General features: G+C 40.7%; 15 protein-coding genes and 1 long non-coding RNA gene across 30 annotated transcripts; 8 read left to right on the top strand and 8 right to left on the bottom strand.

Annotated features, from left to right (window-relative positions):
* Positions 1 to 17: 17 nt before the first annotated feature.
* pold2 (polymerase (DNA directed), delta 2, regulatory subunit) lies at positions 18 to 4,830 on the top strand. Its single transcript, XM_007564635.2, has 11 exons — positions 18 to 196; positions 332 to 564; positions 649 to 770; positions 1,343 to 1,466; positions 1,547 to 1,661; positions 1,737 to 1,935; positions 2,039 to 2,119; positions 2,963 to 3,120; positions 3,208 to 3,335; positions 3,426 to 3,527; positions 4,220 to 4,830. The coding sequence occupies exons 2-11, from the start codon at positions 339 to 341 to the stop codon at positions 4,378 to 4,380; spliced, it is 1,416 nt and encodes a 471-aa protein (XP_007564697.1). The 5' UTR covers positions 18 to 196; positions 332 to 338; the 3' UTR covers positions 4,381 to 4,830.
* aebp1b (AE binding protein 1b) lies at positions 4,520 to 20,912 on the bottom strand. Of its 3 annotated transcripts, none has more exons than XM_016678049.1 (23): positions 20,012 to 20,912; positions 17,522 to 17,692; positions 17,385 to 17,438; positions 16,045 to 16,050; positions 14,601 to 14,912; positions 14,226 to 14,294; positions 13,628 to 13,690; positions 13,129 to 13,212; positions 11,607 to 11,678; positions 11,404 to 11,513; positions 10,997 to 11,136; positions 10,805 to 10,889; positions 10,577 to 10,721; positions 10,405 to 10,493; positions 9,155 to 9,278; positions 8,701 to 8,897; positions 8,393 to 8,569; positions 8,044 to 8,207; positions 7,483 to 7,898; positions 6,291 to 6,430; positions 5,755 to 5,854; positions 5,497 to 5,663; positions 4,520 to 5,294 (listed from the first exon to the last, which is right to left on the bottom strand). In XM_016678049.1, the coding sequence occupies exons 1-23, from the start codon at positions 20,250 to 20,252 to the stop codon at positions 4,932 to 4,934; spliced, it is 3,489 nt and encodes a 1,162-aa protein (XP_016533535.1). In that variant the 5' UTR covers positions 20,253 to 20,912; the 3' UTR covers positions 4,520 to 4,931. The 3 variants fall into 3 exon arrangements, with proteins under 3 accessions (XP_016533535.1, XP_016533531.1, XP_007564679.1); XM_016678045.1 differs by having other exon boundaries at positions 13,628 to 13,693; positions 20,012 to 20,911; XM_007564617.2 differs by lacking the exon at positions 16,045 to 16,050 and having other exon boundaries at positions 13,628 to 13,693; positions 20,012 to 20,911.
* A 7,568-nt stretch (positions 20,913 to 28,480) lies between these two features.
* On the bottom strand, positions 28,481 to 39,735 carry elmod3 (ELMO/CED-12 domain containing 3). 2 transcript variants are annotated; one of them, XM_016678042.1, is made up of 14 exons: positions 39,631 to 39,735; positions 37,043 to 37,713; positions 36,225 to 36,296; positions 36,060 to 36,134; positions 35,069 to 35,138; positions 34,811 to 34,879; positions 34,449 to 34,537; positions 33,876 to 33,999; positions 33,641 to 33,763; positions 33,329 to 33,459; positions 32,678 to 32,754; positions 31,638 to 31,765; positions 31,043 to 31,323; positions 28,481 to 29,460 (listed from the first exon to the last, which is right to left on the bottom strand). In XM_016678042.1, the coding sequence occupies exons 2-13, from the start codon at positions 37,142 to 37,144 to the stop codon at positions 31,079 to 31,081; spliced, it is 1,305 nt and encodes a 434-aa protein (XP_016533528.1). In that variant the 5' UTR covers positions 37,145 to 37,713; positions 39,631 to 39,735; the 3' UTR covers positions 28,481 to 29,460; positions 31,043 to 31,078. The 2 variants fall into 2 exon arrangements, with proteins under 2 accessions (XP_016533528.1, XP_007564667.1); XM_007564605.2 differs by having other exon boundaries at positions 28,481 to 31,323.
* A 2,197-nt stretch (positions 39,736 to 41,932) lies between these two features.
* On the bottom strand, positions 41,933 to 44,898 carry star (steroidogenic acute regulatory protein). The gene is made up of 7 exons (XM_007564593.2): positions 44,693 to 44,898; positions 44,385 to 44,492; positions 43,756 to 43,886; positions 43,459 to 43,617; positions 43,178 to 43,362; positions 42,988 to 43,081; positions 41,933 to 42,890 (listed from the first exon to the last, which is right to left on the bottom strand). The coding sequence occupies exons 1-7, from the start codon at positions 44,754 to 44,756 to the stop codon at positions 42,771 to 42,773; spliced, it is 861 nt and encodes a 286-aa protein (XP_007564655.1). The 5' UTR covers positions 44,757 to 44,898; the 3' UTR covers positions 41,933 to 42,770.
* A 2,273-nt stretch (positions 44,899 to 47,171) lies between these two features.
* grk5l (G protein-coupled receptor kinase 5 like) lies at positions 47,172 to 85,952 on the bottom strand. 2 transcript variants are annotated; one of them, XM_007564586.2, is made up of 16 exons: positions 85,384 to 85,952; positions 63,223 to 63,318; positions 62,989 to 63,101; positions 56,119 to 56,196; positions 55,700 to 55,797; positions 55,463 to 55,555; positions 53,966 to 54,029; positions 53,734 to 53,874; positions 53,437 to 53,627; positions 53,309 to 53,346; positions 52,106 to 52,195; positions 51,265 to 51,473; positions 51,034 to 51,171; positions 50,789 to 50,926; positions 50,564 to 50,695; positions 47,172 to 50,479 (listed from the first exon to the last, which is right to left on the bottom strand). In XM_007564586.2, the coding sequence occupies exons 1-16, from the start codon at positions 85,433 to 85,435 to the stop codon at positions 50,396 to 50,398; spliced, it is 1,755 nt and encodes a 584-aa protein (XP_007564648.1). In that variant the 5' UTR covers positions 85,436 to 85,952; the 3' UTR covers positions 47,172 to 50,395. The 2 variants fall into 2 exon arrangements, with proteins under 2 accessions (XP_007564648.1, XP_016533520.1); XM_016678034.1 differs by having other exon boundaries at positions 50,568 to 50,695.
* Positions 85,953 to 88,513: 2,561 nt separating this feature from the next.
* Positions 88,514 to 93,033, bottom strand: lsm1 (LSM1, U6 small nuclear RNA associated). The gene is made up of 4 exons (XM_007564577.2): positions 92,858 to 93,033; positions 92,662 to 92,730; positions 92,399 to 92,514; positions 88,514 to 89,435 (listed from the first exon to the last, which is right to left on the bottom strand). The coding sequence occupies exons 1-4, from the start codon at positions 92,901 to 92,903 to the stop codon at positions 89,265 to 89,267; spliced, it is 402 nt and encodes a 133-aa protein (XP_007564639.1). The 5' UTR covers positions 92,904 to 93,033; the 3' UTR covers positions 88,514 to 89,264.
* A 1,386-nt stretch (positions 93,034 to 94,419) lies between these two features.
* Positions 94,420 to 101,069, top strand: bag4 (BCL2 associated athanogene 4). Of its 2 annotated transcripts, none has more exons than XM_007564567.2 (5): positions 94,420 to 94,711; positions 95,174 to 95,293; positions 95,581 to 95,691; positions 96,108 to 96,377; positions 99,530 to 101,069. In XM_007564567.2, exons 1-5 carry the CDS (start codon positions 94,634 to 94,636, stop codon positions 99,971 to 99,973), a joined length of 1,023 nt encoding a protein of 340 aa, XP_007564629.1. In that variant the 5' UTR covers positions 94,420 to 94,633; the 3' UTR covers positions 99,974 to 101,069. The 2 variants fall into 2 exon arrangements, with proteins under 2 accessions (XP_007564629.1, XP_007564620.1); XM_007564558.2 differs by having other exon boundaries at positions 94,422 to 94,711; positions 95,470 to 95,691.
* Positions 101,070 to 101,173: 104 nt separating this feature from the next.
* On the top strand, positions 101,174 to 103,845 carry LOC103146559 (dual specificity protein phosphatase 26-like). Its single transcript, XM_007564545.2, has 3 exons — positions 101,174 to 101,898; positions 102,992 to 103,203; positions 103,286 to 103,845. Exons 1-3 carry the CDS (start codon positions 101,720 to 101,722, stop codon positions 103,480 to 103,482), a joined length of 588 nt encoding a protein of 195 aa, XP_007564607.1. The 5' UTR covers positions 101,174 to 101,719; the 3' UTR covers positions 103,483 to 103,845.
* On the bottom strand, positions 101,410 to 108,609 carry LOC107837762 (uncharacterized). The gene is made up of 3 exons (XR_001663804.1): positions 108,540 to 108,609; positions 103,228 to 103,238; positions 101,410 to 101,420 (listed from the first exon to the last, which is right to left on the bottom strand). It is a non-coding gene; the product is annotated as an uncharacterized LOC107837762 (long non-coding RNA).
* LOC103147194 (piggyBac transposable element-derived protein 4-like) lies at positions 103,970 to 105,569 on the bottom strand. The gene is made up of 2 exons (XM_007565427.2): positions 105,063 to 105,569; positions 103,970 to 104,931 (listed from the first exon to the last, which is right to left on the bottom strand). Exons 1-2 carry the CDS (start codon positions 105,224 to 105,226, stop codon positions 103,992 to 103,994), a joined length of 1,104 nt encoding a protein of 367 aa, XP_007565489.1. The 5' UTR covers positions 105,227 to 105,569; the 3' UTR covers positions 103,970 to 103,991.
* LOC103146551 (uncharacterized) lies at positions 108,552 to 113,764 on the top strand. The gene is made up of 11 exons (XM_007564535.2): positions 108,552 to 108,667; positions 109,231 to 109,858; positions 109,941 to 110,011; positions 110,089 to 110,282; positions 110,375 to 110,522; positions 110,607 to 110,738; positions 112,028 to 112,655; positions 112,744 to 112,814; positions 112,905 to 113,098; positions 113,181 to 113,328; positions 113,411 to 113,764. The coding sequence occupies exons 2-11, from the start codon at positions 109,240 to 109,242 to the stop codon at positions 113,603 to 113,605; spliced, it is 2,400 nt and encodes a 799-aa protein (XP_007564597.1). The 5' UTR covers positions 108,552 to 108,667; positions 109,231 to 109,239; the 3' UTR covers positions 113,606 to 113,764.
* A 983-nt stretch (positions 113,765 to 114,747) lies between these two features.
* On the top strand, positions 114,748 to 118,691 carry LOC103146543 (carnosine N-methyltransferase-like). Its single transcript, XM_007564522.2, has 8 exons — positions 114,748 to 114,920; positions 115,111 to 115,306; positions 115,809 to 115,975; positions 116,128 to 116,268; positions 116,484 to 116,662; positions 116,856 to 116,969; positions 117,469 to 117,572; positions 117,661 to 118,691. Exons 1-8 carry the CDS (start codon positions 114,784 to 114,786, stop codon positions 117,853 to 117,855), a joined length of 1,233 nt encoding a protein of 410 aa, XP_007564584.1. The 5' UTR covers positions 114,748 to 114,783; the 3' UTR covers positions 117,856 to 118,691.
* Positions 118,692 to 118,789: 98 nt separating this feature from the next.
* LOC103147186 (transient receptor potential cation channel subfamily M member 7-like) lies at positions 118,790 to 129,725 on the top strand. The gene is made up of 10 exons (XM_016678467.1): positions 118,790 to 119,342; positions 120,218 to 122,793; positions 124,914 to 124,993; positions 125,181 to 125,219; positions 127,256 to 127,442; positions 127,755 to 127,968; positions 128,478 to 128,602; positions 128,707 to 128,878; positions 129,068 to 129,242; positions 129,713 to 129,725. The coding sequence occupies exons 2-10, from the start codon at positions 122,791 to 122,793 to the stop codon at positions 129,723 to 129,725; spliced, it is 1,008 nt and encodes a 335-aa protein (XP_016533953.1). The 5' UTR covers positions 118,790 to 119,342; positions 120,218 to 122,790.
* A 442-nt stretch (positions 129,726 to 130,167) lies between these two features.
* LOC103146525 (carnosine N-methyltransferase-like) lies at positions 130,168 to 134,092 on the top strand. The gene is made up of 8 exons (XM_007564500.2): positions 130,168 to 130,330; positions 130,521 to 130,716; positions 131,219 to 131,385; positions 131,538 to 131,678; positions 131,894 to 132,072; positions 132,266 to 132,379; positions 132,871 to 132,974; positions 133,063 to 134,092. The coding sequence occupies exons 1-8, from the start codon at positions 130,194 to 130,196 to the stop codon at positions 133,255 to 133,257; spliced, it is 1,233 nt and encodes a 410-aa protein (XP_007564562.1). The 5' UTR covers positions 130,168 to 130,193; the 3' UTR covers positions 133,258 to 134,092.
* A 2,628-nt stretch (positions 134,093 to 136,720) lies between these two features.
* On the top strand, positions 136,721 to 159,161 carry trpm6 (transient receptor potential cation channel, subfamily M, member 6). 8 transcript variants are annotated; one of them, XM_016677964.1, is made up of 41 exons: positions 137,849 to 138,194; positions 140,315 to 140,394; positions 140,582 to 140,620; positions 142,657 to 142,843; positions 143,156 to 143,369; positions 143,879 to 144,003; positions 144,108 to 144,279; positions 144,469 to 144,643; positions 145,071 to 145,194; positions 145,277 to 145,349; positions 146,083 to 146,183; positions 146,284 to 146,418; positions 147,229 to 147,276; positions 148,011 to 148,145; positions 148,242 to 148,361; positions 148,546 to 148,820; positions 149,035 to 149,263; positions 149,881 to 150,033; positions 150,131 to 150,268; positions 150,375 to 150,503; positions 150,602 to 150,853; positions 150,940 to 151,114; positions 151,850 to 151,961; positions 152,063 to 152,259; positions 152,393 to 152,525; positions 153,046 to 153,487; positions 154,187 to 154,480; positions 154,556 to 154,826; positions 154,914 to 155,011; positions 155,140 to 155,242; positions 155,539 to 155,585; positions 155,688 to 155,752; positions 155,845 to 155,870; positions 156,000 to 156,050; positions 156,208 to 156,273; positions 156,375 to 156,673; positions 156,792 to 156,874; positions 156,980 to 157,185; positions 157,283 to 157,334; positions 157,491 to 157,603; positions 158,686 to 159,161. In XM_016677964.1, exons 1-41 carry the CDS (start codon positions 138,192 to 138,194, stop codon positions 158,772 to 158,774), a joined length of 5,829 nt encoding a protein of 1,942 aa, XP_016533450.1. In that variant the 5' UTR covers positions 137,849 to 138,191; the 3' UTR covers positions 158,775 to 159,161. The 8 variants fall into 8 exon arrangements, with proteins under 8 accessions (XP_016533464.1, XP_016533465.1, XP_016533459.1 ...); XM_007564471.2 differs by having other exon boundaries at positions 147,223 to 147,276; XM_007564478.2 differs by having other exon boundaries at positions 137,851 to 138,121; positions 147,223 to 147,276.
* A 414-nt stretch (positions 159,162 to 159,575) lies between these two features.
* On the bottom strand, positions 159,576 to 183,914 carry rorb (RAR-related orphan receptor B). Of its 3 annotated transcripts, none has more exons than XM_007564460.2 (10): positions 183,514 to 183,914; positions 167,830 to 167,915; positions 167,574 to 167,715; positions 166,546 to 166,977; positions 165,968 to 166,089; positions 165,656 to 165,788; positions 164,779 to 164,886; positions 164,566 to 164,676; positions 164,132 to 164,244; positions 159,576 to 164,003 (listed from the first exon to the last, which is right to left on the bottom strand). In XM_007564460.2, the coding sequence occupies exons 1-10, from the start codon at positions 183,518 to 183,520 to the stop codon at positions 163,839 to 163,841; spliced, it is 1,419 nt and encodes a 472-aa protein (XP_007564522.1). In that variant the 5' UTR covers positions 183,521 to 183,914; the 3' UTR covers positions 159,576 to 163,838. The 3 variants fall into 3 exon arrangements, with proteins under 3 accessions (XP_007564522.1, XP_016533471.1, XP_016533467.1); XM_016677985.1 differs by lacking the exon at positions 183,514 to 183,914 and adding an exon at positions 168,453 to 168,685; XM_016677981.1 differs by lacking the exon at positions 183,514 to 183,914 and having other exon boundaries at positions 167,830 to 167,952.
* Positions 183,915 to 215,722: the final 31,808 nt, after the last annotated feature.

Here is a 215,722-nt window from a genome sequence, read left to right as displayed (position 1 = left end):
TGTGCGTCTGTTCTGCAGCGTTGGATACCGTCCGCAGTTCCTCGCGATAATACAGATTCATCTCGCGAGAAAGTGACGTGAAAGTGTAATTTCGCGGGAGTTGTCTGTTTTTGTTCGCCTGGAGAAAAATCCAAAAATACTTCAAAGTACCACATTTAAGAGGGAAAAGCCAAAACCAGACCTACTTTTCTACCAGGTAAAGTCGCTATATCTTATCAAAAGTATTGCAAAAGTGATATTATGCAGTGCAATTACATTCACTGTGCGTTAAGTATCTCGGTGGACAGAAAAGTAGTACCAGTTTAGGTGATAATAACTAGCACGTTTCCAGGACCGTCATGTTCTCCGACCTCAGTGCTCAGAGGGAGGGCTCCTCTCTGCTCTGCCGCCCAGCCTCGGAGGACCAGGGCCCTGTGTTTGAGAGGACCTCGCTGGACTACAGCCCCCGCACCGAGCGCTACCGAGTCGGAGAGCGGAGCTTCAGTAGGCAGTATGCTCACATCTATGCGGCACGACTCATGGAGATGAGACCCGTGCTGTCAGAGAGAGCCAAACACAAGTGGGGTAAGAGTAAATTAACTCATTGTGAACATATGAAGCACCTACCTTACCCTGAAATGTGCTGCCTTTAAAACCTTCTCTTGTCAGGTCCAGATGTGCACATCAGGAAGCTGTGTGACCTGGAGACAGGGGAGCAGTGTTGCATCGTAGGGACCCTGTTCAAGCGTATGGACCTGCAGCCGTCTATTCTGAAGGAGATCAGTGAAGAGGTTGGCAAACCTTGTTGAATGTTGCAGGAAGAAAGCAATGCATAGTAGCAATTGATTATAAAGTGGTTTTATTTAATTAGATTTTCATAAATAATCCACATCTTGGTGTGATTGAAGATCTAAATCTTTTCTGGAAGTCCTAAATATATCTTCCTTGCACATTTCAACAGTAACATTTTTACATATTTTAGATTCCAAACTGTCTCAGATTTGATGGAAATCGCGTTTGAACGTCAAAACGTTTTTAATATTACTGAATATCCCATTTATTTTAGAAACTTTATCATTTAAAGTGAAACACTGAGATGGATGTTTGAAAGCCTTTATTTCTGTTAATTATGGTGATTTTCTACAACAGTTAATTAAAACATGACATGTAAAATTAGAATATTACATTAGACAGATAAAAAAAATCTATATATTTTTAAAAACGGAAATGTGGGTTTAATGAAAAGTATGTTTAACATCTGATCTAAGGTTTTTTTCGAAAGGTACTTTTAATCTGACAAACGAGACTCATTGGGACGTTTCATCCATAAAACATGACTGCATGATTATTTATTGTTCTTCAGCACAACCTCCTGCCCCAGCCTGCACGAAACAAATACATCACTGAAGCGGATGAGCTGATTCTGGAGGATGAGCTGCAGAGGATTAAACTAGAGGGCAAAATTGACAGAGACAAGTGTGTCACAGGTCAGTTTGTCACTGCCCATCACCGCCGCTTTGACCCACACGTCTTCAGATTCACTCATTGTCTTCCTCCCATTCCTCAGGCAGCGTCATCGCCATCTTTGGAGCCGAGAAGAACGACGGCAAGTTCACCGTTGAGGACTTCTGCACGGCCGATCTCCCTTCGCAGACGCCCAGACCTACGCTCAGCTGTGACAAGTAAGCCAAAATCATGTGAAGATCCCCAGGTCCGCCTGCGTTAGTGGCCCGCCTCTGACTGATCCGCCCGCTCAGGTTCGTGCTCCTGGCCTCAGGGCTCGGTCTAGGCAGCACCAGGGCCGACAGCATGCTGGGTCTGCAGCTGCTGGTCGACATGGTAACCGGTCAGCTCGGTGATGCGGGGGAGCAGAGCGGGGCGGCGTCCATTTCCAGGGTCCTGCTGGCCGGGAACCTGCTGAGCCAAAGCACCCAGGACAAAGATGCATCGACAAAGGTGACAAGCTTAAAAATTCAATGAACAGAGCAACTCTTAGACACGGTATTTATCTTGTAAACAGGTTAACATGTCAAATATTGAGTATCTGTATGTTATTCAGGCCAAGTATCTCACTAAGAAGACTCAGGCCGGCAGTGTTGAAGCCATCCGCCTTCTTGATGAGCTGCTGCTTCAGCTGGTGGTGAGATGTGGAGCCTTATTAATCGCTTTTCTGTTGTGCTTCTGCTGGAGGAAGCGAGGGTGTCTATACTTGGCAAGGTTGCATAATTACTGTTGTATAAACATTCAAACTGTGGCATGTTGTTAATAATAAAGAGAAAGTGATAAGGAAAAGCTTCAGTTGACTTGTAGGAGTTTATTCATCATCAATATTAGACACGGCAACTGTTTAGTCTGTTCCTGCAATTGTTGTCTTTCTGTTGTTTGTAATTGTTGCAAAAAAAAATGTTAGACATCTGGAGATAAGAAAAGATGTGATGGTAAAGTTTATAGTGTTTTTTTTATTTTTTAACTCTAGTATATGTGACTGTGCAGAGCCCCCTAGGGGACATGGAGGATTTGTTTTTTTCTTTTGCGTTCCCTCACAGTAAACTAGCAAATACACCCGGGTCTACATTCACATCGATAACAAATGGAAACTTAAATTTGGACATATGTACATCTTTAAAGCGTGTTTACACATTCTTAACTCTTTGGTGCAGAAAACCTGTTAAAACTGAATCTATTAACTGCGTGTTCATTTTGGTTTGTAATATCTTTCAGTGCACATGAAAACAGCCCTTCATTAACCACACAGACTAACAGACACAACCAGAACTGTCCGATGGCGATGCTCCCTCTTAACAAAAACCCAAAAACAGTCCAAATAGTTTGGATGTTTTTATTTTCTTTTTCATTCCTCCTTACAAAAAATTTATGTTTTAGAGTAGGGATGTTGCCCCTGGATAAAACTTTTATGACTATTTATTAGTGACTGATTGATTGCACGTCTGATATCGTGTCACCTCCTCTCGCTCGTCGTAAGGCCTCCGTTCCAGTGGACGTGATGCCAGGGCAGTACGACCCCACCAACTACACCCTCCCACAGCAACCCCTGCACAGATGCATGTTCCCTTTGTCCTCCGTGTACCCCACCCTGCAGCTGGTCTCCAATCCGTACGGAGCCAACATCGACGGAGTCAGGTAGGCGGCGTCCCATGCGAACACGCACACACACTCCGTCCCATCAGAAATGGTTGCTCAGATCTGGTTTGGTTTCTCTCCGTGAAGGTTTTTAGGCACATCGGGGCAGAACGTGTGTGACATCAAGAAGTACAGCAGCATGGACAGCCACCTGGAGATATTGGAGGAGACACTGCGGCTCCGGCACCTGGCCCCCACCGCTCCTGATACGCTAGGTTGGTTGAAAGGTGGAGGGGAAGAAGTGTTGTGGCCTTGTGAGTCTACACACACATAACTGGGGAATGACGGCAGTGTTTTTGTTTCAGGTTGCTACCCATTTTATCAAAGAGACCCGTTTATCTTGGAGGAATGTCCCCATGTGTACTTCAGTGGCAACGCTCCAGTGTTTGAGTCTAAGCTCATCCAAGGTTAGTGACAGATGAAAGCTTCCTCCACTGCCTGGAAGGATTAAATTTAAAGAAATTTCCAGTTCTGGAAAACGATCTGTTTGCCAATGTATTCAGTTTTAGTCCTTCCTGGTTTCTTTTCTTTTCTTTATTTCTTTGCATGCTCTGTGTATAAAGTCAGCCATAGCTGTATCTACCATAATTGTATTTATAATGGATTACGACGAACAGAGAACATTGGGAAATGCTGAGGGAAGGCCTGTCATGATAATACACTTTGTTGGACGATAAATTGTCCCAGTGGTTATTGCAATAAATGATCATGTTTTGAGATCATTTTCAAGTATAATATTGATAATGGCTTGCATTAAGAATGTAAGGTAGCCCTCTCAAAGACTAATAAACTTTAGTTTTGTGAAAAAGTAAAAAAAAAAACATTAATACTGGAAGATATTTTAAATATTCAAAATAAAACACAATATATATAAAAAGAAAATAGACAATACTTAACCCAAAACATAAATAAAATGGATCGTGATGTCTCTAAACAAAATCTCCCTTCAGAAAATATCGAAGCTTATTTTCATGCGTTTTGCAATTAATTGATTTTTTTTTTTTTTAGTGACAGGCTTTTCTGAGGGGGAGAAAAACGGTGAAGGAATTGGATCAAAGACGATCAGTTTTGTCACTAGTTTTTGTCTCCTCCCTGCCAGGTTCTGATGGACAGGAAGTCCTCCTGGTGACCGTGCCAGACTTCAGCAGCACCCAGACCGCCTGCCTGGTCAACCTGCGCACCCTGCGGTGCGAGCCGGTTTTCTTCTCAGCCTTCTCCGCCGACGAAGATGAAGAAAGTGAGATGAACATCAGTCATTAGCAGGAGAACTGTTTCCATCTCGGATCAGCTGGACTATAATCTTGTTTTTTTGCTTTTTTTTTACTGTTCAGGTCGAAGTTGTTAAAACTGGCAACCCAGTAACAAAGACTAGGCTCTATTAAAACAAACGAACCAGACGGGTGTTTATTACAGTTTTATTAGGACTGTGCCTCTGATGGAACCGCCATCGTCACCTGCTTTCCGCACGATTATGTGTCTTGTAAAAACTGTTTCCGACTTGAGTGACAACAGTGTAAATAATTCAGCTGTTTGTTTTCTTTTAATTTGTGTTCTCAATAAACATCTTTTCACGAAGCATACATTTACAAAAGAGACAAAAATAACAGCGTGGACTTTGAGCTGGACAGAAACGTCTATAAACATGGATTAGTTTTTTTAGTTGTGTAACAAACTTTTCACCGTAGTTACATGTACATTCTCACTGCATTTGTTTTAAAAAAAAAAAAAAAAAATGACTGAACTGAACAAGAGCTACAATTACAAACCTGGAGTGGTTTACTGAAACAAGCTGGATGTTTTTATTTTTTGGTTTAATAGTCGTCAATCTTGTATTCGTAGTTATAATCCAGGACAGGTGTGACGGATTCTGCTTCCCCTAATCCCCATGAGTCGTACCACGATGTTGTTGGAGCTGCTGTCGTCGTCGTCGTTGTCGTCGTGGGCATCGTCGTCGTCAAACTCAATCTCAACCTCATTAACCTCTGCTGCCGAAGACGGCGGATACGCGCAATCCTGAGCATCCTCATGCGCTGGGGACTTGCATTGGAGTTTGAAGAAAACCCGTTGCCGCCACTAATCACACGCTTCTGGCTGCCGCTGCTGCGCGAAGAGGTTTGTGTTCTGGAGTTGCTGTAACTGAGTCGAATTGGCTTGTTGCCGTGAAGGGCCATGATCTGTGAAGAAGTCAATGCAAACCTTTGTTTACACTGCGGCGAGACCAGATGTTGAACATTTTGACACACTCCTGTTTCGTCTATTATGAAATCTGAATAGTAAACATTGGAGGTCGTGGTTGTAGTGTGGAGAAAGTTGAAGGAGGTATGAATATTTCTGAGAGGTGCTGTACATTTCGCTGGGGTCAGAGCGTGACCTCACCTGTTTGATGCGGTCCCAGTTGGACTTGGCCAGGTTAAAGCTGCAGGAGGTCGCGCCGGACTCGTAACCCACCACGCAGAGCTTAGTCTCGGAGGAGAAGCCTTCGGCCTTCGCCGTCACCCGGTATTCCCCTGGGTTCAGCAGCCGCCAGTAGTCCCCTGTTGGGGCTGAGGTAGTGTAAAAAACGATAGAGAAGCATGTTTAAAAGTGTCGAAAATGGGCAGTAAGTGTGTTTAAGTGGGGATAAAGTGTTGTCACCTGTGGTAACATCATGGTTTATTCCCTCCACAGAGATCGTGGCATTTGCAATAGGATTACCCTGCTGATCTTTCACAATGCCTCTGATGCCACGATGCACCTAAAGAACAGGAAGACATGAGGAAACACACCGTTTGTTCGCATGTCACTGTTTAATAAAATGTGCCCTAACGAGCTGTAATTCTGCATTTTCAATAAGTAAACATTTAAAGGAATCTGGCCACACCCATGATGAAAAGAAAAAAAAAGATGTTTTACATTTCGTTAAGCTTTTAATTTTATTTCCTCCACTTACAGGAGACTGTTTGGTAAATGATAATCTATGATTTTATCTAATCGCATAAGGACTTTATAAAGAAAACCATCCCAAATAAGTAATGTCTAAATGAGATTGTGTCTGGAGGACAACTGATTTTCAAGGCAAGACATCTTCTGTTTAGGGTTTTTGGAATAGGAGACGATTAGTAGCGGATTTGAAATTTAGCAATGATGAAATCTGGTTTTCATCCAGATCAGGATGCATTCTTGTGACTCACCTGCTCCATGAAGGTGAGCATTGCTTCCCTGTTTTTCTCCCATTCTTGGGCCAACTCACTCTGATGAGGAAATTTATCACAGCCCAGGAATATGGACAACTCATAGCAGTTGGTATGAAGATAGCTGAAGTCATTCATACCTGGACAGAAGATCACAGACATAGATATTGACTTTGTCCCCATTGTGACCAAAACAAAGGATGAACCCTGTTCCAAATAATTGGATTCAGTTTTGATTCAAACATTAATTCTAAAGAGAAATTAAATAAATTCACATGTTCCAGCATAAAATCCCAGCACCCAGGCATGTAAAACTGTTTCTACAAACATTTGTTTAAAAAAGCGTTGCTCTCAAGACCTTAGTGAACTCCAGGAGTTCATCGTTACAAGAAGCCCATTTGTTAAATTTCCTTGTTACTAAACATTCCACAGGAAACTATTAGTGCAACTATAATGACAACTGGCAACTTGGCCACAGAGTAGCAACAACGGCTGAAGCATTTAGTGTGCAGAAGCCGTCTGTGGATTGAACAGCCACAGACCAATGAACTTCAGACTGGCTCAAGAACAGCATAGACCTCATCGTAAAATGTGTTTCCATGGCTAAACATCTGGATCTGAACTTTATATCACCGAATGCAATGCAAAACCACCCCACAAGACTCAAAAGCATTGGAGACATACTAACTGGAACCATATTACCTCTTTGTCTGGCAATCCAATGGTCTTGATTTCGCGGATTCCCCAAGAACAGTAATGGTCTGACTTTTTCCAATTATAGTGTTGTGGGGTTGCTGGCCAGGGCTTAACCCAATAGTTTCACTAAAAGACACTCTGGTGTTGAAGCATTTGAAGATGTTTTAGACATTTTAATACTTCTCACCTTGTGACAAACATGACTTTGTAACAGTGCAAAAAGCAAGGTCCATGAAGACGTGGAAGGGGGATTTTTGGTGTGGAAGAACTTGACTAACCTGCACAGTTGTAACCTCAACCTGACAGAACAGCTGCAGGATTAATTGGGTCAGTTAATCCTTAAAAGGCTTAGCCTATAACGGCCTGCTTACAGGTTTAGAAAGTTATTAAATCTGAAATTATTAAAGTTCATGTTTCTTTGACTGACGGGTGTAGTTGCATATCATGTCCACCAGGGTGTGCTGCCTTCTCAAGCAGTCAGCAGGTTGTTACTTACTCCCGGTGACGGGCTTCCACTTTGCCCGGTTGACCATGCCGACTGCTCCTGCGGGTATGTCTCCGTGGCAGGACCCGCGGTAGTTGTGGGTCATGGTCAGGTGCGTGGAGGCGTATGACACAGCCAGCCACCTGAACAAGGACTCGTCCGGGGTCAGCCGGGGCTCGTCTTCGGGCTCACTGTAGTGGAATCCAGCCCCGCGCCCTCCGTCGTCCTCCTCTTCCTCTCTGTGTCCATAACCCTGGCTGTAGCCATGCTCGTATCCGGGGTCGTATCCATGGTCGTATCCATGGTCGTATCCATGACCTCGCCATTCTTCCTCTGGCTCTGCGTATCCTCGACTTCTCCAGTCCTCCTCTGGCTCCTCCTGGTAGCCCCTTCCCCACTCGGTCACATCAAAACCTTCGTCCTCGTACCTGGAGGGATGTTATTTTGGTTTAAGCCTTTCAAAACAACTCTGATTTATGTAGTAGAAAAGGAAGGAGGAATTGCAAAACAACCTGAGAGGCAAACATTCATGCAGAGAAGAAGAGCAATAAATTCACAGAGGAAATGTCATACTGTCTCTTCTTGCGGCTGCGGGATTGCTCGCTCTTGGCAGGCTTGTTGAGACGTAAACTGTCATAAGGATAGGCCACGATGGCCTCTCCGCCTTGGAAGTTTGCACCCAACACAAATGGGTAGGCTTTCATCCAGGAAATAATGGCTCTGGTCTCCATAGCAATCTGGAGCAAAATCAGAAAGATAAAGATTCAACACGTCTGAAAAGAGTAGAACAGAAACAGCAATTCAGGCGTAACAGCAGCATCAGGTGTAGGTTCACACAGAAAATGTTCTTAAAGTGTTAAAAACATCTTCTGAGGATAAACGACCCAGCAAGCATTTTAAAACTTATCTGTGAGTTCTTTACCGAGGTGTTGAACTCAAAGTTTTCTGGTATGGGCACATGATGGTTGGGGGTCAGTTTAGGCACCATGCCCTTATCCTCAGCGTCCCACAAGATGCTGTTCAGGTCAGGGAAGTTCTGGAAGATGTCAAAGCCGTCCTCAGTGAAGTGTCCCATGGTCCAGCTGCTCATCTCCGAGCCCTGCAGCAGGAGACATGAGGAAAATCAGCTGATGAGTGCACTGACTTTGGTTCAGCAGCATCTCCTGTTGGTCTCTTCTGTTTGTTTTTGCAGGTTGACCCGATAGACATGATTGCTTTTCTTCCACTCACCACCTCGAAAGCTGTCTCGTGCCCGTCAGGGTTCAGAGAGGGAACCAGGTGGATGCGTATTCCCTCCACCAGGCGCTGGGCCCTGGGGTTCCTGTCTTTGTATTCTTTGCACAGGTACTGCATGAGCAGCAGGATCAGCTCCCTCCCCACTGCCTCGTTCCCATGGAGACCAGCCGTGAAGCGAAACTCCGGCTCACCTGAGGAGACGGCCTGTTATTCTCTGTTAACCACAACCTGCACGTCTACCTGGTTTTTAAAGGACACAGTGATACGTTCAGGGCATGTCTGTATTTTTTTTTTATTTCTTTCCAATCAGGGTTTTACTTTAGAAACAACGACATGCACAAGTATCCATACCTCTAGAACATGTTTTTATTTTACAGACAGAAATATCAGTGTTGTTTAATTGCAAACCTTTACTGGACAGGTGTGTCAGTCATGCTGTTATTCTCACCTATTTCGTGCTCCGTGGGGTTTCCAGAGATGATCATTGCCATGATTTCTCGTCCCTTAGAGCTGCGGCCCAGGCTGTAAATGTTGGTGATGTTGGGGCACTCCTCATGTACCGACTTCATCAGCTGGATGAGTCAGAAATGATGCACATGAAGCGTAGCTCATGGAGGCAACAAGCGGTTCACCGTCAAAGACTCTCATCGTCATTTTAGGAAGCAACATTGCCTTACTGGACTATTTTTATAATATTAGTTTTGATTAGGGCGGCACAACTTTAGGAAGTTACGCATTTGGAGGATTGTTGAACACTGTGATCAAAACACTGTTGACATTTACATTCTTGTCCGTCATCATTATAATGCTTCAGTCATTATAATGTCGTAGAGCGCCATCGTCTTTGACAGGTGTGATGCCCGCTCCATTCAACAGGCTGAATATTTGAATTGTTAGCGTGCAAGGTGTAAATTTATAAAACATAAGAGGCAACAAATATTTAATTCTTAACAGTCCTTTACAATGTTAATTTCACACAGTCTGAAATTGCCATGATATAGTTATTATGACTGAAGCGATTAATCAGATTAATCCTGACGGATCAATTATTGAAACGATTGTCAGCTAATTTAGTGATCGATTATTCATTGACTGGAGTATACAAACTCAAAGAAGACAATTTTCTGAAAGAACAAGACACTCAGAGGAGATATTAAGCCAAAATTGTACAAAGAAATATATACATTTTGCATTTAAGATAAAAATAAAAGTCCATTTGCCTGTACAAATGATGTACCCAGAACTCAGAGTGGAATCATTTTAGCTTTAAAAAAAACTTCAATTAAACACCTTTTGCTGTCTATTCATTATTTGGTCAAACCAAAAATTAATCAAAAGATCATCTCTGTCGACTTTTCACATGTTGATGTTTGTAGTAGTTTTTTGAGATCATCTGTAGCATTCTGTGCTACAGATGATCAAGAAATGCGTCATAGCATTAAATGTTTATCATCTTATTTTAAAAAAATGAATTGAATTTGAAGCCTCTTTGGATGTACTTCTAATATTGTATAAAAAAAAGGTTTAAATAAAAAACCTGCAGAATGTGCCAATTTTTTTTTATCTGATTAATCGTCAGAATAACCGATAGATTAATCGATAACTAAAATAATCTCTAGTTGCAGCGCTAACAGTTATAAGACACTGTGTAGACTGAAGCGATAATCGTCCTCAGGATGCACTTTGAGGGATACTCACTTCAACCATCTCCGAGTAGCTGTGGTGTTTGAACTCCAGGTAATCCACAGGAGTCACCTCATTCTGCCTGTACAGAGCACCACCTGGGTCTGACAGCAGAAACCGATTAAACCACACTCCTGTTTGTGTGTGTCACACTGTGTTTCTAAGGGATGGCGGAGGGCGGCCTCACCAGGCACAGGGCAGCCCAGGACCTCCAGCCTCATGCACAGAGAGCCGTTCCAGCTCTGAGGGATGATCCGGATGTAGCGAGCCAGCACGGGCTCGGCGAGTCGGTTCATGACGGGAGTGTCCTTGTCGTTGTTTCCGAAGAACAGCTGGACGAGACGGGGGAGACGGGAGGTCGGGGATTCAGAAGGTGGAGCAAGGAGGAAGGTGATGCAGGTCGAGGTCAACTCACCCAGTCTGCGTATCCGTCGTGAATGGTGGTCCATTCTCTGCTGTCATTGCTGAAGGCCAGGAAGTAGGATGTCACGAAATCGCTCCTGAAATGAGTCAACAGGAGATTAGCAAGTGGAGTTTATTGCTGAGATGAAACGCTCTGTACTAGTGTGTGTGTGTGTGTGTGTGTGTGTGTGTGTATGCTCCTCACTCATTCAGGGCATCTCGGCCTTGAGTTACAACTCCGGTGAACTCCGTCTCCCTGCGAGCGTCGACCTCAAACCAGTGGATCCTGTCCTCTGAGTTTGCGCACCACGCTCCACCTCTCATATTGTCCTCATCCTCTGAGCCCTGGGAACCACACAGACCAGAGAGTCTGCTGCTCAGTCCTCCGGCTTGCTCACGGTTTGAGCTCTAAACTCAAAACATGCCGCGTGATTTGATTTGAATTTACGTTTCTCTCGACTTTGAAACGGCAGGCCACAGTGTGTTTTTGATTTAATATCTCAGCTGTTTATGGGAATCTCTGATTAATGGGAGTGACTGTCTCGGCTGTAACTGTATTTTCCAAAGCTGCTAACGGGTAATCGAGTGGCGTATTCAGTCCTGACTGCCTACCTGCATGTTGAGGCGCGCCCTCTGAGGAGAGAAGGCGTACTGAGACATGGAGGAGGCTGTGAGCTGGTCTGACTCGATCTTATGGGACTCCATCCCCAGAGGAGGACATTCTGCCACATGTGGAGGCACAAAGGAATGAGAAGAAACGATTAAAAAAAAAAAAAGTAGATCTTCACCATCTTTTCCAGATCTTACTGACTCACTCTTTGGCTCCTTGTAGACACGTGGTCTGTTCCTGGCTCGCTCCTCGGCCTCCTTCAGCTTCTCTGCTCGTTCTGTCAGGGGTCAGAAGAGCAGTCTGAATGAAAAATAAATTGCACTGTTTTTCCCTGAACTGATTTCTTTTTCTTTTCTACTTTCTCTGCCCAGACACAATTTAGCAACTTTTCTTTCTTCCTTTCCTTCTTTCTTTCTTTCTTTTTTTTTTTTTTTTACGTTTTACTCGCTAAAAATCCTCCTGAGGATGTGAAGAGCCTGGAGTCTGGCGGAGGGAAGAAATCTAAAAACAAAACCAGATGTTATGACTTGGCCTTCGGTCCAGATTTGCTCTAATAAAACTCAGGCCATCCTGACCTCAAACAGAACTGTCCCACAGCACATCCAAAGTAAGGAAACTACGACCCGATTGAAAATGCCTTTACAGTCTGGCTGAAAATATTTAGAGTTCGGTATAGATATTGACATTTAGAAGTAGAAACAGAACTCATGCAACCAGAAAGTCTATTATTCTCCAGTTTTGGTAGAAAGTGTGTGAATTGTTTCCTGCCTTTATCTGCAGTCGAGGTCTTCTGCTGCTGTAGCCGATAAGCTTCACGTTTTGTTGTGCTGACAGTTCTGCTTGTTTTGGTTTCGACAAGTTGTTATTTAAGCTACTGTTGCCTTTGTATCATAAAGTCAATTTCTAATATAGAACTGCTGGATATAATATAGTATATAGATATATAGATATAATATAGAACTTTTTCTGACCTCTGTAAACCCAAGAGAAGTTTAATGTATTTGGATATGGCCGATATAAAGGGAGTGTTACTGGAGCTGTGGTAATTGACGGTAGCTGGGAGGACTCCCAAATCCAATTCGGTTTAGGGCCTCATGCTGCTTTGGACCAGTTTTTCCCCAGAGAGGAGCACTAGACGCTCTAACACGCTTGTTTTTTTTTCTCTACTTTTGTCTCACCGAACTCTTCTGCAGGTTCATGTTAAAGGTGACAGCATTCGGTTATGGAAACATCTGCTTCGAGTGAAGCTAAAATCCAATCGGTAGCAGACTGTGGCTGCTGGAGGTGACCTTTTTGACCCCAACTCCTGTCTGAGTCATTTATCATTTTCTCTGAACTCTACTCCCCAACCTGAATGCATACTGCAAACACGTGGCAGCCGTGAATTGAGCGTGCTTTGAGTTTGCCCGATAAAAACTCCCCCCATGGCGTCTGCTTTCCCTCGAGCTCACGGGAGATTTCTCAACCGTTAGCATGCCTGATCTCAATTCTGCTATGATTGGATAAACCTCGGTCCCTTTCGTGCAAGTTAAAGCTGGACTCTTCACCACATCTGCAACAGCGTATTTATAAGAGACATGAGAAAGCGGCAAACATGTCAGAGCGTTGTTTTGTTGTCCTTTAGTACTTTTGCTGTTAGGTCAAAGGCACTGGGTTCTATTGACATAATTGCACAGAAAGATAATTTCTAAAAGGGCTTGGGTAAGCCCACATCTGGGTTCTCTTACCTCTCTCCTCCCTCTCTCTCTCCTTCTTGGCTCGCTCTCTTTCTTTTTCTACCCACTTTTCATCTGTGTCATAGTCTTTCCGTCCTGCAGCGGAAAAAGAGAACTGGTAACTTTATGGACGCGCTCACGAAGGCACTTCTCTCTAGCTTAAAACATGGAAACAAAGAGAAAAAGATCATGAAAGATCAGCTTTTATTTTGTAAGGTTATTGACCTTACAAAAGGACATGTAGGTTTCAGATGTATAGAAGCTTGCAAGATTATCCAGACTCCTTGAAGTTTTTATTATTTGGCAGGCTAAGACATTGGGGTGCATAATTGTGAAATAGGAAATTACAAGAGATTGGCTTTCAAGATCAAAATCGGGGAAACAAAAAGATTATCGGGTGTTAGTTCAGGAAACCTCATGACCTGGGTGCTTATTCCCTCTTGTCTTTCTGAGTAATGAGGACCATGTGGGGGGGTTTTGGGACATATTTGACCCGTTAGTGCTCGCTTACTCATTCCATATTCGTCGTAATCATCATACCAGGTCCTCTCAAGTGGAGCAGATGTTGTGGGTTCTTCTGTGTTTAAAAAAAACAACAACAGAACAAAGTTAGAAAGCCCCATTTTGTCATCTAAAAAAAATCTACTTCTTTACAAGTGAGACTTTATGAGATTACACCATTTAATCAGCAGTTTTACACGTTTGCCCTGCCCTGATTTGCTCGACCACAACATCAGATCTGCTTCTGTGACGCCTCACTATAATCAGGTTGTTAGAGCCTTAATTTACATTTACAGGAATCATAAATTAGTTGGGATCTGATGACAGGGCTCCTCCGAACGCCACAACAAAACCGTAGACGGTCTTGTTGACTTAGTGGATCCAAGCAAACCCACCCACTCCTGTCTGCAAATGTGGGTTAGGTTGTTGCACAGACTCACTGTAATGTCATTGCCATGTGCTCATGAAAGCCACAAGTGGAACAGATATTCCATATGTCCCTAACTCCTGGAAAAGTCTCTCCGCTTGATTTGAAAATTTGCCATATTTTTTTCAGGTGGAGGGGTTGGTTGTTCGTTTTTCTAAGATCGCTGCGTGACAGCAGGTACCTGGGATGGTTTCCACTATGACCTCGGGGCTGACCTCTTCTACGTCTGGGAATTTATCTGGAAGCTCGACTGCGGGAGGGAAAAACAAGATGGAGCAAGAGTTTAAACGACAAAACTCAGATTCGTTTAACTTGACAGATAATTTAACACAAAGTGAGTGAGGAAAAATGCTGGAATAAGAACTACATTTTTTTTGGCAAAACACTGGAAACACGGAGTAACGGCAACACGTTCGGAGTGTCAAACAAAGTTTTCCAGCACCTGTGGAAAAATTCGATGATCTTTTTGACCTCAGCCAGAGACAAAGTGCCGACAAGCGTTTGCTGTTGTGGCTGCAGGAACAAAACCAGGAGCACTAAAGAGTCCCAAACGTACCTGTCGCGTCCCAGTAGTCACTGTCGTCTGTGCCGTACTTCTCCGGGGCCTCGGGGGTCGGGTCCGGGTCCTTCCAGTAAATGTCGTAGTTATCGGTCACAGGAGCGTATGGCTCCTTCTCAATTTCCTTCCAGAGATCATCGTAGTTGTCGGGCGGTGAAGTCGACGGCTCTCCCTCGACGGGATTCCAGTAGTCATCGTAGGCGTCGGTCACAGGGTCGTCTGGTACCCTGGGAAGGTACGGGGGCTCAGTGCTTGGAGATGGAGTGGTGCCAGCCCCCCAGTAGTCATCTTCTGCTGTCCAGTAGTCGTCTAACAGACAGGGGACAAAGCGCAGATGTGCAAATAGAGTTGTTGAATCATATCGATCAATCATTCGAGTTGATTTGTTTTGCACATTTCAGCAGCAACGTCGTCCAAAGTCCTTTGCATCGTAAAAACGCATCAATAAAAAGCCATAAAAATATCATTCAACTCCCAAGAAACAAACAAAAAAACAAAACAATTATAGCTAAATATAGACTTATTTCATGTGACTGAGGTCAAAGTGAGGCCAAACAGACTTTAAAAAGAAACAGGAAGAAGAGTTAAAAGGAAATAAATAATCTAAAGAAAAATCTAAGAAAGAAGTGAATATAAACGAACCACTATTATTATAATTATTCTTTTGAAAAACAAAGAAAAATCAGAATAACCAGAAAAACTAAACAAACATTTATATTGATATTGCGAATATATCAGTTATCAATATCAATACATGTCAAACATGTTGGTCAATGTTTTATTTATCAAAACTCTAAACTGATAGGTTTTTATAACCTAGATTTAAAGTAACCAAGTGATTCAGCAAATCTTTAATATATTTTGGTGCTAAGCCATTAAATGATTTATAAACTAACAACAGAATCTTAAAGTCTGTTTTCTGAGCTACCGGGAGCCAGTGTAGAGACTTTAGAACTGAGATGATCCATCTTCCTAGTTTTAGTGAGAACAGTTGCAGCTGTTGGTCTGATTAAAATTTCTAGGGAGACCTTTGAAGACATTGCTGAAGTAATCAATGCGACTAAAGATAAACGCATGGATAGGCCTGTCGCGATAAACGATATATCAATTAATCACACGATAAATTAAACCTATCGACCTCATTTTAATTATCGGCTTTATCGTCTCTTCCTGCCTTTTTTTTCTTTCTGTTGATGACACTAAATGGAAAAAGGCTCAGCTCCGGTGCTCTCTACTGACTCTCCCTTCCTCATTTCCTTGGTGTAATGTCCAGCGGCCCATTTTCAAAACCTGAGAGATCACACATTAGCCGACAGAAATCCTAGGTATAACGGTTCGATTGGGTTCGTCGTGCCGTGTGGTGTCCAGCCACATGGGCACAAAATAAGGGCTACAAGTCCAGTTAACTAATTTTAAAGCCAGGCATTAATCAATGCTTTACTAGAATCTACCTGTGATGCATGTGGCTAGAGTCAGCGTAAAGTTCTGACTGAATGAAAATCATTATAACCTATTTATGTCACGTTAACGAAGAGCAGCTGAAAACATACCGGGTTTATCAGCTGCGGTAGCAATTTGGCTCCAACTCCTCTCCTTGTCATTTCTATATTCTTTGCACGAAATGTTGAATAAACATTAATGTTGTTTCCACATATCATCTCCGATGTCCGCTGGACTTCGGGTTGCTGCGTGTCAGCTGTTTGGGATTCCCCTCCGTAATTTCCCCTCAGAAAGCGCAGAGGAGAATCCGCGCTTTCTGATTGGCTACCTGTCACATTCAGCTTTAAGGTCCCAGTCAGGGAAAACCCCTGATTTAGATCGGAGAGGTCACGACCATCTACCGTAACTCACCATACACTCACTACAGGATGATCGGTTACGAAATCACCGTCAATCTTAGATCGGCCAACGTTCTAAGATTGTCACAAGGGCAAAATGGGGGCAAAAAATTGTGTAGAATGAACTGTTGCATTAGGGAGTCGGATGTGCCCATCTTCTCTATTTAAATCTAGTGATTACTGAGGGCAATACAGTATACAGACTTTATAATCTGCACTCTTTTGGTTGAATCCAGTATTTATTTCCACTTTGGTTTTATGTTGTTTAGTTTTTATTTAAGTACGTTTTTTGTTAATGGAGACTGAGAATCCATTTTATTTTTGTTTTTGGTTGTGTTGTTTATTTAGTTTATCAGTTCCAGTGTTATGTGTTCTTTTGAAAATAAAGTGCATCTATCTAAGGCAGGAAATCACATGCATTATTAGTCAATATTATCGTTTATCGCAATAATTTTTTAGACAATCGCTCAGCAAAATTTGTTATCGTGACAGGCCTACGCATGTATGAGTTTCTGTAGATCTTGTTGGGACATTAGTCCTTTAATCCTGGATATGTTGTTCAGGCGATAGAAGGCCGACTTTGTAACTTCCTTTATGTAACTCTGAAGGTTGTGGTTATGTGCAATAAAACTGCGTGGGACAAATTCAATTATTCAGCATCCTAAACGTGGAGTTATTTGCCTGAGTCAATTGGTTGCATCAAGGTATACAAAGATTTGGAAATCCTTTTTCAGTCTGCAGCGAAGAGAAACACAATGAGCCTCAAGTTGCTGCACACTGCCAGTCAGCTTGCTGAAAGTAAATTTAGCTACTACAGTTATTTTTGTGAAGCATAAATATGTCAACCAGTCGTTTTTCTATTCAAAACGGGAATGACAGGAGAAGAAGTCAGAGAATGGCTGCTGGAGTCAGAACCTTAGATCTAGTTTAACTCGGCACTAACCAGGGAAGTAGTCAGGCTCAGCAGGGGGGTCAGTGGGAGGCTCTGTTGGGATCGCTGGAAGAAAGACAGAAACCAGGTCAGCAAATCTCCAAGTCATTCCAGTTCAGTAGAAACATGATGCAGTATGTTGTTCTTACTTGTTGTGGTGGGTGGGAGGGTTGTGGTTGTGGTCTGCCTGTCTTTCTTCTTCCCCTTCTTGTCAGTTTTAGGCTTTTTAGTGGCGTTTGGATCCTTTGGCTCTTTCTTCTTCTTGTCTTTCTTCTTCTTTTTGCCTTCCTCCGGGGCTCTTCTCAGCCTGCTCAAAATGCCTGGTGGAGACGAGAAGTAGAAGTAGAAGTAGTCAGAACAAATTTCAAGGTATTAAACTTTTTGTTTAAAACCCTAAAAAGTTTATATTGCATCATTTGGGAGAAACTTAGTGAGAGGCAGGAACCAGACAGCTGAATTTGTTTCAGCTTCTTTTTTTCTTTTCTTTTTTTTTTTAATCCATCAGTATTTCCTTTTGAGGTCGTCCGAAGCTCTGCTGAGCCTTCATGGAAAACACTTCTCTCTTTTTCCATTAGCTGGGATTCAAGGATGCTAAATCTGTCAACATACTCAGCAAACTATTCTCACCTCAGCATCTTCAGCGAAGCTCAGCACAGAGCTGATATGTTCTCACGCGTGATTTGTATGAACAATAATGCCACGGTCTGCACTAATCTTCTAGGACTTTCATAATGGAGAAGAAAAAAAAAATTAGCACCTTCAAAATGAGTAACACCTCCTGGGCTACTAGCACAGAGTTCGTCTGGGAAAAAAAAGAGAAAAAAAAGACCTGGTGGTGGACAGGGCGAACATCTGGACTTTCTCCAGATGTTCTCACTCAGACTCCGATGCCCTGCGAAAGTATTTACGTTGACTAAACTTTTCCACATTAACTTAACTTACAACCTTGATCCGGAGCGTGTTTTACTGAGACTTCATTCAACACAAAGTGGCGCCTAATTGGACAGTGAAAGGGAAATGTGTTCTGTTCAGCCCTCTTTGCTTGGATACCCCTAATTAAATTAAAACACAAGTAACGGTCTTCAGAGATCACTTTATTAGCAAATAAACTCCACGTTTGGGTAATTTAACCACATTACCCAAACATGGATATGTTCTGTGAAGGCCTCGGATTTTGTTGTGGAGACGTTTGAAGAAAAAATAGAACAAATGTTTCGAGCTTTGAGCATCTCACAGAATGCTGTTCAGTCTGTCGTCAGACAGCAGAAAGGACAACTGCAAACCTACCAAGAGGATTTCTCTCTATTGTATTGCTGGATGAACTGCAGGGGATTGCAGCTCAGGTGGGAGAGTGTGTGGCAGAGACAACTGAGTTTATCACTACGCAGTTCTGGGCTTTATAGAAAAGTCGGAGGAAGGACGGCATTGTTGAAAGAAAACCACAAAATGCCATGATTGCCGTTTGCCACGAGCCAAGTAGGTTAAGGGCATGTTTAACGAGGTTCTCCGGCCAGAGGAATGGAATATTTTGGGTCACAGGCGGAGCGTCCTGCATGGTAAATAAATAAAACTGCACATCACTCTGAACACGGCATCCTCACTGTAAAACACGGTGGTGGCGGCATCATACCGATATGGATGGTTTTTGTCAAACAGGGGGGCAGAACCAAAGGGAAAACGGACAGAGCTAAATACAAGCCAATACTGAAAACAGCAAAAGGACTTGAGAGTGGGTGTGGAGGTTCACCTTCCAGCAGGACAAAAAAAAACCCCTAACATGCAGGATGAGTTCTAATACAATAGAATAGAAATATCCTCTATTGTCCCACAATGGGAAAATTTCTGTGTAACAGCAGCAAAGTGACAGACAAAGCAAGTAGATTCACACAAAGAAAATAATAAAAAAAAAAACATTTAAAAAAATAATCTGTGCAGTTATTAGAAATAGTCCAAAAGAATGTACAACTGAGTAGGTTAATTCAAAAATTTGCAATAAAAATACAGATTACCTACAAAAAAATGACAATAAAGACTGTGATGCCGGCAGAAGTATTATTCAAAATGAGTAAAAGCTGTGAGTTGTTGTGAGTGATGATGGCTACAGAGTGTGACAGCCTGCTGGGAGGAAGGATCTACGATGGCTGCTGCTTTGTGCACCTGGGATGTAAGCAGGCCGTCAATAAAGACTGAATCTCTCCATGCATGGAGTGGGACAAAGGTTCAGATCAGTTCATATCTGTGTGTGAGAATGGTCCAGTCAAAGTCCACAACTTGTCAAAGCCCACACTATCTGTCGAAATTTGAACATTTCAATTCACAGATGCTCTCTGTCCAGACTGAAGCAGAATGTGGATCTGCAGAGCATCGATTCAGCAGGACTTAATGCAAAATTCAAACCATGCTTTCAACACTTTAAGTTGTAGAAAAAAATATTGAAAACCGTGTGCCTATTTTTTTATTTCTTTTTAATCACGCCACTATTTTCTGTTGATTTCCTGTTGATATCAAATCTCAACGAAACATGTTGAATTTTGCGTTTTTTAACATTACAAAATGTGATGTTAGAACCACAAGGCGCCGTGCTCCTCAGCAGTTCTACTGTTTTGTCTGCGGGCGAGAGAGCGTCACTCAGCTCTTACCCTCCTGTGAGGTCCCCTCTGCCTCTCTCTTTGCCTTGATGCTGCGTCCCAGTGGGTGTGGGTCCCCTGCGAGCTCCTGCTCGCTTTCTGGGTCATCCAGGGACTTGTCTTGCAGCTGATCCTGAGTCTGCTTCTCCTGCAGGAGGGAAGCTATTCCCCCGGCACTCCTCCCTCCTCTGGGAATCAGCAGGCAGCAGAGGACCAGCAGAGCCACAGACGCAGTCACAGTGTGGCTTTTCATATCTGCTGCAAAAACAGCAACAAAAAAAAGTTTGTTGAAAAATCCTTCGGTTTTGGAGTGTGCGTGTCTTCTTCGTCAGCTCGCTCCACTTGATCCTCCAGGAGCTTCAGCGTTCAGCCTCTTTTCAACGCGTTCCAAACTTTTTACCCCAGCAGGGAGGTCTCCTCCTTCAGCTCCACACGTACCCACATCCACAGCGTGTCATGTCAGCTGGGCTGAGGCTGGGCTAGACAGCGACTAACGGGGGGGGGGGGGAGAAGAGGCTGGGAGGGTGCAGTCAGCAGAGACACAGGGAGAGAAATACCTAAAGCAAAGCCGGTCAAAATGAATAGTCAGAGCTCCTAATTGGTCAGCTGAAAAAACAATAACAAGGCTAAAGGATCCCCTTCACCTGCAGGACGAGTCACAACAGGTGTAGCACTAAGACCTCAGATTGCAGGGCATGTGGGGCCCTCGAGGACCGCAGGGGTTTGAGAACGATCCGTCTGCTTTCTGTCTGCCGAAATTCCTTCTCGTAGAGCCGCAGCCTCATGCAGAACCACCACAAAGCTGAACAGCGGGAGAGAGGAGTGACTCCTCGGACACCAGGTTACACAAGCAGAGCCACTGGGAGAGAGAGGGAAAAAAGACAGGAGCGCAGAGGAGGAGAAGGATTTGGTGCAGCAAAGCCAAACAAAGATAATTGACAGAAAGAGAAATTTTAAACAGATAAAACAATGCGGTTTTTTTTATCTGCTTTAACTGTTCTTTGTCAGGTCAGAGGTTTCTTCGTCTTAGTGTGTGCTCTCCAATGGGGTCGGTTGTGTCAATCGGTGTCTCCTTTTTTTGGAGCAAGTAAGCAGCCCAGCAGTGGGGAGTTCACAACACAGGACGGCAGATGACAGAATCATATTCTGTGTTTTCTTTTTCGTCTGTCTCCTGCTCTGTCTGCCGTTTGGAAAGTCTGCTCGTCGGCTTGAACGCTGCTTGGTCCATAAAGTTTACCTCTGGGATAATTTAGGGTAAACTTCTGGCACTCTGATAAAACACAGCCAGACATTTTTAAACGGGAGTTTCATCCTGAAGGTAGAGCCTGCGTGCAACAACAACAACAACAACAACAACAACAAAAACTTAAAGTCAATGCAAAACACTTTAGAAAAACTCCAGTGTCAAAAGGATCAGACTGAAAACTGAGACAATCGGGCCTTTAGCATATAAACCTGCTAAAACAGTTTGACTCATAAGATCTCAGAGTGTGGGGCTAGGAAAACAAGAAATGTTTGACAAGGATTGGACTAAGGAGGATTACACTGAAACTGTGCAGTCATGTCTCTGGTGGGTATTACTGCAGCTGTGAAGAATGCAGCTGATAGTTCGGGATACAGTGAGGTCAAGAAGAGGCCGATTTAACAAACAGGGATTGAGACACTAGTGGAAGAGAGCAAACTGCAGAAGGAGAAAGTTAGACTCTTTCCAAACGTCTTTACATAACAAGCAGTGGAAAGAAAGTAAGTGAAAAGGAATGAATTCTCGACCACCAAACAAAAAAAAAGAAGGAGGTCTCTGTTTGAAACGAAGTTTACTCCAGAGCGACAAATTACCTAGAATCTTGGCTTGGAGACAAAGAGCAGCAGACCCAGTTAAAGCCACAGCAATGCAGAAGTCAGAAAATCAACATTACTGCAAGGTGTTGTTTGTGAGCATAAACTTCTCAGGAAGAAAACATGTTTTACTATGGTTTTTACTCTGTAAGCCAGTGGTCCCCAAACTACGGCCCGCGGGCCAGATCCGGCCCGCCTCCACATTTGGTCCGGCCCCCGAACAATACCAGAGAGCATTCAGATTTTTTTTTTCATATACCATATTTTCCGGACTATAAACCCCTTATATGTGGATTTTTCTTCAACCACCAGGGGGCTCTTTAGCAGGAAGTGAATCAAATGGAAGTCAAAATTGGAAATAAAAGAAGAAAGCGCCCATTAAAACAGAATTAAGTTTTAATAGGGAATTGAAATTTGAGAATGTTGTTGATCAATTAAATAGCACTGAGAGGAAAAAGAAGATTTTTCGTTCTTTTTAAATAATACTGGGATCATTATGAGAATTTGAGGTATAGATATTAGGATCCAGTAGATGGCAGTAGTGCAACAATAATGGATGCAAGCTGCTGTTGAAATCTAAAGAAGAAGAAGAAGAAGAAGAAGAAGAAGAAGGCGCATATTTTCATTTAGCACATGCTAGTAGCAGACACGAAGGATCAGCACTTTTACTGTTACAGTTATCATTCGGAAACTACCGTAATCAGTTCAGTTAAATCTAAACTTGGCAACTTTTTATTTTTCAACCGTAATAAATGTGACATTCAATTGACCTGTTATTACTCAAATTTTGAGTGTCCGCCCCCCTCTGCTGCTGCTGTATCGCTGTGGAAAACCTGGAGCGACAGAGAATATTTGCGGCTTGTATGTGTATGTTAAAAAAAAAAAAAACTTTGAGGTTGTGGTTTATAGTCCAGTGCGGCTCATAGTTCGGAAATTACGGACTATAATCCTTCCTGGATTTATTCTGTGAAGAACCCAGAGAGGGTTACTTGGTTATTATTTATTTCATTAATAGTGTTATTATTTATTTCCTGACTTTTGTTCTGTGAAGAACCCAGAGAGAGTTATTTGATTGTGCTTTCTGGAAAACAATACATTTTTACATTTAGGCACTCCTGCAATCGTCACACTTTTTCTGTTTCAAACTGATTCCGGCCCCCCACCAGAGTAGGGAAAAGTTATGTGGCCCTCACAGGAAAAAGTTTGGGGACCCCTGCTTTGAGCTAGTAACTTTACTAGATAAATCAGCAGGCGTTTGATACAAACTTTTTCACTTTCACTACACATATTTAGCCAACCATCTCGGTCCATTTTTTGTTGTTTTTGATGTTTATGCTACATGATTGACAGTGTTTTGACTTTTCTCCCAATAAGCACATTTAATAACAAAATATTATTTTGAGGACAATAAAAATGTTCTCAGAATAACATTTTTATTGTGGTGCAGTTAAGCCTCTATGAGGCAAAACCGGAATTGAATATGTGAAGAAAAGTGGGACTTCCAGCTGCTTCCATTCACTGTTGCTGATATAAAGTATTCTAGAGACACAGAGGCTGGGAGATAGGGCAGTGCTGAAGCCTGTGCACATGATAATAACCATGCCGGTCAGAATCATAGCAGCGGTGATTCAACACTGTGGCAAATTGGGGGCAAACTAAGCTTGGAATGCCTAAATCCCCTGGCAGGGTTCCTGCTTGTCGGGTCTTTAGGCTAGCGCTCTGAGTCAACATTTCTCCTGACTGCCTCCACCCCGCTGGAAGAAATAGCTATAAACTCACTTCCAAGCTGAAGATTTTATTCAGAGCTGTTTCCATAACACGTTTACATATTTCTCAAATAATAGCCATAAAAAAAATAAAAAAAAGTTGTGGGCTACAAACCCAAAGACGATAAAAAAAAAAAAAAAAATATTGGGACAAGCTGATAAAACACTGCGAGAGAAATATTCAGGTCAGATGCGACCAAAGATGAACACTTTGGAGCTCATTGCACACAGAAACACAAGCTTATGTGTGACATCACTGGGATAAAAGTGATGTTTTCAGATGGGAACATCATGGTTTATCATGGTGGAGGCAGACTTCATATCACTGAAAAACGATAAAGGAAGAAATGTGTCTGGGCATTTTTTTTAGAACAATTTAAGAAAAGATGAGTGTGCATTTCAAATGAGACAACAAACCCAAACAGAGAAAGGGGATTATTTACCAGTTCTAGAGAAAGAATCCCCTAAATTGTATCCAATTAGAAAGAAAAAAAATAATTAATTAATTAATGCAAAGTACTTCAGATCAGAGAGCATAGAAAAGGGCCACCAGAACCAGATTGTGGAAAACAGGTCAAAGTTACACATAAACAATGCACATGTCATACAGGAGACATGTTGAACTCGTTACCAAGTAAAGGCTTTTTCCACACTAAGATCTCTATAAGTATGTTTATTTCCAGTAACATTCCATTTTTTTATATACTCATAATTTCATTAATCGACTAATTTGCTTCAGTTTCTTGAAGTTGCCAACATCTGGTGTGAATTTCATGTCAGTAGAAATATTAGTACTATTTTTACTGACAAAAACGTCGACATGTTCAATACTTACTTCACCCCACTGTGTGTACCCTCTAGTGTAATCAACAAATCTATCACATAGGAGAGAGTCGAAACTATGGTAATTAGGTCTGCAAAAAAAATAAAATAAATAAACCATAGCTCTTCAAGGACTCAGGCATTAATCAACCTGACACTGCTGTTTATGTGCTGCTATATAAATTTCCATTATTTTAGCAGAAGCTGAGAAGTGAGGGTGCATAATGTTTAGAGCCTCTAGCTGAGCTGAGCGTCAGGATGTGTTGGGCAGGAAACAATGACATCAGAGAGAGGAGTGAAGTTGGGGGAGGGAAGCTGGGAGTAAAAGTGAGAGAAAAATGCTGTAATCCAGCAGGCTCACTAGGTACAAACGGATAGAACCGATTTATAAAACTCCATCCTGCTCTGCTTAATTCATCCTGACTGGTCCTCCACACACCAGCTGGATATCTGATCTGGGAAGGATGGCTGGGCTCTAACACATTAACCCTTAGCAGGGCTTCTGAGTGCTGCAGATCTATTATTCCTCATCTGGAGAGCGAGCAGGAAAGTGTTACCAGGCGTCAAGCTACTTATACAACAGAGTTTGTAGCACATTTTTAGAGGGGATTTTTTTTTTTTTGGCTGAAAGATGCTTCCATCTGTTGCATGCCGTGATTCAGCAGGTCCAGCTCATCTAGTCCAGGAGGAATGTGTGCCTGGTTAAGAGGCATCAAGATGCCCAACTTTACCAACCACAGTCTAAAATCTCCTCCGTATGAACGCTACTAATATTTCTGAAGCTTTTCTGGAACAGCATGTAGCTTGCAAAGTGAAAGCAGATGAGTGTTTTTGTTTCTCTTATTAAAGATGAAGACTGCCAGCACAAGAGCTTCAGCTCTGTAAACAGACTGCCGATGCTGGCGCTTTCCCCAGATGGTTGAGCATCCACATCATCTTTTGTAGATATTAAAAAAAAAAAAAAGTGAGCAGTCAGGTTTGAAAACTGAATCTGCTTTAAAATGTGAATTTTTAAGACGACTAAAAGCTAGCTGCAGGTTTTGTGTTGATGTGATTTCTTCCTTTGCTTCCAGCACCATTAAGGGACAAAACATCCAGCGTAGTGTGTGGTACCCTCAAAGAGAATCAAAGAGTGCCCTCTAGTGGCTAAACAACAAAACAGCTACACCGCAATCCATCTCCAAAGTGCATTGGTGTTCAGAAGGTTGCACACCGTAGCAGGATCTCAGCTTCTTGGGCTTTTTTTTTTAGAGTAACAGTGAGAAACACCATAATTAATGGACAAGTGAACAATTGTGTTTGCTATTTTTTAACACACAAAAAAAAAAGCTGATCAAACATCACAAACCTGAGTTCTTCATGTTTTCAGACGCAAAATTAAAATCAATTTAGAGTGGCTCAATCAGATTAAGGTCAGTAGGCTCAGATTGTCTCTTCAGGACCTTAAACTTCTCAAAATGATCTGTATATTCTGGCACGTTCACTTTCTGAACTGAGCTACAGAAACAAATGAACAATTTTTTTCAATACGTTTCATTGAGACACGGGTAGATCGAGTGACGACACTTAAAATGAAAAGAGGAAGTGGAAGCATGTGGTTTTTAAACAGCATTTATTTAGCTTTCTCCATACAATACATTTAATGTTTAACAGCACATACTGTATTCTGAAATAACTCTCAGTATAAAATAGGGCTTCTACAATCAAAGAATAGTCATACAATGCTCTGAGGGACATGAAGACTACGGCAACAGTAAAACACCTCCATATTAAAGAACAGGATATTGAGAGAAGTGATTGTATTTGCCGAGCCACCGCTGTACTATGCAGAAGTCCCGACCCCCAGCTCTCAGAGCATCCGACATCCTGCAAGAACCCGTTTTTTTTTGTTTGTTAATCGTTTGTTTCTCAAATAAAGGAACAGAAAAGACCATGGTAAAAGCAAAAAGAATATAATGTGTTACGATGACTAAAAGGGTTTTGGTAACCTGGATAAATCTGGCCTTTTGTTTGGACACTGAATATATACCAATGTCAAAGCATACACAGCATTATGACTGCTAATTGAAGCTTATATTGAGTTTTTTTAAATTTTTATTTTATTTTACAATCATATATTAAAATGTTTGTGACTGGTGCTGAAAGAGACAGGATTTTTGTTTCTTCCCCCACCCCCAAAGTGTTTTCTTCACATCAAACACCGAATCACAGCCAAAGTATACTGTACTATCACTGAAGCCACAAGAAAACCAGCTTATTTCAACGACATTGGCCAATTAAAGCTCGTCTTGACAAGGGGCTTTTCATCAAGGAGCAGGTGCGCATCAGAGCGTCTGGGCCTATATAGTGTCTGTAAATAGAATACATATAACATTGACCAGCTTTCGTGTTAAATGCCTAATATATTTAGGTGCCGAGTATAAATTATATAACGTTTCCAATTGGGTATGAAAATAGGCCAAAGTAGAAGGAAGCAAAACGAGCCTGAGAGGGAGGCCGAACAACGGGAGAGAGAGAGAGAGACAGAGAAAGAGAGAAAGAGAGAGAGAGAGAAAGATTTGTCTCAAGTCTTGAGGTAAGCAATGTGTTTCAGTATAATGCCCTACAGACAATCATACAGTTACAATCATTAATTCTCTATGTACAAACTTCCTGATTTACATACACTGCACTGCTCGTCAGCTTAAAAACGTCTTCGAACTAAACACGAGACCATGGCGATGGTGCGGTACACTTCAGAACGAGGCGGGGGGGAGAGGGGGTGGAGTCCGACTTCACGTAGCCCGTTTCATGGGCCGGGTGATTAAAACGAACATCACAATATGGCTATTGAAGATGGCCTGCTTCCTCTTGCATACGTCACACACACTTATCAAATATCTACAACAGTGCAAATTTTCCTCATCAGTCGATTCCCACCTCCAAAACGCCCCGCACCGATCGGATAACTGGCAAACTACATGAGCCCGTTCTTTGAGTTATACCAATGGGAACAGGAGATGGTGAAGGACAGCTTGGAGAGGTTAAAAAGACCTCTCCAAGCTGGAGAGGAGGCATCCTATAGCCTCCTATAGGAGGCTATAGGATGCTGACGCCAGCAGCGTGTCAAAGTGCTCCAAGATGCCGTCAGGCGTCATGCTGCATCGTCTGAAAGCGGGAGGTCTGATTTGACACGGTGGCTTGAAATCAAAGAGAAAACAGGGAAGCGAGGACAATCTGACTGCATCCAGTGGATGTACAGCAAGAGGAAAGTCTGGTAACAATCCCAGTAATAAATAAATAGAAGGAAATCCATAAATAAAGACGTGTAATAATGACACAGGGAATAGGCCTCGAGTACATGAATAAAGTGAAAAATCTGCTGGAAGCAAATTTATAAGAACCGTCTTAGTCCTAATTGATGGCCTACAGAAAGGTTTATTAATTTTACCATACGTTTAGCTCTCTTTCAAGTGTGAAAACATTGGTTAGAGATGCCTTTTTGAACTTCTGAATGTTCCTGTGAAGCCACAGTTCACACGCAATATATAAAAAATGAGACCAAACAGTCAGACGAGTTGCCATGGAGCTCTGGGACAATTATCAGGAGGATGTGTTTGAAAAAAGACAAGTCATGCACTTAACCACAAAGGCCTCTATGAACGCTCACTGCACAAGACTCCACTACCGAAGAAAAGGCATGTTGAAGCTCTTTAACATTTCCACACTGAACATTTAGCCAAGCAGATGAAATACTGGGAGAATATAGTGTGAGATAAGGAAAGATGAAAAATGTATAGTAATAGGGACAGGCAATAATTGTCTTGCTTATAGATTTTTTTAAATGTTGCTATAAATAGCATAATAATATTGAGATGACATTTTAAGTACACATTGCCCTCCCAAATTGGACTTTCTTGATAAGAATCTGAAGGAGAAATGAGGGACAAACATAAAGCTGAACTTGAAGCCAATTAAAATCTATGAGCTGAATCAGAGTGCATGAACAACCTTTTAAGATTCAGAACTAGTTTCTCCATACAGGAGACATCTTCCCGACATAGGGTTTTTTTTGGGGTTTTTTTGCCATTTATTTTGTGAATTTTAATTGGCGTATTCAATGTCTACTCCCAGTGTCATTCCACATTTAAAAAACTACAACCTAATAAAATTAATGCATTACTGTGTTTTGATTTCTTGTACGTGTGACTCGCTGTGGTTGCTACCAGGACCAAGCTGAACTTTGTGTCGACAGTCCTCTTTATCGAGGAAACTGTTGGTGCCGCGGTTCAGGATTTATTTCCCCTGCCGTAAGGTGCCAAGTCTACCATCGCCACCTTGAGTTTAAGCTCAACGCCGACGACCTGCATCCCATCAGAACGCGCGACATGCTGACTGAGGAGGCTGAAGAAAGCTATGAAATGCATGTGCTATAGTAGTAACAGTTTGCACACTCATCGACACTACGGACTGGAACCGAGACGTGACATCAACAAGCTGTACGAAGAGGAGGAGGCTATAGGATGCTACAGTACTAGAGCTACCTGAACATGCTACAGATTGAGACTACCATGACGGGAGGTGGTTTCTTGAACGCATACGAACCGGACCAGCTTCACCGACGGGCTTGATCCGCTTAGAGCAGAACACTAAAGTATTTGTTCGATGACATTTTGTCTTAATGTACCATTTTAAGCTTGACTCCAGTACCGGGTCTGCAGCTTAGTGGATCCAGGGGCTCGGTAAAGCTAGCCTATTGTGTGCAAAAGAAAGAAACCTTCTCCTCCTCCCCCCCCGTCATCTGTAGTCGGTTCCTCATATGACTCTCACACCACACACACACACACACACACACACACACTCGCTTGCACGAGTGCACAAACCCTGAAATTAGGAACGATTTCTATCATCATACAGCACTAGTGTTTTTGATTATCATAGAGAAAGAGCAAGGATTGCATACTGTACCATACATCTCCTAGGAGAGGCACCCTTCATCAGCATCAGATCAGTTAGTTCACCCCACACACACACACACACACGCACACGCACACACACGCATCCACACACACAAGGAACAATTGATCAGAAAAACAAAAAGAAGGAAAGAAGAAGAAAATTACAATCACATGCTTCATAACGGAATGTAGAGAAAGTTCAGATCAGACTCTTGGCTACGTCTGGGAGCGAGCGAGCGCACACTCTAGGCATGGGCTGGCTGTAGCATCAAGGTATACCAAGGTTCCTCAAAGTTCTGCCGTCAAAACCGCAAAAAGACATCCACCACATCGTTTGTACGGTTTAAAGTCCTCTTAGTAAGACGTGCAGCGTGATTGGAGGTTTCTCTGGCTTTAAGGAGAAAACCACTGCGCTGTTGCCCCCCTCCACAAGTTGCTGCACACAGCCATTCAGCTGGCTAAAAGAAGGTTACAGCACTTTTTTTTTTTTAACAAGAAAGACAATTTTGAGTGTTTGGATGTAGTTTCTTTAAAAAAATGAGAAACACTATGGCGTGGAAAGTAGGTAGTGCTGTTTTAAGTAAGATTAACTGACTTTTCTGTTCTGACATTAGACTGTAATGAAATTATGTCATGTTTTAGAGTTTTTTCATTTTGAGTTTTTGGGGTCAACACCATGATACATTTCCATGGTATTTTTTTATTTTTTTTTTACTTAAGCTCATCATACCTGGACAATCTCATTCTGGCCCATACCTAACACTCACACACCCACACCAATGAAAAGTCTTCTTTCCTCTACTTTGCAAGACGTTAAGAAGCGAGACGACTCACGAATGTCCTGATAGAAGACTTCTGCTGTTCACCAAGACGTCTGTCTGACGCGCTTTTATGCACAACTGGGAAATCGGAATCAAACGGACAAATGTTCTTAAGACGGTCGTCTTTAAAAGTGATATTTAAAAGTCCATTTATGGGTAGTTTGCTGAACCTGAATCCAGTTGATCTGTTTCGACTGGTTTTACCTCCACGCATACGGACCGTACGTCCACTCGTGTTTCAGTCGCCTAGCGCAAAACGATTCCACCTTCAGATCGAGCCTAAGGTTTCTATAAACACGGTCTACAAATGATTTCTGATCCCTGCCGAAAGAACTCAAAAACCTCTCCGGGTTTCTCGTCTTATTCCTTCCACTCAGCACAGCAGCACACCGTCTTCGACCCGGTTTGGGTTTAAACGGCGCTGCTCTCCTGCTGCATGGTTCCTTGCTTAGAAATCCTTCAGACATGAACATGTACATTTTGGACTTCTAGACAAGTTTAACAAAAGGAATTTGGCAGCTGTTATTTTGGCTACGACAACTACGGAAAAGTGCAAATATTCACTTCCTTTTGCTCTTTTCTTTTCTTTAAATGACATCTTACATTAAAGATCTTTTTTTTTATACATATGACAGACCTACGTCCCGAGGTTCAAGAATAAATTAATATATAACTCTGAAGGATCACCAATCTTAATCTGATGAAAGTGCAGCACCCCAGCATTGTAGGAAGAATAGTGTGTGAGTCGATCCGGGTAGCAGACCTCGGATCAGCAACTGCCGAGCTGTTCTTGCTTTGACTGACCCATTCACACTTACAAGTGTCGGACTTACTCATGGACAGGATAGCTCTCATGCACGCACACACACACACACACATGCTCACGCTGACTCTAGTTTAGATAAGTCTGGCCTCTCCCTCCATGTCCGGTGGGAGGTCACACACTCCGGTGAAGTGCATCTCCTTTCCCCTGCTTCCCTGCCCCATCCCAGCTCTGGAGCCCCCCAAGCTGGGAGAGGGCTGTTGGGCCTGAGGGTCCGGCGACGTCCCACGGGGGATCCCACCCGCCTGCCTCTCCTTCAGGAAGACCTCCAGTCGGCGCAGCATCTGCTTGGGGTTCTTTTTGGCAAACAGCTCCACTTCTACGCGTCACAAGAAAACGAAGGAATGCTCAACTAAGTAAAATCAAACATGTTTCTAAAAAGAAAAGCAAGACATTTTACAAAATAATATGAAAGTTAGGACTGATAAAACTGGCATATTGTGCTAAAAATATGAAGCCAGGGACTTGCGTAACAGAACATTAATAAATACATTTCTGTTGATTTTGTTTATGTGCAAAACTATTTATGGCAGCCAATTTTCATCCAGACTGAAACTGCATTTTTAATGCTTCTTAGCTGCTTGGTAAATGTGAAAAAACAAACAAAAAAAAGAAAACAGCTACTGTTTTTACCTTTTAGCACGAAGCCAGAGTCAGCAATCGTCTTCTGTTGGGTCTTCCACAGCTGGTAGATGTGGAGAAATGTGGCAACGTAAAACTCATTGAGCACACCGACCACTTGCTGACGACGATTGCACTCCCTGACACAGACACGGGAAAGGGGAGCCGTCAGAGGCGACACATATTGAACTTAAACGATAACGTCGCTGAATCCAAGTAGTCCTTGTGATTGAAATGTTATTAAAAATTTACTTTACTCTTAATGAAGATGGACCCACAGAACGGAGCATTCATGAGTGTGGCCTGATGGTTCAACACAATTTAGGTCAAGGATGTCCAAAGGGTGGCCTGGGGGCCACTTGCAGCTCATGGACCCTTTGTGTGTGGCCCCTGACTTTAAGTTCAAGAATGATACAAATTTGGCAGCCCCAGCTCAAGTGTTTGATGTAGATGGAGGCAAAATTATCACAAAGTAAAATCTTCTTACAGTGGATAAAAAATGGCTACAACACAAAGTATGTTTCTTTAAATAACCACGTTTTTTTTAACATTTTTTTTTGCAAGGACCAGTGACTTTTACTGAAGGCAAACTTTGCTGCACCAACATAATCTGCTTTTAATTAATTTAATAAACTTGGCTTAATACATGAAGCATTTTCAAAGAAAAATCAATTTATTGATTAGAGATGTTTTCTTTTTCTTCTCCAATTGACACCTAAAAATGACTTCTAATAAGGTGAACCATGCAGAACTCTTTTTAAGTTTTGGATCTAGAATAATTTATTTACACATTCCTTTCCAGAAACAAATCTGACGGCTTTATTAATTTAAGTAAAGCAATGATTAATATTTTTCTAAAAGGATCTGCAATGACATCTCAATTTCACTTTGTTTTTGATGAATGACGAGGGATATGGCATCGTTCCAAATAATCACCCCAGCCTGATTTCATCCTCCCTTTGAGATCCGATGTTCTACAAGAGTTTCTGTCATTTTGTTGATCAGTGCAAAGCAGATAAAACAAAAACGAAGGTAGCGGAGGTGTGACTCACTTGGACAGGGCCTCCTCTCTCAGGACTTGCAAAGCAATGCGGGTCATGTTGATTGACATCACACAGAAAGGGAAGTTCTACAACAACAAAAAATACACATTAAGTAATGCATTATGCAACAGTCTCATACATTCCTTCATACTTTGAAGTTTTCTCTAGAAACTGGCAAATTTTTTCAGTTTCACTGAAGGTTGCTTAAAAGGGGAAATATCTTTGTTAAACCGCTCACCACTACAAATTGTATTCAATCACTGGTTGAGAGAAATATGTCCAATTTTGATCTCTGATTGGTTTGTCCAGTTCTACAAAAAAAATCAGAACTAAAATTGTAGGCAAATGGTTTAATGAGAAGCAGGTACTTTGTTTCGAGGATAACAGTGTGAAAGATAAAAACAATATCTCTACACATATGTATGCGACTGCTAAAGACTTGAAAAGTACTATAAGAGAGACAACACAGGCTCTATTTTTATCTCACAAGCTTAAGCAAATTTACAAAGCAGGGTGAGAATAGTTAAGATACTTCAGAATTTCTAGCAAAGTTGCAGTTCAAAATAATTCTCCTGTATTTATATCAAATGCTAGCATGATGTCTGTAGACTCTGCCATAAATAAACTGTTTTAGGACTGCGTTTCGTGACTTGAAGACACCTGTGTAGGATGCTGCGACAGCTTGTAGATATCTCTCGCCAATGGCAGAGTTTCTGGGTCCATCACGAAATACAGAGTGTGCATCAGTCCAAGAAACCCAGTGCCACGCAGGTCAGTGGCCGGGTCAGAACCTGAAAAACACCAAACCACCGTAATGTCGCTTTGTTTAGTGGAACTGCTGTTTAGCTTTTTGACAACAAAGCTCTTATCAGGTGATCCAGTTTTAGGATAAAGATGGATCAAATAACTTCCTTGAGTTGAGTTAGTCTCTCAACAAAATTAAAACACCAGATGTATGATCAAATAGCTAACCCTGAAAGCCAATGTTTTCCCAGTGCGGACCGTAGCGAGGACAGTCCAGCCTGGCTCCAATCAGCCTTTTATGTATGGTCTGCAGGACACGCATGTGGACTGTTTGGCTGTTATCCACAGGACCTACACACACACAAACAGAGAGATCAAGCCATTTCTTTATAAGACAAACTGTGGATTTATGGCTGTAACTGTGGCAAATCACACACACACACACGCACACGCACACACTCACACTGTGCAATGGCAAAGACAAGATCCCTCTCCTCCAGGAGCTCCCTGTGCAATCGGGGCGGTCCGAACAGGAAGTGTGCGATCGCAGCCAGACCGGTCCTGCGAATAGTTGGCTGGATGTTTTTCTGCAAATGGAGGGTTTTAGGTGAGGAGGACAAACACTAAATAACTAATTCTCATATTTAACACGTCATCACTCTAATGACACTGCACACATTTAACATTAATGCAAGAATTAGAATCCACTGCGAATACTTGAAGGTTTTCCATGGTCTCTCAGAAAATCAGCTGGACTTTGTTTTCCCCCAAATCAACATTGCTTACATTTACTTTTTTTAAAATTTTTTTTTATTTGCTTACAACAGCAGTAAAGCACAACAACAAAAAATGTCTACTGAAGGGCTGGCCACTGGAGAGCAGTGTGAACTGTCAGATAAGAGGTCTTTCTTAGGATAAAAAAAAAACAAGAAAACTGCCTGGTTGAGGAATAATTAATCTTTAAAAAAAGAAATGATGTCAAATACACACCTGCAGCTGAGATGTGTGACACACAGTAAAATATTGCATTTCTTACCAGCAAGTCCCCAAGGTCTGTGGTCTGGAAGTACTGTAGAGCTTCATTGAAGGAGATGAGCGGGGTTGGGTTCGAGTCCTCAGTTAGAGCTGTTGAGGCAGTTAGTGAAAGAATCTGAGAAACCTACACAAATCTCCACACGCCCAGCCTTTCCTAGTTATTGTGAACAAACCTTTGGCGAAACAAGGCAATGTAATCCATCAGTAATCATTTTCTAGATACCTTTAATAAATCAGTTCAGTGTTTTATCCATGCCGTCTCCTTGGGTTAATTTAATTGCTTCCAACTTACAGTTCACATCAAAACTGATTTTTTTCCCCCCCTCCTGACTCAGACAAGTGAGGCAATGAGAGGCAGCTGACCTGGTTGGATGTTATCTAGAGCCTCCCACTCTTGCCTGGCCTTTTCCAGATCAGCATCTTCTTGCTCTTCTGTAAAAACATAAACACTCATAAACCGGGACAAACAAATCATAACTTCACTGCAGCCTTCAACCAGGAGAAGCGCTGCACTCTTCATTTGATGAGACTCACTTTTTCCAAAGCTCTGCCAAAAACAACTGCACAATATTTAGCATAAACACCTATTCAGGTATGAAAAGGTATGTGTGTGTTATTTACCTGTGGGACTGGGCTTGTCTCCACCTGTCGTCAGGTTCTGCAGGATGCCATTTTGCTTCAGTGCTGAAATCTAAACCATAAATGCATACCGTATTACATAAATCCTACTACTGTAAGTAGTATCTGTCAGATATTTACACCCATTCCTGATCAGAATGAATTTAGCATTGATTTAATTGTTTTATTTGGTTGGTGGGCCATTCTCATTTAGTCTGTTTGAACCTGAAAGTCCCACAGGATCTTCAGCACCACCTTGAGAGGCGATTACCATTTTGACCAAGGGGTCTCCAGTTCAAAATTGCAACATTTCTTATATTTACAGCGTCAAACAAAACAAACTCTTTGAAAAACCTGTTCACCTCCTCGCCTGTGGAGGCGCTGCACCAAGAACTACTGAAGAAAACGACATGAAAACCTTTGAAGAAAACATGGACGCAACTTCCTTCTTCGTGAAATGTAAACAAGAATGGGACGAAGTCGTATTTTAGTTGTTGTAGGATTCCTCTTCTGTCCACAGAATATTTCTCCCATTAGCTCTGGACTCAGATGTTTGTTTTGGTTGCAATTACCCAGAATGCCCAGCGCTGGGATCTACAATCTCTTTTTGTTCTGCTTGCATCCATATATGCATTCAAACCTTTACACAGTATTCGCCCAGCTAAGCATCCATGATGGATCTGACCTTAAAAATAATGAACATTAAGGAAATTATGCCAAAAGTCATTATGTCAGTACCAGCGAACAAGATTAAACAGGCTCTACCTTTTCAGATAAGAAGTGAGGTCACACCAAAATTGCCCAAGAATCTTGTTCTTGGCAACAAAAAATATGTCGTTTCTCTGCAACTCGATAAGGAATACTTCTCTAAATATTAGCATGCAAAGAAATATAAGGATGTAATTAAAAGCTCAAATTTCACAACATTCATGCTGATGACGAGTGTATGTAAACTTCTGACCAGCGCTGTAGTTGTTTAACAAAGCTTTATTACCGGCAGAGATCTGAAAGGTGCGTTGCCGTTGGTGTGGTCTTTCCCATTGTGACCTATGGCCACTCCATTAATGACCTGCACAAAAACAGGAGTTCACGCCGGTGACTTAGTCTTCCTAGCAACAATTAATTACATGGGATCAGAGAGAAGTGGCTTGCAGCTTACAGGCTTGTAGGTGGAATGTCCATTGGTGATGTCCTCTACAGGCTTCCGTTCATGTGACAAACCATTCAGACCCTGACAAGAAGAACAAATGAGCTTAAATACAAAAATAAAACAAACGACGCATAAACTAGTGAGAGTCATTATGAAAGCAGATCTCATATTATGATTTAATATATTGCCTGAAAACTCTTTTCCAATCTTGGAGGGAAGAAAAAAAGTAGAAGTGCTACATTTACCATAACTCGTTTTTGCAACTAATAAAACTTCCTGCAAAGACAGCAGCCCGAGTTAATGACCCCCTCACTTTTCTTTTTTCTTTTTGTAAAAACTTTCACTCAAAAGCCGTGCAGTATTAATGATATGATTATCCGACCGTCTGCAAGCGCTGCACCGCGCAAGGATAGAGGCCAGGCTGCTGGAGGTAATGTTATGGCTGCAAAACCAAGTTAGGGATAAGAGAAATGCGATGTCAGCTGCCACTGCAGCAACCTGCCGAGCAAGCCAGATCAGAGATTACAGCTAAGGCAAGAGAGACATTAGCTGACCTCAGGCTGTGATTTCAGCAATGGTGGCAACCTGCTTTAAAGAAACATATATATTTTTTTTTAAATTCAGAACCGATCAAGACGACGCCTGGAGAGAAAATGTTCCCCGCTGGAAGGGGACACTTGGAATAAGGCGGAAGAAGAGCGAACTCCGCTCGGTTTTGTTGAGCAACATAGCAGGTGCTCCTAATGGTGTTAAATTAGCGTAAGCCCAAACACCACAATGAGATTAAAGCTTGGATTGAAAAGAAGAAGAGGGTGAAACGAAGGTACCTCTGTGTGTGATGTGACGTCAATGTTTTCTTCCATTGCATGTAATCGTGTTGACTGTTGATGTTGCTCCCGATCGTGGCCTCTAAAGGCTCCCAAAGTCATGAACGGAGATGGGCTGGGGAGTCGGGGCAAACGCCAGCATGGTTTCTGTAGTGCACACCTGGAGGGACTCAAAGTCTCTATCTACACTTTTCTCATTTTCTCCTCGCATGCGCAGAGATCTTCATGTCAACAGCCAGACTTCACAGAAACGTCACTGCAATCCATATTGTCTGGATCATCTTGTTTTTTTTTTTCTTTTCTTTTCTTGTCTGCAGCCGAGTTCGGGTGGTTTCACAGGCCTCGATCGCGGGAGAACGTGCGTATGCAAGTCGACGAGCTCTTCTCAGAATCGGCGCGTAGTGTCATGAAACCCTGCCTCCTTCCTCTCCTCGGCGGCTCAGCCCCACCACAGGCAAACAGAAGCTGCATGATGCTGCTGCTTCTCGGGGCTGGGCTCTCCCCGTCCAAGAACCGTCATGATTCTGGCACCCAGAGCAAATGCAGTTTGTCAAAAGCTGGGTTGTTGTGTGAGCTCAGCTGCAGTGGAGAAGCCAAGAAGATATTGCGGTGTGGGTCATGTAGAAAAAGTTCTTGTACGGCCCAACTCCAAAGGAGGAGGCACGCAGTATCTGAAAAGTATAATAAGAGTAATAATTATTTGATATGGAAGGAACAACAATATTACACCCAAATATGAAAGGTGTACAGCTGACTGTGGGGTCTACCACAGCAGACAGCCAAACTAAACAACAAGCTAGTGAAAATGTTACAGTGCTCTCCACTCTTTTGCTTCAGTCTACACTATGCATAAAAATCACAATAATTAATTATACAAATATGTAATAAATAGCATTATTACAACTGTAACAAGATATGTTAAAAGCCATATCAGAAATTTTTGCTAAAATATGAGATGTAAATGCTGTAACACAGCACGCATACACACACACACACACACACACACATACATACAACTACAGAGAGAAGATTGTGGAAGAAAATCCAAAATGTTTGACCCAACTGATGCAGTTCAAAGGCAAGACTACTAAATACTGAGAACATGTATGTAAAATTATAATATTGAAGTAGAGATTCAACTAATGATTATTTTAGTAACTTGTTATTTGTATTACTAAGCCATTTTTTAAATGGCATTTTCTGCAGATTTAACTATTTAAACCTAAAAAAAAAACAATATTAGAAACACATTAAAAGATCTAAATAAGTACGTCAATTATTTTTTTATGAGGAAATGAACAAATTATTGCTTAAAATGCAGTAACGTAATAGTCCTGTAATGAACGAATGATCATTTACAGTACCGATTAGTAATTGGACAGGAAAATGTGCTTAATAGGAGATTTCTTTACAGAATCTGAACTGGGTGAAGCTAAAACTATGCCACTTTGGGAGTCCTGTGTCCTCTTGACTTTAAAAACATTACCATATTTCTAGACAAAAAAGCTTTTTATTTATTCTTAAATGCAAATGTATATATTTTTTGTACAATCATGGCTTAATTTCTGCTCTGAATACGTTGTCTTTTCAGCAAATTGCCCTTTTGAGTCTGTATTCTCCAGTTAATGATTAATTTATTACCAAATACATTTATGATTATATCAATAATCAATTAATCATGATAATCTTTTCTGGACTATATTGAAGATATTGCTAAATACATACATTATTTCTTTCATTTCGGTGGCGTTTAGCAAGTAGTTGGTAACCGAAAACAGGAGAGGTTTGGTCCGATTTAACTTCAGACATTGAGAAAAATGTGTCATTTTATTCGGAGTATGTAAACTTCTGGTTCCAACAGTATTAATAGTAACTTATTATAAAATATAGTAGCATAACGTGTTTATTACCAAATTACAAAAGAGTTGTACTTCACATTTTATCATTATGTTTGTATTTGCATACAGCTTTCCTCGTGCACATTTTTTGTTTTACTATTTTATTGTAACCAACAGCTCAGCACAGTAGCGAAACGTGTTAATCGTTTAAAAGTCAAAGTATTGCAGAGTGAACGCACAGCGCCATGTCAGAAGTGTTCATTGAGCTGAGTTTCTGCGCTGACAGTCTCCTACAGAGGCGGTGACAGCTCCAGCCCCAGCAGCGGTCGGTCTGCCGTCAGCTAGCAACCAGTATCTCTAGCAACCAGAAAGCTAGCAGCCCCGCTGGCACAAAGACGCAGCTACAGCTTTATCGCAAACCGAGAGCGTAACAAACTACATTTTCACTATGCAAGCCCGTCGAAAGTCTCTGGCAAAATTTTAAATATTTTTTGACGCAAATACTACGAGTAGTTAAGCAGCCATTTCCCACTAAGCGCAGAAAAGAAAAGCCAGCTGCCAGGCTAACTAACTAACGGGGCTAGCTGGAGCTCTACTGAACTGTAACGGAGATGGAGTCAATCTCCAAATCCGACAACAAGGCGCTTATTAAATCTACTTCAGACTTTATTGTCTATGAAACACGCTCAACACATGACATGCAAAGAAATGTCCAGCCATACTATACGATAAGAAGCGTGCAAAAAGTACCTGAGTTTCTGATTGTTTCTCCCTCCAATCTCAGCTTCCCTTCCCCCGTTCAGTAGCCACAGCAATTTCAAGTGCATCCTGGGAATTGTAGTTTCCTGTCAAAGACTAAATTCATTACGTCATTGCTTTCTGGGAGCTAAGGTAGAGTATCTATGACAAATTCCTAAAACAACCCTTTCCCAATGTCTTTCTCGGTCTTTACGTCAGCGATTTAACGCACTGATGAGATGTGTAGAAACCAGCCTCTCTTCCACAGTAAGTGCCCCTATTTTCAAAGCCTGTTCCTGAAGTTAAAAGTGAAATTATGGTTCTATTTTCATCTTAAAGGGGTGGTTCGGTATCTGTAATGTAAGGATATATTGTCCTATCAATATCTTACCTTCAGAAATTAACTCTCTTGGTGTTAGTTGTGTTAGTGAGGCATTATTATTCATTGAATTTCTAGAATATACATTTTGTACTTTTTAATTTTTTTTTCTTTTTCCCTCTGTTAAGGTTAACTTACTATGCGAAGACCCAAACACATACTTTTTCCTTACTGGGATTTTTACAGTTCTGTTTAGTATTTTTTTTTTCTAATTTCAGTTCTGTTACAAGGAAGCTCCATCCATTTTGGTCAAAAGATGTTATTATTATTCCATCCATTTTCTAATTGTGTATCTGTAATAGTAATAGGGAAAAGGAGGTTTGGGGTGATTCAGAGAGACATATTAACCTTACATACATGTTTTTCACTGTGGGAGGAAGCCAGAGTACCTACAGATAACCCCATGCTTGGAGATGGAGAAAACACAAACTCCACACAGAAAGACCCCAGGCAAAGATTCAAATCCAGGACCTTCTTGTTGCAAGGCAACAGAACTAACGAACATGCCACTCCACAACCTACGTATTCTGCAATACGTTTACCATGTACTATAACATACTGGAATCGTCTTATCTTTTTATCAAGGCTTTATTAACATGTGTTCCTCAGAATGTGCCCATATTCACCTCAGGACAGGAAAAGAAAAATTAATTAATCAATGCTGGCATCACTGCCAAGGATTTAGTATGGCTGCCAGAAAGCTTGTTTTGTCTGTCTCTCATTGCACGACTTCTTTGCAAAGAAATTATTTCCCTTCTCTGGTCCAGGGTCAGGTTTTTCCCACATCTCCACCTCATTGCACCAGTAATGGAGCACGTTCTGTGAATCTCCTCCAGTCTGATCACATCTGCTTTTGCTTTCATTTTTAGGGCATTTGCCTGTGGAACATTCTTTCGAGAAAAGTATTAAATAAAGGAGGACTTGGCGCTTAAACGCCGACATGTATGTCCCACTTAACATTTGGGAGTGAATATCAATCCCCATGTTTGTCAGGAACCCAATCGTTTGATAAGGTTTGCGGAAAAAGGGAGAAGAAAAGAAGCCCTTGATCCTGAAATCTCAGTTCCAGGTTCAAAGAACGTTTTTGAGCTTTAGTGATACAACATAATCACACAGATATGAAGCGGGATCATAGAGAACTTCTGTGAGACGGGAAGTGAGAGTCCTACACCGTGACTCATTCTGGCCTCGTTTGTCTGCGCTGTGTCCAAGAAAATTATCCGTTGCAAAACATTTTGGATTGAACAAAGCTACACAAATTTGGCAACGTGTTACATAACGGGCAGTAATGAGGGACAGATTTCCTGTTTGGAATGAAAACTCTGAGTTACTTGATCATGGGGAATGTACTGCTGGCTCAGATTGAGCTGCTGTAGCTGCTGGGCTCCTCACACATCTGAAAGGCCAACCACCTGCTCATTCTGGCAAAACCAGCAGTGAAAGGCCATCAGAAAGGAGGGCAGTGCTTTTGATGATCAACTTTTTTACAGAATTTTAAGGAAAGTCATTAAATCGTTCCACTTCCTTTCCTGTCTAATAGCAGAAGAAACAAAGTGAACTCTCCAATCTGAGTTCTAAGGCTAGCATTCCAGTTAGTTTTTTACTTGTGAATAACCGGAGGACCAACTAATTTTGCATATTCTGTTCTACAAAAACCTCTTAGGAGTTTGTGTTGCATTTTGTCATGTTAACAATAAAAATCAAAAGTTTTCTTTTTATATTTTAAAATCAAAGACGTGTGCATGTTCCCCTACATTTATTTTCTTTTTTTACATACACCAATTGTAAAACTTTGTGATCAGCCCCTTTTAGTCTAGTGCATAGTGCAAACAAGTATGCTTGCTAAACTAATATATATATATTTATATGTTTGTGTGTGTGTGTGTGTGTGTGTGTGTGTGTGTGCGTGTTTAAATTAAACATACGACCAGATATATGTTCAACAAGACTTTATTCAGTTCTAATCCAACACAATTATTAAAACTTCTTCTCTGAAAGCATAAATATCAGTGACACCCTGCAGTCGCTGCAACTATGGAAAAATCAATAAATAACATGCAGAAATAAAAGTGCATTTTCACAAACAGGGGCAAGGAAATTAGTTTGGTTGATACTGAAAGAGACTCGTCAGCAAGGGCTGATGCTTGGGTCAGTTAAGAAATATATATATTACATAGGGGAAAATGCTATGACTACCCAGAGTCTTGACTTCTGTTAAGTGATGCATGATCGTAGATTAAGGACTGGGTTACACTGAAAAGTATAGCAGCTGAAAATAACAACAGGCTGTATTTCACATATAGTGCACTCCCTGTTGGTGTTTACTTTTTTTTTTGTAATTTAAAGTCCATTAAATGTTAAGTGCAAAAAGTTTACATCTGAGCATAACTGCGTTTGATTGGGAAATCTGAGTATTTCTTAACTGTGTTGATACAATTTTACAGGGCGAATACCAAAACTCTCTTCTTTGCTTGACAATTGCCCATATCAGGTAGAAGTGCACACAGTGCACATATGTCGAATAAAAAATATATATATAAAATTTTATAGGCTTATCAACAACAGCGTTGTGATTATGTGTGTTTAACTCATTCTGTTTTTAATGAAAAGTGCTGAGATTTTTCTAAAGATTTCAGAAAAGCACAATCTTCCCAGGATCTTGCTAAAACTCACTGGAGTGTCTACTTTTTCAGTGACTCTAAGCAGATTTAGAAGAGATTTTTTTGATGAGCAGAAGTTTCTCTCTCTGTGTTGGCTCAAGAGGCGTCTCGTGTCAGCAGGCGTGAGCCGTCTCCATGGAAACGTTATTCGCCATCCTGTTTCTGAGGTGGCTGGCAAAGTCCACCTGCGTCTGCGAGAGCACTTTGTTTATAATTGTCTTTGGGATCCAGCCCTACAGAGAACAAAGACAAATCTGGGATTAGACAGACTCCCGTGGCTTTTGAACACAGTTTTTAGTTTAGGTTTGTGATTCCAGTATTCTGATGTACCTTTAGATCTAGGCTCAGCAGCCAGGTGAACTTAGTCTTATTTGGGTCTTCAGCACAAGGCTTCATCACGATACAGGTAGGCCCATTCTCGGCTCTGCAAGATGTGACAAATTAGACCTGATTTGAACAAATCTGAACGACAATCTTGTGTGCCAGTACACCAGGCAGATGATCCACCTCATTTGTTTACCTGATTACACCTTTCTGCTCTGGCATTTTCGGATGCTGAGTGGACATTCCAGCTAGGAAGCAGGTGGAGCCTCGACGTTTGGCACAGCGGACACTCACAAAGTCCCTCGGTCCCACCACGTTGCCTGGGGTCTCTGCTGACACTTCGTGGGTCACCATGGTGTCCTGTCCAATCTTTTGAAGAATCTGGGACATCCCGGTTTAAAACGTTACCAACGACCATGAGTTTAAGACCTGTGCACTGTTTCCGGAGTCATCCCTAGTAAAATATTTCCGTCTTACTTTGACTTGTTTGACGTTGGGGTTCCAGTCTCCCATTTGCTCCATTTTTTCCACCAGCTCTTCGTACAGGTTGTCGGGATGTTGCTCCATCACCACTTCCAGTTTGAACACCTTCCCAATGTCTGGCAAGACCTTGCTCAGAACCTTGTCTCCGTTTGCCTGCAGAAATGCAGGAAGAGATCCAGCAGTCATCTCCCTCGCCAAATAAGATGGATCGCTTCTGTCCGAGAGTTGTATCCATTACACCCAAAGTTAATTTAAACTTCAGTGAAAGCTTGGCTTCTGCATTGTACTCACAGCTACGGTTTCCACCGTCCAGCCGTCCTGTTCGCTGAGGATGCTGATGGCTTTCTGCAGTGCATCCTCTCCTTGCTTCACGTAGGACATTTCTTCATCGTTGTACACTTCCTCCTCCTGAATGCGAGAGCCTTAAGCAGAAAGCATGTGTTAACTCCATCTCCACAGGTCTGGGATGACATGTGTTGTAGCTTTGTAAATTCAGTGCGACAACTAGAAACCTCAGAGACTGTAATGCATCTAGGTGCTCAGCCTGATGTTTTCCAAATTCCCAATAATAATCTTGACAATCTAACAATCTACATTTTCAGCAAATACAAAGTAAAAGGTGCATCCAACATTGCTGTAGGGTAACAATTGGGCATTTTCTCCACATATAAGTTAAAAATCTTTATCTAAATATCATGGGGAAAATATGTGGGAAAGAAATGAATCAAGTGAGAATTTGGACTGAGCAACATGGCTAAAAAAACAAAGGGTCCAAAATTTGATACTGCATTCCTGCCAATGTGTATCAATATTCTCTTAAAACATGTCTCTCTTGAAAATGACACACCATTTATCACTAAGCTTTACCTGGACAAAAAACAAAGGTAAAATAAAACAGGCAACAAACCCCCCCAACTCACTGAGGAGAGAGCTCCGTCTGCGGACTTGACTGATCCAGTTGCTGGGGCCTGGACCCGCCAGCCTGTTCAGCTCATGATGGATTGCTGCCAGGGCATTTCTTCTAAGACCTGGAAAACAGGAGGACATCACATTTACAGGTGAAACTGCGAGAAAACGTAAGAACGCATTTGGCTCCGCTCTGCGTTCTTTCGTTTGTTCATGCAGACCTCAGGTGGAAAAAGTGTGGATTTAAGCAGGAAGTCAAACAGGCGGTAGAGAAGTAGGTCAAGGCAGCTGATTGTCAGCCCAGTGGGATTCGTTCACTCACCTGTCATGTTCCTCATGTGCCGATAGGAGATGCCAGCACACAGTTTGAAAGTTGCGGGCAGCATTTTGCTTTGTAGGAGTTTCTGACACGTTAAACTGAAAAATAAAGTGTTAAAAATAACTGGGAGCACAAGCAAGAGGTTAGCCTACGTCCGGGATGCAAAGGTTCAGCAGAGCAGAAGAGACAGCTGCAGAGGCTTTCCGACTTCTATCTGTGGGATGTTTGAGAGCTCTGGTATATATAGGAGCTTCCCCCCCTCTGAAGGCCATCTTGCTATCACCAGATAGATAAACAGGAGAACCGACTAACCGATCCAACGGCCGTGTCATCAAGGACACTCCAACGGACACGACAAGCATTTCTCACAAACTCTGCGTGAGATAACGTCCAGTGCCCGGGTCCACTGATTCACACGTAAACAAACATGCCACGGCGCAGACGGCCTCCTGTATGGGATGGCATCCAGAGGAGAGAGGTCAATGGGGCAGACCCTGAGTGACTCAGCCGTCCAGCCTCTCGGACCATGACCGCATAATCACTCCGCAACTCAAGGGCAACAGTGTTTCTCTTAGTTTGGCTCCTTTCTCCCGTAAGAATGATTGATGTCTCAGAATAAGACTGGCAAAAATTCAATGTCATAGGAGGAAACGTCACGTCAGCAACTCGAGTACTCCATCTGGCTTCATGGATTTTCCTTTAAATAGATAAATTCAGTGGACTTTTTTTTTCTTAAAGCACAGAATATTTTTTTTATTCCTATAAAAACTTGAATAAAACCAAGGAAGGTTTCATCTATTTATAGCATCACTGTTATCTTACTTCAGTAGTTAAAAGAAAAATCCAATAAAAAATTGTGTTGAACAAAATAACATTTGGTTCATTTATTGTTGTATGTACTTTGTATGAGTCTCTTTTTCCAACAGGACGTCTATTATCTTCTCCTAAAAGTCTTAACATTAACATTTTGTTTCCTCTTATGCTTTAAACATAGCATCATCACCCAGATTACCGTTTCTGGAATTTCACCCAAAAGCGTAGGTGATTAGATTTGGTAAGGATAAATTATATAAAGCTGTGTGCGTGTTTTAGAAACCTTGCTTTCTCCATCCAATCCAAACACAAGTTATCTAAGGGTAATATTGTCTCAACAGGCCCCTCGTCAAGAAAGCTGTCAGAGGCAACAGCTCAGATCAGATCAGAGCTGGAAACCTGTGAAGAGGGAAACCGCTTATGGGATCAGAGTCAGAGCAAGCGCAGAGAGAGGGAGAGAAAAGAGGTGTTTAATAAGTCCCTGGCAGGAGGAAAATAGAAACTGAAGTCACCTTAAACTGTGACCCCACGTCCTTGCGGTCAGGTTCCCTCGTTCAACATGAGAACAAGCAGACGTGTGATGGGTGATTCATCACGCAGTGGAAAAACTCCCATGTTTTTGTACAGTAAAGAAACACGGGACAAAGAGAACGAGAAACCAGGTCACAAGCCTGATCAAATGAGTTCCCTTTTTATTAGCAAGTACGTGATTTTCTTTTCATAAGGCTCCAGTTTGCATCACATCACTTTTGTCTAAAAGTTAATCCAAAGTTGGAAGCGCCAACTATAAAACAATCTATCCTACAAGAACAAGAAGGTTTTCCTTAAGTGCTTTCTGAAGCTTTTAATTTCCTCAAAACAGATTTTTAATATACTTTACATTATGATTTGCTTTAGACGTTTCTTATTTCACTTGAAACTTCAACCTCCTATTTTGCACAACAAGTCTTGACAAGGTGGTTTTGAAATTATACCATTCAGCTTAATAGAGAAGCAGGTGAGCCACATTAACACAAAAATTGCACTTTGAGTTTTTAATCCACAGGCCTGATCAAAGTGGAAAGACAAGGTGATCCAATTCCACACAGCTGGATAGTGATCACAGTGAAAACTTCAAAATGCTGAAAAAAAAAAAAGAAACAGGAACAGGAGACAAAAGAAACAGAGCGAGCGGTTTACTAAAAGTGACATGTAAACTCAATCTAGTCACTCATCAGCTGATCAAAAGCTGAAGACTACAGCTAAAAGGAACTGAATGAACTGAAAGGTATTCTGTTCTTTATTAGGAAATGTTCAGAGTCTGATGGTTTTTGTCTCTGAAAAAAAATTCTAATAAAGAATATTGTATTTTTTTATATACACATATTTCAATAATTTTTTTTTCATATTCTGAAACTGAAGGGATCAAAGAAACAGATGCCATCTTCATTTTCTTCATCTGAACAACTTAAAGAAAAGACTTCAATTCTTCAACACATATCTTTTAATTTTGGTGTGTGTTTAGCCAGACAGAGTAATGAACGGCCACCCCACTTTATCTCCGCTCGTGTGCAAAAGCCATAAAAAAGGGGAATTGGGTGGATAACATGTGACGCCGACGTGTGAATGTGGCGTCACAGTCACATCCACAGAGCAATCGGGATGGTAAAGAAAGAGGCAGATGAACAGATGAGTATTCAAACTATGATACAGAGTTTATTAGGACTTGATTGACACAGTGGGTTTGGCTTTCACATGCACTCAGCACTTTGCTGTACATCACATTAAGAAGGAAAATTCCCTCATAGACTCTGCTCCGTCTGCGACTCCTCCTTCCTTTCCCTTCCCTTCCAACAAACTGTGTAAGTCTATGTGTATTTGTGTTTCCCCAGCGAAGCAAACAGAGCATGACAGTCAGATAATAAACAAAGTGCTGATGTCTGTGTGGGCATTGTCTGGAAATCATGCTAACAAGGAGGCACTTCAGTCTGATTCAGATACTTTTTTTTTCCTTTTTCACATCAAGAGGAAAAGAAAAAAGAAAAAAACAGGCTTGTGTGAGATCGGTAAGGACGATTAAAATTACTGCATGGAACAGCTTTTGCCAGCTTAAAACAGGGAAATACACCACATTCTTAAAAACGAAGCAGAAGAGCCAGTGCTCTCCCTCCCTTTAATTGGCTGTGCTGCTGCGAGAAGGCCACTTCTTTGTGTGGAGATTCTCTGGTGTCTTCCTCCTCATTCTCCTCCTCCTCAGCTCTGACGCCAAGGAGCTGGGCTGATTAAAGAAGATTCAGAAAAGGTAAACCTTTCAGGTAGCTCTCGATATCCTGTGTCTTCGGGTTACAGTTGGACACAAAACAAGAGGAAGGTCCTTTAGCTTCGTGAGGCATTTTTGAAGAGCGCGCTGAGGGCTTAGAGTAAACGGGCAAAAAAAAAAGAAATAAAAATATATAAAAAAAATAATCTGTACATGTGACAGCAATGGCTATGCAGCAGTATCGTTTACATGGAAAAGGCATAGGGAGAACAAGAAGAACACTTTTAAGTCTCGGGTGTAGAAAAAACAAAACAAGCGGCATGTGACGGTATCAATACAAGGATGTGCCTGATCAGAGGAAAGACATTTTCATCTGGAAACAAAAACAGCTTGATGGTATTTTAAATTGTGCAACTTTTAAGTCATGCTGAGTGCATGTGTTCCTCTCCACTCCATGGGGACTGTGCAGATAACTACCAAAAAAAAAAAGAAGAAAAAAAGAGAGATCTGTTTCTGTACAGCATATTAATTAGTTGTCAAACTCCACATAATGCCAAATATAAAGTGACACCGTAAACCGAGGGAAACGTCCGCGTGTATAAGATGGCAGAGTCGGAGGAATGAGGTATGCAGAAGCGAAAAGGGATACAGCTGTCCACACTTACGCTTGTCCATGCAATGAAAACACAACACGATTCTCACAAGTCTGAGTGTGTTCATAGTACGGCGCCTCGCAAAACTTCTCACTTCTGTCGCATTTCAATCACAAGCTTTCGTTTGACATTCTGTGTGACAGGACACAAAACAGCACCCGCACTTTAAAAGTGGAAGAAAATGATACATGTTTTTCTTTTTATAGCTACAAATGTGAAAAGTTTGGCATGCATTTGTACTGACCGCCTTTTACTCTCATACCTTGAAATAACTAACAATTAAAAAAAGACTTAATCTTTTTCAAATGTAATCCTAGCTGTTCTGTGAAGCCCTGTGTGGTTTGTTAGAGAGCATTACTAAAGAAACAGCATAACGAAAACCAAAAAGGTCAGAGATTGGGGGCAGATTAAGATATTTAAACAGTTTTGAGTTCTCAAATAACGTAAACTTAGAAGAGCCTCTTACAGAAAAATGTTCAACAACCCATCAACTTGTTATTCTAGTCTTGCGCAGCTCAAAGTGGCAGCATGCTGGAGCAGCAGTGCCGTGTCCACATCCACGATGACTCTGAAGATGACTGGACGGTACGAGTTGCAAAGACATTTCATTTCCCTTCGGGATAAATAACATGTTTTTGAGTAGAACTGAATTTGAGTTGAATGAAAAGTGGAAAGGGTGAAGCACAGCTGCAAGTTTAAGAAGTCAAAGCCTTCTACATACACTGACAGGTTCATCTTCCAGCGGAACCAGGACCCTGAACAGAACCACAGCTGCAGTGGAATGCCAAGATAAAGTCTGAATCCAGTTGAGCGTCTTCAGATATCTGAAAATGTTCAAGGTGTTTCGCAAAGTAGAACTGGCAAAAATATGTGAAAAAGCTGTAAGAGGCGTACACCAAATGCAGCAAAAGGTGGTTCAATAAAATATTTACTGGAGGAGTTAATGCAAATGCATGCCACACTTTTTAGATTTTTAGTTTAAATAAAGTTTAAAACGACATACCATGGGCTACATCGTGTCAGTCAATCATAAACTCCCAAAGAAACCCAGTGAAGCTTGTGGTTGTAATTGACAATGACGTATTCAGGAGGTACAGATAGTTCTGGAAGGCGCTGTACTGTATGCGTGTGTGTGTATGTGTGTGCTTGAAGCTGTATGATATGTCTGCAGGCTCATATTTAAAGAAAAGTCTATAAATGGGATCAAACATTCTGATCCTCCTGTAGTTCTACACAACAGCTAAAAACCTTCAAAAAATCAACAATTCAACATGACAACAGTATCACAAAACTAGAACCGCAATCTTTGGCCTGAGTGTACGCGAAGGCAATGTACATCGTGCGTTTGAGGTTGCTGAGGTGGCGTGTTCTGAATGTTTAGGACTGATCTGAGGTCTGGAAGGTGAAGAACGGAGAAAGAATAAGTTAAGAGTTGTGCAGATGGCGACACGTCAGGGGAAAGCAGAGAGATGAGAGAGAAATTGGTACAAGATACAAGCCAGAAAGTACAAGACTGAAATTAAAGCAAAAAAAAAAAAAAGACCCTTTTTTATTCTTTGAAAAACAAAATTCACTTACCATTACCCCCACCCACCCCTACCCAACCTTTATTCCCTGTGGTGGTCTTTATTATACAGTGAATCCCCTGATTATCAGTTTGTTTTTTAAATCCTTTTTCTGGTTCAAGAACAACAACAGTGGCTCTGTTCTACAGTCCAACAATCCTGAGGGAAAGTAAGGTTTGTCTGAATATTTCCAAACATCTCCACAACATCAAGTGTCCTACTACTAATGCCCAGGATCTCAGGGCTCGGTCAATCCCCCCACCCTGTCCCCTGCCCTCCCTTCCCGACCATTTAGGCTTTCAAACAGGCTGTCTCCAGCTGCTGCTCAGGCCTTTGAGCTGCGGACCAATCAGCAACAGGGAAGCCCTTCCGAGCTCCTTCCCTTCTTGAGAGTACGTTTGTGGGTTAAGTAGGTCCCACACTGTCCGCTGTGCCACTAGGGGGCAGAGTTGGACATGGAGTCCACAGAATTTACACTGGAAGACTGCACACGGCTGTTGGAGATGGACACATCTGGGTGCTGTGGCGAAGCAAGGAGAGAGACGGGTTAGTTTGAGCGAGCCCGTCCGGATCCTCCACCGTATGTGCGCTCACATCCGCTTACATGCCTCCTGAAGATCCTGTCCAGCAGGCTACGTCTGGGTGGCTCCGGCGGCTGATTCCAGTCCAGATCGGGAGGTCTCGTCCCTTGAGGCCCAAACACGTTCAGATCTCTGAAACACTCCGTTTCTATCATCTAGAGGAGGAAACAGAGGACACGAAAACACAGGGAATGTCAAACGTTTGCTGATTTGAAAGTGAACGGAGCATCTAGGGATGCCTGGCTCACCTCATTCTGCCATGGGATGGGAACACAGCCCGTAGCAAATTTGGAGTAGAAGTCGTTGTCAGTTTGGTCCAAATTTACTCCCTTGACAGTGGAGAACTGCTCAATGTCCAAAACGTCCTTACAGTACACGGCCCGAGGCTGGGACAGGGGAATGACCGGGGGGGAGAAAGACGGGGTCGAGAGGGAAATTAGCAGAACACTTATCACTGATATATCTGAGCACACCATAACAACCAAGCACTCACATCAGGCACGAAGGGAGGATCTACGATTCCAGCCTCCATCCTCTTGAAGTTGATGTTTTTGAAGAACGAGTGGGCCTTGACGCCCGCTGCTCCATCCGCGTTACACCCAAGCCTCTGCTTGGGGTCTTTGGTGAGCAGCTGGCCAGGCAGAAGCACAGAGATGAGTCATTCAGGATATTTATCACTTATCTATCTCTCTGCCTCTATACACAGCGTCTCATCCAGCCTCACCATTCTGCAGATCGCCTTTGCGTCCTCTGTAAACTTGTCGTTGTACTCCTCCTCTTCCTCCTGCACCCTTCTCTCCACTTCTTCCCGCTTCACTCGCTCTTTCCGGGCACGAAAGGGCGATCGTCCCGCGGTCATCTCGTAAACGAGGCAGCCCAGTCCCCACCAGTCGGGGCTCATGGCATATTTTTCATTGTTGATCACCTCTGGAGCTGCAAAGAGGAGGGGAAAAAAAGCTATAAGAAGAGTTTGTTAATATAATGACAACAGTATCCCTGGTTTTACACTGTGTGTCAGATGTTAGCTTATCCCATTTGCCTGTTCTGGTGTCCACCACGTAGCAGCAAGCAATTTGTTTATGTGGGTTGTATTATGACTAAATTCATAAATTGAAGAAAAGTTATGAATTGTTACTGTGGTTGAGAAATATCTATGTTTTAGGGGTAGTTTAGCAACTTGCTTGCATGTCGATGGCCAAACTTGTTAACGTTTGCTAGCATGCCCAAGGAAGTTTTCGGCAGTAAACAGCGCCCCCTAGCTGTGGTTGTCAGGAAAAAACGCTACAACTATCAGAGTAATATTTTAGCCACAAACCAATTTTATTTTTTAATAACATGGAAAGACAGGGCAAATTAACCAAGTGATCTGAATAATACTACTAATAATTAGATTTTACCTAGATTAGTTGAGTAAATTCCAGCAATGTATAAAAAATACCTGGAATGAAACTTTTTTAGCTGGTAAATTTCCATGGTTTTTTCTCAGAAATAAAATGTTGCACATATTTTATTGTTTCTCCCAACAGTTTGTTTTGTCAGTGTGTCGTTAGCGAGTTATTTCTTACCCATGTAGCCTACTGTCCCCACCCTGCCTCTGATGAGTTCTCCTTCAGGCACTTTGATGGCCAGCCCCAGGTCAGAGATCCGAATGTGTCCTGCAACAAAGCAGCAGGTACATTATCAGGTACATAAATTAATTAGCTTTTAAAACCATTAAATGTAATATAACTCTACATTTTACTACAATTATGAGGTATTAGTTAAATAAACAAAGTACTGTCCTCCAGCGTCGGAGAAAAGCTTCATACGCTAATCGTTGGCATGAATGTCTGATTAATTTGGGGGTTTTAGCAATTATTTTCTCAACCTGGAATGATTTCACTGAAAATGAAAATATTTTCAAAAACAATGAATTAATGTACACAATTGAATTCGAAGAAGTTTTTCTCCAATCTGCACAAGTTATACATAAAGTAGCAGGTGCGATATGCATATCCAGGGATGTCTGTGGCCGAGATTACACCGTTTCACATCAGCAAATACTGAGAGAATGAGAGCTGGTCACTTTAGTCATGCTTTCAAACTTAATGTCTACTGGATAAACATTTTAAAGGTCAGACGGGACCTTTAAAATGTTTGCTTTTTAGCCACAACGACAGCAAGCGTATTAACAATCACGTACACTTTCAGACACAGGAACACTAAAAACTGTCAGGCACGGTGGTGGCAGCTTCATTCTGAGGGGCTGTTTCAGTGCCTGTGGTAGTGGTGCATCGCACAAAGTTGACAGATAATAAAAGCAAAGGACTAGATTCTTTAAATTAAATATAAACCAGCTAGACGAATCCGGGACACAACTGGGTTTTCCTACAACAATCCAAACACACTTTAAAACTGGTTTAGCAATGGAGTTAAACAGGACAACATTAACCTTCCTGATCTCAAAAGTCTGGTCTGCGTCAAGAGAGCAACTAATTTAAATAAACTAGCCATGTTCTGCCAGGAACAGGTCTAAAATACGTTCAGAATTAAGCCAGAAGCTTTTTGGCGGCTAAATTGTGTGTGTGGTTTGTCTGGGGCTGTGTGTGTATATTTTCACCAGTATATATAATTTGTAGATCAGTGGAAACCCACAATAAAAATGCAAACTTGAACATCCAGTTTGTGTTTTTGAAAATAACTTCATTCATGCCCATGATTAGTATGAATGTAAAGGTTGTAAAAATTGCATTATTTGTTATAACTTGAAATCTGATCAGAAAACTTACCATTATCATCTAATAAGATGTTTTCTGGTTTCAAATCCCTAAAAGCAGCAAAGAATCACCAGTCATCAATCTTTCACATACAGAGTGGAGGAATAGCGTTGCCAGATTTGTGCACATGAGATTGCTACCTGTAGACAATAGATTCCCTGTGCAAATGCTCGAGTCCGCAGCAGATCTGAGCAGCGTAGAACTGGACCCTGTCTTTGTCAAAGCCCGGCGTGCCCATGTTGTAGATGTGAAACTTCAGGTCGCCGCCGTTCATGATGGTCAGCACCAGACACAGTGCGTCTTTGGTCTCGTACGCGTACGCCAGGCTCACCTGAGGAAAGACGGAGACGTGCGACGTGACGCGGGGAAACCGCGTTCTGACACAAACGGGGATGAAATCCCGCAGCTGCACGTTCAAGCAAATGACTTTTACTCACAACAAACCGACTGTTGACTTTCTCCAATATCTGCTTCTCATTCAGAGCCATGGACTCTCCTTTCCTCTTCTTGATCCTCTTCTTCTCCAGTTTCTTGCAGGCGTACATCTTGCCTGTTGCTCTGACCTGGCATGCGCACACCTGCGGAGGATGGCAAGAATATTGTCCAGTGTCTCAAAGGAAAATTCCCAATGTGTTTTTTTTAGATGTGGCGCCCAGCCGCTTCTCTTACCTCCCCAAATCCGCCCTTTCCCAGCACCCGGTACTGTCTGAATGTGTCTTTAGTGATCGGTTGCCTGACGGTACACAGATACAACAGAATCCATTAATAGGTGGTTATGTGGTATCGATCAAGTCAGAGATATCATCTGCGGAGCTCAATGCCATCCTGACTCTGCTTCCTGTACAGAGGGTGGGGCTTCTTGGGCGAAATTTCACTGTCCAGACAGATGCAATCAATGCCGCCCTGAGAGCCTGCTGCCTACTTTGAATGACCTCAATATGCGTTTTGCATAGAATATTTTCACAGCAGGGGGTGTAGATCCTGTCCGAAAATGAATGCAAATAGTAACCAAAACCGATTTATTATCTGACATATTTAGGACGGATGTTCCATTCAGAGAATGTTTGGAAAGGTTTACGCTTCCACATAAAGTCTTGGCAGAGGCAGAGACAGAGACAGAAACGTTGACTGGAATCAGCCGGGATATACATTTCGGCTCCAAATCGACATTTATTAAATACCCTTAAAAGAAACCACTCACTTTGTTTTTTTTTTTCATGCAAATCTGAAGTAACCTTACTAACAAAAACAGAAATGATAAGAAGCAACCACAGATTTTTATCTTACTTTCTGTATTGATGCACATCTGGCCCTTACTGCATAGTTTTTCTTCCGCACTATAATTTAAAGGATTCCTTTACAAATATGCAGCGCCTTTCAAATTATTGGCTGCTCAGATGCATGAAAGTTTTTAAGACATCCATCTTTTACTGCATTAGCATAATCTCACACTGAAACATTTAGACATCTTAAACATTTAATTTCTGCATATTAACTAAGTAAAGGAATACATTATAGTACCAAGCATGGTGGAGGAGTTATGATCCTGTGGGCTCCTTTCTCTTTCAAAATGCCAGAGAGTATTATTAGAGTTCAGAAATATGATTTTAACAAAGTCATATGTGCAACAAGTACTGATACCTCTGATGGTGATACTTTATATGACTGAAGGACAAAATAGCCCACAGCATCACAAATCTTCACCGTACTTACTACAATACTTATTCTCACACTGATTAAATTAAACATGCTACATGAAAGAATGAGTTTAAGGCTTGATTAATTTATTATAAGGCATTTTCCCCCGCTGGTTTCAACAAGTCTGATTTATACAGTATAGGTTTTGGCATTTTGTATCATCCTTCTAATCCTAAAGATAGCAAATGTTTTGCAGAATTACAAGCTGTAGATAAAATGTCACTTAAAGTAAATAATGCAACAGCTTTACAACCTATTTCTATCTCAAAGCATCGACACATGCAACAATAAAATCTCAGATATTAACAATTCACCTCGCCTAAACTGATTTAGCTAATAAATCTTCTGTTGCAAAACATTTTCAGCTGGTTTGCTGCATGACCTTTAAGACTAACGTTGATTTTATTTCATTTTATCTAGCCGTTCAGTTTTGTTTTCCACAAGGTGTCGAAACAAAACCCAACAAACCTCTCCAGCATCTTCCACTGAAGAAAGCGGTCGAAGTACATGCTGTTCTGATAGTCTGAATACGGAGCTCCACTCAGGTACTCATGGACTGCCCTGGCACAAAAAAAAAAAAAGCACAGTCAAACCTCTCCGATCATACCACATGGACTAAATTTCAGCGTGAGAAATGAGTGAGAGAGAGTGGTTAAAAATCTGGTCACATGACAAACAGGTGAGAGTGAGTAAATGGCGTCTCACTTGCGGCAGTCGCTGAAGATCTCCTTACATGGACTGAGCTCCAGGTTTTCTCTGCATTGCTCTGCAAAAACCTCGGCTATGTCTACTCGCTGAGGTGACTGCATCAACACATGTAAACACACACAGTCACAAGTATGCACAGATACACACAAATCCATCACCTCCTAATGTATGCAACACTTCAAGATAAGGAGAAACGCAGAACGGCCTGCAATCGTGTGTATTCGGTTTAATTTCTGATAGATTTAACAAGTGCGTTCATTTTTAAACCTTTACGTTATTTCAGTGTCATTTTTGCCTCTGATTCGTTTTTGTTCCCCCTCATGACAACCTGTCAAAGGTAATAAGTTTCCCTTTCGCAGTAAAGTGTTAACCTCAAAGGGTGGTGAGGTATGAAAGCACACGGTAGGGAAACTTACTTGTTTTGAAAGGAAGGTCTTGATGATTTGCTCCCCCCTGCTTTTTCTTTTCTCATCAGGTGTAACCTCATAGTCTTCCTAAAAAACCACACACACACATGCATGCAAAACAGAAGCATGAGTAATGTCATGATCATGACTTGTGCTGCACTTTCTTATCAAAATTATTCTTGTGCTGACATTTTCTGTGAGGCCACATTTCACGTAGCATGACTATCACAGGTGGAATCATGGCCAGACCTGTTAATGACTTAGGTTTTTACCAGAAAGTAAAAAACAACACGTCTGTTGAGTTTCTGAAGAACTCTCATAGAAAGAGGCCTGTTGCACGGTGTCGTGGAAACAGGAAAAACAACAAATAAAAAAAACATTAAAAACCCCCAAAGTAGTTTTAGGTAAGTGTAAAGAGTTTGCCTAAGAACATTGCAGATACAATCGTTGGCATGTTATTAATTTCTTTTTTAATAACTTGCCTGCACAGTTCTGTTTTTAAGGTTGAAGTGATCTGACATTATATTATTTCAAAGGATTTAAAAACAAAAAGAAAAATAAGTTTAATTTTATTGTTAATCTTTCCTAACGCTTATACTCAAAATTAGACATACACTCCCAACTAACATTTTGTAAAAACGTCCTGAAGAAACATGCAGACAAGGTCCTGGCACAGTTTTTTCTGATATTTAACAACTCTTATTATGCAAAATGGCAGAAACACATTTAAATCGGCTGTTTTCCTGGGAAGAGATTGTGCTTTTAATCATCCTCCACATATTTAAAAAAAAAAAGAAGAAGTTTTGGGTTCAATATCCTGTTAGAACATCCAGTTTTTTGTCCAAGATTTTAGAAACTTAGATGTGAAGAATTTGGAGATAGTCCTGCTCTTTCAGTGCATATTCAGTAGTACTAGAAGCAAAAAAAAACCTCAGCCTTAAGCTACCACTACCATGCTTAGCAGTCCTTCAAACTTTCTTCGTCATTGAGACTAAACAGCTCACTTACTCTTCAACTTGTCTCACTATGAAACTCTCAAGAAGGTATTAACACTGACTGATGTGGACATCTGCAAATTTCAGTCAGGCTTCAGTGTATGTAATTTGAATAAGGGGCTTTTTCTCTTGCGTCCATATCAGACAAATAACTTTGAATGAACTCGAAACCTTCTAGCCATCATCAGGAGTGGTCAGATATTCAGCCAGAATTTACCAAAAACACTTGTTAATGATTGCAAAAAGCATGTGGTGCAATTTGTTAATATAACCAATCTGCTTATATTTGGGCCTAAATGTGTCATTTTTGTAATGAATGAACAAGAAAGAAAAATCTATGATTTCGAACATGTGCATTCAGTTCTTTACTTTAAAAATCATTAAACTTGTTTCTCTATGAATCAAATACTCTTTAAAAACCACCAGGTCAAATGGATAATTAAAATCCTTTATGCTTCATTTGGTCTCATGATTGTAAATTAATTATGTGGCTATTTGGAAGTTGTGTGTTTGAGGTTATCACATGCTAAAGGAGCACTACGTCAGACATCGCTTCCAACTAGAATATTGGGATGTATAATATGAACCCCAAACGGAAATCAAATCCCCGCAACGTTTAAACAGTCTTTACTGGCAGTAATTGTATAAATGTGTAAGCAGGAACGAGGCTGTTGGTTGGGTTCAGCTTTCAGGCCAGACTCTGCAATAGAGACCGGATGGTGAGTGACTGGCATTCAGCTAGGATGTTCAAACAGGAAGTAATTGTTTATCTGGCAGAAGTGGTTTCCCAGGCTTTCCTCAGAGAATCGGACCTTGATTGTCTGGAATACCTCAAGCTTTGACGGTGTGAGAAAGGAAAAGGGTCAGATTATTGGGATTGTTCCACCCGCAGGACAGAGCAGAGAAGTCTATGCACTGAAAATCAAAAAGGGACGAAGCCGTGGAGAACACAAAGCCCAGTTTTATCCATGGGAAAGCGAATAATCACTGTAACCTTAAGTGGTCCAGGTCGGTAACAGAAAGTGGGGAAGAGTTAGGACAAATTCAAAATCTGTGAGGCTGTGATAGACATCCAGCAGAAAAACACTCAATGCAGTCAGAAAGCAGGCAAAGGCGACAGCCAGAAGAGAAGAAACAAGCCAGATACACAATCAGGATATCAGCCACGACCCCTCTCAGCCTGAGTCAGGGCATGATGACAGACAACATTAAAATGACTGAATACAGAGCTGGAGTTTATAGAGGTAGCAGCACAGGTGAGAACAACGAGCTAATTAGAATCAGGATATAATTATGAATCACGGCAGGAAACTCAGAGAAAACGTGACCTTGTTGTATAAATGTGTCTACGTGATTGGATGAAATGGACTTGTGAGTGTGAAACTGCAAAAAGATAAAAACTAGATGCTCAAGTGAAGTTACCCAAGTCAAATAAAAAGCTAACTTTTCACTTTCATAAATTAGATTTTTAATACATACTTTAGTGGATCTAAGGTTCGGAAAAGTCAGAAATTTTCTTTTCCAAGTGTCCATAAAAATAAACGAGAGATTAAGTTCATCTCCTGATGACCGGAGGACGGAGGTAGCGTCCGTCCGAAAATGCTACCTCAGTTTCTTCATTTAAGTTTTGGCTTTTGGTTGATGCCATATGTAGAGCCTGTCAATTGTCATAAATTCACTGTGAACATTTGTATTTCATATTTTAAAGTCACACCAAATATCTGAGAAAAATGAAAATTAAAGTCTGGAAAAGTGTGAAGTTTGTCCACAGAAGAATCCTGGATAAAGCAAAAGCTGTTTTTCTGTGAAAAAGACCTCTGACAGTCTCATTCACATAAACATACGCTGCTCCTCTGCTCTTTTCACTGAGAAAAACAGGCAATTGTCCGCTGGACGTGCTGGACATTTCGCAAAGGCAGCGACGTGAAAGCGCTCTGATGAAAGCGCTTTCAACTTCTGCGGAGGGACAGGGCGACACAACATGGCGTCCGTGATGCAAACTGGCCCTTGTCTTTCTACTTGCTGGGCTTTTTCCAGCATGGGTCGGCGTTGCCTGGCAATCCCGCAGTAAACACGGTGGGATTCCTTGAGGTCCTGGAGTGTCACAGTGTGTCACACCAGTGTCACCAGATTTCCACTACAAAACACACACACACACAAACACCTACACGCATACACGGCATACACACAAAAGCCAAGAGCTCAGTTGAAACACCACAAAGCAACTGACGAGAAAAAAAACTGTAACAAATATCTATTGTACACAAAGAAACACAGAAGAAGAATAGTGACTGTTAACAGAAGTTTCACTGATGATACACACACATTCATCTGACAAACACACAAACAGGCACTTGAACCAAGAGTAAAATAGCGGTCTGACTCCCACCCTTTGCTGGTGGGGGTCAGACGAAGGGGAAAGGAGACGCCCCTTTGGCTTTTTGGAACCAGCGGGGTTCCAACACACACACACACATGCACACGCGCACACACACACACACACACGCACACACACTTGTGATGCAGGATGGTTCTCTGGAAGCCCCCAGAGTACATTCCCTAAGCACTAAAAAAAAATACACACACACACACACATTCAGGCTTTCTCCTCCTCATTTTCCTTTCCCGCTAATTGCCCACTTGTTTATAAAATTTTCTGAATAGCACGTCGACTAGATTGCGTAACATGCCGAGCGAGCCTCACAACCGCTCAGAGCGCGCAGCGGTGTTATTTAATCACTCGATGCACAAGGATCCGCTTGGCTGTAGCCGCACACAGACCCGGCTTATTGAGTGCCACAAATAATGCCCAACAATAAGCGCAGCGTCAGAGTTCATCACATGGGCCGAGTGCAGAATTAGCCCCGGCCTGTGTTTGGGATGAGTGAGTGTGAGTGGTTTCCCCCTTGCAGAGGTGGTCGCTTTTTTGGAGTAGGTGGTCACAAGAAGGCAGAGCAGCGGAAGGGAGAAGGGGTGTTCTGGGATCGGGGAAACAATGCTGTCCTTTCTGACCTGTCACATGTCCCACATAGATATTCTGGGTGTTGATAGATAAAGACTTAAATGTGTCATGTGGGAGGTATTTAGTCTAGACGAGGAGTGAGAAATGGGAGTGCGGGGCTGGGAGGGAGGTAAACGACCAGGAGATCTGCCTGTTTGAGTAGCCAAAGCTCTGTTGAACTGTAATGCAAACAGAATAGTTCACTGAAATAGTTGGTTTGTTGACTGACGTGTAGACGCTGTTGTTGTTCTTTTTCTTCCACTCAGATAACATTTGTCTTTTGCTGTCCTTTACAGAGATGGTCACAAGCAGTTTAAAGGGGAACTGTTGTGTATATTCCTCACACACAGTTATAGCAAAATCAACAATCCATGTTGCCTTCGGCTGCTGTAAATGTCAAACACCACTTATAAGAAATTTGAGATTGTTGGGCCTCTGTCTCTTTAAGAAGATCCGGCTCTTTCCGACAATTAGTTGTGAATGGCAGATATTCGAAACTAACTCCTTCTTGAAGACAATTGAGATCTGATCAATATCAGTTCGATTCATGTTCAGATTCCTACCTAAGCAACTCTAATTCAACCCTGTTCTAATATAATACTGTTACATATAACAATTTTAGCACCAATATTTCACTCCAGACTTGCAACACATTTCACCCACTCTTGTAAACACTCTCTCCCCCTCCGCCATTAGCATTCAAGAGAAAATTCCTAGTGTGGCTCCATGCTGGTATCTACTGCATTAATTCTTGTAACGTTCTGTTTATCTTTGCTCCGCTGCTTGATTTAACTTTCCACTGAAGGATTTCTTTCTCATTACATGGATCCTGTGCTAGCCCCGGGCTACATCCAGTGGGGTTTTATGTCTGGCGAACCTGATATGACGAATAACCATGCCAACGGGAAAGTTGTTTACAAGCAGAAGCAGCTGACTGAACTTTCCAAAGTTCAACAAATGTTCAAAATAGGACTGCCAGATCCCTAACGGGCTGAGGAGGAAACATCGTGGTGGTGACGAAGCTGCAGAAAGGGGGAGTGTGGTGGAGGAAGTTTAAATAATTTCTTTAAGTCATCGCTATGTGAAACATGGGATCCCTGGTACACAAAAACAGACTAAGAACAAAAACGCTGATAAGTGCATAATGGCAGTAAAGGTCTCTGCATATCAGTCTGCGTCTGCATGTGCAGAGATGCAGCGTTGCACTCCACCGAGACGTGTCTGCAGGAAAACATTTCAGACTCCATCAGGTTTCAGACTGCCTGGCAGACTTCAGACACAGCGGAAGAAACATCGCAGCTCCACGGGAGCTTTCTTCAGCTCTTTTACTGTGAGGACGTATAAAACAGAACGCTCCTTCCTGCAACAACAGCCCGACATAATATCCCTCTGTAATCATTAATCGTTGGGGGTGTAACCAGAAAAAGTCTCTCGCAAAGCGCTATTCAGCCGCTGTTTTAGCCTAAGATATAATTATAATTCTCAGATATGAGGGCAAATGCTTTGAGCTTTAGCCTTCTTTGTGTCTTTGTGGCTCTTATTTTGTAGTAAGAAAGGAAATAATTCTTGTTTTCGTCTTTTTAGTTTTCTTTTTTTTTATTCCTTTGATATAACAGTTTTATTGCAATTGAACCTTCTTTTAGAAAACTCTTGACTGTCTCGTCTACACTGGGCTCACAAAATTAAGTTTGTCCCATAATTGCAGTCTTTGCCAACAGCCTGGCGTTGTCAAACAGGATGTGAGCGCTGATCAGTCCAGGCTTGACCCTGGAAGGTGATGTGAAAGTCCTGTGGCCTTGCACCTTCCTTGACCTTCACTAGGACACTTCACACCTTCTGTCCTGAATCTGCCACAGCTCAGATTTAAAGAACTATACAATCAGAAACTGACCCGCCACTGTCGACAATAAGTTAATGATTTCAATGATAATTTAAAAGCAGAAAAGTACAAGACGTTTTGACAAAAAACTGGGATTGGAGGCTGGCATTCCATTTTCCCAAACCTGGAGTCACTGGAAAACCTAAAGACCATTTTATTCATGCGCTTTTTAATCATATCCTCGTTTATTTATTGAGGACGTCAATTTGGCCTTGGCACTTGAAATGATAATCACTCACACAGAAAAAAAAAATTCAGGCCTAATGGGGAACAAAAAGTTAACAACCCAGATGATGACGTGGAGTGACGTGAGTGCTCCTAACATTTGATAAGAAAGGGTGAATTACAGGGACAAATCCTAAAGCCACTGGCTAACAATTAGCTGCTAACAAAACTGAAGTTAGTATTTGCAACAGCTCTTTCTATTGACACTAAGTGAAAGACTTTTTTTTTTTTTTGACTTTTTAAGGAATTTGGGCCGCTGTTGTGCAACTCTAACTCTTTATCTTAAATATTCAGCGTAATCAAATCTGACCCTAATACTTCTACACTAAAAGATTCTTTGAATAAGTTCGTAGGTTAGTGAAGCCTTCATTCCTCAACTAAATTGTTACTTCCATGTGTTTTCTTAAGAGAACCCACACCATGTTTGATCATCTCAAATGCCTGGACTGGATTATTCTATATAAACAGACATCTTCTTACTGCAAAGTTTGAGACTGAAAGCCTTTTCTACACCCAGCCTTCGATTGAGGCAGTAGAGGGCATGTTTATGAATGTAGCTCCATCCATTCACAAAATACTTCTAACAACAGTAAAGAAAGCCACATTAAAAATAAGAAATACATGAAAGGATTAATAGTAAAAAAATTTAGGCAAGGTTGAAAGGTTGAAAACCTCAATTTGTACTTTCCAATTTTTTTTTTCTTTTCCACATAAATCAATTAATGAAGGAAAACCTGGAGTGGAAAAAAAAAAGCCCATTAAATGCGTGTTCATGGTACCGTTGCGTCCAGCAGCTGGATGCATCGTTGCAAGTTGGGTTTGGTCTCACAGTAAAGACGAAAGAGAAGCCGTCCAATAGGCTGCTTGTCGCAGATGCTGGCATAATCCCTCTCTGCAAAAGTATAAAATAATAATAATAATTAAAAAAAGAAAACAACTTTAACACGGAGCATTCGGAAACTCCAACAGCCAAACACACCCTCTTCACAGCAGGAGAGAGCACCAGAACCTACCGATGATTTTTCCCAGTTCAGCACACTGGCTTATGTGAGGAAAGCGAAGGATCTCCTTCCATTTTTTACTCCTGCCTTTCCGTTTTCCACCTCCACCTGTGGCGACACACACACACACACACACATATAGGAGGGAAAAAAAACATTAAAATGACATCAGAAAGTTGTCACGGACTTAACTTTTACTAGTGAGGGAACGGGGCCGTGGACTAATGCCTAACAGGAGTGGGAGAAAGTGGGGGTTAGAGAATGGGCTTTCCTCTGAGTGAAATCATAGTCTCAGTGCGTATATATAATTCATAGATTACGCCTTGCTTCCTCTGTAAATTTCTCCGTTGACTTTCCTCCTTACTCAGAAGCTTCCCTGAAAGTGGGAACAGCGTATGTGTGTGTGTATGTGTGTGTGTTTAGTGTCAGTGAGTGCGTGTGTGTGTGTGTGTGTGTTTGTGTTCACTCAGACAGAAAGTCTGTTTCTGACCAAGTCCTGGAACCAAAGTCTCAGGACTGAGCCTGACTGACTGGATCCCGTCACCCTCAATCATCAGACATCTAAGGGGGAAAATGTTTGGCGGCGGCGTCGTTCAATAATCCAATTTGTTTCTCATATTTGGCCACTTCCACGTCTTAAATCCAGACCGAATCACAATCGCTTTTGTCTCGTTCGCCGTGATTAAATAAAACATAATTTGCAGTGAAATGTGCCTGCTCCAATTGGAATTTCTTCACACGCCACGGCCGCTCCAATGAACTGACAAGCATTTGTCTCCATTTGCTGCTGCATCGGGTTTAGGCAGCGCGATAGGCACTGAGCGCTGGAAAGCAAGAGAGGAAACGACAAGCAGACATCTTTAAGTAATAACTCAGGAATTCGAGAGGCACTACGTCATGCCGGGGCCTGTGAGTGAAAGCTTTCGCAGTTTTCCCATCAATCCTTCCTGCTTGCATTCGTGTTTTCATCTTTTCCGTTCCTGCTGCCTCGAGCACATCTGTTTACCCCAAATTCACCGCCCGCAATATATTGGGTGAAACACACACACTTTAGTTTGTGAAATTTAGATTATTTGTAGCGAACTTCCAACTCCCTACACTATACATTTTGTCACATTAGTCACTCGGAGCGCTCTCCGTGAAATATGGTGGTGGCAGCATCTTGCTGTCTAAATTTCTGAGCAGGATAAGGGAACGTAAAAGTGTTTCTACCATATATTGATCCAAGGTGGAGGCTTAATACAAGTCAATCCCACACTTTTTGAATTTTTATAAAGGAATAAAACATTTAGTTACACTATAACCACAAACGGCAGTGTACGTTTAAGTAAAATAGTGTGACAGACCAACACAAAGCAGTGTGTAGTCTTAAGAGTAACTTAACTTGTGTTTATTTGCATGGCACATATCAGCATCAAGGTCATTCAAAGTGTGTTACATGATTAAAACATAAAACAAACAAGCAAAGGCTACATTCTATTGGCATTACAAGGGAAAGTGAATAAAAGTTGGACTTTTAACTAACCCTAATGATGTTTTAGTTAATGCATTTTAGCTTAAATCTCAAAAATAGCAGCAAGAAAAACGTCATTTTGATGTAAAGTTATAAGAAGTCCTGTTTGCAGTCACACAGAAACCTTATAAGGGACAAAGAGAACATATTGAGACCAAAGTGTATAATTTCAATGTCACTTGTGGTGAAGAAATAACACAGTGAATCACCCTGAACACACCATTACCACCTTAAAACATGGTGATGGAGGCATTGTGGTATGGGGTTGTATTTTATCTATTTTTTAAATTATTTTTTTACTTGAGGAAATCCATGGTGGTTCTGCAAAGTATTCACTCAGAGGTGACTGAACACAATGCATGACATAATTTTAAGATTTTCATTAGTAATAACTTTGAAAGCTATTCATTCTTTGCTTTCCACCTTGCAGCTATGCACTACTTTGTGTTTTTCTGTCACATAAAATCCCACAAAACACAGTTTGTGATTGTAACAGTGAAAAATGCCCAGTGGGGTATTGAATACGACTGCAGCAGAACGGCTTTGCCACACTAAAGCAAGGCATCTAATGGACGCTATAATTTCTACTTCTTGTAAATTTAGTGCACAAGAAGAGTCTGCTAGCTTGAAAGGATCTCCTCGTGTTCAGTAGTTTTTTTTCTTTACATATGAAAACCTCACAACAGCAGAGTAGCCATATTATCGTGAGCAAACATGGAGGAAGAATGTCTTAATAAATGAAGTCTAAATGTCCCTTGAGATAATCATTAACCTCTAGCATCTGCTCTTCATCAACATTACCGCAGACCAAACATGCTACATATATACATATTATATATATATATATATATATATATATAAAAACTCGCACACTTCCTTATTTCAGCCCCAGTTGTTCTCTGAAAGGAGTTAATGAGTAAAGGTATGCGGGGCGACTAAATGTCAGCATACTTTTCCGTGGCAAAGCGTTTTAATCTCTTTTATTAAAAACATAATGTCAGCCAAAACACACACAGCAGTACAGTGAATGGAGAAGGTCATTCCCCATGGGGGCCGCTAAAACGAAAACGAGTGCGCTTGCGCTACTGTTAGGCGTAAACGAATAAAAGGGTCCACCAAACGGCACAGATTTCCTGCAGCGGGTCAGCGCCGTGTTAAATAATTGTACTAAACACCGGCGGTTCCACCCAGGCATTCAAAGTGTACACAATGCCGAGACAACCACAAATAATGCAGTTCCTCCTTTTTCTGTCCGTGTCCTGTTTTCTTTCCCTCTCGCTGCGCCCTGAACTTGTTTATTTTCATCTTCTCCTCCTCCTCCTCTTCCTCATCTGCCCATTAATGCTCCTCCAAATTCAGTTCTTCTGTCTGGAAAAAAACAAGCAGTTTTTCCTTTTTTTTTTTTTTTTTCCAAGGTTCCTTTACATTTAACAAAATGCACTATATCGCACAACCTCTTTCAGCTGCAGGGTTTTATCTGTCAGGTCATAATAAAGCTGATCTCATTAAATGTTCTCTTTTTGTTGTTTACAAAGCAAAAGCAAAACTAAAATAGAAAAGCTTTGCCTAGAAAAGTAAGCTCACCGTTGCCGTTTCAGTGACATTTATCGCTCTCGATCAATTCATTACTGGCAAGTGTGACTTCCTCTACGAAAGAAGTCATTCTGCTAACTGGCTGGTCTGGAGCGTGCAGGTGCTCAACACGAGGGGTTTAAAGCCATTTCCAAAATATCTCAGACTTATTACTCTACAGTGAGAACAATGATTTAGATATGGAGACATTTTTCTTAACTATCAATCTTTTCAGGAGTTGAGGAACCTAAAGATTCACCCCAAGTTTAGATCATGCTTTGCTTTGAGATTTAAAGATTTTTTTTTTTTAATTGTTAATACAGTTAATAAAACAAAGAGGAAGTTGGGATTTATTCAGGTGCAAAGTGCACCTGAATAAACTGAAAGACTTCCTAAACTGTGTCTTTTGGAAAGAGGAGACCAGCATCAATATGAGCACATTATACTATTAAACAAGGTGGAGAAAGTGCAATGATTTGGCAGCCATTAGACAGGTGTATCTTATACCAAAAGACTCCAGAGTTATATTTAAGGCCACTTGTTTGACAGCTTCACCTCAAGTGAGCTGTGCATTAACAAACATCAGCAGAGTAGACCTATCTGGACAGGCATGATAAACCAGCTGAAAGTTTCCTTTCCTTTAGATGTGAGTGACTGACAAAGTCTTCTAGAAAACACTTACTTCAAGTTATTAGTACTGAAAGTGATTCTACAAGCTGTTAAATAATCAGGAGGACATAGAGAGGAAGATAAAAAGCTATCTAATAAATATTGGTACTATAAAATCTTAGAATATGAAGACCGGACGACCCGAATGACTACGTCTCTAACGTGCAAACCCCAGAACTGCAAGTAGTTTCGTGGTTTAACTCCTTTTTAGATCTCTGACCGCAGAGCAGGAGGAGGCGATGACTGTGTATTGTCTTTATCTGTGCTTGCCTATTGTCAGTGGTGGAGAACAACTGTGGCGATTACAGCTCCACCTTCACTGTGGAGAAAAACAGGAACAAAAACAGAAGATCTGACAAGAGATAAGAAAATTCATGTCAGCATCTTTAGCCGTGATGTGAACTGTCCAACATGTGTTAGCGTCCAGCTTAGCGAGGGACTCTGCACTGCAAGCTATTTACTTCTGCTTCTTATGATTTTGAGATCCCACTTTCTGTATATCGCAGCATGCTTTACTTTTGATTTATGGTAAAGTAGCGTAGAATTAGTAATTAAATGAATATTGATAAAATGAATAAAACATATATTTAACACTCAGTCACTGGGCCTTATTTTCCCTAATTTCCTGGCATACAACACTCCCCAAGCCGCTTGGCAGTCTATTAGCATATCTTCCGGACAGAATATTTGCTCAGCTGATTCAAACAAGTTTTGCTTTTTGTCTTTTTGATAAGAGTTATAAGTATGTATATGAAAAGGAACCCAACCTCGCCTGCAAACATGCAAATATTACTCATTTTACTCTGTTTCTAAGTTATGTTGTTTGTGTCTTACTGGTATCAAGGTAAAGTTTTAGATAATGTCACTATTTCACCTGCTTAAAAAAATATCACTTTTGTTAAGACAATGCTTATGCAAAAACGTTTTGAAGAAAACAAAAAATTTCAAATGCTTTCTAATCTATGTTAGATTAGAAATGTCCCCCTCAATTTATATTCAAATTTTATATTTTAGTTCAAAATCTTTTGAGTTGTGTTCCTTGTTTGTGTGCACAAACATGGTGAATAAAGCTAATTCTGATTTTTGATGCTAATTTTGCAGATGTAATAATAGATGTTATAATATATTACACCCATTAAAAGAAAAACAATGTCAACATTCTTGTTTTTAAATGTTTGCTGTGTTTACTGCAAACCATACCTAATTCTCGTTGTGTCCCTGATGCATATCTGGCCAACGAAGGGGAAAATATGCTGGCAGGAAATGAGAAATTAGATATTGAAGGAAGTTTACAAAAGAATTAGTTATGTCAACAGAAAAAGAACCACAAAGATTTTTATTTAAAAAGCAGAGACAAAGCCCCCAACCCCCAATAACTTAAAAACATCCATATGTTTTAGTCAATGTAAAGACTACCAGGAACTCTGGGGCCCTGCTTATAAAAACCAGGCTACTAAAAGCATGAATGTGCTTGTAAAAGTCTATAAAGTCTTGTAAAAGTCTATAAACCATCCTGTCTTCGGCGCTCTGTTTATTTCCTCCTTTATTAAACCGTTTTGCTCTCTCATGGCCTGTCAGTTACACTTGAGCTGAAATATGCGTCGCTCTGTGGATTCCCTCCACACAGGAACTTGTAGGCCTAATTTGTTCCATGCACACAGTGCGGTCGCCGCCCTTTATTTATGTTTCTGCTCAGCAGCTCTGACATCACCGAGGCACGTCAAGTGCAGCAAAATGTAAGGTCAGAGAGGGAACGACATCAGTCTGGCACAACACCGGGGGGGAGGGTGACGAACGGGTGGGTGGGGGTTACCGGCATCCCAAACATCTGCGTGTCGTTATCGTGACCTTTCTGCAGCAATGTCCTCCCGCTCAATTTAACCAAGACGGAGCGTCCTGCAGGGCCCGTCCGTTCGCACGTTCAGAAACAACTGCTGAGCTGTGAGGTTATGTTCCTAAAGTGTTGACACTTAAAAGGATCTGGGGCTGCTAGCCTAAGCCACGCCCACCTCCGCTTGGCCTCCGCCCGGAGCGTTAAGTTGGATTTTTGCATGGCCATCAAGACGAAAACCACATCCTGAGAGCCGCACTGTAAAACCCAGCGTACAGTAACGGCTGCAGCAGAGTGCGCAGTGAACGCGCTGGTAGAACGGAGTGCTGCGAGTACCTCGTGAGCTACTCTCTACGCCCACGCCGTGCAAAAAGCGAGAAGGATTTTCGGTCGATTTCTGCACTCATCTCCTGCCTGCGCTGACCCCCTCGTTTTGTTCACAAACAAACCAATCATCCCTTTTGTAATGATCCAACTTTCGCTTCTTCTCACATCACCTCCTCTGTCTAAGCTGTTAAATGTCGGCGTCGTGGTTGAGTCATCCTCTGGTGGTCAGCAAGGTACCAGAAACGTTGAGGCCTACCAAAGCAACCAGACACTGATTCAAACGTCTTTGTTCTCGCTCGCTCTCCTCTCTCCCTTCCCTCCCACAGCGTCCAACTGCGCGTTTCATAGAAATGCATTTGCATGGGACCTACGGGTTAAGAGGGCAGCTGTTCTCAAAAATGCAAAGCATGGGTGAAAAATGCACGAGTAAGTCATCAAGGAAAGACAGAAGAGCTTGCGTTGGCACTCAACAACATCCTCTTCCTGTGTGTCAGGGATCCGCAGAGAGATTCTGAGCAACATACCGCTTTTGCTATATCACAAGAAGCATCTCGATGACAAAAGCGTCAAATATCAGTCCACCGCTGGCAAGTCAGAGCAGAAGACGAGCTGAAAAATCACACCTTTTTAGATTGTGCTGTTTTTTCCTGTTGCGTAACATTTTATAAGTGAGTGTTCTGCAGCCAGAGGTAAATGAAGACGATACTTTGCAGCAGAGAACCAATTTATTCTAAGCATTTAAACCCATCTGCACAAGTCCTGCATACTTAGTTGTCCAGACTCATTTATAAGTGCTACTAACCTTCCTATGCTGAGTTGAGATAGTGTCAATCTCAGAGTAAATCCATCTGTTCTCTGAAGGCCCCTGAGGTTTATTGGAGAACAAGTACGATTACGAAGACCCAGGAAAACAGCAAGCAGCTTGTAGTTTAACCCTACACCTACAAAAACAGGAATATCCACCTAAATCGACAGGCTGCGCAAGCAGGCCCATGGAAACTCTGGTAGAGCTGCAAACATTCACAGCTTAGGTGGGGGGAGAGGGGGTGTAAAAAATGTATCAACATCAGTTTTTACCCACAAGCATTCAAGCACAACAATAAGTTATGCTCTGGAACAAAGCACACGGCATTTTAAAGATAAAATACTACTGACTTTTAATTTGGATTTATTTACTTTTTGATTTTGCATGAGTCTTTGATGTTCTTTTTCTTACTATAATTAATTATGCTGCTGTTGAGAAGTGCCAAACTGTTTCTTTCGTCGTTATTGTAACAGTGACAACAAAGATTATTCTGACTCTGAACTTTATGAATATGGGCTACACCCTGAACACACCACAGTGCCCACAGTGAAACACGGGGGTGACACCATCATGCTTCGTTTCAGCAGGGACGCAAAGCTAGACAGAGTTCATAGGAAGACGCACAGAGCCAAATGCAGGCAATACTAGGAGAAAACCTGTTGGAGGCTGCAGAAGACATGAGCAGGAAGTAAAGGTTCACCTCGCAGTAATTCAATGACCCTAAGCAACAATGGAGCGAGTAACACTCCAAAGGTCATGTGGCTGTAATTTCAGTGACCTGATTACAAATGCAACCTACATTTTTTACATCTTTATTTGTTAAAAAAAAAAAAACATCTCTACAATTATGCTATTATTTCTGTTGCTCTTTTACCTAAAATCAAAATAAACTTACACTGAAGTACGAGGCTGTAAGTTGACAAAAAATATATATTTCAAGGGGTGTGAATACTTTAGCAAAAAAAAAAAAAATCGCTTGACAAAACCTGATTATCGAATGGGTTCGGGGTTTTTTTTGTTTTGTTTTGTTTTTGTAAAGTGTGTGTGGTGTGTGTGCCACAGGAAGCCGCAGGAAACGTTGGCCAGACCTGAGCCGAAGGGGAGGACTATAGCAGGAAGACGCTCTTTGTTGACCTGTTCCAGCATGATGTCATGCTGCTGCCTCTGCCTGGTGTCCTCATTATTACCGTCCTCAATGAGCCTCTCCATCCACGTATCCCTCATTAGGATCCGTAATAACAACGGGATGATTTGGCCGCAGCATCTGCAAAAAGCAGCGGTCTGTGACGTCCGACGTCTACCTGGTGACACAGGCCATTCTTTCGGCAGCATAGGGGCAAAGAGGCGGCGGAGGGGGTGCTCACATGGTAATCCACTTAAGTGAGGAGGTCATAAACTCAGAATCAGTCACAGACAATAAAGAGGAGATGGTATCAGCTGTATGGTCGCTGGCGCACAGCTGCTTTCCCATAGAGTTAAAGGGACGACCAAATCTAACTGGAACAATGTGGCTGCGTTTGGGACGAAAGCCACTCATGTGGCAGAGGGGCGCATGATTCAGACAGTGGGTAGCATATTGCCCCTCAGATGCGATATTTGCTCAGAGCTTTATGAAAAACTACACAGCTGTACCTATTATCCTGCCCTTATGTCCTTGTAAACACCGGAGCTAAAAATAGTGGCTGGCTCAAGGGCAGCAGCGGTGGCAGTGTGTTAACACAGAGTCGGGTGGTCAAACCAGTTTGCGATCTCCGGGCCTGGGGAGGCAGTGTCATCTTCAACCAGGAAGAGGTTGAGGGAGAAAACTTGCATACGAGGCTGAAAAATATGTCATAAAAGCATTGCAAAAGGCTGGGTACATTTCCTGTCTGGGAACAGTCAGGTGCCCAGAGTTTCCTGCTCTATAAATAAAATCTGGAATGTTATGGTGGGGGTGGAGGGCATGAAATAGACAGAAATTATATAACACGTAGGGCTGTCCGATCACAGGACTACACACACACACACACACACACCAAACACAGCGCTCAGGGCATGCTGGGTAATACACACTGTTTGCTCATCCATAAAGGTCCGGGATGGCTGAGCATAGTCCATATGAGGCCAGCCTTAATAGGCTGCTTCTTCACTCTAACAAGGTGTTGTGCTGTTTGCTCACCTTTGCGAGTTTTTTCATACTGTGAATGGTACGGCTCTGTCATCCCAAAGGATGATCTTTATTTATTTATTTTTTTCATTTGTTCCATTTTCACTGAGGAAAGCCCTCAAAAGCGAGGGAAGTGAAGCGGACTTATCAACCTCATGGAAAAAAAACATTCATAAGAGCAGCAAAAAGCCCCTCCCTCAAAAAAAAAAAAAAAAAAAAAAAAAAAGGTTAAAGTGATTATGTGTCCAACTCAAGTTGTTTCCGTCTTCCCCATTTGTTCCCACACGCACCTACACACACAGTTTGTTACTTGTGTCATTCCTTTGTTGTTATTTCATGTCCTTTCGTCCCTAAAGGGCAACATTCTTTGAAAGAAGGAAATAATAAAAACCTTTTTTTAGGAGCCTGTTGTCTCCTTACATGAATAAGGAGTAAAAATGCAGTTTCCCCTTTGGGGAAACTGCATTTTTAAAGTTGTCTGTGTTTCAGGGGAAACTTGCTTCTTACTCAGCTGCGGGGTTTTTTTTTGTTTGTTGTTCATCTCTGTTGTTAGAAGCTCACAGAAGGCCTCAAATTAAAGGGGGATTTACAGTGTTTTAGCAATGTCAGGTCTAATAGCCACGCCACTGTAAGCACTGAGAAATACACACACCCAGGTTCAGCCTGAGTAATCCCATTTGTCCGATTCCTCGTTAACATAAGAAGCAAATCAGCCAATCAGATGACAGTAACTCTGAGCAAGCTTAATCACAGCATCAGAATCAAGACGAAAGTGACGTGTAGCTGGATTTAAATATGGCATGGGTGTTGGTGCCAGAATGAATTTTGGTGCCAGAATGAATTTTGTTTGGTTGGAATGGCTGCTGAATATTTCAGACCCAGATGACGGGGGGTATTTTTTTTACACACAATCATCTCTTTGATTTACAGAGAATGCTTAGAAAAAGAGAAACAGCACCAGCTGTGTGGATGAAAATGCCCTGATGATGTCAAAGGTCAGAGAAGGATGGGAAGAATGGTTTGAATTTCTAGAGAGGCAACAGAAGTGCAAATAATCACTTATTACAACCAGTGGTTGATGGGATTGAAAAAACGTTGCCTCGTTCAATAGCTCAGACTAGTGCTGGTGGTGTAATGATGAGCTGGATAGTTTCTTGGCACAGTTTATGCCCCTTACTACCATTGAACATTGTTTAAACACCACAGCCCGCCAGAGTATTGTTGTTGACCATGTCTGTCCCTGTATGACCTCAGTGTACCACTAGACTGACGGCTACTTCCAGCGGGATAACGCATCACGCCACGAAGATCAAACAAATCCAATTTGGTTCCTTCAAAAACATGACACCAATGGTTTCCACAGACACCAGGTCGTATTTAAACAAAGAATCATCAACTTTCAGTCAATACATCTGCAGTAACCGAGTGACAATTTCACGTCAATAAGGACCAAAATCTCAGAGGTAAGTTACTGAAACCTTGAATTTATGCCACAGAGGATTAAAGCAGGGAAGAAAAATTGGCTCCAAATCGAAACCTAACACAGGAGTCCAGGTGTGTAAAGTAGACAGTCTGCTTAGGGCCCTCTGCTGGGCTGGAGTGGAACTGAGGGGACGTGGATTGACTCATGACAGTCTGACTAGTGGACCAGTGACACACATAGATAGAAACAGTAGTCCAACTGAAGGTAGGCGCCCAAATGAAATGAAACATTAAGCGACACTTAATGAAATTTTAGTAGTTTTTAATAGTTTTTATCATAGCTTTACTCCTGGTCACAATACTACCAAAAATATAGAGATGAAAGTCCATAATGAAATAAATGAACTTTTCCAAACTATTCTAATTTATTGAGCGAATCTGTCGGCCTAGTTCTGCTTTCTGAAACACACCAGCAGTTTACTGCTGAGCTAAACAGTTGAATCATTTATGAAATCCTTGTGTTTTTGCAGGACATTTACTGTCAGACGTTTTGCACTGTCCAGCATTTTGCCCATCATTCAGGAAGTTGAAAACTTAGAGCACTGATTATTTGATTAAGGCACATCAAAAATTCATGGGCTAATCCATTACTGAGATATTCCAGTAGAGACGCAAACAGGAAAGAAAAAAAAAGAGAGAGAAATTGCAGGGTAAGCAATCACCCGCAGCCAAACAACGGACAAGAGAGACTTCTGGTTGAGTTGTCGCATGCGTTCTTCGACTGCCTAGGAACGAACTGGTGGAAATTCAAACGTTTCTGCATTAGCACTGCTTTGTAAGCCCATCCTGTCCACTTCTTCTTCAATTATTTCCTGTATTTCCCAGAATGCCACTCCACAAAACCCCCGGAGAACAGGCGTGAACTTGTTGCTTCCAGATGAGTTACGTATACTGTATGTGTGGGTAGAAGTGGGAATAACAATAGAGATAGTAGGAGCCAGAGAGCTGATTTTTTTTTTCCACTCAAGAAAAAATGAGTCACACTCCTACTCAAAACACAGCGAGCCTTGTGCCGCGTTGCCGATGGAGAAGTAGGTACCTTGGCCTCTTCGCTGCTTCACAGCATCTGTGTAACTCAGGTAAGGCCTCGGCTTTTTCAGCTGCAGAGGATTTGCTTAACAAAATAAGAAGCAACGGAATACTGCTGCAGAATAAGAGTCCCATGTTTAAAAGAGGTTCAAATCGGTGTTCATATGAAGCTTGTTATTTCTAGGTAAGCAAATAAGGTATATTTTACATTATATTTTTAAGAAACCCACATTTCTGTATTAAAAATGTGATTTTTTTTTTTAAATTTTGCTGGTGTGGTGTGATATTCTAACCTTTAATGTCATATTCTTATTTGCTCTAAGTGGAAAATCGTCATAATTCAAAGAAATAAAGGCTTAAAAACATCAATCTCCGTGTAATTTATCACAATCTCGTGTTGCATTGAGCCTGTTAAGCTACTGAAATAAAGGAACTTTTCAAATTAATTGAATTTGGCTGTGTATATACAGAGCCCTCTATGCAAACTCACACTGAAAATCTTGTAAAACGTCAACTACAGTACCTTCATGCAAGGGTCAGGGGGCAATTTAATAATGATGACTTACAGCGACACTTTATTTCCTTTTGGGATCAATAAAGTATTTTTGAATTTAAATAATATCGTATGTATTTATAAAAGATCAGATTTATGTCTTATAACTGTGATTACTTTGATAGAATGTAAATTTAAGCCCACTGACAAACCTTGTTTAGTTACTAGTTGAGTCCATTAGACATTTATTTAGAAAGTCCTGTTACTTCACATAATCTATGCACTCTGGCACCTTTCCCAGAGCCTTAGGAAGTGAAACAGGCCCGCAGCATCACAGGTCCTCCACTGTACATAACAGTGTGCTTGAGATGCTTTTCCACATATTTGGTTGTTTAATTCCAACCAAACACAAAGGGAGAATTTGTTGCTGAAATCAATCTTAGTTTTGTCTGACCAGTTAAAATCCCAGCATCAGTTAGCAAAAAAAAAAAAAATGTTTTTTCTGATGTGCTGTTCAGAATAACCAGTCAGCTTGCAGATAGTTTTATAAAGTTTTATAAAGACTTGGTGACCCCAGTTAATATTTAGTTTGTTTAACAATTAACTTCTGAGATTTTATTTCACTTCCCTATCCATCGTGCTCACTGCGTGTGGAAAGGTAAACATTGGTCGTTGTCTCTTCTTGTCTGAGACCGATTGTCTTAAACTAGCTGATTATTGCTCTGACTGTACATAAACAGTATGGGCAAGCTTAGAACAGTAGCTTGGCCTCCATGACACATCATATACATTTTTACTTCAGGGGAAAAGTAAAGAAATAAGGTTCCTGTTCTTACCAACTACTTCCGTTAGAGGAACAGTTAGGTGTGCCAAAATGGTGAAGCCTCTATAACTTTTCGTAGTCAGCCGCCTCATATAAGGGAAATGCATTCCCATTATATGAGGATGTTCATGCTCACAACATGCTATCTGTAGTTATTTCTGAATCAACCGACCTGGCAGACTGAGTTATATTGAGTCATAAAATGATCACATGGGGATCGTAAACACCGGTGAAGCAATCCAGTAGCTAAAAGTCTGTGTGTCTGACATGGTTGTGAGGACAGGGAGGTCGAAAAGAGCTACGAGTTTACTAATCAACCTGAACCTCTTTTTGAGAGAAACAAAGAAACAAATCAGGTGTATCGGAGTGAATCGCCGTTTAGTGATGTCTAACTTTCAATGAGGGTCTTTTCCCTTTCCAGTGGAGCAACAGGCACCTCTGTTCAGGCCCTTTTTTTATTATGTTTTGTTTCATCCATGTTAAAGCAGGGGAGAAACTTTGTGTGTGACAAGACGAACAAGAAGCCCCTGTGGAGTAAAATAAATCATACTCCTATCAGTATCAGCAGGCAGGTGGGGGATCAGGCGGCTTGCTAAAAATCAACGCTGCAGCTTTAAATGCAATGCCAGTCGGCGTCCCCGGCATGTTTCACTGGGTTTCTGTTAGCTATAACAAAAGCAAGCTCACTTGGCTTGCTAAGACTTGCTCTGGCCTCACATGATAAAGCAACAACTCCTTACCCACCCATCCCTCTGTCTGCTGCAGCTCCAAGATACTCTTCAGAGCACATGAACACAAGTCGCTTGTAAAGAGAAAAGCCTCATGACTGGTGTTTTGCACATACCTCTTTCGAGTAGCTAATCAGTTAGCTGCAGCATTTGGGCTAATCTGAACATCCTGTCAGGCAGGCCGGAGGCATGATCGCAACGTCCTCAAATACAACATTGTCGTATTTGGACCTGGAGTTGTACGGCAACGTTTTGACCCCTTGTGGGGATTAGGAGACTTAACTGTGACTTGCAAGAGTGTTCATGCTTTTTGAACTTGTTGCACATTTTGTCTCGCTGCAACCACAAACACTGGGGTATTTCATAGGGATTTTACTTGCAGGAAGTGGTGCTTAACCGTGAAGCAGAAAAAAATGTCTATCGGAGTTACTGCTGATAAGATCCAGCGCAACTAATTTAAGAGCCACCTACATAGAGTCCACCTGTGTGGCCGAACTTTTTTCATACATATGTGTGAGCGGCATTCAGGATGTGACGGAGCAGCCAGGTTGACTCTAACGTACACACCACTACGATTTCAGGACAAATTTGTGCTCGTCTCAAAAACTGTCTTTTCCTATTCTAACCACAAACCTTAAAGAATTTTATTGGGATTTTTTTGTGATGGATCAAAACAAAATTCTGCAAATAGCAAAAAAATTACTTAAAGGGTAATTTTTTTTTTTTTTTAACAAATAAAAATCTGTTGGGTGCATTTGTATTTAATTCTATGGCAACTTTGGAGGAGTTACACATATAAACAGCTCAGGTGGAGGACAACTCTTTCACAAACCTGGCCCTAATGAAAGACTGACCACAAATAGCCACTGTTTAAATAAAGCACTAAGAAGTCCCATTTGCGGTTAAGCACAAGCCACGAAGAAGGTGATCTGGTCAGATTAATTTTATGGCCTACAAAACAAAGTGTGTGGCAGAAAACTAACACACCATGTCACTTTGAACACACCATCCTGCACGGCAAAACACAGAGGCCACAACATCCTGCTGTGGAGAGGAGCTTAGGGGTTTATGTCTGAGTGGCCCAGACTGAAATCTAATTAAGGAAGTCTCTTTCTTTTGAGAACTGATGTTCGTAGAAACAATTTACACATTCTGACTGTGCTTTAGGAATTTTGCAAAAAAAAAAAAATAAATAAATAAAATGGATTAAATGTTTGGTCTCTTTGCAAACATGGGTGAAATACTCCAATAGACTTGCATCTATTGTTGAAGCAAAACACATCTTCACAAATTATTGACCCTATTGCAGGCTGGACAGAAAGGCACACCACACTTTTCAGATTTTGATTTGTGAAAAAGAAAAACATCATTTTACCTAGACAATACACATAAGGGGATTTGTGTGAAATCCCCCCGCAAAAAAAACAAAAACAAACAAAAGAAACATTTTAGTGGTTCCAATGCCACAAGAGATGAAAAAAAATACTTTCAAAGGCTGATCATGCATGTGTTCAGCTCCACCACACAAAGTTAGCTTTTCTACTGGCAACCATAAAACGTGCAATGTTGACAGCCGATGAATCCAACCAAGCCCAGTATGAGTCACGAAAGTAAAGTCGACCATTGTGTTTATTTTCACACAATCTCCTCTCTTTGAACTATTTTCTTACGTAACCACATGGTCAATTACACGCCCATTAATCAATTGTGTTTGCATCTTTTATTGGTCCGAATTAGACTTTCAGTTCCGTCTGTGCTTGTTTCAGTTTCAATTAGCATAATTTGCGGTGATCCGTTTTATTGTTGCGGTGATGACAACGCTCGAAAACAACAGGCCCAGATGATGAAAGCCCACAGGCAGAGGAGTAGGATTCAGTCTACTTGGCCAAACTTAATAACCCCAGATCTGTTACAGCAATTCAGGAAAGGCATCTGAATGCAGCAGTGCAGTTTTTCCCCCTTACTCTCATTCACTTGGACAGGCAATGACGTTCGCTCGCCTGGTCTGGAATCTGCGACTGCTGCCAGTGAGAGTTGTGAATGGGGTGGCAGGCAGGCAGGCAGGCAGCACCTCTCTGTCTCTCTCTCTTTTACACACACACACACACGCACACACACACACACACACACTGAGCTTAGGTTCGACTGCACTGATTTTTGCTCGCGCGTCACAGTGGCTAAGTTCAGGTTACATTTAAACAAAAGAATTCATCCCCACGCCCCTCATCTTTTAACACACGGACACATAAATCTACAACGTACCCTGGTATTAAACCTCCCTCTGGCTACATGTCGGCATTAAACGCTAAGCAGAGCCAACAACCAAACAGATCTCACTGAAAAAGACAGAGAGAGAGAGAGAGAAAGAGAGAGAGAAAGAGGGAAAAGAAATCCATTTTAAACCTGCAGGAAAATTCTGTTCTTTTCTGTCTTTTTTTTTTTCTTTTTCTCTCAGCTGACAAAACTCAAGAGTGTTACAGATGAGAACATCTGCATTTCCTGCTGCTTGGACACGGTGATCAGAACTGTTGGCGGTCAGATGATACAGGGATGACCACGCTGGAGACGGGGCCGCTTCGTTTCACTGCGTTCATCTCGCACAGGGACTGGATACTGCCAGAAGGATGGAGCTCGGATGGCTGTAGCCCACTCATTTTGTTATGTAATGATCAATTTGATTAAATAGCTTATGGGCTGCATCAAACTGAAGCCGTGTAACACAATTTAGGTTTACGTAAGGCAGTGGTCACCGCAAAAGGTGGCTCAATACGGCCAGAGCTGCATTTTTCTACCCATAAAGTGGTCCAAAAAAATTATGGTACAGTACAGTGCTGAGGAACAAAGCATGGCCAGCCAGGTCCAATGTGAAAAGGTAATTGATGCCTAAACCTAATAATCGGTTGTGCTATCATTTGGCAGCAAAATCTTGCTATCGAGCATTGAGATATAGCCACGGAGGAAGTTTAACCCTCACTTCTTTACAGAGTTGCTTTTTTATTTATTTATTTATTTTTTAATTATATCTCTTAATGCGATTCCTCAGCATCCCAAAACTTTAGAAATGACTTTATAACCCTGTCCAGACTGACTTCATGATTTATTTTTTTTTATCGTCAGCTTTCTATTTTTTTAGATTAGGGAATGATTTGTTGCTTTTGGTTTACTTCGTGTTGTTAGACATGTTCGGTCTAAGGATATTTTTATAGGCAACATTCTAGTTAAACTGAACGTGGTTCATTATATTGGCAATTAAAGCTTCAAACATGGCCAGGTTGGTTTAGAAAGCTTTTTTTCCTCTTATAAAGGAAATTCTTATTTGAACGCTTGTTTTTACATTTTCTTGAAAATGATCTGAAACATTCAAATGTGACACCAAAAACAAAAGCAGAAGATGTCTTATAAAGCTGGCAAATACTTTTTCCATATCTCTCTGCTCTGTGTCCAAGGAGCGATATTTGGTCGACAGAGCGCCTGTATTCTGCTGGGTGCATCAGTAGCGTTTTAATTCTGTGCATGGCTGTCACTCACACTGTTTTACTGATGCAGGATGTGTGAGGACGCTGGCATAAACAAGCCAAAGGCTGCAGTGTAAACTGGGCCTTCCTGTTGTGCGTGGCTGGGAGCTTTTTGGACAGACAAGGTTTGCCTCTCCCTTCAGCTTCTGCTCGAGATGATTGCACATAAACAAACAAAGAGTAAACAGTCTTTATTTGCTCCATTTACATTCTCCGGCCCGTTGCTAGTCCGTGATCCGAGGTGAACCTGTGCGCTTGCTCGCTCTGCCACGCTTTCGCATGAGGGAGACGCTCCCGGCACACGGGGCAACGTGTGTGTGTGTGTGTGTGTGTGGTGGGGGAATCTGCAGCGCACTGGCACTGGGCCGTGTAATACAAAACCTCTAATGATTCTCACCGGTAAACGATTTGACCAGGAATGGACTCGCAACAACCTGTGACATGTTTTGGAGGGGCCACGGCTGCAAATCTGCAGGGGCAGCCTCAACCTGAAGCATTTATAGAGACGTTGATAAAGCTGCTCAGAAACTTCAAATATTGCCTCAGAGAGGCCGTGTTTTTCCTAGGAACGACGGGCCGAGCGAGCCCCAACAGAGCTGCTGGGACAAGGTGGATCTGCTGTGGTCATTAGCTGCTCTTATTAATTCATGAACCTCGATTCTGCCGGCCCGTTTGTTCTCCACTGCCATTAAACAAGCACGCAGTCTGATCCATACGCAAATGTGCTTCTGAAATACCTCGTCAGCTTTCTAGTTATTTGCTTCATGATTCCTCCCAAAACACTCTCTGTCATCGCTGCCAAGAACTGTAATTACATGAAAGGTAGAGCTGGAAAAGCTGCTAAAAAGTTCACCAGGTAGGTAAATTGGGAAACCACGTGTGTCTCCAACCTCAGATGAGCACCTTTCGCCAATGCACTGGCTTTAAATTCCTCATGGTGAACGGAATGATGTCTGTGGTGAGCATGAACGGGTTCTGCAGAGTTTTCCAAGGAAGAGGGATGCTGGAGTTGAATCAGAAATAGGCCTGTCACGATAACAAATTTTGCTGAGCGATTAATTGTCTAAAAAATTATTGCGATAGCTAAATACACTATTTTCAAAAGAACACGTAACACTGTGTTATTTTGTTGTTTAGTTTATTTAGAACTAAATAAACTAAACAACCAAAAACAAAAATAAAATGGATTCTCAGTCTCCATTAACAAAATACGTATTTGAATAAAAACTAAACAACATGAAGCCAAAGTGAAAATAAATACTGCATTCAACCAAAAGAGTGCAGATTATGAAGTGATGAATTAATTGCACATTTGAGTGAGATTTGACAATTTCGCTGAAAGAGTCACAAAAACTCTGATGGAGTTGACATCTGACTGAGTTGACGAAATGCCAAACTACCTCAATTTATATGATGTTATTCTGAAGGAGGCCATATTGTAGCTTGTCAGGTCCATGAAATCTTTACAGTTTACCAAAATTAAGCTTTTATTTCACAAAATTTCATCAAAGTTTTGTAAATTGTCAGTTATGGTGCTGACACATCATGGTTGTGACAAGCAACTTAGGAATAAAACAGAAGAAAAAAACTAAAGAATAACATAAGCTAACCAGAGCTAACTAGCCCTCTTAGCAAAGGAAGAGAAAAGAAGTGATCATGGGGTCTTCAGAAGTTCTGGTGCCCCCCAATAATGCCTGATAATAATGCCCCCAAAACATTCTTTTCATGTCTGACGGTGTTGACAAAAACTAGGGACAAATTTCAATGGAGTTGGAAAATATATAAAAATGATTTTTAATTCAATTTATCAATACTTTTATAATTATTTATATGACTACTTATACTTGTCATAATATATAATTTTAGCATTTCTTTAATTGTTTTAAACTATTATAATGTGTTGAGTTCTGCTCCTGGACAAGGGATTTTACAGGCATCATCCACCGACTACAATGTTTAAATTAAAAAAAATATTCAGCAAACACGAGAAACATATACATTGTTGTGCTCACATGACCCAGGTTAGTTTAGTCAGATATTTGAAAAAATATATATTTTGTGTATGTTTTATTCAAATTTTGTGCTTTATCCGTAGGACCTGTTTTGTCCCTATTCTCAAGAATCACTAAGGGGATTTCCCCAACTGGGAGCTTGCTGAATGTGACAGGTAGCCAATCAGAAAATTACGGAGGGGAATCCCAAACAGCTGACACGGTGCAACCCAAAATCCAGCGGATATTGGAGATGATATGTGGAAACAACATTAATATTTATTCAACATTTCGTGCAAAGAAGATAGAAATGACAAAGGGTGACATAAATAGGTTATAATGATTTTCATTCAGTCAGAACTTTACGCTGATTTTAGCCACATGCGTCACAGGTAGATTCTAGTAAAGCATTGATTAATGCCTGGTTTTAAAATTAGTTAACTGGACTTGTAGCCATTATTTTGTGCCCATGTGGCTGGACACCACACTGCACGATCGAACCGGATCGAACCATTATACCTAGGATTTCTGTCGGCTAATGTGTCTCTCAGGTTTTGAAAATGGGCCGACAGTCGGCCGACAACTCGTGTAGTGTGCGCTGTGCATTACACTAAGGAAATGAAGAAGGGAGGGTCAGTGGAGAGCACCGGAGATGAGCCTTTTTTCATTCAGTGTCATCAAGAGAAAGGGAAAAAAAGGCAGGAAGAGACGATAAAGTCGACAATTAAAATTAAGTCGATAGGTTTAATTTATCGTGCGATTAATTGATTTATCGTTTATCGCGACAGGCCTAATCAGAAACTCACCCAGCAATGGTTAACAATTGTGAGTGTGTGAATAACGTCAATTGCTGACGTTAAATGAGAAATCTGAACCTCCAAGTACAGAATGTCACTTTACAGCCACAAACTTCAAGGTAGCTTATTCGATTTTCATAGACAGACAAACACAACGCAGAAAAAAAGCTAAGCGACGCACACGTTTGAATTTAAATATGATGCAGAATCCTGAAATGAAAATTTGTTTTTGGTTTAACACTACATCCCATAAAAATTTTGAAACAGTAGACAAAATGGGAAAATAGACGTAACCACATGCAGTATAAACTACATGTGATAAAGGCATATTGTGTTACAATAGCCAGACCTATATAATCTGTGGCGATGCATGAAAACTGACTGCAGTTTAGTTTGCAAAGAAAAAAGCCTCATGGTTGAAAACAAGGCATCTCCCTGGCACGATGCTGCCATGACTGTGTTTCACCAACTGTATCTGAAACTGTTTCTGTGAACAGTGTCGACTTTTGGAAAGCATCATTCACAGAAATCTTCTCTGCATTGATGACATTTTTCACTGTAGACCGAAAAATCTCCAAATTATTTGTTCTTTTGATGTGAAAAATATTTTTAGGATGTACTCCAGTTACTGACCTGCTGTGTCGTTGTTTCAGAGTTTGTTTTTTTGTGTGTGTGTGTGTGTGTGTGGGTGTGTGTGTGTGTGTGTGTGTGTGTGTCAATTTAACAATATGGCGGTATTTATAATTATCAAAGCGTTTGGGGGTGAGAAAAATCTTATGGGAACATTATAATGCCTTTTTACTATTTTACTATTTCTGTAGACTTTTGTTCTTGTTTTTTTTGGTTGAGCTTTGCGTTTTGCGTAAAGTTTTTTGCTCTCAATTTTTTACTTATGGACCATTGTTATTTTCCGTAACTGTGGCAACAAGGTGTTTGTTGTTTTTTTTTTTTGCTTTTGTCTGTTTACTTTTTACAACAAGGCACATCCTCAGCTCAAATAAATATCTGAACTATGACCCCAAAATCCAGTGCAATTTAAAAAGGAGACGTCATGAATGCAGAGCAGGATGAGAAAAGTAGAGAGAGAAGGAAGACTTTCAAACCATCTCTCCCGTAGATAATAATAATAATAATAATAATAATAATAATAATAATAGGCGAGGATCATATCCCCGACTCCAACGTCTCTCTGGCGCAGCTTTCGAATCAAATGACCAGACAGAGATTTCAAAAGGAGCAGCAAATGCAAGTGAGGTGGATTAGCAGTGTTGCTAACAACTGATGGTATCCTCCAGGACATGTTTCTGTGGAATATCATCTCTGCTGCCCGGATCCTGAGCTGTTGTTATGTCACCAGGGTCATGGGACTGAGATACGGCAACGGGTTTACAGTCAGAAGCTTTTTCAGATTACAATACTGACTGCTACAGGAGATCCCTCTGCCCACGGGATCACCATCCACTGTGACGTTTTGAAGTTACTTGAACGATATGATTTACAACAACATTTAGTTTCCCTTTGGGAGTATTTTTTTATTATTTGAATTTTACTGTCTTCTGTTTTCGTTTACATTTCACACTCCCATGTCACCAATCTAGTGACAGATTCATCCCACTTAAGGAGAGAGTAGGGAAATAAAAAAAAACAGCTGACGACTACAATAAAAAGTACAAATGCAAAAGCTGCAGAGACCGACACACCGATTCCTACAAAGAAGATACCAGTTCTCACTCCATGCCCAGATTCGGGCTTTCTTCCTCAAAAGGAGGAGATAATGGACCCTGCTATCAATTCAGACCCACAGTTGAAGCTGCATGTGGCCTTCTCAAGACATTTGACTCTTTTCCACACTGACAGCCAGAGAGCCTCTCTTTGCAGCCCCCCCTGCATAGATTTCAACACCGGTCACGTCATCGGATCGCCATCCAAACGCCAGCCGCCAGCCTACACTCATGTATTCCCTGTGCAGAAAGGAGTTATTTCTCCCTGCCTCAATGCGTGCTTCATCGCACAGAGACGTTGCGAAAGAGCGCCTTCATTTGCACAGACAGCGAAAGCGGATGTGTGAGGCAGACCCCCCACCCGCCCCCCTTTACATATGTGTTGGAGAAGCGGGGTAAAGTGGGGAGGGGGGGGGGAGCATAAGATCAGTCAAAAATCAGAGGGAATAAAACAACCTGCGAGGATGATTAGAGATTTCATTTGACAACAAGAAGAGAATACATGATTGTGTTTTGATGTTTAGTTATCTATTGCATAAGCACCCCCCTCCCCCCCCTCCCTTCTCTCTGTTGCATCTGTAGGGTCTACCTGAGCCTACGATCCGCAGGCTGCTGCTATCTCTGCGATCATTTCCATCTTTTCTGCACACTGAGCGCAAAATGTCACCCAGCCGGAGCCTGCCCCCCCACCCCCCTCCCTCTATGCACACACATAGCTTCTTTCGACTTACCCTCTCTCGCTTTTAGCAGTACAGTGTTGGCTACTATGTTCTCCAGCTCCATCAAAAAGAGGAAAATCCTAAATGCTGAGCGCGCGCGCGGAGGGGGGCAGGGGGGGGGGTGGGGGGAGGGGGGAGAGAGGGAGGGTTTGGGTTACTGGAGCTTCTGCAGCGAAAAACAGCGTCCTTCAGCCGGTGCCGGCGGCGGGGATTGTTTCCTTCACTCCTCGTCGAGATCCGAGCAGATTTCTCTCATATCAAAGTCGTAAAAGATAAAACAGGATGACATAGGTTTGCTTGCAGTGTAAGTTGGGCATGGTTCTTGTTGTGGGCTGGACGTGCGGCGCTGCATTTCTACTCCAGTCCCCCCAAAACCATTCCATGCGTAATACGGGTGCGAAATGATGTCCGAAGCGGAAAACGGCCAACTTGGAGGATCTCGACGCCAGCGAATCGGGGATTCTCGGCGGATCCTTTACGCCGACACACCAGGGCAGCACCAGCTTTACAACGGCAGAGGTTGGCTGAGTGCACCAGAGAGGACATCGGCTCGGCGCCCCCTCCTCCTTCTGCTGGTGCGTAATCAGCGTAGGCTGGGCCTCTGTGCCACAGCGGCGTCAAGCTGCAGGCATTACAGCCAGCAGAATATGCATCAAAATAAAAGCACGTACAAATAATATAAATACATCTCGACCGGGCCAGGTTTTAGAAAAGGGATTAGATGGGCCGGGGGAGGGCCCCAAATATTTTTTTTATTTTTTATTAATGCGTATATTGCATTGTACTTTATATAAAACTCATATGAGATGAAGTGATTTAATATTTGTGGGATTTTTGTGAATGTAAGCAATAGTATTTGGAAAAAGGTGACAGACCTGGAGGTGCTGAGAATGATCTTTGATCATGACAGTGACATACAGAAGATGTGTATGAAGTGTGAGCAGCAATCAGCATTGAGGTTAATTCTGATGATTCTGATTATGAGGCAAATGATGAAAACACTAGTTATGTTCCTCCAAGCAAGATATTTATGTCAAAAAATGGTGAGAAGCATCGGTCTTCATCTCCATGTAAACTCCAAGGAAACTATGTGCTGAAAACATAATGAAGACAGCACCAGGGCCTACGAGTGTGCCAATAAGTCATGTCTAAGACACTGAGTCATGTCAAATATCATTTATGTCCTTCACAAAAATTAATCGTCTTTACTGGTGTCACAGCAGTCAAACCCTTTGTCTGTCTCCATAGTATTTTTGACAATTTATCTTTGGCTTTGAGCTCCAACGTGTTGAGGCCGGAAGGCCTCTTTGTCATCACCCTAATCTTTAATCTGGTCCGTCCACAGATTTAAGCTGTGGCTCTTGCTGGTTGCTTAGTTTCAGTCAGAGGAAACATGTTGGTAAGATTAGAAGTTTACTTTAAACATAAATCAGACACAGATATGAAGAATTTTGGACTTAACTGTATAATATTAATGGGCCTTTAAAAAAAAAAAAACTTGCATCCCGACACTCATGGGTCTATATTGATACTAAAGCAGGCTAATGGCCATTTTCCTTAAGTGCTAAGCTAACAGTGGAGGCAGACAGTTTTGAAACTTCCCACTTCGATCCATACCCTGTGGAATCTGCAGCTAAGCACATAAAAGTCTTTTATCTGTTGATGTTATGATGTAAACGCTCCCTGCTTGAATGCCAGCGTGAAGCTTGAAAATGGATTGAACACAGACAATCATAGTCTAATGTATATCATTATCTCTATCATCATCTCTATTGTGTACCATCATTGTCTTATTAATGATGAATTATGTAAAATGACAAATGGTCAAATGACTGGGAGTGACTTTTCTAATATTGATTTGTTGGAAACGCGCATTGATCTTCGTAAAAGTAATTTCTAAGGGCATCCAGGGATGATTTAGGGGCTATTAGCCATCACTTCGATCGCACTTAATGCTACTTCCTTTGTTGGCATCACATGTCAAGCCAGGGTTCTACCTCAGTCCTTATGGGAAGGGGGCTTTGAAGCCAACTGCATAGAGATGTAATGGAAATAACTAAATAATTTTAGATCGGACTTTTAACTTCTGTCCTGTCTTAAAACACAGCCGTCTCACAGTTGTAAAAAGTATTCATACACCTTTAAGTTATTGACATTTTCTCTCAACTATAATTCTGAATGTGTTTTAATGGAATGTTATGTGTTAAATCTACACACAACCATGGATAATTCTGAGATATAAAAAATCCACAATTTTCTAAATAGTTTCCCAAATCTAAAAAATGTGCCATGCATTTGTATTCAAGCTCCTTTCCTCTGACAATCTCACCGACTGCCTTCAGAAGACATGTTTACTAAACAGAACGCAACGCTGTGTAATTTAATCTTATGATAAATCCAGATGTCCTTTGAAGATCTCAGATGTTTCTTAGGGAACAGTAGAGAACAAACAGTATCATGAAGACCAGAAGGGAGGCCAGGGAGAAAGTGTTTGAGAAGTTTAAAGAAATGGAAAGAGTATGGAGCTACATTGCTGTCCAGTAAAATCAGGGCTGTCCAATTTCCGACCTTATCCTTCTACATCTTTTAGGCGTGTATCTACATAAATCAAATACTTAAATCACTAGCAGAACTCTGCTGAATGTAATGACGCTATTTGACTCAGGTAGACTGGACTATAAACTGCTCCAAAAGCTTGCAGGACGCCTTCCTGTGAGAACTTGAGCTCGGAATCTACACCGACAAGAGGCCTGTGGTAACTCTGGAGGAGCTGCAGAGATCCACCGCACCGAAGGGAGAGTCTGGCAAGGATAAAAGTCACTGAAGGGAAAGAGGTGTGAAAATATATGCAGAAATGTTTTCAAGTTTTTTTCCCAACTTGGGCAAAAATTAATATAATAATATTTCTTCTCTTCTTTTTTTTTGGTGAATATATATATATTACAAACAAACTGAAGTTAAACACTAATTCGCAACTTTTATTTTGAAGTCCTGAGGAAGTCACACGCTTTATAAATTTACTTGAAATCTCTCAGGGAACCTTTCCTTCACAGACAGGCTGTGTGTCCGTCCCCTGCATTAAAACAAGTTGTGATACTAACGACATTAAACATATTGAGCAGCGGAAGAGGGCAAAACCATGTGGCAGTGGCAATAATTGGTTTAATAATGGGCTGCATGCAAAATACGACTCCCGCACGGGAGCTCTGTTACATGATCATCATTAGTCCAAACAATTAACAGGCGGATTATTGACTGATGAGGGCAGATAGGATCGATCTGTCCGGACGCGCCGTGATCTCTACAACAGGACACAGGCTGTCTGATCCACTGATCTGCCTTAATTCAATTGCCACAGAGAATGATGCCTTTTTTCTTGTAGATCTGCAGAGTCCCGTGTAGGAGGTCACTCTGCAGGACGCACCCTGATGGGTTATTCTAAAAATAAACTGCTTTTATAGCAATGCATGCATCAGAGACAGAGGAACGATTAGATGATGTGATTAGATGTTTTCCCAAGCAGCTCCCATAATGACAAACTAATCATTCTTTTATTTGAGAAAGTAGTGCTCATCATTAGCAAATGCAGACATGAAAGCTCACCACATTGTGACAAAATACAAAGTGCTTCTATGTACCCAAAACTACAAACAATAATTTGGGAAAACATTTTTTTTTTTTTTTTACTTTGCTGCCATGATCTTGCAAAACTGAGACGAGCTGATCACAGTTTCCTCCAAACACTTCAAATAAAAATCGACCAGTACAGTAAACTTGATAATTCTGCCCACAAAACACAAAACTCCTCGGATCAAAGGTACAAGTTACCAGTCCGATACAAACTGAGAAAAAGGGCTCGTGAGAAAAAAAAACAAAAACAAAAGAAAACTGCTTTAGTACTCGTCCAAGTTATCCGCTTTGGGAATGGAAAGGCCTCGATCCTTCAGGACCTGCATCTTGACTTTCTCCGTCTCCTGCTTGGCTTGCTGCTGCAGCCGCTGCTCCTCTAGGATCTCTTCGATGGAGACCTGCTGCAGGATGGTATCGCAGGGCTTATCCACGTCCTACAGAAAGACACACACTCCACGTCACAGGCCAACTGTTTGTGACACCTACAACTTTACTAAAGATCTACATGTTATGTCCTCTGCTTCTTCAAACACCGACTCCCCAACTGTTCTGCAACTAATGTTTCATCAAAGGGGGCCAGCAAACAAAATCATCAGCAGCATTTACACCTGTTTACCAGCAATTAAAAAAAAAATTAAATTATGAAAAATACATGACTGATGAAATTAACCGAAAATGGTAAATGAGACTAAATCAGACAAAACTCTAAATCAAAGCGATGATCATGTTAATATCACATCCATACACTTGATCTAGTCTTAATTTAAATAGGTTATACATTAGAAAGAACTATGATTAATGTACAATAACCTCCATGTTTACTGACACCTCTAGCAAATATGTATAAAAATCCTTAAAAATATATTTTTTTCATTGCAGCAGAATAATCTCACGTCAAACAACACGTTTAATTCAGCACATTTACTTGAACTCAAGTACGCCGCCCCTGCTCTCGTTGGCACCCCCTGCTGTTCAGATTTTGTACAACAACCCATGTGACAGAAGGACAACTTTTCTCCTTACACATTACCCGATTAGAGCATACAGGGAAATCTTACTGCTCTTTACACAATCCGTTTAGGTCACCAGAGTCCTTGGTTCTCTATCTTGCTCTCTTCAGCTCACTCACAAGGTTCTTTGTTTCGATTTGGGACTGTGATGACCTTGGAAGAAGGTTAATTTTTGCCTGGTGATCCATTTTTGCGTTGTTTGGCTATGTTTATTGAGTCATTATTCTGTTAAAAGGTCAGATGACACCCTATTTTCACTTTTTTTTTATATAAACACAAAGGGTTTTTTTTGTGTCCTTGAATGTCAAGCAGTCCATTAATCACCAAAATCTTAAGATTTCGATGGGCTTTTGGAAGAGAAGGAAGAAGATCCTGCACAATGAATGACAATCAGCATGATGTGATTTTCCACTAATTTAACGCTACACACGTTGTAGTGTTAAATGTTCTGCAGCACACACCTGCAGTGTGTGCTGCAGAACAGCTCAATCTTAGCCTCATCCGACCATGGTTCCAGTTAAAAATTACAATGCAGTTAAATCTAGTATGTTGGAGAGAAATAGCTTTTATTTTTATACAAATTTCCTAATTTAATAGTAACTCTAGTGGTACATATGAACCAAGTTTAGCTTAGCACCATTTTTTTTCTTTATAGACATTTTCTGGTTTACACAAATGTATGCAGCTCCATAACATAACATAAAAAAAAAAGCCTGTCATCTACTCTTCACACTTTGAAGCGTGGTAAAGATAAATGTCCCTGTGTGTCCTGTTATATTTTTAACTCAGTAGAACAAAGTCATAGATTATTAACCGGAAGTTCCTTGAAACGTCATTATTTTTCAAAAAGCCAGCATTAAAAATAAATGCTTCAGTTACATTATGTTTATATGAAGTGCTAGGAGTTCCATTTGTAACTTGTATTTCTTTATGCGCGACTGTTTCCAGGGTGAATAAATGTAGTCAAAAAAAAAGCTGGATTTCTTTTTCTGCATTTCTCAGAGATATGAAGCTCACGCAATAGAAAAACAAGTTCATTTATAAAGGCTTTTTACACATCGTTATCAGGGGTGATAAAAATAGTGGAGGACTCTGCATGTTTACTGCTAACAGTAGTCATAGAAAGCATTCTGAAGCTAATGTAATAGCACAGGCTGTATTATTGCCAGTACACATTTAGGACTCAATACATGATGTACATTTAGAGTGTGACAAGCTCTATGACTCAGCCTTGCTCTGTGTGTTGGCCTAGAAGGTTGACTGTCGCTGCAGTGCGGTCAAACATCAGTCTAGAGGTCAGTATACCCTGGACAAGAAGAAATCTCCACTACTATTTTCTGTTTTCAAAAGTGTCATTTTTTTTGTTCTTACTGCACTCAAAGTATGTTCAATATTAAAAAATAAAATCTTTTTCTGTAGGGTTTGAACTTTAGACTGAGTGTTTTCAACTTAGTTTTTAAGTGCCTTACATGAAGACAAATTACAGGAGAAATAAAAGGATATTTTGTTTAGCTTTTTAAAGTTACTGTTATTGTTAGCTGCTGCTTATATAGTTCATTCAGTTTTCTAACATGCTCCAACAGCTTTTCTTGTAGATGTTTTTGATGGCATTCCACATACTGAACTTAACTGAATGAAGAACAATTACAAGTCAGTTAACTGTGACAAATACTATACAGGTCAATTATTGAAGCTCATGTGTTGGACATGTGAGAATAAAGATTTCACCTTTAATAACATACATCTGCTTTCATTTTTTTTAATACAAGGATACCTGGAAATTGAGCCTATATCATATCACAGTCACAAGACTATCATAGAGGAACAATCTTAAGTCAGAAGCCTTTTTAGGTTTCTTGCAGGACTGACTGCTACCAGAGATCAGTCCTACCCAGAGAATCACAAGCCACGATGACTAACTGGAAATACTATAAGACATTTAGTTGTCCTTTGGGGTAAATAAATATTTCTTCTTCATTATTGAATTTGAACTGAAATTGTATATTTTGGCAAAGAAACTTTTGCAAATATTCCCACATCAGTATTCCAAATGGGGTGTTTTGATAAGTGCCAAGAACTTGTAAATACATCTTAAAACGTACATTACATTAAACCTATTCTCTTACAATCGAGAAAAAAGAAGAACTCTGTAGTGATACATGAAATCATTATCACCTTTTTCTATAATCTTAACTTATGTTAGCGCATCATCATTGCCACCTGGTAATATTTTCATCTCCTCTGGGCCTTAAGTACAATTATCCTAACACTTGACCAGCAGCAGTTTTGTTGTTGTTGTTGTTTAATTTTTGCAATAACGCAACGCTGCTGGACTCCAGTTTGCATCACAGTAACCAACAAAAAGAGCAAAGTGAGAATGCCAGTACCATCTCTCCAAGCAGAACTACGTTTTCCCCTCTCACGATGAAAATTCCTCTCGGGATGTCTCCAAACTTTTTCCCCACGTGGATGCGCTCCACCGTCTGGTGAAACACTAAATTGGCTGAGAAACAGAAGCAGGACGTATGTCAGAGAGTTGACGGTAAAATATGTACAAATGGTGAACTAATTAAGCAAACTGAACTGATTTCACTTGATTATCTAGAGTGTAAAAAAAAATAAAAGTGGAGCTGATTTAAAGAAGCTGTACCAAACTGGTCGATGCTCCTGAGGTAACCAATCAGAGTTCTGCCATCTCGGAGCAACACCAGGTGCTTTTCTGCAGGGTACAACCGAACACGAAGCGCACTAAATTACACATTTAATATGCATACAAACATTTCAAGTCTCTCCGGAGAAGCATAATGTTCTGTGCAAATGAGGAATAATTGGTGCTTCCAGCTTACTGTCGATGTCGTCAATGAGGCTTGCCGTCCCTGGTACGTAGTTCATCTTGAGCTTCGGTATTTTTCACTTCCAGCACATTTATTTACCGTCAAGCCATGAATATTTCAGAATTTGTTTCTTTTAACATCTGCGCAGGAAGTGTCTTCTTCTTCTTCTTCTTCTTCTTCTTCTTCTTCTACTACTACTACTACTACTACTTCTTCTTCTTCTACGACTACGTAACATAGGTTGCCATGATTTGACTTGCATTACCGCCACCTTCTGGTTCAAGTAAACGGTACTTGCTGCGACAAAAGTGAGCAAATTTCCAATTGCTCTATGAGACTGGAAAAAGAAAAAGAAAAAGAAAAAAAAAACTATACAAGTGTCTTAATATTTCACTCTTTCCTTAAATTTGATTTATTTGTTCTTACCTGGTATATGTATTCCCTCTGGTATTTACAGTTTTAACTCTACATCCATATTTTTGCGAGTACTTAATTTCCAGTACCCACGGAGAGTGATCTCATAAACATTTGTAAAAGAATGGCTTACTCTCAGCTCAGCAAATTCCTGCAAGGTACCCTGATACAAAGTCACCTGGTTTAGCCGTGAAATTTCTTCATTACAGAATATTCCACAGTCAAACAACAGGGAATAACAGCTACTTAATGTGTCAAGCCATGTAAAATCCCAAAAAGACATCAGTGGATAGTGTTATTTTTTGAGTAAAGTTTGCTGCACCATGTTATGGAGTTCTTCTTCAAGAGTTGGCTCAGCAGGTTAGTTAGAGTAAAATTAACTTTTAATGTGTTGGCATATAAAGAGATGTTGGACAATTTAATCTGTCTAACTAAATTTGACAGATTAACTAAGAACTAAGTTTGGGAGTGGGGGTTAGAACATGATGATAGTGCACAAAGTAGGGTCCAACAAGGAAGGATAAGCAAGATATTGGCTTTCCTCACCCCAATCTGACAAAATACTTTTCAGTGAGTTGGCATGAGACTAGTGGGAGGGATGGTCATAAATTCCCACACACTAATTAAATCTGGTGGAAAATATTGAAGCTTTAATATCTCCAAAGGGTTAGTCAACATCATATTAAACCCTATAAAAAATATTTTACTCTGTGTGTAGGGACCCACATATTCCCATAAAAATAAAATGTTTAACACCTGGTGTTCTGAAGTAGTAGCCTATATAGCAAAGTTTTTGAAGACAGACTCCAACAAAATGCATGCTGAAATTGATTTATTTTTAAAAATGGTATAGTTTGAGTCAATTTTGGTTTCTTATCAGTTCTTAAGAGACTGTTGACGTAGATGTGCCACCAAAGATCGTTTATAGGTTATTGATATCATACAGTTTCATAAGATTAGTTAAAAAAAGTATTTTAGAAAAATATTTCTCATGTAAGCAAAATATCAAAATGTCCAGTACCAATAATTTTACATTTCTGTTATTGCAATTTGAACACATTTACAGTACATGTTAAGGCTGATCACTTTGTAAAGATTTTCATAATTCCATAAAAATGCGTTTGAGTGAGGCATCTTGATATTTTGTTCCCTCTTTGTTTATTTAAAGAGACAGGCCAGTACTTCCCTTAGCTTCGCCTGACTATCGTTTCCTGACTTCAATCAGACAAGCTTCACTTCCGCGAAGAAACCACTCTGGGAATCCTGACAGCTTAAATAAGTATCGCTGTGCTAGTTAAAGGCTTTTTTTTCTTTACAATGACAGATGACGGGACGGCTGGCAGCAAACGCACGTAGCTAAAGCATCACCATCAAATGCAGTCAAATCTGAAACCTGGCTGGCCCTCGACTTGTAACTCGGGAAATAACCACGGAAACTGGAATAGCGCTATGGTGAGTGAATGGAAACGCTTTAAATAGTCATATTTGCTTTAAAAAAAGGAATGTAATGTATTTAATATCAAGAAAATAAAACCTAGGGGAATTGATGTATGCTACCGAAGTGGCTTACGTAGAGAGCTGTTAAAGTATTAGCTGCAAAGCTAACTGAGCTAGCTGGCATTATGTAATAGTTACAACTAGCTTGGTTGTAAAGCTCCTGTTCGGGTTTTGGCTTTTTCACTAAATATAACCTTCATGTTAACAATATTTAATCTGACACGTGAGTAAATTTAGCTTAGCTGCAGCGTATGAAGAGTTTGTCCGAAACCGGTCCAGCCAGCGCAGTAATTGAGCCATTGTAATTGATAAATCAGATATTGTTTGTTTAAGGACAGGCAGCCTGACTGAGTCAGCTACCATTTCCTGTTAAACATTAATGTACTGCTTTTTCTTTGTGGCATATTGCGTTTACAGGATGCTCCCCAGTATCCAGGTTACCCTTCTCATTACTGGTATCCACAGTCTCACTCCACTGGACACTATGCAAACACTTATCCCTCGGGATCAGATGTTCAGCAACAATACAATCCACAGGTACAGCTCATTATGCAACACAACCCGACCTGCCTTGGTCCAAACAAGTTGGAGTTAATCTACTAATCTTCCCAAGTCTCTCCTGAATGCTTTTCATTTGTTTCATATTTATATTACGACTACATAAAACTGCACATTTCTACAAATAGTAAATCTCTTCTTTGCTTTGGTTAAAGGTAATGCCAGGAGGCTATCCAAACGGCCATGGAGTCTACAACACTGCACAAAACCAGTATCCAGCGAGTGGTTTTCATCCATCCAACCCTTTCTACTGTGCTGACCCACAGAGAAGTTCCTACCCTAGCCAAGGCTGTCCAGCTGAGCAGAGCGGTGGGCCGTCGGGCCAACCACACGCCCAGCACCAGCATCATCATTATTCTGGTCCGCACTGTCAAGGGGTGAGATGATGTTACACCTGAAATGCACAAATCAAATCAGTTTGCTATCTAATTCTGAACAGTGAAACAGATTAGTAAATGGGTTTAAAGCAGATTTGTGAGAAAAATATAGGATAAAAACAAGGTGCATAATCCTAACTTTAATTCAGAGTTTTTAACAGCCTGAGGCAAGCTCCGTAGCGTTGTGGTGGGTTTGCTTTTAAAGTTTGCCTGAAGGCAGTGGGTGAACGCTTATGGACTGTATGTGAGGAGTCGCTGACAATGCCCAGTCCTGGTCGGGAGCGAGGCTTGCTTCAGTTTCCTCCTTGGAGAAAGCCTCATCCTTAAAGTCATATTGATTTCTATGCAAATGTGTTCATCCGAGCAATACTGAAGAGATGTTTTAAAAAACCAACATGTGTTGGCTGTTCCCTCAGGGTCCTGGATACCCATCTGGACCATACTCCCACTACAGCGAAGCTGGACATGCTGTGCCTCCAAATCCCCCCTATCCCACTGCGCAGCCGCTCCATCCCAGCCCTCAGGGTGATGCTTGGGGGCACACAGGTCCATATGCTCCCTCACAGCAGCAGTGGCACCCAGGGCAGCAGCCTTCACAAAACCATTATGGAAATCATGTCCGTCCAGCACATCCTCCAGCATGGCCAGGAACTGGAACTGGTGCTCCACCGCCCTATCAGCCCAAGGTAAGAATAACTGCAGTCAATTTGTTGATACATTCAGCATCTTGTGTAAACACTCGTACTTATTTTGTCATGTTGCAACTACAAAGTCTCTTTATGTTGCACACTTGAAAATTAATCAGTGTGGTGTTGCGCAGGTTCTTTTATTTTGACAAATTCTGTGGAAACATGAGAGCGACAGTGAGCGCCTCCGCTGACCAGCCGTTGCTGCGCTTAATTGCCGTTGGCTCGCTGAGTCAGGAGTGCTGCTCACCGTGCTCTATGTGCCCACTGGTGGCGAAGTGTTGTCACTGCAGTCCAGTGCATCTCAGGAAGATAAGTGCAGCTGAAGAGCACAGCCAAGATAAGAAAAATGGAAGCAAACAAACAGAAAGGGGGTGGGGGGTGTAATTACTTCTGATGTCCATTCTCTCACATTTAGAAGAAAAGACATTCATGCAGTAGCTCAGCTTATTTATTAAGCAAAAGCCAATTATACTGAGGTTTTCAAGATTTGTTTTAAGACATATCTGAAAATCCTGTATTTGTGTTTAGCTCCCCCTGCTCTGATATAGACCACTATAGGTCAAACTTAAATGTTGCAGATGTTTGAAGGAGGCTTTGACTTTTAAATGGAGAACTGTTCGGTCATTTCTTTTTTCTTTTAAATTTGTTTTAAAGGGGCAAGGGGAAATTCCTTGCAATATGGATGAAGTTAAATAAAGGACGACCCTGGACGGAAACCAGTGAGACGAGACAAAACTAGAGTGCAGTGAGGATTCACTTTCTACACATACTCAAAACTACAATTAAATAATTTGGATGATAGGGTATTAATGTGTGAAACTGTGCAAAGTTCAGACTTTCACATCTTTGGCAAGATTTAAAAAAAAAATCAAGCATTCTTCATCTGACTGAGTTTAAACTATGCTTGCAGAGAAAAATTGGCAAAAATGTTGTTCCTAGATGTGCAAAGCTTGTAGTTTCATACAGTAGTAGCAGATATGCCTGAAGGGATAGACTCTCCTGACTGCCGTGTCGGCCCCCTCTCTCTTTTCACATAATGGTATGATCCCATATGCTCACATGTGATTGGCCAGAAGGCTGTCATACTACTGATCAAACCAAGTCTCCGTTGTGAGCAGAGCAGAGGCACTGACACTGAGAGCTGAGCACCAAAAGGCTAACAACAAAACAAAACTGGGCGCGTTCGCATTCTCTCTCTTCCCCCTCAGCTGGTTTGTCTCCTTCCATTTCTCATGTGGTGTGGTTGTTGTGCTGCTATGTTTGTAGCTCAACGACCCCTCCCATACATTGACGAAGGTCGTTCATATCAAAGAGTCGTCGCATTAGACCCTATGCGTTCGCGACCGAAAATATCCAAGATGGCGTCGCGGCAGAAGTGCTATGGTTGCATTACACACTAAAAAAGAACGATGCTAGGGCCAATCACCATAAAATGCATCAAACTGTTGGCCAGAAAGCATACAGCTGATTTGTACGAATGTAAAGTGTTTGATACGTTGCTTAGCGACGGCGGTGACTCTTGAGGGGGGAGCTTCGACGACATCGTCGTCTGTCATAAATGTCCCAGGTAATGTTATTCTCCTTCACGCCCTGGACATTGTATTAATGTTAGCGCCATACTGTACTTATAATTTTCATGTCATATCAGCATTTATAGTCGTATTTTATAAAATGGAATATGGGCTCCGATGAGACTCGCTTGTCAGAAGCACAGTTTGAAAATAACCTGTAATATGGTATTACACATATTTTTCATTTGACCCACCTTTCCGCATTAAAATTTTCTATGGTCTGATGTAATATTCTAATCTCAAATGTCGTGTTTTCATTAGTTGCAAGCAAATAAAGCCTCGTCGTTAATATAAAAACTATTTAACATCTGTCTGTATGGAATAAATCTATATAATGTTCACATGTGAGCTGAGTTAATGAAACGTGTGAACTTTTCGTTAATATTTTAAATTTATTTAATATGACTGGTTGTAGTGGTCAACCAGAGTGATTCTCTTGCTCATTTTTAGCTACCTCTTTCATGGAGGTAAAATGGCAAAGACGAAAAGTAAACGATACCCGAGGTGTTTTCCTCCGCTGGCGATGCCTTGAGTTTTGAAATTTGGCTGCACACAACCTGTTGTTCAAAAAGTTGCATTTCATGTTCAAATGTTTATTTGACAGATGGATTCTTTAAGTCAGCTTTAATGTTGTTTGAATCAAATGCAACATGATGTATAATTTGAATTATTTTATTTCCTAACTCAATGAAAGTCAATAAGGGACTTATGCTTGGCTAAATTCTAATAAATTCCCAGCCCTGGGTTTTAGTGTTGATTCAAAGGAACTCAGTGTTTCAGAAGTTTTGCATTTTTATGGTAGTTTGTTCCCGATTAGAGAAGCATAAAGACTGAATGCTGCTTTTCAATTTTCGGTTCTGATTCTGGGGGTGCAGAGTAGAGTAGATCCAGAAAACCTTAGATCTTCTGGTACAACAGAAGATCTTTAATATATTTCGGTACTATGCTGTTCAGCGATTCAGTGAGTAAAATCTATTCTCTGAGCTACAGGGAGCCAGTGGCAGGACTTTAAAACTGGGATGATGTGCTCTCTCTTCCTAGTTTTAGTGAGGAAACGAGCAGCAGCATTCTGGATCAGCTTCATCTGTCTTATTTATCCATCCATCCATTCATTTTCTGAACACCCTTGTCCCTTGTGGGGTCGGGAGGGGTTCTGGTGCCTATCTCCAGCGAACGTTTTGGGCGAGAGGCGGGGTACATCCTGAACAGGTCGCCAGTCTGTCTCCGGGCTTGTCTTATTTATTTTAGTCCCATTTTTTTTTTTCAATGGGCTAAATACAAATTGACACTTTTTGATTTTTCATATTGATATTTGTAAAGAATAAGAAAATTGCATATAATTAACAATTCAGCTCAACAATTCAGCATCATTTGATATTGATTTATCACAGAAAATCCCAACAAAATGCGTTAGTTTTTTGTTGTTGTAACATGACAAAATGTGAGAGGAGTGTGAATACTTCTGAATGACACTTAAGATATTACTCTTTGCTCCTTTTTTTAAATGATATTATTCTTCTAACTGCTGTTGTAAAGACACAAATGAAGCTTAAACACACTGTGTCTGTGGCATTGTAGGACCAACAGCACCAGCGAACCCCTCAGGTGGGACCTAAACCCAGGACAGCTCCAGCCCCGAATCCCCCCAACGGAAAGCCCGCTGAAATAAGCTCACCTCCCCAGATTTACAGCAAAGCTGGGCGAAGCGATCCCAGTCCTTCTCAGCCCGAGCCCCAACCAGCAGCCGCTCCGGTCGGACCTCAGCCGCTGAGCGACAACCCCGGGCTCGCCAAGGTCCAGCAGGTCATGGCCCGGGTTCAGCTGCTTCAGGAAGACGTTGACGAGTTCGTCGGGAGAAAAACGGACAAGAGCTACCGGTGCCTGGAGGAACTGCTGACCAAAGAGCTGCTGGAGCTAGACTCTGTGGAGACTCAAGGACAGGAGACTGTCCGACAAGCCCGAAAAGAGGCTGTGCAGAGAATTCAGGCTATTCTAGACCGGCTGGAAAAGAAGGCTTTCTGAACGAAACCTTATTTATCTGCCTGTTATTCGCTTATTATTTTCTTTGCTCAGATCTTCCATGGATAAACGGAGGTGTTTAGTCTCCCTCTGCAGAGCTGTAACAATATTTGCTGACAACGTGTCATTATCATTTAGATGAGGTAACGGACATAGATCCCCCCCTCCCCACAGGAGTAGACACACCTCTGATTTAAAGTTTAAAAAAATCCTTTAAGGAGTGTTTTGTGCTGGCAGTAAACATAAAACTTGTATATCATAAGTGACTTTCAGCCTCTGTGAGTGACTGAGCTCGCTACCCTCATCTTTTACATCATGTCCTCACCAACATGGCGCTGGGTCCTGCTGTTTGTGTTTATTCTGTCGTGCAACACGTTCAGACCATCCTCAGGATATTCGGTCCGTTTTCAGTCCAACCTTCTCGGGACAACACACACACACTTCCTCGGCTGATTGTTGTAACATTTGCATGGTCATGCTGTTGTCCTCTCTCATGTCGGCTTTGGGATGCACTTAGTTGCTCATAGTCGCCTCCTCATGTCTCTGCAGCAGCTGGTGCAGTGTTTCTGTTATTCTCAGCCTTGCATGCACTGTAGTGTCAGATAAGCACTCGCACAGCCTGTCACTCAGCCCGTATTGTAGCAGATTTAGTGACAACCCCCTGAAGACCGCTGCCCTGATTCCTCCGGCCACTGAGAGTGGAGACCTAAAATCACACCTACATGTTGAACGCCCTGTATCTCTGTAGAAGCGAAGGACAATGTCAGCAGTTCCTTTTTTAAAAGTAGAGTTTTCTTCCTCACTTTTTCTACACCTGCGAAAGTAGAATATTACATTTTCAGTAAAGATGTATGCTTAAAGACAGTGTTAAATGCACAAGGATCAAGTTGGAGTTTGTTCACTATTTTGTCTAGGGCACAGATTCTTGTTTGGACTGCACATGTGCACTACAGGTCTTCGTCTCTACACCCCTCTTACCTCCCATCTCAAACATTTTTGTTTTTGTTTGAGAAATGAAGAAGAAAAAGTGCCATATTTGATATGGTGATTTTTATATCTGATCAGAAGTAGAATATTAAAAACAACCAAAAGGTTTGCATGGAAAATCCTTTTTTTGCATTGTGTTTATTTTTGTTAGTTTTGGTTGTGATGCACGTTCCCAACAAAAGATGGGAGTCTTTTCTTGATTATGATTCAGTAAATTTCACTTGTTTTTTTTTCCTTTCTTTTTATGTTCTTCACCGTTTTGTATTGACTTTTATTACAGTTAAACATCTTCTATGAGCTACATTTATTTTTCTCATTCCTGAAAGCAATTATTCGGTCTGATATAAAAGAAAAGAATTGTCCTTCCATCAAGTGGAAACTTGCCCTGGGGCAACACTCTTCTAGCCAGCTTTCACATCTTTAAATAGACTGCTATTTTAATTCAAAAGCATAACGCAGAGCCCTGAAGGCATGCAGCCTAGATTTAATGCAAGGGTCAAATGTCCTGACAACACTCGAACATATTCATGGTGAGTAAATCAGAGGAGAAGAAGCTTGAGACCAGTGTCACCTGTGGTATTCACTCTGGTGTGTTTGACAGGCTGCTGAGGATTTCTATGGAGTTGTTAAATATCAGTAATATTAAGCTTTTGTGATGTCTTTTTCCCCTCGCCCCCAGTCGGTTCAATTAGTTTATAAACGGAAAAGAAAGGGTCACTTTTCCACATCTGAAGTCCAGCCGTCTTGTGAAAGGAAGAAGCGATGTCCTACTCATCCAAGCTTCCCGCTTCCTGGAATGATGAACGACCACGTCGGAAAGTGGAAATCGATCTGAGCTCGCCTGGTTTGGCAGTGTTTGAGTTAGAAAGACTGCTGTTCACAGGCAAAGCCATCATCAGCCATGCGGATGAAGTGTGGCCGAGGCTTTACATCGGGGACCAGTAAGAATCTCGTCTTTTCCTCTTGTTGGGGGGGAAAATGTTGTTCGCTTGCTTTGAGCTCAGTTTGAATCAAGCGTGCGTGTGAAAAGGAAACGGCTCGTAAATCAGTTTTTAAAAAAACGAAAAGGGTAACATAAGAGTTGTCGAGCTGCCTTTCCCGCTGGATACTTACACCGACTCCAGCTGCGGCATGTGAGAGTTTCCGCTGACACCAGGCCACGAAGGCATACCGCAGCTCCAGGCTATTTTCCTTATGCGTGCCTTAGATGGTCTACATTTCAGTCAGTCACTATGTTGCATGCTTAATTCATGTTTCATTGAAAATAACTTTAAAAATACTTTCCATGTTCTTTTTGGTGGAAGGTCATGTCAGAAAACTACTTCTGTTTTGAATTTATTAGATTTTTTGGGGTTTTTTTTTGGTTTGCTCTCCATTTCATGCAACATGCAAAATGATTCTCTAATACCTCTACCATCTTTCCACATATACAGACTAAAAGTTTTATCCAAGCAAAATGGCTCTAAATCAGATTAAATCCAGAGCATCTTTAAATAAGTTACAGATTCTCAGTTAGGTCTTTACTTTGACTAGGCCATTCTAACACCTGAATACGGTGTGATCTAAGCCCTTCCATTATATCTCTGTCTGTATGTTTAGGAGTTTTTTGCATCCTGCTGGAAGTTGAGCGTTCACTCAGTCTCAACTCTTCTGCTGCCTCCAACAGGTTTTAGCCCCAGTACTGACCTGGATTTAGCTCCGTCTACTAGTATTCCCACAGCATAATGCTGCCACCATCACCATCGATTGCCAAGAAGAAAGTGATTTGTAATGTTTAGTTTTCCGTTTCTTCAGGCTGGGTTCCTTTCAGAATCACTGTTATTGGGCATAATTGTGTGCATAAACACATAATTTGAATTTGATGGTTGTTGTTGAGTACAAGAGAGGCAGGAAATCATAAAGAAATCCGCCTTCTTGAAATTTTTTTATTTTTTTAACTTGTCTGTTTGAAATTGAAATAATAAAAAAAAATCATGGGGGTATATTTGGTTTGTTGTCCTTAAATTTAATATGTTGTTTTTGTTTTTTTTTCAGACACGGCGCAGAAAACTTTGCGGATCTGTCCAGGCATCGCTTCACTCATGTCCTGAATGCAGCTCACAGTAAAAGAAAGGGACAACCAACCGCGTACGAGCAAATGAAGATCACCTACATGGGCATCGAGGCACACGACTCCTGCAACTATGACATGAGCATCAACTTTCAGGAGGCAGCAGACTTCATCCACAGAGGACTAAACACAGGAGGTAAAACGGCAACCACTTGCAAACCATTACCGCCACTTTCAGAAGAAGTTGACTGAATTTCACATCTTTCTTTGATTCTCAGGGAAAGTTCTGGTGCATTGTCACGTGGGAGTCAGTCGCTCTGCCACCCTGGTGCTGGCTTACCTGATGCTGAAGCAGAAGCTCTCTCTTGTGGAGGCTATTTGTGCTGTGAAAGACAATCGGGGTGTGATCCCAAACAGAGGTTTCCTCCGACAGCTCATTAAACTGGACGGGCAGCTCTTTGGCAAACATCATTAAACCACCAGAGACCAAGATCTCAAGAACGTTCAAGCTCCAGCATCTGAAATCAGTTCATTTCTTCTGGTCTGGACTTGATGTGTGCAAGGACGAGATGCTAAAAACTTTAGTTTTTTTCATTGTCTATGGTTTGACGTCTTCGAATTTAAAAAAATATTTATTTTTTGACTTGAAGACATCCAAAATGCTCTAAAATCCCAATGTGAAAACTCATGAAGGCTCCCTTTTAGGACTACCATTATAAAGGTCCGCATGAGCATCTTTTTAAATTTTGGATGCTGCAGAGTCATTATTAGGAGCATTCCAATGTTCTTTCATCTATAAAATCCTTATAAGTCCTCCTTTCCAAGTTTGTATGCCATTTATCAATAACTGATTAAAAATAGAAAATTTGCAAAACAATAAGAACTCAATCCGTTTATAATTTTTTTTGACATATTTTTGTAAATATGAAGAGTTTCCTAACTTTATTTAGGTGGCAAAACAGTGCGGGGCTGGTATAAAAGTTATCACAGTATGTGATATCCAGAGCCAAGATAGTCTTTGTTTATGAGTGACATTACAGCGTCAAACGACAGCCCCTTTCCAGTTTTTTGAGTGGACCTTCCAGTGTAAATTTGAAAGTCTGTAGTGTAGCCCGTGGTGTCGGACAACACAAAAAGTTTGATCCCCCACTTTGTCGGCTTACTTTTGATGTATTGTTTTAGCCCAATCTTGGCTTTAGTGGCTACCATTCTTTCATCCACAGAAAGATTTTTCCGGGGGTGGTACAAAGCCTTACAGGCAACCCTCAAGCTGTCGTACAGGGGGCGCAGTCTGTGCAGTGGGTCATAATCAGGTGTCCCTTTTTTTTGGTCGTTCACTGCGTCATCCTCTGGGTTACTCATGTGGACATTGGTATGGATGTTGAGGAAACGATCTCTGGACATTACTTTCCCTGGATATGAAACCTGAAATGCAGTTGTGGTTCTCCAAAAATCCTTCAATTGTGGTCGTTTCATTAGTCCCATGTACAAAGTAAGTCCAATATATGCATACATTTCATTAGCTGTGACATCAGTCCAATGAATTTTTTTTCCAGCAGCTAAATTTTTGGCTGCATTTTTGTTGGTGTTTTCACATAATGTCTTTATGGCAGCCTGGTCAAAAAATAATTTGAATAGCTCTGAAGGTGACTGAATCTCAGTATTGGAAAGGGGCGGCTGAACACCTGGTGTCCTCTTTGGACGGAAATGGAGTGGGGGGTGCGGCAAATGATCAGTCTCCTTCTCTGTTTTCCACTTGACTTGAGTGTCCACATGAGTTTCTGACCTTTTGCCTCTCCTTTTACTTGCTGGACCCTCCCGACTTCTTTTTCTTCCTCTACTTGCACCTGCCACCACACCGTTATTGTCCTCTTCATCATCCTCATTCAGATCGTCATCTTTCTCCTCCACGATATTGCCAGTACTGCACACAGACGTAACATTACAGATTAGTTAGATTTTTCAATCACATGTTCTGTTTTATGTAAAAAAATAAATAAATAAATTTTATATATATATATATATATATATATGAGTGAAAAAGAGCCCACTTACATATCATGAAGTTTATCAATCCCTTCGATGAAGTCCTCTTCCTCATCAGTGTCTGCGGTATCAGGGTCTGAAGAATACCTCTCCTCATTTTGGCCATCTTGAGCGGTGACTAGCTCCAAGACTTCGGACGCAGAGTAAAATCTTCTTACTCCGTGTCTTTCCATAATTTATTTTTTCGTGTGTTTGCCTTCAAAAAAATGTTACGAAAAATATCGAACACGTGTTTCCTTGCAAGAGCAGAGCCAAATCTGTAACATAAAGACACACAGTCAATATTTGATCAGAAGGTGAATGCGTTGGCTGATCTAGTCTCTAAATATTTTCTGGAATACAATTTATACTATTTGTATCCATTTTAGAAATGGATACAAGTAATATGTATTTCTAAAATAGGTTAAAAAAATCTTTATATGCCAATATTATCTTCAAATTAAAGGAAAATTTGTTGTACTTCAAGAGGTGCAAATATTTAACCTTTGTGGCTGAATTAATAAAACCAATTAATTTGTCCAACATTAATGTTTTTATTCATAAAACCTATACTGACAAGAGAGCAATTTGAGGCAACTTAGGGTAGATGTCTGGTAGATGAGTGATAAGAAAAATTCAAAAGTTTTTTAATGGAATTAAATTCTAATAGTTTTATTTTTTTAACGGTACTGGTCGAAATAATTGCACAATATTAAATATTTTATTAGGAAAGAAAGCTTGATCAGAAATGAAGCCACTCTGTCATTGGCTGGTGATTTAGTGGTATGGTTGTCCATGAACAAAATATCTTTTCTTAACCCACACAGTATTAATGTCCAGAACAGTTTTTTTTATTAAGTGGATTGTATTTTTACTGTGGGGATTTTGTATGCTAGGGTCTTCAAATATTTATCTACATAGAGTATAAAATGTCATTTTCAGTGACTATTTCTGTATCACAACCATTGAACCACTTCATGACAAGCCTCTATAGCACCTTAAACTTTTATAAAATGGTACAAATGTTAGTCATGTTGGAAACTTAACTTGTTCTTGAGCTAGTTAAGTTTTTACATTTAATTAAGGATGTATTGGCACATGATGCTCTCCAAATTAAATCTTGTAAGGACATTTATTTTCGCACTCAAATTGAAGTTATTCCTTGACAATATTGCCACCTGCTGGATGGAATTGCAATTTTGGATGCAAGAAAGTTTAGTGACAAAATATAAGATGAATACTTTGTTAATAATGCGATTGCAATACTGATAAGAGCAATGGTACAAATTAGCTTTTTGTTCACGGCCAGCTTCCATCTCCATTTTCCATCTCAAATCATTTATCTTGGTTTGGACTTATGCAGCAAAGAAAATCTGACAATTGAGCAATGGCAAAATGCAAAGTTACCTTAAATGTTTTGGTTTTTCATCCAGATTTTTGTCTTCTGGTCAAAAATCATACATGTATAAAAGAATCCAGAAATGAGCCTAATCCCTTTGTGAAAACCCCTGGAGGTCTATGATCTACAAAAATCCATTTTTGCAGGGCAGTCCAGTTCCAGTCCTCAAGAGCAACACTCCTACAACACAAGCTGCTGAGCGCTCTGCAGAAAACGTCCTATTTATGGGTAGAATTGTAAACCCAAACATCTGATGTTCTGACTAAATAAAATTTCAAAGTGAAGTCTTTTTGCTGTCTTTATGAATGGAGCACTTTGTGCCGCAAATAAAACACATTTCAAAGCATGTACTAATTAATTTTTTACAAAGGACAAACTAAAGATTTTTATTGGCTTCTTTAAAACTTAACTGGATTCAGAGCTATGTGTTATAGATTCCATCTTTTCCTCTGTCCTTTAACCTCCTTTTTAATCTGCTGACACACCACAGTGTACACAAACATGTTTTTGTATGACTGATGCCAGGCATACATAGACAGATTGAAACTGGTTAGACAAGCTTTGGAGGGTACAGAATGCAGAGAATAAAAAGCTAAACTCACACTACAATCTTTGCCTCATTTGGTTATATCCATAAGGTGAACTAATTGTGGCCCCAGCACTTAATTTACACTCAGGGGTTCTGGTCGGGTCCTGAAACGGACCTGGTGGAGCACAGAGTCAAAAATGAATGAACTCCAACACCAGTTTAACTCTGACAGGCCAGTTCAGTCTCCTTCCCCCATAAGAAGGGACGTTTCTGTAGCTGAGGGTCGGCTCAGAAGCTCCTGCTTTCAGGCACTGCCTCTCCCACATTGCACACAAACCCTCTCATCTACCACTAGTGAACCCATGGGAAGAGGGACCCATGTCTCACCTATGGGTGAAGGTCTGGCCATCACAGTGCCTGACCTCCAGGTTTGGTTCTGGAGTGGGGTCCCAGTGACGTGTCCTGGCAAGAGAACAGTTTCCATGGATGTAACTCGTAAGGGGTCTTTAGGCTCCTCTGTCCGTTTACCTAGGACCAGTTTGTCATGGGTGACTCTACCAGGGACATGAAGCCCTTCACAACATGGCTGCTGATCAGAGACTTAATCCCTCCACCACAATAAGTGGATAAGTGGGTGCCACATGGAGGGACTGTGAGATACATCCTGAGATGTTGTTGTGCTTGTGAGGCTAACGATTTATTTTCTTTTCATAGCAAAATCTCTTCCTGCTTTGTTGTGATTGATCATCTACACTGATTTTACACATCCAGATTGGCTCTTATCTCTTAAAGCACTGGGTGACTCACTAGTGGACCGGGCACTTAATGGACAGAGGTTGTGGTTATCGTAGAGGTTGTCTTGGATTTGGGTCCTGGTCTCGACCTGTTTGAGTATCTATCCCTATCCTTCCTCTTTCATGACAAGTTGCTGTTGAGTAAGGGGCCTAAAAAACGCTCAAATGTTGGATGTTATTTGTAGTATGGGGCCCAGCAGATATACCCCAGCTTTTTAATATCATTGAAAGACAACCAAGCTGTGATTCAAATATAGCTGAGACTTCCTCTGACAACTCATCATACTAAACAGGAAGCTCTTCTGAAATCATAAAACTATGACAATAAAGAAAGAACAAAAGTATCAAGAACAAGCTCAACTATCACAAAACCAGTTCATTTCCTGACTTTGGAGTTACGGAGAAAGAATCTTCCTCCTACCCCCCAGCTTTTAGATGTATGTGTTCCAACAAACCTAAATTAATGCTTGAATTTTCAAATTAGCAGTCTTCCAGCTTTGCAAAGTTCTGGTCACAAGCCATTAAATATACTCAGGTATTGGTGAAGATATTCGTTCAGATGTTTCACTTTGGTAGCCCTTGAGGGCTGGAGTTGGGTATCTCAGGTGTAAAGTAACAAAACCAAGTAGTTCCTGGCAAAACTACATCAGTTTTAGAGAAGGTGCCTTTCCCTTACTGACTGCAAAACAGAGTATCAGTAAAACAGAGAAAAGTGGTTGATTATTAAATGTTCATCAGCTTTGAGCAATGAGGGCGGCATTCAATAAAGAGAGATTTTTGCACACGCTCTGTAGCTAATGAGCATGCTCAGAAAAGAGAATGCAGCCATTTTGACATTGCTGAACTACAGCCCAGCTTTCTGCGGGGAAACAAGTCCAGCTGTTATTATATCTGTTATTCAGAGCTAAAACTTGTAAGTATTGGTTTAATGATTGTGTGGCATGAAAAAAGATGAATGCTGTTTAATTTTGTTTTTTGTTTCCAAGTTAAATGTGTAAAACTTTCAGGCTGTATATGTCATAAAGAAAAAAATTCTGAATTGTGAATTTAAAAAAAAAAAATGACCCGTTGCTTAGATTTTGTGTCACTTCTTTTCAAGCTCAGTTTCCTATAATCAGTATTCGTTGATTGGTGCAGTGCATGTGAGAGACGTCATTACTCCTAAATGGCATGTATGCTGTCCTCTGTCCATAAAATGAACAGCTGTGGTGAGAGTCTTCAGTCAAACAACAATTTAGCAAAGAACCTGCTTGAAAGTTCATCTAGCTATTTTTTTCCATTTAACTTGACCTGTTTGAAACATTTATGTAGTTGGGACATGTAGACCCCACCATCTTTAAATCGGATGTCTATGATTAGACAAAAGGAGGACATTGAAGCCTCCCGTAGGTGAAGAAACAAAATGGAAACTTGACCTCATTTACTGGCAAATATCATGTAAACTCGAATAACTGCAGTTTTGACCATCTGTTTCAGATCACCACGATGCCCACAACTGTGGTTCTCTGGCTTTTCTTGTCAGTGGTCTGTGCAGCAAGAGGCCATCAACCCATAGAGCAAGCTAAACAAGCCACAGACCTCTCTGCAGACAGCAGTGATGACAAACTCTTATTGGTGACCTCAGCAAACAAAGAGTTTGCCTTCAATCTCTACAGGAAGTTGGTAGCTCATGCTTCCTCTAAAGGCCAAAACATCTTCTTCTCCCCAGTTAGTGTCTCTGCCGCCTTGGCTGCTCTGTCTGTGGGGGCTCGTGGAGAGACCCATCAGCAGCTGTTTCGTACTCTGGGCTTCAACAGCTCCCAGCTAACTCAGTCGGATGTAAATAATGCGTTTCTGAAAATCATTAGAAGTATGGCGTCTAAGATCAGCCAAGGCACCGCTGTGTTTGTTGACAGCCTGTTCACACCAAAGCCTGACTTCCTGCATGTCCTGAAGCAGTGGTATTTTACTGAGGGGTTCAAGGTTGACTTCAGTAACCCTATAGAGGGCGTCAATACCATCAATCAGTGTGTATCCAGAATGACCAGTGGAAAAATAACTCGCTTAGTAGAAAGCCTGGACCCAAGCACAGTCCTGTATCTCCTGAACTATGTCTATTTCAAAGGTAAATGTCTTTTAGCAGATTCAGAGTTTTCATTTTTGACTTTTGTTCTTTACCCTGCATGTAACCATGTCTGTTCAAACAGGAATCTGGGCAACTCCATTTGATCCAAAGCTGACTACGCTAGATTTGTTCAGAGTGACGGAAACCGTTGAGGTCTAATGACTAGCACACAGAGCAGCTGAAAGATGCACTCTTCAGTCTCGAGTTGACCAACTAAACGTCTCTTTCAGGTTCCAGTCCCAATGATGAGGATGAAAGCTGATGTGGACACTTATTATGACAAGGCCATTGCTACATCAGTCCTCCATCTGCCCTTCAGCAACTCTTACTCCATGCTGCTGCTGCTACCTGACACCATGGAGACACTGGAGAGCAAGATCAGTCCTGCACATATCACCAGGTGGTTGAAACAGCTGAAACAAAGGTTGGGACAAGTTTTGTTGTTGCACCTATTTGCTTGTGCACTCAGCTCTGTGGTTAATTGCCCCCCTTTTTTTCTTTTTCTTTTTTATTTAGGAAGTACAAGATCTCTGTTCCCATGTTCTACATGAAGACCTCCTACAAGCTGAATGATGTGCTGAATGAAATGGGAATGGCAGACATGTTTGAGAATCATGCAAACCTCAGCGGCATTACAGATGGACAGAAACCGGTTGTGTCTGAGGTAAGTAATGGGAACAGAAGAAAACATTCTTCCCTGTCAACTGTTTCTGACTTTTTTTATTGGTTTTTTTGTTTGTGCTATTAGGTTGTACATCAAGCAACGCTGGATGTTGATGAGACTGGGGCTACTGCTGCCACTGGTGTTGGCATCTCTCTTTTCTCTCTCATTGCCCCGGAATTGAAGTTTAATCGTCCTTTTATAGTGATGATCACTGAGGTGTCTGCAGAAAACATACTTTTTATGGGCAAGATTGTAAATCCAAACATCTAAGTTGTGAATAAAAAGAGGTAGTTTTTCTAGTGTCTCCTATGGCTGTATGGAACATTTTGAGCTCCAAATGAAGGGGGGGGACTTAAAATGAACTTCAAAGCAAGCAGTGGTCCAAACTGGTTTTACAGACTTGTAAAACCAATTTGGACCACTGCTTGCTTTGAAGTGGTGATTTTATTTTCCTCTACTAAAGGATTTGCGTCTGGGGTTCAAGGTTTCAAAGCGTAAAACTGACACGTTTTGGAAATCCATTTTGACAAATTCAGACTAGGTTTAAATCTAAAATTCTGCAGTTTAAAGGGTCCCAAAAATATTTTCCACAGAAATTAACTGCTCCCAGTCAACCAATCGGAGCCAAGGGGAGGGTCTTGGCGCACTCAATCATGCTTGTGTACGTGCAAGTTTGCTTCTAAATTCTGAAATGTGTTCAAAATAAAACTTCACCTATGCTCATAGGATGACATTAAACTTTAATAAAAAAAAAGTATGTTTACCCCTCTCTAAGATGGGACATCAGGTCTCAAGCTTGGTGTATATTTTCTTGTAAAACAATGAGCCTGTTCTATACGAAGTGCAAGGATTGATGGTAAACTGTTTTAACTACAAATATACTCAGGTTTTTGGTTGACGGCTGCATTTTTGAGGGGTTTTTTTTATTTTATTTTTTTTTTAGGCTTTGTAAAACCCGAGGCCATGATTGGTCAGTGACTGACTCACTTCTACAGTTCATGTAGAACAAAAGTCTGGACAGAATAAACAATATCAAAGTTCACCCACTCATTGATATAAATAGGCTGTGTCTTCATCCAGCCTGTAGTAGGTTGGACAAACTGAACAGCCAGTAAAGGGTAAGTGCTTCAGTTTTTTACTGAAAAGCTAATCTTAAAAGGTATGTTTGTCCAGAACACTAGAGGATTTTTGTAATGTGCTATTCCTTTTAAAATCCAGATTTACAAAGAAATTGCAGGAAACTGCCACATTTGTGTAGTCATCAGTGTCTTGAATGTGTTAACATATTAAAATATTGGCATTTAACCAGATCTGGCATACAAAACATTAAAATCACTTTAATCAAGGAAACTATCTGTATGACATAATGCAGATAAGCTTCAGAAATCATGAAACTCCAACCAGTATAACTAAATGAGTAGGTTTAGAGATTTCACTTTGCTTATGTGCAATAGCAAATATTGTGTAACCCAAAAATAAACATCACTTTTGACCCTTTGTTTCAGTTCACCATGTTGTCTGCACCAGTTGTCCTTTGGATCTTATCGGCATTGGTTTGCGTAGGAAGAAGCCATCATCACATAGGGCATGGAGAGAAAGCCCAAGATACTGCTGCAGACGATGCCAACAACAGAATCTCACTGGTGACTTCAGCAAACAAAGAGTTTGCCTTCCGTCTCTACAGGAAGTTAGCAGGGGATGCTTTCTCCCAAGGCAAAAACATCTTCTTCTCCCCACTTAGTGTCTCTACTGCCTTGGCTGCTCTGTCTGTGGGGGCACAAGGTGAGACCCATCAGCAGCTGTTTCGTGGTCTGGGCTTCAACGGCTCCCAGCTTGTTCAGACGGATGTAAACCAGGCCTTTCGTACGTTCTTTGCAAACACCTCTCAGGACATTAGGCAAGGCACTGCTATGTTTGTTGGCAGCATCTTCAAGCCAAAGCCTGAGTTCCTAGATGCTCTGAAGCAGTCCTTTTCAGCTGAGGGTTTCAGTGTTGACTTCACCAAAACTACAGAGAGTGCAGATACCATCAATCAGTATGTCTCGGATAAGACTAATGGAAAGATAAACAAGCTGGTTGAAAGCCTGGATCCAGACACGGTCATGTATCTTCTCAGCTACATCTACTTCAAGGGTAAAAGTTCTCTTCTTTCTCTTTCATTGTGGAGAATTTTAATTGGTGGAGTTGTAATTTATAAGATATCTGCTTTCTGCTCAAACAGGAAAATGGGAAACTCCCTTTGATCCTCGAGATACCAAGCAGGATGTGTTCAGAGTGGATGAAAACACTGAGGTTCAAAGTCATACAATCAAGCATGCAGAGCAGATCTGAGTCATCTTGAGTTCAATTTACAACTAAGAAACTCAAACTTTTATTTTCCAGGTTCAAGTTCAGATGATGGAAATGGAAAAAGATGTTAATATTTATAGTGACAAGGCTATCAACACAACGGTTCTTCATCTGCCTTTCAACAACTCCTACTCCATGCTGCTGCTGTTACCGGAAAATATGACAATGCTGGAGAACAATATCAGCCCTGCACATGTCGCCAGATGGTTGAAGTGGCTAACGACAAAGTAAAGAGATGCTACATGGGGTTTCACTTTGATTTCTGTCAACTCTCGGCAGATGAGTCCTTTAAAACTGTTCTTCTTTCAGGACGTACATCATCTATGTTCCCAAGTTCTCCATCAAGACCTCCTATAATCTGAAGGACGTGCTGACTGAAATGGGAATGGCAGACATGTTTGGGGATCGTGCAGACCTCGGCGGCATTACAGAGGAACAGAAACTGGCTGTGTCTGAGGTAAGACAGTGGTGCATACGAAAACATTTCCTTGCTTATGCTGTTGACATTTGACCCACTCTGCTTTGATTGTGCTGTAAAGGTTGTGCACCAAGCCACGCTGGACGTAGATGAGACCGGAGCCACAGCTGCGGCAGCGACCGGTATAGGCTTTATACCTCTGTCTTTCCACTACGTCCCAGAGCTGAAGTTCAACCGTCCTTTCATGGTGGTCATCACTGATCGAACTACAGGAAACATGCTTTTTATGGGCAAGATTGTCAACCCAAACATCTGAGAGAAGACTTTTTGTTTAAGGACAGTTTTGTCAGTACTGAATACAAAGAAAAGACTTTCTGTGGTGTCTTGTTCTCATTGCATACACAAGTTATATGTAATAAGACTCCCATTTGTATTTGAAGTTCCTTAAATAAAAAAGCAATGCAAGACAAAGTTGAACAATATCTGATTTCTGAGAATTTAAATAAGAATAACCAGGAAATCCAAATAATTGACCGCTTTCAATAAAATGGTCACAAAAGTGTATGTTTACCTGGATTTGCACACAAAACATTTTTCAAACAATGTAAATGTTAAAATTAGTTATAGAGTATTTTGAAGGACTTGACATCCATTCAAGTTTCAATTCCCCAAACAAAACTCCTTGCCATTGCTTTACTAAATCTTTAAAATGTGTGTACTTGCAAAACATTTTTCAAACAATGCAAATGTTAAAATTAGTTATAGAGTATTTTGAAGGACTTAACATCCAGTCAAGTTTCAGTTCCCCAAACAAAACTCCTTGCCATTGCTTTCCTGAATCTTTAAAATGTGTGTACTCCCAGTTGGCTTTATTTAAAAGTTTACATAGTGAGGCCGTGTTCATAAAAAAATAAAAGGATGTAATGTACAGGAAAAATATTGCTGATCTTATTACTGCCACTTTATGTGGAAAGCCCTTTATTGGTAAATTCCAGCTTGTTCTTTCCATTTTAGTGTGATGGAATAAACAGTGCTCTTTGAGATATTGGGATAGTTTTATGATGTAACCCAGCAACTTCTTGACAACAATTTGCCCATTTATATTGCAATGAACTTAGAAATAAGTGAACTTATTTTTACCAGTGAGGTGTCTTAAGACAATTTGGTTGCTCTGGGTTTTATTATAATAGCTGTCTCTATACTCATAAGACACAAAGAAAACTGCGTATCATTCTTCTTTAACAATATAGTTATATTGTATCGTGTGTTGGTCTGTCCCATAGTGCCCATTGCAATACGTTGAAGTTTTTGGTTGGAACATGACAAAATGTGGAATGAATGTCGTAGCAAAGCGTTTTAAATTCAGTTACCAGCTGCAGTTCCGGCATCTGACTGTAGGTGGCGGAAGCATGCCATGTAGACGTTGATTTACAGAATCACACGAAGTAGAAAGTAGTCGCGCAGTGATTGGATGGCCGCCGAACTGTTTCAAACATGGCGGAACAACGGGCAGCAGACCCGCACAGTGGAGCATATTATCAGAAAGAAAGAAGGAAATACAGCGCGGAGGAGGAGGCCAAACTGGAAAGGCAACATTTCTGGAGAATAATAGATGCTTTTAGGTCTTACAGGTACAATAGATATATTTCACAATGTAAAAGGCGAGACAGGAAGCTGCCATTTGTGCCGATATATCGTAATAATGTTGATGTTTTGCTAACAAGAGAACGACAAAGGAACCACACAGCAACCTTTCTACAACACATTGCTTTAGTTTAGTTTATGAACATTTTGTCGTGTTTTTTGGTTTCCCCGCACCAGGTTCCATGTCCATGAGCAGGTCAAGCGGGCTGAGCGTCAGTTTCGGAGTCTGTCACAAAGGCACCAAAGGGTGCTGCCAGGTGTTTTATCCAACCTGGCCCGGGTTAGGCAGTGCGCCGAACACAACCAAGAGATTCTGGACGCCGTCGTTCACAATAGCCTTCACATGTTTGAGAACGTGGAGTATGGAGAGAGAGTAAGTCCCAAATTTAGGGTTTGCAATGTTTCAGCGGAACACGGAGTGACACCTTGCCCAGTGGAGTGGGCGAATTTAGAGAACAGCATAGAACAGATACACTGATGACCGCTCCACAAACAGCCAAAAGATTTTATTATACATACATTTTTTGTAGCTTACATGTCGGGTAGGTTTCGTATAATAACAAGTGTACAACACTTGTAATTGTTAATGTTTAAATTAATTAATGATTAACAATTTTCTCTTTGATTACTTGACTTGTGTAGATCATGTAATTGTGGATATTAAGCTCTAAACTATGGTGACCGACAGGTGCAAAAGTGCAGCAAACAGAGAATCGCGAATGCTTTAGCCTCACTCCAGAAGGTTGAGTGTTGGAAAATATTAACTCTGAATTTGCACAAACACATACTGCTTATCGTCCATATCGAACTCGTTATATATCCAATATGCTCTTCCCTTAAAATTTGGTACCGTCCTTTTGCCTGTATTTTGTCAGGAGGATCCGAGAAAGGCACGGCCATCCACTACATTTGACATGGACAAACTGAAGTCCACCATAAAGCAGTTTGTCAGAGACTGGAGTGAAGCAGGCCAGGCTGAGAGGGACTCCTGCTACAAACCAATCATTCAAGAGATCCAGAGGCTCTTCCCAAGTGACCAATAGTAGGAATTTTATCTGCTCACTTTTACATCTACATGCATGTGATTTCAGCAAATGAGCTCTACTGTAAGATGGTTTTAACAGACCATATTTTGAACAAACATGTCAGTGTTTTCTATGTGATGTGTGCTTTTTGTGCATTTTATTATATCAGTGATGTGTCTAAGGTGAGCGTGCTGATTCCCGGTGCTGGGCTTGGTCGACTTGCCTGGGAGATTGCTCGGCTGGGATACTCATGCCAGGGCAACGAATGGAGCTTCTTCATGCTTTTCTCCTCAAACTTTGTTCTCAACAGGTAACACATTGAATGCATCCACTTAAGTTCATTTAAATAAAAGTTAAGTAAGTGATTTTATCGTAACTCCTTTTTTTCCTTGCTCAGCTAAGTCTTAAATTTAAATAACTTTGACCTTTTAAAAGTTCTGAAAAAAATTGTATCATTTAACTTGGTGAAACGCTGATTACTGCTATATCCTCGTTTTACTTACGAGTTTGAACGTGTCTGCTCAGATGTGAGGAGGAGAATTCTCTGACCCTGTATCCCTGGATCCACCAGTTCAGCAACAACAAGAAGTCTTCCGACCAAACACGGCCAATCAGATTCCCCGACGTTAACCCCCAGAGTCTGCCGCTAAACACCGACTTCTCCATGGTAGCGGGGGACTTTGTGGAGGTTTACAGTGAATTGGGTATGCTAAAGCTGACGTGGACTCCGTCAGATTTGTTGTCAAATGTTAAATGGTTAGAACCTTATTCCAGTACAAGATGTAGTTCAGCTGACTCAGTTAAAAGTGTTTTTTTTTTGTAATTTAGTAAAAAATAAGTTAATATGTGCCTAAGTGGTACTTTACATTACCTTGTGACATCATGTGTTCCTCTCAGAGTGCTGGAACTGTGTGGCTACCTGCTTCTTTATTGACACCGCTAATAATGTCTTGGAATATGTGGACACAATCTGGAAGATTCTTAAGCCTGGAGGCGTATGGATCAATCTCGGTGAGTCTGCCTTGTTAAAAGAAAACTTAGCTGTACGAGAGACATTCAAAAACACTAGATTTTACATTTAATAAGCACATTTCTGACATAATTTGAATGAGCAACTGTTCATCTTACACATGATCTTATCAGTATTTCAGATCATTGTGGAAAAATGATCTGAAACACTGATACATAATACATATACAAAAACCCCCCCAAAAAACAGCCAAGTAAGAGATCCATTGTTATCTCTGAGCCACTGTTTTTATTCTGTACATGACAATAAACCTCTTGAATCTTGCTTGGAAGATTTTCAGGATCGACTAAAGAGGACTATAGTTTGCAACAGAAACATATCAAGTGTGTCGTTTTAAAACAATAAGGTTGTTCAGAAACAGTAGACCAACTTTTGGAGCCTACACTAGTGTTCTGTCATATCTCTCTGTTTTTGGTTTCTGTGTTAAAGCTTTTAAGAGCTTTTTAACTTAAGACTCTGTCATTTTCATTTATTTTTAAGGTCCGCTGCTTTATCACTTTGAAAATATAGCCAACGAGCTCTCTATTGAACTTAGCTATGAAGACATCAGGACAGCAATGCTAAAATATGGCTTCATCTTTGAGGTAAATTTGCATTATATGAATGTTATTGCATTTTGTTTGCATTGAAGACAATCATTGTGGTAGAAAAGCAGTTTTATTTCTGTCACAGGTGGAGAAGGAGTCAATGCAGACTACCTACACTGAGAACGAGTGCTCTATGCTGAGATACGTTTACGACTGCGTCTTCTTTGTTGCTCGAAAACCTACACTGCATTTTAACGGTCAAGAAGAAGAAGATTTACAACAAAATTGTCCACCTGCTGCTAAGTCGTCCAGGCGAGAGGGCAGCAACAGGCTAACGTGACAAAAAATTCCTGCAGAAGCTCAACCACCTAGACACAAGCAATGTGGACATGTTTTCATTTTCTCCCTAAATACGCCTTTTTAAATTGCCTCTCTTCAAAGGTGCTTTCAACATTGAGGTTTTTTGGTGAACTCGTGCATCTGAATACAGCTGAACATTTGGATTGTGCTAAGCAGGCATGGGCCGTGAGACCTTAATAGAATGATAGACTGAGTGAAAGAAACCTTGTTTTTAAATAATCGTAATGAACCAAAACCTCAAAACAAAAAAACGCAGCTCACTATCTAATTTATTTTAAACAGCTAAATGTGTGTGTCTTGTAATAGTTGGAGAAGTCTAGTGGCCTCCTTTCAGCCAGCTGACCTGCAGTGGGGAGAGCGAGAGAGCTAAACGGTAAAATGACTGACAATTTTAGGAGTTTTTGAAACCAGCTTTTTAAAACCTTGATACTGGTAACTGCTTTGTGGTATCAAACTTCGTGGGACTGCAATATCAGCTTTAAAAAAGTGGGTCATCACAGCATTTTTTGATCATGAAGTTATAAGTAATTGAGTTATCAGACGCAAATAGTGTGTTTGTTTTTATTGATTTGTTGTGAACTCCGAACCAGAAGGCGTTCACTTTGTTTGGCTATTAGGTCTCACTCTTAACTTATTTTACTTCACTGCCTTCCCTTGCCACAGTTTGTACGTATTCACGTGTGCCTCTGGAATTGAATTACACATTTTGTAATTTATTTATTTTTTACTTAAATCAACTGCATTTACATCGGTCACCGTTCAGTGTTTAAGCTGTGTAGTTATCATTTTCTTTGAAATAAAGCCAAACGTTTAGAGAAAAAAAAAGCTTTTATAAAAGATTTTATAATTATTTCTGCTTTTTTTTTTCAACTTCGTTAAAAGGCACGCGGATAAGTTTTGTGCTCACCAAAGGAAGAGGAAAAGCGGTGGGCGGGCTTTAACCAGCAGAGCTCTTCCATGATTGGTCCTTTTGACTGTGGCTGTTGTATGTCACTACCGGTGTTGTTCTTTTTTCTGCATTTGTACTGCACGCATTTGTGTGAAGAAAGCAGATACTACTTTGCTACTTGTTACCGCTGATTCTCTCACAGATCTGACTTGATGGCCAAGAGACGCGCTGAAGAAACTGTGCTACTCGACTCTCCCAGTAAGAGAAGATACTTCCCTCCGATTTACAGTATTGACATGCAGCTGGAGAGCATGGCTTCAGTGGGAGGCGTGAGTTCCCCATCTCTACTGACTTTATTGGGGAGTCGCTGCAGAAAAAGGCCTCTTTATTTCGACAACGAAGAAGTATATTCTCGTCCAAAGATTTCACCCTCGGACTCTGGAAAGCATGCAAAGAATGTTTTGAAGACTCCATCTTCTGGAAGTTTCCAGGACGGCCGCAGGTCCTGCGCACTTTCAAAAAATAAGCGACCGCGAGAGGACAACGTCGGTTCAGACACCGTTACGGCAACAGATAAAGTAGGTCAACATGGTTTGATTTAGCAGTATTTAGCCGATAGACGTTAATCTCTTGAAAGCAAATGATTCTGTAATGAGAGTAAACTGCCACTAGATGTCGTCATTTGCTCACATTTTTAATATCCCACAAGACTTGAATTTGAATGTGACTTTGTAATTTCATGACGGGTGCATCTCTGTAAATTAGAATAATATTAAAAAAAATCTTGTTAAAAAGATAAACTAGGACATCATACAAAATTCATTACACCCAGATACATTTAAAGTATTTTCTCTTGATTTTGATAAAACCCAACGCTCAGTTTCTCAAAATAAATAAAATGCATTACAGTAAAAGACCAATAGATGTTTTTTTTTTAATACGGAAGTGTTATTTTGTGTTTTCACAATAATGGGGAAAACTGACAACAGTTTTCCAGCAGACAGTAATACTCATTGATAAAATATGTTAGCAATGAGTGTGTCTGTTTACATATTAGTGCTGTATTTATGTGTATTAATAGAACATTGACAGTGCCTGATTGCATCTATTCCAGTCTGCATTGATGCAGTAAATCATTCAAAAGGAGGCCCAAAACAAGCACTAAGTGCATGTAATGTTGGTCTTTTGTGCTGTGGTCATTTCCTAATAAATGACTTTACATCATTAAGTTTTTACTGTAACGCTATCGGCAAATTTACCTGAATAAACATTCGAAATTCATCACTCTTTGTGATGAATCTGCAAGTTTCACTTTTGAATTAAATTAGCAAGAGAAATTAACTTTGATAATTTTCAAGATCAGTCTGTTCAAGTTTTCTTGCATCTTTGCTTTTACAAAATGGTACTGTCGAGGTTTGTCTAGATGCTCACTTGCCTTTTCCCTTTCTTTCAGACAGCTGATGAAGATGGCATTTATAATTCTTTTCAGTACTGGAGGGTCCCCTTACCTGAACTTGACCTTTCACTGCTAGAAGAGCCTAGTGACCATTACCCCAAAAAAGACAAGTCAAAAGCGAATGACACAACTGCAGATGCAATGGAGACCTGAAGATGATGAACACTTGATGTGTTTTATTACCTGAGCAAACTGATCCTGTTAATCCTATAGACATGTCAGATAATAGAGTTAAAGTGGATGTCTTGCTGTAGGATTTCAGTGACTTTCAGATGTTTTGTGAAGGAGCTCTTGGTCATCCTGAAGCTTTATGTTCAATGGGTTTTGTAAGAGCAAGGTGAGGCTGTTCTTCATTTACACCTCTGCCCTTTTTTTTCCTGCTACATCTGCCAATTTGCAGCAGAGTCTGTAAAGTAGTAAGTTCGTCAAATGCGAAAAGGAGCTGATTATCATTCAGTACTTCGTATCTACCATACATCAACTCACGCAGCAGAAGAAATGTTTTGTACCGAGTCCGACTTTGACAACTGATAAGTTTAAGTCATTTTCCAGAATGTGCTTGCAGGGTTCTGTGCAGTCTGGAGGATGATGTCACTTGTTTTTAGTATTCTTTAGCTTTAAATACATATATTTAGTCTCACTTTTATTCCTTCTTCCTTTTGTCCTTCCTTTTAGACGGGTTCTTTTTTCTAAATACCAGTCACAACAGAAATATCTGCCATAAAGTCATTGTGAAATTTTGTGCTTATGCTTAGTAACTATCAGAAAACAGATTGCGAACTCTGGAAAGATGTACAATTAAGACATGAACAAGAACCCATGTGATTGTAGTCTGCTGCAAGGAAAATGTGGATCTTGTCCCCAAATAAACATCTCTCAGCAGAGGTCGCTCTGAGTCACTTTGGTTGGATCAAGGAGCAGAATCTGTTTTATTTTATAAACCAACTGGTCCATATGGACGTGATGGTAACAATGTCTTCAGTAAAATTTCATATGAGATTTTAACAATTTTTTATCTTCTGGATTTATTAAGAAAAAAAGAAAAGATGTATACATACATGTAAACAAACAGGTTTGCTTAGTTGAGGTTTAAAAAAAAAGTTCTTGCAGGTTGGGATTATTAAAGCCTAATAAAGCGCTTGACTGGCACTGTGCAGCATACAGTAAACCTACATTACGCCTCACCAACTTGTTGCTTCACAATGATTACCCTACTACTTGCAAAAGAAAGTAGTAGGGTGTTTAGAAGTATTTCTGGTTCTGAAATGTCAGGACTCATCACGCTTGTTAAGGAATTGCTGCAGTTCAGTTGGTAAACTGCGACCTGTTTAGCAAGCTTTTTTAAATAAGCTTCAAGATGATTCTGTAGATTTTAGTTTTGGATATTTCTGCTATTAATATGATACAAAGAAGCAATCTTGTTTTTACCCAGTTATCACATTGAGAGAATCTAAATGACTCGCAGCTAAAACGTTCATTGTTAAAGGTTCAGTATTGTATATTTTCCAGACATGTAGAGAAATTTTGTAGCACAATCAAGTGACTATCTCACCTTTAGTCGTTACAAAAATGCTGTATATATCAAATATGATATATACAGCATACTTATATTTGATATAAATTAGCAAGAGAAATTAACTGATAATTTTTGAGATTATCCTTTAAAGCCTTGAAATTGGGCCTCTGTTTCTTTAAAAACTCCTGCTCTTTCTGACACCCCTTCTTCTTAGGACGTCTTCACAACAGCTCCTGTATTAATCCCTTAAAACTTTTCCAGCAAGTAGCTTGTGTGATGAGCTCAGCAGAGTTTCACCAGGTGTTTGCTAATTGCTGCTGGCTAGTCTGTAGGAGGTGGGAGAGCTGTTCTATTAGGCAGAAGCTCTGAAATTTGGAGACTGCAGCTCAGAGGAAGAGCTCCATCCTCAAAGTTGGTGCAACATGCATGAAAGAATCAAAGCAGCACTCCAAGTATGTTTTCGATGAGGGAATAATATTATGACATGATGTTAAGCTTCTAAAAGAAATCAATTTAACATAATACTGCACCTTTAACACCGTGACTTAGGAACTTGTGTATAAATCAGGACTGTTTGTTTATTGCTATTTGATAATCAGGTTTTTTTGTTTTTGTTTTTCTTGTAAATAAAATAATTTTCAGTGCCCAAGTGACTATTTTTCTGTGACTGTTTCTGTCAGGGACAGTTCAAGGGATAACAGAAAATGGAGTTGAGTTTTTTTTTGTTTTTTTTTCTTCCCTGCACCTGAACAATCGAGTAACATGTTTGTTGGCGTAGAGCTGTCCTTCTTTGCCCCTGCTGCTGCTGTGAAGCATGTTTGCGGTTTGAAGGGGAGGACCGCGGCTCTGCTCCGGAGGTCGAACAGTCCTGGTTGTGTTGGAAAGAGGAGGAGATCATGAGTTCCTCAAGGCTTCTTGGAAAAGCTCAGTGCCCTTTGGACCAGCGGCTGATAAAAGCCCAAACGACAGAGTAATGATGAAGAGGTGGGATTTGAAAGAAGTTCTCCGTTAGACTTAAAACATTTTATGTAGGTTTTACCCGCAGAGCACAGCCATGGTAAGTTATGCAAGAGGAAGATAATCATGTAAATCACCCGAAGAGATTCTGTTTTCTGCAACCGGTGTTCTGACCGGAGTCCAGAACCAGTTCCATACGGTTCCATACTATACTAGCTGTGTTAGCTCTGAGCTAACGACCGCAGCTATTAGCTGACAAGTTAATTTAGTTTAACTTGGCAGCGAAAACATGGTAAAGTGAGATGCGAAGTGCAATTGTTTAGGGAACTTCGAAAAGCCAGAATCTGTCTGCTGGACTTTGTGTTTAATTTTCTCTTTAAGCATTTCTTGTAACATGTACTTTAGGTGCGGAGGTAAGCTTTAGGGTAAAGTTTTTCAATTAACGACGTACAGACGCGTAATATTGCGCATGTGCATAACGCTAGACGGCAAAACTCTTCTACTTGCCATGACTTGTCGTTTTGTAAAATTTGTTTAAGTGTAAAAAAACAACAACAACAAAAACAAGAAATTTGAATGCATAGAGTGTAAAATATATATATTTGACAAAATCCAGGCTGGGAAGTTTTGTTTACATTTTGTAAACATACTAAGGTTATTTCTTAATGCCATTAACAAGTTGCACTATGGTTTTATAAACTTTATGATTTCAAAGCTGCACGATTTATGAGATTCCAAGAAAAGACACAATATGACCCAACTTTCCACTGAATCTATAGAAAATATATTGATAGTAGGACACCTTCCAGGGACAACATTCAACATGTTGCTGCACATTCCCTTTACAGCATGTAGTATTATTAAAACTAACATCCTCAATTTCAAAGTAATGTGCAGTTGTAAAGTAGGATCTTTTTTTAAACTACAAATTGTTATAAATATGTGCATATTTAAAAGAAACAGAAAAAAATGAACAAACATTTCTAGGCTCTTAAGCATGACTTATTAACCCACAAGTATAAACTTTAGATTTGTGGTTGGAACCTTTTAAAATATATTAAATTAGGGTTAAAAAAAAAAAGATTATTTATACTCTTCACCTTCACTCTAATGTATAACTTTCTCCACAGAGTTTTTGTTAACCTCCAGTAAAAATAAACATTAAACCCAAATCAAAACTGCATATATGATGACAATCAGTTGCTTACAAATACTATCAAAATGCATTAATTAAAGAAAAAAAAATTAAACAGTAGTAGTAGTAGTAGTAGCAGTAATATTCCTTATATTTAGACTCGGCTTCTATTTCTGTTTCTTTTGTTTTGGGACTATAGTGATTCTTTTCGAACAACCGCTGATTTAATACAAAATCTCTAGCAGAGTAAATGTATCAGATAAGCACCTGAATTCTTTCCACTAAACTAAAAGCTAACATTTTCCAGTCCTTTAACCTAGAAACTATTTTGGATACCATAGCAAGTTTAGTCATGTGAAGTAATGTTACAGGAAGTGATAAACTGCTATAGTTCATGCAGTGTTTGGTACAGATAGTTGAGAAATTTTTTAGGCAGTCTCCTTAAGTTATATAGCAATATATTGTTTTTATGTTGTCACCAATGAGCATAACTTAAAATTGATACAACTCCTTGCTCTAAATAACTTAGTAATTCAGTGAATTTGGTTTTCGCTCTCTTGTGGTGTTCTGAGGCTGCAGCGCTTGTATTAAGGTTTTTTTTTTTATCTATTGGAAAATCTCTTTTCTCTGAAACCCAACTACGCTTCAGGGCCTTTGCTAAGTGTTCACACAGTCAGACTCTGTTTTGGGTGGGAGTAAACCAGCTCCGCAGCCATGTGGCCTAATCTCAGGAAGGGGATATTTGTATGTTTCCCATGAACACAGCTCTGCTTCTTGCTGCTATTGTTGAATCTGTTGGAGAAACTGAGTCGAGCTAGGTGGGGGTTGTCGCTCACTTTTCTGTGGTGTTTCACTGTTGGTGGGAGAGAAGTCTGATGGTGAAGGACTTGAAGCTTGAGTTCAGCCGTAGACGGCTGCTTTTGTTTGACTATAATGAACTTCACTGAAAAGGTTTTTGTTCCCTGAAGGAAGTCGTTTGTTTTTCCCCCAGAATAAATTAATCAGCAAAGATGAGAATACCGTGACAATCTGCTTGACCTTTTTTGTCGTTTATATTATCTCAACTGTATATTTTCCTATTTCAGACGGGAAAATCTTGGATTGAGGAGAGCTTCTTCAGAAGGGAGTGTGTGAAGTTCATCCCTTCCTCTTGGGACCAACACAGGTAAACTGTGAACTGGCTGCATGGATGGCTTTTATGATTCCTAGAAGAATGTATGTAGTATAACATTAACGTTGGTGGGTGGAAATAAACGTCATCCTGAGAGCAGAACCACTTGGCAGCCATTTCTTTTTTTTTTCCAGGAACCACGTTGATTATTTCATAATGTGTTATTTCCTGTTTCTTTCAGATGCATTCCAATATGCCAAGTGTGCCAAAGCCTGATCAGGTATTACTTACAAATTTTTAGTTAATATTTTACTGTGCATCACCACCTGGCTGCCCACGTGGCATTGGCATTCTTGTTTGATTGTCTCATAGTTTTCACTGCCCTCTGTTTATTTGTACTGTTCCTGTGTTTGCTGTATTTGCACTGCTCCCACATTGTTTTCCATTTCACTGATGCACTATTTTCAAAATGCCCCAAACTACAGTTAGTCAATGAGTTATTGACTGTTCAGATGATGTGAAAAAAATGAGAGAAGGTATGCGTTTAAAAATAAATTGTGTTTGGCAACATTATAAACACAATGAAACAGGAATATGTAGTCTCAAGGACCAGGGGAGGTGAAGAGGAAGGGTGGGAGACAGGAAAGGGGGAGTACTTGTTGCAGTCTGGCTTAGTCAGCTGGGGGTTTTAAAATGTATGCCAACGATTTACTTTGCTTTAGCAACATATTGTTACACGCTTACGCTTCAGTATTCGTCTTTCTGACACTTTTTTTTTTTTTTTACACAAAAGCATACAAAGAAAACAGACAAATAAAAAATTGGTTGTGGACAGAAATGTGTAAAAAAATCTTTGCAGTAATGAAGATTTCTGCAGATACCACTTAGAAAATAAGGTGTGATTTTATTCTTTACAGCACTTATTCAGTTCATAACTGTACCAAAATCACTAAGGACGCAAAGGAACATTTTGAGCAGCAGCCTATCTAAGATAAATATTATAAGAAAACCTTACTTTCAATATGAACTCCCAAAAACATCACATATTATAACTTACATTTACAGTGCTCTTTCCTTGTGTAGGAGCGCAGTTATGCTACTAACTAGTATTTAAAGGGATAAACTCTTTCTGTCATATTTCATCATCGTGACTGTATTAGTGACGATGATAAAATATTAGTGTTAGTTAAGTACTAGTTAACTCTCATGACATTTGACCCTGGATCAAGGCAATAACTAAGTGACCTACTGCTGGCAGGGAGCTTTTATTTGAGTTCCCTCAAATAAAACCTGAGAAAATTGGTTATAAACAACCAAATCCATGAAGGGGTTAAATGACTGAATCTGCAACAGACTGGCTGCAAAAAACCCCCAAAAAACAAAAAACCCCAATTTATTTCAGTGGTCTAGTCAAAGTCCAGATCCTTAGTGTGATTTAAATTCTGTGGAGAGTCAGGGCAATGTTGTATGGAGGACTGGGCCTCATCTCCTCAACACTATTATGAAAAACTGCTAACGTCAATCAGAAAAAGGTTACAATGAGTCACTGAAGCCACTTTCAGTCATTAAAGGTCATTTGAAACCATTGAATCGTGGGTCTAATTGGGTGCTGATCGTCATGCCTCATCAATGTTTTGCACTTTCAGTTTTGGCCTTTTTCTTACTTGACTTACTGATTCAGTTACATCACAGAGCTGCCATGACTGGTTTCTCCTGTAAATGACTCATATCAAACGTTGGGAATAACGAACGAAAGAAATTTCGCTTATGAAATGTGACTAGTATTTGACTAGTAGATAAAATCTACGTTTAAGAGGACGCTCCTTTATGGGGGAAATAAACTCTTTTTTATTTTTTATAGGTCATCTTGTCTGTATGCGAATCAGAACCATAATAGAAATAGAGCAATATAAAAATCTACTGAGGAAATATTTAAATGATTTAATGTCCATCCATCCATCCATTATCTAAACATGCATATTCTTACGAGGTCGCCAGAATGATTGGTGCCTATCTCCACCGATAGGCACCAATCATCCTGGACAGTCCAGTTGCCAGTCCATTGCAGATAATTAAATGTATTTGTGAGATTTGAGCATTTTGGTGTCATTTAGCTCCACAATTCATCAGAGCGCACAGACTTCCTAAAGTAAATCATAAAACTGGAATGTCTAAGGTGATGGTGGATCTATTTATCAGGAAAGCAGCTGCTCAGCTGAGATTTTGTAATGTAAAACAGATGTTTCTCAAACAGTCTTTGTCAGATCTAATGATGAAGTGCTCTGACATATCCCATAATTTGTTTTCATTGATTAGATGTTGCTGTGGCCGCTTGATGGGGGAGCACTCTTGGCAGGAGTCTTGTCCTCCCATTTCCCTCTGTCCCAGTCCAGAACAGGGCATGGAGGAGTGGTCCATGGAGGCTCACACAAAGGCCAGTTCTACCAACGCCTATGGGATCATAGATTTTCAAGACACTGCCACGCGGGTCTGTCGCGCCAAGGTTTGTAAATCCATTAACTGTGGTTTTCTTTGCCAGCATTTACTAAATTTACACTACAATGTTAAAAAAAAATTATGATTAATCTTCCTTTTACAAAAAATAGCTTTAACTATAAAAGTAGATGCTTTCTCTAGTCTGAGTGAGATGGAAGTGCAGATGTTGCTGGTTGTGTAAACTTTGGTTTGCTATGATGGAAGCAGATTTAAGGTGTTTTGTGGCGGCAAAGATGCTATCTGCTGTAGTGACAAAACAACTTTGCGAGCAGCAGTTGGAAAACGCAGCAAGCTCTTGAGCGGTGCCATGTTCTTCCAGTATGTTCGTGTGGCTGTGGACTCCAAGCCAGAGGCGCTGCTCCAGCTGATGCTGAGGGAATGGCAGATGGAGCGACCGAAACTACTGCTGACGGTCCACGGAGGGTCAGAAAATTTTATTCTGCCCCCAAAGGTGAACCAGGCCTTCAGTAAGGGGCTCATCACGGCTGCCATAAGCACAGGGGCGTGGATTTTCACTGATGGGATCAATACAGGTCAGTACAGGAATCGATTTTCTCTAAGACAATGATGCAAATACCTGTAGGGCCTTGGAGAAGCAGTTATAACCCTTTAACTTTTTCACATTTTGTGATTTTATAGCCATAATCCTCAATGTGTTTCATCGTTTTATCAGTCAGTCCCTTAATTAGTCCTTTTAGAACCACTTTTCTTTGCAACTATAACTTCCAGTATTTAGGTAATGCATTCATGGGATCGTCTCCACCAGCTTTTGTGCACCTTGAGTCTGAAACATTGAACTTTTACGAGGAAATAAATCGAAGGTAACAAGGAATATGTGCACCCAATATTAATTCATATTTATTTATTAAAAAGGCATGTTGTGATAGTGCAAATATGATTTTTGATATTTTATTAATTGGACAAAAGGCACAGCACACGTTTCAGAAATGAAGTCTTATAAAAGCTCTGAAAATCTTGCATTATTTTCATTTAGAAAAGTTTAAAGAAAAATGAGTATTTTTGCATGGCACTGCATTTCCAGGTGTGTCTAAGTATGTGGGTGAGGCAGTGAAGTTATTTGGAGGCCACGACTTGAGGAAGAGAAACACGATTGGCATCACATCGTGGGGAATGATCGACAACAACTTGGACCTCATCGGCAGAGACGTTAGTACTAAATCTGTTTCCTTCCTTCTAGCGTAACGCTGAACATGTTTTACTCAGCAAGATGGTTGTCCTTTTTGTGAGATGTTAACTCAACACCTGCTCAGGTATTCAGACCCTACCAGCCACTGGGCAACCCTTTAAGCAAGAGGACCTGCCTTAATGGTTTCCACTCCCACTTTCTGTTGGTGGATGACGGGACGCTGGGGAAACCTGGTTGTCAGCAGGGCCTCAGGAGAAAACTGGAGAAACAAATCCAGCTACTGAAGATTCATCCTCGTAAGTTCATGTCATTGCCTTGTTGAATATGTACGATGGGACATCGTCTTTCTGGCAAAACATATAGCAGCACATTTTTGTCGGTGTTAATTTAATTAATTTCAGGCTGTATCTATCTTCGCTCATCCTTTCGAAGTTCAGTGGATTGACTCGGTTCTTATCATGACTGTTTATTGCCCCTTCTCACAGGACTGAACCAGGGAGTGCCTGTGCTGTGTGTGGTGGTGGAAGGAAGTGCCGCCATTGTATCAACAGTTCTGGATTATGTTAGCAGTGCGCCCCCTGTGCCAGTGTTTGTGTTTGAGGGGTCGGGCAAGGCTGCAGACCTCTTCGCCTTCTTACACAAGCAGACTGCTAATGATAGGTGTGTAGGTAATGTTTATTTTAAGTGGGAAGCCATGTAGCTGTACTAGCTTGTGTAAAGTTAAACCAGTTATTAGGTACATCGATCAAACTTTTACCAGCTGATAATGGCTTTGGACAATGCTAATTTTCTTTCAAAGAACGTTAAGACATACAAACTCTTTTTAGTTTTTATTCTATGATGCTGTTTGTTTTCTGCTGTTCTCTGGAGCCGTCCCAGAACATCTCATTTTATACTGAGATTAAATAAATGGATTCTATCAGCTAATTAGGTGACTTTTGAAAATGCAGCCNAATCTTTAAAATGTGTGTACTCCCAGTTGGCTTTATTTAAAAGTTTACATAGTGAGGCCGTGTTCATAAAAAAATAAAAGGATGTAATGTACAGGAAAAATATTGCTGATCTTATTACTGCCACTTTATGTGGAAAGCCCTTTATTGGTAAATTCCAGCTTGTTCTTTCCATTTTAGTGTGATGGAATAAACAGTGCTCTTTGAGATATTGGGATAGTTTTATGATGTAACCCAGCAACTTCTTGACAACAATTTGCCCATTTATATTGCAATGAACTTAGAAATAAGTGAACTTATTTTTTACCAGTGAGGTGTCTTAAGACAATTTGGTTGCTCTGGGTTTTATTATAATAGCTGTCTCTATGCTCATAAGACAAAAAGAAAACTGCGTATCATTCTTCTTTAACAATATAGTTATATTGTATCGTGTGTTGGTCTGTCCCATAGTGCCCATTGCAATACGTTGAAGTTTTTGGTTGGAACATGACAAAATGTGGAATGAATGTCGTAGCAAAGCTTTTTAAATTCAGTTACCAGCTGCAGTTCCGGCATCTGACTGTAGGTGGCGGAAGCATGTCATGTAGACGTTGATTTACAGAATCACACGAAGTAGAAAGTAGTCGCGCAGTGATTGGTTGGCCGCCGAACTGTTTCAAACATGGCGGAACAACGGGCAGCAGACCCGCACAGTGGAGCATATTATCAGAAAGAAAGAAGGAAATACAGCGCGGAGGAGGAGGCCAAACTGGAAAGGCAACATTTCTGGAGAATAATAGATGCTTTTAGGTCTTACAGGTACAATAGATATATTTCACAATGTAAAAGGCGAAACAGGAAGCTGCCATTTGTGCCGATATATCGTAATAATGTTGATGTTTTGCTAACAAGAGAACGACAAAGGAACCACACAGCAACCTTTCTACAACACATTGCTTTAGTTTAGTTTATGAACATTTTGTCGTGTTTTTTGGTTTCCCCGCACCAGGTTCCATGTCCATGAGCAGGTCAAGCGGGCTGAGCGTCAGTTTCGGAGTCTGTCACAAAGGCACCAAAGGGTGCTGCCAGGTGTTTTATCCAACCTGGCCCGGGTTAGGCAGTGCGCCGAACACAACCAAGAGATTCTGGACGCCGTCGTTCACAATAGCCTTCACATGTTTGAGAACGTGGAGTATGGAGAGAGAGTAAGTCCCAAATTTAGGGTTTGCAATGTTTCAGCGGAACACGGAGTGACACCTTGCCCAGTGGAGTGGGCGAATTTAGAGAACAGCATAGAACAGATACACTGATGACCGCTCCACAAACAGCCAAAAGATTTTATTATACATACATTTTTTGTAGCTTACATGTCGGGTAGGTTTCGTATAATAACAAGTGTACAACACTTGTAATTGTTAATGTTTAAATTAATTAATGATTAACAATTTTCTCTTTGATTACTTGACTTGTGTAGATCATGTAATTGTGGATATTAAGCTCTAAACTATGGTGACCGACAGGTGCAAAAGTGCAGCAAACAGAGAATCGCGAATGCTTTAGCCTCACTCCAGAAGGTTGAGTGTTGGAAAATGTTAACTCTGAATTTGCGCAAACACATACTGCTTATCGTCCATATCGAACTCGTTATATATCCAATATGCTCTTCCCTTAAAATTTGGTACCGTCCTTTTGCCTGTATTTTGTCAGGAGGATCCGAGAAAGGCACGGCCATCCACTACATTTGACATGGACAAACTGAAGTCCACCATAAAGCAGTTTGTCAGAGACTGGAGTGAAGCAGGCCAGGCTGAGAGGGACTCCTGCTACAAACCAATCATTCAAGAGATCCAGAGGCTCTTCCCAAGTGACCAATAGTAGGAATTTTATCTGCTCACTTTTACATCTACATGCATGTGATTTCAGCAAATGAGCTCTACTGTAAGATGGTTTTAACAGACCATATTTTGAACAAACATGTCAGTGTTTTCTATGTGATGTGTGCTTTTTGTGCATTTTATTATATCAGTGATGTGTCTAAGGTGAGCGTGCTGATTCCCGGTGCTGGGCTTGGTCGACTTGCCTGGGAGATTGCTCGGCTGGGATACTCATGCCAGGGCAACGAATGGAGCTTCTTCATGCTTTTCTCCTCAAACTTTGTTCTCAACAGGTAACACATTGAATGCATCCACTTAAGTTCATTTAAATAAAAGTTAAGTAAGTGATTTTATCGTAACTCCTTTTTTTCCTTGCTCAGCTAAGTCTTAAATTTAAATAACTTTGACCTTTTAAAAGTTCTGAAAAAAATTGTATCATTTAACTTGGTGAAACGCTGATTACTGCTATATCCTCGTTTTACTTACGAGTTTGAACGTGTCTGCTCAGATGTGAGGAGGAGAATTCTCTGACCCTGTATCCCTGGATCCACCAGTTCAGCAACAACAAGAAGTCTTCCGACCAAACACGGCCAATCAGATTCCCCGACGTTAACCCCCAGAGTCTGCCGCTAAACACCGACTTCTCCATGGTAGCGGGGGACTTTGTGGAGGTTTACAGTGAATTGGGTATGCTAAAGCTGACGTGGACTCCGTCAGATTTGTTGTCAAATGTTAAATGGTTAGAACCTTATTCCAGTACAAGATGTAGTTCAGCTGACTCAGTTAAAAGTGTTTTTTTTTTGTAATTTAGTAAAAAATAAGTTAATATGTGCCTAAGTGGTACTTTACATTACCTTGTGACATCATGTGTTCCTCTCAGAGTGCTGGAACTGTGTGGCTACCTGCTTCTTTATTGACACCGCTAATAATGTCTTGGAATATGTGGACACAATCTGGAAGATTCTTAAGCCTGGAGGCGTATGGATCAATCTCGGTGAGTCTGCCTTGTTAAAAGAAAACTTAGCTGTACGAGAGACATTCAAAAACACTAGATTTTACATTTAATAAGCACATTTCTGACATAATTTGAATGAGCAACTGTTCATCTTACACATGATCTTATCAGTATTTCAGATCATTGTGGAAAAATGATCTGAAACACTGATACATAATACATATACAAAAAAAAAACAGCCAAGTAAGAGATTCATTGTTATCTCTGAGCCACTGTTTTTATTCTGTACATGACAATAAACCTCTTGAATCTTGCTTGGAAAATTTTCAGGATCGACTAAAGAGGACTATAGTTTGCAACAGAAACATATCAAGTGTGTCGTTTTAAAACAATAAGGTTGTTCAGAAACAGTAGACCAACTTTTGGAGCCTACACTAGTGTTCTGTCATATCTCTCTGTTTTTGGTTTCTGTGTTAAAGCTTTTAAGAGCTTTTTAACTTAAGACTCTGTCATTTTCATTTATTTTTAAGGTCCGCTGCTTTATCACTTTGAAAATATAGCCAACGAGCTCTCTATTGAACTTAGCTATGAAGACATCAGGACAGCAATGCTAAAATATGGCTTCATCTTTGAGGTAAATTTGCATTATATAATTGTTATTGCATTTTGTTTGCATTGAAAACAATCATTGTGGTAGAAAAGCAGTTTTATTTCTGTCACAGGTGGAGAAGGAGTCAATGCAGACTACCTACACTGAGAACGAGTGCTCTATGCTGAGATACGTTTACGACTGCGTCTTCTTTGTTGCTCGAAAACCTACACTGCATTTTAACGGTCAAGAAGAAGAAGATTTACAACAAAATTGTCCACCTGCTGCTAAGTCGTCCAGGCGAGAGGGCAGCAACAGGCTAACGTGACAAAAAATTCCTGCAGAAGCTCAACCACCTAGACACAAGCAATGTGGACATGTTTTCATTTTCTCCCTAAATACGCCTTTTTAAATTGCCTCTCTTCAAAGGTGCTTTCAACATTGAGGTTTTTTGGTGAACTCGTGCATCTGAATACAGCTGAACATTTGGATTGTGCTAAGCAGGCATGGGCCGTGAGACCTTAATAGAATGATAGACTGAGTGAAAGAAACCTTGTTTTTAAATAATCGTAATGAACCAAAACCTCAAAACAAAAAAACGCAGCTCACTATCTAATTTATTTTAAACAGCTAAATGTGTGTGTCTTGTAATAGTTGGAGAAGTCTAGTGGCCTCCTTTCAGCCAGCTGACCTGCAGTGGGGAGAGCGAGAGAGCTAAACGGTAAAATGACTGACAATTTTAGGAGTTTTTGAAACCAGCTTTTTAAAACCTTGATACTGGTAACTGCTTTGTGGTATCAAACTTCGTGGGACTGCAATATCAGCTTTAAAAAAGTGGGTCATCACAGCATTTTTTGATCATGAAGTTATAAGTAATTGAGTTATCAGACGCAAATAGTGTGTTTGTTTTTATTGATTTGTTGTGAACTCCGAACCAGAAGGCGTTCACTTTGTTTGGCTATTAGGTCTCACTCTTAACTTATTTTACTTCACTGCCTTCCCTTGCCACAGTTTGTACGTATTCACGTGTGCCTCTGGAATTGAATTACACATTTTGTAATTTATTTATTTTTTACTTAAATCAACTGCATTTACATCGGTCACCGTTCAGTGTTTAAGCTGTGTAGTTATCATTTTCTTTTAAATAAAGCCAAACGTTTAGAGAAAAAAAAGCTTTTATAAAAGATTTTATAATTATTTCTGCTTTTTTTTTTCAACTTCGTTAAAAGGCACGCGGATAAGTTTTGTGCTCACCAAAGGAAGAGGAAAAGCGGTGGGCGGGCTTTAACCAGCAGAGCTCTTCCATGATTGGTCCTTTTGACTGTGGCTGTTGTATGTCACTACCGGTGTTGTTCTTTTTTCTGCATTTGTACTGCACGCATTTGTGTGAAGAAAGCAGATACTACTTTGCTACTTGTTACCGCTGATTCTCTCACAGATCTGACTTGATGGCCAAGAGACGCGCTGAAGAAACTGTGCTACTCGACTCTCCCAGTAAGAGAAGATACTTCCCTCCGATTTACAGTATTGACATGCAGCTGGAGAGCATGGCTTCAGTGGGAGGCGTGAGTTCCCCATCTCTACTGACTTTATTGGGGAGTCGCTGCAGAAAAAGGCCTCTTTATTTCGACAACGAAGAAGTATATTCTCGTCCAAAGATTTCACCCTCGGACTCTGGAAAGCATGCAAAGAATGTTTTGAAGACTCCATCTTCTGGAAGTTTCCAGGACGGCCGCAGGTCCTGCGCACTTTCAAAAAATAAGCGACCGCGAGAGGACAACGTCGGTTCAGACACCGTTACGGCAACAGATAAAGTAGGTCAACATGGTTTGATTTAGCAGTATTTAGCCGATAGACGTTAATCTCTTGAAAGCAAATGATTCTGTAATGAGAGTAAACTGCCACTAGATGTCGTCATTTGCTCACATTTTTAATATCCCACAAGACTTGAATTTGAATGTGACTTTGTAATTTCATGACGGGTGCATCTCTGTAAATTAGAATAATATTAAAAAAAATCTTGTTAAAAAGATAAACTAGGACATCATACAAAATTCATTACACCCAGATACATTTAAAGTATTTTCTCTTGATTTTGATAAAACCCAACGCTCAGTTTCTCAAAATAAATAAAATGCATTACAGTAAAAGACCAATAGATGTTTTTTTTTTAATACGGAAGTGTTATTTTGTGTTTTCACAATAATGGGGAAAACTGACAACAGTTTTCCAGCAGACAGTAATACTCATTGATAAAATATGTTAGCAATGAGTGTGTCTGTTTACATATTAGTGCTGTATTTATGTGTATTAATAGAACATTGACAGTGCCTGATTGCATCTATTCCAGTCTGCATTGATGCAGTAAATCATTCAAAAGGAGGCCCAAAACAAGCACTAAGTGCATGTAATGTTGGTCTTTTGTGCTGTGGTCATTTCCTAATAAATGACTTTACATCATTAAGTTTTTACTGTAACGCTATCGGCAAATTTACCTGAATAAACATTCGAAATTCATCACTCTTTGTGATGAATCTGCAAGTTTCACTTTTGAATTAAATTAGCAAGAGAAATTAACTTTGATAATTTTCAAGATCAGTCTGTTCAAGTTTTCTTGCATCTTTGCTTTTACAAAATGGTACTGTCGAGGTTTGTCTAGATGCTCACTTGCCTTTTCCCTTTCTTTCAGACAGCTGATGAAGATGGCATTTATAATTCTTTTCAGTACTGGAGGGTCCCCTTACCTGAACTTGACCTTTCACTGCTAGAAGAGCCTAGTGACCATTACCCCAAAAAAGACAAGTCAAAAGCGAATGACACAACTGCAGATGCAATGGAGACCTGAAGATGATGAACACTTGATGTGTTTTATTACCTGAGCAAACTGATCCTGTTAATCCTATAGACATGTCAGATAATAGAGTTAAAGTGGATGTCTTGCTGTAGGATTTCAGTGACTTTCAGATGTTTTGTGAAGGAGCTCTTGGTCATCCTGAAGCTTTATGTTCAATGGGTTTTGTAAGAGCAAGGTGAGGCTGTTCTTCATTTACACCTCTGCCCTTTTTTTTCCTGCTACATCTGCCAATTTGCAGCAGAGTCTGTAAAGTAGTAAGTTCGTCAAATGCGAAAAGGAGCTGATTATCATTCAGTACTTCGTATCTACCATACATCAACTCACGCAGCAGAAGAAATGTTTTGTACCGAGTCCGACTTTGACAACTGATAAGTTTAAGTCATTTTCCAGAATGTGCTTGCAGGGTTCTGTGCAGTCTGGAGGATGATGTCACTTGTTTTTAGTATTCTTTAGCTTTAAATACATATATTTAGTCTCACTTTTATTCCTTCTTCCTTTTGTCCTTCCTTTTAGACGGGTTCTTTTTTCTAAATACCAGTCACAACAGAAATATCTGCCATAAAGTCATTGTGAAATTTTGTGCTTATGCTTAGTAACTATCAGAAAACAGATTGCGAACTCTGGAAAGATGTACAATTAAGACATGAACAAGAACCCATGTGATTGTAGTCTGCTGCAAGGAAAATGTGGATCTTGTCCCCAAATAAACATCTCTCAGCAGAGGTCGCTCTGAGTCACTTTGGTTGGATCAAGGAGCAGAATCTGTTTTATTTTATAAACCAACTGGTCCATATGGACGTGATGGTAACAATGTCTTCAGTAAAATTTCATATGAGATTTTAACAATTTTTTATCTTCTGGATTTATTAAGAAAAAAAGAAAAGATGTATACATACATGTAAACAAACAGGTTTGCTTAGTTGAGGTTTAAAAAAAAAGTTCTTGCAGGTTGGGATTATTAAAGCCTAATAAAGCGCTTGACTGGCACTGTGCAGCATACAGTAAACCTACATTACGCCTCACCAACTTGTTGCTTCACAATGATTACCCTACTACTTGCAAAAGAAAGTAGTAGGGTGTTTAGAAGTATTTCTGGTTCTGAAATGTCAGGACTCATCACGCTTGTTAAGGAATTGCTGCAGTTCAGTTGGTAAACTGCGACCTGTTTAGCAAGCTTTTTTAAATAAGCTTCAAGATGATTCTGTAGATTTTAGTTTTGGATATTTCTGCTATTAATATGATACAAAGAAGCAATCTTGTTTTTACCCAGTTATCACATTGAGAGAATCTAAATGACTCGCAGCTAAAACGTTCATTGTTAAAGGTTCAGTATTGTATATTTTCCAGACATGTAGAGAAATTTTGTAGCACAATCAAGTGACTATCTCACCTTTAGTCGTTACAAAAATGCTGTATATATCAAATATGATATATACAGCATACTTATATTTGATATAAATTAGCAAGAGAAATTAACTGATAATTTTTGAGATTATCCTTTAAAGCCTTGAAATTGGGCCTCTGTTTCTTTAAAAACTCCTGCTCTTTCTGACACCCCTTCTTCTTAGGACGTCTTCACAACAGCTCCTGTATTAATCCCTTAAAACTTTTCCAGCAAGTAGCTTGTGTGATGAGCTCAGCAGAGTTTCACCAGGTGTTTGCTAATTGCTGCTGGCTAGTCTGTAGGAGGTGGGAGAGCTGTTCTATTAGGCAGAAGCTCTGAAATTTGGAGACTGCAGCTCAGAGGAAGAGCTCCATCCTCAAAGTTGGTGCAACATGCATGAAAGAATCAAAGCAGCACTCCAAGTATGTTTTCGATGAGGGAATAATATTATGACATGATGTTAAGCTTCTAAAAGAAATCAATTTAACATAATACTGCACCTTTAACACCGTGACTTAGGAACTTGTGTATAAATCAGGACTGTTTGTTTATTGCTATTTGATAATCAGGTTTTTTTGTTTTTGTTTTTCTTGTAAATAAAATAATTTTCAGTGCCCAAGTGACTATTTTTCTGTGACTGTTTCTGTCAGGGACAGTTCAAGGGATAACAGAAAATGGAGTTGAGTTTTTTTTTGTTTTTTTTTCTTCCCTGCACCTGAACAATCGAGTAACATGTTTGTTGGCGTAGAGCTGTCCTTCTTTGCCCCTGCTGCTGCTGTGAAGCATGTTTGCGGTTTGAAGGGGAGGACCGCGGCTCTGCTCCGGAGGTCGAACAGTCCTGGTTGTGTTGGAAAGAGGAGGAGATCATGAGTTCCTCAAGGCTTCTTGGAAAAGCTCAGTGCCCTTTGGACCAGCGGCTGATAAAAGCCCAAACGACAGAGTAATGATGAAGAGGTGGGATTTGAAAGAAGTTCTCCGTTAGACTTAAAACATTTTATGTAGGTTTTACCCGCAGAGCACAGCCATGGTAAGTTATGCAAGAGGAAGATAATCATGTAAATCACCCGAAGAGATTCTGTTTTCTGCAACCGGTGTTCTGACCGGAGTCCAGAACCAGTTCCATACGGTTCCATACTATACTAGCTGTGTTAGCTCTGAGCTAACGACCGCAGCTATTAGCTGACAAGTTAATTTAGTTTAACTTGGCAGCGAAAACATGGTAAAGTGAGATGCGAAGTGCAATTGTTTAGGGAACTTCGAAAAGCCAGAATCTGTCTGCTGGACTTTGTGTTTAATTTTCTCTTTAAGCATTTCTTGTAACATGTACTTTAGGTGCGGAGGTAAGCTTTAGGGTAAAGTTTTTCAATTAACGACGTACAGACGCGTAATATTGCGCATGTGCATAACGCTAGACGGCAAAACTCTTCTACTTGCCATGACTTGTCGTTTTGTAAAATTTGTTTAAGTGTAAAAAAACAACAACAACAAAAACAAGAAATTTGAATGCATAGAGTGTAAAATATATATATTTGACAAAATCCAGGCTGGGAAGTTTTGTTTACATTTTGTAAACATACTAAGGTAATTTCTTAATGCCATTAACAAGTTGCACTATGGTTTTATAAACTTTATGATTTCAAAGCTGCACGATTTATGAGATTCCAAGAAAAGACACAATATGACCCAACTTTCCACTGAATCTATAGAAAATATATTGATAGTAGGACACCTTCCAGGGACAACATTCAACATGTTGCTGCACATTCCCTTTACAGCATGTAGTATTATTAAAACTAACATCCTCAATTTCAAAGTAATGTGCAGTTGTAAAGTAGGATCTTTTTTTAAACTACAAATTGTTATAAATATGTGCATATTTAAAAGAAACAGAAAAAAATGAACAAACATTTCTAGGCTCTTAAGCATGACTTATTAACCCACAAGTATAAACTTTAGATTTGTGGTTGGAACCTTTTAAAATATATTAAATTAGGGTTAAAAAAAAAAAGATTATTTATACTCTTCACCTTCACTCTAATGTATAACTTTCTCCACAGAGTTTTTGTTAACCTCCAGTAAAAATAAACATTAAACCCAAATCAAAACTGCATATATGATGACAATCAGTTGCTTACAAATACTATCAAAATGCATTAATTAAAGAAAAAAAAATTAAACAGTAGTAGTAGTAGTAGTAGCAGTAATATTCCTTATATTTAGACTCGGCTTCTATTTCTGTTTCTTTTGTTTTGGGACTATAGTGATTCTTTTCGAACAACCGCTGATTTAATACAAAATCTCTAGCAGAGTAAATGTATCAGATAAGCACCTGAATTCTTTCCACTAAACTAAAAGCTAACATTTTCCAGTCCTTTAACCTAGAAACTATTTTGGATACCATAGCAAGTTTAGTCATGTGAAGTAATGTTACAGGAAGTGATAAACTGCTATAGTTCATGCAGTGTTTGGTACAGATAGTTGAGAAATTTTTTAGGCAGTCTCCTTAAGTTATATAGCAATATATTGTTTTTATGTTGTCACCAATGAGCATAACTTAAAATTGATACAACTCCTTGCTCTAAATAACTTAGTAATTCAGTGAATTTGGTTTTCGCTCTCTTGTGGTGTTCTGAGGCTGCAGCGCTTGTATTAAGGTTTTTTTTTTTATCTATTGGAAAATCTCTTTTCTCTGAAACCCAACTACGCTTCAGGGCCTTTGCTAAGTGTTCACACAGTCAGACTCTGTTTTGGGTGGGAGTAAACCAGCTCCGCAGCCATGTGGCCTAATCTCAGGAAGGGGATATTTGTATGTTTCCCATGAACACAGCTCTGCTTCTTGCTGCTATTGTTGAATCTGTTGGAGAAACTGAGTCGAGCTAGGTGGGGGTTGTCGCTCACTTTTCTGTGGTGTTTCACTGTTGGTGGGAGAGAAGTCTGATGGTGAAGGACTTGAAGCTTGAGTTCAGCCGTAGACGGCTGCTTTTGTTTGACTATAATGAACTTCACTGAAAAGGTTTTTGTTCCCTGAAGGAAGTCGTTTGTTTTTCCCCCAGAATAAATTAATCAGCAAAGATGAGAATACCGTGACAATCTGCTTGACCTTTTTTGTCGTTTATATTATCTCAACTGTATATTTTCCTATTTCAGACGGGAAAATCTTGGATTGAGGAGAGCTTCTTCAGAAGGGAGTGTGTGAAGTTCATCCCTTCCTCTTGGGACCAACACAGGTAAACTGTGAACTGGCTGCATGGATGGCTTTTATGATTCCTAGAAGAATGTATGTAGTATAACATTAACGTTGGTGGGTGGAAATAAACGTCATCCTGAGAGCAGAACCACTTGGCAGCCATTTCTTTTTTTTTTCCAGGAACCACGTTGATTATTTCATAATGTGTTATTTCCTGTTTCTTTCAGATGCATTCCAATATGCCAAGTGTGCCAAAGCCTGATCAGGTATTACTTACAAATTTTTAGTTAATATTTTACTGTGCATCACCACCTGGCTGCCCACGTGGCATTGGCATTCTTGTTTGATTGTCTCATAGTTTTCACTGCCCTCTGTTTATTTGTACTGTTCCTGTGTTTGCTGTATTTGCACTGCTCCCACATTGTTTTCCATTTCACTGATGCACTATTTTCAAAATGCCCCAAACTACAGTTAGTCAATGAGTTATTGACTGTTCAGATGATGTGAAAAAAATGAGAGAAGGTATGCGTTTAAAAATAAATTGTGTTTGGCAACATTATAAACACAATGAAACAGGAATATGTAGTCTCAAGGACCAGGGGAGGTGAAGAGGAAGGGTGGGAGACAGGAAAGGGGGAGTACTTGTTGCAGTCTGGCTTAGTCAGCTGGGGGTTTTAAAATGTATGCCAACGATTTACTTTGCTTTAGCAACATATTGTTACACGCTTACGCTTCAGTATTCGTCTTTCTGACACTTTTTTTTTTTTTTTACACAAAAGCATACAAAGAAAACAGACAAATAAAAAATTGGTTGTGGACAGAAATGTGTAAAAAAATCTTTGCAGTAATGAAGATTTCTGCAGATACCACTTAGAAAATAAGGTGTGATTTTATTCTTTACAGCACTTATTCAGTTCATAACTGTACCAAAATCACTAAGGACGCAAAGGAACATTTTGAGCAGCAGCCTATCTAAGATAAATATTATAAGAAAACCTTACTTTCAATATGAACTCCCAAAAACATCACATATTATAACTTACATTTACAGTGCTCTTTCCTTGTGTAGGAGCGCAGTTATGCTACTAACTAGTATTTAAAGGGATAAACTCTTTCTGTCATATTTCATCATCGTGACTGTATTAGTGACGATGATAAAATATTAGTGTTAGTTAAGTACTAGTTAACTCTCATGACATTTGACCCTGGATCAAGGCAATAACTAAGTGACCTACTGCTGGCAGGGAGCTTTTATTTGAGTTCCCTCAAATAAAACCTGAGAAAATTGGTTATAAACAACCAAATCCATGAAGGGGTTAAATGACTGAATCTGCAACAGACTGGCTGCAAAAAACCCCCAAAAAACAAAAAACCCCAATTTATTTCAGTGGTCTAGTCAAAGTCCAGATCCTTAGTGTGATTTAAATTCTGTGGAGAGTCAGGGCAATGTTGTATGGAGGACTGGGCCTCATCTCCTCAACACTATTATGAAAAACTGCTAACGTCAATCAGAAAAAGGTTACAATGAGTCACTGAAGCCACTTTCAGTCATTAAAGGTCATTTGAAACCATTGAATCGTGGGTCTAATTGGGTGCTGATCGTCATGCCTCATCAATGTTTTGCACTTTCAGTTTTGGCCTTTTTCTTACTTGACTTACTGATTCAGTTACATCACAGAGCTGCCATGACTGGTTTCTCCTGTAAATGACTCATATCAAACGTTGGGAATAACGAACGAAAGAAATTTCGCTTATGAAATGTGACTAGTATTTGACTAGTAGATAAAATCTACGTTTAAGAGGACGCTCCTTTATGGGGGAAATAAACTCTTTTTTATTTTTTATAGGTCATCTTGTCTGTATGCGAATCAGAACCATAATAGAAATAGAGCAATATAAAAATCTACTGAGGAAATATTTAAATGATTTAATGTCCATCCATCCATCCATTATCTAAACATGCATATTCTTACGAGGTCGCCAGAATGATTGGTGCCTATCTCCACCGATAGGCACCAATCATCCTGGACAGTCCAGTTGCCAGTCCATTGCAGATAATTAAATGTATTTGTGAGATTTGAGCATTTTGGTGTCATTTAGCTCCACAATTCATCAGAGCGCACAGACTTCCTAAAGTAAATCATAAAACTGGAATGTCTAAGGTGATGGTGGATCTATTTATCAGGAAAGCAGCTGCTCAGCTGAGATTTTGTAATGTAAAACAGATGTTTCTCAAACAGTCTTTGTCAGATCTAATGATGAAGTGCTCTGACATATCCCATAATTTGTTTTCATTGATTAGATGTTGCTGTGGCCGCTTGATGGGGGAGCACTCTTGGCAGGAGTCTTGTCCTCCCATTTCCCTCTGTCCCAGTCCAGAACAGGGCATGGAGGAGTGGTCCATGGAGGCTCACACAAAGGCCAGTTCTACCAACGCCTATGGGATCATAGATTTTCAAGACACTGCCACGCGGGTCTGTCGCGCCAAGGTTTGTAAATCCATTAACTGTGGTTTTCTTTGCCAGCATTTACTAAATTTACACTACAATGTTAAAAAAAAATTATGATTAATCTTCCTTTTACAAAAAATAGCTTTAACTATAAAAGTAGATGCTTTCTCTAGTCTGAGTGAGATGGAAGTGCAGATGTTGCTGGTTGTGTAAACTTTGGTTTGCTATGATGGAAGCAGATTTAAGGTGTTTTGTGGCGGCAAAGATGCTATCTGCTGTAGTGACAAAACAACTTTGCGAGCAGCAGTTGGAAAACGCAGCAAGCTCTTGAGCGGTGCCATGTTCTTCCAGTATGTTCGTGTGGCTGTGGACTCCAAGCCAGAGGCGCTGCTCCAGCTGATGCTGAGGGAATGGCAGATGGAGCGACCGAAACTACTGCTGACGGTCCACGGAGGGTCAGAAAATTTTATTCTGCCCCCAAAGGTGAACCAGGCCTTCAGTAAGGGGCTCATCACGGCTGCCATAAGCACAGGGGCGTGGATTTTCACTGATGGGATCAATACAGGTCAGTACAGGAATCGATTTTCTCTAAGACAATGATGCAAATACCTGTAGGGCCTTGGAGAAGCAGTTATAACCCTTTAACTTTTTCACATTTTGTGATTTTATATCCATAAACCTCAATGTGTTTCATCGTTTTATCAGTCAGTCCCTTAATTAGTCCTTTTAGAACCACTTTTCTTTGCAACTATAACTTCCAGTATTTAGGTAATGCATTCATGGGATCGTCTCCACCAGCTTTTGTGCACCTTGAGTCTGAAACATTGAACTTTTACGAGGAAATAAATCGAAGGTAACAAGGAATATGTGCACCCAATATTAATTCATATTTATTTATTAAAAAGGCATGTTGTGATAGTGCAAATATGATTTTTGATATTTTATTAATTGGACAAAAGGCACAGCACACGTTTCAGAAATGAAGTCTTATAAAAGCTCTGAAAATCTTGCATTATTTTCATTTAGAAAAGTTTAAAGAAAAATGAGTATTTTTGCATGGCACTGCATTTCCAGGTGTGTCTAAGTATGTGGGTGAGGCAGTGAAGTTATTTGGAGGCCACGACTTGAGGAAGAGAAACACGATTGGCATCACATCGTGGGGAATGATCGACAACAACTTGGACCTCATCGGCAGAGACGTTAGTACTAAATCTGTTTCCTTCCTTCTAGCGTAACGCTGAACATGTTTTACTCAGCAAGATGGTTGTCCTTTTTGTGAGATGTTAACTCAACACCTGCTCAGGTATTCAGACCCTACCAGCCACTGGGCAACCCTTTAAGCAAGAGGATCTGCCTTAATGGTTTCCACTCCCACTTTCTGTTGGTGGATGACGGGACGCTGGGGAAACCTGGTTGTCAGCAGGGCCTCAGGAGAAAACTGGAGAAACAAATCCAGCTACTGAAGATTCATCCTCGTAAGTTCATGTCATTGCCTTGTTGAATATGTACGATGGGACATCGTCTTTCTGGCAAAACATATAGCAGCACATTTTTATCAGTGTTCATTTTATTAATTTCAGGCTGTATCTATCTTCGCTCATCCTTTCGAAGTTCAGTGGATTGACTCGGTTCTTATCATGACTGTTTATTGCCCCTTCTCACAGGACTGAACCAGGGAGTGCCTGTGCTGTGTGTGGTGGTGGAAGGAAGTGCCGCCATTGTATCAACAGTTCTGGATTATGTTAGCAGTGCGCCCCCTGTGCCAGTGTTTGTGTTTGAGGGGTCGGGCAAGGCTGCAGACCTCTTCGCCTTCTTACACAAGCAGACTGCTAATGATAGGTGTGTAGGTAATGTTTATTTTAAGTGGGAAGCCATGTAGCTGTACTAGCTTGTGTAAAGTTAAACCAGTTATTAGGTGCATCGATCAAACTTTTACCAGCTGATAATGGCTTTGGACAATGCTAATTTTCTTTCAAAGAACGTTAAGACATACAAACTCTTTTTAGTTTTTATTCTATGATGCTGTTTGTTTTCTGCTGTTCTCTGGAGCCGTCCCAGAACATCTCATTTTATACTGAGATTAAATAAATGGATTCTATCAGCTAATTAGGTGACTTTTGAAAATGCAGCCCAAAGGCTTTTCATATATTTTTTTACTTTTAAACATTTTGAAGACCTTATATCTTTTTTTTTTTACTCAACAGGTATGCTCTGTTGTATGTTTGTCTTTTGCAACTCGCTGTAATTTGACTCTCATCCCTTTTAGGCAGCTGGATGCTGATATTGAGGAGGACTTTCTGGGTAGGATTGGAGATGTGTTCGGAGTTGAGAGGACCGAAGCTGCTCACCTTTACACTCTACTCCAGCAGTGCATGGATCACAGAGAGTCGGTGAGTAAAGCTCTTACAGAAATAGGCTTGGTTTGGTTTAAGACACAAACAGCATCGTCATCATCGCCTCTTTGACCAACAGATCACCATCTTTGACTCTGAGGCTGACGAGCAGATGGCAACTGATGCAGCCATTTTGACTGCCGTTCTTAAGGGTGCATGTTTTCTCTTTCTGATTACTATTATAGACTTGCTTCTGCAAATAAGTCAACAGGAACACATTGCAACTTTGTATGTTTCAAGTTCCTGACTCACTTAAAGCTACATTATGTAACTTTTAAACAGAAATGTTTTTTTTTTTTTTTACACTTTTGTTAAAACTGTTACTATGTTGTAACATGATGATATGAGATAGATAATCTGTGGAAAAACCTAAGCTTTTCCACCTCCTCATAGTGCTGCCATTTCCAGCTGAATAAATGCATAGCTCCTAGCCAGAAACAACCAGTCAGCTTAAGGAGGCGTGTCTTAACTCTGTCAATCAATCTTGTGCACGTGTTGCTAAATGCAACAGAGAAAGAACTCGTCGTTCTTTATCCGCCATCATCTTTGGCCATATTAACTCGCCTGAGCATTTATGACAGGCTCTACTGTCAGAAAGATGCGGTGGCATAGCAGTGAGCAAGGGGGAGAGTGTGAGCAGCGCATACACGAGGGTGATCCTCCTTCTGGCTCTGATTACTTGTTTTTAACAAAATATGTAAAAAAAAACATATTTTTTCTATTAAAGTTACATCCTGTTGCTTTAAATGTTAATCTATGTTGGATTGAGGCTTTTTCGTTCCTAAAACGTCGATATATAAGCTGGAAAAAAGTCTGTTGCTGAAATAAATATGCATTGAAATGTGTTCTGCTGGATTTTTAAATTTTTTGTTGAATGGAAAACAGGAACCAAAGCCAGTCCGTCAGAGCAGCTGAGTATGGCTCTGGCTTGGGACCGGGCTGACATCGCACAGAAAGACATCTTGGTGTATGGTCAGCACTGGCAGGTGAGGCCGGCTCTAGACAGGAGTTCATGCCATGAATTTGACCTTAATCAGGTTTATTCGTTAATCTACTTGATTAAAATCATATCATATGCTTTGTCAGGTGGGTTCCTTGGAACAAGCCATGCTGGATTCTCTGGTGATGGACCGTGTGAGTTTTGTGAAACTCTTGATTGACAACGGCATGACGATGAGCCGCTTCCTCACCGTGGATCGCCTCGAGGAGCTCTACAACTCGGTGATTACACTATATCTGTTCCTTTTTAATCTTAATGATACTTCCTTTGTTTTTATACTTTTGTCTTCCCAAGAGGGCTACTTGATTATAGAAAAGAAAAACATAATTACAATTATTTCGATCTATACCAAAATCATCAATTTATTGTGCTCTACTTAATTAACCAACTAAGGCTATATTTGCAAAGCAGAATGTGCTAAAATTATTTTAATAATCATCATTTTTTTTGATTACATTGTTTTTGATGTTTGGAAACAGACTTGAGGTGAAAATATGAAATTTGATTACGTGGACGGTCCTCCTTCCTGTTTTAAAACCTATTGTCAGAATATTTTTTTTATTTGAAAGCAACAGCAACGCACCACGGTTCCACTGTTTGTCTCGCTGTTTTGTTTTTTTTTCTTAGTTTTCCCAGAGCCCCTTGTTTGTTTTTCAAACAGAACAAATCCAATCTCTTTACTTTGACTAAAACACAGATGTGAAAATATAAGCTTTGATTGAAATCAGAGCAGCGCTGTAAGTGTTTGCTCAGGGTGGTCAGCCGTATCCAGGGTATTTTCCCAGCTGTTGACTTTGATGCTCAAATGAAAAAGCTGCCTGTGGACAACTTACACTTGTATTTTGCTCCACACTCTCTTTATCTCATGTGTTTTATAGCCTGTCAATTATTCACAGCTCTTGGTCCATTTATGAAACATGAATATCTGGAGAGCTGCTGCTGTCTGCCAGTATTCTTGGGATTTCTTGTTTTTTTTATTTTTCTTCTCTCTCTTTCTTAAGTGTAACAAAACATCTTTTTTCCAGCCACAGGGTCAGACTCAGCGCTTCTTGCAGCACCTGGTTGAAGATGCAAAACAAGTGAGTGATGATCTAGTACATGTAGACATCTGATGTTCTGTTGTACAGATAGATTTGTATGTGCATAAAGTGAAATTTTTTCAACATTTATTACTGTTTATTTAAATGATTGTGTCTCACAGCTAATAAAATCCCCAAATTTAATATCTTAGAAGTTTATTACATTTTTAAACAGAAAAAGAAATTCATACAGGCATGTTACGTTATGGCCCACAAGATCACGGGGAAGAAGACTGCTGACTTGGCAGTTATCCACCAGAAAGACATGAACACCGTTCACCCGTAGAATAAGACACTGAAGGTCATCGCTAAAGAAGCTGCTTGTTCACAGATGATGCAATTATGTAATCGGAAAGTTACGTGGAAAAGTGTGAACAAGCAAAAAGGGTTTAAAGACGTGAAACAAAATCTATTTGAGCTTGGAGGAAAGTATTAAGACTTTTTAGTATTCCTCAGCTGATGTTTTTGTCTTAAAAATCCTTATTTTATTTCATCTGATGTAATAATAAAATTTTCACAGAACTAAACTTTTGGTTATCTTTGGCGGTACGCCATGATCATCAAATGTTAACCAAAAGACTGTAAATGCTCAAAATATACAGTTTTTGTGTTCAGCCGTATGATGTACGTGTTCCACTTTTTGAGTTAAATTACTGAAATAAATGATTTCAATTTTATTTTACCCAAAGAGAGGCTTCTGTAGTTATTACTCACCTCTCATTTTGTGCTGGTAGACCTCTCTCCCTACAGGTTACCGTCTGTCTCTCATCGACATGGGGCTGGTGATTGAATACCTCATTGGAGGCGCCTATCGAAGCAGCTACACTCGAAAAAACTTCAGAGCTGCTTACAGCTGCATTCAGTCCAAGGTGAGCAATAAAACTTAGATTATGTCCCTCTTGTAAAGAATCTACTAAGATCTTTATGAGATATATAAAAAAAAAAAAAATGTTATTTGCTTGCAGGACAGTAGACGTTTCAGCTCTGGTTCCTTTACTAACCAAAAGCGAGGAATGAACTTAAAGAAAAGCAGAAGTCTCCAAGACCTTCACTTCTTCAGAACTGCCCAACCCTATAAAAGCAAAGTTGGTGAATCTACTCTGTCTTTTGGCATCTCATCACATGTTCTGTTTTATAAGACGTTCAGCTTCAGTTTAGAAGACTGATTAGTCTTAATGCTTCTGTGTGACACATTCTTGGTGGAGTCCCTCGACCTTTTTCCCTCATGTCCTCCATTGCTTCCCTCATCCGTCCATTTTGTCTTCCCAGGATCAAACTGAGTCGACGGGGAGCAGCCATCAGGTGGTGTTGACCCATGGCCTCTGTGGCACCACTCTACTGCCGTGTCCTTTCAACTCCAACGACCTGTTTGTGTGGGCCGTCCTCCAGCAGCGCCAGCAGATGGCGCTGTTCTTGTGGCAGCACGGGGAGGAAGCGTTGGCGAGAGCCATCGTGGGCTGTAAGCTTTACCGCTCGATGGCCTTCGAGGTGCGGCAGAGCAACATGGACGACAACGTTGCAGAGCGATTCCAGTCATATTCACTGTGAGTGTAAAGAGCAAAGTGAAAAGAAACCACTTCCTGTAAAATGAATCGCATTTAAAATGGCTACCCCTTCCTTCAATGCTATAAATTTATTTGAAATTGAATTCTAGTGTTTGATGTTCAGGTTCAGTTGTACTTTTCCCAAATCAGGCGTGCAGTATAAGCTTTATTTCACTGAAAACCTGCATGTCTGGCCTCTCTCTGTGTGTACCAGGGAGTTTGGGCAGCTGGCTGTGGATGTGTTAGATTGTGCTTTTCAGCAGAACGAGCAAATGGCCATGAAACTGTTAACCTCAGAGATGGAGGCGTGGAGTCACTTCACCTGTCTGCAGCTGGCCGTCTCCTCGTGTCATAGACCATTTGTGTCGCACTCCTGCACCCAGACTCTGCTCACGGATCTCTGGACCGGCCCGCTCAACATGAGAAAAAACTCCTTTATGAAGGTAAACACAACGGATGATGATAGTTTAGCTCCCTGTCTTTGGTATTTAAAGGAATCTCATAATTGTTTCAAAATACCATTATGAGTCAGTAAGTTTAATTATATGTGAATTATGTTTATTACCAAACAAAACAAAAAAAACCACAATCCTGGCAAAAACAGTTTTCTAGGGTTGCAACTAACGATTACTTTAGTAATCTGTAAATCTATCAATTATTCTGACAATTAATTGATCAATCAGATAAAAAAGTGGCACATTCTACAGATTTCTCTATTTACCCACTTAAGCCTCTTTCACATAATTTTTTTAATTCATTAAACGATGCAAATAAGTAAATAATAATTTTTAAAAAATTACATAGCAGTTCTTTAGTGAACACTTGATCATTTGCAGCTAAAAGTGGGTAGAGTTGCTTACAGACAAAAAAGGTTTTTCATCATAAATGCAAAATGTACATATATTTTGTAAAGTTTTACCTTAATTACCGTTCCAAGTGTGTTGTTTTTGTTCAGCAAATTGTCCTTTTTGAGTCTATATCTCACTTAATCTGTGCTAAGTTAGTTGACAATTATTTCAGCAATCGATTAATTATTTGTGATACACACATTGTGTTGCAGATCATTTTGAGCCTCCTCCTGCCGCCTGCCATCTTGCTTCTGGAGTTTAAAAGCAAGGCTGAAATGTGCCACGTACCACAGAGCCACGAGGCAATGCTGTTTGGGCTCGAGTCTGTGAAATCGCTGCCTATCCCTGAGGGATCCGTTCAGATGGTAGGATGCCAGTGCAAAACTTTTTAAACCAGACTATAAGGTTTTCTCTCTGACTTCTCGCCACTTGCCCTCTTTTTTCTCTCGTCTCATGTCGCAGGACAGTCGGGATGCAGAGCGAGGCCTCCCCTTCCGCAATAAGTCCACCCTGTCCGCTGTGTTTAAACAGTGTCTGTCGTGGATCACAAGACTCTATGATTTTTACACTGCTCCTGTTGTTAAGTTCTGGTTTCACACAGTAGGTTATGTGCATCTTACTATTTATTTATTTATTTTTTACCCATTTGATGTTTTTGATCCATTCAATGAAGAAATCTAACTGAGTGTGTTCTGTCTCATGTTAGATGTCCTACTTGATTTTTCTGATGCTCTTCTCCTTCGTCGTCCTGGTCAAGATGGAGGACCAGCCAAGTGTCCAGGAGTGGTTTGTTATTCTTTACATCGTCTCCTCTGCTATTGAGAAAACCAGAGAGGTGAGTTATCCTGCATCCTTCCTCATTTGCAGGCTTCAGTTATAAGCTGCAGTACAATGAAAGTTAACATCATGGCACTGAAGACTCTTGTTTTTTAGGTTTTGATGTCTGAGCCTAGAAAGCTGAGGCAGAAGCTGAAGGTTTGGTTCTCGGAGTACTGGAACAAATCCGACTTTGTTGCCATCCTCCTGTTCCTGGTTGGGCTTTCGATGCGTTGCCATGCCGACCCCTTCCGGACTGCAGGACGTGTTGCTTACTGTCTGGACATCATCTTCTGGTTCATCAGAGTTTTGGATCTTCTGGCTGTCAATCAGCATGCTGGTCCTTACCTCACCATGATCACCAAGATGGTGAGTACAGACCACGTCTGGCTACTAAAGGATAATGCCGTAGCATTTGTGACGCCTTTCTTTTTCTTTCCTGTTTGTGTTCCCAGACCAGTAACATGTTCTTCATTGTGGTGATGATGGCCATTGTGCTGCTGAGCTTCGGTGTGTCCAGACAGGCCATCTTGTCACCAGATCACGAGCCATCATGGAGTCTAGCTCGAGATATTGTCTTCCAGCCATACTGGATGATCTTTGGGGAAGTGTATGCTGGAGAACTTGAATGTAGGTGGATCAAAATTTAGCACTTATTAAAAAAAAAAAAAAGAATACGCCCAATTTTGTAAAGTGAGTAAAATAATTTTAAATCGACTACTTGGTCTCTTGGAGTGCTTAACGTAACGTAGATACTAAATTAGTCGAACAGCAGATGACACATTTGACTGTTGCTCATCTTGCAAGAACTTTGACACTCATAGTTTCATAATGGCTTTCTTGGAGAACCGTGGTTGGCTTTATTGTGGCCTTGCATGTTTTACTAAAGGGAAAACATGCAAGTTTTTCTTTAGTAAAACTTACATATCTAAACACATTGCTTTAGAAAATCAAGGTGGCATTTGTTTATTCAGATAGGTTAAAATATGAGTTCTGTTCCTACTCAGTGCTTTTGTTGTAGATTTAATGATGCACGTCAACCTCACGTTATCAGCCCTCCTTTTACTTTGCTTGATAATTATTACTTCACTTGGAGAACATTTTTTAATTAGTGTTTTTTTTTTGCAGCTAATGCCCATTATTTACCCTGTTTATTCCTAAAGAAACAATAAGATTTAAGTTTTAGTCTCCATTACTCATCAGTCAGTTCAGATTTAGCACTTGCTGACACAGATTTCAATTTTAAAAATTAGTTGTTTAAATCATGCATATGTGTGATTAAATGAAAAGTTTCCCTTACGTTTTTTTGTGTATTTTCATGCTGACTCCCACCAGTGTAACATCGATGTGTTTGTGTGTTGACAGCATGTGGTGATGATCCCTGTCCTCCTGCATTTTTCCTGTCACCGCTCCTCCAGGCTGTCTACATGTTTGTCCAGTACATCATCATGGTCAACATCCTCATTGCATTTTTCAAGTGAGCCTCCTGTTGCACTGACAAAAATACATGCATGCATAGATATATACTGGTTTAAAAAAAAAAAATAGCAGTGTGTAAAATGATGTCGTCCCTAACAGCAACATCTATTTTGAAATGGCTTCAATATCCAACAAACTGTGGAAGTACAACCGCTATCGCTACATAAGGACCTATCAGGAGAGGCCGTGGCTGCCCCCGCCGCTCATCCTGCTCAGTCACGTGGCTCTTGCTGTCAGAAGCATCTACAGGAGATTTAGTGGAGATGCTGAGCAGGAAGAGAGGCGCTCTGGGCTCAGTGAGTACCAACAGTATGCACAGTGCTGCGGGGAGAGAGGGGATAAGTTTGCAGTTGTCTTTTTAAAATGCATCTTGGCACCACAAATGGTATTTCTCCTGTTTTTTTTTTTTTTTTTATTTACTTTTACCAGAACTCTATCTGGGCCTGGAGGATAGAAAGAGGCTGTATGAGTTTGAGGAGAAATGTGTTGAACTCTACCTTCACAAGAAGAACGAAGATCTCCACAGCACTTCCATAAACAGAATCAGAGCCACAGCCGAGAGGTTTGCTTTATTTTAAGCTGCCTGCTGGTGTGAAACGGGGCATCCGCACATCCTTAAAATGTCTTAAATTCATTCAAAAAATAAGTTTATGAATTTTTTTTTTCCTCTGAGTTTTCCCTCCCGCTAAATTGCATTCAGACGTTTTCGTTGTGTTGTGTGGCTTGAGGCGTTTAAAGCTACCTCTAACTAGCAGCTAATATAGCCTTGCTAGCTAGCTCAGTTTTTTTGCCTGTATCTTGGATAAGTGCAAATTTATCGCCACTTGACCGGACAAAGTTTGTAAATTTCTCTGTGTATATATAGGTCGAAACTCCATTCATAATAGACTTAAAAAGTCTTAAATTTGAGTTTGTGAAAACTGCAGAAACCCTGTGAAAAAAAAAACAAGCCCTCTACTCAAACTGCTGAAAATTTGAGTAGAGATTTTGATTTGATTTTAAAAGTAGTAGTCAGGTCATGCCACAAACCTTGTTACATTGTTGCTAACTATCAACATTTGTCTTTGCTTTTGTGCCACTAGAGCTGATGAGATGTGTGGGACGGTGGGGGAGGTCTCAGAGAAGGTCATCCTCATTCAGGACAGCCTGTCGGAGCTGGACGGTCAGCTTGGTCAGCTTCAGGACCTCTCTGTGCTGGCTGTGGACACCCTCACTCTGCTCTCTGCCTCCGACAGCCTTCAGCAGGAAGAGGCCCGCCTGGCTCAGTGTCGCCACGTTTTACCGGCATCCCGTCACGTCCTCCCTCACAGCTGGACCCTCCCTCACAGGGGAGCGGAGGACTGTGATGTTTCTAATGTGCGCCGCCTGGAGATTAAAGCCTGCAAAAGCACGCCGCCCTCGTTGCTGAAGGGGTCTGCTGTTGAGGGAAGTCGACGAGCATCGCAGGACCGCCATGCTGGAGTGAGAGAAAACAGAGCAGGAAAAAAGGGACTGCCTGAGGCAGGAGAGGAAACGGCTAAAGAGGTGGGTGGCTACATCGCGAGCTTGGATAAAATTAGTTTGTCTAAACCTGTCGCTCTTTTCACCTTCCACAGTTTCTCTTAATAGCTAAATAAAGACACAACAGCAGATTTTAGCATTTTTCAACTTTATTTGATGGAATAATTGCACTAAATGACTCCAGAACAAGCAGTAATAATTTTAGGTCTTTCTTCTTGTAATTCATTTGGAAACTGCTTTTTCAGAAACAGAATCAGCTTCATAGGCCATGATTGTGTGCCCAATCAAAAATTTTAACTTTTTATTTCAAGGGCTTCCATTAAGTTTAAATGTATCAACTTTAGAGGAAATAAGGGAGTTTTTAATTGCATTTTCCACAAAGATCAACATGTCATAGAATAAAATATATCCAACCGCTTTATTGCAAATATTTTACATTTTTCTTTCTTTTAAAGCCTAAAGATAGAAAAGTATTTGGATGCGAGAACAGATTTTTTTATAGTAGAAATTTATCAGAAATTATAAGCAGTTCTTTTTTTCCCAAAAATCTTGGAATATTTGCCGTCTTAAACAAGTTTTATTTAGCTGGACTGGAGGCAAAATGGCTCCTTTGAATACAAAGGTTACAGACACTGGGTCTTTATGATTCATCTCTGAAACAGCAAAATACTCCCACACTAAATGATATGTAAAGAATAATTTAAACAAACACATTTTCCACAGGACTCCAGGTCTGTGCCTGTTGAAGATCCCAGTGAGAACTGGTTCAGAGGCCCTGGACGTGGGTCACATGTTTCCTCCTCTCAGTGTAACCTCGGCGGCGGAAGGACTAAGACGCCCTCCGAAACCCCTGAGTCGTCCCGTTGCGGGTCTCCCATTTCACCCAAACCGTTCGGGACGGCGCATAGCAAAGCTTGGACACATTTGTATCCCAGTCAGGAGGAAGCTTCAGTTGAAGAAGGGGAAGAGGATGCTGAAAGGGAAGAGAAAGAAGAAGAAGATGTAACCAACCTGGAGGTATTTGTGGCCTATAGTAATTGTTTAACTGTGTCTGACTCTGACAATGACGATGTTTCTCCCGACTTTTCTCAGGATGAAAGTCAGCCGAGTTTTCCATCCAGGCATTCCAGTCACTGGAGAAAACCCCCATTGCCCACCAGGTGGGCATGTTTGCCCAGAGAGCGTCCATATGGGTACTGCAGGTCTCTTTCATCCAGCATGGAGAACATCGCTTTTTCTGGTGCACCTCTCAGCCCGACGAAGGGATCTTTCCCATCTCTTGACGAAACGACGGACAAGGAGGACATGTCTGACGGAAGAGGCCTGAGGAATGATGCGTCTTTACGCTGCAGCAAGAGCCAAGGTAAAACTCCTTGTGCCACTTTAACGTTCCGGGTGATTATGCCGTCATGCAACCGAATTCTCCAGGTTATATGCTTTGTTTCTGCAGAATGGGGAAAATCCTCAGATTTCTCTCAAGACTTGGACAGCAGAGGCAAAATCCACAACAGGAAGACAGTGAAGATAAAGGCGAGCATTCCAGATCCAGTAATCACGCTGTTGATTTTTACCTCTTTTCACGATAAAACAGTTTTCCTAACAAGCATTAATCATAAATCTCATTTTCCGTTCCCATCTCTCTCTCTCTCTCTCTCTCGCCTGTTTCTTGACAACAGGAGACGCTGGAGTCCCACTTGTCCGACGCCTTGTGGAGGAAACGGCGGAGGTTTGTTGGAGAGCCGACGTGTTGGTCAGCTTCAACCAGCCTCAGTCAGCTCAGTAAGGATCTACATTCACCAACACAACCAGCTGGAAGTAATGGATTATTGTGAACAGGAAGAGAAGTGACGCAGGCTTCTGGAAAGTTTTATTCTAAATAAAACGTCTGATACACTGAAATAAAAATCCAGTGGAACCAGTTGCCTGAAGAAGTGGCCTAATTAGTGAATAATGTCCACTTAGGTGTAGAGGTTTTTAATTTATTTTTAATATATGAATATGATTTTTATTTTTGCTGTTTATTTATTTATTTATTTTTTTGTAAAAATCGAGTTTTGGTATAAATATTGTTTCAGATTTTGATCCCACTGATTTGATGCAGAAGCAGGTGATTTCCCATCAGGTAAATCCTCCCTGAGCTTCGGTTTATATCGAGTCTCTGCTGGAAATGTCAGTAAACGCCTGAAGGATGTTTTTTTTTTTTTTTTTTTTTTTTGTTTCTCAGGAGTTGTGGAGTTCGACTCATTCAACTCGAAGCAGCTGGGCCAAATCAATGAGCCGCAGGTCTTCGTAAGTCTCCGCTTCAGCTTTTCTTTCAGAGTTAATTGGAATATCCAAATATATATGAATATAGATGTATATATTTAACATCTCTCTTGTAGCTTGCAGAGCGGAGTTGCTCCAGAAGGTATTTCTTATCATTTCACACTTATTGTGTATTTTGCTGCTGTTGTTTATTTATGTATAATTATTAGTACATGTTGGATTTATGTTGTAGTGTTTTATTTTATTTATTTTTTTCTTTTGCGTGCTGCAGCCAAGAGTTCCTCCTTCCAGTCCAGTGACAATCTGTACCCACACTTTTCAGGTATTATGAAAATAATATATTAACACTTTTTTATGTAACAAGTTTAAAAGATGTTGTTTTTTTTAAACTTATTTTTAGTTGTATACCATTTTATTTCTTTCTACGTTTATTGCTTCATTATTTGTTGTGTTGATGGTACCTGTCTCTGTGTTGTAAGCTATGGAGAGGAACAATCTGATGAGACTGGCTCACAGCATCCCGTTTACTCCTGTTTCCATTTTGGGTAAAATTCTGTTTTTTGACAAACAAAAATAGTATCATTACATGTTTTTTTTAATTATTATTTTCTACCTTTTCACTGCATTAACTTTTTTGTTTTCACAGGAGGTGAAGAAGTGAGCGTCTACTTTTTGGAGGAAGTCTGCTCTAAAGCTGAACCTGAGTCCAGCTCCGTCTCTTCCTGGTCGTCGCGGGTCCAGTCTGCGATGCTCAAGCCACTCTCCAGCGAGGAGGGTTCCCTGGACGGCGGTCTCCGGCAGGGCAGCAGGATGCTGTGCACCTGGGCACAGCAGGACGTGCTCCAGCCTGGTCAGATATACGTGGTCAAAGCCTTTAAGCCAGAGGTGATCCGTGCCTGGCAGAGGTACTTTCATGGGAGCACCGCGCTGCAGCTCTGTTTGAGGGTACTTTTCCAGAACCATCTCTGGAGCATTTAAAGCAAGACATTGCTGAAAGATTAGCAAAAGTAGCTCTTATATTCCCTTTAGCTTTGTAATATGTAACATGTTTGACATCCTGAAGGAGATCCAGCAGCAGAGAGCAGCGCAGAAGATGATGCAGGTGTTTAACCAGATCAAACCCAAAGATATGCATCACTCACCAAGGTGTGTGTGTGTGTGTGTGTGTGTGTGTGTGTGTGTGTGTGTTCTCTGAATCCCACCTGTAAGTGCACGTGTCTGCATGAACTGACCTTGCTCCCTTTCTGCTAGATTTCTAGATGTTTCTCTGGTGCTTCGGCATTCTAACGGCCAGTGGTTGACTATCGAGAGAAACTTGATCGGCAACTTCAGGAAGTACAATAACAACACAGGGGAAGAGATTGCCCCCTGCTGTTCATTAGAGGACATGCTGCTGGCTTTTTCCCACTGGACATACGAGTATTCACGCAGAGAAATGCTGGTGCTTGACATACAAGGTAAGCGTTTTAGTATTTTTGATTATTTATGACATCCAAATGCATTATGTTTTTCTCTTCCCTCTTTATTTGTATCTCTCCTTTATGTGGTTGACAGGAGTGGGAGAGGAGCTGACTGATCCGACAGTCATCATGGCAGATGACCAAAGGTACACAAATCCAAAATGGCAACATGTGGTTTCAGAAGAGTGTTCATTTTTTTTTTTTTTTTACATGGAGCTTCATAACTCTGACACGAACTGAAGGCAGACAGACGAACCAGTTCTCCGCTTCACACTGTGACTCTCTGTCCGACCCCTTTGCAGCTGTAGCAGGGGTGAAGTGCTCTTTGGTCCCGATAACCTTGGAGACGCTGCCATCAACGGCTTCCTGCAGAAACACTCCTGCAACCTCTGCTGCCACAGGCTGGGACTAAAAGGTCAGAAATGTCACAAATTTTTTAAATCAGTAAGCAGCTGTAAGAAGAAGTAAGGGTCAGGAAATCTGGAGCCTTCCAGAAGTGTTGAACGTTTTTTCTAAATGTTGTCACTTTACAACAACAAACTTCAATTTATATTATTTGGATTTTACCTGATAGACCAACACGAAGTAACGCATAACTCTTAAGTTAAAGAAAACATATTTTCAAAAGTGAAATTCATTGTTAATATCTGGAATATTTGGCATGCCTTCCCATTCATAAAATCCACAAGTCACTGTGGTCCATTTCATCTCAGCATAAATCTGCCTCAGAGCTTTGCTAGAGAACATCAGCAGACAAAAAAAAAACATCATGATGATCAAGGGGGAAAAGTTTAAAGCATTATATTAACTAAATATGTTTTTTGTGATGTTTGAATACTTAAGAAAATAAATTTCCTCCCTAGATAGGCTGTTTTGCATCACCGTGTTGCTTCCTGTCACATCTGCCTTTTCCTACTTGAATGTCACCTCTCTGTCGTCACTCACGAGGCCAAGTTGGCTCTGAAAGAAATCCCCGACAACTTCAAATGAAGTCGGCGCGCACCAGCAGCCAGCTAATTAAGCAGCGAGTCTTCGTTTATTTCTCTAACAACAGTAGCGTTTGAGGCATGGGGGTGGGCCCTGCTTTGTGCGTTGTGCTGCGCGGCCTTTGATTACGTATTAATCATGTCTTTGTGCTGGCAATGTGCTGCTGAGACATTAGCTTTGATTAGCTATTAATTAATGTCTCTGGGTAGACCCGACACCGGCATCTAGAGGATAACGGCGCGGAAAGAAACCGCACTCGAAAACAAACAAGCCCGGCAAACAAACACACGAAGGCAAACACTCAGACACAGTTGTTTTGATATTTCAAAGGTGCGTCGTGTTTGCTCTTCCTTTTCTTGTGTCCTCTCCAAGATATCTCCCAACAAATCAAACCAAATTATTCATGCTGGATGTGTGGACTTCCTCCCAGGCCTGTCAGTATTCTCTTTCTTGTGATAATGACTGCGTTATTGGAGCGGCGTGTCGCTAACTGATGTTTCTGTTGTTCAGATTTAAGGAGGCGCCCAGGCAGCGGCGGGAACAGCAGCGAGGCAGAGCCGGAGTCGGGGAAGGAAGAGGGCGATGAAGACGAGACGTAGACCGAGGAACGATGGAGGAGATAAAATAACACTCAAACGCACTTTTTCTACCAAAGATGTTTTTTTTTTCTGAAACCATGTTAGCCTTTTTTTTTTCTGTTTACAATGTAAACTGCCTGATATGTGAGAGAGAGCCAAGTCTGCCATCAGATGTTTCTGACTGGACTAAAACTTGCTCATATTGTGCATTCATAATTCATGTGAATATAATGCAAAGAAACAGAAAACTACATGACATATAAGACATTTTTAAATTTTTTTGTAAAGAATAAATAATTGAAATATTGTAAGCTTGCACACTGTGAATTGTTGTAGCTCAAATAAAAAAAAAATCAAAACGTAAGACTTAAAAAAATAACAAAAAAAAGAGAGACAGAGATGCACCCATATAATTTCTTTTATTTATTTTTTTTCTTCCCACAACAAAATGTCTACAAAAGCAATAAAATATAGAATTTAACAAAAATCACTTCAGACCTTCACATTGTATGTACATCTCAAAGGAGGACTCACTGAGGCCTCCGCAAAGCTCTGAACCTCTCCCCAGTCTGGCCCTCCAGCTCTGGGTGCGTGGGACTCCCTTTAATAACATACGCATGCATGCAAATGCATTCTCCTCCTCAAGTGAAAATGGAGGCTCAAACTGTGTGTTTGTCTTTTTTAATATAGTGGAGCCAGATGTTCAGAGTCCAGCAGAGTCCCCAACAAGTGGGAAAAACAAAAGCAGAAAATGTAAAAACGATTCATCAGTACACATTTTCCTTTGAATTCCCTCCTATTTTTTTTTTTTTATTATTATTATTGGTTTCTCGTGTAAACTCGCACAGTAAAGCATCTATGCCCCATACTGCCAATCCTTTATCTCCTCACTAACTATGGCACTTTGAAAACAAAAAAAGACTTTTTAAAGTTGGTATTTTTATATGTTTTTTTAAGTTCTGTGTAAAAAGAGGTTCTGCTGCCCGGATACCTTTCAGCTTCCAGACACAGATTGCTACATTTTTTGTTTCATTTTGCTCTTGCTGGGACGCAAAAAAAAAAAAAAAAAAAAAAAAAAACATTCTAAAAAATAAATTAACAATTTTCAAAACTACTCCCAATTGCACAGACATTGTAATGCATCAAGAAAGTCTTACAAAGCATTGGTAGAGCAGAACATCGTCGCACTCTCTTCCGTGTCTCTAGCGCACGCACACAAGCTCACACACGTTTTCTTCATAAAAGGGAGGAGGAGGTCTGGAGTGGGTTTTTGACTGAGTGTATGAAATGTGGCTTTTAAATTGGCTGTGACAAAATGTCCGCAGCTCTCGGCGGCTGCTGTTGTGCGCTCGGTGATGTCATTCTGTGTTGATGGAGCAGTAAAAAGGCGCGTGATGTGTTCAGCCCCTTTCTCCCCTCATGCTGAACAAGCTACTCCATAACATTCAGAATAGATAATCCCCCAGCCCCTCCCACGTTGACCCCCCTTCAGTCCCCCTACTGCAGGTGAAGGGTTTCCAAAAGGCCAGTTTAGAAAAGATCATTAACTCACTGATTTGTAGTAGTAATCTGCACATTCAGAGGGTGGGAAAAAACAACAACAAACATTTCATTTATGATGACAAATTTCAAATTGTTTCCATATAAATTAGACATTTTATTAAAAAAAAGAGAAGATAATTTAGCATGTGGAAAAACTTGCTTTGAACTGACAAAGTGGTGTGAAATTTGCCCTAAACCCTTAACCCACCGTTTCAAACGACTCCCTCGCGTCAAGAGAGGAGGAAACACAAATAAGCCCCGAATATTTCATTGCAATGAAACGTCATGCAAATAGAACAGAACAACAATAGGCTAATAGTAATAGAAGAATAGTAGTCATAATAAGAACAATAATAATAGTAAATAGTAATAACATAAAAATAATTTTACAATGCAAACATGACAGTAGTAAATGCCTCCAGTTCTTATTGCTACAGTATCTTACTTACAGTGTTGGTTACCACTTGTTCTTGCCAACGCATCACCGTCCCTCCCACCCCGCCTGCAGGCTCCCCGTTCCACCCCTTTGATTCACAGTCTAACGAGGGAAAACATAACAAAACGGAAAAAAAAAAACAAGACACAAAAACTTTAGAGTTGGAATTCACTGTCCCAGGATCGCTGTCTCCCCAGTGGACTTCACCCACTGTGACAGTGACTTCACCAGCGAGCAGGAGATCACAGCTCAATGACAAGAGCATAGTGACATGTTCTATGTTTTTATTTTTTATTTTTATTTTTTTAACTTTTTTCTCCATCCGCACCCCCAGTCGTGGTGTAAAAATCGCTCATCGTGAACTTTGGCTCTCTACAAAACATGGACAGTGAATTCATCCTCTGCACACATACGCACAAACATACATATATAGACACAAGTCTATCAAAGCCTTGTCTGGGCGGATTTTTTTTTCTTTTTTTTTTTGAAAATCCTAAAAAGTTCTTCTTTTAAAGTTTTATTTATTTAATTCAGTAAATTTCCAAAAAATATTAAACCCTCTTTTAATGCAAAGTGAGGAAAAAGAGCTGCTCCCTGAGAGATGCTGCGTAGTGCATCGAGCGTTTACGAAGTGATTGTCTTTAAGAGCGACTGGCCTCTGATCTGTGGGCGGGGTTCAATGAAAGCCGCTGCGCTTTAAAAGAAAAACGACATTAATGGTGGAACGGACTGCTGACTGACCCGTGTTCCTCAGTTTTTCCCCCCTCCCCCCCGCAATATTGGAAACAAATGCACAGAAGGATTTCAATGCAATGATTCCCAGTGTCACTGATGCTCAACTGATGAATTACAAGTCTAACTGTGTCCCTGGTTATATCCGCTGGAGGATATGGCCACTGTGCAAATAAAAAAAAAACAACATTTTCAAGCATGAGAAACCCATTTAGAGTGCTTCATAGCACTAGATCACAGCCCACTAATCATGGCATCAAAATATGAGGTACAAAGAAAAAAACATCTGAGCTAGATTGTCATTTTGTTTATTATATATTAAGGAGACGAGCATTAAATGTAGCAGTAAGTGTTTAGAGTTGTAGTTCCCAAAGCGTTTTATTTTTTATTTTTCAACCCACAAGTTAAAAACTGATGAGACCCAAACTAACAGTTGAAAGGGGAAGCATGTATGTCATAAACATGGTATAATTTTTACTTTTAAATTTGATTTCTCATAACAATTCTCATGATAATTTCCCACCCCAACGTCGGGTAAACCCTCGCTGTAAAGGGGGAATCGTTTTGGTCAATGGCTAATATTGACTTTTCAATTTGTTCCTTCACAAGGATAAAAGCTCACTCAAGCCCAGAGTGATTTCACATCGTGCCCAAACACTAAATAATAATAATAAAAAAAGGTACAGTGTTTAAGTGCTAACAGTTATTGGAATGACTCAGTGGAGGAAAAAAAAATATGATTGTCTAACACAACTTTCTACAAAAGCGGCCAACGTTAAAGCTCAGCTACATCGTGGTGTTGAGATCACTGGCGGCATGATGAGATTTTGTCACACCGAAAACACAGCGGTGTTAGCAGGAGAACGCGTACCCAGATGATTCTGAGGCATAACTGGAGATCAAGAGCAAACGACATATTGCATCCTTAGTTATTAAAGTTGTCACCCTGTTCTTGGACAGCTGACAGAAGAGGGGTGCAAGACGAGGGAAAGGAGTGGAGTAAGACCAGACATGCTGTGTGAAAGTTATTGCTTTCTAGAGAAAAGGGTCCTACATATTCGCAGCCCACTGGGCTGGATTGTGCAAATTGGACGGTGAGGGCGAACAGCACCCATCTAGATTTCAGTGATCAAAAAGTGTTTTCAATTCAAGTTTGCATGGATTTTTCTTTTCTTCACATTTTTAAGGATCATCAGTACATGTATGACATGTCTTTGTCTTGTATCTATTCATATCTTCCAAAACCTACTGAGAAAGTCCTGACAGGCGTATTTAACAGCAGGCTAGGTTGGGAGACGGCGTGAGCTTCAATGTGAGGTCCTGTTTTCTGATTGGTTCATTCAGATTGATTGTTCCACAGCAATCTACCTAGCATTGGACATAATTATTGCAGCGTGAAATAAACGACTGATAGGACGGCAAATCTGCCAGATTCTTTTCCTTGCAAAATAGAAACATTTATGTATATATCTTCACCTTGAAAAGTAGTAGCCATTATTTTCTGTTTAAATCCTTCATATTCTCTCTTTACATTTCAATAGCTTTTGATCAGAAGGACAGCAACACCTTCTATACATATGAACAAAATCCAGACAAGGCTTCTGCATATCCACAAACCCAAAATTGGCCCCCAGTTTTTGCCCAGTTTTCTTTTACAAGTCTCAAACTTTACAAAATTCTGTACACAAGAATCTATCAAATAAAATAAAACACATAGACAAGGTATCGTCAGCCTCTCTGGACTGCTGTATATTTAAATTAGGACTAACTTATTTTAACAGAACAAGAAATAATACTGGAATCCGCTCTCAACTAGAAGGATATCTACAATAGCTTCTCTAAATCCACAGTTCCCTCCCCCATCCAGCTTCTCCAAATCTGCAATGTTTTCATTGGGGGAAAAAAAAGAAAAAAAAAATACATTTTTTTTTTCAAGATTAAATCAATTGAATTTACCCACCTTTTTAAAAAATAATAATAAAAATCGACAGCTTAAAATTGTTTCTGGTTGTCTTGAAAGTCTGTACATTTCTAGTCAGTTCAGTTCAGGAGACACGTGGAAGCCCCTCAGAGGTCGTGGCTCGGGGCGCGCTTCACTTGTATATACATTCTTCAGACTGTATCGGTGAACAGAATGGGATAAGTGCAGGACATTCCTAGTGTTGTTGGCGTTAACTCTTTTAAGTTTCTAGTAGATGAATCCTCACCCTCCAGCCTGAGACGAGCCTGGGGGGGCAGGGAGGGGGGGGAGCTTAGAAATCTGTGGTTGCCAGAATGACGCGGTTGACGCCTTCGCCAGCATCTCGTCAGACGAAGCTGACGTAATTTCTTAGTCCTCTTTTGACAGCTGTTCGTTGCATTCGGACCGCGGGCGGTCACTTAGGCATGGCCATGGCAGAGTTCGGGTCGGGGTTGAACAGTTCCTTGTAGAGAGGAGGGAAGAGGACGTTCACTGTTTCTGGGTGGAGTTGCTGGAATGCCTGAAGCTCCTCGGTGTGGAGTGTACACAGGGCGGACAGTGTGGGGATCCGGCTGATCAGCTGCCAAACGAGAAGAGATGATCAAGAGCAAGATACTTGCATTACTCCAACCATCTCTGACACCAGACAACCTGTTGTCAGAGTTCAGATTGTTATGTGAAATATGTTTGATAAATCCTTCAGCCCACCTTGGCTAGTGCATCTTCGTCCATGTGGTTCTTCTGCATAATGTGCTGCAGAGCAAAGTAGATCTTCTCCTGGAGTTTCTGGACTTTTCGAGGCTCCATCAGCCACGGCCGATCTGCGAACAAATGATTGACCGGTTCACTCAGTGGAAAAAGTATAGAGCAGATGAACACATACAGGGGTGGTGTACCGCTCTCCACAATGGCAGAACTGAATAAACTGAATTTCTGTAATTAAAACTGCGTTGCCCTAATAGGAGACATGGGTAACACTTCTTCAGTTTAGTGGTTTTGAAACCGTGACTTTTGTAAAACCTCGGTTTACCTTGACAGTGGCCCGCGCCTACAGACGAACATCAACAGGGTAAAAAATCTTGTTTTGCCTCTTTTTAAATATGCTGGATAAACTATCGCCAAAGCCGTGGATGAATACTGACCTGTGGAAATTAGGACAGCCGCTGAGAAAAGCGCAATCTCCTCTTCCGTTAGCTGCAGTGAACACAAACTCTTGGCAAAGTCGAACACTGCGTTCACCAAGTCGTCACAACCTTCAGGACACGGAGGAGATCAGACGAGCGGCAGTATTATGACACTTATTCTGCTTTGTCAATTATTGAAGAAAAAAAAATGCATAAAAATAAATGTGGTACCTAGAGATTTAAACATCTGCATTCCTCCGTACTTCCCCTCAAAGAGCACAGTGTTGTTAAGAGGGTTGAAGGCTCTACACATTCGCACTAAGACCACCTCCAAACAACCTGGAAGAAAAATCCAGACAATGGAAAAACACAATGATCAAGAGAGATTGTTTTTCAGAAGTGCAAAGAGAAATTATCCCTTCTCAGCTAGATAAGCTCTGACCAGTGATCAGCCAGTCGGAAACAAAAAAAAAAATCCATCTTTTTCTAATGGAGTCAGTAAAAGGACAGAATATGTAGAAAGCTGTTTAAAAGGAAACTATTTTTCATAAGACATGCTGAAACATATTTTGGGTTAATTCAGGCCGCGAGACAGAAAGAGACTTTCAGGAGATAACAAGAAAGCTGAAGCTTTCAACCTCTTTGTTCTAGAGGATTCAGGATTTAGAAATGTTTCCACCATCGTAGAAATCACAGACTGAAGGTATAAGCATTTACATTCTCTATTTTGGTAACACTTGGATATGCAATCATCCGGCCTTTAAAGTAGTTGTAAAATAAATAATTTTCTCTCACAAACAGGGTGATGCTGCCTTTTTGTAATTCTGTGACTTACATTACATATTAGATATCCATTGGAGTTTATATGTAATTATATGTGATTCATAAGTAAACCTCTAAGGGCCAAAAACAAATAATTGCACCTAAATCTGGGTTACATTTAGACTTAATGTGGACTCATTTCTAAATGAGGTTCAGAAACTGACTTGATTTCAACATTGAGCTCCATCTGTGCAAATCGGAAACAAAATTCTCATGAGCAAAATATATTTTTTTTTAATGAGCAGAAACTCAGCTAACGTAGCAACACCTGGTCCTTACAGCTCACCTGACTTGAGGAGGAGGATCTGGTCGTTCTGGCACAGCTCCATGAACCCTGAGATGCGCTTGGCGAACTCGACCACATACTGGATGGCATGAGTGATCTGGATGGCACACTGCTGCCACAGCACGTCCCGTGGCTGCAAGCACCCAAATCCAGTTTAAGTACGTGAGCTTTATGCTGACATACTAACATTCATATCAACGAGTGATTGAAAGCTACATTTTGTTTTAGCAAATTTTATTCTACTCCATTATGATCTTTTGGAAGAGAACTGCAAAAAAAAAAAAAAAAAGGCAACATGTCCTGAAAGCTCACCTTGCTCTGGTACATCTTGACCTCTTCATAGGAATGTGTCTGCCAGGCTAGCTGCTGTAGCTCCTCTGTTGTGTACTGACATGTTTCCAGGTGCGACTTGATGATATTCTGAGCGATCCGGTCTGGAAGAGAGCATTAGCCATTTAATCTTTTGCATACACCACATTTTTTTTTATTTACAGTTGAATTGTTGTAGGAACCTGCGTTTCTTTACATGCAGCACTGCAGCTGGAGTTTAAAGGAAGAGGCTCAAGTATTTCTTGCGCATAATTCCACAGTTTTTTGATTTGGGTGTGAAGTGCTTAATTTTGACTAAGTATGTGCTGTCGGCCAGAGGTATCCACACAGTAATATGACACATTGTCAGCTAGCCACATAAGCCAGCCCGATCTCCTGTTGTGCTTTCAGATTAGAACACTGACTCACACTTTCTTCCAGACTTACTTTGAGGATAATGATTAATTTCCTATGAGGAAAATTATAGCAGTTTTATTTATTTAATATATATATATTTTTTGAGGATTAAACCATTCCTACTGTATCTGCATCTCCCGTAGAGCACATTTTTCATTCCTTACCAAGCTCTCCCATGCTGACGTTATGCGGTCCAAACTGGCTGTCCTGGTAGCCCCCGTAGCTGAACAGGTTTGGCACGGGCGTCAGGTCGTAAACGGGCTCCTGCTTAATGTGCTTCAAGCCCGACATGTCCAAACCGGACTGGTCTGGAGACGGCTGTGTGGAGTCCATGCCGTAGTAGCCGCCGGGGACTCCTCCGCCGTTGACGTGGCCACCTTTGGGCAGCTCTATGACGTGACCGTTGGCATAGGTGCCCCCGATTTCATGGTTGAGGGTGGACAGTCCATTGGTTAGGCTGGAGGAATAAACACGAGCCAGAGCTTCAGCTTCTCCGGTTTGCTGCTGCCGCTGCTCCTGCAGCCGGGCCTGGTGCTTCTGGACTTCTGCGTACAGGCTGTCTCGTTGCTTCTTGGACATGCGACCAAACTTCACCGCTGTAGGGGCAGAAAGTAGAAGCTAAGGTGGTAAAAATGCTACTGAAACGGGCTCATTAAAGCTTTGTAAGGAAATTAGGGCTGAGGCGATTAATCGTGATGAATTGATCATTAAAATTAAAGTCAACCAATTTAGTAATTGACTAATCGTTTACTGACAGACTCAAAAAAAAGCAATTTTGCTGAAAAAACATAGTCAGAGCAATAATTAAGCCAAAACTGCACAATATACCATAGATTTTGTATTTAATATTATAACACCTTTGTCTGTAAATATATTTTGTCAAAAACTCTCAAATTGCCTAGTTTTACCTTCACCTGGTTCAATTTCACTAAAGGAATGCATTTTAAGCACTAAAGTCTTTATTTTCTTATTTAGAAAAGGAATTAAATTAGGTGTTTATTTGCATCTTTTAATGTATTCCTAACATTGTGTAAAAGGACTTAAGTGGTCAAACGAAAAGTCTGTAGAATTCTTCTTTGTTTGATTAATCTTCAAAACAATCAACAGAATAATCTACGACTCAAATAATGCGCACTTGCAGCCCTAAAAGAAACGCCGTCAAATATAATAATGGAGACGAACGGGGTCTCACCATCTCTGGACATTCCTAGGGCGAGACATTTCTGGAGACGGCAGTGTTGGCAGCGGTTGCGGTTGGTTCTGTCGATGAGGCAGTTCCTCTGGCGGGGGCAGGAGTAGGAGGCATTATTCTGCTGACTCCGTCTGAAGAAACCCTGATTACAAGTTAACAAGAACAACAGGAAATCAACACTGCGATACCTGTAGAGCACACGCGCCGTATAATTTAGTACGCAACTCCTTTCCCCTCCTCGGATATTAGATCTTACCTTGCAGCCTTCACACGTAATGACTCCATAGTGGATACCCGACGATTTGTCTCCGCAGATTTTGCATGGTATTACTTCGATTTGGGCTGTGGAGGGGGGAAAAAACATAGCGAGAAGACAGAAAAGATTTGGATTAAAAATTTCGTCCAGGACTCGATGCAGACTTTTGCTCGCCCTGAACTCCACCTTGCTCAGTCAGCGGTCCAGCAGCCCTGTTGGGGGTCTCATTTAAAGTTGCCACCAGTAACTGATTGAGCTCACAACATGTCCCTGGATGCTATTTGTGTGTGGCTTCAAAATTCACAAGGGCACAGTGACATATGGGCATTTATGTCTTTGCAGGAGTTTTCTGCTAACTGGGGCACTTATGGCTGCATAAGTGCACACTAAACGTGCACACACAAACATCCACGCACAACAGTACATGACTCGACTGTGTGTGGATTCTTTGTGTTTGGACTGAAGTGCAGAGAGACCCCCGCAGGTTAAAAGGCTTGTCCCATAATGAGAAAACCGGTTGCATCGCTGAAGTGCCACACTTTCTCTTCATGTTCATCTTTTCTGTTCTCTCTCACAACTCCTATTCTGCAGATGCACTCGTCAAACTACGTCATCTTACTCACTGTGAAGAGGCAGCTCCATGTGCACTCCCAAGCAAAAAGGCACAGAATGGAGACACAGAAACTACTTGGTCTCAGAGAAACACCTGTTGTTTCTGTCTCCGAGCGCGGCCAGCCATATTATGCGAATGGAGCGCAACGCCGCTCCCCATGAAATGATGTCTGTACGTGGATGTGGAGGTAGGCAGGTATGCTGCTGAGGCGGCACAGTCTCTATAAAGAGATTAGACGGCCTAACTAATCCTAAATTGTTTCCTTATGAGCTGGTTCCCTCCTCTGCTGAGTGCTGCCTTACCCTCAGCTGAAACAGCCGTTCACGTGTTAATCTCCTTGCACAGTCCTACCTGTGGGAAAGTCCTGCACGAATTTGGGAAATTCCTGAGAGGTTCACAAGCAGATGTGGTGAATCCATGCATCCTTCCTGCGAGTGGTTTTCACTATTACCTCATTGATGCACGCACAATCCTTTCTATTGCATTGCTTGTGTGTTTTTATATGCATGTTTAATATGTCCAAAGGTGCATTTTCATACATATGTCAGTTATAAATATGCTCTGCATATATAAGTATAGTTGTATTTCTATACAAAGAGAGTATAGGTGTGTATGTGTGAGTGTCTGGTAGAATGAGTCTGCAGTATGCATAATTGGATAATGACTTATGAGGATCAATGGTGTCATTTCTGTCTGTCTAGCAACTGAGCAGGTACAGCCGATCGCTGCTATCTATAAACTCTAATGACGGAGATGTACGTCCAACAACGAACAAAATGATAAGCAAGAGCAGGTTTACAGTTTTCTGCTTTTCAGTTCATTGTGATGGTGGGTTATTAGAAAATTAGATTCAAATCATACATTTTTTTTTAGAACATTTAAAACCAAGTCCAGTCTCGGGTTTTCTACTGACAGATAATTCGTCTTACTGACAGCTTATTTGCAGTAAGACAGTTTTACATTTACTTCTATATATACTTCTAGATTTCTATATTTACTAAAATAGGGACCAAGTGATTGGGTAAAATTACTTGCTAGTCAGTTTAACAGGTTATTTTCATTTTCCTGTCATTCACTCTCTCTCTCGTCTCCTTCATTAAAAAGGCATAAAATGTTACAATCAAAATGATTCAACCTCCTGGCAGATTTAGGTTTTTAATTATTTTCTTTCTGCAAAGAAGTTTGTTTCTAATTCGAAATGAGAAAAATGTCTTCTTTTTTTAATGTACATTTTAATGAAAGATTTAATGTTGAAAATATTTTTTTACCAGTGGAAAAACTCTTTTTTTTGGCATTACAGTAATAAAATAATACATAATTGGCGAGCAGCTTTTTACTGGTTTCCACTGGTGATGAGGTGATTTATCTTTGGGGTTGGAGGGCCTCTTTGTCATCACCCTAATCTTTAGATCCATCTAGAAATTCTCTCTCAAATTCAAGTCAGAGTTCAGACCAGGCCAAAATAAGGCGATAACATTATGTTCAGTCAGAAGAAACATGTTGATAAAACTAAAAGATTACTTTAAACCCAAATCTATGAATAACTTTGGGTTAACTGTATCTAATTGGCCTCATCACATGTTCATTGCATATTCAATATCAAAATATTATTTGTTAAATAAAGGTCTTTAGTACTTAAAGAAAAAAAAAGAAGACCTCATATTCTTGAGTTTTGGTGCAGACCATGATGTGACCCATTTCCACCAGTTCTCGGCCATCCGGCTGCAAACTGGGTCACAGTGGAGTGCTGGACTTGGACAGCACACAGAGTCCAAACAGAGCTGTCAATGAACGTGGGTCCGTGACGCACTATTAATAGGCCGCAAAACAGGTCAGTTCCACCCGAGAAACGGATGATGTCAACAGACCAAACGTGAGCAGCAGTCAGGAGACGGAGCAGTAACGAAGGGGCAAAAGATCGCCCGTTTCTGTGGCAACCGTTTTACAAAGTGCCACGGTTTCAAGGTTTTAATACAAAACTTTGAAACAAAATGCACCAACATGACCTGTTAGCGTTTTTTTTAGAGCAGAAAATCAAGAACTATTTCTTGTACTGCAAATATATTTACATTAAGTGTACAATATACACTTCCAATAATGGTATCTTTACCATTTTTTAAAATAATTTTGATACATAGACTAAAGCTAAAATGTATAATTAATAATGTTTCCAAACACTCTAATTAATCTGATAAACAAGAAGCTGAACTGCAGTTATGTCCGTTAGTGTGATATAAAGGAAAATGGTTGTGGATTGTAAACTGGATTTTCAAAACGTTGCTATACGTCGATCCCATGGTCCGTGGCTATAATAAAGTAAGTTGGTTTATATTTGTTTTATCAATCTTCACCACTTATCTTACTCTGTATCGATTCTCTTAGTTTTGGTTATTTGGCTCAAACTTGTTGGTTATCTTGTGCCTCTGCAGCAAAGTGAAGGTCTTTGGGTTCAAGCAGTTTTTGTTTACTTCACACTCACAGCTGTGTGATGTGCATGCAGTTTTATGCACAGTTAATGATGGCTGTCGAAACAAGCTCTTTGCATTTACATCCCATCTTCACCATGTTTCGGGAGATTATTCTCTTTTTTTGTACCACATAATGAGGCCCAAAAGAGGTTGGGCGTGTGGGCTTGTGCATTGTTTAAGTGCGCGTTTCGGAGACATTTTTGAGCATTTAACTTCTAAAAATGACGCCAGGAATAGTAATGAATGGGTCTGCGTGTGTGTGTGTTTGACAAACTGTATTTGCTTGCTTGTGTGGGAGTGTAGCATTGTGGAGCGTGTGTGTGTGTGCGTGTACGTGTGTGTGCGCAACGCTTATAGCCAGTGGCAACTGTCAGGTGGGATACATAGAGACAGTCATGACAGCATCGCTGTTGCCAGGGTGACCGCCCACTCGCCGTACTCGTCTGGATGTCGAAGCGATGATGTGCTAAACCGTCACACTCTTAGAGGAAGTGATGTCATCCGCATGTGAAGCCAACACAACATGTCATCAGTGATCGTCTGTCGGCCCTATCCGAGCAGCTGAGGCTTTGCAAATGCTTCATGAAAATACTCCCACTTCTGCATCGACGCAGTTTGAACTTCAGCGGCGTTTTTATACATCTGACAGAATCGAGACGCGCCATTTGTTATGCGTAAAGGGAAGTCACCGACGATGCTTTGTTATGTGAGACATGATTCTACATTACAGAGGCAAACCCGGAGCTTCAAGGCCGCAGCAGAAAACTGAACTGAAAGAAGAATAATTCAGAGATTCCACGAGCCGTCCTTGACAGGCATCCCCTTTGCAAGGAAAGCACGAGCGGGAAAAGCTCCACTCCACTCTGCTTTCCCTCAGGCTGCATGTCTTTTATCAGGGGTGGGAGGGGACTTCTTTCTGACCTAAGCCGACCCAGTCAGAGTAGAGTGACTGACGGCATCCGCAGCCAGCGGGACAGTGAGTGTTATCCTGAGGTTATTATGTAAGAGCAGGACTGCAGCGCTGGCGATATCTTAGCTAAGAGGAGGATCAGGCGCGCCACACAATCTCTTGAGAGAGAACCTACTAGAGGTGAATTTTCCAAAGAAGACAAAGATAGTAGTGCAAGAGTTGCCCATAAGCACATTTGCATACGCATGTGTGTGTGTGTGTGTGTGTGTGTGTGTGTGTGTGTGTGTGTGTGTGTAGCAGACTGTGGCCATGAGAGCTGCATTGAGCTGGCACGTATGTTGTGATAATTGATTTTTAATGAAGTAAGGATCTCCTGTGTATTTCCAAGGCTGGCCCTTTCTCTAAATAGAGTCCTAATTATCTACATCACGCCACACCAAACGGCAGCTGCCTCGCACTAGCGTCTTTGCAATTCTTCACTCCAAAGCGTGCAAGTGTTCACGTGCGCTGCTGCGTCGCACAACTCCTGGGAGATTTGAAAGGATAGTGGACTGTGCAACGGCAGAGAGAGGCCACTAGATGCTGCTGTACATGTTTTTCTTGTGCTGTCGGTGTTGCCAAAGGGCCAGACTGGACATGCATGTTTCATTCACAGCGCCTGCAGGAAGCTACAGCAGAGCCATACCCAAAGCAAAACACAGAGTCATGCAGCAATAAGACCAGGGAGTGCAGTAGAGTTTCTTTCTTTTTTTTTTTCTTTTTTTTTTTGCGTTTTTAGTGTTGCAGTTTATAGAACAGTTGAAATCACTTTCTGCCTTAACTTCTGCCAGCCTCTTCAGAAATATAAACACAACTCCCGCTGTAGTCTCGAGGGCTGATTTGATAAGGTGAATGTGGGTGGTAGCTCTTCATTAAAAAATATGTATAGCTGCTTCCCAGCTAACTAGATATCTTTGGGGAAAATGAAGGAGATCGGCGTTTTACCCCCCACCACCTCCTTGTTAAATCCGAACAGCTGCGGCGGCACTGATCTTGGATGCCTATATGCCGTTGAATTATGCGATCATCCCCTTCGCTTGAGTCTGTTTGACTTCTTCACTGGTGTCTGAGTTTTCCGCCTCGCTGTAAGTGGCTGTGTGACTGGGAAATCATTTCAGTTTCTCTGTTTTGTGATCTATTTCCATCTCTCAGGGAAAACCTTGTTTCAGTCTTATCTCACTGAGCTTAGACAGAGAAACAAGCTCTTTCTCTCCCCCTCTGTCTCGCAGCCGATGATGAAAAACATGGGGAAAAGTTCTGGTGGCGCGATTGCCGAGTGGGTTAATGCACACTGCTGGGAATAGCTTACAGCAGTGCTTGCTTGGGTTATCTCCCCTGTGTCTCCTGTCATGTTTCCACATCATACTGTCCTATTAAAATCAATGAAGAGCTGCATTTGGTCTGCTGTGTGCTGTTTTACTCTTATTTCCCTTGGCCGCCTGTCTGAAACATCGAGAACTTTGCGAGGAGAGTGGCGGACTCTCAGCTTACCTTAAAGAAATGTATGTTTTCATTCTGCACATCCACTTCTGTGCCACAGAAATTACACCCTGTTTCCACTGATTGTTCTAATCCCTGATTTGACCAGTCAGCTTAAATGAAACCTCAGATTACCCCAGATCAAATCAAAACCTGCAATCCTCTACAGTGGATGATGAGGAGAATTGTAAAAATACAGATAACATAGGAATTGAGTATTTCGGTTGTTTTATGCCAAATCTACCGAGGTACAAAATGGGAAGAAAATGACCAGCATCTTGTTAAGGCAATTGAAAACTGTGGTTTACTTAGCGTGCTTGACCAGATGTTGGTCATGCAGCCACTTTACAATTTTGTAATTTTGGTCTTTCAAACCACTTGATGTTTTTGGCTGAAAATGTTGGATGCAAAATGACCAAAACCGCATAATATCACATTTTCGTACAGTGAATAACAAACACACTATGAAAAAATACTTTAAACCATTGGTAAGAAATGACGGTCAGAGTAAAATATTCTGTGGGAGGTGGTTTCTTATACATGATGACAAAAACGACAAAAGTAGTAAATGGAAAAGGGAAAAGCATATTCAGCACCTGTTTTACTCAGAGTATTAGGATTTCTTTTGATGGTTTGCAAACAAGAGAAAAACTTTTTTTCAGCTTTAATGCAAATATCTAACTGGTTAACTAAAAACCCAGCTGGTGGTTGGATATAGTTGTTTTCTGACACTTTTTTAAATCAATGATCGGAGATGAGTTTAAGATTAAGTAGTAGTCATTCAGCTTCTTTGCCAATTTATATTGTAATTTTACAGCAGTTTACATGTATTGGCTTAATTCACATCTGACAGGGGGACATTTCATACCCTCTGACAATCAACAATTTTCTATCAATTAATTTTTTATAAGTCACTCATTGTAAGAATAAGCTTTATGACAAAACAATCCCAATAAATCATAATCTCTACCGGCTGATTGTTGCTGAAAGGTTTTTTTAATTTGATTTGGGGTCAAAAACTGTCTTATTTCACAAGTCATCTGGTTCTAAAAGTAGATCTGGAGCAAAATAACTGGTATTTATTCCAAAAAGTTATTGTACTAATAAAAACTGATGCAACAGTTCGAGCTCGTGTAAAGAAGGAAAAGATTAAACAGGAACATTTAAGTACAAACTGGCAACAGGGACAGCTGAGTTGTTTAGACCATGACCTGCACTGATTAGTAACAAAGTGCTGACATACTGACCTAAACTTCCCTATTATTTGTCTACATGTTTACACATTCCTGCCCTGTAGAGTCTGCTGTGCAGTGTATTATAGTAATAATCATAATTCCATCCAATCTCCCCTCCCCCATTGCAACCAAGTCGGCGTACATCTTTTAATGTAGACACACTGTTGCTATATGGACACACACACACACACGCACACACATGTTTGCGTGGCTATCTTTGTGGGGACTTTCTATTGACTTCCATTCATTTCTACAGCCTAAACCTTACCTTTACCCTTTTCCTAACCCTATCCATCACATACCTAACCCTAACCAAAACTCAATTCATACCTTAGCCCTAAATCTGACCCCTGACCCAAAAACAGGGTTTCCTCTTGTGGGGACCAGGCTCCGGTCCCCACAAGGAGCAATTGGTCCCCACAACGTAGTATATGTCAGGAAAATCGTCCCCACAAGGTATTACAAACGCACGCACACGCACACACGCACACACACCAACCCAAACCATCACCTTAACCCTCTCTCTTCCCCTCACACAGAAACACACCAGATTCACTCTCACCTTCCCACCCCCAACACTCACACCTATGCTGTATGTCAGAGGGCATGAGCTTGTCCAGCTTGCCGTGCAGCCCCAAAGCACTCTGGGTAATTGCTCAGATAGCAGGTCCGGGATCAGCTGCAGTTTGCACAGAGAATATTGTGCCACGGTGTGATTGGACGCCATAGAGAGGGAACAGAAGGGGGCCACTGGCTGTGATCCAGAGCATCGATTCACACACACACACACACACACACGTACACACACACACGCACACGCAGACACACACACTCACACAGACACGTTCAGGCAGACTGAGGCGCACATTCAGACATGCTCAAATGCATTCATCACTCCAAACCACTTTCAAACAACAAAAAAGAAAGCAGCAGACTTTACAGTATGTTTCTCAAACTTGCCCTCCCCCATCTAACCTCTTACACACACACACACATCGTCTACATCCCAGTGCAGCATGTGTCCTTGCACAGATAAGAGAAGACAGAGGCGTGGGAAAAAATCCACAGGGTTAACTCAACCCCTGCTTTGACACACACACTCCTGCACGCATGCATGTATACACACAGTCTGCCCATCTGCCGCCTCAGATTTGTCTCTCAAGGCCACTGTACACACATGCACGCACACACACACACGCAGTCTCACGGTCCAATCCCCTAGGTGACCTGTAGGACCCTGATGGCCCCTGACCTTTCCTTAAGGACCAAGTGAGTTCAACAGAGTGGAAGGAGCAACTGCAAGTGTGGGAGGCCTGCATCTGGTCGTCACCGTGCCGAAGTCGGCTGCAGAATCGGACACGATCTCGAAACGCGCGCAGATGGCTGCAAAGCTTCCCTGCCTCCTGTGTTGCACACAGTAGCTTTTCATTTACCTTCACGTTAACAGCCGTGTGTGCATACAGAGCCGCTGAAACACTGTTCATGCTTTGGATGGCTGAATTCATTCAGCGCTTAACAGAATACAGAAAAAAAAAAAGAACCCCACACTGATTGAGAAAGTGTCAAAAATAATCTGTTGGCGATGGATGTCCTCCCTCAGCCTCGCACCCCTCTTACTATGGTGTCCCTGTTGAGCCTAATTGCAGATGACAGTGTGAGTGTGTGGGTCTTTGAGGGGGAAGGGAGAGGAAAAGTGGTTGTTGCAGAGTACAGAGGAAAAATAGAAAAACAAGATGAGGGGTGACAAAAACTCAGGTCTTACGTAAGAATGGGGAAATTTTTCCCTTTTTTTTTTCTTTGTAGAGTCGGCGATCACTCAAACAAAACCAGGAGACGGGAACATTGGCATAAATCAGACTGAATGGACTCTAAAGCATTAATAAAGAGAGCTGCACACAGTGGGAACGGCTAACAAAGTAAAATGAAAACTGGCCACTTTCTTTCCAAAACTGACTGCATGATGTGTCCGTGTATTCATGTTCCTGAAAGGCTTTTATGTAGGGTGCAGAGAGGCAAAACTTGCCAGAAGAAATAAAAGTTCAGCACTTAGTCATGGTTTTTAGTCGTTAAACTGAATCATCCTATCGAGCTTTCACACATTCAGCCATTTAACACCTACATTTCTCTTATTTTAAAAGGAAAACATGTTTCCTCAAGCTACCTATTATTATTCTTTTGTCTACGTTGTGCTAAGTTGTGCTTCTTTTAAGTTCTGTGTGCAGAGTTACGTTCCTGCAACTTATGTCCCAAAGCCTAGTTCTCGCCTTGAGCACAATTTTTGTTTCGGTTTAGGGTATTTTATTATTATTTTTTTAATGATTATAACGCCGAGTTATCTGCAGGTAAGGATTTTAAAAAAAAGATTTACTGACTGAGTTTTTCTAGTCGATACCGATTAGTGATCTTTTTTTCCACCTGCAAAGGCAGATTTTGTTCTTCACAGTATTGTAACACACAAAGCAAATCAATATATATGGTCTGGGTTCCTGGAAATATGTGGTAGTTTTGAATATTGAAGAAAAAAAAAGTTAAAAGGTTTATACATTGAATCATATCATAATGACCTTTATTTAAAATTTATTAATAAGCTAAATAAATGTGCATAAAAATGCATGCAGCTAGGTTGCACTGGGAAAAGGATGGAAGCTCTTGGTATTGATCCATGTAATAAATAGAGAATAAAAAAATCTGTTTTTTCAGCATTTCAATTGGTTGAGCCAATTGATTGGTGCTTCTCCTAGAAGCATTTCATAACACCTTTTGAGCACAGAGAAAGCACAAGAAAATCTCTTGATTAAATAGAGATCTGGTTGAGTTCTCAATTAGCTTTGTGTTTGTTTTTAATTGACTTTAATGCATGTGTGTTTTATAGCGGCTGTTAAAGCGAGTGGGTGTGTGAGCACACACATGTGCGTGTGTGTGCGTGCGCGCCCTCTCCCAGGGATGGCCGCTAATAGCTCGCCTCGGGCAACAATTTAACTCAGCCTAACAAGGTTCTCCCCAAAGTGGCCCCCAGGGGCCTCTCTCACAGAGGCAAATTGATCACAAAGATTATCAAACGGCTCGGCTCGGCTCAGCTCAGTCTGACTCGACCCGGCCCGTTCCTCTCTTCACCTGCTCTCCTGGCCTCCGGTGGGAGGATTTAACAGAACGTCTTCTGGACGTTGAATCTGAGAGAGCAGCGAAGGCAGCAGCGGTCTGCGCTTCCTAATTGCATCCTCTTTGTGAATGACGGCAGACCTAATGTCAACAGTCTCTCTCTCTCTCACACACTCACACACACACACGCGCACAAGATTGAAGAGCCGTGGCCCGGGAAGGGGAGAGAAAGGCAGGAAGACCAAATAAGAGTCCCCTCAATGAGATTAGCAGCACTAAAACAGTTTTAATCTTTGTCATTAAGAAAAGATGCCAACAGTAGGCTAAATCATATTATAGGCTTATTGCAGGATAGACGAGCAGTGCTATTCACCTGCTACCGTGGAACACCTTCACAGAGGATTTGTTGTGGCCACTTCGGAGATAATTTGTGCACAGAGTCAAACTTCATGTCATTTTAAACCTTCAGAGTCACTATGAAGATTTTCATTGGTGCAAAAAATGGATAAGATTATTGTTTATGTGCTCCATTTTTTGTGGAAATATACCTATTGAAGAATGATAAGAACTGAACAATGCAGAAGCATTTTTAGATTTTTGCACTCAATTAGGTAGAAGTACAAAGGCTGGAGTGTTTTACACACACACAAGCACACACACACACACACATACACACACAGTCTCTCACTCAGTATATAGACTAATCAGCTTTCAGGGTTAGCTAAAGTCTAATAGGTGGTTTGCGAGCATGGACTTTGGATGCAGCTATTGCAGGCACTCGCGTTATTCATTGCACAGGAAGGCTGCGGTGTGGAAGTGCAATCTGAGGACGTGAAAGTTTGAGTCTGTGTGCGTGTGTGTGTGTATGGAGAGTGTGCTGGCGTGCGTGTAGCTAAACACAAATTAGGCCTTTAGGACACCCTCCCTTGTTGTTCTGCATGAGGCACCGGTTCTTGCACAAGCAGAAGTATGCATATGACCACAATTGTGTGATTATATAACTCTTAAGTCTCTCTTTCGTACTTACCCGCCTTTCTTATCTCACTCATTCACTCCCTCACATTCTCCTTTCTTTCCTTTCTCTTTGTGTGTTTTCCGGTGCGGCTCAGGGATTCCCATTCAGATTCCTCATTATGACTAAACTGATGTTTTATTGACAGTAATATAATTGCTACATTGAAAGAGAGCAGCTGAATTAACCACTGAAGCATATTTGAGCTCACTCTGTGACCTTGGACCAATGTTTGTCTCGCCCTTCATCTTTTACTTTGTCTCCAAGCTCACAAAGTGTTGTCGCCCCCCTGTCTCCCCCCACCCCCGTCTCAGTTTTTATTTCAATCTAAATCTGTAAAGAAAAAAAAAAGTGAATATTGAATATCACAGTGCCCTCTGAGACACGCTGCCTTTATGGATGAGTAAAGCTGACAAAAACAGAAGGAGCTGTCAGAGGACTCTGTGACTTCAAGGAAGATTTCGAGTCTAGGAGCGGTTCGGGCTGGAATCCCTCCCGGCGAAGATAAAGCAGAGACGCAAAGCAAAGTGTGCCGTATGGCCCGCGCTTTGTGTGTATTAAGATTTAACAAAGAGAAGAAAATTTACTGTAGCAAAAAAAAAAGAAAAAAAAAGGGAGACCCTCTAGACTGCCGCAGAGTAAAAAAAAAAATCGTCAAGAGCTGCTGCTATGCAAACACGGGCTGTGATAGCATCTCAGTGGGACCAGGCCACACATGTTGGCACGTTTCTTTGCCGCCGTCTTGGAAAAGGTCAGGAAGGCACGCTCGGCGAGGACTGGAGTCAGACGTGGAGACGGCGAGGAGCGACTCCTGAATGTGTGTTAGAGCAGCACTCTGGTGGTACCTCAGTCAGTCAGTAGGACTGAGTTGGAGGATTAACTGCGTGGCCCGCATGGGCTCGGGGTAATCTCTCTGCTCGTCTTACGTAACGCTGGGCCATTAGTCAGCACAAAAACAAAAGAAAAAAGAAACAATAAACAACACCAACGACAATCCTCTGCTTGGAAGCTGACCACAAACAGGGCGACGTGACGCTGCCAGCCGGAGCCTCTCAGGCCAGCTGCAATAACTGACTCGGTGGTGGCAGCAGTGGAAAGCTGCAGTTTGCTTAAAATAACATCTAACTGACTGATTCCCTAACTTATTTTGCAATGAGTCTGTAAGCTGGCTGGCTTAACAGTAACTAAGAAGTGTTTCCAGTTCATATATAATGATTTGTGGTTGTGTGCAGATACATGGGTAACTTATGCTGACCAGTCAGTCGACCAGAGATCACATTTACACAATTAATTGCAACGCCTGTCCTAAAAAAAAAAAAAAAATCAGATTTTCTTCTTTCTGTTCATTAAATGTATAGAAATCCAAAATATTTGCAATCCCTCAGTGCATCAGCCTTCACTGCTGATTCATGCATGAAAGTCTAGCTAAGCTGGGGTATTTTCTCAGCCCAAACATCCTGCAGCCACATGTAGTCAGTAGGTGTCTTCACATGGACTTTCGTTTGCCTTTGACTTTTCACTTTTCTGTGGGGCAACATCACTTTTTCTGTCTGCTCCATGAACACAGAGTGGGATAGTTGTTAAAAAAAATACTAAGTTAAAGCTCGTGTTGTCATCGCTTATAAGAAATCATTAAAGCAGTCGTTCCACGTTCAATGCATGCAGAAAACTGATAATTGACGCTTGAGGTCTTTCGTTGCCTTAAATTTTGACTTTCTAACATCAAACACAATCAAAAGCCACTCAGGTTTTATGTTCCAAAGATCTATCCAGACAGACTGTTTCCGTTGGCTTTGACTAAAAATTGATCACTGCGATGCTCTGCAGCTGGACAGATCGATGCTCACACAAGCCTCCAAAGCGAAGCAGGATGGGACTAATTCTATTGGCATGAGGCTGTCATGCGTAGTGCAGCAGCTTTTTCTGTGTGTCTGAGTGAGTTTTTTGGGGGGGCTTTCTGTGATACATCACTGCCAGGTGACAGTTTCAAACACTTCCGGCCCTCTTCGGTTGCTCGTCATCACCTTACGATGGCTCCAAAAAGGGGAAGTTTAGGAGAGACTTTGATTCAGAGATCTCCTTTTCCCCCTCCTCTCCCTTTTGGCACATCTGTTTGTAAACTCACTTGACCCCAAAGCATCTAATGGATTATAAATCTCTCATAGGCTAAAACTGAAGCAATCACAGAGAGAAATTAAATATTAGGCGCTGATGTAAGATGACTGTAAGTGAATCCAAATTTATGTTTAAGCTTCAGCTAAAATCTCTATTTAAGTCCTAAACGCATTTATTTGACCTTTTTGAAACATTTGCTAAGAATATAGGTGAGGTTAAAGGATTCAAATGACCATTGGCACATTTTTAAGATTTATAATTTCGGGGTTAAATAATAAATGGTTGTGATTTTACTAAGTATTGCCTGGTTACAATTAAAGCGATGTAACGTTGTCAAAGTCATCCCTGAAATCACGTTGCACATCGACGTACAGACGCAGTTAACCAGTCTACGCAACGCTGACCCTTCTTAAAGCAACACGCATGCTTAGATGCTGGTTGCGTCTCCCGACGGCACCGTCAGTTGTTTATTCCCGGCTGCTCCAACGCCGGGTGATGTGGTGACATCATCTTCGGTCGAGGCTTCAGGAGTTGTAGCTTTTGTTAAATGTTAATTACCACGGCTCATGAGAGGCCTCTATTTTTCATAACCTTGGTTGTAAGCAAATTTCTGTGTAAGGGCAGCCCATACTACACACACACACACGCATACGCAGGTTGGGAGCGGGGGCCGCACAACCCACACTGATTTAATTCTATCTGACAAAACCCTTTGGGGCGTGCAGAGGAAGAGAGGAAGATGGAGAGAGAGAGAGAGGAGAGAGAGGTTGGAGGGAGGGGCCATGCTGAAAGAGGGGAGAGGGAGACGCTTCGGGGGCCTCTTCTGCCGTGCATGGCTGTAAAGTGAAAGCAGGAGCTTTCGGTATGCCCCCCCTTCCCCAATCCCAAAAAGCCTCTGCGCACGAGAGTGGACGCAAGACCCATTAGAACGTTAGAAAATACAAGGTGGATGAGAGAGGAGTTTGCCATGGGATTACAGAGAGAGGAGGTGGTGGGGCGGGGGGACAATGGCTCAAGGTTTGATGGCCTCAAGCTACTGTAGCACATAGCTCCATAAGACATTATGATGTATAAAGGTTTTTTTTTTATTTGCATGTTTAAGCAGCTGTTTCAGTTAAAAAAAATACAATCTAAAAAATATCTAAATCACAGGCATTTTATTAAACTGTCATTAATGTTTTTTAGGGGGGGAAATATTCAACAAATCAGACAATTTCCCCCTGATTGACTCTTGTCACTGATCAGCAGGCCAAAGAGTTGGAAATCAGAGACTATCCAAAAATTTTTTATTTTTTACTTTTTTATAAACACCAACAGCACTTTGATGCACTTTTAGGAGTTGGATTAAAAATCAGATAAAGTTTATGGATACATGGTTTGATGCATAAATTGGGATACTCCTGATATTGATTTATTGTGTCTGTTGGTTTCAAAACTATCACCTTTATCAAATAACCTCAACCACTTTTTCCCCCCTTTTTATGTTGTAGAAATAAGAAAAATTGTTCAAACTGTAAAGAAATCAGAAATCGGTTTTGGTCAGGGAAAGGCCTTATCGGTAACTTTCTAACAATATCTGATATTATAAGAATATTGCTGCTGTACTAATTATTTTATTATTTATAAATATGTCCTGACATTTTATTGTCAATTGAACACAAATATGTATTATAATTTCACTGACATACTGTTTCAAAGTTTCCCTCCAGTAGGTACAACTGGTTTTTAAGGCATACAGATCATTACACAATATCATGATGCAGTTTTATGTGAAATTTGCAAGTGGGATAAAAAATATCTTTTGAATTATTCCATGCACAAAGGTCCAAGCATTCAAAATTATTTTCCTGTGTCATATTATAAGTGGCACCCGGAGGGAGTTCAGCCATTTAAGACATAATTATTTAAAAACTACATCAAAACCCACAATCATCCCATCTTGGACAGTGGGGCGAATTTCTGAAAGAATGAATTGCACATAGTGAAGAAAAGCAAGTCAAAAGTTTAACACTTTTTTTTTAATTTAATTTTTTTTTTTTTTTTTTTTTTACATAAACCGATAATGAACTGGATAAGAAAAAATGTTCAAAGAGAAACACGGGGTGGGGGAAAGAAACGTATTTTCTTATTTAAATCGAATTTCCATTCACGAAATTGCTTCTCGGCGGTGTTAACCCGTGGGTCAGTGTGTTATCTCTGCGTAAAACACAGGGCGTGAATTGTGCGTATTTGACCGTGAGTGTGCGCACAGGACGACATTGACATTGGAGTTGAACATCCACGGCGCTGGTGCGCTTGCAGCGTTGTGTGTGTGCGGGGTGAAATGGGTTAGTGGAGCGCTTGAAAAGTTTCCTATAATCCCCCAAACACAGTTCAATTAAGTTGATCACCCCCCCGACAACCAACCCATTAAAATAAATTCACTTCTGCATGTAATCTGGCTGACTCCGGCGGGCACTTTACGTGCAAATCCTGCCACTTTTAATTTGTAATCACAGATCCGAGTGGATTTAAGAGTCGATCTGCATTCCTGAGTAAACAGGCGTGGAGACAAAGTTATTTGTTGCACTGTAAGGTGGTTGTGGCAAGTGTACGAATAAAAGTTGCAAAGAATAAATAACTCCCCCCCACCCCCCACCCCTTCCTCTAGATAGTGGAATAAAGCGTGTCGCTCGGCGTGCGTGCGCGTATTTCCACGGGGATGATGGTCTTACCTCGCATCGTGTTGGCGCTGCTGGAGCTGGTGCTGAGGCTCGCTTCCCAAAGCAGCAGTCATGAAGAAACAAAAATAAACACTTAAAAACAGGGGGGCTTCTGTGCGGTGCTGTGTGCGGGGTGGCAAAGATCCTTGGTTAAAAATAACAGCGGCGGCAAATTATAGCGTGGATGATTTGCGTCAGCGTCCACTGGCTGCGGCTGCCCTGAGTGCAAGCGTGTCTGCGCTAAAAAGGCATCCCAGACCGGGGCGCAGGGAGGCGGGCTGAGGTCGGTCGGTGTGCTCTGGTCGTGTGGCCGCTTTTCTCGTGACATCTGCGCTCTCACCTCTATGGGAGGGTTTCACTGTTTTCTGCGGGCTGAGGGAGGGGAGAGCGCAGAGGAGAGGCTTTACCCGGCGGCCCGGATTGGACTGGAGCACTTTCCGCTCCTCCCACTGTCTCCTTGCAATCTGCGTGCAGCCCGGAGCTTTAACACACACACACACACACACACACAGAGAGAGAAAGAGACAGACACCCCACACAGTCTGAGAACAGTAAAGTTTCTACATCCACTCACTGTTGTGCAATTAAGGTGCAGGGCCGGATCCAGACAGTTTCCAAAGAGGCAGCCAGATGGGCAGGAGGGCACCAATAGCATTGGCAGACTATCTAAACAAATACAAACTTCCAGTAGCTTTACGCAGAGATGAGGCATAACATTATGACCGCTGACAGGTGAAGTCAATAACTATTTTGTGATGCAGGTGGGAAACATCAGGCCGCATGCGAACATTTTGTCCTCAAAGCCAAAGCAGAAAAACAAATGACTGATTCTGAACATCTCCAAACCTGGAGCGAGGAAGGATTCTGGTCCTCAGTGGCCTGCATCTATCAAAGGTGGTCAAAGGAAGGATGAGAGGAGACAGAAGTCACATACCTGCCAAGACTTCACTGATATACGTGGGAATCAAAAAGTCTCACCAGTCCACCCCGTATAGGTGTCATAATTTAAAAGTGCATCCGTTTGTTTGCTAAATAATCGAAGAGCAGTCGAGCTGCCCATGCCGAGCCCATCCAGAACCAGCAGTGTTAAGATAACCATCAAAACAGGATAGACCAGTGGAAGATGATGGTGTTTTTTTTTTGATGAATCAGTTTCCTCTCACAGTTTGTGTGATGCGTTGGTAGATGCTAAGTGGAAAAACCTTGAGTTCTTCTGGACATTTCCTTGACACATACAGCCTACCTAAATATTCTTACAGATAAAATAAATGGGGATCAGGAATGGCTTGAGGAGCACAACAGCGAATTTGAGATGTTGGTTGGATGTGGTGAACCATCTGTGGACGCTCCATCTAGCGGCTTACAGGATTTGTTGCTAACATCTCGGTTCCAGACACCACAGCACATCTTCAGGGGTCCAGAGGAGTCGATGCATGAATGAGTCAGAGTTTTATTTTACCTCTTATTAGTAAATATAGGGCAAGACTAGGGGACCAATTGCTAAGTCAATTCTTGAGAACTGACTTGCTCTCTTACGATTCATAATCATTGAAGAATGATCAGTTTGAGACCATCTGGACATGGGTTGGTGCCATAAGGTGTTATTTGTGGCTGCAATTTAATCTGCTCTACTACAAGCACAAATTAGGAACCTGCTTGACAATTGAGATTTAGTTTGATGGCATCATTTATGCAAAAAGGAAAATTTGAAAACACTAAATGTAAGTGCTTAACACAAAGATAATTCTGCTAAACATCTTCGTATTTAATTGACTGCCTTCAAATTTTTACTTTTGGAAAATACTTTTTCCTACAAGATAGAAGTGTTGAGAAACTATTAACACTTTTAATAATCCATTGTGTATTGAGTGACATTTTTAAGAAAAGTGATTATTAATACTTTACAAATATTGGGGATTCTGATCATTTTTTATTCAATCAGTAAAAGTTTATTACTACCTACCCAGATCCACTCCATGGGGCACTAAAGAAACTGGGACCATTCCAACTACCATTAAACACCACAACTCAACCACTACACTCTCATAATTCATGTTTAAAAGTTAACATTTTGTCTAATGTAGCTATTATTAATATGTAACTACTAGATATCAGTTTAAGTATCAAAGCTAAATAAGTTGCATTTGCAAACTGGACTTGTGCAGTAACTCTTAGCGCCCTCTTGGGCTGGGCTCTGCTCGTGATTGAAGACGTCACCTTTAGTCTCCAAAGGTCACGTACAGGACAGGCGGGTTAATAGATCTTGTGACACAGAAAGCGGAGCCGCTCGGAGGGCACAAGCTGTCTCAGGTGTTGTCGGGATGGTTTTCAGGGCGAGGTCCTCTCGTTCCTCTGGGAACCGCTGGGAATGATCACGACGTGGAAACAGTAGTTGCATGTCACAGCGTGGACCACCGCCGCACTGTACAGAGACTGTGTGAACTCCAGGGAAATGTATGAAGAGCATAAATTGTGTGATTTTTAAATGGAAATCCTGAAAAATGTAAACAATTCTTTATCTATCCCTGCTTTTAATCGATTAACAATTGTCTCAGTGTGTTTATTCTTTTTAGCGCTCGCTTATTCGTTTAGGATGATACAGCGTACATCTGTACACTGGTGTGAAATCAGTTACAGCCGTAAAACCGGAGTGGTTATGATACCAGAAAGAAACCAATAAGCTTGCAGTTGGTTTATTAAGGGGAAAAAACATTAAATAAGTAAAAGATGTTTAAGGCTGTCACAACAAACCATAAGTTGCAGGTTTTTCTAAAGGTAAAAGAAAATGTAAAACAACTGATTGCTAGATTCCTTACAAGTTTAAATGAATTTTTAGCTGAGTTAAAATGAAATAAGTCCTTCAGTCTGGGTTAGGTTGACCGTCCGTGACCTCACCTGGCCAGTTTATTGCTTCTGTTGCTAATTGCTCAGGGGAAACAAATAAATAAATATATTCCATCAAAAACATATTAGCGACGCTCTACTGAAAAGAGCCACTGCCGTTGCTCGCTGCCAGTCTGGAGTCTGTCGCCGGAGTGGATTTTGATCCGAAAATCTGCCGGCCTGTGCAAGGTGGAGCCGTGGAGTGGCAGGTGTGGGTGAGACACACTTTTGCCCCTTGTCTCTTTTAGCCTCTTTCGCTGTGGCCCAGGGAGGGAGACAAGCAGAGGGAAACAGAGAGAGAAACTGCCCCAAGCGCATCTTCACTGACCTACATTTCATCTGTCGCCCACCCCTCCCCTCATTTTTCCTCATCCTTTATTTCCTGTACCAACAGCTCGATGATTGTGATGTAATGACCAAAGCAAGCGTGAGCAAATCACAGGCTGGTCAGTGTGCAGCAGCTCTCTTTAAGGACAGGCAGGGGAGAGAAAAAGAATGAGGTGAAGAAGAAGTGAAAGATGGAGATGGTAGTAGAGTAATGGGTGGACCGGGAGTTTGGGAGGGGGGGGGGTCTAAAATAAGCAAATGGGGGCTGGATGGTGATTTCTTCAGAACACAATGAGGGTTTCCTTCCATTTGGTCCAAGCTAAAGCAGCGTTTTTACGTGATCTGCGTCTGCTTAGCGGACTTCAATCCATCTGAGGGTTGGGGACTCCATTAAGAAGGATTACCCCTCATTGCCACCCATTCACTCAGCTCCCAAAGCCACAGAGAAAGCAAAAAAAAAAAGAAAATTGCAAGATTACTTTCACATGACAAAATACGTATATCATTTGTTGAGGGAGAAGGAACTAAGAGGCTGTGTTTGATAAGATATACTGGCGTGGAGGCTTCTCTGTCCATATGGTGGGAAGAGGGAGGAAGGGAGCAGACTGGGCCATGCCTCAGGGCTCGACTTGGAGAAGGAGAGAGCAGCGCTGTGCTCTGAGTCGGGATCTCAAGTCCTTCTGTCTTCACGCCTCATAGTCTGGTTTTACTGAATGCCTCGTGCCTTGCTACAGCGTACCTGTCTGACTGACAGCCTTTCTGACGTTTGACTAGTTTACGTCAAAGGGAAGATGGAGGGTAAGGCTCTAATGTGCCCACACCTTTTATTACTGTTTTAATTTTAGGTTAAAGCTCTAAATATGTTTAACTATTCTCTTGGTCTGATTTGTCTTCCTAACTATAGTGCCACCATGTGGTTGGCTTTTGTGTTTTTAGTGATTTATCTGAGAAAAAAAAAAGATGACCTGGAGTCCTCCCTCCTGAAATTAACTCTTGTTTATGCAAAGAACTGCATTTTGACTGTAAGTCATGAAGCAAGAATGAGACATGAAAAGCTCACCGCATAGATGTGTTCATCAAGTAAGCACACAAGTTCAGTTCAGTCCTGTCACTAATGCTTCAATGTTTGTTTGAAGTATTGTTATTGGGGTAAAATTAGTCTTTTTTTTATTTTGAAGGTGTTGCGACAGACGGAAGAACAGACAGATGGGAGCTCTTGGATCACAATTGTGTCTTTTTTCTTTTTATTAATAATCTTTTAAATTGTATCTAAAGCACTAGTAGTAGCACTAATTTCACTAGTTCATAGCCTGGCCACATCTTGGCTCCTCAGTCCTCTTTGCTCTTTCTCTTGTCAATAAATTCTCCAACCTGAGCTCTGGGTCTCTGCAGCTCTTATCTGAACATCTCCTGTTTCTTCATGCTTCTTCGCCTCCGAGCACAGACCTTACTGGAGCACACAAATGTCTCGACAAGAATGTCCCGGCATCGTCATGTCCTGGATGTCACACCAGCACAACCCTGCAGCTCCTCGACCGTAACCATGGGCCATTTCGCTGCTTCTCCCATCGAGGCTCCGTTCAGGAAGACAGCCATGTCTTGGTAGATTTGCACTTGTGCCATAGTTTCCATTTTCACATCATCAATGAAACGCTTCTCTGTGAGATTTTAAAACCTAACCAACTTTTTAAAGAAGAATCTATTATGCTTGCTTTTAAGCAATTTAGGACATGTCTGTGGCCCATACCAAACATGTCCATGGCGTTTTTTGCACCAAATCATTTCTGGATAATGAGATTTCACCTGCTCAGCTTTGCCTAGTTTAGCTACTTTCAGAATGAGCTGTTTTATGGCTCTGTCACTTTTATGCAAATAAGCTGCTGCTGGCCATGCCCCCAACTCCACATCTATACTCACACTTTATAGTGTCAAAACGCCTGCAAACGGATGCACAATTGTACAACAACACATCTTTTGCCCAGAGTCGAACCCAGAAGCAGAAGAAGTGGAGATTCCTGCACAACCATCATGAATGATGCAAGCAGTTTCCCCTCAAAACACTTGTCTTTTCCAGCAGCCATTGTACAGTGCATACAGCAGTAAAAACGGCTGACGATAGCTTCACTTGGGTTGCAAGTCAGTGCCTACTGATTGTGATTTGATAATTAGGAAGTTTTTGAAACAGCTCGTTCTCCTGACACCAAAAAAACATTAAATTGTTCCCAGAAAATAGCTGCATGTTTTTAATTTTAGCATTTGGACGGTTTCTAGAAGCAGCAGAGACTCAAATGGAAAATGTGCATAAAGTGAATTTTGCCTAATAAGTCTCCTTTAAACTTTTCCACACCTTTATCTTTGTGCTGCCTACTGTGTTTCTTGGTCTTTGTGATGCTGTTTGTTCATTAATGTATCTTAACAAACCTCTGATGCTTTCACCTGGATTTATAGTTTAAATTGCACACAATTCTGACCATTTTCTTTCCACTTTGCACATTAAAGTTTTTGTATGTAACGTGACGTAGGCTCTATGCCCAGGAGGAGATGTTGTACATATAAACCCTCATCACGTTATTCTCCAATATCATGACAGTAACACAGAAACACCGAATCCTGCACAGAATCGCTGAACAACTCTCCCTGATCTGATCTGTTTTAACGTACCTGTTGGGCTGAGTGTTTGCTTTGCTGCAGGAGGTGTCACATGAGTCAAGAACACACATACTCCTGCTCCAGCTGCCATTATGTTTCAACAGAGCCCCGGTTCAGAAAACGACTGTTTGTAAAAGAAGAGAAGGTTGCGATCGCCCTGTTCCCATTAAGGCACCTACAGTCAGTCACACCACTGAGCGCTGCCCTTGAATCGACCACTAGGAAGTTAACTTATGTATAATTAGATAAGTTTCCTCTTGAAAATAAGAAATTAGGCCACAGGTCTCAGAGGAATCTCCCTCTCCGATCTGACGACATGTTCCACACTGCTTCTTATTTTCCCCTGAAACAAGCAGGTGATTTTTCACTCCAACATAATACTGTGAGGAGTACGTGTGTGTGTGTGTGTATGTATGCTTGCGCGTGCGTGTGTGTGTGTGGCGGGGTATTTGACGAGTGCACACTGTATACTCTCGTGAATTTGCATGCAGATGTTTTCAACCTTTTGTTTTTTCTTTATATTTCTCACAAACATATGTGTTTGAGTGGAACCAAAACCCTCCAAGACAGGCTGTTCTGCAGCAAGATATAATGCTGGTTCATGTATATTTTTTTTCCTGTCAGCCCAGGTGTAAAATTGTTACATATATTGCCTCTTTCTAATATGACATTGACACATTGACATGTCAAGTGAGAGCTCGGAGAAAGAATAAAAAAAAAAAAACCTCGCCAAAGAGTAGGAGATGAGGGATAGAGGGATACACTTGAGAAATTTGCCGACAGATACCACAAGTGACATAGGCAATTTCTGTGGAAAAATTACTTCATCATAATTTCAATCCCAAAAAGAATTGAAAGGAAAGCCCTGAAGGAGGGAGGCCGAGTCACCTTGAGAGGCATTAGGAGAATCGCTTAGCCACCACACACACAAAGCAGTATGATTTCACCTCTTGATTCAAATCTAAAAAAAAAAAAAAAACTAATAAAAAAATCGTTTTCCTCCTTTCCTAATGTGGTGAATGTACTTTTATGGTTTGTATTCAGCCATTTTGTCCGTGTCCTTTTTAATGTTAGCGCTACACATCTGTGTTAAGTGCTCAGAGCCCGTGGTATAACTGAGTTAAAAATATAGAGCCTATTAGTCTGGCTGCTGCTATTACTAGCATCATCTAATCAAAACTTTATATAGAGCCAGTGGTGCAGACAAACAGTTTCATGTCTCTACCTCACAGTGCCAATCATCAGCTTTTAATTGGATTTCTCTATTATCATTTTTTTTTCCACACAAAGCCATTAAGATATTAAATCTACTTTTACTTTGAGTCAGTCTTTTTCACTTCTCTCCCCTCTCCTTGTTCTTCCTAATATATATATTTAATTTTTTTTTTTTGGAGGCATATTGAATATGCCTCGGTTGCCCGAGGCGCTCTCTCAAAATAATTTAGTCGTCGTCGATTTCTCCGGGAGAGCTTAATAAATGTTGACGTTAAAACGGGGAGGAAATTGCTAACTGGGACTTACGAAGCTTTTCAAGTTCAGTGCTGCTTGATAGTTGTGTTGATTTTCTGAAGTGGTTCTTGATATGAACCGGCGGAGGATTCAGCAGCAGCTTTACGAATGTTGAAACTCACAGCTGGTTTGTGAATGACGAAAAAACAAAACCAAACAAAACAAAACGAAAAACCAAACACACATGCTAACCTGAGGCTTCATAAATCTTTGTAGTCTGTGTGAGTAAAAGTTGCACTCTACTGTTGACATTTTACGTGTTTTTATTTATTGGCTGTGAAAGGAACAACTGAAGTGTGGTTCTATTTAAATGTAAGGAGTTAATGTCTTACCTGCAGTATATAACGCTTTTGGTGTCATTTTTAAGTATAAATCCTGATTTGATGGACCTAGCTAAAGCTAATTGTTACTTTGGACAACAGGAAATGGCAGCGCACCACTAATAATCTTCCTGTGTGAAACAAGTTCTGAAAAGGCAACATGTAAAGCATTTCTGGTGAAGCTAACGTGCAGACTGACAAATGAAATAGTGTTCCCTTCACCTTATTAGGTAGATTTTGATAGCACCAAACTGGATCAACATCTGTCACATGGAAGTAGGTGTTGGAAACGTTCTTTCTGAATTTTGGTCCATATTGACCCGTTTGTGTCATGAAATGGCTGCAGATTTGTCAGGTGCACATTCATGATGTTAATCTCCCTCTCCATCACATCCCAAATGTTCTCTCTTAGTGTACAATGTACATTGTATATGACACTTCACTGTCATGTTCAATTGCATTAAAAAAAAAAAAATACAACTGTTATTTTTTTTTTCATCAAACTGCTCAAAGTCTTGATTAATGATCATTTATGCAGATCAATGCTTGAGTCTCCAGATAAATCCATGGATGGTGTGAACCTAAAATGGCGCTTCATTTTCCATAGATCATGCAAGTTAAGAAAGAATTAAATGAGATCATGTGAAATTACCTTTTCTGTTCTGAGTACTTGTCCCGTCAATATTTCCAGTCCTGCTTAAAACACTGTGAGTAATCCCCTTTAAAATGTAATCACAATTCAAAGCATTTTTTTTTTTTTGCTTGCTACCACATTCTCTGGGGCCATCATTGGGTTGATTCCTAATAATCCCTGTCGTGAAAACAAATTCATGCATCTTTTATAAACACTTCATTTTATGCTTCCCCTAATGCTCTTGCTCCTTGACCTCTGACCCCTATCCTGTCTGTGGGTGTCCAGAAGGGAGAGGGGGGGAATCCCCAGAATACCAATGACAGGGACCTGGGGGACACCACCCAGAGATCCTCTTACTGTCTGCACAGGGGTAGCACTAAGCATCATAATCTGCAGGGAGCAAGGGAAGCGAGTGATGATGCGGTGGGGGTTGTGGGTGGGTCTGGCCGGCATGTTTTTTTTTTAACCCCTCTCTCGCTCATATACCCATCCTCTCGTTAATCTGGAGTCTAGCATGTGGATTAGCGGACTCTCTGCAGCACCACTGTTTGACACAGCGCTGAGCTTCCTACAGACCGTATAAGATTATGTGTTTAAGCAGTTTACATTCACAGCTCCAGGAGAATATTGGAGTTAGCACACCAGCTAATGACATCCTATGCAATCAGAGTGCAGGCACCTGCTGTAAATGCTGTGGCCTTGGGCCTGAAAGCATAAACAAGAGTGCAGCTTCTGTCACTTCTTTGAATGCTTACAACAGGTCTTTTATGCCTTTTCGTGTGTGTGTTTTCTTTAATTTTTTTTCCACATGGATGCCTCCTGCCACACCCTACCTCCTACCAACAGTCACAAGTTCACATCATGTTAACACAATCTTCAACTTCACCCCTGGGTAGATGATTCGACATCTCTTTGTTTGGGCTGAGGTAAAACGAGTCTGTTAGTGTGTTAATCCACCAGGATTAAGAAACAACGACAATCCCCAGATGAGAGTGTGTGTGCTGTGTGAGAGTGAGGGAGTGCAGAACACTCTAGGTGTGCGACCTCACGTCTTGCATTGTTCGAATCGGTTTTCCGAGCCAGATTTAGGAGATCTACTGAAAGTTTTGGCGTGGCAGCACAGTGGAGGGGATGATGGTGAAGATAATGATGGCGAGTAGGAAGAGGAGGAGGAGGAGAAAAATCGGTTTTGAGGGAGGGGTGGAGGGCAGAAGAGTGAAGGGATTAGTTGATATTTCCCTGGCATTACGTACGCTTTGGCGAACATCTACTTAAGTCCTGCCTTATGCGCCTCTGTCTGGAACACACACACAAAAAGCCCTCTGTCCCATTCACACACACAATGACTATTAGTACAGTCCAGCTCATCCTCTCAATGCACAGAAGAAAAGAGAGAAAAACATGTTAAGTCTTTGTCCTGCTCTGTCTGGGCCTTTTCATTCTCCCATACATGGGAAGAAGGGTGATGGGGAAAACAGGAGGAAAGAATTGGAAAGTCGGACATGATGATTTGTCCATTGAGGTTTATGGTTCGCTGGGAAATATCAAATGACTTCAGAGTTGCTTCAAAGAGTCTGGATGTATGGTGACAAAAAATGCACAGGCTAAATTAATGAAAAACTAAATACAGCTGATAATTAGATCTATACACTAGCTCATCAGTTTAGTTTCTCTTGAGCCACTGTGTTTATGTCTTCATGAACTCTGAATGTCAGTAAACGCTCCCAACCTCACCGAGGATCGGCTGCAACTGGAAACAACACATTTCATTTCTTACACTCTTAACACTCATTAAAGTGATAGAAATGCATTTCTGTTGCAGTGAAATCGGAAGAAATTCTAAGAGATGATGGTAGTGGGTGTTGATTATTTTAAGTGCAACATATTCTTAATACTTTGCTGTTTTTGTACTTTTAGACCTCACAGCTGCTTTTGACAACGTGCATCACAATATTTGGCTGTAAGGAGGTAAGTTAAGGTAAAGTAATTTTATTTATATAGCACATTTTCAACATGACAATTCAAAGTGCTTTGTGTGAATTGAAAGGAAATACAAACAAAATAGTAGAGTTGTGATGATATGAAAGGTTCTGCGCCAGAACTTTATGTCAATGCAATAGAATATTATGGAATAGTTCATTTAATTTAATAACTTTTTTCACCTGGAGAAACACATTAGAGGAATCTCACACACACTGACTTTCTTTATCAAACCTTTATTTCTGCTACTTATATTGATTTAATTACCAGCTCACTAAAATACTGCATTTAATTGCATTTGTAAGACTAGAATATTACATTAAACAAATGATAACAAAAAAAAAACATTTTAGATGCAGAAGATGTGAGGGTTTAGTGAAAAACATGTTGAAAATCTGATGAGTAAATGAAAAGTTTTTATCAAAGTTGAAATTTGATTATTTTTGTGGTCTTGAGAGGGACATCCATGAAATCTGTACAAAGTTTTTTTGTTTGTCTTTTTTTCACATGTTGGAGGGATTTTGAAATTGTTTGGTTTTTGGATTTCACAGATCACAACACCGAGCTCTCATGTCAGGACAATTGTGCCAGCCTTAAAGGTTCTGCACCAGCACAGTTTACATCTTAAAACAGAAAAGATAGTCTTTTCTGTTTTAAAAGTGGTAAACACCACTCAGTAATCTGGGTAGTGATTCATGAAATCACATCTCAAAAGTCTGAAGATGATTTTTCATCTTAAAATAAAGTTCTGTAGTAAATGTATGTTTCATTAAACTAAACTTTTAATTAAAGTACAATTTTAGTTACATTATTTATTTCATGTCCACCATTAAGATCTTATTGCTGACTTTCAAAGTTCCAAGACAACAGACTGATCTCTGACAACCATAAGTGTCATAAGATCTCTTTGGTCACATGGTAGTTTGCTCCTAAATTTATCCCTAAATCTAAACTTGTGCACAGATTTTGGAAGCGACTGCCTCAACATTTTCCACTTAACGAGTGGGGATCTTGTTAAATCCCACTTAAAGCCTATTTTTCTGTACTGGTCCTAAATTAGTTTGAGAGTGGAATATTAATACTATGAAGAATATTTTTTTTGTTTTGTAATCTCTGTAATGTATAATCAAGTTTATTTTGCTGTACAGCATTTTGTCCCCAGCTGCTGTAAACCTGCTTTATATACAAATATGATTAGATTTGATAGTTGTGGGTGTTTACAGTTCTTTGTGATCATTTTAACTTGCTGTCATTTTTTTTCCTCTGAGGATTTCCAAATGCATTTCCAGTTTTGTTTTTACTTCCCATGTTTTGTAACTCAGCCATCTCTCTTTTTACTTTTAGTGGCTGCCACTTCCAATCTCTCCTCTCTTCCCTTCCCCCTTTTAACTCATTCTGAATTATCCATAGCCGCATCACTCCCTCGCTTTTTCTCTTTTCCTCACTCCATCCCCCTCTCTCCTGTCTACACGTTCGCTTGCTCTCTGTCTCTCGGTCTCATCCTCCCCTCCTCCCGATCTCTCAATTTACTCTATTACTTCATCGCAGCCTTTCACTTTCTGCAACCTCTCTTCGTGCCCCCCACTCCCCACGTCTTTTCCCTCGCTCTTCTCTGTTTCTCTTCCTCTCTCCTTTCTCCCACTTCCTCTGTTTCTCTATGTCTCTCACTTAGTGTAACTGTAGGATATAGGTCAGCAGGGCGGCTTGGCTGACTCGTGTCTAGACTCAGCCTCAGTCTTGGGGGCATGCAGTCACACAGCGGAGCACATTGACCAGCACAATCATCGCACCACGGTGGAGCGCCATTGACTGCCTGACTGTGGAATGTGTGTGTGTGCAAAGCAAATGCAAACACACACATTGGGGGGGCAAAAAAAAGCTGAGGGGCAAAGTTCTTGTATGGAAGCTTTGTTGCAATCCTGCACATTAGCAAAAGCATTAGGGGTGTTTGTGAAGAGAGAGTAGAGTGGAAGAAATGCCAATGTAAATGTCATTAGTTAAGAACTGATATTTACAACAGGACAAACTTAACCACAGGGTGCCTCTTTAAACTGATCCGAAATGTTCAGCTGGGCATGCAAGCAAACCCAGGGCTGTCTGGAGTTTCCTTTATTAAATTTAACATTTGTTGTACACCGAGCTGAATGTTGGGCTTTATGGACGGCGGTCGACAGCTACGTTATGTTTTACGGGGAGAGCGAACGTGGCCACGGTGTGCATCCGTTTGTGTTGTGGACAAGTAAACCGGTTTATGCAGGGAGGACGAAGGACATTGCATCATTTTCTTTCCTTCACCAAAAAGCAAAAACTATAATTAAAAATAGTTAATTTGACAACCAAAACAAATTCTTATCAAGTTTACTCAAAAAAAGCAAATTCTCTAATGAACGCAGGCGAGGCTGTTCAATGCCCTCTGTAGTGATGAAAACATGATTGTACGTGTGTGTTTGTTGGGGCAATGATTCATTCAGATGAGTGTATGTCCTGCCCCTCCTCCTCCTCCTGCTGCTGCACTTTTCTGTCTGCAGTCCAGATGTGTTCCCCTTCTCCCTGGATACTAATTTAGTCTCTTCGTCCTCTACATCCTGGTTATCTATCTATCTATCTATCTATCTATCTATCTATCTATCTATCTATCTATCTATCTATCTATCTATCTATCTATCTAACTATCTAACTATCTCTCTATCTCTCTGTCTGTTTGCTTGCAGTTTTTCTTATTGTTTTCACTTTAATTTGTATCTTGTTTTTTTTTTTTTTCAGTCTGCCTGGTTACAGTGGTGTTCTTACTTTTACCACTCTTAAATATTGATACATGAATGGGAGGAGAGGTGTTTGACTGTGTGCATGCATGTGTGGAAGATGTGCATGTGCATTGTCAGCATCCACGAATGCTTCATACTGCACACGAGGCTCGGAGTGGAAGAAGAGTGAATTTTCCCATGGCTTTCCAGAAGACAAATCCAGCCTGTAATGTAGCTTCGTGTTCACCTTACTCCCAGCCCATAAATAATGGCAAACCTTTTGTCAGCCCTGTCTGCCTCCTTTATCCCCCATCCTCAGCAGGGTAACCTCCTATTTTATATCTGTGCATTTACAACTTTTCTCTTAAAAACACATGAAATCACTCGGTGATTTTTTTTTTCTTTTCTATTTTCCTAACTCCTGTCTGTCTGCATGTTTTTATGTCTAAAGGCCTGTAGGTTAAAAGCATGGAGGGGATCTCTTTTTATTCACTAATGAGAAAACCTGCTGGGAACGACGACTCTCGTCTCACGTGAGACGTACAGGAAGAAAGCGGATTGTGCATATGAGCACAATACTGCAAATAGTTCAGGCTACGCGTACAATCGAAACACAAAACATACTTCACTCACAAAAAGACATGCGACTCAAAACATGTAGAGTCTATGCCTCTAATTCACCAACCCCTTAAAAGGAAGAGTTGCACTTCAAATTGCACTGCCAACCAATGCTGCAGTGCAAACACACATTTGAATGAAAATATGACTATATTAATATATATCTACACATCTTATTTATATCAGAAATTAATGCAACACTGGTTTCTAAGCAAAAAGAGGGCAAATATGTCACAAAGAGAATAAATGAATCCTCTCCCACAATTACATCAACAAAATAATATGTACAATGTTGTGGTTTAAAAAAAAAAAAACAGAATAAATATTCAACATAAATACAGAACTTTTCTCACAAGCCAAGTGTTGCATCTAGAGAAAAACATTTTAAATAAATTTACTTGACCTTTTTTTACACAGAACGGTGCGTCTCAAATTTGTTTTGGCCCCTCCAGAGTAACGGCAGGACGAGGTAAGAGTCGAAGAATTGGTTGGGGCCACTTCTAACACAACATCCACCACAACTAGAGTGTGGGCTAAACCGGTCATACTTCTGGATAAATAAAGATAATGTCATGTAAGAAAATAATGCAGTTTTTCCTGTTTAAGGTTTCTCTAGGTGACTCTAGCATCCATAATTTATCTCCAGTTAACCCAGACTCCCACTTATTTTTTTTTTTTTTGGACCTGTTAAAGCATTTTTTGCCTGAACTTTGCAACTCAGAGCTGCCACATATACCCCCACAACAGATTCATCAAATGTAACAATAACTCTTTACTTCGTCTCATGATATGCTATTCATTTGCACAGAAGATGATTGTATCACCTCAGGATGCCAAATGCTTGAAGTGGCTAAAATGGTAGCAGCTGTTCTTTACTGTCTGACTAACCCAGATAATATTTATTTCACCATTTGGAAGCATACTAGGCTGAAAACTTTTATTTTCAGATTTAAAGAAAGGGAATATCAACTGAAGTGAAGCAGTCCACCTTCGTTCTGGGTCCTTCTTAGAACGTCTTGGAGCTGAAACCCATTTTATCCCCCATCTGTCTGGAGGGAGCGGAGCTGTGAATGGAGATCTATTTACAAGGCATTATGTGGGTTATATGCTGCTATGATTACTCTGCAACATTACCTTTGCGGTCACATGTAAGAGGGATGGCGTTTGATCCGCTTGATAAGGGAACAAACTACTTGACCTTCAGGGTTTAATATGGATTGTTGTACTTTGATTATAATGGATACAGGACGGGAGAGACCATTGCTATTTTTTCTTTTTTTTAAGCTAAGCGTTGTTTTATTGGAGCCCTGTATTCTTAAGTCTCCGGTGTGTTTACCTGTGTATTTATCTTTTCTCAACACTTTTTCTTTTTTTTTTTTACTTTAGGCTTTGAAGGGAATTCTGACTAAAGTCAGGAGAAACATTTTTTCTTTATTAAAATTATTTTTCCTTTCAACTTTTTCATTCCTCAGCCAAATGAATGATTGAGAGGAACGTCCCAAAATCAATTCCATGAAATTAATTAAGTCAGTGTGACGGCTCCTGTTTTAAAATTATCAAACAACTTTGATATCAAACTTAGGTAACATCCAAAAATCTGTTTAAAATAAAGATTTTATTAAATAAGATAATAAACCAAACCAGCCCTTGGTGACCAGTTTGCCTGATTAAGAGTAATCAGGCAGACAGACTGTGTCATCCCAGTAAAAGTGAACAAGTTCAGCTTTTTATCAAAACTAAAGCTACCTAATTGAAATTCCTCTCCTTTTTCTGACCTGAAAACTTATAAAACCCACCAGTTCTATCCCTGTGCTCTTATTTCCTGAAAACACATCTGACCAGTAGATAGCCTGTCCTACTGACCTCATGTGCTTCTGTGGTATAATTTATCTGTGTGTGCATTTCACTGATGTAATAGCGCCGCTCACCCCAACCCCTGCTCTCCGTTCCATTCCTCGTCTCCATTTACTCTGTTCTCCCATGTTGCCCCAGGCACCACTGTCACTTCCCATCATCCTTTGTTCTTGCAGTAAAAGTGACGCTACATGGTTGCATGGTGAATTGCTATCCACATTTTTTTTTCTGCTTGAACAACAGTTAAGCTATTTTACTATTATTAAAGAGTCATAGCTAGCTTCCTCGGATACATGCACAGCCTTTGTCAAGTTCATTGATGTTTTCATGCAAAGCCCTAATAATAAAAAAAAGCCAAACAAAACCCAACAGCTGCAGATAAATAGTGTTCTCTAACTTAAATACCAACCATATACCCCAGCTGTAATTTCTGCAAAGCAGCAGATAAATCTGAATAAATCAATTTTTATCACTTTCTCATCCAAACATTTGGCTGTCTGTTTGATTATTTCAATACATGATACATATTACTGTTTTTGTTTCTACTATGGTTATTTTTAAGTGATGGGTTTTTGTGCTGCCAAAGCATAAGAGATGAGGACTCAGCGCACAACCCTGTGGTACTCCCATCAGGATAAAGAAACAGTGGGATTCAAACTTTCTGTTGAAGCTGCAGTATGTAACTTTTATAAAAATATATATATATTTTTTACATATTTTTTAAAACTGTAACTATTTCCTGACAGTATGATACGAGACAGATAATCTTCCTGTGGTTCTTCTGCCATCTGTAGAAATGTAACACCTGACTAACCCAGATAATATTTATTTCACCATATTTCACCAATTAGAGCCAGGAGGAGGAGGAGGATCTTGGTACTGTCAATCATTCTCGTGTACGTGTTGCTCTAGTTTTATTGTCACTTACTGTTAAATACTATTCAGTGTTTGGATGTTGTCTGACTGAGGATTGGAGTTTAAAATCCAAAACCATGTTGATCAAAAACCTTCTATGTCGCCGAAAATTGCCTAAAGATTTCAATTTCACGTCGACATGACTTAAACATCGTGTTGAAGTTTATGTTCAAGGAATCCCACTTTACATTTTAGATTTATGTTCAATTTAGTTGTTGTGGTAGTGACGCTGATTTCCGTCTGCCAAACTTTCCATATTCCTGTGTCACGAAGACCGCATTTTTTTTATCAACAGTTCAAGGTCCCGACATTTTTGAAAATCAGTTTTAATGTGTGTGTGTAATTTGTACTCTGTTGTATGTGTGTGTGATCATTAGGTTTGTCCACTTCAAGTATTAATGAAAGCTCTGCTGCGTCCCTCAAAAAAAAAAAAAGAAAAAGAAAGAGTAACACTGATACACTAGCAGAGCTCCCCACTCATGTGTCCTCAGCCATTATCACTCCCATAAAGACTTGCTTATATAATATGTCCAACCATTAATGGAAAATAACACTCGGCTCCAACAAAGGACAGAAATGCAATTACAGTTCTGAATAGCGGTGCTGCTCCTTATTCTTACCCAGAGAGGAGAGAGAGAGCGAGTCAGGCAGAGTTACCAGGAAGGACGGAAAGCAGGAGAAGGACTGAGAGACCTGACTGCCATTTAGTGAAAGAGAAAATTGTGGAAGGGTGGAGGGAGTGTTAGTAATAAGAACAAAGAAGGGATGAAAGGTTATAGTGTGGAAAGGGTCATTATTAGCTCTTTTGTTGTTCCATAATCCACAATGATCTGTGGTTGATATGTCTTGTGTATCTATTTTTTTTAACTTGCTGGACTTTGGGGCAGTAGGTCAGCCAGTTTACTCCATCCTATTTGCTCAGCGTTAACCTTACACCAACTCTATTCCTTGGGACTTAATTTAAAGTTATAAAAGGGTAACAGTGCTTCCTCATCCCTACCTTCCTGATGTTTGAAATACATATTAAGAAATTGTATGTTATCTGTCATAGATGACAGAAGTGATTTAAAATGAGGCATTTAGGTGTTTCTTCCCCGACTTGACACTTTAACGTAACATGTTTCAAAGCAGATTCAGGTAACTATATGTGGTAAAAAAAAAAAAAAAAACACAGAAGAAGTTGTCATCCAGGTTTGTAGGCTCTTTAATTTGAACATTATGAAATATCATAAACAGATGTCAACAATATATATACTGTTTTAAAAAAAATCTGTAAAGTTAAAATGTAGCTTGTTGGAAAACAAAGTTTGCAGACAAAATATGTAGATGTTTTGAACATTTTCTCTGGGTGTAAAATATTATGAGTGTTACAGAACTGCTTTACTGCGAAATCAAACTAGATGTACTCAAAATATTTTTGAGTTAAATATAAAACTGTATATGTTTTCTTTTTGCTGATAATAACATGATATTTTGGAAGATTTCAAATATACAACACAATCAACATAACACAAAGAACTTTTTTGCCTCTAAAATTACTTCAAAAAAGAAAACATGAGTATTTATAAACGTAATGCCTATGAGTTTGTAGAAAGTCCTGAGTTCTACAAACTCGTAGGCATTACATAATATTGCTGCATTATGTCTCCTGTTTGAACGGATCATACAGATTAAAACAAGATCTATCTGATGAAACACAGTTAAACTAACGTTCCTCCATGTCACCCATATCTTTTTCAGCAGATATTTTCAGAAATTTTTTTTTTTTTTCTTGAGCTGAGTGAACGTATCCAGCGAGGGTCCAGGTTCTTGTGGCAGGCACGGTGTCAGGAGAGGTTGCCGTCACATTTGTCAGATTCCTGTAACGTGCCAAACGTGCTGAGGGCAAAGACACACGCAAGGATGTATGCATGCATGTGTGTGTGCACCCATCTATGAAGTTCATGTTTAAGCATTGCAGCATGCGTGTGTGTGTGTATGAGTAAATATGCTTGGAGCAAAAACAGGAGCACACATTGTTAATGCTCGCAAAAGAGACAGATTACTAAAATATTGTCACTGAGTGTGCAGGTGTATGTGAAGCTTTGACAGAGAAATTTGCACAGTCCTCTTTGTGTGTCCTCTGACTCTCAAGTCTCTTCCTTTTTTCTGAGTACTTATTATGTAGAACAACTGTTTGCATGGCTGCATTATGAATCATCTCTGTGTCGCAAATCACCCCCTAAATACATCTAACCTTCACGGTTCAGCTTCTGGGTGAGCTCATGTGTTAGTCAGCGTGCAAATGTGGGTTCGGCAGAGGGGGAAGCTCCTTCTGCAGCAGCACAACAAACGGATGCAGATCATCTAAAACTTTCCAAAATATTTTATCAGTGTCTTTAAAAATCATGTATTGCACTTGAGTAGGGGGTGCGGGGGAGGAGAGGAGAGGGGTTGTGAAAAAGTAACTAATTTGATGTTAAAAATCGACGAAGCAAGAACTGATTATTTTCCTGCAAATAATTTTCATTTCTCTCCTCGGACCAGTTGTCCTCAAATTTCCCTTTTCCTCGCCGGGAAGACGAAACGGTGGCGATTAAAAATGTAAGCTCCCCGTTTTTTGTGAATAATTTATTAGTGAGTGGCATATGTTAAATATGTGTTGAAAGCATACATTAGATTTGTTTTGTATACAAATGAGCTCCAGGCACGCACCCGTAGGGGGCCGAGATTGTAGCCTGAGAGATTTGGCATAGACTGATGGTGTATTATTTAGATGTGCAAAGATTTCCAGTTCAGTTGCTGCTGTTGCTTTTGGGCCTGATTAGACCACAGGTTGTACCGAGGGACGGGTGGAAGCGAAGATATTCAGGCACACAGACATACATCGAGTTCAAATCTAGATCACATCTAAGTAGGTACAATATAGCGAAACATAAAAGTTACTATGCTGTCGAGAAAAATCCAGAAAAATGGAAAACAAGAAATATTTAGGTTTTCACACTTTATTTCCTGTCCTATTGTCTACAAAATCAATAGCTACATTTATGTAAATGTAAAAAAAAATGTTTGTTGGTTTTATGCGAGAGATATAGTCACCATAATGCACTTGCAAAATATGTCGAAGATACTCGAGATGCTTAATCTTTGCATAATTTATTCTACTTTTCTTACAAATACGAAGCAATATTTGTTATTTGCAGAACAAATCTGATCAGTAAAAGCTTTCTAAACGTTTTCACGTGGCTTTTCACATTTTGTCACACTACAAATGCAAATTTCAGTGTATTCAATGTGGATTTTGAATACACTGAAAATAAAATGGTACATAATATAGAAACAGAAGGAAAATCATAATTGGATTTCACTTTAAAAAAAATAAATAAATAAAATTTGAACAAAATGTGACCTGCAGTTTTCCACCAGATATACCATTTTGCATGTAAGCCAGAGAGTTAATTTTGGTCTCATCTGACTACACTTGAGTCTTTTACAGCTCCTCGTTCCACAGACGTACTTTGCCCCGTGTGTCACTCTGAACCACAAAACTTCCTTTGACACGACGGCTTTCCTCTGAACTAATACTGGTGTGAATCTCTGCAGCTCCTCCACAACCACCAGGAACCTCTGGGCTGTTTCCCTTAATGAGGCTTCCTTTGTCATTTCATATGGACGGATATTTCTTGGTAGTTTTAGTTATTTCAACTGGATTGAATGTTACTTTGTGAGATACTGAGAGCTTTAATCTAACCTTGCACTAAACTTCACATCTTTCTCTTTGACCTGTTTGCTCTTTTCCATGGCCCTCATGTCGGTGTTTGTTCATCAATGTTCTCTAACAAAACTCTTCATACTTCATACTGAGATTACAATACACACAGGTAGACGATATTCAGCATTTGTTCTGTTAGGAGACTTATCAAGGCTACCAGAGACATCAGGCTTTATTTCGGGGCATAAACATAAACACACTTGAGTTCAAATCTAGATCACTTTTTTCTAAGTTTTCCATTTTAAAACTCTGCATATTTTCCACCTGACAATTATGTGCTATGAAAATGAATCTATTTGTCTATCACTTTCTGCTTGATGCTCTCTGACAAAACCGTCTCTGCTTGATGTCATTTCAACTTGATTCTCTGACAGATTATCTCTCGTTGTGGCTTTATGTCCGTTTCTCACAATAATCAGCATTTTACCTAAGGTCAGTCTCAGGTCACCGCTATACCGCTGAGATTATCTGAGAAGTTAATCTCCTCTTGTGCAGTTTGTAAGTTACGCAAAAATAACCGCGGGACAGCTAAAAACAGGCACAATATAATCATTACGTCTGATAATAATTATCATATGTGAGTGTTTATGAATGTATAGGGATTTTTATGTGAGCATCAGTTTCTGACCCTTCCTAAAAATTCAACGCCGGGTTGGCTTTAAGCAGAAAGTCTGACTATTTCAAAAGCAGATAGACGGCACATAACTGAATGTTAGTATAAAGGATAATGTGAGCAAAACAAAAACTTAATGTTTTAGTTTATTTGTACCAAATGATCAGAACTGATAAAAGATAAGCGAGGTCTGAAGATTTAGTGTACAGCTGAAGGCGATGAGAAAAACAGAAATAAGAATAGTGTGTGTTAGGAAGTGGATGTGAATTACTGTGTGTGTGCGTGTGTGTGCGTGTGTGTGTGTGTGTGTGTGTGTGTGTGTGTGTGTGTGTGTGTGTGTTGAGGTGGTGGGGGGGAGGGTTGAAGTGTCTCACGCTAACACATATCATGATCATCATGTTGGCAGGATCTGAAAGATTAGACACATCAATAGTTTATGAATCTCCACAGAATTGTGCTCAATTCCCCCCTTCTATAAATTACTAAATAAGGGCATTTACATCACAGCAACACTGCAAACTTTTTCCCCCTTTTCTTCACAGCTTCTTTTCATCTGTTTTTTTTTTTTCAAGCTGAAACTTGGACACAGCCCATTTGACCCTTGCGAACTCAAAAATCTAAGAGAGAGAGAGATCAATCAGGAGAGCGCTCCAAAGTCCTTATTTCTGAGATTCAGAGGAGAAGATGCAGAAAGAGAGAGAGAGAGAGAATGAGGGGAGGAATAAAGGGAAAAGAAGATGTGGTAAAGACGTGAGCACCTTAAAGACAGACATAATTAATAGATGCAGCCCGCCGATACACATGAATTATGCAACTTTTATATTCAAGGAAATTACAAACACAACCCATAGGGAGAGAATGGAGAGGAATCATTATCCGCTGACTTGAACCTTTGTAAAATGCACCAAATTTTTAATAATTAATCCACATAAACAAATAACACATGAATAAAGAACACAATGAGAAGCCACCCAAGCCACGGGAGTTGGGCGAACTTCCTCTGTAACTTTCCTCGTGTGTGGAGAGGAGGAGAGCGCAGAGACGAGTCAGCAAGGAGGATTAGAGAAAGGGAAGGTGATTATACCAGATAAAGATGGAGGAATATAATTGGTTGGAGCACCTCGCTAAATTAATTCACCCTTTCTTTTTTTTGCTCAGATTGTCATGTTTTCACATTTAAATCAAGCTTTTACGGAGTACATTCACAGTTCAGGTGAGAGGCGTTTAACAACGAGACAGCGGTTTGCTGACCGCGACCATGTTTTGATGTTCTGTAGAAAAGTTTAGAGTTTCCAAAAAGTTGCAAACGAGCACAGGAGTCAGACACTTTCCAGGATGAAGATTAATTGCCTGTCTTGGTGTGCCGTGTCACGGTAAGTAAATTAAAGCACCGCTGCTAACTTTAAGCCTGGCAGGCACAGCAGCAGCTTTTAGACTTTCAAACAACATGCCTCTCCACGTACAAAGAAAATAAGGTTGTACCAATCTTATGATGTGTGGAACTCTGGAAGAAGACATTAACACAGTCTCTTACTTTAAAACAAAGATATAAATGAAGGAAAAACTATTAAAGATTAAATGGAGAGTTAAAAGAAAGCAACTTACAGCTGTAATATTATAAATACCCAATGGCAGATCTATAGTTAAAATCTGCCATGGAGAAATTTTAACCCATGACAGATTTTTTTGTGCCACAATATGAACCTTTTTATGAATACATTTTTTAAACCTTTTAATTTCTTTTTAAAGAAAAATAAATAGAAGCTTATTTAATGGTATTTGTATTTTTGTGTTCTTTATGATATAAAGCACTTTGAACTGACAATGTGCTGAAATGTGCTATACAAATAAGCTTGATATAAAAGTATTCACTCCCTTGAATGCTTTACATTTTGAATTGCTTTTTCAAATCATGATCAACAAAGTAATATTTTTTGACAAAATAAATGACAAAAAACCCTTTAATTTCCCAGTTAAAATAAATTTCTACAACATGATCACCTACAATCACTTCATTCACTCATTTGTTATTCAATAATCGGGTCAAATCAGTCAAAATGGTTAGTTGTTGGGTCTTTCAACAGGACACTGACCCAAAATATTAGAGCAAGTCAACAGAGAAATGGTTCACTAAATACAAAATTACCCTTTTTTTTAATGGTGAGCACAGATCTAAATCTTTGAAAACCTGTGGGTGAGTAGAAGAGGGCAAAGCCAAAACCCAAGCAGGAAGTGTCACCGATTTCTCTCTCTTCTGCTCTCACTTTGTAGATGTTATAGAAACGATTGGAGAAGTGTTGTTCCATTTAGAAATGTGTACTAGTACAAAGGGCCTCTATTTCTTAACATTTTCCTCCCTGAATAAATGCAAACAAAACACTCATTTCTCAAAGAAAAAAAATCACAGTGAGGTTATGCAACTACAAAATAGTTGAATTTATTTTAAGGCTTTTTGCACATCTTTGCAAAAAGGGTCTTTAAAGTTAACCAACAGTGGAGACTACTCAGTCTTGCTGCAGTAAAAGTATGGTGCAATCTGAAAGTACTATACATATAGACATCAATAAACAACAACAACAAAAAAATATTTGGATGTTCCTGAGAGGAGGACAGTGGATCTGTCAGAGCGGGTTATGTTGAGCAGAGACGAGGTCAGGAGGACACCCTGAAGTGACCACAAAGGGATGGCCTGCAGGGGCTCAGTCTGACTGGAAACGAGCAACACACACACACACACACACACGCACACACAGAGTCACCTTCAACCCGGAGCAGCATATGTGTTTCACACTAAACAGATCCGTCTGAAATGCTCACACCACACAGTTCAAACACACCCGAAAAATCACAGCTGTTGGTTTTTCTTCCCTGTTTCAATCAACTCTTTTATAATTTTGTTTTAAAACGAGCTCAATTATAGAACATAATTTTATCTGTACAAAATTAAGACAAAGAACATATTACAAACATACTGAGAAAGAGACTTTATTAGTGACAACAAAGTAACGTGAAACTCAGATGCCGTCTTTTTATTTTGGTGGAACCTGCTCTGTTTGGCGAATGTGAGTACATTTTTACTACTGCATGTAGTCAGATCAGTATATCTTTGTTGGAAAAAAAACTCTAGCCTCCATGCCATTCTGCATGGTATGGCGTGTAAAAATCAATGAATGAATGAAACATAGCAGCTGGCATGACAGAAATGATAAACTGAACCATTTTTAAAACACATCTTTAGTACTTTTTGAGCTCATCAATATCACCAACATCAGACTCACAGGGCAGAAAAATAAAACCAATGTAACCACCTGAACTCACCGGCCACATTATATTCAACAGCTTGTTAAAACAAAAAGCAAATCATATGGTGGCAGCAATTTGCGTTAAAGCATTTAGACATGGTGGCGATGACTCGCTGCAGTTCAAACAGATTATCAGAATGGATTCTGGTGCCAGACACACTGGCTTGAGAATTTCAGAAGCTGCTGATATTCTGGGACTTTCAAACACAACCATCTGTCAGGTTGATACAAAAGTCTGAAAGGGTGAAAAAAAATTTAAAAAATCCAGCAAGCAGCTGATGTGTGGACAAAAAGGCTTTGTTTGTGTCAGATGTCAGAGGGAAATGGGCAGATTGGTTCAACAATGAAATAAATACTTCTAACAATCAATGAATCTTGATTTCACAATTGAGTTAAACATTTTTGTCTCTGGTGCGGTTCGCTTCTGGTGTGAATACAGATCAGAATTGATCCAAACGAACTACAGGAAATATACATCTTCTTGGACCTAATGAGCCACCGTTGCTGATTCTACTGCTGTATGTCGTGATTATACTAGAATCGCACCTGATTAGCTGCTTTCTGCTTAGCGATGTTGTGGATCAGGGCATTGGAAATATCGCATCATGAGACCAGCGGTATATAAGCTGCTCTTGACATTCAAAATGGTATTGCAGTGGTAAAAACAGCACAAATGCAGAAAGAAAAAACTCCCAAAGTTTGATTTTGTGGGTCTGAGATCTTTCCCGCCCCCATCATTTCTGTCCAATGGGAGCATTGATTGTCACATGTACGGCTTTGCTCACAAATTATTGTCCGCTTGCAAAAAAACAAACAAACAAACAAACAAAAAAAAGCACAATTTGAAAGCAAAATGCACCAAACAAAAAGGATAAAGTTCGCTTTTGGTCCGGATCAAACAAGTGGACCAGAGGTGAGGATACACCCTGAAAGTTACTTCTGGAGTCAGAACGGCATCCAACCTGTGTCAGGTGTGTATTTTGCCCACAGTAAATTTTTTGAGCTATTTTTTTAAATATTAACATAAAAAAAACATTAGCTTTGTATTTGTTCAGCTGAATGAAACAAAAATGTCTCCATAGTTTCCTTTTGTTTTAGTTGAATTTGGATCACAAATTCTTTCCTTTTTTGCCAGGATTTCAGTTTTGACTAAACTTCTCAGTTCCTCATCTCCTCTCATTCCTTTCAATTATTTCTTCTTAAAAGTGCAAAAAATAAATAAATAAAAAATAAATAAAATAAATAGCTTTTTGGCTTTTTCTTTGTCCTCGCTCCTCTTCCCTTTCCCTCACCAGAGCGCAGCCAGCTTTTAGTCAGCATGGCAAAGCAGCAGCAGCAGCAGCAGCTCCTCCAGCTTTTTTTTTTTCTTTCGTCTCCGTGGAGAACAAGGGTTGTGTGGTTCCTAATTGCTGTGTGCCAAAGAGACTCCAGGAACCAATCAAAGTGGCCAATCTCTAAAGACGAGCCAAAACTAATTTGTTAGCAATACACCTCTCTCTTTTTTTTTTCTTTTTCCTCCTTCCTTTCGTGCTGCCTCTTCTCCTGATGACAGCGGAGGGTTCATTTTCGTGCCACAGTGGTCATGACCTCTCCATCTCCTCCCCTCTCCTGCTCTGTGGCTTCTCTGGGAGTTCATCTCCGATGCTGCTTCCATTGTGACCCGGCTCTGAAAGGATACCACGATGAGCTCAGTGATAAGGCTGACAGAGGGGAAAGAAACTCTCTCTGTCTCTCTCTCTCTGCTTATTAAAATCTCTCTGTGCCCCTACAATATGAGAGTTTGCGTGTGTGTAAATGTGTGTATGTGTGTGTGTGTGTGTGTGCTTGGGACACACCTCAGGGAGCGTGAGAGCGGAGCAGCCGTGCTCAGAGAGAACACACGCGTTAGCTTTGGGTTTCATTTCTGGCTTGTTCAGTAGGGAACCTGGCGGCCTGCTGAGAGCCTGAGAGTAACTGTGTGTATCACTGATCACATGTCCGTGTGTGTGTGTATGTGTGTGTGTGTGTGTGAGAGAGAGAGAGAGAGAGTGCGTGCTCTGTCCTGTTACACACCCTGTACCTTTTGCTTTGTCACCTTCTCCGAGCTCACAGCTTTGCTCTCTCAGAGGAGCAACGGCTTCAAAAGACAACTTTAAAACGTGTCTGTTTCACACAGTCAACAAAAGCATCGCTCAGACAAAACACACACATGCAGGCACGTTGCTTACTCTGAGAACACACCTAGCATACTACCTCTGCAGGACACAAAGCCTGCCGAGAATAAAGAAACAATCACTCTTTTATTTCGCAGCGATACTGACATTTATGGCTGCCAAAGTGCCAAGCAGCTTCCTCGAGGCAGAGTGGAAACGAGGAAGAGGAGTAAAAGACTTCTTTAAGACCCTGCTCTTATAAAGCGGGGTGGAGCTGTACACTCCGACAAACGGTAAAGAAGCCGAGTGCATCATCACTCATGAGGCGCTGCAGACGGAGCGTGTTTTTCAGACCACGTCTTTGATAGCTGCTTTAGCTCAAAGTGAGGAAGCCATGCAAAAAAAAAAAAGAAAAGAAAAACACAGCTGCAGGTCTGAGTGATGCAAGCCCAAAGCAACTCTCCCCCCCAACCCAAACACCCCTAAAATAAGCAGGTCACAGTTAACACACAGGCTGCAGCTCTCAAAGGTGATGTGTGGGACGGCCCCACTCATTACACAAGAGAGGACTAACCAGCTGGAACACTGAGGTTTTTCCAGCCTGCGTGTGAAACTCAAGTCACATTTTGTTTAACTTTAAATAAATCAAGAATGCATTTCGCTGATGGTGCTCAGACAATTAAAAACCGAGTCTGTTTTTAGCACCCAACTGAGCAGTTTGTTGCCACGCCGGCTCATTTGTGGTTTCCAACAAAATCCCAACGGCTTGGAGAAAGCATTCAGACATCGTGTACTTTTAACACCTTGTGTCTCATTAAAGCCACTAACATCACTGCATTTTGTAGGGATTTTTACGTCACAACACAAACGCAAAAATTGTGAAGTGGAATGAAAACGCCTACATGGATTTTATGACGATCTATGAATACGAATCTTTTTTTTTTCCAGACTGTTTTTTTTTTTTTTTATCTAGTACCCTAAATAAATTCAGTCCAGCCAAGTCAGGACAAAGTTATGAAGAAGTTTAAGACAATATCCAAAGCTCTGAGTTTTCAGAGCCTCGCAATCCTTCATTGGGAAATGGAAAGAGTATGGCACAGTGGCAAACTTACAAAAACATGGCAGTGTAAGTTAACAGGCTGGTCAAGCCACCCAGAGAAGCAGCTTTTATGAGAAAAGAGAAACTTATAACACTTTTTACCTGCATCAGCAACAACAAACCTCGATCGCCTTCAGCTGGTTCAAAACTCTGCGGCACTGGAACAAACCAAAGGTGTTTTTGGAAACCTAATCATTTTAAAGTCAAATCCTGCCTTTAGCTTTCAGGATCCTACATGGTGAAGCTCCAACTCGAACCCCAGGTCCTCTAGTCACAATCTGCTCGTAGTCACAAGGATCTGTTATAAAACTCGAGACAAAGGGCCTTTCCAGACCGTTTCACCTTTCCTGTGGGACAATCCACTTTGTTTTCACGTTGTGCTGAGAGTTTTGGGCTCATTTAAATAGCAACTGAGGACTTTTTTTTTTTTCAAATGTTATTTGCTGAGATATTTTCAAATATCATTCAATACTCTTGATTGTCGAATAAAAGTCGTATGTTGGAAGCCGCAGCAGATGAGCAGGAGAAAGTGCTCTGATGCAAAAGGGTTTCAAGAAATAAATCACTAAACCTCTCATCCCGACCGTGAACCGTGGTGGTGGCAGCATCATGCTGTAGGCATGTGTCTCTGCCAGCTGATAGGAAGATGGTTGGTGCTATAATACAATAGTTCCTCATTATAAAATCTTGGACTAATTTCGGGATTTCTGTGAAATTTGCTTGTCAAATCATAATCTTCATATTGATAACAATAATCAATATAAAACAATGATCCGATTTGGTATCTTCTGCAGTTTTGGTCTTTAGGATTTTTAAACCAGTTCATCAGAATGTGTCGCTGTAGGATTTTTGCTGTATCATTGATTAACTAACAGTAATTCAAATTATTGGTAACATCCTTGTGTTTGACTTCATCCCAAAAATTCAAACAAAGCCAGAGTGTAAGATAGCTTGTCCAGAGATTCATGGAGACAATACAGACTTTTTACCTCTTTTCTTTCTTTTTTTTTTTTCTTTTTTTCTTTGTTAAGAATTTAAAAGCCTGATTGGACCATGACAGAATAAGGAAAGAAGTAAGATAAATCATATTTTAAAGGAGCCCACTGAAATATCCTATCTATTTTAATCTATTGTCACCTTGGGAGAGCAATGCTCCGTTTTTTTGTGCGGACTAATTGGATTTTGAGCATGTATATTGGAAAAAAAAAAGTCTAATTAGATATTCATCTGAAGGGGAGGCGCAGTGAAATCGTTCACTGGAGATCACTTTCTCTAACAAAAGGTAGCATTCCTCCCCACTCATCACTCCGTCTCTTTCTCCTGTGTAAGTCGTGCATTTCGTGTCTCCCCTCCTCCCTCGTTGACTCCCCATTCTTCATCTCATGTCAGCTTCATTTCCCCCTCGCCCAGCTAAACTCATTGGTCTAAGAGAGAGAATGCAACCCTCGGAGAGACACGCTGCTCTTCCGCATGTCATTGTCGTTTGTCCGTCTGACCCCTGAAGCGAGATCTGCTTTGTTTTCGCCCTCAGCGGTCAAGGGGTCCCCCCCCCCCGCAGGGGTCATCACAGGTCAGGAACGACCTCGTTTAGTGCGTCGGCCCAATTGTTTGGATTAAAATCGCATGACTGAGAGAACGGAAACACTTACACATCCATAAAAAAAAGAGGAGGATTGATTTATGAAAGAGTTGGTGGAGAAAAAAAAATCTCAATCTGGTTTCAGTGTGGACGGAACCTGGACAATTTGGATGTGGTGCTCAGAGCTCTTCTGATGAAAAGTCTTGCCAGCTGTTGCTTTGAAAATGTAACACGAAAGTGAGCAAAACGTTATGATGCTCTGTTTTTATAGGATAGATTTTTAACCCATTTCGTATATTTAGATCACAACTTTTCCATAACTTGATCATTTCTGTTTTCCCCACAGAAGATTTAAGACGTCGCTTTCCCGAGAAAAGACTGGAGAACAAAATATGAAGCACCTTGCAAAAGTGTTCACTCCCCTTGAACTTTTTCAATTTCTGCCACATCACATTTATGAGTGTCACAAAACCTGGAATTTTATGTGGCGGCCAACGCAAGACAGTTCATAGTTACACAAGTTTAACTTTTTGCTGAAAATCATTTTGTCTTTATGACTCTATCAGATTTGCACAACTAAAAATAAATATGTCAGATTAGCCAGAGGGCAACTGTGAACATAAATTTTAAAGTCTCACAGTGGATTACTTGATTGAATTTGGTTCTGGACTTTGACTGGGCCATTCAAACATGCTTTGATCTGAACTGAGTCTTTGTCCTGAATCTCTGTCTCAATCCTTTGAAACTTCTCAGAAGTTCTTTGAACATTCGCTTCATATTCAGCTCCATTAACTTGAAACATCTTTGCTGATGAAGAAAATCACCCAGACAGGATGGTGCTGATGGTGTTTTCAGTCTTAGGCAGGACGTCAGACCAGGGAAACTTTTTCCACATATTTGCTGTGGCTCTCGTCCAACAAAAGGTTTCTCCTTTTCCAGAAAGATCAGATTTGTGCAGTGAGTGATGTTTTAACCCCTGACCTGTCTGGTGTGTTTCTTAGTCCTCATCATGCTGTTTGTTCACTAATTTTCTCTATCAAGCCTCTGAAAATAATCAGTTGCACTGGATTAATTTCAGGGTACAAGAGTTAAGTTGGCTGAAGACTCATCCACACCAAACCTTTTAGATTTGTTTGTGAAAAAAAAAGAGTTAAAAAGCAGGTACAGTTTTTCCTCCACTTGACATTGTTGGTAAAGCCTTTTATGTATATAATTATCTACTTTATACTTTAACCACAAATACACTAACACTTGTGGTTGTAACTTGAGAAAAATGTCAAGTTCAGGAGGTATTATTACTTTTTTTTAGTATTACTTTTGCAGCTCTTCTTCCCCACAAATTTCTTTCTTTTAAGTGATTTATTATTTTAGTTTTCTAAACAAAAAAACTTTTATGGTTCTTCTTTCAGAAGAGTCAGGCAAGGCGTTGAGTTTACACTGATAAATACATGCTCACACGCTACTTTCCTATCGTTTTAATTCCAGAAACTCTTTGATTTTTATCTCCCAGCGCCTCTCTGAGCCACCGGGACACTTTCCTCTGATTGCAGATGTGTTTGCCCTCAGCCTGTAAAGCTATTATCGCATGCTTCATATATACAAACGGCGGCATGCTCCGTAGTAACAGCCTGTTGAGCAATGAGAAGTATGTGTCCGCAGCCTCTCACCCTCTCTGCCCTACAGAATAGCTGTTTAAATGAGATTAGTCCTGACAAGTGAACTTCAGCTTGTAATAAAACCCCCTTTTTATCCGCAAAGCAAACATAAGAGCCGCCCCCTGAATGAATACCTAACTCCTGAATTACCATAAGAATAGCTCAGCTGAGTACACTCAATGCTTAAACTAACAGTGCAGAACACACACTCTAAAACACACACACACACATTCACGCACACGCATACATGCGCAGCGGCCGCACTAATGACTGGTTTCACTGTTTGAGTTCAGCGCCTTGTTACGGGGTGGAGGCCGCAGTCGGAGCATCGCTGTGACGATGAGCAGCAGGAATGCCGAGAAGCAGACAATATTGTTCTGGAGCGTCCATCCAAACTCCCACCGCCCTTAAAGCCCCTGAAATGTGGCACAAACCGGCCCGGAGACGACATCGGCACATCCGTGGTTCTCGTTTTCTCTCTGAGAACGTTGTTGCTTCTTGAATCACTTTTTTTTTTCCAGCTGTATCTCTTTCATCACTTTCTTCCTTCATCCTCCCTGAAAACACTCTAAATCGGACACCACCCAGAACCTCCTGCTGCCCCCTTGGACACACCGAGGGATCCCCCGGACCTTCTAACGCTCTATTACACCCAAACACCCCCTTTGTCTTCCACCATCACTCTTCACAGTGACCCCCCCCTGAGCTACAGCACCTCAGGAAGGGGCTGTCCAGCGCTGCAGAAGGGTGCAGAGTGCAGGCCGTTGGTTCCCAGGACCACTGTGCACTTGTCATGTAAATGAAGAAGTCACAACCAATTAGAGTAATTGCAGCGCATCGTGCTGTCTTCGCCACGGCTACTGAGCCGAGGAGGGGCATGGGAGAGCGAGAGGTGGAGCGGGGAGGTGAGGGGGGGAAACATGGGATGAGAAAAGCCCAAAATATGACGAGGGCAAGACAAGCAGGGGAGAGAGTGCAGAATAGAGACGAATTTAATGGCATGTGATGTGATGTGTTTAGAAATGTTGCATATCAAAACTAATCTAAATGCATCACTTTTTTTTCTTTTGTTGAGTATTGTCGAATTAAACGTCTCATGGTGATTTCTTACATGTAGAAAAATGTTATTGTTATCGTAGAAATTAGTCTCCTCAGCACAAAATGCAGAATTCAGATCAGATATAATCTTCAATCTTAAGACACTTCCTGCAGGTTCATGTGTCAATATTCCAACACCAAAAGTGTTGATGAGGGAAATACTGACCATCTTGTTCTGAAAATGAACTTTTTTTGTGTATTTTTAACTTGTTGTCAAGCACACTTCCTTGATGTGGTTGCAAGATTGTTTGTTGTTTTTCTGAGCAGCATAAATAATTCATTTGCTACAGTTTAAAAACAAAACAAACAAAAAAAGCGTGGCTTGTATTTGCAGTTAGTGGAATTTCTTAAGCGCGTTACGACAGAAACTACAAATCTGGAGAATAATAACTTCTGGAATATGTGTGCCTTTTGCAAAGGAAGAATGCAATAGTTTGTTAGGAAGAGCACGAAGTTTCTGCATTCAAGTGCATTCAATTTTGTGTCTGTGTGTGTGTGTGCATGTGCGTGCGTGTAGGTGTGTGTGTGTGTGTGTGTGTGTGTGTGTGTGTGTGTGTGT

Source organism: Poecilia formosa, unplaced genomic scaffold (genome assembly GCF_000485575.1).
Source record: "Poecilia formosa unplaced genomic scaffold, Poecilia_formosa-5.1.2 Scaffold5, whole genome shotgun sequence".
NCBI classification, from domain to species: Eukaryota; Metazoa; Chordata; class Actinopteri; order Cyprinodontiformes; family Poeciliidae; genus Poecilia; species Poecilia formosa.
This window is presented reverse-complemented; position numbering and strand designations above follow the sequence as displayed.

Coding starts and splice junctions, on each gene's coding strand:
- aebp1b (XM_016678045.1), bottom strand. CDS start 20,252: ATGAAAAGCCACACTGTGACTGCGTCTGTGGCTCTGCTGGTCCTCTGC. Junction 8,570..8,700: donor ACGAGACAGCTTTCGAGGTG/GTGAGTGGAAGA, acceptor CTCCTGCTGCAG/GGCTCGGAGATGAGCAGCTG. Junction 5,855..6,290: donor TGCTCACCTTCATGGAGCAG/GTGAGTCACAAG, acceptor CCTGTTCTTTAG/GTGCATCGTGGCATCAGAGG.
- LOC103147194 (XM_007565427.2), bottom strand. CDS start 105,226: ATGGAAAGACACGGAGTAAGAAGATTTTACTCTGCGTCCGAAGTCTTG. Junction 104,932..105,062: donor ATTGATAAACTTCATGATAT/GTAAGTGGGCTC, acceptor GTCTGTGTGCAG/TACTGGCAATATCGTGGAGG.
- LOC103146551 (XM_007564535.2), top strand. CDS start 109,240: ATGCCCACAACTGTGGTTCTCTGGCTTTTCTTGTCAGTGGTCTGTGCA. Junction 112,656..112,743: donor CAGCTACATCTACTTCAAGG/GTAAAAGTTCTC, acceptor CTGCTCAAACAG/GAAAATGGGAAACTCCCTTT. Junction 112,815..112,904: donor GAGTGGATGAAAACACTGAG/GTTCAAAGTCAT, acceptor TTTATTTTCCAG/GTTCAAGTTCAGATGATGGA.
- star (XM_007564593.2), bottom strand. CDS start 44,756: ATGCTGCCCGCAACTTTCAAACTGTGTGCTGGCATCTCCTATCGGCAC. Junction 44,493..44,692: donor GCACATGAGGAACATGACAG/GTGAGTGAACGA, acceptor CCTGTTTTCCAG/GTCTTAGAAGAAATGCCCTG. Junction 43,887..44,384: donor CAGACGGAGCTCTCTCCTCA/GTGAGTTGGGGG, acceptor TTTCTGCTTAAG/GCTCTCGCATTCAGGAGGAG.
- pold2 (XM_007564635.2), top strand. CDS start 339: ATGTTCTCCGACCTCAGTGCTCAGAGGGAGGGCTCCTCTCTGCTCTGC. Junction 565..648: donor GAGAGCCAAACACAAGTGGG/GTAAGAGTAAAT, acceptor TTCTCTTGTCAG/GTCCAGATGTGCACATCAGG. Junction 3,121..3,207: donor GCCAACATCGACGGAGTCAG/GTAGGCGGCGTC, acceptor CTCTCCGTGAAG/GTTTTTAGGCACATCGGGGC.
- LOC103146525 (XM_007564500.2), top strand. CDS start 130,194: ATGGCGGAACAACGGGCAGCAGACCCGCACAGTGGAGCATATTATCAG. Junction 131,386..131,537: donor CTCTTCCCAAGTGACCAATA/GTAGGAATTTTA, acceptor TTATTATATCAG/TGATGTGTCTAAGGTGAGCG. Junction 131,679..131,893: donor TCAAACTTTGTTCTCAACAG/GTAACACATTGA, acceptor GTGTCTGCTCAG/ATGTGAGGAGGAGAATTCTC.
- bag4 (XM_007564558.2), top strand. CDS start 94,634: ATGCAGTCAAATCTGAAACCTGGCTGGCCCTCGACTTGTAACTCGGGA. Junction 95,294..95,469: donor AGCAACAATACAATCCACAG/GTACAGCTCATT, acceptor CTTTGGTTAAAG/GTAATGCCAGGAGGCTATCC. Junction 96,378..99,529: donor CACCGCCCTATCAGCCCAAG/GTAAGAATAACT, acceptor GTGGCATTGTAG/GACCAACAGCACCAGCGAAC.
- LOC103146559 (XM_007564545.2), top strand. CDS start 101,720: ATGTCCTACTCATCCAAGCTTCCCGCTTCCTGGAATGATGAACGACCA. Junction 101,899..102,991: donor AGGCTTTACATCGGGGACCA/GTAAGAATCTCG, acceptor TTTTTTTTTCAG/ACACGGCGCAGAAAACTTTG. Junction 103,204..103,285: donor CAGAGGACTAAACACAGGAG/GTAAAACGGCAA, acceptor TTTGATTCTCAG/GGAAAGTTCTGGTGCATTGT.
- elmod3 (XM_007564605.2), bottom strand. CDS start 37,144: ATGACTTTGGGAGCCTTTAGAGGCCACGATCGGGAGCAACATCAACAG. Junction 34,880..35,068: donor AGACAAGCCCAGTCCCACAG/GTAAATAACACA, acceptor ATGTTTTTACAG/AAGAGCAAGAAGATGCTGAT. Junction 31,324..31,637: donor CTCTGGCTTCGTGCTAAAAG/GTAAAAACAGTA, acceptor TGTGACGCGTAG/AAGTGGAGCTGTTTGCCAAA.
- trpm6 (XM_007564471.2), top strand. Junction 145,350..146,082: donor TTTGACTGCCGTTCTTAAGG/GTGCATGTTTTC, acceptor AATGGAAAACAG/GAACCAAAGCCAGTCCGTCA. Junction 152,260..152,392: donor AGAGAGGCGCTCTGGGCTCA/GTGAGTACCAAC, acceptor TACTTTTACCAG/AACTCTATCTGGGCCTGGAG.
- grk5l (XM_007564586.2), bottom strand. CDS start 85,435: ATGGAGCTGGAGAACATAGTAGCCAACACTGTACTGCTAAAAGCGAGA. Junction 55,798..56,118: donor AGACCTTCCTTTCAAAACAA/GTAAGTTTCCCT, acceptor GTGTTGATGCAG/TCACCTCAGCGAGTAGACAT. Junction 50,927..51,033: donor ATCCTCCCTTCGTGCCTGAT/GTGAGTGCTTGG, acceptor CCCCTGTCCCAG/CCTCGGGCCGTGTACTGTAA.
- lsm1 (XM_007564577.2), bottom strand. CDS start 92,903: ATGAACTACGTACCAGGGACGGCAAGCCTCATTGACGACATCGACA. Junction 92,731..92,857: donor CCTCATTGACGACATCGACA/GTAAGCTGGAAG, acceptor TGTACCCTGCAG/AAAAGCACCTGGTGTTGCTC. Junction 89,436..92,398: donor TAGTTCTGCTTGGAGAGATG/GTACTGGCATTC, acceptor GTCTTTCTGTAG/GACGTGGATAAGCCCTGCGA.
- LOC103147186 (XM_016678467.1), top strand. Junction 128,603..128,706: donor TGGACCTCATCGGCAGAGAC/GTTAGTACTAAA, acceptor ACACCTGCTCAG/GTATTCAGACCCTACCAGCC. Junction 128,879..129,067: donor GCTACTGAAGATTCATCCTC/GTAAGTTCATGT, acceptor CCCTTCTCACAG/GACTGAACCAGGGAGTGCCT.
- LOC103146543 (XM_007564522.2), top strand. CDS start 114,784: ATGGCGGAACAACGGGCAGCAGACCCGCACAGTGGAGCATATTATCAG. Junction 114,921..115,110: donor GATGCTTTTAGGTCTTACAG/GTACAATAGATA, acceptor TCCCCGCACCAG/GTTCCATGTCCATGAGCAGG. Junction 116,269..116,483: donor TCAAACTTTGTTCTCAACAG/GTAACACATTGA, acceptor GTGTCTGCTCAG/ATGTGAGGAGGAGAATTCTC.
- rorb (XM_016677981.1), bottom strand. CDS start 167,937: ATGTTTTTTCCCCCCTCCACAGCCCAAATCGAAGTAATACCATGCAAA. Junction 166,090..166,545: donor CGTCAGCATGGGAGAGCTTG/GTAAGGAATGAA, acceptor GCTCTCTTCCAG/ACCGGATCGCTCAGAATATC. Junction 164,004..164,131: donor ACGAAGATGCACTAGCCAAG/GTGGGCTGAAGG, acceptor CTCGTTTGGCAG/CTGATCAGCCGGATCCCCAC.